Here is a 253505-nt window from a genome sequence, read left to right on the forward strand (position 1 = left end):
AAATATACAGAGGAAAAAAAATGTAACATTCAAGTTATCTATTTCCCCAAATTTAACGAGTATTATCATTTGATCATATTTCCTCCACACCTTTCTTGTCTCTAAAAGAATAAGTGAAGGGGCGCCTGGGTTGCCCAGTCGGTTAAGTGTCGGACTTCGGCTCAGGTCATAATCTCACGGCTTGTGGGTTCGAGCCCCGCATCGGGCTCTGTGCTGACAGCTCAGAGCCTGGAGCCTGCTTCGGATTCTGTGTCTCCCTCTCTCTCTGCCCCTCCCTGCTTGTGCTCTCTTTCTCTCAAAAATAAATACACGTTTAATAATAATAATAAAAAAGAATAAGTGAAAAGTTACAGATTTAGTTCAGTCTTACGCCCATGGCTGCCTCCCCAGGAAGCCTCTGCCCCACGGTGGGCAGGTCCCCTCGTTTATGTGGGTCCCACAGTGACAATCCTATGTGGGGGTGGTGAAAGCATCCCCACAGCCACAGTCCTACGGGAGGCCTACGGCTGTGTGATGGGGATGTGAGGGTCCTGTCTACGACCCCCTGTGTGACCACCCTCTCCTGACCGAGCCCTCTCCATCTGCCATCCTCCACTCCTGCCGCCTTTTTCTGTCCTCTTTCTGCTCCGTAGGCGGTGGGCAAGGTGACTGGTAAGCACTGTGGCCACCCCCACGCCTCCAGGGCGGACCGTGCTGGTGCTCCTGGGGCCTGACTCCCCGAGCCTGGCTTCCGGTGACTCCCGGAGCCTGGCTTCCGGTAGGGAAAGCCTCCGACCAGGGCAGGGCCACAAGGTCTGGGATGACTGCAGGCCTGGGGAGTGGCAGCGGGAAGCTCGGCCTGACACCACCCCAAGGCCAGGAAGGAGGCAAGAGCTACTAGGAGACAGCATCCCACCCTCACGGGAGGCTGCTAGGCCAGGCTGTTCCGCTCCTGTCAGCACAACAGAGGCTGTGGGCGCTTCAGACAGCACAACTCGATGACACAGATGCAAAGCGTCTGAGAACAAGAGCATCTGCTACAGGCAAATAGGCTCTTTTGGAACAAAGCGTGTCTTACGAACACCAAGAAGAAAGTGCGGGCTGAGAAGGAAGAAGCCAAGGGATGAGGAAGAAGGGAAGCAGAAGGAACAAGAGGGGCGCCCGGGTGGCTCAGTCGGTTAAGCATCCTACTTGGGCTCAGATCATGATCCTGTGGTTTGAGAGTTCAAGCCCCGCGTCGGGTTGTGTGCTGACAGCTTGGAGCCTGGAGCCTGCTTCGGATTCTGGGTCTCCCTCTTTCTCTCTCTGCCCCTCCCCAGCTCTCTCTCAAAAATAAATAAATATTAAAAAAATAAAAAAATAAAAAAGAGGGAACAGGAGCCAAGCTTTATGAAACATCCCAGAATCCCGACCTTTCTGCCCTGGCACCAAGGCTCAGCCAAACGTATGGGCAGTCATGACACCAGCCTTCTGGAGCCATTTGAAAACTGGTATCTGTGTCCAGGTGGAAGAGCTGCAAGGCACCCCCTCTTGATCCCTGCCTGGCCCAGCCCGAGGGTCCACTACCTGCCTCTGGCATCTACGCTGTGACTAAAAGTGCAGCACAGAGCCACACCCTGGACCCCGACTGTTGGAATCTGGGTCCTGGCTCCATCACTTTCTGGCACCACCCAGAGTCGACTAACCTCTCCATGCCTCAGTTTCTTAATCTTGTAAAAGGCGGAAGGGAACACCGACCTACTTACAAAGTTGTTGTGAGATTTACGTGAAATCATACAGGTGTAGAGCCTGTAATAGATCATGCTCAGTACTCAGCCAGAACTCAATGGGCATTATTGGCATTGTTTTACTACTTGGCATTTGTGACCACAAACTCCGACTTATCTCCTATCTCATAGAAAACCGACAAAATCAAAGCCCTTTCTCTTCAACCTGAGCCTTTAGTCTCTTCATTTCCTTAGCACTTAACAGCGATCTGCACATAGTGGCTGTTCAACCAAAGTTTACGGATTATCACGGCCACCTACATCCGCTAGATTGCCATCTTCCTAGGCTAGGATGGAAATACTGCTTCAGGTAAGCCGAATGCCATCGATTACTTAAGGTTTAAAGTAAGGTCATAATAGGTGGCAAGGTTGGTGATAAAACTAAAGACCAGGAGTAGAAAAGATGGTGGGTGGAGGGGTGCTTACTGTCTAACGCGTTAAACTTGGCTGTGTGTCTGAATATCCTCATCATAAATTGTTGGGGGGAAAAGTAAGAATTTTGGAGGTGAAGGGAATTTGGTTCTTATGATGTCAGTTTAATATATAGCCACTCTTCAAAGCTATCTCTCAGCTGACAGTCCACATTATAAGAAACCAGTGAAGTCAGGCTACCTGTGGGTTGAGCTCAAAGAATAGTGACTTTGACTTGTATTTGATACACTTCCCTTCAGAGAAATGACTAAGCAGTAATTTCCACACAGACATAATTGAACCTTCCGGGCAGCTAACAAAAAACTCTGCTGCAGAGAAAGGACAGGAATGGGGGTTATGTTTGTAGACTCCCTTCAGAGTGGACACCCAGGCACCATCATTTTCCAGCCAAAGATGACAGCGGTGAATATCCTTGGCCAGCCTCACCCCCTTTCTGCTCTTGCCAGGATGCTACCCCAACTCCTCATATACCACTTCCTGGCTGTGAGGTAACCATGTAACCAATCCAGGGACACTGGGTCACTGGGTCAGAGGACTCTTGGAAGGAAAAGCAGGTTTGAGCATTAAGTCTCTTGATTCTGGGATCCTGGGACTCCTTTGTTTTGTAGGGGTAGAGAGAACACTATCCAAGAAAGCAAACTTCAGATTCACCAAGAACTTTTGCACAATGAATTCCAGTTGGACCTTCAGTCATTCCACTAAGAAGACCTGCTCACCACCCTCAGAGCCACCTGCCTTTCTGAACAGGTTTATTAATAGATCCCTTCCGAGGCCAAAAGGTCCCCAAGGGAAGGTGGGGGTGGGGGGAGTAGAAGGAGGGACACAAGGGACCAAGAGAGCTCTTGAAGCATCTATGTCCCTGACTCTGCCTTAGGACTCCTTCCTGAAAGGTTTCCTGTTGGTTATTCTATTACATCCTGTCACTCCCACCCTCTGTACAAACACAGGGAGTCTGGCTACTGAGGTTGCTTACTGCCAGCCACTTGCAGGGGCTGTTGGAAAGCGACAACAGGGTCCAAAGACGCGGGAGAAAATAGCAGGACATGCACGGTAGTGGAGTCCTTCCTGAAGCAGGGTCCACCGGTCGCACTGGCCAGGAGATGCCCTGAGCCTGCAGTTTCGGGATGAACCCCACCCCATTCCACTACCACCACCAACCCCGCCCCCCGGCCCCCCGCGATGATCGCGGGCAGGTCAGCCTTGGTTTCATTCGGCTGTATGCACTTAGGCGACAGGTGGGCCCCCTGTCCAGCCACCAGTAGCAGAGTCGGAGCACCCGGCCCTCACCATCTGCCCTTGCTAATCCCACGACAAGCTGATTTGCTCCTACCGCTGCCTACAGGAGGGACAGACGGTCTCTTTGCAGCTCGACCCCCTAAACCCGCAGGCTCCAGGAATCACTCCAGCGCAGAGACTGGGGTGGAAGCGTCAGCGGGTGTTCCGGAGGACGGCGACGGCGCCCGGCACGGTGTGCAGGAAGGCGCACCTGCACAACCTCTCCCACCCTTCGGGTGTCAGGGGCAAACGCAGCCGCGGGGGAGGAAGCGCCGCTGCCCTCCGCCGCCTCAACCTGTCCGGAGAGGCCGGGGTGCCCATCCCACCGGCTCGACCCGCCGCCGCACTCACCTGGGCTGGCGCCCGGCGGGCGGGGTGGCGGCGATCACTCCTCCGCTGCCGGGCTAGCGGGCCGGCCCTCCCCCGGCTGCCGGGAGAGCGGGCGGGCAGGAAGCGGCAGTCAGGCCCGCGCCCATTGGCCGGCCTCGCCGTGACGCAAGGCCGGGCGCACGCGATTGGCTGCGGCGCACCGCATCACAGGCCCGCCTGGGGGTCGCGCGCCCACCCACTTCCGGGGTCGCGGTGGAGTAGGTGAGGCGGCTGTCCGGTGCGACGAGGTTTCTGCGCGCTCCTGGGAGCGAACCGCGCAGACCCGCAGACCTCAGTCGCCCCCAGGACCCCCACCCCCACCGCCGCTCCCCGAGACCCCCGGCGCTCCCCAGGACCCGGTCCCTCGCTCTTTAGGACCCAGCCCGTCGTACCTCAGGCTCCCGCCCGCCGCCCCTGAGGACCTGCCTGCAGCCCCCCAGGACCCGGCCCGTCGCTCTTTAGGACCCGGCCGGTGGTACCTCAGACTCCGGCCCGCCTTCCCCAGGACCTGCCCGCCAGCCGCGCGTTCTCAGGACGTCAGGCGAGGAGGGGGCGGTCAGGAGGGGCCCTGGGGCGGGGGGTGGCACTGTGGTGACCCGAGGCGGCCGGAGAGCCGCGTGCCCGCCTGGGCCTGGGTCGTGGAGACCGGTGTCTAGGTGAAACGTCCCCTTGAGCACGCAGACCTGCTCAGGAGAAGTCCGCCAAACATACGATTTTGTGAGTCCGTGGTGTGGTAGCGGTAACAGGCCACTGCTTTGTTCAGACTCTGCTGTGGCCAGTGACAGAAAAGCCGGCTGCAGGTGTAGCCAACCTAGTAGCGGCTCCGATGTGAGCGCTGGCCGGGCGCCGGGCGCCGGTGGAGGCGGTGCGCAGGGCCCTCCTCTGGGCCGCTCAGCAGCCGGGAGGTATCCCTGCCGTTAGGACAGAGGTGAAAAACAAAACAAAAACAAAAAAGGAGCCGTGACTGATGAAAGGCCAAGCACAGCGCGACATACAGGCTGAAACCACATCCCTTGGACCTAGTTTCCCTCCCCTCTGATTCCTGCTCCTTTCGGAGGATGCACACCAGCTTTCTTCCTGCCGGTGATGGCTGGGGAAGCCCCACGGCCGCCAGCTCTAAAGGCGGAAAAGCCTTTGATTCATGCTGGATGGTTGTGTGGTCTGGCGTGTAACCTTCACCCTTGCTTAGTCTGGAGATGGGGGTTATTATGAACCGTATGCTTTGGTCCCCGTAAAATTCAGACCTTAAAGCCCTCATCCCCGGTGGGATGGTATTTGGGGATGAGGCCTTCGGGGGTGAAGAAGATAGCGCCGTTAGAAGAAGAGACACAGAAGAGTTCAGGCCCCTTCCCCTTGTGAGGACACCGTGAGAGGGTGGCACTGCAGGCCGGGAAGCAGGTTGTCACCAGACGCGAGATCTGCTGCTGCCTTGGTCGTGGACTTGCAGCTCCCAGAACTATGAGAAAGAAACGTTTGTTGTTTAAGCCCCCCACCTCCCCCCTGCCCAGTCTGTGGGATCTGTGCGATGGCAGCCGCAGCAGGAGCCTCGGTGAGACACGAGGTACGGCTGGGGGTTCCAGAGAGGAAAATTAGGGTCCTGTTAGCAGGAGGATGCGTGGCTGCTAGGCAGCTGAAACAGTAGTCTGGGTGTAGGGAGACTTGTGCTCTCTTCTGTCTGACCTTTTGGAGCCATTTCTCCTATCTGGCCTCAGTTTCCACATTGAGAGGCATTGCGCACTCTATGGGCCTTACAGAGCTCCTGTGCCATGACAGGGTCCAGTACCAGTTTTCCTGAGTTCAGGATCTGACACAGTGGACCTTCTGGGGACCCATATTGGCCCCTTCCCCCTCCAGCCCTTTCAGTCCTTTGCGGAGCTGTCTTCCCTTATGGCAGGAGACCGACTGCTAATCCTCGTTCCCGCATCTTCTCGATTTAACCTTCGTTTCCTGTGACTTCTCTATCCTGACCTTGCCCCTTCTCTCCCGTATCCTGGCTCCATCACTTTACCGTAGGAGTCACTGGACCTCTGAGCCTGTGTCCTTATCTGTAAAATGGGAATAACAGCACCTGTCTGTTTGGGTTGGAGGGAGGATGAAGTGAGAAGGTGCACGTAAAGGGCTTACGGTGGGGCCCGGCACCCAGCGGGCACTCACATGTTATTATTGTCGAAGTCTCTGCGTGTTTGGGTCTGAGGCACTTGGCCATTTGCATCATGTCTCGTGTCTTAGAGTTCCAGAAACACTTTACAAACAACACTGGGCTCGGCAGCATCCCAGATGATTGATGGAGGGCTCCTTTCAGGATGAGGACATGACTGTGTCTATCTCTGATATTTGGGACACCGTGATATGTTTGAGGGAGGGACTTTCTTACTCGTATTGGAATTTCCAGGGCTTAGTGATTGCCTAACACATAGTAGGTATTCAATTTTTATTAAAGGAATGAATATCCCTCCCCCAGTTACCCAGATAACATGTAAGTCATGCACTGAAAAATGTTGGAAGAGCCTGAGCAAAAAGGGCACAGATTAGCTAGAACGGGCCCGCACATGCCGTTCCTCAATCCATTTCGCCCCCCACCTGCACCAACAACGAATGTGGCTGCCTTGGCCCTTTCTTAACACGGCTTCCAGGAAGCTCCCTATGTGTTGAATGGGGGTGGTTAGGTTGTTCCTAGGATCCTTCTGATGCCATATCCTTTTGCGAACTACTGTTTGATTTTTCCTTTCTCTGTGGAAACTCATTTGCTTGGAGTAAGCTCTTAATCACAAGGGGTTCATGGTGCTTTAACTTTAATTCTGCTTATTGCCATCCCTCCTTTTGTAGAGCCAAGGAGTCAAATGTCCGGCACTGACCCCGGTATTCATAAGGCGGGACCCTGGGCAGCCTTCTCCCTGCTCAGCCAGCAGGACCCACACTGTACACAGCGCTTTCTTTGTATCTGCTAATTAAGTTAATTTCAACACTTTCGCTTTTCCTTGTGATCCTTACGATGCTAGAGGAAGCAGTTAAACATGTGGTGTTTCGTCCCGCTCTGACAGAGGAAAACTTGCAGAAACCATCTGTAGAAAAGGGCATGTCCTGATTCACATGTTTAAATGTAGGCAACCGTGCCTTAAAGTGAGGAAGTCATGTTTTTGTTTCTAAGAGGAAACCCACAGCACCTCTAAAATCTAAAACACAAGCAAACAAACAGTGAGCTCACCCTGGAAGCCAGTGTTAGTCACTGTCTCAGCTGTCTAATCTCCGCCTGGTTATATAGACTCAGGCAGACATGGCCGAGTCAAGCGTTCATTTGACAGCCGTCTTCGGAGTGCTTACTATGTGTTAGGTTAGTGCCAGCACTCTTGGGGATCCAAATTCGCCAAGAAACCTTTTCCCCCAGAGCTGAAAAGGTCCAGTGGGGGAGAGGGAACTACGTTAGAAGGCAGGAAGGACTATAAGCCATAGGGGTGTATTTGAATTGTGTATATAAAGGCAGTTAATTAAAGATAAGGTCAGTGGTAAAGTACAAGGGTTAGGAGTAGACAAAGAAAACTCGGGTTCATTTGCTTAAGATTAACTATGCTCCAGGAAGCAAAATAAGGCTTGGGCTCACACCTTTAAGACCAATAGGCATACGGGTCTCTGTTTTATCTCGTGGGCCAGAAGCTTCTCACGTAGGACTTACTTTGTACTTCCTTTATGCATCATTCTGCGCTGGACCATGTGATGGCTACTGGTTGACAGTTGTTTGAAGAACTTTTTTTTTTTTTTAATTTTTATTTTTAAGTAATCTCTACACCCAACTTGGGGCTCAAACTCACAACCCCAAGGTCTCGAGCTGCGTGCTGCACCATCTGAGCCAGCTGGGTGCCCCAGGAACTTCTGATGGCAGTAAACTCACACAGAATGTTCAAAACCAAACCATAATCTGTGTTACACTTGTACATAAAAGAAACCTACTGTATTTTTGAGTCCAGAAATATGTGTCAAATAAGCCACTTGTGCCTAAAATGCCTTTCATTGTGTTTTACAATCATCTACACAAATGGGGTTTATTATTAACCTTCCCTGGAGTGATGTTTCCTGTCTCAAACCCATCAGCTCTCTTTCCAGCACAGAAGTGGAGCTCTGCTGACTGCTGCCACAGGTGGGATCTGCTCTGGGTGGGGACTGACGACGCACCTCCCGGCCTCAGCTCCGCCCAGCTTTCCCAGGAGGGCAGTGCCCAAGGTTGGGGGCCACCCAGCCACCAGGTGTGAAAGCCAGACCCAGACCTGCTCTTCTGAGGCATTCTCATGTGCTTCTCTGTACCTCTCCAAGGGCCAGTAGTCCCTACTGGCTAGAAGTAGAATTATCTGCTGCTAACTGACTCCGAGAAGAAAAGCTTAAGAAAATTTTCAGACACTTAAAAAAAATTTTTTTTTAAATGTTTATTTATTTTCTGAGAGAGCAGGAGACACAGAATCCAAAGCAGGTTCCATGCTCCGAGCTGTCAGCACAGAGCCCAACATGGGGCTCAAACCCATGAATGGTGAGATCATGACCTGAGCCGAACTCAGATGCTTAATTGACTGTGCTACCCAGGTGCCCCCAGACATATTTTGAGAGTAAGGGGGATGCTCACTGGAGGAGATGCTAGGACAGGAGTCATAAACCTAGACATACGGCCACTCTAATTACAGATCTAATGTGAAAAACAGAACTTATTGAAGATCATACAAGAAAATATTAATGATCTTGATCTAAGGAAGGATTTCTACAAAAAAGATATAAAAAGCACCAACTGTAAAGGAAAATATTGATACATTCAACTACTCTCAAGTCAAGAACTTCCCTTTATCAAGACACCGTTAAAGGGGTCAAAAAGCATGTCCCAGAGCAGAAGGTATTTGCAAATGTGTAACCAACAGAGGGCTAGGATCCAGAATGTAGAAAGAACTCCTGCCAACCAGCAAGAAAAAGACAAACGTCTAAATTGGGAAAAGGTAAGGGACCTGAAAAGGCACTTAAAAGAGGAAATACAAACGGCTAATAAGCTTAGGAAAAAGTACTGAGCAGGGGAATACAAATTGAACCCACAAGGAGACGCCTACCACATAGGCCAGGTGGAAGTATAGGCTGGTGCCGTCACTGGGGAGGTCGGTCTGACATTGTCTAGCAAACCTGAAGATAGGGATGCCCTGTGGTCAGTAGTGCCTTTGCTAATACCCACACCAGCAGCACATACGAGAACGTTCTCAGCAGCACCGTTTCTCACGGCCCGCGGTATCCATCAGCAGTAGGACAGATAAATGAATGTGACATAGTCCTACAGTGGAATATCACTGGTAACAAAGAATGAATGAAGTACAGCCAGATGCAACAACGTGGATGAGTCTTGAACATATGGTGAATAAAAAAAAGCCAGACTCAGACCCAGAGGAGTACATACGATCTCTTTTATATGTGAAGTTCAGAAATCGGCAAGAATTTAATTATAATGTTTGAGGATATATGTTTATGGTAAAAATACAAAGATAAGCGGTTACCGTAACGTTACCATAAAAACCAGGATGTGGATGCCTTTGGAGCACCACAGGGACCTGCTGAGGCTTTCGGAATCCTGCCAGTGTTTCAGTTCTTGACCTGGGCCGTGGTTACACAAGTTTTGCTTTATGATAATGCACAACACATATGCCTCAGTCTTCTCTGTTATATTTTACAATATAAAGAGGTTTTTTTAAAAGGACGCACGGTAAAAGCAACTGTGCTAGCTTTATATGAATGAGATAACTTACCAGTGACAGCATCACGCGGGATGTTTTTAAATGTCATAGTTTGAACGGTCCAGAAAAAAAGACAAGATGATGTGCCCTGGAAATCTGTCCGAGAGCTCAAAGTGAGCCCTGGCATGATGGTGACACTGTGGTGATAGCAGCATGAAAAGAAGTTTGAGTCACCTCCAGAAAAGTAAGAGTAAAAAACATTTTAAAAAATATTTCTTACGTGCATCCGGGATTTGAAACGTGTACATAAAATCAAGTTAAGGGGTGCCTGGGTGGCTCAGTCTGTTAAGCGTCCAACTCTTGATTTCAGCTCAGGTTATGATCTCACTGTGGGATCAAGCCCCAAGTCAGGCTCCATGCTGGGATTCTCTCTTGTCCTCTCTCTCTGCCCCTCCCTGGCTTGTGCTCTTGGTCTCAAAGTAAATATCGACTTAAAAAAAAAAAAAAAGAAAAACAGCTTAATAAATGTTGTAAATTGACATCCATTTCATTTTTCTTCTCAAAAAGTTGAGCCCAAGTCAGCCACATCTTTTTTTTTTAATAGTTTATTTATTTATTTATTTAGAAGGGGGGAGGAGCAGAGAGAGACAGGGAGAGAGAGAATCCCAAGCAGGCTCTGCACTGTCAGTGCACAGCCCAACCCAGGGCTTGATTCCACGAACCGTGAGACCATGCCCTGAGTCAAGATCAAGAGTCAGGACACTTAACCGACTGAGCCATCCAGGCGCCCCCAGCTGCACCTTTTGTGGGAGCTTCCCTGGGGGAAAGAGCACAGTCTGTGTTGGGACAGTCCCGGTAGCTGTTACCGGCCCCATCGGACAGAGCGTGAAGGCATGGAGATCAAGTAATTTGCCAGCGTTCACGCAGCTAGTTCTCAGCATTCTTGGGCTGCAGAGAAAAAGTGGAAGGGAGTCTGCTGCAGTGGGTATCCTGTGCAACAGCAGGCTGGGAAGACAGGTTCAGCGAACAGCAGGAACAAGGCCCCCGAGAGCCCAGATCACCGTGCACGTCTTGCCGCAGCGACAGCCTGACAAGGGTGGGGACGTCGATACTGTTGGCCGTTGCCCCAGCGCCACCCGCCTCCATTGAGCTCTGGATCCTGGATGCTGGTGCCGCTGCCGCCACAGGTGGAATGCATTCCAGTCCGTCTGTCCTTTTTGTCACTCACACAGACCCAAAGTCCCAGGCTCAAGCATTCAGTTAGCCAGCACCAAAAAGTCCTTTGTCTGTGTCTTAGGGAGTTGGCTTTTGAGGGAGCAAGGATCACACCTTTTAGTGTCCCTATTGATTTCCAGATCTTCCAGGCAACAGAAGGGAATTCACACACTCAGCAGTCAAAAATTGTCACTTTTAGAGGCAATCAGTAGCAGGGCTCAGCCTGGTGCCCAGGACTACATGAATTTCCACTGTCCCTTCTGTGTTGCTTTGGACCCAGGGGTTGAGACAGGTGGAAAACACCACTCACCAGCAGCAGTGTCCTCACCCCCTTGTGCAGCTGCTGGCATCGGATCCCAGGTGAACAGAAGGCTCTCCCGGCTGTGCTGGAGTGGGGGCTGCAGGTGGGAACCTGCCGAGGTCACCCACACGAGTCAGTTCCAACAGCATCTTCAGTGACTTTCAAGCCTGTTTACCGGCTTGGACAATGTGGGTACAGGTACAAAAAGAAACACTCCAGGGGCCCCTGGGTGTCTCATTCAGTTAAGCATCTGACTTTGGCTCAGGTCATGATCTCACACTTCGTGGGTTTGAGCCCCACATCGGGCTCTGTGCTGACAGCTCGGAGCCTGGAGCCTGCTTCAGATTCTGTGTCTCCGTCTCTCTCTGCCCCTCCCCTGCTCATGCTCTCTCTCTAAGAAATAAATAAACATTTAAAACTTTTTTTAAAAAAGAAATACTCTAGGCTCCTGCTCTAAAGAACCTGTAGTCTAATCTTGTAAAACATCAGCTGTATGTTACTGCTGCCTTTAATGTAAGATCCTTAATACAGAATTCCTGAATTCCTCTCTCTGGTCCCCTATTGTATTTTCAAGTATATGTTTTAAGGGTGAAGTGATCTATGATCTCTTCCCAGTTTATATTTTGCAGTTATTGTCACTCTTTATTCCTAAAAGATGAAGATCGTCAGTTAAACGAAGCTTTAGAGTGTGAACTTTGGGTTGTTTGACAAGCTCCTTCGCTGCCTGGCATAGTTCTTCAGGCATTGTAAGTGCTCAGTACATGCTGGAGAGTGGTTGGGGGTGGGGCAGGTAGTGGAAGTGATTTGGAGAAATGAGAGAGAACGAGAATGAATTTGATTTAGGTATGGAGGGGCCTCCATAAGGCACCTGGTATGTCTCCTGAAATGAAATCAAGAACAATTTTATAAAGGGAGATTTCTCCAGAAACCACGAAGGACCAGGGAAGAGACCGGAGCAGGGCAGGATCCCGGACCAGGGCCTCTGGACAGCCAAAAAGGAAGGCAAGCTGGCCCTGAAACCATGCGTGACGTCTCAGCCCGGGTGGAAAGGAGTGAGGTGGACAGTTGTGTGCCTGAGACAGGCCGCTGTAAGGGCCCAGAGCTCTGTCTTTCCGTGACCAAGCATGACCCTGGGGCCTGGGGAGGTCACACTGCCCAGAGCCAGTGGGGATTCACCCCTCAGGCACTTGGCCCCAGGGCCTGTGTTCTTCATCCCTGCTCTCTACTGCCTCTCAGCAGTTTTCGGACTTCTCTCCTGGGGAGGCATCTTAGAGTCCTGGGGAAAGGAGTGAGGACGTGAGTCCATCGCACGGTGGGAACGTCAAGTGCAACAACTCAGGACCAGCAGGGAGGCAGGGTGGCCGGAGCCCAGGGAGACGGGAGGCTGAGTAACAGTGAGCTGGGGGAGCCTAGGAGGAGAGGGCCTTTGGGGTTATGGCGCGGCCAGGCGCTTGCGATGAAACACCTCTGGAAGGTTACCATGAGGCGAGGGTTGTAAGTGCAGCAGACCGGTGATAGATTCTGTCTCACGTCCACTGCTTTCATTAAGTAGGTGTGGCAGACAGACCCCAGAGTGGCCGTCTGACCTCTGCCCCCTCTAGAGTCCCCCGTTCCCCCCCCCCCACCACCTTGAATGTGGGCTGGCCTGTGACTCTTCTGGCTAGTAGAATACCTTGTAGATGTGGGGATTGGCAGATGGGATTAAAGTCCCAAGTCAGTTGATTTTGAGTGAATTGGAAAGGAGATTATCCTGAGTGAGCTTGGGTTAATTAGATAAAAGCCTTTTTAAGAGGGACTTGGTCTTTTCTGAGGCTAGAAACTCTCTCCTGCTGCCCTTGCAGATGCAAACAGCCATGTTGTGAGTGACCTCTGGGGAGGGCCGCGTGCCAGCGGACCTCAGGCAGCCTTTAGGGTCTGAGGGCGGCCAACAGCCAGCAAGAAGCCGGGTCTCTCAGGGGCGCCTGGGTGGCTCAGCAGGTTAAGCATCCGACTTCAGCTCAGGTATGATCTCAGGGTTCGTGAGTTCAAGTCCCGGGTTGGGCTCTGTGCTGACAGTTCAGAGCCTGGAGCCTGCTTTGGATTCTGTGTGTCTCTGCCCCTCCCCTTCTCGTGTCTTGTCTCTCTCTCGCTCAAAAGTAAATGAACATTAAAAAATAAAGAAGAAGTTGGGGTCCTCAGTCACCAGCTGCAAGGAAATGAATCTAGCTAACAGTTTGAGTGGGCCGGGCAATGAATTCTTCCCCTCAGCTTTGAGGGGAGGATACAGCCTGGTGACACCTTGGTTGCGGGCTTGTGAGACCCTGAGCGGAAGACCCGGCTGAGCCCGTCCCGAGCTCCTGACCAGGACACCGTGAGATGATAAGTGTGTGTTGTTTTCAGCGGCTAAATCTGTGGTGCTTTGTCGTGTAGCATAGCACACGAGTACAGTAGGAGATTCTTAACATTACATATATGTGTGTGTTGTTTTCCCCCTGATTGTAAAGCAACCCTTGCTACTCGTTTCTGTCAGTGTAAGTAGAAACAGGTAAATGCTGGGGACCGAGGAACAAAGCCCCAGAAAAAGCAGGAAACATTGGTGCTGGTGACTATTCACGAGAAAGGGCAGGTGCGTGCCCCAGAGCTCGCTCACAAAAGCCGGCAGTGAGCAGGCTTCGCAGAGTGCTCGTGGGGAGGTAATCCATCACCCGAGTGCCCTGAAGACATCACGTGAGGATTTGATCCTTCGTTTCTGGACAGTAAAATTTCTAGGGGCCTTGCTAATTTTTTTTTTTTTTAATTTTTTTTTTTTTTCAAAGTTTATTTATTTTTGGGACAGAGGGAGACAGAGCATGAACGGGGGAGGGGCAGAGAGAGAGGGAGACACAGAATCGGAAACAGGCTCCAGGTTCTGAGCCATCAGCCCAGAGCCTGACGCGGGGCTCGAACTCACGGAGCGTGAGATCGTGACCTGGCTGAAGTCGGACTCTTAACCGACTGCGCCACCCAGGCGCCCCGGGCCTTGCTAATTTTAATACGATGCAAATAAGGCAAACGTAAATTGTTAATAATGCTAACAGATGAAGTCACTATTTTGTAGTGACAGGATTAGCTTAATGAATCATAAAAAGCCAAAGGTGGGTTTTGGAATACCACCCAGCAAGACTTTAAGAATGCATTGTTTTGGGGCGCGTGGGCGGCTCAGTCAGTTGAGTGTCTGACTCTTGATTTTGGCTCAGGTCATGATCTCGCAGTTCATTGGTTCGAGCCCCACATCGGGCTCTGTGCTGGCTGCTGATAACCTGCTTGGGATTCTCTCCCTCTCCCTCTCCCTCTCCCTCTCCCTCTCCTTCTCCTTCTCCCTCTCCCTCTCCTACTCACACTCTCTCTAAAAATAAATTTAAAAAAAAGTGGGGGGGGGGGACACCTGGGTGGCTTAGTCAGTTGAGCATCTGACTCTTAATTTTTGATTTTGGCTCAGGTCATGATCCCAAGGGTCATGGGATCAAGCCTCGCATTGGGCTTTGCTCTGAGCATAAGATTCTCTCTAAAAAAATAATAATTAAAAATAAAATAAAAATGCATTGTTTTAGGGGAGACATAAGGTTACAAAGGACTAAAACCCATGTGAAGGGTGTGGGTTATCTGAATCTGGCTAACACAACAAATGACATTTCTATAAAGCAACTTTAGCTGATGGCCTAGTTCCAGCCCTCGACAAGAATCCATCTGTAACCAAAATGCCTTAACTCAGCTGGTTTGAGATGGAATTGTTTTTCTCTGGGGCCTTTAACCCTGGTAAGATATCAAAATAAATATAGCTGTAACCCTAGAATGATATTTTTTTTTAAAAATAAAGGAAATCATGAAGATGATATTGATGATTTTTTATTTGTTTTGAAATTGAAATTCAAATATAAATTTGAAGTTTATTATTTATTGATTTTTTAAAGGTTTATTTTTTATTTATTTTGAAAGAGAGCACGCGCGTGCAAGTAGGGGAGGGGCAGAGAGAGAGAGAGAGAGAGAGAGAGAGAGAATCCCAAGCAGGCTCTACGCTGCCAGCCTAGAGCCCGATGTGGGGCTCGAACTCCTGAACCATGAGATCATGACCTGAGTGGAGATAAGAGACGCTTAACCAACCGAGCCATCCAGGCACCCTTGTAATTGCTTTTTAGATATAGAAAAAAAGAGAAAGATTTGTAAAATTTCATTCATAAGAGCTTAAAATTGAGCATTAAAAGTACAGGGGGTGTGGGTGTCGTCTCGTGCCAGGCGCTCTGGGACAGGAACCTCGTCAACAAGGGAAGGGATCTAGGTTCCGGAATCTGAGTGTGGAGCCTGGCCTTCCAACACACAGGGACGTTTATTCTCTTGTAGTAAGAGGATGGAGATCAATCACAGGCATCTCCGTGGAGATGCAAAGATCTCCAAGTGAAAAAAGCAAATTGCACAACAAAACATTGAGTGTCCACGAGAGGGAAAAGTCAACCCTAGTGAATCACATATGCGTGTAACTAGTGGGAAGGGAAGGGATGATGAGATTCGCCCTAAGCCCTCCATGTGATGCCTGTGGGGGCAGAGGGACTGTCCTTTTCTTCACCTGATGTCAGTGCTTGATGTGCAGATGCCCATGCAGGGTCCCGGGTAGCACCTGGTGCTCAGGGCCAGTGGCCACATTCTGCTGCTGGACGCTCCCCCGGTGCCGCACGCCGCCTCAGTCACCTCTCACAAAAACCTGATGAAGTCGTTATTACCCCATTTTACAGGTGAGGAAGCTGAGTCATAGGTGGGCTCCTAGTTAGTAGGTCAAGGAAATGGAGGCCTAGAATCCGGACCGCTTGACTGCCCGGAGCCTGTGTGCTCAATCAGAAAACCGCAGGAGAGCGCCCTGCCTCCCTGATTCTCTAGCTGGGGAGGACGACCCATAGGAAACAATACCAGTCAGCTCAGGTTCCCAGGAAAACATGCCAAATGGGTGAAGTGGGGGCTCGGAGTAGGGAGGAAAGACCCCATGTGGGGAGTGCTTCCCACAGGGCCATGAGGTCTCGGACGATACACCGAAGAGCTGGGGTTTTATGCTGCAGGTGGTGGGGAGCCATTGAAGGTTTTAAGTAAGGGGAGCTATTACATGCTGCTGAGCACAGTGGCTCCCAAGGGTGATTCTTCTGTGCTTGGTATGAGGGGTGCAGAGGCAGTAGAGGCCGGGACACCCTAGGGAGGCTTCCAGGTGACAGAGGCCAGGACCAGTAACCATGAGCTGGACAAGAAGGTTGTGTAGCCTTTGTGTGTGTGTGTAGACAGAGAGTGAGCAGGGGAGGGGCAGAGAGAGAAGGAAAGAGAGAGGGAGAGAGAGAATCCATGCAGGCTCCACACTGCACTCTGTCTGTACAGAGCCTGATGTGGGGCTCGAGCTCACCAACCGTGATATCATGACCTGAGCCAAAATCAAGAATCGGATGCTTAACCGACCAGGCCACCCAGATGCCCCAGGTTATGTAGCCTTTAAAAGAAAGACCTCACAATTACATCTCAGGCTGGGGGTTTTTGTTTTTATAAAAAGGACAGGCTGTAGGTCCTTGTTCGTATACATAGGCGTACAGGAAGGGGACGTGTCTGTTCCGCAGGCGGCTTCTCTGACACCAGAGAAGACCAAAGGTTGCATTATAGAACGTGCCAAAGGCCAAAAATTATTCTACAATATCCAGTTTTGCTCACTCTAGTGATGTGAACTTCAGATTAGAGCTCAGATTGGAAAAAGGATTCTTTAGGCGATGTGGTATGTGGCCAGCAGCGAGGAGCTGGTCCGCATGTCACACGCCTATTATGACCTCTGACCCGCAGTGGCCAGCTGAAGTGCTGATAGCACGGGCGGGACGTGCCCTGGGCGGAGTGGACCCTGTCTGCTCCTCCCACCAGCCCTTGCTTTTCTGGATCCCGACACCGGCTTTTGCACAGCCCCCGGGCACCCCCTTTCACTTAGGTCTACACTGGATCCCCAGAAGGAATTTGACCAAGGAAAGTCAGGAAAATAACCCACAGGAAGGAAGCAATGACGGTCTCATGTGAAGGGCGCTCAGTTCCTGGAATTTAAAGGGGGCCACTCTTGCCAGATGGATATGGCTACAATCCTTGCTCCACCTGTCCCTACTGACACTTTGCAGGACACAGGACAAAACCAGACCCTGGCCGTTTGTCTTTGGCGTCTGTCACATTTGGTCCTTACCTGGCCAGCCCTACAGTTCCTACCTCTCCTAAGTCATGGATTTGATCAAAGATGCCCTTGGCAGTGGTATTAGATGGGCTTCGTCCTACCTCCCAGAGGCAAAATCTGGTGGGTGGCACCTCCAGCCTCTCCCTAATGGCGGGACTCCATTCTCAGAACCTGAGAATCTTGGAACAGGGCAGGATTGTGAGACTGCATTCTGTCCCCCACGCGGTTCCTCCCGGGCTTCCCTGCCCCACGATGGCTCCTCCCCCGTGGCCTTCTCCATGACTGCTTCATGTCAGCCACTGCCTGTCTTCTGCTGGAGCACAAGGGGGCTGTCTCCGGCCCCGTCCTCAGGTTCCCTCCCCACGCCCAGGGGCAGCTCGCTGAAGCTAGCCATGACCACGGTGCAAGCGGCAGGTAGGGGCCACTGGACAGGGCGGGCTGGCCAGAGGAGAGGGTGGAGGGGCTGGAGGAGGAGAGGGGATGAGGATGGGCGGGTCTTTGCAGCAGAGGTGGCCCCTCTCCTTGGGGACCCCCGCCCGCTCAGCCCTCCCAGGCCTCCTGGTTTCACAGAGCTCCTTACCGACACAATGTCAAAGCCTTGGTCCCTTCTGCTTTCCTCTGTGACCTGCAGGAGAAGCAAGCTCTGGGTGTCACTGGCAAAACAGAATAAGGACAGAGAAGGGAGGCCAGAACCCTCGGAGGCCCTGCAGGGGGCTGTAAAACTCACCGGCTGGGGCAGCTTATGGAGGTCCCCCCGACCTAACAAGGTGGCCTGTCATCTCCACTTGGAAATGGCCATTTGCTTCCCCCCAGCCAAAGAAGATACCCAGTTGTCATAAATTCAGTGCTCTGGTAAATGGTAACAAGCTTACCTTGGTTTCTCTTTACTATCGCAAATTAAACAGTGACAGATGTCAAAGGGAAATCCCTTCTGTAAATCTGAATAATTGTGATTGACCTCTGGGAGAGGGTAGAAGAGTCTGGGAGGTACACTGTTTTCCCTGAATGATGCCCTGTAATCACACTGCGTGAGATCCCAAAAGGCATGAATCTTCTTCATGGACGTCTTCCCTGTGTTCTGGGCACTCTTGACTTTTTAAAACCAGGAATGTCTTTCTGGAATGATCCAGACCTATTCCTAGCCTGAAGGGGGACGCACTTCATGGCCTATGGGCCAGAGTGCAGATCCGGAGGCAGGGGGATCTGGTTTGAATCATTACTGGGCACATGATCTTGACAAGTGACCTTAAGGTCAACAGTTAATGGAGCACCTACTGTTCCAGGCACTGGAGATACAGGGATAAGACACTATCCTGGGGTGGGGGGGGGTGGGGTTCTGTGGGCCCGACTTAGTGGAGAGATTGGCTCTTTCCTTATATGTAAACTGAGAGTAATAAAATCTGAGGATCGTGGCCCTGACGTGGGTAACATGAATCACAACCTAGCACCCGGCACAGAACAACGTGACAAAGGTTGGGTTTCTCCCTGTGAGTCCTGTTGAGAAATGGGGATTCTATCATTGTGGAAGGTGATGAGGTAAACGTGGCCCCCACAGAGGAGCCATTGTAGTAGTTCTGGAAGAATGCTTGAAGTCTTAGTCTAAGAAAGCCTGGCTTACGAAGGCTAAGTGACCAGTTTAGGCTTGAGAGCTGTTCTCTGTGTGGAAATCTGGGTGGGCACTAGCTGTTCCAGCCTCAGCCCACTTCCTCGTGTGCCGCCCTCAACATCCAAACTTGGCTGCCGTTTTCTTGGGACTTTCCCCTACCCCCAACCAAGAAGACCTGGGCGGGGCTTAGTCAGTTAACCATCCGACTTCACCTGAGGTCATGATCTTGTGGTTTGTGGGTTCGAGCCCCGCATCAGGCTCTGTGCTGACAGCTCGGAGCCTGGAGCCTGCTTCCGATTCTGTGTCTCCCTCTCTCTCTGCCTCTCCCCCACTTATGCTCTGTCTCTGTCTCTCTCTCAAAAATAAATAAACATAAAAAAAAAAACCGTTTGTAAAAGCACTCTGAACATGGTGGCGATAAAAGGCGTTAAATCAGTTTTGCATGTGGTCACCACAGATGGGTCTGACTTCCGAGTTTTCTCCTGTTACTGGTCTAGCCCATCAGTTATAGCCATTAATACTGAACTGCTTTTCAGGGGTATTGAGAACAGCTACTTGGAAATTTATTTAGCTAGAGACCTGCTCTCCAGAATTTGCTCTTTGTTCTTATGAGAATTGCTAGAAAATGTTGACCCAAAGACATTTCCTGTTTCAGTGTATGAATGTGTTCTCTCAGGTCCGCCTATGGAGCGAGGGCCACCTCTTAGAGAAGGAAGGGTGTAGTATGGATTTAAATCTATGGATACATGTCACTTGTGATGAGATTTACTGTGTGACCCAGCAAGAAATTGTCATCTGTGTTGCATAGAATCACGTGCTTAATTTATAAAATATTTAGAAATATTTGCCTACCAGAATTGTAAGGCTTATCACAGGCTTACCAGAAAACTTAAAACTCAGTGTTTATCTAAGATAAACATTTAGCAAATATTTGGTGAGAGCCTTCTCTGAGCCAGGCACTTGTAATTGGTTACAGCCTTGGGTTTTGAAATGATATTTGCTGCTGCTGCTTTTTTTTTTTTTTTTTTATACCACAATCCCAGCCATGTGAGATGCTAGTTTCCTGAATGTGCAAGACACTCACGTGATGGGTTATCAGCACTTTTCAAAGTCTGCGAAAAAGGGCATGATCCTTGTTTTGGTTTCCTCTGGGTACAGCTGGGGAGAGTCCTCGGTGACTATCAAGGTCTGGAGGACGGCGGCACCTCCCCGGCCCGACCGGGTCCCCTGCAGAGCGCTCCTGGTTAAGACGTGTACACATAGCAGTTAAGTGAGCAGTTACTTTTATGGAAATGGCAATACTAAAGAATTTTTTTCGACGTACACACATGGACGTGCCGGATTTCAGCCATCTGTAAGATGGGCACAGAGGAAGTGACGTTCCAAGTCTTCTTGCACAGGAACGTATTCGTGTTAACATCAGCGGCCGCTGGCTTTTCTTGTGCACTTTGCACGAGAGCTGTGCACAGTGATCGTTAGTGGCCTGAGTGCTGATGTGGGCTTGGCGACCTTGGAAAAGTTATGGGACCTCTCTGTGCCTTGGTTTTCTCATCAAGCAGTTGGGGGCTGTCCAAGTCTACTTCATGGGATGGCCCCGAGGATGAACTGAGATATCAACTGTGTTGTAGGTGTTTAAAAATTCAACCAAGTGGGGCTCCTGGGTGGCTCAGTCAGTTAAGCATCCGACTCTTCACTTCGGCTCAGGTCATGATCTCACGGTGGTGGGATCAAGCCCCACATTGGGCTGTGCCGTGGACGTGGAGCCTGCTAGGGATTCTCCCTCCCTCTCTGTGTTTCTCTGCCCCTCCCCCATGTGCTTATACACACTCTCTCTCTCTCTCTCAGAAAAAAAAAAAAAACAAAAACCTGAGTATATGTAAAGATCAATTTGACTTTATTTTGTGACTTGTGAGTCGGGCAGCATCCCATCCGGCACATAGAAGGGAGCTCGGGAGGGGCACCCAGGTGGCTCAGTTGGTTAAGCGACCAACCTCGGCTCAGGTCATGATCTCACAGTTCGTGAGTTTGAGCCCCGCATCCAGCTCACTGCTGTTGGCACAGAGCCCACTTCAGATCCTCTGTCCCCCTTTCTCTCTGCCCCTCTTTTTCCCTCTCAAAAATAAAATAAAGCATTAAAGAAATAGGGCCCCCGGGTGGCTCAGTCGATTAAGTGTCCGACTTCAGCTCAGGTCATGATCTCATGGCTCGTGGGTTCGAGCCCCACGTCAGGCTCTGTGCTGACAGCTCGGAGCCCAGAGCCTGCTTCGGGTTCTGTGTCTCCCTCTCTCTCTGCCCGTCCCTTGCTCGTGCTAAACATTACAATTTTTAAAAAACATTAAAAAATAAAAAAGGAGCTCGGGAGAACCTGCACAAAATGGGAGACTTTTACAGGCAGAGGGGGAAAGGCAGGGAGGGAGTGGGTTACCTCCCCTTTGGGGGATAGAAGGATTCTGCCACGTGGATCACCTCACTGCTGCCGACCAGGATGTTCCAGATTGACTGGTTTAAAACCACTCCTGCCAAGGGTTGAAACTGCAGTTTGGCTAGGTAGTTAAGTCTTGGTTTGCTGACATGGGGCTGAGCACAAGTGACTCCGTTTGGGGCCTTTTTACCGGGTTTTTGTCACATAGTTTATTCCTGGTCTCCCTTTGAAGTCAGCATCTCTGACCTCGGTCAGCTCTTCCACTGCCTTGCGGTCAGACCCTGATTCCGTAGCCTGGCCGCACACCCATTCTCCTCAGTGACTTCCCTACTTTCTCTTCTCTCCTGGAACCCCAACACCCCTCCCCTATCCTCGGTCTCACTGCTGCCCTTGCTTCCTGTGTCATACGAAAACAGAAGCAGGCAGAAGACAGCACCCGCCTTCGTCCACCTGCACGGGCACCCGCGCGCTCTACCTTCTCCCGTTCCTGTGGGTGACTCTGGGATCCCAGCAGGGGCTGCGCCGCCATCTACCGGGCACTGGACCCCAGCTCCTTCCGCCGCCCCCCCTCTTTCTCCCACATCCTCCCTCTTCCTACTTTACACACATGCTGTTACTTTCCTTCCGCCCAGAACACAAGCAAACACACCAAGCTGGTCCTTCTGGTCCCACAGCTAACTCTGACCCCCGTCCGGGCTCTGCTCACCTCCCGGACGTGCCCACTCCAAACACCGCTGGGCCACCTTGCCCATCTCACCCCCGTGGCCTTGACCCTGCTCATTTCCCCCCTGTGGCACTCCCCATTTTCTAACACTGCCCCCACCCCATTGGAGTGTAGCCCACAAGGCAGGATGCTGCCAGTTGTGTGGCATCCTGGGCAGGGTGTGTGCTCCATGAATACTTGAGGAGTGGGTGATCGGCCGTCAGCCACTACGATCGTCTCAGATCTTTATCACAAGGCTAATGCTTTACAGTTACTTTCCTGCCTCGCCTTTCTTTGGTTTGGTGTTTCTTCGGGATTTGCGTGCACAAGTCAGCCTGTGCGAGCCTGCAGACGGCTTTGTCTGATTCACATCCGTGTTCGGGCGATACTGTCGCCTGAGCCAGAAACCTGAGCATCACGAGTGTTCCACAACCATCCAGGAGGTGACCAAAGCTCAATGGGCTCTTGACCTCTCTCACACCTTTCCTGGTCCCTAGGGCCAAGTCAGCGCTGGCATTCTAGACGGGACTTCTGCCCTCGTACTCTTGGGGCACCCAGGGCTCTTGGGCCCCTCTAACCCTCTCACTGCACTGCCATTGTGAGTTTACTGGCTGGCTCCCTACCAGACTGCTCCTCCTGTGTGTCCCTGGCCTGTCATCTTTGCCCCTCCCCCCACCCCCAGGCCTTTTGTGGCCTGTGGGATAACAGGTCACACTCAACTTGCTCAAGAATTAAGGAGCAGGACCTGTTTTGTGTCTGTGAGCAATGTTTACCAGAGTAATGTTGGGAAATCCCAAGCCACATCCTCTCATTCACGAATATGGATTTCCAAGCTGGGGGTGGGGGGGGGGAGGAGGAATCAATTATTGGAGGAAAAGGGAGCCAGAGGCTAAGGATTTTGTGGAGTTTGATTAGCAAACAAAGGCACGTGAGGAAGGGAGAATTAACCGGGGAAATTGAAGGGACATCTGCCAGGGACATCTGCCGATTTACTTGCAGTCCAATGAGAAATGACCTCACCAGCTACCTGCTACTACATTGGCACTGTTGGGTATTGGGGAAGGACGGGGGACCCCATATGGGTGTGCACAGCTGACAGAGTGTTAGCAGGCTTGACCTAAGCCCACGTTTCACTGGTCGATGAGGTTGGGGATGCACCCCTGTTTTTCCCTGGTGGGGGCTCTTGTCCTGTGGAGCCGTTTCTCCCACAGGCCAGGACCTCTGCTGGCCCCAGAGCCCTGGCCCCTCTGCAGTCTCTTTTCTTGACCTGGCCCTCCCTGGATGCTAGCCAGACCCATCCCTCGTTCCGCCCCACAGGATGCTGGGATGATGGTGACCGGTTCAGGAGATAAAAGGTGGGGATGGGCTTTGAGGAGTCACACTTGTGACAGAGAAGATGGTCTCTTCGGAGAAATTCAAAATAGGCCGGGGTCTCGGCAGTCCTTTGTCCTCGCGCTGGATCAAACTGCAGGTCACGTAAAAGAGGCTGGGAAACACCAAATGCTACAGAAGGCCCTGGAAAGGCCTAGAGGAGCTACAAATTCAGATCTTTATTTTTAAAGTTTTTTACAAACCCATTAAGCATTAGCAGGTGACGGGGAAAATGCTTCTTTGAGGGAACCCAACCGAGTGGTTGGTCTTTGCGCCAAGTTTAGGCCACTCCCCTTGTCTGAGCCTCTGTCCCCGGCCCGGGCCCGTAAACCAGGGCTAATAAGTACCTCTCGGGTTGCTGTGCCGATGAGTGAAACCGAGGAACAACCGGAACAGTGCTTGTCACGTAGGAGGTGCTCAATAGCTAGGGTTTTGTCCCCAAATGGGGAGTTATTTGTAATCAGTGGCTGCAACTCCTAGAAATGATCTAATTTGTCAAGACGAAAATCGAGGGAATGAGCATCAGCCGAGCGCGAGCAGCCAACGCTGAGATGCGCGCCCTGCTTCTTCCCGCAGGGGTTTGTACTTCCATGACCCCGGCAGCGGCCCTGATTGAGATCCGGGGTCACTCGGAACGCGGAGCCCCTCCCCCCCGCTCCTTTGCCCAGGATAGATAACAGCCGGGGGACTCGCCCATCCTGGACCCTCCTCCAGGCCGCCCCGGGTCCCTGCCCTTCCCCGTGGTGAGTGGGCTCGGGCCATCGGATCTCCCGCCTACCACGGGGGTCTCCGCTAGGAGATGGGTGGGGCCGACCCCGGCTCTGGAAGGGGCGGGGTCCGCGGGCCATAAAAGTCGCGACCCAAGTGCGGCACCTCCCCCCAGCCCCCTGTGCGGGAGGCAGTCTCCTCGCGGTGGGAGGTCTGGGGGCCGCGGAAGCGGCGCAGGGCAGAGCGCTGGGTCAAGGCGGCAGGCGGCCTAGCGGGGGGCCCGGGGCGGGCGCGGCCCCTTTAAGACGCCGCGTCGGCCCCGCCCCGCGCCGCACCCCCCGCCGGGAGCTGCGCCACGTGACCCGGGTCTTGTGACTGGCCGGGGGGGAGGCGCGGAGGGGAAGCCCGCGGCGCCCGCCTCCGAGAGGGGCCCAGCCCCGCAGCCACCGCCGCTGCCGCCGCCGCCCGCGAGGAGCGGGTCCCGCCGGCGGGTCCCGGCGTCCGCGCGAGTCCGAGCCGGCGCGGGAGCCGGAGTCCGAGCGGGAGTCCGGGCGGGAGCCGGGCCGGGCGCGGTGGGCGCCGCCCGCCATGGACCACAAGCCCCTGCTGCAGGAGCGGCCGCCCGCCTACAACCTGGAGGCCGGCCAGGGCGACTTCGCGTGCGGCCCGCACGGCTACGGCGCCATCCCCGCCGCGCCCCCGCCGCCGCCCTACCCCTACCTCGTCACAGGTGCGCCCGGCGGGCGGGGGCGGGGGGGGGGGGCCGGTAGCAAACTTTGGGCTCCGTGCTGTGGCGACCTTTAACCCCGAAGCCAACTTTTCTCCGGACGCGGCGGCGGCGGGGGGGTGCGGCCCGGCCGTGCTCGGCGGGGTGGGGGGGGGGTCCCCCCGGGAACGCGAGCCGGTGGGGACGGGGGCGGCGGGTGAGGCTCCCGCAGCGGGATCCCGCCGTGCGGCCCTCTGCCTACCCGGGGGCGGAGGGGGGGGGGATTCGCGAGCACCAGGCCGGCCCTTCTCGGGACGCGCCACGGCCGTCTTGCCAATTAACTTCGTTAACCAGGTGCCGTCTGCAAGTTAGCACCCGGTCAAGCCCGTCGCGGGCTCTCGGCGAAGGCGGCTGTCGTCTTGATTTTGGAAAGGATAAGTGGGGGGAGGCCGGGGGGAAAGGTAGGAGTAGTCCTCACGCTTCCCAGATTTCCTCCCTGCCGCCTTCTCACGTGCCTTCCTGCCCACAGGGATACCCACCCACCACCCCAGGGTCTACAACATCCACAGTCGAAATGTCACCAGGTACCCTGCCAATTCCATCGTTGTCGTTGGAGGCTGCCCGGTCTGCAGGTATGTCACCGGCCGGGGGCTGTCCCCTCCCCGCCCCCCATCCCGAGAACACACACCCAGAATCTCAGAGAGGTGGACTCGTTCGAAAGTGGGCTAGTCTTGTCTCGGGACAAGCTACTGACCTGTGGTGTGGGGGAGAGAGGGTTCTTTTTGTCCTTAGATCTAAACACGTCGCACGGGTCTTAGGGGAGGGGTTCACTTTCCTGAGGAGAGTGCTTTTGGGGCCACTGAGTCCCAAATGAGTGGGATGTAGAAATGTTAATGTCTCATGTCCCTGGTTCTAGGACGTGTAAGTTTGCTTTGCAGTTGATTCTGGAAGGTGGTGAAAGGTTTCATTTTGCTGGGAAGGGGCAGCTAGGAAAGCCCCAGTGGCCAGTGTGTTCAAGGAGCGGGGGGTCCAGGAGGCCAGGGGAGCACCCTCCTTGAGGGCTGCTTCATCCCCTGCAGGGGGGTCAGCTGGAGGAGGACAGAAACACCGGGCTTCTTTGGGGGCAGGAGCGATTTTTCCGTATTCTCAAACCAGAGCCTCTGGAATTTGGCAGGTGTCTGTAGGAGTCAGACTCGGGTAAGACTTGGTCCTTGCCCTTGGTTGATGCGAGAGAGTCCAGGTCAGCCCCTTGAGTGGGAGGAGGAAGTTGGAAGTCTCAGAGATGGAATTGAGAAACACTGGTTTACACTTAGGCTTCGTGTCACAGGTGTATCTGGAAGGCTCAGGGTGGAGTCAAGGGGAAGTTAAAGGTTTCAGAGTCACAGGGGTAACGAGTGGGGGGTGAGTGCCGTCCAGGAGGGGGGGCATTGCAGAGATGAGGGGAGGAGGGGGACTCCCAGAGCCAACTGAGTACTTAGCAAAGAGGGCTGTGGGCAGGGGGCCCTGGGGCCGTGGGCTGGCCACGTGCCTCGTATGTAAACTCAGAACAGGCATCTCTCTTTGTTTTCTGGGTTTTTTCAAGTTTATTTATTTACTTGGAGACAAAGGTTGAACATGTGAGCCAGGGAGGCGGGGAGAGAGATTCCCGAGCGGGCTCTGCACCATCAGCTCGGAGTCAGTGCTGGGCTGACCTGGGGCTCAGACTCCCGAAGCACGAGATCACGACCCGAGCCAAAACCAGGAATCCAACACTTAACTGGCCGAGCCACCCAGGCGCCCCTCGGAACAGGCCCCTCTTTGATACGCCTTTGGAGGACACGGAGGGGGCGGGTGGAGGGCAAATGACCCGCACCCTCCTGACCGCCCTTCTCTTCTTGGGCACCTGGGGGCGTCACAGCTGTTGGGGTTTAAGGGCCCAAGGGCGGGAAGAAGGCCTGTGGCCTGGGCGCTGGCAGCATGCTGCTGGGCTGAGCAGGGATCGGGACTTGGTCCCCGGTGTCCCGGGGGGTTGCTTGTAGAGGTGGGTGAGGGGAAACCCGCTGTATTTGGCTTTGAGGAGGTCCCGGGTGCTCAGAGCCCTGGCTGCTTGCACAGTGCTGTCCCCACTTGGGCCAGCTGGAGGATTCCAAAGGCCTATTTCTGGGTGGGAGAATTGAGTGATCTCCCAAGTTTAGGGAGTGGTGTCAGGCCAGCAGACTAGAGGGGGGTCGGGGGAGGGGGTCTGTCTGGAGCAGAGCGGTCTGGGATTTCCTGGCCTCCACGCTACGTCCGAGTGTTCTGTCCCAGTGCCCAGCCTGCTGGAGGAACTGGGTTCAGATCCTGGCCCTGTTTTCCCTTCTGGGAAACGGGAGCGTCTTGGGATGCTCTCTGAAGCCCCCTTCCTGGCCCTCGTGCCTGTGCACAGACCAGCAGCAAGGCCCACGTGGCTGCTGCCAGATGGGGAGGACTTTCCCTGGGGTGGGAGCTCTGTCATTTTGGGGGCCAGTGGCTTCTGCTGCCTCGGGTCCCAGAGCCCCAGTCCTGCAGAATCCCGATCAAGGTCAGGCTGCCTGAAGGCTGAGGTGCGGGACTCCTGTGTCGGAGACAGGCTTCTTTCTTTCTGTGTGGGGATCCCCGTCCTTCCTCCTCTGGGCGGAAGGCAGTGAGGAGTGGGTGCTCTGAGAAGAGCAAGTCCGGGAACTGTGTTGGGACCACACACGGACTCCCTCTTGGCACATTCCTCTGTGGCCCAAGAAGGATGGATGCCAGAGCTAAGGGCCCCTCCAGCACTTACTTGGGTTCTTCGTGCAAGAGCATCCCTGCCCCCCTGCCTGCCTCCTGCCGGCACCCTCCTGTCTGGGGAGCGGTCCTTTCTGTGCCTCTGCAGCGCGGGGGGGGGGGGGGGGGGGGGGGGGGGTGGGGGGGTGGTGGGGGAAGGGAGGTGGGCAGCGGGAAGGAGGGAGAGTCTCGGCGCTTCCTAGGGAGGCTCTCCTGTGGTTTGGGGAGTGGGTGCGTGGCCTTGAGGCCGCTCCTCTCTGGGCAGGATGGAGAGGTGGCCCCTGGGCACGGTGTCTAGAGTTGGGAGACAGGACACTGTCTTGTGACTGTACTTTCTCCCTTTCCGTGCAGCCCGCCAGGCTCTGTCCCCTTCCCTCCCTGGTAGCTTGGCAGCGATTTGCCCAAGTCACACGTCTGTGATTTCTTCTGAGGGAGGCTTGGCGCGAGAGGCCTGTGTCCCTTGTCACTTGGCCATCATCTTAAGCAGCCTGACTCTGTCTTCCCTTTTTAGTCGGCTGCAAGAGAGCTTTTCGTGTGAGCCCAGAGGATGAGAGTGCTCCTTCTTGCCCTGCCCGCCGGGACTGGGTGCCGTCTTGCTCAGCCGGGCCCCCGGGCTCTCCAAAGCTGGGCCTCCCCCGGGGGGGGGTGTGGGCTGTGCCTGGATCCTGATCCCAGGGAGGTGGCACCGAGAGTCCGGGATACCAGGCCCGGCTGGGTGCACCAGGGGCTGTGCTGGGGTCGCCCGTGGAGAAGGCGCTCTGAGCAGCACGGGTCAAGGCCAGAGCGCGCGTAAAGCAGCAGACGCAGGGCCTGGCCTGCTCTGGGTTCCCCACTGACACGGGCTGGGCGTCCTCGGGTATTTAGTTTCGGGGATAACCAGAGAGGGGGTAGGAGATCTGGGAATGAGTGGGGCCTTGGAAGCCGAGAGAGGCTCCACGAACAGATCAGGGTCAGATGTCGCCTGAAGCCAGCGGTAAGGTGCACGTGGCCTGGGGTGGTCAGCGTGGAGGGGACTGGTGACCCTGGTAGAGCCGGTGGGGGCACAGGCAGGCAGTGAGGGTATGACACGGGACGTGGGGGGACGTGGTGGAGTGTGTGGAGGGGTCCTGAGAGGAAGGGATCTGTGGGCACCGTCTCATCGGTTCTCGGTCCCGGAGGAGGGGGAGTAGCTCCCAGGTGAGCCGGGACTCGGCGGGCCGTGCAGCCCGTGGGAGCACTCGAGGGAGCGTGGGGCCGCCTCCCGTCTGCGGGCCGAGGACCGAGCCGGGGTGGCCCGCGGCACCTCCAGAGGCCGTGGTCGTGGAAGACCCCCTTCGCCCCGCCCCGTGATCTGCTCGGGGAGGCGTGAGGCCGTTCAGAGCTGCCAGCAGCCTGTTTGCAGGGGAGGCCCTGGGACCGCAGAAGGCCGGACAGATGCGCCAGGCGGGAGGGTATGACCCGGGTGGCCGCGTGCCGGGGCATCTGCTCCCCACCCCGAGAAGTCCACCGCTCCCTTTCCCCACAGAGGCTAGTCCTTCAGGTGAGGGCTGGTATGGGCACTGCCCCGGGCTGCGTTCTGCCTCAACGAGTGAGTAGTTGGGGACGAACCGGGGGCGGCTGAACCGGGAGGGCGGCTGGAGCTCGTGGTACCAGGTCCCCCGGTGGCGGGGAGGGGACTGGGAAGCCCTGGGCGAGGCTGCTGTGAGGAAAGCGGGAGGTGGGGAAATCCGGCACCCAGCCTCGGGACCTCCTGGGACGTGTGGGCTCGGGCCTCCCATGCTGCCGTCCCTCGTGAAGCAGGACCCCTGTGCAGGCAGGGCCTCTGTCGTCCTGCCCATCCAGCGCGTCACCCAGGCCCTCTCTGGATAGATGGCGGGCGGCCCCTCTCTCCATAGGATGAGTCAGACATCCAATAAGCATTTTCAGCATTTGTCAAGTTCCTTATTTCCCCAGCTTCCCTGACCCCCCCCCCCCCCAACCCGCCCCTGCCGGCCACCCAACCACACACACCCACACCCACATACAACCACACAATCTGTTGCTCAAGAATGGGGGCGGGGCCTTCCATCCTCAGCGAGAGCAACCTGCTCAGTTTGGATTCTGAGCCACTTTGAAAGAGTTGAAACTTTGTCTTGAACTGATTGGGGCCTTTCCGGGGGGGTTTAGGGAGAAGAGTGTGGGAAGCTGGCAGAGGCCGGCAGGAGATGGCCAGGACATGGCATCCCATCCCTCCTGTGGTGGCCACATGGGGACCGTAACTGAGGACAGGTCTGCTCTGTAACCTGGAGTGTCGCTGCATCAAGAGTGGCCCAGAGATCAGATTATGTTTCTCAGTTCAGAAGATTCTGGATTTTTAAAAAAAGTTTTTTTAATTTATCTTAGAGACAGAGTGTGAGCAGGGGAGGGACAGAGAGAGAGAGAGAGAGACACAGAATCTGAAGTAGGCTCCTGGCTCTGAGCTGTCAGCACAGAGCCCAATGTGGGGCTTGAACTCACCAACCAGGAGATCATGACCTGAGCCGAAGTTGGAGTCTTAACCAACTGAGCCACCCAGGCGCCCAGAAGAGTCTGGATTTTTGAAAACTAAATTATGTCAGCATTGTTTTTGAGGTCTGGGGCATTATTCTTGGTCAAAACATTAATATTTTTGTAGCAAGATGTGAATATTCATGTTAAGTGAATGCATTATGACCATCAATGGCCACATCAGTTCAGGTCACCTGTGGCTGCCAGGTGAGTTTCCTGTAAGCCTATGAAAAAAGTTTTCTCAGAGCTTTCTATTGTTTGGAATTGTGGGTAAGACTCTTTCCAGTGGGAAGTGTGGTGCCCGAGAGCTGGAGGCTCCTGCTGGCCGTCCCTTTGTCCCTCAGACTTCAAAGCCAGGTTGGGTTCTGGTCATTGTCTTGTGGGAGGTGGTCTGGTCGCAGACTTGCTGGCAGGGATGGCCCCTAAGGTGAATGGTGCGAGCTGGGCTGTGCTCTGGTGACAGTGAGTGACAGGTCTGGACGGAAAGCACCGCAGGCTGGTGTTACTCGTGTCTGGGAAACGGAGGTGGGCCGGGTCAGCCCGTGTTACCCTCACTTTGCCCTTTAGGTTCCCAGAGCAGCTGCCGGGGGCTGAGCAGGGGGCCGGTCCCCCGGGCTCCAGGGCAGCGAGGGCCTGGGCGAGAGTGACCAGCCTTCCCCAGGTGCGCTTGGTGGTGGGCGGGCCCTGGAGCATCCGGGAAAAGCAGCCCCCAGGATGGGCGGTTCACGTCGGCGGGCCTGCCAGGCAGCGTGGGTAGCTCCTGGCCCCCGCACCGCCGGGGAGACTGCACCCAGCTGGGGCGGAGCAGGGTGGGGGGGGGGGGGCTCCTGTAGCCAGGGGTGCGGGCTGCCCACACGCACCCACTTGAGGGCACTGAGGACAGGACAGGCCTTGGCCCCAGCCTCCCGCTGGACACCTGTCAGCCTCTGAGCAGACACCACGGATTCTAGGCTGTGCCTCTTGACAGGTTGGATCCTGACACGAGATGACATGGAGTGTCCAGCTTGGGTGGGTGCTCAGCCTGGTAGTCCCGGTCCTCGGGCCTCACTGGCCCCTGGAGGGGACGCTGGGCAAGGCACCCTCTGCTCCTCCAGAGGGCAGTCTTCTCTGCAAGGTTCTGTGCCGGTGCAGGTGACCCAGCTGTGAGGCCCCGCTCGCCCCTGCCCCCCGCTGTTTCCTTGGACATTCTGACCGAACGTGTGAACTAGTGTGGTTCCCGGGACTTCAGCTGTAGGTGGAACCTTGCTAGAGGCCAGGAGGAAGGACAGTGGCACCTGGGTGGTACCATAATTCCCAGCTGGTACAGGGCCGCCCGGCTGCTTCCAGCTGCTCTGTTAGTGGCTTGATTAGCATCAGTAGTTGCAGGAGTTGTGGGCGGGGATTGTGGACAGAGCAGGTGTGCTCCCTGCCCGGGGCAGCCTGTCCAGTCTCCCTGTGTGTGGGGACACAGCTGGTGGCCCACAGCCTCACTCACCCCTGACTTTGGCAGCATGGCCTTAGGTGCTTTTTCCGGTGGGGCAGGTGTAAGGTGGGTCCCGCGCAGCTGTGTCCGGACTCCCACGGGCAGGGGCAGCCATGGGAGGGCCCGAGAGCAGTGTAGCGACCCGACCGCCTTTGCAGTCCTTAGAAAGGCGACTCCTGAGCGGCTCAGTCAGTTAAGCAAGTCTGACTCTTGATTTCGGCTCAGGTCATGACCTCCAGGTTCGTGGGTTCGAGCTCCGTGCCAGGTTCTTGTGCTGACAGTGCAGAGCTTGCTTGGGATCCTCTCTCCCCCCTCTCTGCTGGTGCGTGCTCTCAAGGAAAGGTAACTCTGCTGAGAGAAATTCAGGCCTACTGATTAACTTTCTCGCAGATCTGGCCTTGCCTGTGTCCACTCTAACCGTTCGGCACACACATCGGTTTGGGAAATGCCGGCTGAAACAACAGTTCAACAAATGGCTTTACGACAGGACTTCTCAGAGCCATTCCTAAACTACTGTGCGCTGTGATACCAGGATGGGGAGAGAGTTTCCCCAAATTGACCAGAGAACCATCCCCCCCCCCTTTTCTGCAGTTTATCAGGGGAACTAGTGTGTTAGGACCAGCACCTGGGGAAGCGCTTCTGACCCTACTGTCTGTCCATTGTGGAAGTTTCAGGCAACCCTCTCCTGAGTGGGTAGGAAGAGAAGTGGGCATTGAGTTTGATTTTTTTCTTTAAGCAGTGGAAAACCAGGCCTCTTAGTCTGGTTTCTCACAATTCCCCCGCCTGCTCCGTAGGGCTGGGCGCAGTGTGGCCCTCAGAAGGAGCAGCATTAGCAGCTTTGGCATTTTGAGTGGAGGAAGCCTTCTGTTGGGTGCTTCTATTAAGCTGAACCTTCCTCTGCACACACAAGGTGGCAAAAGGAGAAGCAGCTGTTTCCAGAACATTCTGGAAGGACACAAGAGATCCTTAGCAGTGTTTGAAGACAGGCTGAGGCACGGAGGGGAGACCTGGCTTTAGGGAGACCAAGGCAGCTGGGGTGAACCCGGGGCAGGGGGCACCGGAGTGGGGGCCTCCCCAGGAAGGAGTGGGTCAGGTCTTCCTGCTCACTACCCAGCTCCTGTCCCCCCGTGGAGCCCCTCCTTTATTCCTTCTCAGTACTCAGCCCTGGGCACTTTGGCACATTTGTTCCCGTGAAATCTGGTGAAGGGCCCTGTTCACTAAAAGCCCTCGGTTTGCATCGCGGTAGACAGGGCTAGAGGCGTCTCCGGCCGCCTGGGAGAGTTTGTTTCCACCGGCTTTTCCTCGGTCTCCGGAATGTGATGGGTTTCTCATTAGGGCTGAGCTGGCTATTGCGGCTCTCATTTTAATTTCAGCTGTGTCCAGAACTTTCCAGAAGTAGCCTAAGGAGCAGAGGCAGAGCTGAGCACACAGCTCTTGCTTCCCACCTTTGGGAGCGAGCCTTTGAAAAGGACCCTGGAATGTGAGTGGTGACTTCAGATCACTGAACCTGTGCTCGCGTGGCTCATGATTGGGGTGATAGCCCGGAGGCGCCTTGTGGTAATTGTGTGTTGTGCACATTGAAGGTAAACTTGACTTTTTGAAGAAACAGATTAAATTCTCAAGATACGTGCTGCCTTTTTTTCTTTTATTTTTAAGTGATTTTATTTATTTTTGAGAGAGCACAAGCAGGGGAGGGGCAGAGAGAGAGGGAGACACAGAATCTGAAGCAGGCTCCAGGCTCTGAGCTATCAGCACAGAGCCCGAAGCGGAGCTCGAACCACGAGATCATGACCTGAGCCAAGTCAGACACCTAACTGAGCACACAGGCACCCTGTTAAGTGCTGCCTTCTTCCAGACGTTGTGAATATGGCTGATTTTAATTGTTCACTAAAATCTATTGTACCCATCCCCCAAGTCTGAATTCTAAACTTCATAAGTTTTTGGAATTTCCCTCTAAGGAATAGAAGAATAAAACTTTTCAACATTGGGGAGAAAAACTCTAAAATGATACGGTTTTCTTGGGTCTTGTTTTCAGAGATACAAGAATTTTTATAGAAACTAGCATTTGCTTCTTGTTCTTCCTTTTGTGACGGAGGAGAAAACACGGCAGGTTATGTGGCAACTGAACGTTCTTGTCTTTGTAAGTGGTAATTCCTGTAGGTAACGTAGCGGCTGAGAGCGGCAGCTAGCCTTCCCCTGGGTAAATGGGCACGTGTAAGAAGCCGGGGGTTTGTTGCTGGAGGGGTGAAGGCTGTTTCTGTGGACCTGGTCACCGTGAGGCACCCGGGGCCCTGGGTCCTCGCGGCCTCAGTCCCTTCTTGTGCTGGGGTGTGGGGTGGGTACAGAACTGGGTCCAGCCTCGGGCTCTGCCGGGGACCCTAACGCGCGTGCCCCCCCCCCCCCATTCTCTCTGCAGAGTCGGGGTTCTGGAGGACTCCTTCACCTTCCTGGGCATCTTCTTGGCCATCATCTTGTTCCCGTTTGGGTTCATCTGCTGTTTTGCCTTGAGGAAGCGAAGATGCCCCAACTGTGGAGCAAACTTCACTTAAAGGGAACAACACACCTGGCTTTCCTACATCCAGCTGTCTTTTTCTAATGTAAATGTCGTGTACAGTAGCTTTATTTGATTAAGCTTCCAGGACTGTTTTGTAAAGTGAGGCGGGATAGACGGCGTGCGCGTGAGCTGTGGTTTCGTGGGGCGCAGGGGTCACGGCGTGGGGACGCAGCAGCACTGCTTTGGGGTGAATGACAACTCAATAAAGCACTGCTTCTATTTTTTGCAGTCTTCAATTTGAGAAAGGTGAGAAATACTGTTTTAAATAAATGAGATTCATACCATTGTTGACCTGGTTCTGCCTGGTGTGCACACTGCCACTTGTATAAATAAACTTGTGTGGACGTTGGAAATTGTTACCAGACTAGAATAACATACCCAGCGCCTGGCTTCAACACTGTCCATCGTGGCCGATCTTGAGCTAGTCCTCTGTAGGCATTCGCAGCTCCAGAGAATGTGCTTTTCGAAGTTTTATTATTATAAAGAAACATAATACCTTGACATTAGTCCATGCCCGGGGCCTGAGGCAAGCCCGCCTGCCCTCCGTGAGGCAGGTGGGTGCCCGCTGCAGCCCATTCCCTGGAGGTGCAGAACGGGTCCCCGCAGACCGCACCTAATAATCTGTAATGAAGCCAAAGGATCCCAGAGAGCGGAGCTCTGGAGACCAGGCCCCCCCCCCCCCCCCACCCCCCTGTTGAAAATACCGGGCTTCCGTGAACCCTCCTCTTAGAGGAGCGGTGGACCACTTAACTAAAGTGGACCGTGTTTTCTTTCCTGGCTGGAGCGTCTTTCCTCAAGACAGGTGTACTGCCCGCCAACCACTCAGCCCCTGGAGAGCCCTCACACGGGTCTGACTCTTCAGCTCCTGGGGACCTCGTCTGGTTTGCCAACCCGGCCAGGACAGGAGCAAGAACGAGAAGTGGCATGCACACACACTAGTTTACCTGCGTTTGCCCAGGACTAGTTTCAAGTGTCTAGAAAAACGCTGATAGTTACGGCGAGACCAAAGGGGCTGTGATCAAAAAACAGGGCCCTCTTCACCCACACACAGCGAATGGCCTGGGTGTGAGTCCTGATTCTGCACTCCTCCCAAACAGGGCCCGATCCCTGGCAGCCAGAGATCAACTCGGCCACTCGCTCCGAGGTCCCTTGGCACGGGACACCCGGGTTCTGAGGGCACAGGGCAGGTCTCGGGTGAAATGCAGAACTTCCCATCCCGGCCGCTGAGACTCGGGCATATGGCTTTGTACGCGCTGTTTCGGGGCGTGCGTAGGTGTGTCCGTACCCGACTCAGAAATGGAGAAACTTGGACCCCAAGGGGTTTCAGAGTACACCAGCGATGGAGGCAGCTTTGGTCAGCCGGCTTAGCGAGAACGCCCTGGGTCTGCACACGCAGGGTCCTTACACGCGTGAGTGACGCCCATCACCTGCAGCACAGCCTGGTGTGTTTTCATTGGGGAATCCAGTCGGTGACTCCCAGCTACCAAAGTCTGTAGCTCTGGGGTTATGCAAGTACTAAACGTGGCCGTGACAGGGACAGGCAAAACACCTCCGTGCTCTGTAGCTATGTCTAAATCGAGGGGAACTCGGGGATTTCTCCATCTTAGGTAGCTCTACATTTGATTAAACAAAAATTAAGAATTTTTAAGTTAAAAAATTAAATTTTATAGACTATTCATAATTTATATTGCTTAAAATTATGATTTGCATGCTAAGATGCAACTTTACACAACCTTTCCTTTAGATAATGTTATAACGCTAGATAAGAGCACATGCTTTTTAAAATAAAACTGTGCTCATTTCATGCAGAGAGCTGGTCACGAAAGCAGACTATCCCTCATTCTATTAAAAAATAATCACAGAATATTAAAACAAATGATACAGTAAGGATTGGAACCAAATTTATGGTCTTCTGACAGAATGGGAAGAAAATATTTTCACTGATTTGAGTGGGTCACTAGACTATTATTAAAGACAAATGTATCAACCCAACTATGTTAAATTGAGAAAATGCGTCGATTTGCTCAAGTGGAATACATTTAAAATCAGGCACCCTTTGGTGAAGCTTTGCAACAGTTAAGCGCACACCAAACAACAAATCATTTTGCAAGTGAGAACTTAACGTCGGAGGGACTGGAGGTCCCGGCCTGCTCTTCATCGAATGATCGGTGCAGAGCGATCGTTTGTCACCGTCGGCCGGAGTTTCACCGTCGCGAAGGGGTTTTCTCCGCTGCAGGGGGAGAGGAAAAACCACATCTGCAGACACACTACAGGATGGGAATTGGGTTTTAGAGGAGCTGTGAACTACCGTCCTTGCTCTGTGAAGTTAGAAGGCTTCTGTATAAAACTCTGGACATTTTCTAGACACAGACGTTTCACGGTGGCAGTCCTTTCTGTGCACTCATGCCCACCCGTCACAGAACTCTCTAAGGCTGTAGATGCTGTAATGGGAGAGCCCACCTTTCTGTGGCCCTGTGTGGGAGGGGTTACGTGAGAGAGCCATAAGGACAAGGTCTGGATCAAGGTGCCAAATGCAACATGGCCGGGAGGCATCCCTTGGGGACCCAGGCAGAGGCTGGGCAGGCTTCCTGTGCTGTGAGAACAAGGCGGCCGCCTTCTCCTTGGACGCCATAGGCCTAAGGCGCCTCGGCCAGGACACCTCCCCGACCCCCTGCCCCGGGCTGTGCACCTACCAAGACCCCCAGGAACACAGTTCAACATACCTGAGAAAAGGAGGCTTTGCTGTCCCATTTGCGTCGTTCTGTGAGGAAGATAAAGATGAAGTTTATGGAAGGGTCATGAAACCGGGACATTTTCGATAAAACCTTAAAGCTAAAGATATCTAAAGTGCAAGGAGCAATTTATGGCTGATGCGTGTAAGCCCACCTGAGGCCATCTCAAGGTCTAAAGTCACCTAAGGGATAAGGGCAAGAACAGAAAACCGAAGACAGTGAGAGGCCCTCACAAGTGCTGGCATGTCTCAGGCCTTGGAAGACCATGGTCCTTAAGCTGCCCAGCCGTAGTGCCTACAACTGGTGTTTTGGGAGCCCAGTCCTGAATGAGGGAAGCCATGACAAACAGGAAGCAAAAATAAAACCTTGTTGGGTTTTGGTGCCCACAGATGTGCCAAGGGCTAGCCAGAGATCTGGTGGGAAGTTCCAGAAGATGAGACGACAGAGGGACAACACTGCCCTTGCCTTCAGGAACTACCAGAGCCTGGGGACTTGGGGGGTCTCCCAGTGTGGCCAGGGACCAGGGGTGTGTGTGCCTTCTGTCCTTCGTTTTATAAAGCTAGAAGGCTTTCAGAATTTGCTTTAAATCTGCTCTGGCTGTTGAAAAAAATCACTGGCCTGAGCTTGTGGGGCTAATTCTCAGATGGCTGCCCAGGAGAGGGCAGTGTAATGCCATCTGAGCCACAGGCCACCAGACCAGACCAGACTCCTGGAAGCTCCCAGGATTCCCAGTGGCCTCAGGGCATATGGGCCTCTGAACACTGAAGGACAGATAGCTCTTCTCACTTCTGGTTGCCAGCCTAGGGTCAAAGGCCATAGTTGGAGGCCAAAGCCCAGGTCAGGGCTCTTTCTGCATGGCTCCTCTTGGGTTGTGGACACAGATTCTCAAAGTACGAGAGAGGCTGTGGGCACTGGGGCTACTTCAGACCTGTGCCTACTGTCTCTGTGCCTCTGAAGACCTCTGAGCGTGCTTTGAACCTCGAGACCAGCAGGTAAGTAAGGTCATTCTGATGGGGAGCCCCAAGCACCTGAAGGTAACCCCAGTCAGCCTTGTGCCCCAATTCAGTGTCTACCTTTTCTTTTGTAATTTATTTGAGAGAGAGACAGGAGAGTGAGTGGGGGGAGAGGGACAGAGGGGAAAGAAAATCCCAAGCAGACTCCAAACCCTGAGCCCCAACACAGGGCTCCATCCCACAGCCCTGGGACCGTGACCTGAGCCAAAATCAAGAGTCGGATGCTCAACTGACTGAGCCCCCCAGGCGCCCCTGTGTCTACTTTTCCTCACAGATGCACACAGCGGCTGCCCTGCTCAGCATGTCCTAATAGGGTTTTAAATGGCTGCAAAATGATTTCTTCCTACTAGGCGTGCTGAGCTTCCCCAGCAGGCCTCAGAGCAAGTCATTTGTGGGGTAGCGCTCTCGTTCCGTGACGGTTACAGGCTAATTTATGACTTACTGAAAAAGCACCAGGATGCCTGCCCTGCAATGGCACGTGTGCTCAGTCCGCTGGCAATGGCATGTTGCCTAGAGCAGACAGCCCGTGCGCAGAGGCACGAGCTCACGCAGCAGAGAGGCCTCCAGTGTCCTCCCTCCTGGCCTGGAAAGCACACTTCCTGCAAAGCCAGGTGTGGCTTCTGCCTGTCTTGCACTTGGCCGCAGAGGCACACTCGGCCCTCTTGCTCCTTGATACTGTCTGGAAACCACCTTCCTGCGGCCTTTCCCGGGAGCACGCTCTGTCCCTGCCGTGTGCGTCCTCAAGTCTGAGGAAAGCTCCGTGCGCTCTGAACTGGAAACCAGAAACAAAACCCTCCCTGGAGTACCTGCCAGCCAGACTCAGCCTCAGAGGGAAAACTTTGGGGCCTGTTCCCAGGAGGGCCTCCTGAGTCCCAACTGAACTTTAAAATTTATTTAAATAATCTCTACACCCAACGTGGGGCTTGAACTCACAACCGTGAGATAAAGTGTCACATGCTCTACCGATGAGCCAGCCGGGCGCCCCTGACCCAACTGAACTTTAAAACGAGTTTAGCCACATGTTCACAGGCTGTGCCATTTGAGTACTCGGTCCAGACATTTGAGAGAAACAAAAATGGCTGCAGAGATGCAGCACAGTCGACCCTAAAGTGACAAGTGACGACTCCGCTGTGAGGAAGGAAGGTGAGAGTAATCTGGGACAGCCCAAAGCTATTTAGTGCCGGGCAAACCCGGGTCCTGGTGTGGTACGTACCCCACACACACCCTGGCCAACCTACACGCGTGCACGTGGGCACCAAAACCCCACCGGGATACTCAGAGCAGCCCTGATGGGCCAGCCTCAACATCTATCAACAGGAGAAGGGACAACAGCCTTCTATCCAGTGGATCCACGCAGTGATGGAGCGCCACAGGACAGCCCGCTGTGTGGTTCGGTTCCTCTGAGGGCCAGACCAGATGCGCTGTCACGGGGTCCAAAGTTGGGGCCGTCTGGACTGAGAAGGGGCAGCGCCGTGTGTGTGTGGGGGGGGGGGGGGGAGTGGGCTTCTGGGGGGCTGATAATCTAGGTCTTGCTCTGGTGGTTATATGTAGCTGCTTTGTGAAAAGTCCTGCACTTTCCTGTATATGGCATTCTTGAATGTCTGCTTTTAGAAAAACAGGACATTTTCAGAAAGGTTTCTCCTCTCTTTAACATACTTCCACTAAGCCCACTCCTGTGTTCCCTTTCCTGCCAGTGAAGGGCACCCCCAGGCCGTGTGGCACTGCCCTCATTCAATCTGTTAGGCAGGCTCATGTTGTGCTCAGAAGCGTCTGCGGAACCGTCCCTCCAAGCTGACCACACGACCCCGTCCCTTGCGCTGGCCAGTGCCCCAAGCCCGTCTGTCCATCCTGCCTGCTGCCTCCAAAAGCTCCAACTGAACCTGTCCCTCCACAGCCTCCCTGAGGCTGAGTCACGGGGTTCGGGTCTTCTGGTCTCTGCGTTCCCCAATCTGTCTTTCCCTCTTCCGAACAGCAAAGTCTCTAGAGGCCTTTCTTGGTCCTGCGTCCCTGGACCGGACTGGTCTTGATACGCCTCCTGCTGCCCCAGGGCCCCTCTGCACAGGCTGCAGGTCGTGAGCCACATTCTCCACACGCACGGTGCAGGGCACACAGCACATGCTAGAGCAGGTCTGTGGAGCTGAGCTCCCCAGGGTCCTGCAGCCCCCCGGCAGAAAAACTCCTTCTACAATGTGGGCCTTGCTCTGAGTCAGCAGTACGTATCCCGCACTTTTCTACAGGCTTCACAAAGGCCGGCACCTATGGCCTCAGAGGCACAGCCGGTTGCATGTTCTGCGTCCCCTTCTGGCAAGCAGCATGGTGCTGGTCTGGAGTGTACTCAACACGACAGGAGGTGATCAAGTGACAAAACCAGGCACCACGAGGGGCTAGGCATGTCATTATGAGCGCGGAAAAGGTTATCTGTGAGACAGTAAGGGCAGTGAAGGCCTTGGGCCTGGTCAGCAAGATAACCCATAACCAGCTTATTTTGACCCAGTAGGAACAGGCAGAGTAGGGCAGATCTTGTGATTCCCCCAGAAAACAACACCCAAGTCCACCTTGAGTGGGCACTTGCTGCCACGTGGTGTCCATCCATCTTCCCCTTCCCACTAGCCAGGCTTCTGCTTGGGTGTCCACCACATGCCCACGTACCTGAAGGCAACTACTTGGTCCCGGCTTATGGGCGGTCCAGGTCAGCATAAGACCACCCCACACAGTCGTCCTCCTGGTGGCAGGCAGACACTCAGATGAGACAGGGACTTCTGTGGCCCAGTGAGAATGCTGAGGGGGGTGACCTCTGCTCTCTGCCCACTGGTGATACGGAGCCCATGTCCCCAGAAGACAGGGTGACTGATGAGAGAGCCCTGAGGGAGGCCTTGCTATACCAACCCTCTCTGGGCTGCTGTTTCCATCAGATAGTTCCTTCCTCTCTGAAGCTGCTGGAAGTCAGCTCTTACCTGCAACACGGGCAGCCCTGATGCTGGTTTTAATTTTTGATGTCTGTTTATTTTTGAGAGAGATACAGCGCATGAGCAGAGGAGGGGTAGAGAGAGAGGGAGACACAGAATCTGAAGCAGGCTCCAGGCTCTGAGCTGGCAGCAGAGAGTCAGACGCGGGGCTCAAACTCCTGAGCCATGAGATCATGACCTGAGCCGAAGTCGCACAGTCAAATGACTGAGCCACCCAGGCGTCCCATCCTGATGCTTGTTTTAGATGTTAACAGCTAATGCCAATCCTCAACGTGGGCTAGACTGATCTCACGAATCACAACCTCTGAACTAGTTCAACCCCTTTATTCCTAAAATGGGGACACTGAAGGCCAGACAGGGAAGAGTCAACTACCCTGGGGAACCAAGGTGTCCCCTGTGGAGAGGAGAAGCAAAAAAAACAAAAAACAAAACAAACCAAAAAGGCCACACTCCGGGCCCTCCCTCAGACACACTTGTGGCTTGCACAGGGCAGTGAATGCTGAGTTTGAGAAGCAAATGTATGTGGAGGAGAACTTAGTTTTCAACAGCTCTTTCAAGCCTGGTTCTCTGATTATTTAACAGCCCTGTGCAACAACAGAACGTGGCCATCAGACCCTCCAGCTTCAGTCCCAAGGACCACTCCCCCAAGCCCTCCAGGGAGAAGTCGGTGTCTCAGAACATCACAGGGTAGCTACAGAACTGTGGGGCTGGTGGGCCCAGGAACATTGTATGGTAGGCAGCTCCCAGGATTGGGTGTTTAGTATACTTAATTAAGCCTAAGAATCCTGGTGTTTTAAGACTACATGTAACTGACAATAACAGTTGTACATAAAAATTAAGTATAAAAGTATTAAGATGCTTTGCCAGCTGCCATGGATCCCAGCATCTGGCTGAGACAGAACATACCTTTCCCCAACATCATCAGCTGGTTTAAAAATTTTAGTTTAGGAAAAATAAATTATCAGCCTGGCTGGGCATAAAAACTTTTGAGATACAAAATCCCAGGACTGCGTACCAGGCAGGCCTGAGTCATGCTACATGCTTCTCCGCCATCATGTTTCTAGATCAGGCTTTTATTTTTTTTTTTTAATTTTTTTTTTTTCAACGTTTATTTATTTTTGGGACAGAGAGAGACAGAGCATGAACGGGGGAGGGGCAGAGAGAGAGGGAGACACAGAATCGGAAACAGGCTCCAGGCTCCGAGCCATCAGCCCAGAGCCTGACGCGGGGCTCGAACTCACGCACCGCGAGATCGTGACCTGGTTGAAGTCGGACGCTTAACCGACTGCGCCACCCAGGCGCCCCTAGATCAGGCTTTTAAATGGAACACTGTTCTATTTTTGTATGATCTATACCTGATTGTCCAAAACGGTAGCCACTGCCTGCATGACCCAGTCCTGGGACATTTCTGTCCAATCCTCTGTTATGAGTCACTGATCAGCCCTGCCCATGCCCTGACACTGGAGGATTAGATCCTGTGCCTCCTGCTGCTCTGGCAAGAGGCTACCGAGCCGAGGCGGCCGGTTCCAATGCCAGGAGCTTCCAGGGCTCCTGAGATCACTTCTGGGGAGCAGAACCAGTTCTCGTGTGCCTCCCTGCAGCAGGCCCGCAGGTTTCAGTTATGTTCACGGAACTCCTGATCTGACTTGCCAGTGACGAAACGCAGTCGCTCGGCTAACAGAACGGGGTCAGCAGAGGAGCACGTGAGGGTGTCCGTCGTTGGAGGTGTGGGGTTTTTTCTTTGGCAGTTTGCATAGGATCTTGAAATAGGACTTCAAAACGTCAGTGACAGAAATGAAATATCAATCATTTAATCTCACTGTGCGACTGGGAAGCACTGTGTACGTATTTTGGGGTCATTACTCTCTGGTCTTACAGATAAGGAAAACTGAGTTTCCTGAAGAGGGTGATGGGGGAGAGCGCCCCTGAAGTCGTGGCCGGCAGTGTCTTGTTCAGGGAGGCCCTCTGACTTTGTGGGCGTTGCTGATTTTTAAAAACCAGTTAAGGGGCGCCTGGGTGGTTCAGTCGGTTAAGCGTCCGACTTCAGCTCAGGTCACGATCTTGCGTTTCTTGAGTTCGAGCCCTGCGTCGGGCTCTGGGCTGATGGCTCAGAGCCTGGAGCTTACTTCTGATTCTGTGTCTCCCTCTCTCTCTGCCCCTCCCCTATTCATGCTCTGTCTCTGTCCCAAAAATAAATAAACATTAAAAAAAAAAAATTTTAAAACCAGTTAGTATTTTCTTGTGACCTTTATGAACTGGTGTTCTCCATTACCCTCCAGACCATAAAACCGAAGCAGCTATCATCATTACCTGCCAGTACCTCGGGAAGAGCGTAGAGGGGACAGTGGGACCTGTCGGAACCATTTCTCAATCTGAAGGACTCCGAGTCCTTCGCTCTGTGTCTCCCCCTCTCCTCCATCTCCCAAGGCCCCACAGTCCACCCCACGGTCTGGGAGCTTAGAGAGCTGGGCTGGCAGCCTTCCTGTAGCACACCAGCCCAGGCAGCAGCACGGGGCTCGTCTGGCACTCATAAATGCCTGGTCCGAGAAAGTGTTCTGATCCTACTGTGTGCGGGTGCTGGGGAGAGAGGGTAAAATATCTAGTCAGGGTGCCTGGGTGGTTCAGCCAATTGAGCATCTGAGTCTCGATTTCGGCTCAGGCCATGATCTCACAGTCTGTGAGTTCAAGCCCCTCATAGGGCTCTGCACTAACAGGGCAGAATCTGGTTGGGATTCTCTCTCCACCCTTCTCTCTCTGCCCCTCCCCTGCTCATGCTCTCTCTCAAAACAAAAAACAAAACAAAAAAAAAAACAACCAAAAAATTGAAAACACAGATTTGCCTATATTTTTCTCAAGGAGATCTACTGAAGTGCTAACAGCAGTCATCCTGGAGGTGAAGTTACAGATAGTTTCTAACAGAACAAAAGTTCTTTGCTTATTTTTATAAGTAGCAAATTGTGTTACTTTAAAAAGAGGTATTTTGGGGGCACCTGGGTCAGTTAAGCATCCAACTCCTGATTTTGGCTCTGGTCATGATCTCACAGTCATGGGATTGCATCCCCCATCGGGCTCCATGCTGAACATGAGCCTGCTTAAGATTCTCCCTCCCTCTCCCCTGTGTGTACTCAAAATAAATAAATAATAAAGAAGTATTTTAAATGAGGTATAATGATTAGATATTTTAACTTGGACTTTGCTCTTTAACTTAGGTCCACAGCTGTGATGGCCCAGTAGAGTTACAGGAAATCTCATTTCAGCAAGTGTTTATCTAGCAAATGGCAGCATTTGGGGAAAAAAAAAAAAAATAAGTATACACACACATATATATATATATAGTTTTCTTTTATGTATAATATAGTTGAAATAGTTTTCATTTATGTATAATAGATATTATACATATATATTGTATACAATACATATATGTATGTGTATATACGTGTATATATATGTACAGTATATATGTGCATTATATATACATATATATATTGTATATATAATGTAATATGTGAATATATACATATATATTAATATATATATAATACATAAATGAAAACTATTTCAATAGGGATAAATGTTACTAATTCGAGAGCATCCTTATTTCTGTCTCAAGAGTGGGGTAATTTATCAATTTGATTATTTGTAGTAGAATCTGAGACAAAATTTTCACCATAAAGCCATATCTATGTTAAATATAGTAGAGCATGAAATATATATACACAGATGAAAACATTTTTATCAAAAGTGAGAAGAAGGGTCTCTCAAATTGTACTTTGTCCTTTTCTTTTCTTTTCTTTTTTTTTTTTTTTAAAGAAAGAGAGCTGAAATGCATGAGGAGCAGAGAGAGAATCCCACACAGGCTCTGTGCTGACAGCACAGAGCCTGAAGTGGGGCTTGAGTTCACCTGTGTACTCTGTACTTTAAAAATCCATAAGTAACTTTGTCTTTAAGGAATAAAAATACATAATACCCTGATTATTTTACATTATTCAGAATGTTTTTCTAGTAGTTCACATGTATAAATTATAGGTAAGAATGTTTTTTTTTTTTTTTTTTTTAATGTTGGCATTTCAAAGATCTGGAACTGAGAATTACATAAATTATCAAAAAAACTCCTGGGGTCCTGGGTGGCTCAGTTAGTTGAACGTCTGGACTTAGGCTCAGGTCATGATCCTGTGGTTTGTGAGTTCAAGCCTCATGTCGAGCCCTGTGCTGATAGCTCGGAGCCTGGAGCCTGCTTCGGATTGTTTTTCCCTCTCTCTGCCTCTCCCCTGCTCATGCTCTCTCTCAAAAATAAACATTAGAAAAAAAAAAAAGCTCCAACATACATTAACATGAGCAAACCAGAACTGCTTCCAAAGTGAAGACAGGACGATGGTTTCTCCAAGCAGGCCACAGTGGTCACTAGCTCCGTCAGTTCTTACCTCTTAAATAACTTGTCATCCCTTCCCATCTCCACTGAACGCGACTCCCACCGCCCTCATTCCCTGGACAACTGCACCGCCTCCTGCCCGTCACCAGGCCCCAGCGCACACCCTGAGGGCCATCAGCAGATGCCTGCCGTGCAGGAGGACACAGGAAGGACGACGCATGGCCCAGACATCCTGGCTCGGTGTGCTTTTCTCCCAGCCTGTCCCTCCCACCGCCTGTCTGGCTGTGACCCCGGACCACACGTAGCCACCACGGTTCCCACAATGCACATCTGGAAGGCTTTGTTTGGTCAGAGCTCTTCCTTTAGAACTTGGTTCAAATGCTTGCGACCAAGAAGCCACCCCTGGTGCTTGCCAGGAGCCCGAGCCCTCCCTCCCCTCCCCCCCACCCCACGTCACATCTTTGCCCCCCACACTTTCACATTGCTCCACTGATCACTGGACTCCACTCCTAGGCTGCTCTTCTTCCTGTTTGTTTCCCAAAGGCTAGCACAGGGCCTGGACCATGCATGGTAAGTTTGTCAATCAATGCTCAATGGATGAATTCCAACGTGAAGGCCTCACCGTGGTCCACAGATCCCTTCTACACTGTACGTCTTCACACACCATTTAACTGTCTTTAAAAAGTATGGTTGGTCACAGTTGTCTGATGCCACGGAAACATTAGTTACCAAAGTTATGCGACCTCACTACAGGTACTGACTCCTTTGCCTGTTGGAAGTACTAAACATGCCTTTTTTATGGAATGTTTCAGTTATTAATTGGGGCATGTGGGTGACTCAGTCGGTTAAACACCTGACTTTGGCTCAGGTCATGAACTCAGGTTTGTGAGTTCGAGTCCCACATTGGGTGAGTTCGAACCCTGCTGCCAGTGAGCACTGTTTCTCTCTCTCTCTGCCCCTCGTGGGATTCTCTCTCTCTCCCTCCCTCACTTGCTCCCTCTCCCTCTCTCTCTCTCAAAAAAAAAAAAAAAGTTCATCAGCATTCATTATTCTGACACTTGCAAAGTGAATGATAACTAAAAGCACCACTGGAACCCATACAAAGAAAGCATTTTCGTTAAGATATTTGGGGCTTCTAAATGTTATATGAGGGACAGCTGGGTGGCTCAGTGGGTTAAATCTGACTCTTGATTTCAACTAGGTCGTGATCTCGCAGTTAGTGGGATTGAGCCCTGCAGCCCTGCTTGGGATTCTCTCTCTGCCCCTTTCCCCGCTCTCTTTCTAATATAAAAGCATTTAAAAAAAAATTTTTTTTTTCAACGTTTTTTATTTATTTTTGGGACAGAGAGAGACAGAGCATGAACGGGGGAGGGGCAGAGAGAGAGGGAGACACAGAATCGGAAACAGGCTCCAGGCTCCGAGCCATCAGCCCAGAGCCCGACGCGGGGCTCGAACTCACGGACCGCGAGATCGTGACCTGGCTGAAGTCGGACGCTTAACCGACTGCGCCACCCAGGCGCCCCTAAAAGCATTTTTAAAAAATGTTACATGAAACCAAACATTAATGGCTGCTAAGATGAAACACTAGAAAAATGTCTTCTGGCTTGCAAGACAGAAATAGGGGGCCTGACTGTAGTATCAGGGTGATGCTGGCCTCAGAATGAATTAGGAAGTGTTTCCTCCTGTTCAATTTTTGGGAAAATGTTTGAGAAGGATGGTATTAGCTATTCTTTATTATGTTGGGCAGGAGAAAACAGGATTTTTCATTGTATCCAATTCAGCGTAATAACAACTGCATCAGTACTTTAGTCATAAAGCTTTACTGACACGGTAACAATACTGAAAGTTTTCTAAAACCAAGACTGTGTTGGCTAAAATGTCAGTGTTTTCGCTTATAATTTCAGTGTTAACTATGATTTTGGGGCAAGGTTCTTTATCTTAAAAGACATTACGTAGCCTTAAAGTAATGGAGCAAGGCGGTTATTATCAAAGCTGCTGATACCACAAAAGGAGAGATAACTAGACCTGTGTCCCCCTGGATGGACTAGCCACCACCACCACCGATGAAACGCTCTAACAAAACAGGCAAAGAAACAAAACAATAATACCGAATCTGATCAAGGCCGAGAATACAGGAGAAAGGGGAATGCAGTAAAGGGCACCACGGGATTGCATTCAGCAAAATTGAGCCTGGGGACACCCTCCAGGACAATAATCTGGTTCTTCCAGGTAAATTACAAGGAAAAAGATATGAAGAGACTCGTAGGTACAAACACTCATCATGAGGCTTGGTGACCAATTAGTGTATGCAGCTGGTCTGGATCCAGATTCAAACTATACTGTAAAATTTTTAATAAGACAATCACAACTTTGATGATTGAGGAAGGATGATTGATGACATTGAGGAATTACTGTCAATTTTTAAAGATATGATAATTGGTATTGTGGTTGTGTAAAAATGAAAGGTATTCTATTTAAAGATAAAATTTTTAGGGGCGCCTGGGTGGCTCAGTCGGCTGAGCGTCCGGCTTCGGCTCAGGTCATGATCTCGCGGTTCGTGAGTTCGACCCCACGTCGGGCTCTGTACTGGCAGCTCGGAGCCTAGAGCCTGCTTCGGATTCTGTGTCTCCCTCTCTCTCTGCCCCCCACCCTCCCCGCTCATGCTCACTCGCGCGCGCGTGCTGTCTGTCAAAAATAAACATTAAAAAAATTAGAAAATAAATAAAATGTATTATATTTAAGGCATTTATACGTGAAATGACACGAAGTCTGGGATTAACACTGAAATGACGGAGTGGCTGGGGGCAAGGTGAAAAAGACTGGTAAATGACCTGGTAATTGTGAAAGCTGGGGGTGAGAGGATCAGGTCATTAGATATCTGGCTCTTTCCACTTTTGTATATGTTTGAATTTTTCCCTAAGAAAAAGCTGAACATCAAAAACAGGAGAAGGCAATACAGACAGGTCACACCAGGACAGCATACCTTGGTATTCCTGGATCCTGAGTTTTGTGACATGCACTTGTAAGGTTTCTTTCCCCCGGTAAAAGGAATTGTATGGTTTTCAAAATGCCTTAAAGTCATTTCCAAACGCTGTGAATATTGCTTTAAAATGTACGAGGGCCTTTAATAAAACAGCATTTGATATCTTTGTCCTTCCAAGCGATTTCTTTTCCACGACAACAGAATGGAAAAGCTCCATTTCCAAAAGCTGTGTGTCATTCTTCTGAAAATAATTTTTGAGTTAGGTGTTCGGAGTAACTTGGAATGATAAAGGTGCAAACGATTACCATACAGTATGCTTCTCTGAGAGGAGCCAGACACAGACATTTTTGAATGAAATTGCAAAACCTTGCACTTCCTGGATCAGAACACGCCACTGCAGCTTATGAGGAAGTAGGCATGTTTCAAAACACCCGAAGGCTCGCACACTGAAACACGGGGCACGTTTGTTAAGAGTGCCCATCCCATGTAATCCAGAGACTGCGCCCAGGCACCATTCACAGCTGAACAGAGGCCGCCAGGGGTGCTGACGGCTGGGGCAGGGCTGTGGCTGGGGCAGGGCTGCTTCACACACCCCGTGAGAAGCAGGGAGATGCCTCAGCGTGCACTACTGAAAGGACCACACAATAACTGGAAGATAAAAATCACAGTAGCCCAGAATCACTGCACCCAAGTGCCCGTGGACCACCCACAGTGCCCGGGGTCGTTTCCAGGTGGAAGCCGGCAGCCCCCAGGAGTCCAGCCCACACTCTGGCCCTCACCTCCCCGGCTCCTTCCCACTGCAACCATGCAGCCTCACGGAGGTCCGGACGCCACCTGCCCCCTCCTTTCCCACCTTCAGGTACCGTCTGTCCGTGGCCATGCCTGGATTCCATGGTCTGGAACACCACAGCCCCACCCCTGCAAACACCTGGAACTCTCTGCTCCTCCTCCAGCCCCACCACCTGGTAACCCTCCAACACTTAATTACTTCTTGCCTGAGCTGCGCAGCGGCATGTTGCTGGACAAACGACCGTACCTCCTGGCTTTGTCTGAGATCATGACCCCAAACTGTAAACAGGCATCAGTGTACTGCGACTACCTTTCTGGAGCGCAGGCACCTTCTCACTCCTCAAAATGCCTGTGTCACAGAGTCTCTTTCTTGAGACTTGCTCGCTCTGCCCCCATCGGCTAATGATCTCACTTCCCTGGCCGACAGAGTGGATGTCCTCAGTTGGGCACTCCCTGCGTGTCCCTTTTCCTGGCCCCGCCACCGAATCTGCCAGGTGTGCTCTTCTGGCCTTTCAGGCCACTGTCCTTTTCTCTATCCTGCCCCTCCTTTGTGATATAGTCTGTCCTGAGACAAAACTGACAACACGCACCCCTTTCTCGATTCTCTGCCATCCTGGAATCATGGCCTCGTTCTCTGAGCGTACCAAGTACGTGCCCTCCTCTGCTCCTGTGTCTGGGAATCTCTCCCCTTGAACCCTGCATGATGGGCTCCTCGCCATTCAGGTCTCAGCTTCGACATTGCCTCCTTGGGGGTGCGGATACGGTCATGTGCTGCCCAGATCCCACTCAGGACCCAGAGACTGGTACTGGGCTGCAGGGGGTGCTGCCCTCGGTCATCCAGGCTCTTCAGGAAATCGCCCTGGCTAAAGCCCTCGCGCCCTAGATGTTCTCGCAGTCCTGCTTCTCCCCTGCCCGATGCCGCGCCCTCTCTCACAGGGGCGCACCCTCGGGATCCCTCATAAGTGCCTGCACGCAAACCTGGGACATCCATCTGAGCTGTCACCCCTTCCCCTCTATCCCTTCACCTTGCTGTGATTGTCTGCATGGCCTCCATCACCGCCCACTTCCTCTCAGTAGAATGTAGTTTCCAGCAGAGCCAGGAATTGGTGTCGCTCATCTCTGTACCTCGAGAGCCCACACCAGGGACCAGGGCTCGGCAGACACAGCTGCCCAAGGAATGAGGGGGCTCTGGGCACCCATGGCCCCTCCGGCCTTTCTTATAGGGTTGTTTAGGATTCTAGAGAACGTACATGAAGCAGTGTTTCCCCAGCACATGATGCACACTAAACACCTTCTGAAGGCACTGAGATATAGTTACCATTCTTAACCTGAAGTCTCCCTTCAGGGAACAGTATGAAAATTGAAGGAAATGCAGAAAAAGGTGAAGTGACTGGCAGACTGGAGCCAGGACCAAAGGTGAGGAGAAAGTAAAACCTGATACCATCTGATAAACTGCATTTACAGATAAAATACAAACAGAAGAGGGACCGAGTTTAGGAAGCTGAGCAGCAGTGTGACAGAGAAGGGAACCCAGAAGAGACGGACACACGGCCTGCTCCCAGCCCGCCCCACGGTCGCAACCTTCGTCCCTATGGGAACGACAGCCCACACCCCCCACCGCCATTCAGGAGTTGGGTCACAGCGGGTCACGATGAAGTTCCACTCACAGGAGAGGTGCTTTCTGGTTTGGACACCGGTGCTTTAAAGGTAGAAATACTTTTGGAAATGTCTGCTCTCTTATCTGCAGCCGCTTCCAGGGACAGACATTGCAAGTAATCTGGCGGGGGGATGACCACGCTGCTTTTCTCGGATAAGTTCACGGTGCTGATGCTTCTCACTGGCGCTGGGCTAACAACCAACAGGCAGAGAATGTGCATTACATAAGATCCCACCATCTGAACCCCGAACATCCTGAACATCCTATGGCCAGAACTGCAACAGATTAACAACCACACAGGGTGTGGGGAGGAGAGGACACATAATAGACCTCTATGTAAAAAGTACCGTCATGTTTTCACTGGTTTATAAATGTGCACTCAAAAGAAAACTAGCTTAATTCAGGGCTGGCTCTTGATTAATTTAAGGAGATCAGTAAGAAAAGGAAGACTAAAAAGTGTTGAGCACTTCAGATTAAAACAAAACAAAAAGAACCTCAGCATTTTGACATTGTAAACACGATACCTAGTTTCATTCCTTGGCCCAGGGGTGTTGAGCTACACGGCCAGGGATGAGGATACAGAGACGACACTGACCAGGACTTGGGGGCATCAACTGTGGTGCTCAAAGGTGCGCCGGGACAGCTAGATGGGATGCAGGGCTTCCCTGAGGCGGGAACCACTGAGGATGTGCCAGTTTAGGGTAAAGATGCGGGTAGTCTGGAGGGGTCACTTCTGAGGACCCCACGGGGCAGCCGACTACAACTGTGCAACACACACGCAAGTTTCACAGCCAGGTGTGGGAAAGACCTTCCTGGGTTTTAGCCTTGGCTCCACCTTTCTGTGCCTCGGTTTCCTCAATTTTAAAGCGGCGACCTACCTCATAAGGCTGTTCTGAGAATTAAATGAGCTAGTCAGTGTAAGGCATGTTGGCGCTTCCTAAGTGGCAATGACCATGACGGTCGCCTTGGATTTAGTAACCAGTTGGGGAGGGGGGCGGTGTGGTGGGTGGTTCCAGAGGGCTGACGGGGTGAGGAGCAGAGTCTGGGGGCATGCCCTCACAGCAGAAGCCACAAGGGAAACAGCCGCGGGTAACAATCCCCCTTTCGTACTCTCCTACACCATCGGAGGTTTCCCTGTGGGGCTGGCTCCATATGCAGACGGAATTCTGATATGGCTGAGAACATGTGGTCAAAGGTGAGTTTGTGGTCACTGGGAAATGGGAGCCACAGTCAGGTCCTACCTTGGTGTGGGCACACTCATGGCCTCCTTTGCATCTTCTTCCAGCAACTTCGTGTAAGATGCCGGGAACCAACCCCTCCTACAGGTGAGTGTGAGAAAAAAACCTCATCGTGGGGTCAGCAGTAGACAAGTGGACAATAAACACACGACGGGGGGACTTGGGGCAGCTCCAGAGCAGACCAATTCCTTTTCACCATGTCACATGATGTGTATTTTATACACAGCATTTATTATTTTTTTTTAATTTTTTTTTTTCAACATTTATTTATTTTTGGGACAGAGAGAGACAGAGCATGAATGGGGGAGGGGCAGACAGAGAGGGAGACACAGAATCGGAAACAGGCTCCAGGCTCTGAGCCATCAGCCCAGAGCCCGACGCGGGGCTCGAACCCACGGACCGCGAGATCGTGACCTGGCTGAGGTCGGACGCTTAACCGACTGCGCCACCCAGGCGCCCCTACACAGCATTTATTTTATTTGGATTCTCTTTTTGGCTTTTTTTCCACATTTATTTAATAGGTAAATAATCTACACAGAAACCAACTTAACCACCTTACAGTAAAGCCTATGCACCTACTTGTTGAAATGAGGACACTAGCCTTTAAACTATTTGTGGGCTAAATCTTAACAAAATCTATCTAATGTGCATATTATCCTTGAGAAATCCAAAGTCACATTAAAAAAAAGGAAGAGAAAGAGTATTTAAAGTACTTTCTGAGGTGACTTCATATGATCTATTCAAGAATCAAACTCATCTGCAGATGCACAGACATACAGAAAATGGCCCGGAACAGAGTATAACTCCGATGAACTAAACTAGAACCGTAACTAAACTAGGAACTTAACTTTGGTAAAAATACTACAGTGACCACAAGGACTCTGCTGCTCAACGGAGATATAGCAGTTCCCTGAAGCAGCGGGCAGTCCTGACTCCCGCGCGGGCAGCATCTACCCCAAGACTTACGCTTTCGTGGTGTCGTGCTCCCCATAAAGCCAGCCGTCTTTCTCCTCGGGGACGAGCAGCGTGAGGACATCTCCCTGGGCGAAGCTGAGCAAGCTCTGGTTCGCGCCTGCGGTGTGTGGGAAGATGGTTTTCACCTTCTGCTTCTTCATCATGTTCAGTCCGGTTGCGACAGAAACCGATCGCTGTAAACTGGGATCATCTGAAGAATCTGTTAAAACTGAGCATGGCAGCGACTGCTTTTCAAAGAGCGATAACACGGCAAGTTCACAAGAGCAAACCCCGGAAAGCCACCCACTCCTGTCTGCCAGCGATCCTTCCACTTCAGCTCCACACGCCATATCTCCGAGCCCTAGTCTTCGCCTGGACCCACGGACGGATGGGCGGGGAACAGCGAGGAGCGGAAGCAGAACTGCTGCCTGAGGCCCCTCACCAAGGACGACCCTTGAGGCTAAACGCTCTTCCCCACGTAGAGAGGACACACAGAGGCCAAGCCTCACCCGTGCTCTGAGGTAATCAGAGGCCAGCTGATGCATCACCAGAGGGTCTGATGCCTTCCTCGCCCTCCTCTCCCAACATGAATCCCAAGGCAGGGCGGGATCTAACTCAAACCCCACTGCCCACGCTCTGGGCTGCAAGGAACAAGAGGAGACTGGAAATGCAGCTGTTCTCGCCGTGCTCACTTACTGAACCCTCCCTAATCAGTGCCGTCCACGCTTTTGATGCTTCGAAGCTTCTGAGGGAAGGACTAGTTATCATCCACGGTGACTCAATGGGATCACAGCTAGCACGTGGCCTAGCTGGGCACCAGATGTGGGTGGCCTGACCCCACAGCCCAGACTTTGTACATTTCTGTCTCCCTTGGAGCGTGGGCTGATACTTCCCACTTCAAAGAAACAAAATAGCCATTCTGAAAATCTCCTCTCCCGTTTCACCCAGGACAGGTCTCTAGCCCATGGCTTGAAGGCCATGACTTTCATGAGTGAGCCTGTGAGACACCTATCACAGAGAGAGAGGGGCCTCTGGTGTCAAAAACTCTGCACAGAGCAGAGCCTAACCAAAGCTGCCTGAAATGTCTGCAAACAGTAACTGGTCCTGATTTATTGAAACAGCATCAACAGAAATTTAAGCAGTGAGAACTTAAGTGTTCAGAAAGCATGAAGTTCTCTGTTAGAGATGATGAAAAACGCTGATTATAATTCAAACCAAGCCTACTGGTAAGATTAATAACCATAATTTTGTCATGGGAACTTTAATAATTTGTTTTATTGAAGAAAGAAATTTTATTACAATTGCCACTTAATATGGCACTCAGTGTGGAGGCTCTTGTTATATTTTAAAATGTAATACCTTTATTTAAAAAAAAATTTTTTTTTAATGTTAGTTTTTGAGAGAGACAGAGAGAGGCAGAGCACGAGCGGGGGAGGGACAGGGTGAGAGAGGGAGACACAGAATCCGAAGCAGGCTCCAGGCTCTGAGTTGTCAGCACAGAGCCTGATGTGGAGCTCAAACCCACAAACCGCGAGATCAAGACATGAGCCGAACATGAGTCAGATGCCCAACCAACTGAGCCACCCAGGTGCCCCTAAAATGTAACACTTTTCAATAGCACAATTACTCTATATAAACATGAATCAGTACATGGAATTAGTATGTGTTAAAGTGTCAATTATAAAATGTCTTATGGTTTTATAATAAACCCGTACCTTTATTTATTTTGAAGTGTAAGTTCCAATAAGGCAATGCTGAATTCTACTTCATGGTAACATTTATCCAAAATATTAAAAAAAATTTTAAAAAGTATTTAAAAAGGGGCACCTGGGTGGCTCAGTCAGTTGAGCGTCCGACTTCGGCTCAGGTTATGATCTCACAGTTTGTGAGTTCGAGCCGCGCGTCAGGCTCTGTGCAGACAGCTCAGGGCCTAGAGCCTGCTTCAGATCCTGTCTCCCCCTCTCTCTCTGCCCCTTCCCCGCTCATGCTCTGTCTCTCAAAAATGAATAAATGTTAAAAAAAAAAAAAAAAAAGGTATTTAAAAAGAAATCAAAATAAATATCTTACCTGTTGAATTCTTTATCCTTTCTGAATTCTGTGCAACTGCTGTTGGGTTATTAAACATATCAATCAAAGGACTGGTATACGCTCTGGCTGAAGGAGCTGGGGGCACCTTTGGTGAATATTTAGAAAGGGTGTCATAATCTTTCCCAACCTGTGAAAAATTCCTTATTAGTTTAATATTAGTGTAACACAGCAATGGACTTACAGAGATTTCCAGGGCTGTTGGAACATGTTTTAAATTCCACTTTCTTCCCCAAATTCTCTTAGTTGGGTGGTAATGCCCTATTCTGAATTATTTCAAGATTATCACATTCTTTTCTTCATTTTGTCTTTTTTTTTAAGGCAATTACTCCCCATTTCCCACATCCCCTGGCAACCACTAATCTACTTTCTGTCTCTATGGATTTTAGGGTCCTCTCTAGGTCTATAGGATTTGTCTTCTTGGCTACAGAATTCTACACTTAAAATAATTTTTCCAAAGAATTTTGAGTGCATTGCTCCTTTAATTTCTAACATCTTGTTTTGGTAACAAGAAATCTGGTACCATTAGTGTTCTCTTTTCTTTGTGAGTAATTTATTTTCCCCCCTCCAGGAAATTCTTAGAATTTTCTCTTTGCCTCTTTCTGCAACTTGACCACGATCTATTGAGGTTTGGTTTTTTCCTCTTGTCCAGGCTCACTCACTCAGTGTTAAAGAGCAGGCAGGGTCTACTGCAGTAACTTCTGCAGGGACCATAGTCAGGGCAGCAGAGGGGGAGAAGTGGCTGGCCTTGAATATACCTGGAAGGTGGAAACAACAGGGCATGCCTGTGGGTTGGCTGTGACTGGGGAGGGGGAGGGGGAGAGAGAGGGAAGGCGGAGTCCACATTTGTGCCTGAGCTACTGAAAGGATGGAGCTGCCATTTCCTGGATGGAAAAGACTGGAGAAGCATGTTTAGAGTGAGAAAATCAATCGTGTGGTTTTGGACAAGCTGAATTTGAGATCCCCATTAGACATCTGGTGATTCTAAGAAGGCAACTGGGTATCTCCAACCTGTCTAACATTAACTTTACATCCTCTGTTTTTGTTTGGCATTTTGGGAGAGCTCTTTGGCTTAATTTTCTAAGCAGTTCCATTCTGCTAACAAGCCCGTCTACTGGTGTGGGGTTTTCTTGTTTGTTTTTTTTGTGGAGGGAGGAAGGGGAGGGAGAAATTTAAAAACCTATTTTAGAAGAATTTCAAGCAAGTACAAAAGTAGGAAGAAGAGCACAATAAATCTTGATGTACCCAACACCCAGCTTCAACAGTTACAAATTCATGGCCACTATTGTTTCATATACGCCACACCCATCTTCCCCCATGCCTGGATTATGCTGAAGCAAATCCCAGACATTTCAATTATAAATAATAATCCAATTTTTACTTTCCAAAATCTCTAGTTGATTTTTCCCTGGGGATGTAATATCTTTTCATCTCTTTCTTAAGATTTCTCCTCCACTGTTTCCTCTGTTGCCTCCAATATTGGCCATTCTGGTTTTTGTTTCTTTTGGTGTATCTTTTTATGGCATTGGTTTTCCTTACTTGCTCAGTGATTCCTGGTTATCTGTCCATCTTGGTATCTTACGGCATTCTCTATTCTTTTCACTCTTTATGGTAGTATGGATTTTGCCTGTTCTCCTTATCACAGGCTACCTACAGTGGGGTAGAGGACAGGGAAGATACTTCTAGGAGCATGCGTGACCTCTGAGTGAAAACATGGTGCTTTGGCCAGTAGACCAAAGTCCCTGTTGCCTACTGTTCATTCAGCGCAAGTGGGACATTCAGCGCAAGTGAGACAGTGGGGAAGAAACCGACCAACATAGAGGATGCGAATCATACAGGAATGTAATGTCCTGGGTTCTCCACCGCTTCTTGCAAACCATTGACTCTGAGCTTACTGCTCCGCCCTCTGCGGCAGTCTTGCCCTGCACATGCTCAGAGCTAAGGTTTCCTTCTCTTTTGATTCTCCACACACTGATCTTGCCTTTCTTTTAGACTCCTTCAGGGTTGTTGGCCCACTGACAGCAGCTTCTCTTATTCCCCATGCAGTTATGGATCTATTCTGTAGGCTGCTGACTGGTCTTTAGCATCTCTGCTATCATTTCAGAGGTTAGGGTGGACTCATGTATCCAAACTACTCACTGGAAACAAATCTCCACACGTCTGCACAAAGTACTAAAACCCGGGTTCAAAGAACAGCAAACTACAATGCTTGACTGCATTACCTTGAATACTGGGGTGGCCATATTTTTTTTTCCAGTACCAGATTATGTTGTGATGAATGGCACCAGAGTTTTGCTAATTATTCTCTAAGACACCTACACTTCCTTCACTACGAATAAACGTACAAATTTTGAATCATTACAATTAAAAACAGTAACAATAACATTTCCAAAACAAAGATAACAGTGGTATCCACAGCACTACATGCTGCTAACCATTGCACAGCCGGTGTCAAATCTGAAGGCAAGGGGATAGAAGTGAGAAAAGGCAGGCCCTAGAATAAAGGAAGACCTGTGATTCCCACTAACAAAAGCCTTGGTCCTCCGTGCAAATTTGGCCCAAATCGTATTAGTAAATGTGAAATCTTGGGGAGAAAACCAGTTCCTACCATGTTGCTTCTCTCGATCATTGGTGAAGGCTGAGGTGTTCCAGACACTGGGGTAGAGACTGGGGTCTTAATTTCTTCTATCATATTCATGATTTTCTCAGGTACTTTGGTAGCATCCCCACAGGTCTCCTGCCACCTAGGCAGTTTGGAATTGAGTAATTCTGCAGACTATAAATCCAAAAGAAACACAACTAAACACAAACATGTATTGCTCAAAGAGCTGAGAAAAGTTACATCAACTATCAGTGATAATGTTTTACTGACTTACTACCACAAGTCTGAGACATTGTGTTAAATCCAGTGAACATTTAACCATCTCTGAGCATCTGCCCTGGGTTACTGGCTGAGAAAGATTAGGCTCCTTTTCTACAGGAGCTTCTCCATTCCCACAGCATGAATGCAGAGTTTAAGACTACTACAAGAATTGTAAATGATGAAGAACAAGCTCAAACACCAAAAGGGAGGCTTGAGCAATCTTATTAAGCCCTACTGTTTCCCCAGTGGCCTCAGAAATGCCAATCAGTGCTTTCTTCCTATTACTCCTGAGAGAGGGCAAAGCCCTCACCCCAACCCTTCTATGCCCTCAGACTGTAACCCTGACACACCAACTGCTTGGGCCTGCTTTATCCAAGGAGCCCCTGAAAGGACTGGGACACGGAAGCCAGGAAAAGGGAAGGCACAAGAGCAGTTTTCAGAAAGGTGATGTGACTTCCAATAGAGAAAAGAAGTAGACTTAGTTTATGCTACAAAGCATAGCTGGGATCCAAAGTTAACCGTAAGAAAGAGTCTGCCACCAACTAGAGCTCTCTGGAAACAGGCCAGGTTGCCTTGTGTCACAGTGAGTATCCCTTCAGTGGCAAGGCTTTGCTGTAGGAAGAGAGCTTCACGGTCACTTGGCCTATTGACCCTGGCCCAGCAGGGCACCCTCACCATGGAAAATGACTCTGCCAAAACTAGTACAGATGCACTGTTGACAAAAGTGATCATCTAATACTGCAATTCTTTCTTGTAACAATGTTAGATCTTAGGAATTTAGATTTGGTAGATGAATAGTCCTTAAAGTTGCAAACACTTTATAAAATATGTAACATTTGCCTGATGCATACAGATAGGGCCAAGTTGTTTCCCCCGAAAAAGAGGACGTTGCCTTATATGCAAGTGCTTACAAAGCTTCTACCATGGAGCAATCTCTAAATTACATTACAAATAACAATGAATATTTGACTTCACTCAATGCTAGTTTTGGATGCTTACACAGGCCCAATAAAATTTATAATTTAAAAAGAAGGGAAAGGGAAATAACACATATTTTGTAATGCTTTCTGGGGGCATAACCTCAAAACTATGTGTGCTGGAAGCAGGGCCGTAAAGCCAGTCATTCAGTTGATGAGATCACGAGGAAACACCTTGAGGAGGATAAAAAAAGTAACCACAACAACTGTCTCGATGCTGGGACAGAACTTCCAGGGACACTTCTGTACATGGACTCCCAAGGTGAATATCTCAAACCACCCAGGTGGGCTGGACTTGGGGCCCACTGGGACCCATCCCACGGCTCTGGTGAGGACACTGATGCTGAGGATGCATCAGAGAGAGTCTGAGGAAAGCAGACTCATAGGTGAGAAAAGAAAAAGTGCTGTTTCTCAATTATTAAGCATTTTATGAAATATTTTAAATATGGATATATTACTTAAATATTATAATCAACATTTGACCATTTCATCCACGTTTCTGAAAGTTTACATATTCAAGTTGGCCAAAACTATTTCTTTGGAGTCTTCTCATTGGCAAAATAGGTCCATCACTTTACACTGAGGCACATATGGACGGTAAGTAATTTCTAGGACATTTGAATATGAAATTATTAATAATGCAACACAACTTGCCACCTGAACCCACCTGTAAATGATAATAATGTAAGTGATTTGCAAAGCTACAGTGTTTGTCAACCAGAAAGCAGAAGCGCCTTTTCTCTTCAAGCAGGGCTTCTCTGCACCCATCTGCAATAAATTTCTGGATGTCGCTCTGGCGAGAAGTAACGGTTTCTACATACTAGGAAAATAAATAATAATTATACAAATATGACATGAGGGATCAGAGCTGCACAGCCAGACGTTTATCTTCCACCATCTTTACACTTGGTTTATTTTGATAATGGAATAAATACTAAATGCAGATAAACATTAGATAAAATAACAAAGTTGTAGCCTGATCTGAGCAGGTATTATCATTCTCATTAAGATCCCTGACTCATGTGCAGAAGAACGTTGCCAAAAGCCTTCCACTCTGTGCTGGGCAATTTACACAAAATATTACTTTATGTTTCAGGGACAGGATTGTGTTCTGTTGGAAAATCAACGGCTTTAGAACCAGAAACTTCGAATTCAAACCACAGTTCTAAGTATCAACCATGTGACTTAGCCTAAGCCTCATTTTCTTCATCTGTAAAATGGGGATAGTAATGCTAACCACCCTGAATCGGGAAAGAATGCCCATGTTCTTAGGAGGCTACTAGTTATCCTCGACTCTGGAAAACTGTGGCCTTAAGCTCAATACCAACTCTAAAATGCTCATAAGCTTCAACAGCAGCAGAGCAGTGAGCAGATGAAAGTATACGCTGAGTGAGGTAAGTAAGCTTCCCTGTAAACTGCACAAATCATCAACAACAAAATAAAGAAAAAAGTGCTGAAAAGTTCACCTCAATTTCTTTGTGTTCATATTTGAGCGCATTTCGTCCTCCTTGACTTTTCCTTCTGATCTTCTTCAACTCTGCTTGAGATTTCTCCAAAGAATCTAATTTATTCCTGTGTTCTGTTTGGTATCTTTTAAGAGTTGCCTGTAAGTGAAATGTTGTGCTTGTTTTAGTGTAGCACCATACAAACTGTTGGGCAGTTACTGCTGCCAATATTTCCACTGGACGTGGCCCTGCACACCCGTTGCCTCCCTTCCACTTCAACGTGTGACTTTGTCCTCAAGTTCCCCATTCACAGAAAGGGCCACTGACCACAAGGGCAGCTCCTATAGGATAACAATGTCTCTTCTTTCTTGTTTTCTCCAATGTTTTAGAACACTGAGTGGTAAGTACTTCGGGGAATAAAAAACAATTTAATGTTCCTGACTGTTTTATGATTTACAGTTTTAAGAAACAAAATTAACAATTGCAATCACAACCAATTATTTTGGGTGCTGTGTAGCGAAGTGTTTGGGGAGCCTAATAGAACTAGGTCAGAATTCTGGCATCATCCTTCATTTCCTGTGTGATCTCAGTAATTATTTAATTTCTCTAAAACTCATGTTCTCCCTTTAATCTGTACAGTGAGGATAAGAAGAGTATCTACATAAAGAGTTTCTATAGGGATAAACATCAGATAATGTATGGAAAATGCTTGCCATTACATCTACCTCAGCAGCTTTTGGAGGTCCCTCCAGAGTGCACACAGGGGCAGCAGGGCTATTTCAGGTAACCTACACTGCTTACTGCCACATGGGGTCTTGGTGAGAAAGGGGCTTTGGGTGGCAAAGTAGCTACTCTACAGCAGGTAAGGGAGGGGGAAAGAGCCCTGTGTGTGGAGGGTCAGGCAGACGGAGAAAACTGCTGGAATCATCAATACCGGGTGACAGGCAAGGGACACCATGCAGGAGCAGTCTGTGATGACTGGGAGAACACCAAGCACATCTCACGTCCTCAAGTGCTGGTTTGTGAAAGCAACAGCTGTACTAATACAGATGCAGATGCCATCCCCATGTGTGTGTACTTTGAAAACAATGCTTTCTAGAAGCAGGATTCCTTGCAATATTTTCCTCTATGCTTTTTAATAAAGATCCCAGGTGTTAATGCAAATGGAGCCCTGGAAGGCACCTTGTCTATTTCATGCATCTGTGTATATACTCAATACTAACCTCTATCCGTATTTGCTGCTGCTGGATAGACAGTGAGAGAAAGTTCTCCTAGGGCTTAGAGACCAGGCAAGCATAGCCTCCTGGGAAAGCCAGGCCCCCGTGCCCCACACCTACCTCCACCCACGGAGGTGGAGCAAAACTGTGTACTCACATTCATGTATTTTACATCAAGTTCTGTCTTCTTCTCCAGCTCATGTATAATCTCTTTATGGAATTTTTTGAACTTTTAACAAAAGAAAATGAAAAATTCACATCAGCTTTGAGTCTTTAAGCAAAACAAATTTTTAATGTAAAATAAATATATTTTATAAGTATCAAAAGTTTACATACGTTTTCATCAAGACTCTCATTGAGTTTCTTGTGGGTACTTGAAATCTCTATGAGAACTTGGCCTGTGAATAAAACCAGATGTTGGGGGGAGGGGGGAGAGTCACTGGGTAGATTTTGTAAAGATATTAAAGTAAGTAAAGTAATGGAATGAAGCACAGTCTATCACTGCCCTCAATGCCTGGAAGCATCAGGCCCTGTGGCCTGTCAGAAACACTGACTTCACACCCATGGCAGGGTGGGTTCCAGAGGGACACAGCCCCTCGCAAACTCACTCCACAACATTGTTCACCCAAAGAATGCCAACTTTTGTCTTCAAATTCACATCATGCTTTCTATATTTATTCCCTCCCTAAGCGGAATCTTATTTATCTGATTTAATTTTTAAATTCACTTACAAAAGATTATCATGGTCATTATAGTAACTACCTATAGGAACAAATGACTTATTTTTATCTAATCCCCAGAGTAATCTGATTATCTGTCAGGCATAAAAGATAAAGGTTATTTTTTCTCTCATTCTTGTGTCCTTTCGGAAAATATTAATGCCATGGGAAAATGCAGCAGGGACAGTGCTCTGCCTCGTATCTCCCGGGACTACACCAAGTCTCTGACACAAGTACAGTCATAGGACAGAAGAGAATGTTCCAGGACTAAGGAGCCTTACTCCAAAGGCAGCAGGATGATCTTTTGATTTGCAAAGCACATCTCTGGCAGTTTGAGGCAGTGTGATAGACATGTTGACCGTGAGGTACCTACTGGGACATACGTGTTCAGGAAGCGGTTGAATTTCTTCAACTCTGATAAAGGTGAACAAGAGCCTCTCTCTCCCTGCTCATTTATCTATAGGAACCAAATGGGTCTGATACCTAAGACCTGGCAGATATGGAATCATCTGGAATAACCACCAGACCATATTAAATAAAAACAAAATGTGCTGGGTAGGTCCCCTACAGTTCAGTGGATATAGATAGAAAGGAATTCCTTGGGTGAACTGAAAGGCTGTAGATGAAGGAGAATTTAAATTAAGACTGTGGTGGATATGGGAAAAGAGAAAGAATACCAACTAGACTATGACTTCAGCTGTCACCTTTACACAAATGACACTACAGTGCCCTGTTGTCGAAACAGTTTAAGACATCTGACTCTCAAACAGTCTAGGTTTCCCCCAATTCAACCCTTTTCTGGGGGCACCTGGGTGGCTCATTCAGTGGAGCATCTGATTCTTGATACTGGCTCAGGTCATGATCTCATGGTTCATGACATTGAGCCCAGCATCCAGCTTTGCACTGACAGCATGGAACCTGCTTGGGATTCTCTATCTCTGCCCCTCCCCCAATTGTGCACGCTTTCATGCACATTTATTTATTTATTCTCTAAATAAATAATCATTAAAAAAATTTAAGAAAAAAAAAAGAAAAAGAAATTCAATCCCTTCCTGAACATGTTTGTCCACCTGGATGTCCCAGGAGGTACGTCATGGTCAACATGTCTAAAAGTGAGTTCACCCCATATTCTCTAGCCCCAGCTCTTGGCTGCCAGCTAGCCAGTCACAAGGGGTCGACAATTCACCCATGTGTCACACTCAATGACAAAGATGCAGTCCCTTGTGCATGTGGTGTCATCACTTGGGCCAACCTCTAGGGTGAAATCATGCCCCTTACTCATCTTGCTTCCTTGGGCAACAAATGTGCTGGCCCTTCCCTGCCGTGGAGAGAAGATAAGTGGAAATAACATGTGAAATCTATGTGCACTCAATCATCTGTCCCAGGCCAAGTGGGGAAGAGTCACCGTAATCTGCCACCCAGCAACACATTCAAACCCACCAGTTGGACTAGGAGTGTCCCCCTGCCCATCATTTCTCTTTACTCCCAGCTTGTTCTCTTCTGGATCTTCTTCCTCACAGGTGCCAGAGATCCCTCAAAACCAGATGTAACATGTCATTCCCCTGGCCCCCACCCATGGTATCCCAGATAAACCACCTCCTCAGCATGAAGGCCACTGTGGACAATGCTGCTTAAGATAACCATGGCAGGTGGTGGGGACAGAGAATTTCCTGTAAGGACAGAACCTTACAAAGTTACAGATAGGTAACTCGTAAGCCCCTAAGCAGCCTGTGATTCTAGGAACCTCTAACAGAACAGCCTGCTGGATGAACCAAAGGGAGGGGGCAGACACACAGCCAGCCGCATCCCCACCACACCAAGTTATCAAGATACCTCCTCTCCATCCTTAATGACATTGACTTCATTTCTCCCATAATTACGTTCTCCTAAAGTTCAACATGAAATAATTCAGAGTTACCACAAAGGAAGCCTTCACATGCCCAAGAATATAATTATATTAAATGTCATTTTATCATTTAGTGATTTCAGACACTGAAATAGTCTGAGTTACTTTCACATTCATTTTAAAATCATAAATAACTCTTGGCTACAGATGAAAAACAGTAACAAAAAAAAAAAACCCTACTTCAATTATTTGAAAATTAAGCACTCTATTCTTGGCAAGTCAGATCTACTTTTTTAAAAAAGTCTAAAAATAATTGTGCTTAAATCACTCAGTGTGATTCAAGCTAGAATCAAAGCACTCACAATTTTTTTTTCATATGGTCATGAACTTTATCTCTACAACCGTATATAATGTGGATCTCTGAGAAGCATGTTGCCAAAACAAAAGCTTGTGCTAGTGTGGCACTCTTGTGAAAGCCAGCACTGCTGAACCTGGTGCTTGGTCTTGAGGTGCCTCCCACCTCGTGGTTTTCTCCCTGTAGGCAGCTGGGTGGAAAGGCTCACTGAAACAGCCCATTCACTCTGTGGCCAGGAGCAGAACACCCGACCTTATCCTGGTTATTCCTGTCCCTTACAGTTCGTGGAATTTAAATGCTGACTTTATAGCAGCAGCCACGGAGTCCTCGGTCAAAGAAGGATTAGAAAACATCTTTACTGTGATTATGAGAGCTGCCAAAAGTGTATCTTGAAACAGAAAATGAAAAGTCTTTATGTTCAATCTACAGAAGTTTATTCTTAAATATAGCAAGTGTTCCTTTATGTCTGAAACGTTGCATTGCACACGTTTATTTACTCTTAGCCCTGTAACCTAATTTTTCATAAATTATATTTGAGAAGAAAAAAATTGTTTTGAAAAGGAGGGTGGAGCAGAGCCCAGATTCTAATGGAGCAGAACTAAACACACACCCAAACAGGAACCAATGTGCTGGTCCCAGAAATCACAGACCATATGTACTGATCAACCATTTCCTTTTTCCCTTTTAGGTTCTGAGTACACATTCTGGGAAGAAACACCCAAGTACAGTAATATGACTCAGTCTGAGTAAATTATATTCTTAAATAGCATTACTAAAGGATTCACATATATACATATTTCAAAATCATGAATTTGACATAACTAAAAGTTGATGTCCACTATCAGTTTTAGGAACTTTGAATAAACATGTCCAATAATTTGGACAATACTATATAAAGATACGAATTTAAACTGAATGGATTTAAAAAGTTAAATAACTAAAATTAAAGAGTATTACTTGTATGAACACATAAAAGTTTTCATTTGAAATACAGATTAGTTGTTGGACTGTTAATATATTTTCAACTAGATAACCCATTTTTTTAAAGTTTGAGAGCAAAAGACAGCGTGAGTCGGGGGAGGGGCAGAGAGAGAAGGAGAGAATCCCAAGCAGGCTCTGTGCTATCAGTGCAGAGCCTGATGTGGGGCTTGATCTCATGAACTGTGAGGTAATGACCTGAGAGGAAATCAACAGCAGCTCAACTCACTGAGCCACCAGGCACCCTGACAACTAGATAATTCTTCATCAAATTCACAGTATAAATTTAGAGAAACCAGATGGAGACTATTAACAGACATGAGTAGCACAGAACAGGTGCTCAATGTGTAGGCACACAGACTTTTTCATTTATAATTGATCATGGATAATCAGAACACAGTATTTCCAGAAAGCACAGAGCAATGATGGAGTGAGTGAGTCACACACGATTTCCTCCCTGTTACTTCAAGTGGAATCAAACAATAAAATGAGACAGTAGAAGCAAACCTACTGTGGACCTAAAGTTACACTCCATGAATTATGGTAAACCTGACCAAAAACGTCACTGGAAAAAGGATATACTTTTTCTAACAATTTTTAAAATATCAAACGTGATGAGAAAATATAATGGAAGTAAAAGCAAACTACACACAGATGGCTATGTTAAATACACAAGTATGTATCCCACAGATTAGAGTCACCAGCACAGAATTAGTACAGAGGCAGATTAGTAACCATGAACACGTGACTCAACTTGAAAGCTTTACCAGCATCTAAGAATAGCCCTCAGGGCTGCCCACCCACAGTCCCTGGATGCAACTGGAGGTGCTCTTTTCTGGTGAGTGTCAATACTGTATCAGTAAACAATGTGCATGTAGGGATAAAGCCAAATAAGTGATAGGGTAAGCATTTCATCCAACACTCCTCCAGAAATCTAGCTTCTGACCTGGCCAACTATAGTACCACAGTTCTAATTAATGTCTTCATGGAGACCGTAATTATTCTACCACTGATCACGACTTAGTCCATCCTATGAAAACAAATTGGACAAACAGAAATCGTACATTAGAAGTATATAGTGTTCCAAAGTTCTTTCATAGTCTGAGAGAAAAGTAAACTGCCAGGCAGCATCTGACTTTGTTAAGAAGAGATGCCACTAGGGTAGCCACTAAAAGAATAAAGTGCGTATAACGACCAAGCAAACAGAGAGGGGAAAAAACAATCAGCCAAAAAGAGGACAAGAGAAGAAATGAACATAGGACAGACAGCAGAAAGTAATTACACTTAATGTAAATAGACTATATAATCCAATTAGAAGACAAAGACTGTTAGGATTAAACAAAACAAAACACCCAATTATATTTTCCTTAAAAGAGATACACTTTAGATATAGGGATACAGAGAGTAAAAGGATGGAATAAGATATATAGCAAACACTAAACAAAAGAAAGCTGATGTAGATACATTAAAACCAAACAAGATGTAGTAAGTGGTCAAAGAGGGTGAGAAGCATTATTAGAATTAGACATAAAACAATGATTTCATAATGGGAAAAGGTTCATATGGAAGATGGAAAATTTTTTTATTCATAGGCAGCTATTAACATGGTCTCAACATATTTAAACTAAAACTGGATTATAAGAAGAAATAGATAAATCAATAATAATTGTAGGAGACTTCAATATGCTTCTCTTGGTAAATGGGTAGAATGAGTAGGCAAATATAGCAGTACAAATGTAGATAACCTGAATAAGATGATAAATACAGGTGATCTAGTGAACATATATAGAAGACTATATCTGATAACTTCATTTTTAAAGCAAAGAGTATATTAAAAAGAGATCAAAAGAAAACCTCACTCTATTTCAAAGGGCTGAAATCACAATGAGTATGCCCTTTAACCACATCAAAATTAAACCAGAAACCATTAAAAGAAAGGTAACCAGAAAATGTCCCTATACTGGAAATGAAGAAACAGACTTCTAAATAACCTACAGATCAAAGAAGAAACCACAATGGAAATTAAAATTATTTTGAAATAAAATGATAAATATAGGATATAAGAACATGTAAGATGCAACTAAAAATTGTGGTTAGAGGAAATTTATAGCCTTCAAATGCATATGTTAGAGGAGTGTGAAAAACACTAAACACTCATTTCAAGAATTTAGCGGAATATAATCCAATAAAAATAAATTAACTACGGATAAACATAACAACCCAGATATATTTCAGAAATATATTAAATGAAAGAAGCCAGACTAAAAAAGCTATATACTGTATGATTCTATTTATAAAACATTCTGGAAAAGGCAAAACCGACAGTATGTGATAAACAAATCTGCTTACTCTGTGATCCAGCAATTCTACTCCTAGATATATTCCCAAGAGAAATGAGTGCATTTGTTTACCAACAGAAGCACAAGAATGTCCATAGCAGCTTTATTCACATATCCAAGGCCAGAAACAACTCAAACATCTATCAACACTGGAATGGATAAATTATAGAATGGATAAACTCACACAATGGAGAAGGAAGACCCGAAATCTGTATATAGATTCCTCTCAAATCCTTGGCTAACACCTAAACTGCACATGCACAGGGTGAGACTCTAAGAAAAACCAGCAGTTAGAAGGATGTAGAGTTTGGCAGAGATTCTCAGTAGGACACACATTGAGTTGTCGGGGGAATACAAAGTTGGGAATTCAAGTCCCACCAAGTGAGAAAGGCTTCATAAATACCACAGGCTGCCCAGTGACATCAAGAAGGGACATACCTTAGGAATAAACACTGTCACAGGACAAGGGCAAAACCAAAATAGATCCACCAGAAAAAAATCTACCAGTAAGCCTCCACGAGTCAAGGTGATCTACTAGTAATGTAACTGTCTACTGGAATAAAACTTCATAATCTTAAGAGGAAGATAACAAAATAGAGTCTCTACAACATTTTTTTAGTTTAGTGATTTATTTTGAGAGACAGAAAGCAAGCTCACTAGTGGGGTAAGGGCAGAGAGAGAGGGAGAGAGAATTGCAAGCAGGCTCTGTGCTGTCAGTGCAGGCTCAAACGAGGCTCAAACCCATGAACCATGAGATTGTGACCTAAGCTGAGATCAAGAGTAGGACGCTTAACCGAATGAGCCACTCAGGTGCCCTGAGTCTCTATAACATTTTATCACAATGTTCAGGACAGGAAAAAAAATTGGTAGGGTGAATGACAAACTTACAAACTCTGAAATCATTTTAGTAGGATCACTTTCTTTTGGTATTCCAAAATGTATAATTATAATACTTCAGTTTATGTATAACTTCACTATTATAAATAAACTTATAATATATTATAAATCGATAAAAAATTTTTTTCCTTTTGTGACTGGTTTACTTAGTACAATGTCCTCAAGGTTCATCTATGCTATAGGATATGTCAGAATTTCCTTTCTCTCTCTCTTTTTTAATGTTTATTTATTTTGAGAGACAGAGCATGAATGGGGGAGGGGCAGAGAGCGAGGGAGACACAGAATCCGAAGCAGGCTCCAGGCTCCAAGCTGTCCAAACAGAGCCCAAAGCAGGGGCTCCAACCCATTAACCATGAGATCGTGACCCAAGCTGAAGTTAGATGGTAAACCAACTGAGCCACTCAGGTGTCCCAGAATTTCCTTTCTTTTTAAGGCTGAATAATATTCCACTGTATGGATATTCCTCATTTTATTTATCTATTCATCATGAGGAAAAAATGTTGACAGTCACTTTGGTTCTTTCTACCTCTTGGCTATTGTGAGTAATGCTGCATAAACATGGGTGTGCAGATATCTCTTCAAGACTCACTTTATAAAAAGTTTATTTTTAAAATAAATTTGTTTTTTTAATCTTATTTTTTATTTTAGACAGAGAACGTAAGCAGGGGAGAGGGGCAGGGGAAGAAAGAGGGAATGGAGCCTGACATGGGGCTTGATCCCACGATCCTGGGATCATGACCTAATCTGAAATCAAGAGTCAGACGCTCACCAGGTGAGCCACCCAGGTACCCCTAAATTTATTTTTTTAATTCAAGTATAATAAACATACAGTGTTCTACTAGTTTAAACTGATAGAAATGTTTAATAATTCCAGAACTGTTTTATTTATTTTTTTAAATATTTATTTATTTTTGGGACAGTGCAAGCAGCAGAGGGGCAGAGAGAGGGGGACAGAGGATCCAAAGCAGGCTCTGTGCTGACAGGCTGACCGCAGTAAGCCTGATGTGGGGCTTGAACTCACAAACCACATGATCATGACCTGGGCTGAAGCTGGACACTCAACTGACTGAGCCACCCAGGTGCCCCAATAATTCCAGAACTATTTTAGGTGTATCACAGAATTGAGAAAATGTACAAATATGATGATGTTATTGGGAGCCAATATTTGCACATATTTCCAAAATACGTAATGTAAGTGCATATGCTTATTTTTATATGTCCATGTGTATATATGCATATATGTATGCATATACCCAGGTCTAGTTTGTATGTATCTATGTACACAGTACACACTGTATACATGTATATATTTCCTAGATCTGTTTGCTGAAAGGATCAAGATGACACTTCAACAGAGCAATAAGCACACCTAGTATTCAAATCTTAGCTTCTAGTATCATCCCCACTAAAAGCAAGGAGCATTCCTCAGAAAAAAATACCTGTTGATTCCACAATTGAGAAGGGACAGGGACAAGATGAGCCTCAAACGTACTTTTATGCAAGAAAATAAGGAAGTATACAAGAAAGAATGAATGAATGAGTGAATGAATTAGAATCAGCCTGAAGGAGCTCCTATTGGCCCAATATAGGACGGTTTGAGCACCAAAGTAATTAAGGACAGTAAGAGGATATATATAAATAATTGAAAAAACCTTGGAACCCATGAGCCCACAGCAATAAGTAGATAAATAAAAAAAGAAAGAGGAGAGAAAGGAGGGCTTCTGTTAAAAGTAAAATGCAACAAGTACAGTAAACACTCGTTCAGGCAAAATTAATAGATGCTGAATCTAGAGAACAAATGTTGATGAGGAATAAGAGATCTGCATAGTCTGGGTGCGCCTGGCTGCTTCAGTTGGTGGAGAATGTGACTCTTGATCTTGGTGTAATGAGGTCGAGCCCCATGCTGGGTGTAGAGATTACTTAAAAATAGAAAAATCTTCTAAAAAGTTTTTTAAAAAGATGTACCTGCTCTGGTCATCAATCCAGTGCTGGTTGATAAAGAAGTGTGTTGACATGAGAAAGAATACCTACCAATGCTCTGCTTATTTCATAGTAAGTCTCTGGCAATCTCAATCTTAGAAAATAGTAGAAATGGCCAAAGATCTGAAGGAGAAAGTTCTCTGAGCCAAACAGAAGTTGTAGCTACAAACCCAAACATTCTTTCCCTCTTGGAGAGGAGTGGAGTCCCTTTAGACGCAGAGCAGAACAAATGAACTTTTATATATAGACTTAGAATAGGTTTCCGAAAACACATCGTTCTTCCATAATGAAAGGCCAGCAGCTACTGCTGGTCTCTCAGCGACAGAACACAAGATGTCTAAGAAGAGCTCCTAAAGATGAAAGGCTGGCTGAGGAGGCTGGAAAAGAGTGGGGTACTGTGAAAGCTAAAAGACTGGGAGCATTTTCAGAAAGTGGGGTGCTCTGCATTGTAATCACCCACAGTGAACTCAAGGGGCACAAACATCGGGCAAAGGTTAAAGCATCTGCAGAAAGATGCAATGGTGCCAGACAGGCCTCTGGTAAGTTCTTTAACCTCTCTCCAGGTCATCTCATGCAGCCTCAGTACTGTCAGCTGTATGGTGGTAACCAGAATATCTACTTCACAGGCTTAGGAGAGTACAGTGCTTTCCTGAGCTCTGAAAGGAAACACTGGCTGGTAAGGTGTGCATCCAGACAGGAGTAGCAAATTAGTTAAATAATGCATGAAACACAATAACAGAATGGGCCCACATGCTTTTCAACACGCTTTCTTTCTGAGTACTGGTTTTCTGAAAATAAAGCCCACATACTAGGTTGTCAACTTATACCTAGTTACCACATTTGTTTAAATATTTCTTGTTCCTTACATGTACACATCTGTGTATTCTTTAATATACTTTAGTATGCTTAAAATGTTTCAGAATAATTCCTAAAATTGACTAAAATAGACAAATGGACACCCACCTCTCCTAAACTCAGCTCAGTGCTCCTCTCATGTTTCTTTCCCCCTTTCTAGGGTCCCCAAAGGAAAAACTGTCCATCTCCTGTTGAAGGTATTCTTGAGAAAATGGCTAAGAAAGAATTCTTGAGATGTCTTTGGTGCAAAAACATGATTTTATTAAAACACAGGGACAGAACCCGTGGGCAGAAAGAGCCACCCCAGGGGCGCCTGGGTGGCGCAGTCGGTTAAGCGTCCGACTTCAGCCAGGTCACGATCTCGCGGTCCGTGAGTTCGAGCCCCGCGTCGGGCTCTGGGCTGATGGCTCAGAGCCTGGAGCCTGTTTCCGATTCTGTGTCTCCCTCTCTCTCTGCCCCTCACCCGTTCATGCTCTGTCTCTCTCTGTCCCAAAAATAAATAAAAAACGTTGAAAAAAAAAAATTTAAAAAAAAAAAAAAAAAAAAAAAAAAAAAAAAAAGAAAGAGCCACCCTGGGGTTGCGAGGAGTGACTGATTATAACTTCTAAGTTAGTGGGGGTTAGGGATAGCGTAGCCTCTAAGGAATTTGAAAGCAAGGATTTCAGGACCTTGAGGGGCTAGCTGCTGTTAAGATAAGCTTACTTTTAGTCTTTAATAAAACAAAAACATTAAGGAAGTAAGGCAGCCATGAGTTGCTTGAGGAAGGTCATGGTCTGCATGTTACAAGTGTTTATGAGTGGGCTGCAAGCTCTGAGGAGATTTAAGCTACATTTCTCTTGCCTTTGTTTCCCTTACCACTATTATCAAAAAGGAATACACACAGTACTCTTTCCTCCACCTCAGAGCCTTTCCCTTTACTAAACAGAATACTTAGCACTTCAGTTTTAAGTGTTGACAATTCTTCTATACTTATACTGTACCAGGAATGATCCATTGGAGAACAGACACATCTGACCACTGCTGGTTAGAAACCAACCACCAAGGGCACTTCTGGTTTCTGCTCTGGTTTCTGTGAAGAACTTGGAAGTCATCACTCTCTTACTCACATCAAGAAGCTAAATAAACTGAAAAACAACAGTGCTTCTTAGATTCAGTAGAGAATTAAGTTCACAGGTAAAGATCTGCCCTGAAAACCAGAGACAGGCTAATGTGGAGAATCCTGGTTTACTGGGAGCAGAAACCAATGCTGGAGCCAGTACTGCTAGAAACTCTTCAACTGTAACTGATGGTTGCTGGAGGCTCAGCACGAACCAGCTTGAGTTAAAAATTCCAGGGGCGCCTGGGTGGCTCAGTCGGTTAAGCGCCCGACTTCAGCTCAGGTCATGATCTCGCGGTCTGTGAGTTCAAGCCCCGCGTCGGGCTCTGTGCTGACAGCTCAGAGCCTGGAGCCTGTTTCGGATTCTGTGTCTCCCTCTCTCTCTCTCTGACCCTCCCCCATTCATGCTCTGTCTCTCTCTGTCTCAAAAATGAATAAATGTTAAAAAAAAAAAATTAAAAAAAAAATTCCAGAGGGCTCAGTCTTAGGGGAGGAGTCTAGCACTTTCATGAGTATTACCTCTAGGAGCCCCCACCAGGTTCCTACCCTGAAGACTGGAGAAAATGCCCATGGGGCTTACAGGCAGGTGGAGGGGGAAAATAACCGTTCTGAAATCAGCCCAGCATTGTTCTGTTCTTGCTTTGTTCTGTGTATGGAAGGTGAGGCCTCAAAAGAAACTGTTTTACTAAAGCCTTATGCCAGGTTTTTTGACCCAGTAAAAATCAAATACACCCCACAAAACAAAAAATGGAGATTTAAACCTAGAATTATAGAATTATCCCCCTCCCTAATACTTCACTACTATAGCATCCATCAACAGGGTTTACATCTGAGACTTCATTTAGAAGGATTTTGGGAGGAAACTGAAAGACAACAGTGGGATGGGACAAAGCAAGGACATCAGAGGAAAACTGAAGTTCGAAGCTCTTCCCAGAGAAAATCACAGAGGACAGAAACTTGGTGCTACATAAAGAAATGAAAATGAGTAAAGGAAACCTCATTTCAAATGGAGTCAGAAAGCCCCCAAGGGGGTAGTTCTTGCCCATAACCACTTGTGCCATTTGCAGACCTCAGCAGGGAAAAGGCAGCATGTCTGAATTTCCCAACAGGAAGAAGCCTACTACCCGCAGGAGGAGGAAAGAAGATTTTCTCTGGCCCAGCAACAATTCAGCCAATGAGAAGTCACCATAAACCTGAACTCTCGCCCTCCTCCAATGAGCTTTCATTCCAAATAGCCCCTCCCACTTTGTCCTTTCCTCTGTAAAAGCAAGCCCTCTCCTGTGTTTTCTGGACTTGCCTATAGTTTGTCATAGTCTGCGTACCCCCTATTGCAATTCCCAAATAAACTCATTTTGCTGGTCAACTAGTTGGCTATTTTACTTTTAAGGTTGACAGAAATGAAGAGCATTAAAGAAGGAATGAATGAAAGTAATTAAACCTTGTATTTCTTATTCTTAATTGATACACTAGATAACTTTATTTGAAGTAATAGCAACAAAATATGGAGTGGGTATGACTCATGGATAAGTCAGATGAATAACAGCAGTGCTACAGAGGTTAGGAGGGAGGAACTGGTAACACTCTGCATAAAGACCCTGTGCTGCCTGGGAAGTGATACACTGGTGTTTGAAAGTGGACCTAGATTGCCTGTATACTACCCAACCTTAGGACAACCACTACCAAAAAAAAAAAAAAAAAAAAAAAAAAGGTTTAAGTATAATCAGTATGCTGAGAGGAGATAAAATAGAATATAAAATGCTCAATTAAAACCAGAAAGTGCAGGAAATGGGGAAGATTGTTTTAAGATAATGAACAAGTGCAAAGAATACAAAACAAGTACAGTGATGTTAATCTAATGACATCACTAATCATTTTAAATATAAGTGGTTTAAATGTACCAATTAAAAGAGAGACTGACAGAGTAGACTTCTTCATGTACACGTGCCCACTAAGAGAAAGCTGAAATACATGGGGAAGAACTGACAGAGCTGCAAGGAGAAACAGATGAATCCACTATAATAGTCACTGTGGACTTCAATACTCTCAGTAACTGATAACAGGATGATTGAAGTGAACAGCATCATCAATAAACTGAATCTAAATGACAGAGTAAACTTCACCTGGCAACAGCAGAATACACATTCTTTTTAAGCTCACACAAAACCTTCACCAGGACAGACCACATTCTGCACCATAAAACATACCTCAACAAATTTAAAAGAATGGAAGTCATACAAAAAATGCCCTCAGACCACGGTGGGATTAAACTAGAAACAAGTAACAGAAATCTAGCTGAAAAAAATCCCAAAATACTTGGAAATGAAACAACATACTTCTCAATAACACAGGGGTCAAAGAAGAAAACAAGAGAACTTTTTAAATATTTGAACAAAATGAAAACACAACATATCAAAATTTGTGCAATGCAAGCAAAAGCAGTACTTCAAGGGAAATTTATAGCACTCAATGCATGTATTAGAAAAGAAGATATAAAGTCAATACTCGAAGCTTCCAACTTAAGAAGCCAGAGAAAGAAGAACAATTTAAACTAAGGCAAGTGGAAGAAAAGAACTAATAAAAATTAAAGCATAAATGAGAATAGGATAACTATAATAAAGAAAAGTCAATGAAACCAAAAGCTAGCTCTTTAAAATGCTGATACACCTCTAGCTAGGCTAAACAAGGGAAAAAGAGAGAAGACACAAATTATAGGAATAACTTGCTTTATTGTGCTTCGCAGATACTGCATTTTTTATAAACTGGAAGGTTTGTAACAACCCCACATCAAGTATGTCTATTGGCACCATCTCCCAATAGCATTTGCTCACTTTGTCACTCTGTCACATTTTGGCAATTCTCACAATATTTCAAACTTTCTCATTGCTGAATTTGTTACTATGATCTGTGATCAATGATCTTTGATACTACTATTAGAATAGTTTTGGGGTGCTTTTAATCTCACTCATTTAAGATGGCAGACTTAATAAATGTTATGTTCTTGCTGCTTCACTGACCAACAGCTCCCCTCCCTCACTTCCTCTTCTCTGGCCTCCCTATTCCCTGAGATACAACAATATTTAAATTAGGTTAATTAATAACCCTATAATGGCCTTTAAGTGTTCAAGTGAAAAAAAGATTATTACACCTCTCACTTTATTTTTTTATTTGAAAGAGTGTGTGTGTGAGCGAAGGGGAGGGGCGGGGGGGAGAGAGAGAGGGCTGGAGGCAGGGAGAATCTTAAAGGCAGGATGAGCGTGGAGCACGACGCAGGGCTCGATCCCATGACTCTGGGATCATAACCTGAGCCAAAATCAAGAGTTGGATGCTTAACTGAGCCACCAAAGTGCCCCACACCTATCACTTTAAATCAAAAGCTAGAAGTGACTGGGATTAGGGCTTAAGAGTCTGTCTCTGCCCCTCCCCCCACTCTTTTTCTAAAAACAAAAACAAAAAACCCAAATTTAAAAAAAAACCACTCCACAGCTATCAGAATGACTAAAATCCAGAAAACTGACAACGCCAAATATTGAGAATGTGCAAAAATGGTATAGTTTGGCAGTTTCTTACAAAGGTAAACAGTCATACTATTCAATCCAGTAATTGTGCTCCTAGGTGTTCACCCAAATGACTTAAAATCTTTTGTCCACAGAAAAACCTGTACATGAATGTTAACAGCAGCCTTTTCATACTGCCAAGACTTGGAAGCAACCAAGATGAATGGATAGACTGTTGTGGTACATGTACACAACTGAGTATATTACTCAGGGATAAAAAAGAAAGAAACTATTAAGCCACGAAGAGACATGGAGAGCAAGCTTAAATGCATATTGCTTAGTGAAAGAAGCCAGTCTCAAAAGGCTACATACTACAAAATTCCAACTAAATGACATTCTGGAAAGGGCAAAACTATGGAGACAATAAAAAGATCAGTGGTTGCCAAGGAGGGTGGGGGAGTGGATACTGTAACGGTAGACGTATGTCATTAAACATTTGTCAAAACTCATGTTAACACAAAAAGTGAACCTTGTGGCACCTGGATGGCTGAGTCAGTTGAGTGTCTGACTTCGGCTCAGGTCATGAGCTCGCGGTTCATGAGTTTGAGCCCAGTGTTCGGCTCTGTGCTGACAGCTTGGAGCCTGGAGCCTGCTTTGGATTCTGTGTCTCCCTCTATCTCCGCCCCTCCCCCACTCATGTGTTGTCTCTCTCTCTCTCTCTCTCTCTCAAAAACAAACATAAAAAAAAAGTGAACCTTAATGTAAATTATAGACTTTAGTTGAAAGCAATGTATCTATACTGGTTCATCACTGAGTGGGAGAGAGAGGAGTATGTGGGAAGTCTGGGTAAGATCTGCTCAATTTTCTGTAAACCTAAAACTTCTTTAAAAAAACAAATTTATTAAAAACAAAATAACACAAAACAACAGCCGTCTGGAACCAGCAGCGATTAGGAAGCACTGCCCTTTTCCGAGGAAAACACATGCAGTGTCTGAATGCTTCTAGAAGTTACTCATGGACAAGAACTTGCATTCTGATTCTCAGTTACCTGTGTGATACCAGTGCCTGCCCAGCACATAACAGTCCTTAAAAGTCTAGTCAATAAGTAAGTGTACTGAACAAATGAATTAGAGGGTAATTGCAGTGAGAAAGAACATAAAGTAGTATAGTAGGGCAGAGAAAGGAAAATTTGGCAAAAGTTTGACCCATCATATCGTGGTATCTGTAGTATTTTCCTACTGTGTAGTATCTGTGTATTATGGTATACACCATATTATGTGTATTATGGTATATATGTGTATTACGGTAGTATCTGTGTATTATTCCTATACACATAGGTATCACAGAAAGTCCTACAGGAAGAATGCTTTCTGTTAAACCTGAATGCATGATCCCTAACTTGCCTTCTCTCTCTCTCTCTCTCTTTCTCTCTCTCTCTTAATCTACTCAACAACTGGATCTAGATGGAGAGGATTCTATTGTGGCAGTACAGACGCTGGCTGCATTTGGAGTGTGAGCACCCAGCATCCATATGTAGGATCCTAAGCCCCGGAAGAACAAGCTCTCTCAGCCAGGGCTGGCACCCACACAGACCAGTTTCCATCCGCAGAGCCTCCAGGAGCAAATTGCTGGCATCTTTTGCTTCCTATCACCAAGGTTTAGTAACCCTGAGGTTTGGTCTCAGAGAATCCTGAGCCACAAACAACATATTAAAAAAAGAAAGAAAAGAAAAAAAAAAAAAAAACCAAAAATGAAGGGACATTTTTGTTTACAAAATTTTCATTCTGCCAGACAAAAAGCTATAATACCAGACTGTGTTGGGTTCGATTCTGGACACTTGGCAATCCCGGCTGCGAGGATTAAGTGTGCTAACAAGGGAAAGGTTCCAAGAGCAAGATGCACACTAAACACCCAATGCTAGACTCCCTTCTAGCTCCTGATTTCTGGTAAAAAGTGGGAATGGAAGGGAAAGATAATACAGAAAGGAGGAAGTTGGTATAAACCACTTATTTGGGATGTTTGGCAATAAAAGAAGTAAGAAGGTAGCTAGAGAAAGGAACAATAAATTTTTTTCTTTTTTAAGAAAGGCAATGACAAAAAGTGTGAAGGAAGAATAAATGAAAACCAATAAACTCCATATATGAATTAATTCTTAACTTATATATAAAAATGCTTTAAAAGGAAAATATTAGTTATCTTTGCATAGAGACTTAAATCTCCATGGGAATTATCATTAGAAAACATCCTGGATATTTAAACTCAAGTCTTTTCAGTGAAGCAGAGAACAAATGCACGCCCAATATCAGAAACCAATTCTTTCATCACCTAAGGTAATACCTAGTAGAGACATCTTCTCTGAAAATTAAACCAAATATTATGTAAATGTAGGGGAAGATTCGGGAATTAGGTGCCGGTTCTGTCATTAGGATTGATAAACTGATTCGGGAAGCAAATTAAATGTTTATTTCCTACTTCATTTTTGATCAGCAATTACACTAATTTAGTCCACCTGCTGTACACAAGCACTGTCAAGTCAAAGCACAGGATTTGCAATGAAGGAAAAATATTCCCTGAGGTGTATTTTAATGTACTACTCTTATTTTAGCTAAAAGGATGACATTAGGGAACCTGGGTGGCTCAGTTGGTTAAGCATCTGACTTCGGCTCAGGTCATGATTGCACAGTTTGTGAGCTCGAGCCCTGCTTCTCTCCCCTCCTCACCTCTCTGCCCCTCTTGGGAGTCTCTCTCTCTCTCTGCCCTCGTTCACTTGTGCCCTCTCTCTCTCTCTCTCTCTCAAAAAAAAAAAAAAAAAGGACATTAACTTATTCAAGCTTATTATATATCACCCAGGAATAATTTATCAACTTTGCACCCATATGCAGATTACAAGCAATTGTTTTCTTTACATGTCAATGTAAAAAAACAGCATCAAAAGATTAAAAGTTTTCTACAAGCTATTAGTAAGTTAACATTAATTATTCATCTTCGTTTTTTCATTGATTAGTAGATTAAGGCTAAAATACAACCATTTTGATACTAACAAAAATGAAATCAGGTGTATTATCAATAATGAATGAAACTGAAAACTAGTTATTCCTTATGGTGTCACTGATTATAGGATTTTCAAGGCTAAAAAATGCTACATCTTAAGTTTTAAAAGTTCTTTAAAAATTTGAAACAGGACCCCAACACATGAAGACAAGGACAATATGTAGGTAAAGAAGGCACTAAGGTGCTATTTCAGTTCAGTATTACTGAGTAAAACCATCTTAAAAATTTTAAGTGAAGAATTTTTGGTGCACCTGTGTGGCTCAGTCGGTTAAGCGTCTGACTCTTGATCTCGGCACAGGTCATAATCTCACGGTTCATGAGTTTGAGCTCGCATCGGGCTCTGTGTTGGCAGTGTGGATGGAGACTGGATTCTCTCTCTCCCTCTCTCTCTGCCCCTCCCCTGATCGCATGCTCTCCCTCTCTCTCTCTCTCTCTCAAAATAAATAAATACACTTCAAAAAATTTAAGTGAAGAAGAAGTAAGGGTTTTCATTGGTTTAAGCAACCAATTGTAATTGAACAAGTTTAAAAACTGTATAAGACAGGCTACTGCTCCCAACTTTCAGATGGAAAGCGATTTATTCTTTTGATCTAAAACCACACACCCCAAGATGTTAGACATTGGGTAGTCTTAATATGATGAGAATTTAAGGGAGTTCACACAAAATACAGACTCTCTTTATTAGACTGCTTACTCCACAAGAACAACTGAAACACAGAGAAGAGGGTAACTCTGCTTTTGCAGTTCTGATGTTGTTCTCACCTTCTCTACCTGAGAGGACAAGATAGCACACCGGCACACACTGTAAGATCCTCAAAGGTAACAGCAGCTCACACATATTGACTGAGTTCTTCCCTTGTGCCCAGAGTTGTGCTCACTGCTGTACAGAGGTGACCTTTTCTAGTTAGTCCTCACAACCCAGAAGGGAGTACTGCTGTTACCCACACTGTTCAGAGGAGGAAACCACGGCTTTAAGAGGTTCAAGGGTTTTCCCACATTTACACAAGAACTAAAAGGTGGGAGAGCTGGAATGTGAACTCATGTCTGATCTTAAGCCTGTGCTCTCAACTACTCTGCATCCTCTCTCAGATATGCAATGAGAAACCATGTAGAAGACGAATTACATTTTCTCTACTTGGTACCCAAGGACAGGATGATGCCCAGTGTGTGTCAATTACAGGGAAAGGAATGTCTACTCAACATCAGCCAGAACACTTTAATTATTAGTGTTGTCTGAAAATGGAACAGGCTACCTCTGGGGGGCTGGGCAGCATCACTTGGGTAAGGGCTGGCCTGGTTGCTTAAAGCCATTTCAGTTCATAGTGTTTGGGTCATGCAGGAAGTAAAACCAAAGTGGTGGGGCTGACTCCCCAAGGCACCCCATGAAAATCAGCTACCCCCAACTACCAAGATCCAAACACACGTGCGTACGTATACACACATGACCTACCTCCCAAACGGAGTGGTCAGTGGTATCTGCTCCATGCACCTGAACTTTGGAAACAAACTAAAAAATGTTTTAGGAAGGGAACTAGGGAGACATACAAACAGGATTATCCATTACATATATCATCCGTAAGATGGACATGTAAATAAAGAGCCCCTCACAGGACCTGGTGAGAATCAAAGGAGAAGACAGAAATGAAGCACCTGGCATGCTGTGATCCTCAGTAATTGTTGGTTTCCTACTGAGGGAAGCCACAGGGCATGGAGTGTTAAGCATCAATGTGGTTGGGCAAGCGAAACAGGGCCCGACTTGTTCACAGGGATATGGAACTACACGTTCACACAGTGAACTCCAGACTCACATTTCCAGTTGCCGCCTTGACATTTCCACTTGCCTACTAGGCATCCCAAACCCAACACATCTAAAAGCAAACCCTGACCACCACCACCCCCGCCCCCGCCTCACCATACCCCCTTGTCCACACTTGTCATCCGGTGCACAGCAAACCCCACTCTACCTTCAATCCCAGTTCAAGCCACCATTCTTTCTCACCTGGGCTGGCACAACAGCCTCCCAACCGGTCTCCCTGTTTCCACCCTCCTATACTCTATTCTTTGCACAGAAGCCAGTAAGAAGCTTTTAAAATGTTAAGTCAAACCAAGTCACACCTGAGCTCAAAACATGCAGAGGATCCCAACCCCCACCACAGATTAAAAGGCAACATTCTTATGAACACCCACCCCTATGTGACCCGGCCCCACCCTCGCACATGCTGTACCTGTAGCCTCATCCCTTCCCACTCTCCCATCCTTCACTGAGTCTCAACCAGACTGGCTTCCACACTGTGACCAAGTTCACAAGGCCTCAGGAATTTTGTACTCGCTGGACTCCACTGGAATGGTCTCTCCAGACAGCTGCCTGTGGCGCTCCCTCCCAACTGCATGTCCCTGACCACTCTCCCTAAAATGGCCCCTTTCCATCCTTTTCTTCCATCACTCGGCACCTCGCCTTGTTACTATCTGGCATATTAGGCATGTTCGTTTACCACCCACTAGAAAGTAAGTTCCTAGAGAGCAGGGACTTCTATGTATTCTCCCCAGGGACTGCAGCAAAGCTACCAGATAGTAAATGCTCATTTATACTGTGATTTAAACGAGGGGAGAAAAACTACTATAATCCCTCGATTACTGAATATTTGGTTTTATGCGCTTTCTTTTAAAAAAAAAATTTTTTTTAGTGTTTTTATTTATTTTTGAGACAGAGACAGAGCATGAGCAGGGGAGGGGCAGAGAGAGAGGAAGACACAGAATCTGAAGCAGGCTCCAGGCTCTGAGCTGTCATCACAGAGCCCGACGCGGGGCTCGTATTGATGGGACTGTGAGATCATGACCTGAGCTGAAGTCGGATGCTTAACCAACTGAGCCACCCAGGAGCCCCTGTGCTTTCTTTTTTTAATGTGCTTTTCAACATACCATGCGATGACTCCCCTCCTTCCCCCCGCCGGTTAAGGGGCAACTTTTCACAAGAGAAAAGAAACAAACCCTGTACTCATCCTTATACGGCAATTCTCCCCCTCGGAGTCCCTACACATGGACTCTGCCTTGGTACCAACAGAAGAAAATGTAAAGTGAAATGTAGGCAGCCATCAAAAACAATGAATAAACCGATTACTTATTAACACAAAGAAATAGAAGTGGAGTGCTAAATTTAAAAAAGCAGCGCACAAAGTAGTTTGTATAGCCGCAGATTTAATTATGTAAAAACAAACATTTTAAAATAATAAAGGTAGAAAATGTGTTTATTAGGTTCATTCTTCAGTAGGTATTACATTTTTTAAAAACTTGAAGTATATTTAAATGCTCATTATAAAATGAAAGTATAATTCTAAACGTCTTAGAGGACTCATAAGTTATTTAAAATATTAACATGAAATGGGAAGTTGGGCAGGACTGAGAAAATAAAAGTGAGGTAAGATTAAAATACTTAATCACACACCCGCACGCACATGGGAAAGAGACCTTAGTATGTCACAAATTCTGTTAGAAAAATAGAAGCTGCTGACTATCAGCCATGGCTCTGAGTTATAAATACCTGAGTCACCTATATATCAGCTTCACCTCACTCAAGAGTCACAGGGGGGAGACTTATTCTGGACTCTTAAGAGTCCAGTTCTGAGTTGTAAAGGGCTTGCCATTCAATTTGCTCTTTAGTCATCTTGCAGTTTTTATTTTATCTTTGAACCCATGCTCCTAAAGTATTAGTCAGCATTTAATAACTCAAAATCCTTTAGCCTTACTAATACTAATTTTTATTTCAATTTGAAATGACACAAACACAATCTGTAGGCCAGCACTCAAAATAACAAGGCTGCAACTTCAACTTGTACCCATTACACCCATGATCCTATTAGTCCTAAATTCCAGGCAAACTGAAATATATCCCACCCCCAACTGTTCCCCCAACCAGAAACCACCACCCTTTCTACCTCCAATGGTGACCATCATGATATTCAGCATTCCCCGACACTCAGTTTCCCTCCACTTACCCCACTCGGGTATAATCATCTCTTCCCATGAAATCCTGTAGCCTTTGTATGTCTTACTCTCGCACTCACTCCTGTATTAAAGGTACGTATGTATATATTTTCTTAATGTCCCTCACTATGTTGTAGATATCTTAAAGGTAGGGCCAAGTTTATGAATGTTGTAAATGATAGCCATGGTTTCAAGAGAGCCTCGAGAAACCTGATTCACATTAGACTGAAAGAAGCCCAGTACCCTTATGAGATACTCATTTGGTTGACCAACAAACATCTCTAAGCTCATCCTAGAGCATATCTACTTCTCACATACTTGCCTCACCAGTCTTCCCCTCCAGCTGACTCTGCTAAATGACGGTTAGGACACCTCCCCCACCTCTGAGTCCTTCTAGACACATTGTTGTGAGCACATCTTCACAGCTCCTTTGCAGGTTTTATAGGACATGTCCCAAGGCCATTTCCTGTATTGAATCAAATTCTGGTTTCCTGTTTCTTCTTTCCACTAGGTTTAACAATGAACAGGGGATCCAAATCCTTCTGTCATGTGCCCAGTCTTCCAGATTTCAAAGACTACTTTCGTAATTTGTTCCCTATGTAGAAATCCAACTTCCATGGGGTCCTCCTTAAGGAATACAAAATCACAAATTCAGACCTAAGTACAGGGTTTTAAAAGCTGTGCTGCAACTGAGAGGACCTAAGGCTGATGCTCCCTGAGTCTGGGGGAAGCACTCCACTCTCCATGCAATCAACACAGCCCCAGCTCTACTCCTAATTAGTTGTGTGAAGGCTGACAAGTTACTTAAACTAAGCTTCCGTTTACTTGTCCATAAAATGGGAAGAACATCCCCAACTCAGAGGACTGTTGTGAGAACCGCATGAGCCTCCTGATTTCTGAACTCTTGTTAGCGCCAGCAAAATTCATTTACTGTGCTATTCATACTGAGTCGGGGCCAAATAAAACTCTTCACAAGTTACTGCAGCGTTAGGAGGTAGCACGTGTGAGACGTGCTGCACAGCACAGAGCAAACTGTCTAAAATATTTCTGACCAACTGGGGTCCTAATTCAGATTTTCAGATTTCTGCTGAAAAGTTGAGAATAAAGTCGTACGTGATTAGATGGTCATGATAGTGCTGCTGGGCTGCCTGCACTTTCTATGGGACTGGGAAACGTGTGCAACTAGCCTCCTGAATTAATACAATGTCTAGTATGTTGTTTATAGTAGGGATTTATTAGGATGCCCTGTGCTGGGAACTTCTCAGATCAGCACACTTACCTTTTTTGGTTTTGGAGGGTACAATACACATAACACAAATTTATCAGTGGCAATGTTTAGAATATTTATAATGCTGTACAACCATCACCACTATCCAGCTGAAAAACATTTGACCCCTCAAAAAGGAGACCCTGCACTCATCAGCAGTCATTCCTCATCCATCTCTCCCCCAGTCCCTAGCAACCACCCATCTGCCTTCTCTTACGGATTCACTGACTGGAAATTTCATATAAATGAAACCATGTACTCATATGTGGCCTTATCTGGCTTCTTTCACTTAGCGTGTGTTCAGGGTTCACCCATGTTGTAGCACATATCAGTATTTCATTCCTTTTAATGACTAAGTGATATCCCATTATAAAGACATACTACATTTTGTTTATCCATTCCTAGGTGCTGGACATTTGGGCTGTTTCCACCTTTGGGCTATTGTGAAAAGCACTGCTAAGATTTCATGTGGGCATGGAAAGAGCTAAGGAATGGAACTGCTGGCTCACACCATAACTCTTAAAATTCTGAGGCAGGTTCTTTTCCAACACTGGTGCTTCCTTTTACATTCCCATCAGCAATGTACAGAGGTTGCGATTTCTCTACAGCTCTACCAACACTTGTTATTGTCAAAGTTTTTTTTAATGTTTATTTGGGGGGGGGGAGGGGCAGAGATAGAGGGAGACATAGAATCCAAAGCAGGCTCCAGGCTGTGAGCTCTCAGCACAGAGCCCGACGCAGGGCTCAAACTCACAGACCATGAGATCATGACCTGAGCTGAAGTCAGACGCTTAACTGCTTAACTGACTGAGCCACCCAGCACCCCTGTCTTTTAAATTATAGCTAGTCTGTTGGTTATGAAGTGCTCATTGTGGTTATGACCTGCATTTCCCTAATAGCTAATGATATCCAGTAACTTTTCATGTGCTTGTTCGCATCCTTACTTTTAATAAGTTTGTTAAGTCATTTGGAACGCAAAAGAGTACCTAAGGAAGAACATTTACTCCCAAGTGGCTGAAGATCAAAAACTGTCAGAACCCCACTTGTACTAACAAGGAGTCTACCCAGTCATCCACCATGGCTGTTGTTTTCCACCACGGCATCACAGTGTGCTTGGAAAGTCAAGTCCAGCTCATATCATGATTCGAACTACACCTATCTTTGACATATCCCTCGCCCTTTTACTTACCTATCCTCCTTCCTCAGCCTGTCATAGAGGCCACACCCTTTTGCTGTTGCTAGAGCCACTTTTTCTTGGCATGCTTCAAAGTCCCTTCCCCTCCTATATTTGTACATTAGAACTTAGTGAGTTTGTTTCTGACACATAACTTTGGGCCTAGCACGGTGTCATGAACATAGTAAGATAGCTCTTCCAGCATTTTTAAGAGAATGTGAATAGGCCCTATCAACAATGATGGTGGTGGTGAAGCAAAGCCCTCTGGGTCTCCTGAGCCACTGCCCCTTACCGTGACCTGTGCAGTTGCTATGGCCCCTGACCAGCTCTCCTCTGGCTATAGCTGAGAGTGTAAGAATGAGGACTCCCACACTCTCTCCATCCTGAGTTGATGGCACACACAGTATCCTTTAAGAAGAAGACCAATTTGACTAATTGTGAAAATTTGGTTTAAACAAGATAATTTTCTCTTCACATACTTCAAAAATGTAACAGATCGGGCAAATATAATGAAGTTATGAAAAACAGGCAATGATGTTTCAGATGTATATTCAGGATGTGCCCACCATGCAATCAGAAAGCACTAAATGTTCAACTGACTAATCTTGGTTTGACGATTCAGCTTTTACATCTCCAGTTTTTACTAATTATAGTGCTTCGTTTGCACACAGTTATATCAAAGCTAAGAAAAAGAATGCTTTTCTTACAACAATTTCTTTTTTTTTTTTTAATTTTTTTTTTTTTCAACGTTTATTTATTTTTGGGACAGAGAGAGACAGAGCATGAACGGGGGAGGGGCAGAGAGAGAGGGAGACACAGAATCGGAAACAGGCTCCAGGCTCTGAGCCATCAGCCCAGAGCCCGACGCGGGGCTCGAACTCACGGACCGCGAGATCGTGACCTGGCTGAAGTCGGACGCTTAACCGACTGCGCCACCCAGGCGCCCCCTTACAACAATTTCTATAAGCTAGTACAATTTACAATACAGAACCTCCTCTTAAAGTTTAGGAATTTATACATATGCCAATATTCCTCTGATATGGGGACTTAAATGGCAGGTGCAGGGGCGCCTGGGTGGCTCAGTTAGTTAAGCGTCCAACTTCGCCTCAGGTCATGATCTCGCAGTTCATGAGTTTGAGCTCCTTGTCAGGCTCTGTGCTGACAGCTCAGAGCCTGGAGCCTGCTTCAGATTCTGTGTCTCCCTCCCTCTGCCCCTCCTTTGCTTGTGCTCTAAGAATAAATAAACATTAAAAAAAACTTAAAAAAAGTTAAATAGCAGGTGCATATGTAGACTTTATAAATTATTCATTTATAAATTATAAGCCTATCTTTCTCTACAGTTACTATAGCTTAGATCTTTCTTGCTCCCAAAAGGACAAGGACGTGTTGAGTGAATGTTTTCTACTTGAAAATTGAATGGACAAGAGTCACTTGCAAAGTTCAAAGGCATTTGTTACATGTACAATTCCAGGACAATCTTTTTTCAAATCCCAAACTGAAAATAAACAATAAAAATTAATAAAGGTCATGTTATAAATACTTGTAAGCACAAAACAGAAAATCTTCATAATATCCAATGAAAACACAAAATGCAGGGTCGCCTGGGTGGCTCAGGTGGTTAAGTGTTCGACTCTTGGTTTCATGTCCAGTCATCTCCTCACAGATGGTGGGTTCGAGTCCCACATCGGGCTCTGCACTGATGCTGCAGAGCCTGCTTGGGATTCTCTTTCTCTCCCTCTCTGTCTGCCCCTCCCCCATTCACACTGTCTCTCTCTCAAAATAAATAAACTTAAAAAAAAAATACAAAATGCAGACTCATGAATCAGTTCAATCAGTTTCAGACTATGTGATGGTTCACTATTTAACACAACCTTTTATCTGCCCAAACTATAACGAGCAGGATAACCTCGAGTGCCTTAAGATACAGCAAGTCAGAAAAAACACATCTTTGGGACACCTGGGTGGCTCAGTTGATTAAGCATCTGATTTCATTCAGCTCAGATCATGATCTCAAGGTCAGTGAGTTCGAGCCCCATGTCAGGTTCCATGCTGACAGAGCCTGGAGCCTGCCTCCGATTCTCATTCTCTCTCTCTCTCTCTCTCTCTCTCTCTCTCCTCCTCCTCCTCCTCCTCCTCCCCCACTCATACTCTCTTCTCTCTCAAAAATAAACATTAAAAAAATTTTAAAAAAAGATATTTCAGATACTTTTTTTTTTTATTTTTAAGACCTAAGACTGATTTTGAGTGCCAATACAAAATTATAATATTTTAAAAAATTGCATGACCTAAAAAAAAATAAATTGTATGACCTATCATACAATAGAATACCTATATTCTATCAATAACAAAAGAACACCTGTGATTTTGTAGGTTCCTTAGTGATGAGGAGATAAAATCTTCTGTTTTGTACCTAATTTAAGAAACTGGGCCAAACAAATTAATAAATGATTCAAAACGTAATAGCTGACTAAACAAGAACAAGATACAGCCTAGATTTATGTAATGGTGAGCTATAAGGACCTCAAAGCAAAACTGTAAACTCTCCAAAGAAAGTCTCCTGTTATTTCTTGAGAAATAAATGAGAACAAACTTTATTTTTCCATGCTTTAAAAATGAAATGACTGATTCATACTTTCTTTTAAATATTTTGCTAAAACATTTTCTTCTGACCATTTCTGTTTTCCTTTTCTACTTTTTCAGTATTTTCTACGTTTTTAAAAATAAACATTGTTTGATTTAGGGACAAAACTGGAAGTTTTATACATATTTCAATTTCCTCTCTTAAATGAGTACTGTTCTGGGTTGAAGTGTGTACCTAAGATAAAGATTTATGTGTGCACTACAAATACTACAAACACACACTCTGACAATGAATTCTTCAAGTGACTTATTATTTAACAATTAAACACAATGGATTAAAATATATTTACCTGCCAATCATGACTACAGAGCTCTTCAGCTCCTTTATTCGTTCCTCCCAACAAGGCAAAGCGGTTGTGCTCTTGAGCACATACTACTGTGGCTGTTAATGTATGTTAAACCCAAGCACTTAGCAGGTGGTAAGGAACTGCCTTCCAAGAAAAAAGGGTATCAAATTGCTCACACAGTCACTCAGTCTTCACACGTAAACAACTGTGTGATATTAAAGTTCTTCCACCTTCAGGGTAAGGTTCCTGGGAGGGGCCAGGTTGTAAATAGTTTAGGCCTCTTGTGGGCCAAACTTCTCTGCTGCAACCACTCAACTCTGCCATAGTAGCCTGAAAGTAGCCACAGACAATACATGAACAAGTGGGCCTGGCCAGGTTCCAATAAAATTATATTTACAAATAGGTGCTGGCTAGCCCTCTGGCTCTGGTTTGCTCACCCCTGCAGTTAAGGTACAACTAATAAAAGGTGATACTTTAGCAAAATGAATTTGAAAGAGGCTTGAAAATATATGCTAATTCTTTTTGTTACCTTCAAGTGGTTTAGAGCATTTATCATAAAAATGACTAAAATTTGGTATTTCCCTTGAATGATTAATATTTTACTTCTGGGGCACCTGGGTGGCTCAGTGGGTTAAGCAACCGATTTCAGCTCAGTTCATGATCTCCCTGTTCGTGGGTTCAAGGCTTGCTTTGGGCTCCCTGCTGACAGGTCAGAGCCTGGAGCCTGCTTTTGATTCAGTGTCTCCCTCACGCTCTCTGCCTCTCCCCCATTCATACTCTGTCTCTCTAAAAAAATAAAACATTAAAAAAAGTTTTTAAATATTTTACTTTCAATTACAGTTGAAAAAAAACAATGACACATTTTCTGAGTATTCTCTACAAGAGGAGAAGAGACTATATTCATAAAGAGCCTTTCATTTTCAAGAGAAAATGAGCAGGATAGGACTTTTTCAGGAGAAGGATGTGTATCCAGCAAATTTATAGAAAATTAAAAATTGCCATTATTTCTCAAGTTTCAGATAGCTACAATAACTTACAAATTTTGGAAATTTACATTAAAATATTTTCCATAAAATCTGATTCCCTTTGCCCTGCAAAACTTACACTATACCTTTGTTCATATGGATTTTTTTTTTTAATGCTTATTTTTGAAGAGAGAAAGCAAGAGCACACACTAGCGGGGGAGGGGCAGAGAGAGAGGGAGACACAGAATCTGAAGCAGGCTCCAGGCTGAGCTGTCAGCACAGAACCCGACACGGGGCTCAAACCCATGAACTGTGAGATCGTGACCTGAACCAAAGCCGGATGCCCAACTGACTGAGCCACCCAGGCGCCCCTGTTCATACGGATTAAACAGAAAATAAAAGGGCATTTCTAGTGCTTTGCGAATTCTAAATATTTTACAAGAATTTTATCAAATGTCAGGGCACCTGGGTGGCTCAGTCGCTTAAGAGTCTGACTCTTGTTTTTGGCTCAGGTCATCATCTCACAGTTTCATGAGTTTGAGCCCGTGTTGGGCTCTGTGCTGTCTGTGGAGACTGCTTGGAATTCTCCCTCTCTCTTTGCCCCTTCCACATTCACACCCTATCTCTCTCAAAATAAACAAATTTTAAAAAAGAGTTTTATCAAATGGTAAGTCATATTACATCAGTTATTTTTATTTTCTAAGAAGCAAACTATATTTTTTGAATACCTTTTAATCAGAGAAGTTCCACCATTGCTAGGCATTTCTCCTTTTCATTTTCAGTGACTTTCAGTGGCAACAAAACTTTTACATCCTCCATAGGTGTTACCCCAACATAAGAACAGTAAGATAATAATAAAACCCTTATTAGAGAGAATCCTTCATGAATGAGAATCCAGAGAAACAATAATAGCAGCAGTAGAACCAGACCTTCAGGAACTCGAAATAATGGAATTACTGCATAGATAATAAAAGAAATCAAAACATAAAAACAAAACCCAAATTAAAAGTTAGTTTCCAGGGTGCCTGAGTGGCTCAGTCAGTTAAGCATACAGCTCTTGATTTCAGCTCAGGTCATGATCTCATGATTGGTAAGTACTGCAATGACCTCGAGGAATCTGCTTGGGATTCTCTCTCTCTCTCTCTCTCTCTCTCTCTCTCTCTCTCTCTCTCTGCTCCCTCCTTGCTTGCACATGCGTGAACGTGCATGCTCTCTCTCTCTCAAATAAACTTAAAAAAAATTAATTTGCAAAATCAATAATAAAAAGACAACCCAATTAAAAATGGGCAAAGGATCTGAATAGATACATTTCCCAAGAAGATATGCAATAGCCAATAAGAATGTGAAAAGATGCTCAACATTATAAGTCACTAGGGAAATGTAAATCAAAACCCAAGTGAGATATTACTTCACACTCACTAGGACGGCTATCATCAAAAAGACAGTAAGTGTTGACAGGGATGTAGAGAAATCAGAACTCTCACACACTGCTTATGGGAATGTAAAATGGTGCATTAATTTTGAAAAGCAGCTTGGCACCTCTTCAAGAAAAGTTAAATTTAGAGTTATCATAATATGCGCCAGGAATTGCACTAAGTGTACACCAATGAGAAAGAAAAAGATAATACATACACACAAAATTTGTACACAAATGTTCATAGTAGCATTATTTCTAATAGTTTAAGGTAGAAACAACCCAACTGTCCATCAACTGATAAATGGATAAACAAAACATTGTATATCTATATAATATCATCCATCCATAAATAGAAAGTATTCAAACATGCTACAATGTGAATCTTGAAATTATACTAAGTGAAAGAAAGTAGTCTCAAAAGATGACATATGGTAGGATTCCATTTATATGAAACTGTTCGATATAACCAAATCTGTAGAGATAAAATATATTAATCATTTCATATGGCTGGAGTTGAGGGTAAATGGGAAGTTGACTGCTAATGGTACAGGATTTCTTTTTGGGGTGATGAAAATATTCTAAAGTTAACTATGGTGATAATTTAAAACTTTGTGACTATACTAAAATCCACTGAACTGTGCACACTATAAATGGATGGAGTGTATTCTATGTTAATTATATCTCAATAAAGCAGTTATAAAAAATATGACAAAAGTTAATTTGCAGATTTCAAAAAAAATGAAATAGAAGTTAATACTGATGAAAAATAGTCACTGAAACTGAAAACTCAATGGAACCAATTAGAAAATAAAAAGTTTAAAGCCGTTTAAAAGAGCAAAACACACCATAAATATCTAATAATGCATATATAAAAATGTGTGCAAGACTTCTACAATTAAAAACAAAAAAGTGACAGAAATTAAAGAAGCCCAAAGTAAATTTTTAAAAACTGCCATATTCGTGGATTAGAAATTCAGTATTGCTAAGATGTCAATCCTTCCTAAATCTATCTACAGAGTCAATCTGTAGTCCAAATTCCAGGAGATTGTTTTTTCATGGAACTTGACAAGCTGATTCTAAAATACATGTAAATGCAAAAGTCCAACAACAGCCAAGATGCCCTTGAGTAAGAGCGTCGATTTGTTCTATCTGAGGTCTACTTCTAGCTATCAGGATGCATTCTAAAGTCACAGAGATGAAGACAGTGTGGCATTCGGGCAGCAAAGTGCAGGAGACGTGTTGCCTCCTTGTTTCCCTGGTGATAAACCCATGTGACATGTTACAAAAATGGGTAATTTAAAGTGGAAGTGCAGCAAAGAAATGAAAAACAGTAACAACAAAGTAAACGGAGTTCGAGAAGTAGCTGCCTATGGGCATGTGGACAGCGTGGCCCTTGGAGAGACCCTGGATGTGCAGCCACAAGAACTGGGTGAAGCCTGAACTTACAACATAACTGAGCAAAGTGACTGTGACGAAAAATAAAATGAAGAGGTTTCAGAGAAAGCAATGCCAGCAGAAAACTGCACGTTAAAAGAACTCTAGAGGGTATCTGGTCACATTGAAGTCACAAAGGATAAAATATTGGAAGTTGATGCAGGGTTAGGAAGGAGCAGGACAATCCATAAAAGCTTAGAGAAGATGTCTACTCTGTATCTTGAGTTACAGGGGAAGGAGACAAGTGCCATTGAGACCACCCAAGTTTTTTACAATAAAAATGCTTCCATTGTCAGTGTTTCTAATACTTTAATGTGTACAACATAAATACTAGTTTAACTCTTTTTTCCACTTCCCTATACATTTGTAACTGGGAATAAGAGAATTTTGAGGATTTTGACAATTTTGTTTTCTTTTTTTTCCCCTTTTTTTTAGAGAGAAAGAGCGGGAGACCACGTGCACAAGCAAAGGAGAGGGGCAGAGGGAGAGAGAGAACTTAAACAGGAACCTTGTTCAGCATGAAGCCCAACACAGGGCTTGATCCCAACAACCCTGGAATCATGACCTGAGCTAAAATCAAGAGTCAGACACTCAACTGAGTCACTCAGGTGCTCCTTGACAAACGTTTTTCAAGGTCATGGCACAATCATATTTTCCCTGCTGATGATTAAGATGGCTTTCAATAGTTTTAACTTGCATGGTCATTTTTGTGGTCCTGCACTGCTGTGCAAAATGGGGACACCTGTATGTAAAATTAATGAATTAAATGTATCAGTTCAGAAATTAGAAAAAGAATAACAGGGGTGCCTGGGTGGCTCAGTCGGTTGGGCATCCGACTTCGGCTCAGGTCACGATCTCACGGTCCATGAGTTTGAGCCCTGCGTCAGGCTCTGTGCTGGCAGCTCGGAGCCTGGAGCCTGCTTCAGATTCTATGTCTCCCTCTCTCTCTGCCCCTGCTCTGCTCATACTCTGTCTCTCAAAAAGTGAATAAATGTTAAAATATATATATATTTAAAAAAAAAAGAAAAGAAAAAGAATAACAGAGTCATCCTAAAGACAGCATAAAGAAGAAAAGAAAAAGCAGAAATTCATAAAATAGAAAACAAAGATACAATGGAGAGAACTGAAAAACTGGTTCATGAATAATCAGGAATAATCAAGGAAATGCATATTCTTACAAACTTACATTACCTATTCTACAGGATAATGTCAATGAAAAAAAACCTGTACTCTTCTTGAGTTTTCAAATATGTGTGAATATATGAAGTGGCAACAGAGAAGCATCTTTCTGGTCTTTGAAACTACAGAATCTAGGAGGTACATTATCTCATTTCATCTTCCGACTACTCAAGAGATGTTGCCATCATCCCCTGTAGGCATGCCAACCTGCTCATAGTCATGAAGTGTTGCCCAAAGTAACACGAATTGATAGCAGCAAGGTAACAATATAAACTTTACTGAGCATCTCTTAGGTGTTGGGTAATAAGCTACCTGCCAGGGTCTCAAGGGAAGATACAATCTGGCCTGGCTTCCACATCCTAGGTAACTGGATCTTTCCTGTGCTTCGGCTGGGGTGGGAGGAAGCTCTATGACCCACGAAGCACCGATGCCACCTACCATGCACCCTAGGGATCACCAACTCTACAACCCCTGTTCTGTCTTGCCTGGCTGCAGAGCACATAGCTAGGGACACAGGACCCAATGTGGCTGCCCATGGAGGTTCTCTCTCACCTCCACGCAGAAATGACCACCAAGTTTACCCTTTAGAGCCTATCAGTCACATCAAGGAAACACTGGGTTACTGGGTTTTCAAGCAGGAAAAACTCATCCATGAGGCTCCTGAGGATGAGATGAGGCAATGTAAGAATAAGAAGCAAGTGGCACACAGCAGGCACTTAACTGAGATCTGAGTTTCTATACAAAGCACAGCAGTACAAGCGCAAGTCAAGCAACACTTGTGAGAAGAGCCATATATAATATATTGTATAACACCTATCACTCACACACACACACACACACACACACACACACACACACACACACACACACACAAACACACAGAGTTAACTGCTCTGTAATTTCCATCCTTCCTAATCCCATAATGTAATACCTGGCATTTATGGTCAGCACCCCAGTGAAACCACCATTTCCAAGGGGGCCGGTGGCCTCTAATCAGCTCACTGCCAGCACCTCCACAGTCTTTGGCTATTCTGACACTCTGATTTCTGCAGGTTGAAAAGGTCCCCATCATGGGGTTCCCATTTCCTTTCTTTTCAGTGTCCCCTTCTTGGCTGGCTCTTTCCAGTCCCCTCTGCCTTAGTGAGGCAGAGTGTAAGCAGAGCAGAGGTGAAGAACTCAGATTCTAAAGTTGGACCATCTGTTATCCACTGTGATCTAGGGCACACCTTTCACTTCTAGGTCTTACCTAAAAGTGGAAGTGCCTATACCCAACTCATAGGACTGTGTAGAGAATGAGATGAAATAACACCCGTCAGGGGCTGCACCTTGTGTCTGGCAGGGCCAGTCCTTGATGTTCGCTGTGAGGCATGCTATAGAAGAGCATACTCACAGGAAGAAAAGACTAGGAAAGAGTATAGTGGTGACAAAGCGGGTGTATTAGAGTGGTAAAATTACAGGTGATTTTTTTTTCTCTAGTCACCCAGTTTTCAAAAATAAAGTGTGAGGTCATGCAGAAAATTGAACAGAGAGAAAAGGAAGGAGAGAGAAGCAGAGGCAGAGAAAATGCACCAAAGAGTTCATGATTACAAGACACTGTAAAGACTAAAAAGAAAAAGGGCAGAAAAACAGAAACTACCCCCATATCCTTAACCTTCCTCTGTGCTTGGAGTCCCACTTCCCAAATAGGAATAGAAGGCTGTGGGAAGGAAGACTGTGGTTTTCAGGAGAAAAAGCAAGTATCCAGGAAAAACAATCATAAAGTTTGAAGCATATACATGATAGTGAAACATCCCACGTGGGAGAAAGACATTATCCGAACCAGAGACACTCACAGAATGCAGAAGCACTACGCAGTCTGAGGCACAGAGAAAGTGAGGACATTTGTGTAAGTCTTTTCCTTTCACTGAAAGTTGTTGAAACAAGACCTTTGATACCAGAACTGCCAGACATGGTGGTATCATCAGGTGTCCCCCCGACAGCTCTGTCCTCTCCTCCTCAGAGGTATTCCTTAGCTAATGGTGCTGGGGAAAGCTCTCTGGCTGCAGAGTCATGGGACATGAGAGGGTGTGTGTGCTGGGGCTCCCAGGGAAAGATTTCCTCCTTTGTAAAGGGCACAGCTTAGAAGAAATTCTTCTTCCTGCTTTTGGATACAACGGGAGGAAGGAGGACGTGATGTGTAAGACTAGCGACGGCAGCCATCTTGGTACCATGAGGAGTTGAACTTGAGGGTAAGTAGAAAGAAAAGGAACCTGAGTTCTCAGTAATGATTACTTAAACAGGAACCTGCTACTCCTGGCCTTTTTATGTGGGATAATAAACATCCTTAATGTTTACACCACTATTAACTGGTTATTTGGTACTTTTAGGCAAAAGCATCTTAAAATTATTCATATAGCATTTGGTGAGCTGATGTGCTCAGAGGGATATCTAAATGGAAAAAACCCATAGACAGAAATCAGGAATGGCAATGCTACAGCTTGGTCTTAATAGGTGCCAATCCAAATGATAAAAAGTTAAAAAGCTAATCAACTTTCTCCTCCAGCTTTTAGCTCCTTTTTTCTCCCCCTAAAGTGAGACAAGAGACTGAAATGTTCAGTTCTGCCACTCTAATACTCATAATGCATTTGGCCAAGTTTTCCAAGCAGACTCCTCACAGCAAATTTCTATGAATTAGGTAAATATTTTACTGAAAGGATATTTTCTTCACCCACCTCCCAAAGTACAAAAGCATCAGAATAGAACAGAAATTTCATGTAAAAAAATTATGTGTATACACACACACACACACAATGAGAAAGACTGTATATTCTATAGCAACATTAATAAATATTTTAATTCAGGAACACTCAGGTGGCTCAGTCAGTTAAGCTTCCAACTTCAGCTCAGGTCATGATCTTGTGGTGAGTTCAAGTCCCACATTGGGCTCTCTGCTGTCAGCACAGAGCCTGCTTCGGATCCTGTTTCCCTCCCTCTCTGTCCCTCCCCAGCTCATACGCACACACATGTGGGTGCAAACTCTCTCAAAAATAAACATTAAAAAATATTTTTTAACTCAACATTAAACTGAAACCTACTCTTGCAATCTCAGTTTTAGAAATGGTAAGAATTCAAAGCACCTGGGTGGCTGTCAGTTGAGCATCTGACTCTTGATTCTGGCTCAGGTCATGATCCCAGGGTTGTGGGATCAAACCCCGTGTCAAGTGTCACGCTGAGCACAAAGCCTGCTTAAGATTCTCTCTCTCACACTCCTTCTGCCCCTCTCCTCCACTCAAAAAAAATTTTTTTAGGGTCACCTGGGTGGCTCACTCGGTTAAGCGTCCGACTTCGGCTCAGGTCATGATCTCAGTTTGTGGGTTAGAGCCCCGCGTCGGGCTCTGTGCTGACAGCTAGGAGCCTGAAGCCTGCTTCTGATTCTGTGTCTCCCTCTTTCTCTCTCTGCCCCTCCCCTGCTCATGCTCTGTCTCTGTCTCTTAAAAATAAATAAATGTAAAAAAAATACCTTTTTAAAATTTTTAAATGTTAAAAAAATAGTAATAATTTTTCAGCATCCCATTCATTTCTTTCCCAAGCAAAATTTTTATTTTTATTTATTTATTTATTTAAAAAAAAATTTTTTTTTTCAACGTTTATTTATTTTTGGGATAGAGAGAGACAGAGCATGAACGGGGGAGGGGCAGAGAGAGAGGGAGACACAGAATCGGAAACAGGCTCCAGGCTCTGAGCCATCAGCCCAGAGCCCGACGCGGGGCTCGAACTCACGGACCGCGAGATCGTGACCTGGCTGAAGTCGGACGCTTAACCGACTGCGCCACCCAGGCGCCCCCCCAAGCAAAATTTTTAAACTGAAAATTTTATTTATTTATTATTTTTATTTTTTAAATGTTTATTTATTTATTTATTTTTGAGAGAGAGCACATGTGCATGTGAGCGGAGGAGGGGCAGAGAGAGAGAGAGAGAGAGAGAGAGAGAGAGAGAGAGGGAGGGAGGGAGGGAGAGGGGGAGGGGGAGGGGGAGGGAGGGAGGATCTGAAGCGGGCTCTGTGCTGACAGCAGCGAGTCCCATGTGGGGCTTGAACTCACAAACCGTGAGATCATGACCTGAGCTGAATTTGATGCTCAACTGACTGAGCCACCCAGGTACCCCTATTTATTTACTTATTTTTAAATGTTTATTTCTTTTTGACAGCGAGTGAACAGGGGAGGGGCAGAGAGAGGGAGACCGAGGATCCCGAAGTGGGCTTTGCACTGACAGCAGAGAGTCCAATGTGGGGCTCGAACTCACGAGCCATGAGGTCATGACCTGCGCTGAAGTCGGATGCTTAACTGACTGAGCTACCCAGGTGTCCCTAAATTGAAAGATTTTAAACTATAGGATTTGGAGGTGGAGGGAGAGGGAAGATCAGGGGAAAGGGGGAAAGGAATGAAAATTCTGAAATGATTCATGATCTTCACATATGAAACACCCCTTCAGTTTTATCAGATGGAATTTATAAATGTTTCGTAATAAAGTTATGAATACCAACACCAAAAGTCAGCAATAAGACAAGCCTTCTTGAAAAATGAGGAAAATATAATCCACTTTTGGTCTCTTTTTTCTGTGAACTGTTCATTACTCTTTCAAACAGAGAATTTAAACAGATATAGGGCAATATTTTAGTCTAAACTTTAACAAAATGAAAAACTAAGCAAATCACAAGAAGTCAGTATTAGGCCTCCAAAAGCAACTCTTGCTAGGGTAGTACTTTACCATGAAATTGCTGTAGATGAGCAGAAAATTACTAACTATATGAGATGGTGAATATAAGCAAAAAGACAACTTGAGACAAAAATAAAACACAGAAGTTATTTCCATTCCCTCTGAATCAAATACATATCCACATGAAAGAAAATTTCACCACTGCAACATATTTTCCTTATTGAAACTGAAGAAGGTTTCAGCCTGTGTTTGCAACAACAGGGTTGCTGTGGAAATAGCTGATTCAACATTATGAACTCGCAGCTGAATAAAGTAAGGTGTGGAACAGAAATCTTATTTAAACAGTGGCAAGAACCATAAAACATTAAAAAGGCAAACTGAATGACGGTGAATCAGCACCATATAGTTTAATGTAAGGGTCACACATTTTCCCTTTGGGCCTGACACAAATAGGATGTGTCTTTTTAATTTAGTCCTATTTTTGGAACCCTCTAATCATCACCATCATCCCTCAAATGTCCTAAGTTTTACTATCTGCTTCTGACTGCACAACGCACTGTGTATTTTATGAAACTGACTCTGTTGAAGACAGAGTTTCTGTAGTTCCTACCTTACCAGAACACGCACAAGTTATGCCACCAACAAAGCACACGTCAGGGCTTTGAAAAATTTCTGCCTGTAACTGATTCTATTAAATAGAGCAGCACGAACTTCATCATCACACGACATCACTTCAGGCTTAGGTTTCAAGACTCTTTACAAACTCTTCAAGAACGGAAGTTGTCAGAGAATGTTACTGGGTGCCCAGATCCACTTCACACCCTGTAACCCAGCCCACACCCCCAGCACTGTTATCACACCTGGAATTTGTTCTTCCGCTTTTATGGGTCAGGTAAGAGTTCTCCAAGCCATCTTGAAAACCCTTAAGACACTTTATATAGAAATGATGTGAATTATTTTAACCCTAAAATATATGTTCTACATGCAGCCCCCGCCTCCGCCTCCCCTTTCCATAGAAACACACTTTTAAATACACACACTTTACCAATATTTTCCTCTGCTTTTCTGAACCTTTCAAATCATAACAAGCATTTTGAAACCAGAAATCTTATCCTTTGTAAAAAAAAAGAATCAACAAATTTTAAAAATAATGGTTATGTGTGGGGCTATTAAGAAAAGGAAAAACAGCGACTGTTCCACCCTTAGGAGAGGACGCAGTGAACGGACTCTGTAAACAGAAACCCAGATTCCCTCTGCAGCTGGCACTGCTGAGGGTGTGGCTGCCCTCCGAGTGTGCACAGGAGATCAATTCATACCAGCAAAACCGGAAAAATCACAACTGAGAGCAACTGTGGAAGCAGCGAGAGCCAAGAGCAGGACGTGAAGGAGTCTGCTTTCTGCTAGGTGAGTCACAGGAAACTTTCCTGCCAGAGTGGGGAGGCCCGCCGTGCCCATCTCCTTCAGTTAAGAATGTAGGTCAAAGCTCCCTGGGTTTCATGCTCCAGGGATCCGAGGGGAAGGGCTAGGGCCCAAGTTTAGAGGCAGAAGCCCAGTTCCTAGGGAGCAGGGAGGTCAGCCACTGGCCTTGGCCTGCCTTCTAACTAAGCCTCCACTTTCAGCAGACTACAGCGAACTCCATCATTCCAGAAGTGAACAACACACGGGAGTACTGGGGTAGCCCTTCTTACTATTCTGGATTTGGGCCACCTTGTGTATTCTTACGAGGGCTCACAGGATGAAAGGCTCACAGGATGAACCAGCTCAACTTGTGTTTGTATATAATGACAGTCAGCTCACCCAGCTCTGTTGACACAGGGGACCCGGTGGCAATCTCACCAATCTTGGCCACTCCATCGTAGTAGGCTTTTCCCGCAAGGATCATAGCTAGACAGGGAAGGTGACACACAAAAATCATCACTTACACAAGGAAAAGAGGAAGTGCATGGAGGTTTGCTTCCAAATATCCCTCAGTCCCTTCTGGGTGCAGAAAGGTTTGGGCTGTGCCAAGGGTGGCTCTCGGAGGGCAGGGCTTGTGCCTGATAGCTGTGACGTCCCTCCACTGCACTTTCGGAGGCCCCCGCCAAATGGAAAGCTCCACAGGATCCTCACCTTGGACCAGCCCTGGCATAGCTGAATCCAGAAAAGGCCCTGCCTTCTGATGCCAGTTCCAGAGGGGATATGTTTCCAACATCAAATTAGGGCTGGAAACATATCCGCTCCAGCAAGAGAGCTTTTCTCAGCTGGTTATTCTACAGCTACACAGGTCTGCAACATTATTAGTTGAAAGAACTTGCATAGGGTGGCCCAGGAACCTGGCCTTTCAATGGCACTTTTACTTTTCTATTGAAAAACTTATTCTGAGCCACAAACAATAAAATAATTGTTGTTAGGGGGGAAAGGTATGAAATTTAAAATACATTATTTTAATCACTCCAAAAACACAACAGAATTCTCTGAAAAATAATTGAATGTTCTATCATCTCCCCACTACCTTTTTGGCAGAAACAAGGAAAACTTCTATTGCTATATCAATTGGATTCTATTTCTCTTAAAAATAGCATTTCTCTTTTCAAATTGATTCTGAAGACTAAATTATAAGGTGTAGAAATCTGTTTTTGATTTTTCTTTTTCCTTCCTTTCTTTTTCTTTAGGAAAGGGAGTCAGGGGCAAGACAGACCTGGGTCTGCATTCTGCCTTTACTTCTAATGACACGACCTCCCTGGGCAAGGTCACTATCCTTTCTGAAACAAAGGAGGGTCATCTATAAAATGCCCTAAGAGCACAAGCATGGAAGCTGCTAATATGGATTCCTTCCTTCACTTTCCAACAAGCTAGGTTTGGTAAGACTGATAGTGTACAACAAGCAAGCTTTTTAGCAACACCTAGCCTATTTAGTGTGGTTTTGAAGAAAATAATTTATTTTGCTTTACTCAAAGACTAACTCTGAAGAATACAAAATTTTAGAACTAAAAGAGCCCTTAGGAATCTCTAAGATTCCTTTCCTTTTTACTGCGAAGAAAACCAGAGGCCATACCAAGTGCTTTGCCCCAATTTATAATGGGTATTGTTTTACAACAGTGGATTGAAAAAGATATCTCAAGCATTAAAAAGTAGGGGGGAGAAGGTAGGGGGTGCCACAGAACAAATTATGTACAAGTCTAGCTGAGGATATTACTGGCCAAAAAAGTAGCATTTTCATGGCAAATTCATCTATTTCTTGTAGAGTTGAAAAAAAATGTAAAAGTTACAGCTTTTACTAATATGTATACAAGTTTAAGAAATGTAACGCTCTATTATACAGTTATTTCATAAGACTGAGGATAACCTTAAAGTATAATAGTAAAAAAGAACAATAACAAGTAGCATTTATATGGACTTTCCAAGCCTTACTTAAGTTTACCTATCCAAGAATATTAAGACATGGGTCAGTGATGTTATCACCCTGTTTCATGAAGGAGAGTGGAGTGAAGATATGCTGGGACGTGCCCAAGGTCAATGGCAAATCAGAGGCAGTGCACATAACTCCAACTAAGGTAGTTTACTTCCTCAGTTCTAAATCACCGTGCTTTTCACGACTCTTTGGTCTCAGCTAGAACTGAGAAAGAGAGGACTCTACCTAAAAACAAGGTTTGTAGCCAATAAACTGGCAAGTTAATAGGTGCAACTTTTAATAAGAAGATTTTAAGTTGTACGATACTGATAAGCTGAAAAGCAGATCAGTGGGAGAATGGCATATATGCACAATGCATAAAAAAAATTTTCGGTTTGCATCCACACGTGAAATTGAAATTTTTTGTTAACTGTTGACTTATGTTTAAAACTATTTAACCTCAGAATGGTAAAATATTCTTGCTTTAATAATAAAGTTGAATTAACTTTAAAAACTATATAATTTATCCAGAACTTAATAAAGAATACTATTCTCATAATTTTGCCATCCCCCCTTTGTGAATACATTAGGAGATTTTCTATCACTTGTTTTAAGGAACGAAGCATATTTGTCCTATTTTAGTGGTTGACCAACTACTTCATCAATCTAATCTACAAACTGCTACCAGATAATTTTCCCTTAAAGTATGATTTCATTAGGTTACAGGAGTGCTCAAGAACCTTCATGGCCTCGACTGCCCATAGTGTAAGCCCACACTCCAGAGTTCATGACAGATTTTACAGAAATCGCCTTGGATAAACCACACCTCCCAGAATTCCCAACTTTTGTAGTCCCCTATACATTGATTGGGGGCTTGGTCATGTGACTTGCTTTGGCCAATGGGGTACCAGCAAGCATAACTCCCACAGGGATTTGCACTCTTGGAAGTCTGCTATGCCAGAAAGAGGGAGCCCAGCCCCCAGCTGACTGCAATTGTAGGACTGAGCCCCAGGGGTCCAGAGAACTGCACTGCCTTTACAGGACCTTAAGAAATAATAAACTATTGCTGCCTTAAGCCACCAAGTTTAGGGAGACTTTGTTATGTGGCTATAGATAACTGATGCTGCATTCACATGCATTAACAATCTGACCCCATTCCACCTTGTGTTTTACTATTCCCCAACAGCTTCTCACTCATGCCAGTCTGGGCCTCAGATTTTGGCTTGGATGCTGTCTTTTCTGCCTGAAACCTAACATGTGTCAGCTTGCACCGCTCCTACAAGGCCTCCCGCCTGCTCTGTTCCCCACCAACTTCACTGCTCAAATTCCTGTGACACTGCTCTTTCCATGCTCTTTGTTAGCTGTGAATGTTGTCCTGACTTATGACCTAAGTGGTGACTGCACATCTGGCATCCTCAACTATACTACAAATTCTTACCGAGGACTTTACAAATTTATCTCAATTTCTCGATGGCTTCAGTAAAAAACAGATGGCCTGCAGAAATTCTGGAAATACTTTAAAAGTGCAAAATAGTCCCTTTGGGGAGAAGCCTTATTTAGCAAGAGACTAAGCTGCTGGCAGCTCCCTGAGTCACCTTGTAAAACTGCCTCGGAGAGGCACCAAGTGCTAGAAAGAAAAAAAACCATCGCAGGTCATTGTGACTTCCTTCACAGGGGCATCTAAAGAGCAATGACTTTGTGGCCTTGTGACTAAGCAGTCATGGAGGGAGAGTCAGCTGTGCAAGAATTCTAAAACCAGTCTCCTGCTCTTTGATAAGGGAGGTGAGGGGTCACCTACAGAGGTCGCTGACACTTCTCTGGGGGTGAGGGATGGTTTCCCAACAGTGAAAATGTCTGGCAAACAGCACAGAGATCCAGAAGAAAGTAAATAAGTAGTTTACTTTCCCATGATTATGACAATTGGGCACCTGTCATCCAAACTCTAGCTACCATACCCCCTCTTCCTGGGGCATGCTTATGCTAAGGGTATATGAGGTCACAGATTTATTTTCAAAACCTCAAGAGGGAGCAGCCAAAGGTGTGACATGGTGAAAGAAGGAAATGAGAAATACATAAAAGACCCAGAACTTGATCTGAACCATTGGAAACTAAGTTTTCTACTTATGTTACATGGTGGTTTTAGTGAATTAAGGTAGAGGGTGAAAATGGTGTCTGAATATTTTTGGGGTGACACTTGTTACATAGGGAGAATTATTGTGACTGTGTTAAAATCTAGTGATTATCAGCATCTCAAGTTTTTAAGGTGATCACTGATAACATTCACCTCTTAGTAGGGAAATGCATGTGTAGATGCAGGTCAGCTTCCTCCAATGAAACCTCTTGAAACTAGCAAACAACTCCAGTTCACAAAGAGAGACAAAAGCCAACGCCTGAATTCATTTTAAAGGAAGCACTCTTTTGGAAATGAAAATTTTAACTTCAACCTTTAACTCAGATGTTTTTCCGTTCAGGCTAAAACTTTTCTCATATCACTATCAGAAGTTATACACCCAAAGGCAAGAAAGTGTTCTACATAAATAAAAAGAGAGTAATTCTTCTGCTGCAAGACACTAACAAATATTTTAAGCACACATTTAATATATGTTATTAGTTCACGACGAATTTGGTTTGCAAAGTGGAAAACATGTTTATGGCAATGATGTAAAAGATTGAGTCCGGTCAAAAACCATGATCTGGTAATTGAAATACATCACTTAGAATAGCCAATGATTCAATTTATTCATTTCAAATACACTAATATCCTATCATTGCAAACTTCCATAGAATTAACCTAAGTATTGTTTTTAACTTCAAGATATTTCAAAAATTCACTATTAACCACATAAAAATAATTAAGTAAAATATTTACTGAATGGTTTTTATATGTGCACTATATTTATAAATTTAGAAAACACACTTACCATTAACAGCTTTTTCATAATTTTTTCCTAGGTTTATTAAATTTCGTAGCCCAGGATTGAACTGTTCCATAACATTCTGACAAACAAACAAACAAACAAATTAATAAGATAAGCAAACAGTAGATCAAATAATCTTTAGACTTTGTCACTACATAGCCATGGATGCCTGTGTATGCTCGACAGTACGTCTACAAAGCCATGAATGTTTACTTTAAAATAATGAAGAGCACATACTTCTTTACTGATGGAACAGGGCACTCGTACTGGCAAGACACATGTGATCCTGGCAGTTTCCCAGTTGCCCAAGGGCTGCCTAGAACCTAATATAAATGGAGCAAGTAGCCGACATGCATACCTCCAAAGCATACCCCACAGGAGTTACAGGCCCAGAAGCTGATGCTCCCAGTGGGGTTTAAGTAGGTTAATGGTTGTCACGCTAATGTTAAAAACAGGTGTGCATGATTGGAACCTTATAACTATATAAGCAATGTTTTGGTTATCAATTGAACAGACATGTCTTTCTTTTTTTTTTTTTTAATTAACGTTTATTTATTTTTGAGAGACAGAGACAGAGCACGAATATGGGAGGGGCACAGAGAGGGAGACACAGAATCCGAAGCAGGCTCCAGGCTGAGCTGTCAGCCTGTGTTGAACCCACGAACTATGAGATCATGACATGAGCCAAAGCTGGATGCTTAACTGAGTCACCCAGGTGCCCCTGAACAGACATTTCTAAGAGATCTTGTTTTTACTATGCTTAATAACCAGGAGAGGGTATGAGGGTGGGTGTTGCTGATGGCCCTAGGACACAGGCCAGTCTGCGACCTTCTGTCCAGGTGGTCACTGGCATTTTTTTTCCTAGTGATTAGTTTATTCATTAAGTTCTTATGGAGTAACCACCGAGTGGTAGGTAGGTCCTGTGCACACAATAGTAGATGGAAAGACATGGTTTCCCTCTCATAGATTTCATGATGCCATATCTCTGCAAATGTCATTGTTTTCATTTTTATTTATTTATTTTTTTAAATTTTTTTTTTCAACGTTTATTTATTTTTGGGACAGAGAGAGACAGAGCGTGAACAGGGGAGGGGCAGAGAGAGAGAGGGAGACACAGAATCGGAAACAGGCTCCAGGCTCCGAGCCATCAGCCCAGAGCCCGACGCGGGGCTCGAACCCACGGACCGCGAGATCGTGACCTGGCTGAAGTCGGACGCTCAACCGACTGCGCCACCCAGGCGCCCCATCATTTTTAAAAGTGTTATTCTTATATCACTAGAAAGTCACAAACATAGAGACAAATGCTAAGTATAAGAGACAATTATTTGGAATGTTGACCTAAACTTAGATTATCCTAAATCTGAAGTACAGACAAAAGATCATTCCTATGGGTTTCTGACTTCTTGACTAAGAATACACGGTGACTGAATGTATTTGTTCGATCTACAAATAATGAGCTTCACAGCATTAGTCACTCCGGGTGGACCACTCAAGTCTCCTTACCTCCTCTCCCCAAATGTGAACCCTATTTGTACAAGACCAGGCAATAAAAAGAATGAAAAACATACAACATTCAAATGGCAGATACTTGATGCACATGCTCTTCAGGATAAAAGGTTCTCCTTTATAAACCAGTACAGAGAGAACATAATAACTTTTATTTTATCAAACAATGATAAAGGCTTATCATGAAAAACAACCCTTGGTTCAACCTTTCCCTAAACTTCAACTTACTCCTAAGAGCACTTTCAACTACGTTGTTATTCTTATATTCATTGCCATAGTTTTGGATAATATTCTTCATTTCTCAATTTTGGACAATAATGACTGGCTTTCTACTACCCTAGATAAGGGCTCAGCTCTCCATATCACTCCACTTTCCCTACCCCAATCCTTCCTATATAATTAAATGGCAATTTGCTGGTAAGTTGAGAGGGTTTATTATGACTTTGTAAATATCGGTAACTACAATGCAAGGAATGTACTAGGGATTATGTTCCTTTCTTGGTACAGTCTTTGTTTCTCCTGGGATTAACAATCATCTCATCACCCTCCACACACACCACCCCTCCCCGGCTTAGTTTTCCATGAATCTACCTTAAATTTTTCCACATGCTCCATCCCATCTAGCAGAAGTCTATCAATATTATTTTTCAAATGCACAAAGTTGTCAGCTAATCTTCCATTCCATTTTTCCCCTGAACTTCCTCCAAGGACTCCGTCCTCTTGCTCAGTCTGGCCTGACTGTCCCTGCCACGCTGCTACCCTTGCATGTCCTTTTCTAATCCCCTGTGTTAGAGCTCTCATTAACTGGACTCCACACCTTCCTCTTTCATTATTCCCATTTGCTGAAGATCATTCTCCAAGAACAACCTAAGGAATGATGCATGATAGATAAATTTGAGTCACCATGTGTCTGACATTATCTTTACCTTGACATTTGATTGATATTTTGCTGGCTAGAGTATGACAAAGCAAAAGTGATTTTCCTTTAGAATGTTAAAGACACTGCTCCACAATTTTTAACATCTAGTTTTGCTACTGAGAAGTCAGCCGTCATTTCTTCTTCCTTTGCATAGGACATAGTTGGGGGTGCTTATTTCTGGAAGACTTCTCTTTATCCCTGTGTACTACATAATGGTCTTAGTATGGGTACTTATTAATTTTACTGGGCATTCAACAGACCCTATCCATATAGAAAGTTATGCCCATTAGGTCTGAAAAATGTTCCTGTTTTGTTTTTTGTCTCTCCCTACTTTCTGGAATTCTGATAAGGATTTTACACACCCTGAATTTATTATCTAATCATTTTACCTTTTTTCTTTGATTTTCCACTTTTTGTTCCCCCATCTCTGACAGATATCAACTTCACATTCCAAGTCTTCTATTATGTTTTTTAAAACTTTTGATATATTTTAAATTTGGGCTCTGCAGGTTTGTTTTTTTTTTTTAATTATCCCTTTTTAAAAGTATCCAGTTCTTGTTTTGTGAATGATGTATCTCTAATCGGAATAAATCATAATTTTTTTGTTATTTTCTTCCAGTTCCCCATATTATCTCCTAATTATTTCTTTTCATTGTTTGGCATCCATCTGTCTTTTGTGTTGGAGGCTTTCCTCAGACATCTGGCAATCCCTGATAGCCTGTTCATATTTAGAAATTTTTTTTTAAATTTTTTTTAATGTTTATTTATTTTTGAGACAGAGAAAGACAGAGCATGAATGGGGGAGGGTCAGAGAGAGAGGGAGACACAGAATCCAAAGCAGGCTCCAGGCTCTGAGCCGTCAGCACAGAGCCCAATGTGGGGCTTGAACTCACGGACTGTGAGATCATGACCTGAGCTGAAGTCGGATGCTTAACCGACTGAGCCACCCAGGCGCCCCTAGCCTGTTCATATTTAAGAGTAAAGTCCTAAAATGCTGGCTGGAAGCTTTTGGGTGTGGGTGTGTACACTAGGGTTGTTGTTGACTAGTAGGCTTCATTCAGAGTAACTGGACAAGTCAGCTATAGACAAACTGGCCATGTGACAGTAACCAGGGTCCACTGAGTCTCTCTAGACAAGTTTCTTATTTCCTATCAGGGGTAAGGGAAGAGGCAATGGCCAGGTGGCTGGCTTTCCCCACCCATCAGGAAGGTGACTGGGTTGGGAATTTCACAGTTTACTGAGTTGATTTTTACTGAATTCCTGCTCTCTAAGGTTTATTCCCTCCACCTTCTGCTGTTATTTCCAGGTCGAGACCTCCTCTGATTCAGTATGCCCTGAGATTAAATCTCGAGTCTGCCAGGCAGAGAGAGCTTCTAGTAGTAGTGGTGGTTCAGGTAGGAAAGAAAAACTGTCAGTTTAACCACCTTGTGTAACTCCTTTTCTGGCCCTGGGTGTCCCCTCCATCCCCACCTTCTGTGGGCCTGCTCTCCAGCCTCTCAGGTTCTTTGAGGTGAATGGCTCAGCTCTCATCAGTACTCCCACTGCAGAGTCTTTAAGTTTTCTTAAGGCAGCTACCACTTCTCCAAATTTTTCTAGGCTGTTCATCAACTGCTCTTTTTTCAGTCCTTTCTACCATGAATTTATGGCTTCCACCCACCCTCCTTTCCTCTCCTCTTTTTCTTTTCCTTCCTTTGCTATCATTTCAATGTATTCTCTCTTTTTTTTTTTTTTAATGTTTATTTATTTTTGAGAGAGACCGAGACAGAATGCGAGTGGGTTAGGAGCAGAGAGAGAAGGAGACACAGAATCCGAAGCAGGCTCCAGACTCTGAGCTGTCAGCACAGAGCCCGACGCGGGGCTCGAACTCATGAGCTGTGAGATCATGACCTGAGCCAAAGTTGGATGCTCAACCGACTGAGCCACCCAGGCGCCCCATCATTTCCATGTATTCTTAGAAGAAAAACCTCAGGGTCAATCTGCTGTACTTAACTGGAAGTCCACTCATCCTGTGTTATTGAAGCCAGTCATCTGTTTGAGCCTCATTTACAACCAGCAGCCATAAAGCCCCAAAGCCAAAGATGACTCCCATACCAGTCTCTCTGAAAGATCTAAGTCTCAATACTGGAATACAGGGACCTAAAGCCATAGCTGCTATTTCTACCCTCTTTTCTCAATTCCCTTGTTTTGTTTTTAGGCTTATTTTGAAATTGTTCAAGATTCACAAGAAGCTATAAAAACTGTACTGAGAGTTCTCACATATGCTTTTCCACTGACGGTAACTTATATAACCATGGTACATTATCAAAACCAGGAAACTGATATTGGTACAACGCTTAACTAAACCGCAGACTTCATTTGTATTTACCAGTTTTTTTTGTAAGCTTCTTTTGTTTTTGTTTTTTTAAATGTTTTTATTATTTATTTATTTTGAGAGCGAGAAGTCCATGAGCAGGGGCAGGGCAGAGAGAGGGGGAGAAAATCCCAAGCAGGCTCCGCACTGCCAGCACACAGCCCGATGTGCAGCCTGATCTCATGAACCATGAGAACATGACCTGAGCGGAAATCAAGAGTAGGATGCTTAACCGGCTGAGTCCCCCAGGCACCCCTGTATTTACCAGTTTTTATATCACTCATTTTGAGGGGGGAAAGTGCATTGTGTCTATGAAATCTTAACACAAGTATAGACTTATGTGACCATCACCACAGATACAGTACAGAACTGTTCCACTAACACAGTGATCTCTCTCATGCTACCCCTTTACAGTCACACCCTCTCCACCAATCTCAATCACTCTAATTTTGTCATTGTGAAGATATTATATAAATGGAATCATACAGTATGTGACCTCTGAGACTGGCTTTTTCACTCAGCACAATGTCCTTAGGAACCATCCAAGTTGTTGGGTGTATTAATAGTTTATTCCTTTTTTTGGCTAGTAGTATTCCACAGTACAGATGTATCATAGTTTATTTATACATTTACCCGTTGAACATTTTGGTTGTTTATAGTGTTTGGCAATTGCAAATAAACCTGATATGGACAATCACATACCGATTTCTGTGTAAACGTAAGTGTTCATATCTCCAGGATAAATACCTAGGAGTTCAATTGCTGCGTCATATGGTAGGTATATGTTTAACTTTATAAGAAACTGCCAAACTATTTTCCAGAGTGCCTGTACCATTTTACATTCCCATCAGCAATGTATGAGATTTTGGTACTTTTTAAAATCTAATAACTTTATTGGAAAATAACTGCTTTTTAATAAAAGGATAAAACTACTTTTCAATATCTCTTTCAAAATTCTTATAATAATCTTAAGAGACTAAGTCTGGACAAAAAGAATGTAAGTTCTAATAAAAAGATAAAACTTGGGGTACCTGGGTGGCTCAGTCAGTTAAGTGTCCAACTTCAGCTCAGGTCATGATCTCTTGGCCTGTGAATTCAAGCCCCTCCATCGGGCTCTGTGCTGACAGCTCAGAGCCTGAAGCCTGCTTTGGGTTGTGTCTCTCTCTGCCCCTCCCTCACTCATGCTCTGTCTCTCTCTCTCTCAAAAATAAACATTAAAAAAAAAAAATTAAAGATAAAACTTTAAAAACATCATTTAAAATTCTTATAATAAACTCATGAGGCTGAGTTTGGATGGGTAAGAATATAAGGAAACAGATACAGAGCTAACTCTGTCTACTAGAATACAGTCATTAAAAAGAAGCCCAGGTCTGTGTTTTTTCTTAAGATTATTCTTAGTTCAGGGGCGCCTGGGTGGCGCAGTCGGTTAAGCGTCCGACTTCAGCCAGGTCACGATCTCGCGGTCCGTGAGTTCGAGCCCCGCGTCGGGCTCTGGGCTGATGGCTCAGAGCCTGGAGCCTGTTTCCGATTCTGTGTCTCCCTCTCTCTCTGCCCCTCCCCCGTTCATGCTCTGTCTCTCTCTGTCCCAAAAATAAATAAACGTTGAAAAAAAAATTTAAAAAAAAAGATTATTCTTAGTTCAGCTAAGCCAAATAAGGGGAACATATAATTTGATTTCTTGATATAATTCCTGAAATGTTTACATATAACTCCTATCTTAAAATATCAAAAACAATGAATTAATGAGAACTTCCAAAATTAACACCTAGCATAAACCAACCATCCAAATGATTCTACTGGGGAAAAAAGTTAACTCATAAGACTTAGGACTACAATAAGCTTCAGAGAAAACAATACAAGAGTTTTTAGGCTCGAAAGTTTAACATACACTTCAATTTCTTATTATTTAAGTTCAGCTACAGAAATTTTCCCCCCGGAAACTTTGGCCCCCTTGAACAGTGGAAAATCCATTTCTACCCTGGCTCTTGGCCATTAATCTAGTTATTTTAGCTGAAGTACATGTATTTTTAAACTCAGGAACAAAAAAGCAGTGCTGCCTTTGTACTCCACAATCTGTAAAGTTTTATAAGTAGCAGTGGATATCTTTGTGAACTGGATGGGTCCCACACTTTTTTGAGAGGGCAGTCGTTGGGTCAAAGGTCATATGGTGTGTTAAGGTTTATTAAGACCTGAATTGTTTACATGGCCTAAGATTTAGAGAAAATCACCAGCAGTAATGAACAAATCCATTTTAAGTTTGGCACTAAAAATAAAAGGTTTAAATACCAAGTATAAAAACAAAACAAAAAAAAACCGTCCAAGAAACACTATTTTGTTACAATCAATAACAAAAGCTCAGTTACTGCCTGGCAAGGAGGATAATTTGCCAAACCAGTTTCCACCAGAATGAGTTTCATTTCCATTCAGAGAGCAATATGGATAGTCTAAGCTAAAATAACTGGCAATATCACTGTTCTACTTGGGCTGAGTCTCAGGAAGAGGAGTTGGTTCTAGCACAAAAGTTCAATAAGCAGCATTGGAGAATTAATGGTTAGCTGTTCCAAATAAAATGCTGAGGAATAAACCACACACTTTCCACCAGATTTCTAGCTGGCCCATTTATCTCATGCATTTCCTCTGCCTACTGTGGAGCTACAGATCATAATTTTAAAATGAATTATATAATCTTATGAAGGTTTTAACTTCCTCACCATTTAGATTTTTCCTTCATTAAAAAAAAAAACAAAAACAATTACCTTTACCAACATGGAACTAAAGACAATGAAGCATACATTAATTCAATTTTGACTAGCCAGATAAACTGAGCTGACTTTAAATTTCTAAGAATTAGTTTACGTTTCTTTTTCCAATTCTCTACATGACCAAGGACAAATTATTTGATATTTCAGTGCTTTATTTTTCTCAGTTGAAAACTGTGGGTAATATTTACACTGGAATAAGCTTTTAAAAGTGATTTAAGAATCTCTAGGTAAATAGGGAGTTTTATAATGTTCTTCAGGTAACATATTTACCCTTGAAAGTTTCAATGCCATTTTATATAATCTCATACAAATTAATCCAGTAATGTCACAAATGCTTAAACTAATTAAGGCACATTCTCATTTCATGTGACAAGATTATCTGTTAATAAGGATTAACTGTTTGAGAATACTTCTAGATAGACATCATTTGTAGAAAATTTTACTTATCCCTTCCTTGTGTTGTTGGAAGCCACCATTCCTGGCCTAACATCAGTATTTGATTATGTCCCTTGCCTTTAGGGAAGATATTAGTGAGTAAATTTGGCAAAAAAGCAGCTGCTTGTAGACTAACAGATGGTCAGAAGAGTCATGTTTTCATATCCATCTTCAATGGGGAGCACAAGCCAAGTAAAGGAAAATAAGACAACGGAGATATTCTGTTTGAAGTATTAAGTTACAGCAAAAATAGTCAAGATTCAAATATGTAAAACACAGAAATGCTTCCTATCAAACACGAATAGTGTTTTTGTTCCCCTTCAGTCTGTATTATCTATCTATGCTACTAGCTTCTAACTTGCATTATCTATCGATTTGTATTATCTATAATTTGTAACATGCACTCCAGTAGCAATGGGCCCGGTTAACGCTGGATGAGAAAAAACTGAAAAAAAAAATTGGGGAAATCACATCACCACCTCGCCAAGGCTCAATCTCCTCTTCTTCTTTTTTTTAACGTTTATTTATTTTTGAGACAGAGAGAGACAGAGCATGAACGGGGGAAGGTCAGAGAGAGAGGGAGACACAGAATCTGAAACAGGTTCCAGGCTCTGAGCTGTCAGCACACAGCCCGACACGGGGCTCGAACCCACGAACTGCAAGATCATGACCTGAGCTGAAGTCGGATGCCCAACCGACTGAGCTACCCAGGCGCCCCTCAATCTTCTCTTCTATAAAATGGAAATAATGATAATTTGGACTTCATGAGGAGTATGAAGATTCAACGAGATATTAAGCAGTATTTATGCAACACTTATATGCTCTTCCAAGCACCTGGTACTTAGTGCACACTGAATCAATTGTAATAATTAATATTGCAAGACAAAAGCTCTAAAATATTAGTCAACTCTTCAAGTGGATGAACATTCCCATTTCCACAGATGTCTCCAGATACCTGAGTTCCTCTCTGTAATATGAAAATAAATGATACTGGCTATTCTACCTTGAAGGGTCACATCAGGATGAGAGAGACCATGAATATAAAATACTCTAGAAAAGTGTGGGATACAAAGGAAATCGAAGGTGTTGTTATTTCTTCTATTCAGTTGAGAATATTTTATTCTTTTTTTCCTAGGTGAGATAAATTTGGCATTTATGGAGTGCTACTATATTTCAGGCTCTGTGCCCATGTTTTACATGGGCTGTTTCATTAGATCCTAACAACATGATTATTATTATCATTTTATGGATGACACACCAAAGCTTTGAGATGCTAAATTTAAAAACCTTGCTGAAGGGGTGCCTGCGTGACTCAGTCAGTTAAACGTCCATTCTTGATTTCAGCTTGGGTCATGTCATATTTCACGGTTTGGGTTCATGGGATCGAGCCCCGTGTTGGGCCTGCTTGGGATTCTCTCTCACTCAAAATAAATAAATAAATATTTAAAACTAAATAAATAAAATAAAAACTTTGCTGAAGATCGCAAAGGTCAGGCCCAGGCAGCCTCCCTGCTACCCTTTGCGCTCACCCCTCAGGTCTCAATACAATTCCTTGAAGTGAATTGTGCAATCGTATAAGCTGAAAATGGTTGTATAACAGAGCATTATTTTAGTGTGAGAAATTATGGGAGACTACAATGTTTTCTTTTTCTTTTTAGAGGATTTCTTGTGATATTACTCCTGATTTTTTATTAATAAAATATTTTAATAGCAGAAGAATTAAACCAATATTGACCAACTCTACCCGGGCAAACAAATATTTGACCTTCTTTTCTTTCCCTTAAGAAAAAAAAAAAAGTAAAGAAAAAGACTCCTCAACTACCTATAGTCCTCACAAGAATAATGGTTGATACTATCATACTGATTTTCTTTAGTGTAAAGGAATTAAAATATTACAAAACCACAGGATGTTTTTAACCACCCCAGCCAAATCTTGTATCTCTTTACTTTCTTCTCCCCAGAGGGAACCATCAATTAAGAATGCTGTTAGTTTTCTAACTCATATTTTATACTTTTACATATACATATATTTAGTCCTGACTGATACATAATTTTGTTTTGTACATTTTGATAAAATAAATGGTATCATAATACATTTCACTCTTACTTTTTTTTTTTTTTTAATTCAATGTTATGTTCCTGAGACCTGCCCACCTGGTTACATATTGACTGAGTTTATTCTACTACTTTAAGTCTGCATGGTATCCCATTGTGATTGTTAGTTTTAGGTGTCTGCATAACAGTCAGTAAATTAGGTACTAATTTAGGTGTTGCTGTGAAGGAATTCTATGGATATGGTTAACATCTACAACCAGTTTAAGTACAATCCTCAATAATCAGGGTAGGCTTCCTTTAATCACTCGAAAAGCCTTCAAGAATAAAACTAAGGTCTTCCTGAGGAAGACGATATTCTGCTTGCCTACACTACAGATTTCAGACTTCCCAGCCCTCACAATCAAGTAAGCCAATTTATTTCCTCTACTGAGTAGCATTTAGATGGGCTTATGAGTTTTGGCTAATATGAAGTATGTGGCAAGGGACTGTACATGTCTCCTTGTACACACAGGTAAGAAATTACCTAGAAACAGAATTGCTGAGGCATAGAGTAGGTGACAGATTTCTCAATTTTGTTATATACCACAATATACTTTAGAGAAAGCGGCTGTAGCAATGCGTGGTCCCACAACCACTGTATGAAAGTACTATCTTACCACACACTCACCAACACTTAGTGTTGCCACAGTTTTTTCCTACCTGATGAGTGAAAAACAGTAACTTTAAATTTTTTTTTAATGTTTATTTATTTTTGAAAGAGAGAAACAAAGTGTGAGCAGGGGAGAGGCAGAGAGAGAGAGAGACAGAGAGAGAGAGAGAGAGAGAGACAGACAGACAGACGGACAGACAGAATCCAAAGCAGGCTCCAAGTTCTGAGCTGTAAGCACAGAGCGCAACGTGGGGCTCAAACTCACGAACCGTGAGATCATGATGTGAGCTGAAGTCAGAAACTCAACCAACTGAGCCACCCAGGTGCCCTGTAAACAGTACCTTTTTAAAAAGAACTTTAGGGGCGCCTGGGTGGCGCAGTCGGTTAAGCGTCCGACTTCAGCCAGGTCACGATCTAGCGGTCCGCGAGTTCGAGCCCCGCGTCGGGCTCTGGCCTGATGGCTCGGAGCCTGGAGCCTGTTTCCGATTCTGTGTCTCCCTCTCTCTCTGCCCCTCCCCCGTTCATGCTCTGTCTCTCTCTGTCCCAAAAATAAATAAACGTTGAAAAAAAAAAAATTAAAAAAAAATAAAAATAAAAAATAAAAAAAAAAAAGAACTTTAACTGCCTCCCCTGTCAGCAATAAAAAAGTACCCATAACTCGAACTATCCGAGCAGGAGAGGAGAAACAATGAAAGGTAGTTAACTAGTATATTGCAATGGTTTCATCCTCAACTCTCAGGTCTACATAGATTTAAGGTCATCAGAGAGTTTATCCATTTAACAGCAGGGTAGGGCACCAAAAGCCTGGATACTTCATATAATTAAGCAGGTTTGGCTCTGGCCACCCCCTTCCCTGCCCCCAATCACTGTGCTCCAGGCACAACGACCTCCAGGCTGTTATCTGAACACACCAAACCCATTCCCACCATAGCTATTTTGTACTTGCTCTCCTGCCTGAAGGCTCTCTTCCTAGATACATGTCTACCAGTTCTCAGCGCCAACCCTCTCAGAGACACTCTCCTCCACTTGCCTCCCACCATGTCTGGTAGCACCTCTATTTTCCTTCTCTCTCTGGCTCCGTTCCTTGCTTCTCTTCCTTCAAAAGGCTGTTCACTAACTCACATGATATTACCAATCTATTTACTGTTTCCTTAGTAGGAAATGCATGTAAATTAAGGCCAAGGGAGATCTGTAGCATCAAGAACAGTGCCTGGACCATCTAATGTCCAAAATGTACTCATCAACAGCAGTTTTTGATTGTTGTTGTTGTTGTTGTTATATAAGAGATGTATGTGCTCATGGATGAATCAGCTACACAATATGCCCTCAGTTCATCTGAACATACTGCAACAGACACAATGACCCAGTGGGCCAAATAGTTGTGAAAATCAGGTGTGAGGTAATACACTGCCTGCACCTTCATTAGCTCAAAGTAACAGCTCCAACTGAAGGTCACAAAAGCTGTAAGGCTCTGCCCTACACTTACTAAGTCATAGCAGGCTTACAAAATCTGAAAATGCCAGGGCTTCCCTTGTGAATTCTGACTTCCCAAACTTATGTTTCTCCAAGTTGATTTTTAAATTACTTTTTAAGTATTAAGCAGTAATGTGGCCCTTAAAAAAGTACCTTGCAAGAAATACCCCAAATGTCCAACTGGTGAACAGATAAACAAACATGGTACATCCACAAATGGAATATTATTAAGCCATAAAAAGAAATAAAGCACCAAAACACACTATAACATGTAGCGACATCATGCTAAGTGGAAAAAACCAAGTCACAAAAGACCATATATTATAGGACTCGGTTTATGTGAAATATCTAGTAAGACAAATCTATAGAGACAAAAAACATATTAGAGGTTGTCTGGGGCTGGGGATGAGAAGGAGGAATGATGGCAATGGTCACAAACGACCTTCTGGGGGTGATGAATAAAATGTTTAAAATTGGATTGTGGCGATGGTTGCAAATTCTATAAATTTACTAAATTCACCAAAAAAAAATCACTGAATTCTACATTTACAATGAGTGAATTTTATACTTTAAAAATAACACTTAGATTAAGTTGTTTGTTTTCTTTTTTTAAAGGAAGAGTAATAACAAAAACATAATGTTCCAGGCTATTAAGGGCTCATGCTTTAAATCCTTAATGCTACGGAATGCCACAAAGCTATGTGTCCACTCACTCCTTGGTTGTTTCTAACTAGCCTGTCCACAGAGAGCCAGATGTACTGAGGTGCAGGCCATCCACTTTGTGAACACTGGTCCAGAACCACCCAGAAAAGTGCTACTGGCCTCTAAGCACTTATACCCATGTAGCTGTCAGCAGCAACTTCCCTTCCTAGAGTGAAAATCAATTAGACCCATTACTAGAAAAAGATAACCCAGCTATTTTGAGATAAATCTCCTGCTGGATTAGCAGCTATCTTTCCAGCTATGATTGGGGAAGGAGTTTCGCAAATGTTTCTCCAGGCAAAAAAAAGTCTTTTCTGTGTCCTCCTGTAAGGGTAGTTTCATAGGAAATCTTTAGCACACAGAGAAAATTCCCTATGAAAGTTCTGCTAGGATTTAAACGTTGCTTTGCCTTCACTCTTCCTTTCCTTTCTTCATCCATAATCCAGACTTTGGTTTATAAGTATTTCTGTAAAAGCAGTCCTTCAGAGTGCAAAGGGCATGCTAGAAATGAAGCCATGAAACCCCCAAGGTTACAAGGCTCCATCCCTTGCAACATGACCTGAACAAGAAAAGCTAATGGGCCAGTGATAAGCAAAGCACCAGGCCATCTCTTTGGGCTTATCTTCTCCCGGAAGAATATTCTCTGACTGTTCTGAGAGCACCTATTAGAGCTCCTTAAGACCCAACCAACCAAGAGATGAGAACCGGTGTGATCATCCAGAAAATTATGTATTGTTCCCTCTTAAGATACACTACTAGAAGCAATCACATCTCCATGACCTTTCAGTTCATTGTTTAAAGAAACAGATTTCTCTGACAAACACCACTTTCTCTATTCACTACTCATTTAGACAGCAAGAATTGTTCTGAAGCAAAAGCACAGTTAAGCAAAACAAAAAGATCCTACACTGGTGGGAGAAAGTAAGAAGTGTGTTCTATAACTGTTCAAACTTTTTGATGAGTTTATCAAGCCTATCATGAAAAGTAAGTCCCAGAGCTATCCCACCCAGTAATTGCGTATAAGAATTTAGGTATTCAACTGTTTTGTTTACATGTGGAGGGCAATTTGAGTTCATAACCATCCTTGATAAAACAACTTTAAGAAAAAGTAATGTCCTGAATCCTTTCAACACTACAAAGTTTCATTCTATTTTAAATACTAAACAAAAGTTTTACATTTACCTAGAATTATTTGAAACCACCTTTCCTTATAGTTTAAGTGCAGATGATTATCCTGGGTCCAAGGTCCAACCGGTGCTATAACTGCATATAGTTTTGGATTTCTTGGCAGTGCCAAGAAAGTTTCCAGGAATGAAAGCACACATTCCTAGCCTTGGCAATGAGCAACCTATCAGACACTGTAACAATGTCTGGCCCACACTGGCTTCAGTTGACAGGGGACCTGGGGACCATGCCCGAGAATCCAAGCAACTTTTGGACCTTACACGTGCGAGAGAGTAGTACCTGGGAGACTGAAGTGAATGAAATCAGGATCCATTTTTGCTTGGTTCACAGAGGTCCATGTTCTTGTTTCAAAGAATGGAAACACAATCCTCCCTATAGCCACAGTACCAAGATGACTATTACATAACTCTCAATCGGAATCTGAAAATGGGCCTCTCTTCTGGTACTTTCCTATGGTGGGGGGCAGGAAGGGTATCATGGCAAGTACAAGATAACATGTACTTAGGCTTCGTTCCACTAACTCTTTAAAGTCCTTCTCGTGTTTGGGTCTTTGAAACAACTATACATGTGTTGAATCTTTATTATATACTTACAATGAACTCAGTCCTATGCTGGACACACAGATGTGTCCAACACATGTGTTGCCCTTGAAAACACATGATCTAATAGGGAGACCGATTAGGTATCAAAAAAACACCAAGGCAATTCAGATTGACATGTGAAAATAAGAAATGCAGACATCTTTAATATTATTTGAATATCACTTAGAAATATACAACTTTATCACAGATAAACGGTATATAATAAGGAAACAGTAATGATTAACTTACTGGGTTTAAAATAGCTGTCAACAGATATATACTTTGAAGGCTAGAGAGCACACTAGACTGTTTGGTTAAGTGTTCTTACCTGCCTACTTATTGTTTTTGAAAAGGTGTATCATGGAGTAAAAATCAAGCAATGAATTTACAGGAAAGAATTTCTCATGGGCTGAGTCACATTTGTTTAGAAAGTCTTAAGTACTCAATAGGTTACAGGAACTTTACTAGATCAAAGTAAATTGCTGATTTCATACAGCAAGTGACATTCTCTTTTTAGTTTGCCAGTTCTTTCTAAATGCTACTCTTACATTGTATCTGGAATAATTCTAGTTGAATTTCCCTCACCCAGACCCTGTGAGATGGATCATTCTGTTTTGCATTAAAACTGCAGCCCTTGCAATCTGAGAAATATTGTTCAAAAACCTAAAATAATTTAAAAACAGTTCAAGTTTGGGGCACCTGAGTGGCTCAGTTAAGCATCTGACTCTTGATTCGGTTCAGGTCATGATCTCACAGTTCAGGAGATGGAGCCCCGACAGAGCCTACTTGGGATTCTCTCTCTTCCTCTCTCTCTGCCCCTCTTCTTGTGTATGCGCGTGCGCACACACACACACACACACACTCTCTCTCTCTCTCTCTCAAAATAAATATTTAAAAAACAAATAGTTCAGGGGCGACTGGGTGGCTCAGTCTGTTGAGCGTCTGACTTAGTCTCAGGTCATGATCTCATGGTTCATGGGTTCGATCCCCGCATCAGCTTAGAGCCTGCAGCCTGTTTTGGATTCTGTGTCTCCCTCTCTCTCTCCCACTCTCTCTCTGCCCCTCCCCTGCTTGTGGTCTCTCTCTCTCTCAAAAATAAAATGTTAAAAAAAAATTAAAAAACAAATAGTTCAAATTCATTACATGTAGTTCTCAGATAACAGTGAGGGGAATCAAAACTTCTAATTTTTTCATTTTGTTTCTCATCTACTTCTCTCTTAAACCCAACTTTCCAAGACTTCTTAAAACTTGCCTTAAAAACTCCTCTTGATGGGGCACCTGGGTGGCTCAGTCGGTTAAGCATCCGACTTTGGCTCAGGTCATGGTTTCACGGTTCGTGAGTTCGAGCCCCACATCAGGCTCTGTGCTGACAGATCAGAGCCTGGAGCCTGCTTCGGATTCTGTGTCTCCTTCTCTCTCTGCCCCTCTTCCGTTTGTACTCTCTCTCTCTCAAAAATAAATAAACGTTAAAAAAAAAATTAAAAAAAACCCTCCTCTTGAACTTAATCCACACATGCGTTTATTTTTTTCCTTTCTTCCAATACCAAAACAAAACAAAGTCAAAAGAATTGAACTGGTAGAGGCAGGACCTTGCTGGGAGAGAGGGTGGGGAAGGAACAAGGAAACAGAATTGATGATACTGGGCAAACCAAGGTAGAGATGAAATGCTGAAGAGACTAAAACCTTGGCGCTGTTCACCTGTCATAAGCTATAAACTCTAGAAAAGCACAGACTTTTTATCTTCATTGTGGGTCCTAGTGGTAACCACAGTGCTTGGCACAACTGTGGTGCCTAAGAAAACAGGTGAAGAGTGAATGTAGGTAATAAGCTTGGCACATACATAACAGATGCTCAAAACATTGTAGCTATTAATACCAGGGCTATCTCAGTCCCACTGGCCCCCAAAGTGAGGATTTTAGCTACAACTGCATGATAAGCATAGGTCTTCAGTATTTATTCAAAAATTGTTTTGAGTTCTTACCATGCACCAGCACAATAGGAGATTAAAAAATTAAACAAAACAAAACCCTCAAGAAGTATATAGCTCACTGACAGAAAAATTTGTACCAATAATTTCAACACTATTCTTTTATCAAATATTTACTCAGCTCTGCCTATGTGTCAGTCACTCTACTAGATACTGGAGATAAGTAGTAAACAAAATAGATGAAAATCAATGCTCTTATAGTGATACTACTCCAGTAAATATATGCTACTGCTACTAACAACACTGTTCTAAAAGCTTTCTGTATTACAATGTTCAGTCTGCACAATAACCACATGAGGTAGGTACTATTATCATCCTTATTTACAGATGAGAAAACTGAAGCATGAGGTCAAATGGAGTAACATGACATTAAGTACATATAAAAATCTGGGATAAGGCGAATGGGTGCGTTAGCTGAATATCAAGCTGTCTTCTCAAAGAGTGAAACAATTGGACTGCATGTCCGAATAGAACAATGTCTTGCATGTTTAAAGTGTGTTTAGGGGAGCCTGGGAGGCTCAGTCCCTTAAGCATCTGACTTCGGCTCAGGTCATGATACTTGAGATTTGTGGGTTTGAGCCCCCATCGGACTCTGTGCTGACAGCTCAGAGCCTGGAGCCTGCTTGGGATTCTGTGTCTCCCTCTCTCTGCACTCTCCCTGGCTCATGGTCTGTCTCTGTCTCTGTCTCTCTCAGAAATAAACATTAAAAAAATTTTTTTAAGTGTCTTTACACATTTAGAAATATATTCTACTGTCAGACACAGTTGGTGTCCTGTACCTTAAGCTTCTTCAAATATAAGATGAAGCCCATGATAAAATATACCATTTGGTCAATTAAATCCATTAATATTAAAGAAAACATAGACAGATACAGATAGATAGATATACAGGAGTGCCTGGCTGGCTTAGTCAGTAAAACATGCAAGATATATACATACATACAGCACAGTGCTTAAATAAAAGGAATTATCATTGTGATTTTCCTGATTTTCTTTTCTCTGTAGTCAGAAACAGACTGTTCTACTAGCTTAGGTCTCAGACATGTGTACCTGGTAAGAATATGAAGGTGAGCAGGGTTGTGTCCTGCACACCTCTTGCCTCCTGCACACAGGCAGGGGCTTCCCTCCTAACTCAGGATGGAGCTGTTCCATCTTCAAGTCCAAAGAGACACACTTTCGGTGACTAGTAGTCAGACTTGTCATCTGAGATCTGACCACCAACTCCAACCTTTTTCATGTTTGTTATTCTAACAATGTGTTTCTAATCATCTGAACTTTTATCCCTACTTACTTTTGACAGGTTATTACCACTTTTGCACCTTTTCTCGTCCTTATTACAGCTTTCATACCTTTCAAGGCTACAGCTGCACCTTGAAAGGGATCAGCTGCTTGCAACATCAGACATAAGATGCTTACAGATAGTTGTAAGAACTGGAATTTGGGGTTCTCAGTTTTGCTGAATTCTTTTTCTGTTGCCCTCATGTCTCAGGTTAGTAAACATTAAAAATATACTCCCATAAGTAGTAATTAAAAGAAAAACGATGAGACTTTAAACTAGGTTTACCTATGAAAGGCTAATTTCCAAAACAGAGGTAGAAAATGGCACATTTTAGCTTAGTTTTCAAAAACTTTTCACCCATGAAAATGGTATGTCAATTTCTGTTTTAAGCTTAAAATTATAAAAGTAATCTACTCATGTAAAGAAAATATAAACACTCTAGAAGGTAGAGTGTAAGTGATAAGTAAAAATCTCCCTCCCCCTGCCCTAGAGTTTAACCTCAACTATACTTGGGTATTTTTGGTGAAGAAATTGCTATGGCTTAAGGACTTTTTAATCTCTAATCCCCATATAAATAAAAAGTGTAAGCAACAAATCTGAGGGTATCTTCACCCACAGGCTGTTCTACTTAAAGCATATGTAGCTTTACAAGGCTGTGAGCAATCAGATCTCTGAGGGGTGCTCATTTGTTTTGCTCCCTGGATTGGGAACACGTTCTGGTAATATTTTTAATTTACTTTTGAAAGAGGAACCAGCAACTTTTTATCTCATTTACACAAGTCTCACCTTTATCCACAAAGATTTGAGGCAGCTCCTAAAACCAGAACCCAGTCCCTAAAATAATAAACCTGAAAAACAGACTCAAGTTTTGGAAAACATAAATAGAAATATAAAATCAAGGCTGAGGAAAATAAGAACAAAAGTACACAGGCTTGAAGAGCCACAGAGATGTAATTATTCTGTACACATCTATAAGTACAAAGTTAATTGGGGAAATTATACCCAATAGTGGAAGACATGAAATCTCAGGTCTCGTCCTGGCCAATGTCCATAAGCTACTATACATTATAGCTATACTGGTCTTACTAAAAGCAAAAAGCAAAAACCCTGTATAGGTTATAAAAAAGGAAGTGACTTCAAAAGACCTACTTAATTGGTTAGGGTTAAGGAAGGTGCATTCTCAAACAATCAGATTAAGCACAACTTGGGGCATGTGCTTCTGGAGGGCATTTTGCAATGTGTAGCAAATATGCTTTAAAATGTACCTAACCTTTGACCCACAACTCCCTTCTGGGCATTCAGCTTAAGGAAAACATCACAGATTTGTGCAAAGCTTTACCTACAATGATACTTGCTACAGTGCTTTAACAGCAAAGTGCTGGCAACAATCTTATGTCCAGTAAAAGGGGACTGGATCGATAAATTGTTGAAGAATGGAGTACTGTGGAGTCATCAAACTGGTGAGGCATAGAATACTGACACCAAGATGGACTGGAAAATATTGAAAAGAGTGACAGTGAGAGTCGACAATGTTATCTCTGCGTTGTGGGATCCCAGGTGACTTTTACTTCCAGTGTGAATCCTCACAGAAATCTTGGAAATTTTCTAGTATCTGAAAAATACAGCTTTAAGAAGCCTCTGAAATTAAAGCCAACACATACACATAAATAAATAAAATATGAATGTGGGAAATGCTGAGAAGTATGATTTGGGGGACTTGTTCTCACGCATGAACAAACCAGGTGGGGGAAAAAGACTCAAATTAAAAGTGTCATTTCCTTTAGAAAGTCCTAGTCTTCAAACCTCCTACTGTAACTCACTGAAATTCTTTTTTAAAAACTAGTCTAGGGACGCCTGGGTGGCTCAGTCAGGTGAGCATTTGACTCTTAATTTCAACTCAGGTCACGATCCCAGGGTCGTGGGATGGAGACCCACATGGGGCTCTGAGCTGAGCATGGAGCTTGCTTAAGATTCTCTTTCCCTCCCTCTGCCCCTCTCCCCTACTTGCATGCTCTCTAAAATAAAAAAATAAAAAGTAAAAACTAGTCTATTGCACCTATAATAGTAAAGTAGGTACATTTTCAAGAAAAGTTACACAAAAACAAAAGTTACTCTCATTAACACTCATAATAACAGGGCACCTGGATGGCTCAGTCAGCTAAGCATCTGACTTTGGCTCAGGTCATGATCTCATGGTTCCTAGGTTCGGGCCCTGCGTCAGGCACTGTGATGACAGCCTGGAGCCTGCTTTGGATTCTGTGTCTCCCTCTCCCTCTCTGCAACCCCCCCCCCCCCCCGCCCCCCGCTCATGCTCTGTTTCTCTCTCAAAAATAAATAGAAAACATTAAAAATTAAAAGAAAAACCCTCAAATTAGCATGAAAATTCAATTAATCATAACTCTGCACCCCCTCTTCCAGCATTCGGAAAGTTTGTTAAAACATGGCTCACCTATGCCCTCAAAACCCCTTATGAAATAAAACTTTTTGATGTGCGCAACTATGATAGTTTTATAGCCTAATAAATTTATGTTTTACTCTACTCAATACCACAGTTGTATGGCCCTCTCTCAGATCCACATTCCCTAGGTCCTCAGTTCTACTTTCTGACATTAAAAATCTCCTAGGGAGTCAGGCTTCTGCTTCAGCTGCAGACATCCAACCCGCAAACTTGGAGCAAATGGTTTTGTTTTGAATTTTAACATTTTATTTGCATACACCCATCAGGGTGGCCAAAATTAAAGGCAAAGAAAATATCAACTGTTGCCAAGGATGAGCTACTGGAACTCTGGTACAACCACTTCGGAAAACTGCTTGGTGGTTTCTACCAATGCTAAATATTCAAATACTTTATAACTCAGCAATTCTACTCCCATGTATATATCCAAGAGAAATGAGGGCCTATGGCCATTAGACATGTATTAGAATGTTCATAGCAGCACTATTCATAATACCCTGGAGTAGTTGGAAAACAATCCAAACACCCCTCAGGAGAATAGATAAATCTTGATACATTCACACAGTGCAATACTACACAGTAAAAAGAATGAACTAATTACAATTACTCCGCCATGGGCATATCTTACAAACACACTGGGTGAAAGAAGACAAAATGGGCTAAACTAATCAGTGCTGTTAGAAGTTAAGGAAGTTATCTTGGAGGGAGCACAGAGGGAAGGGGGCGTGAAAGGGCCTTCAAGGGGGGCTGGGCATGGTCTGCATCTTGATCTGGGTGCTAGTTATACTCATGTGTTCACTTCGTGATGGTTTTATGAGCTATTTACACCAAAGCACACCTTTCAACACATGTATTACAGTTCAACAAAAAGTTTAGGAAATAAAAAATATACCTGCAAATGTCAACAGATAAGTTAAATCAATGTTTATACAACTTTTACAATAATTTTTGCTTTTAAATTACAGAATAAATAGCCATGTGGACTGGTGATAAAACCAAAAATCCAATTTGTTGACATTCCATGCACATTAGGTTTCCCCTGCAGGCCTGCCTGTGGCTCATTACAACAGAAGTGCCAAGCAAGAATTAATGCCCAATACTGGCATAATGTCACAAATTTTAATTCAAAAGCAACCTGAAACTTGTGAATGGCGTCCCCTGGCCAAGGGTCCCAGCCTTCCAAGCTTCATAATAAAGGACACTGCTCTGTCTACATAGCAATAATGTTAATATAGTTCTAAAACCTCCTTCCAATCAGGAAAAATGTTATGACAAAAAAAGACAACCATGGTTTGGCTTTGTATTTTCACTTCACTGGACAAAAAGCTACAATAACAGGCTGTTCAGTTTAATACTGACACCTGGCAACGCTTTCGGCTGCTACCTGGCACCTGATTCTTACTGCCTACTTTTATAGTCATCATGGAGCCAAGAGCAAGCTGTCTGGGCTCCTGCAAATCCCATTTTATCTTCAGCATACCTGAAGAAAGCATTACAGGAACAGATGAAGATATCAAATAGTGTATACAGATAACTACAGCAATAAACACATGAGCTAGACCCATACACCACAGGCCACTCTGGAAGCCAACCAGGTAGGGACTTTCACTTACACGTCCCAATTAAACCCAAGTCCAGAAAATAAAAAACCATTAAACAGACAAAACCTAGTATACACACCTGATAAAAGAACCTCATTTTCTTATTGAACAAATTTTTATTCAAAACAGAGATGATGAGCGGCACCTGGGTGGCTCAGTCAATTAAGCGTCTGACTTGGGCTCAGGGCATGATCTCAAGGTTTGTGGGTTCGAGCCCCACATCGGGCTTTGTGCTGCCAGCTCAGAGCCTGGAGCCTGCTTTGGATTCTGTGTCTCCCTTTCTCTCTGCCCCTCCCCAACTCACGTTCTGTCTCTGTCTCTCAAAAATAAATAAAAAAATTTTTTTTTAAAAACAAAGATGATGAACAAAATGGCAGAAAACTTTGGTGACATCTTAGGTCACCAAATTATGAAAAGGCATTTGATTTGTGCATTTGTTGGCCACTAGAAACTAAACCACTATACCCAAAGGAGAGGAATGGAGGCTGGCTGGGTAAATGGCATGTGGATGCTGGTCACCCCTAGACTGTCAGCCTCAGTTTCTTAACAGTAAACAAAATCCATATCCACCTCGAAGGCTGATGTATACTTAAATGAAACAAATGCTTTATGGAAAGTGTCAAGGGGGGTAGGGGGCCTAGTATAGGTGTTTACTAAGTAAATCAAATAAATGTTCACATAATCAACAAACCCTCATGCCTACTACATGACAAGAAGTGTTCAGAATATAACAAAGCCAAGCGCTTTCCTTTGGGAGCTCACATTTTAGTTAGAGGGGGATGAGAGATAAACGAATAAAATAAATATGTTGTGTAGAATATCCTAAGGTAGTAAGCACTTCATGGGAAAGGTAAAGTTAGGTGGGATTGGGAGATGGATGGTGTTGTCTACAATTTTAAAGAGTGGTTTGAGCAGGCCTCTCTGAACCGGGACATTTAAACAAAGACTTATGTGTCCCTTCCCTCCCACCCTCTTTTTAAGTAACACTTCCCCCCCTTCACTGCTGCTTAGCAAGATTAATGCAGGTATGACACCCCTGGATGACATCACACCCACCCCTCCTCAACTTCCTACCGCTTTAACAGTTCTAACTTCTAGGAAGGTTGTGGTTACTATTAATTAAAGGTTTTTTTTGAAATGTATTTTCTTCCTGGTACCACTAAAGCATGTACTCATCAGAAAATCACACAAAATCACAAGCAAGCACTGAGGGCAAATTATGGGCATACTATGTGGAGAAGGGGAGGGATCTTTGGGAACTCTAATTAGCAACAGTAACCTTGCTTGACATTTTGGGGCTTATTATCATACCATTTGTTTGTGAAGTTGTAAAACACACACCCTCCTGGGATTCAGCATAGGTCTGGAATAATCTTTTGTCTAAGTATACATTTTAGAAAACCCAGTAAATATGTAAGTAAATACTGAAAGATACTTAATACCGCATACAGAGAGTCACACTACTTTATAATCCCCCACTTTCTCTAAAGATTTTATTCCTTTATTCCAAAGCTGGAGAAATTTGAGTATTTAAAAAAAAAAAATCTAAAATCCATACTAGCTGCAAGCCATTAAATCTCATTTGCAGGTGGCTTTTGTAACTGCACCTGGTTAGGTTATGTTTCCATTAGTTAAACACTGTAGATTGTTAGGTAACGTAAAGGAAATCTCTTAAAAAAACAAAAAAACAAAAAAAAAACTAGAATCATCAACACTGCCAGATTTTTACCATATTAAGCTTAAATTGTTTTCAGTTTTGGTCATCAGGGGTGGCGTGGGGAAGAACTCAATGAGGAGGTGGGGCAGGATTGCAGGCTTTCAACCAGACCTGCAAATGTAAAATTTCACTATGCATTTCCACCATAGCCCAAGCATGAGCCAGCAGCATTCCCCTCCTAGACTATATATAAACTTGCTGTCTGGAGCTGTAAATTCTTTTACCACCATTCAACATAAAAAACACGACACCAAAACATTAACGGAAAAATGGGTATTAAAGTCAATCAACAGGGGCACCTGGGTGGCTCAGTCAGTTGGGCATCCAGCTTCAGTTCAGGGCACGATCTCACGGTTGGTGGGTTCGAGCCCCTCATCGGGCTCGGTGCTGGCAGCTCCAAGCCTGGAGCCTGCTTCAGATTCTGTGTCTCCCTCTCTCTCTGCCCCTCCCCAACTCGCACTCTGTCTCTGTCTCTTGAAAATAAATAAATGTTAAAAAAAAAATTTTTTTTTAAGAAAGTCAATCAACAAACATTTGTGAGCTTTCAACGTGTTTTAAGACACTTGGGAATGGAAAGCCATAAGTAACTGGTCTCTGATGTTCAGGGTATTACAACTTTTCAAAGTATGAGAATGATTTACACTGCCTCATGTCTACAAATATGTAGCACCCAAACAATGAAATCCAAACTTCTTGCATCCTGCCCCAGTTCTCTGGGGTTGGCATTTGTGACACTACAACTCACTTGAGCACAGCCCCTCCACTGAGTCGTTGCTAAAAGTGAAAGGAAAAAGTGGGAGAAAAAACAGAGTTACTTCGGAGCATCTGATTGCCTGTCTCAAATTGATCTCTCATCCCAGATTGGAAAGATCTATGTGCCTGTCTTCCTGGAGGCAGGAAGATAGGAACTTGGGTGCTCACGGTGTTTTCGTGCCCCAGTGGACACTCAGACTGCCTGATATCTGCAATGATCCGCATTCCTCAATTGCGCTGGGTTTTTCCTTAACTGACGCTCGCAGGAGTGGCTCCAATCCCGCGGGTCTTAGAGTAAGAATGTTTTATTTACACACCGTCAACACCCCACACTGCCAGCCCCACCACCTTCAGGATCACTTAAATATTAACAATCTCAATACAAATGTAAAACGTTAACATTCAAGTTTCTGCGATTTCTAAAAATTGCCTTGTGTCAAGGAAACAGTTACTACTGAGACCAAAAATGCTGTGTCCACTGCGTCTAGCATAACTTTCTAGAAAATATAATTCACGTTACCTATTTGTGTATTCAGAAGAAGGGAATCAATTATTTTGAACTCAAAAGACAGATGACGACTATATTTTCACTCTTCTTTATTCCTTTCCTATAAAAGTCAATGAACTCCTCTGATTTCAAGAATTCACTCAGACCTTTCAACCCTAGAGACTAAATTTTAGGGCTAAAAAAAAAAAAAAAAAAGTCTATAAAAGTGACCAAAAGGTGGGCCTTAAAAATGGCTACAAATGAATTTAGAGAACTTGAATTTTGAATTAAAACAGAAGTTGTTTGGTAGTCTATTAATAGCCGATGATTAAGCACGTATCTTATTTCAACTGGAATTCTTTTACAAGCACTTAAACGTACTAAACTGGCCGCTAATCCCAAATCTGTGTCTGCTTCTGGGAAAAAAAACGCTTTCATAATAAAGACAAGTTAAGAGCGTGACCGTCAACGCATTCCTTCAGGTAAGGTCCATTTTCATTAGAACCTCGGGGGCGGCCGGGGGGAGGGGTCCTGGGACCCCGGTCGCCTCCCGGGACAATCGCCCAGCGGAATGCGGCGCCGCGCGAGGCAGGGTCCCCGAGCCCGCGGCGCCCCCCGGACGCACCTGGCGCGGCCCGAGCACAGCGCGCCGCTCGCCCACCTCCTCGCAGGCAGGAAAGTGGCGCTGCTCCCGGGCCCCCGAGAGCCCGGGCGCAGCGGCCCCCCAGGGGCGGGACACTCTCCCCTCACCCCCACGTCTGGCTGTGAAACGTGTGGCTAGCAGGGCGTCACAGCGCCGGGAGGGGGAGGGTGTTCCCGCGTCAAGTCCCCTCCTCGCCCCGACCTTTCCCCGGGCGACGACCGCGAGCCGCCGCGGGGCCTCCCCGCTTCCCCGGCCTCGAGCTCCCAGCCCGTGCCTTCCCGGGCCCCGGGCCTCCCGCCCTCGAACGGCGAGGCCCCGGGACCGTCCTGGACCCGCTTACCCGGTAGGTGTTCTCCGTGAGCCGGTTCACCTCCTCCGGCCCCCGCGACATGGCTGCAGCCGCCCGGCGGGGCGACGCGGGACGACGCGGCGGGGCCTCGTGGCCGCCCGACCCTGGGCGGCGGGAGCGCCGGTGCTGCTGAGGGGCCCTCGAAGGTCGGCCGCTGCCACAGCCGTCGGTCCCGCAGTGCCGGCGCGCTCCTCCGCCGCCAAAATGTCAAAAGTTGTAGCGCCGCCGCCGCCGCCGCCGCCCGTGAAGAACTGAGGAGACGCGGCCTGACGCGGCGGGGCGAGGCGAGGCGAGCGGGCCGGGTGGCCCCACCTGAGGCGGGAGGGGTGGGCGGGGCCGGAGTGGGCGGGGCGGCTCCACCTGAGGCGGACGAGTGGAAGGACGGGGAGGAGGCGGGCCGAGCCGGGGGGGCGGGGCAGCGTGGCCTGGGTGGGCGGGGCGGAGGCGAGCTGGGCCGAGAGGGCGGGGCGGCCCCACCTGAAGCGCCGGAGGAGGGGCGGCCACCCTTTGCCTCGTTGCTGCCCGCGAAGAGCTCCCGACTCGCGGCCGCCCGGATCCCGCGAGGCATCGGTACCTCGCGATGCTGTTCTACTTGGACAGAGCCCGCAGGGGGGACGGTGAGGCCCCAAGACCCACGCTTTCCGCGGGCGCCCCTCCGTGCTGTCTCTTGGGTGCTGCGGGAAGGGGGACCCACGTCCCCCAGTTGTATTGATTTCGCTGCTTGACCCCCTTCCTGCGCACCCCTCTCGCTGACCCTAAAGACCTGAGGGATCCCAAGGCAGGGGCTCTCATAGATGGAGGAAGGAGGCTGCCACCTGCAGTTTTGGAAGCTCCTGTTGGATTAGAAACTTAAGGAATGCCAAGATATGGTCGCAGAAACGGCAGTACATTTTTAAACTTTACATCAAGAACGACCTTTAATGTTACATAGCCGTGCTATTCAGGAGATCGTTACTGGATTTAGAGAGCCACGGTGAGCTGAGGTGTTGTGGAGGTAACTCTTCCTTTCAACACTTACAGTGAGCAGGTTTGTGGCTCCTGATGCTCCCTGTCCTCCACCCCAGCTCCAGTCCAGACCCTGAGGATCCAGAACAGTCTTCTTCAGACAGGAGCCACGGCTTAATATCTGAGACATCCTCCCAACAAGGAGGTCTTATTCTGGTTTTCAAAAGCTTCCATTTGGGTGCAATTGCATCTTTTATGAGCTGTTAGGATATGAGGCTTCTAAACCGCTCTTGTGATAAAGTTCAATTGGAAATGTACACAAAGAAGGCACTGTGTGTCCCAGATGAGAACACCAAGAGAATGAAATGTGGCTGGACTTAGAACAGAGACAACCACTTGGACTCTGGGACAATGTTACCGGGTTTTACAAGTTATAAAACATCATGCTTGGGAACCAAAAGATTATGTGTTCTCAGGTGTTGGGGGAAATAACACATCAGCCCTAGGTTTCAGGCAGTGGAAGTGACTGCCTCCTTCCTTAAGAGATCTCTAGCATTTGGTTCATAAGATTTGCCAATTGGGTTTCATTTGCCATATTGAGGTGAACTCATGACCTTATAATTACCATCGTTATGTATTTGGCTCCTCATGTATGTCTGCTGGTTTTCATTTAAACTTGAAAATCCCTGACTTAACTTTGCAGGTCTCCTTTTGTCTTAGAACTAACCTCTGTGCTTTCTGATGAATGGGGTCATTTCACTCTCTGCTGCAGGGCAGTCAGTCAACCGAGGAGCTGGAAAAGAGAGCAGAGGCTTAACCTTTAACACCCCACAGCTCAGCAGTGTAGCTCAGAGTCAGAAAAGACAGAGATTAACAAACCACCTTAAAACTGGCAAGCATCTCAGATGGCCTGATTTGATTGCCAAGGTTGATATTTGATCAAAGGACCAGGTTCATGACTGTATGCAAATCTACAAACAGATATTCTGTTATATTTAACTCTCCTTTATGGAAATAATTTCCTGGTTGGGACCATCCTGCTCCTTTAGAAGTCTTCTTGGTCTGTACAGACATTAAGAATAGTGCCATTCAGCTCTCAGCTTAGTAGTTGGCATATAGATGCCTGGTAGTTGTTTGTTGAACAAGAGTATGAGTATTGATTATCTGCTCCATGCCAGGCGCTCTGCTGGGAGGGGTGGGTGCAGGAACGCAAAATGAACTGCCCTTGACTGAAGCCCTTAATGCATACGCAAGAAGTAGAATTCAAGGAGGACCCTAATGGAAGGTGTAGTCGAGGTACAGTCAAAGGTGCTGTCGGTGTGAAAAGGTGGGAGACCTCTCAAAAGGCCAGTTGTATTAGGCTCTTCAAGTGCGTTTGTTGGTTTCATGCAAACTTGAAACTGAACTTGAAGTTGTACTAAGACTTCCTGACGCTCTGGGCAAGGAAAGTGAAACCCATAGAAAGGAATGACTCAGGAGAAGGTGAGGAGAAGCCACTTGGCCCAACAGTTTTCCATCTGCTGGGAAAGCCCTGCAGCGGCCCTCCCCGAACCCAGAACACGAGTGGCCTGAAGAAGGGTGGGCCCTGCACAGGTCCCGAGGGGCAGGCACCCAAGGTTTCCTCTTTTAACTTTTGCTTGAGTTTAAACAAGTAAAAATCCTGTTTATGTTAACAAAGTTTGTAAGAGGCAATCGCAGATGCCAGCATCACTAAGACTTTGAAAGCCACACTCCTAACAGGCTCTTGTTTTGAGGTTTTACCTTCTTCAGAACTTACTGACAAGGGGCTCTCAGCCTTGCCGGATGCTCCAGGATGCACATGAGAATTCCACTCTGCTTTGCGACACAAGAGGTCTCTGTCGATATGATAGTAGTTTGGGGCAAATTCCCATATGAAATGCCAAGAGGGAGAATGGGGCTTTAAGTATTCCCATTCTGAAAAGGCAATGTGAGTTGGAGACTCGTTGGCTGTTCTGTAACTTTCTCCCTGTCCAAGGTGCGTTGCCTTCTCCAGGGCACCAAGTTCACTTCTGCTATGGAGTTTCTCACAAGCTGTTCCTTCAGCCCAGAATGTGCTTCCCCCACTCACACAGCATTTTCCCATAATTTGGATTTTAGCCTAGATGCAGCCTCAGAGGGGCCTTCCTTAACCCCTCCACCTGCAGACGTTATTTTAGACCCTATCATGGCATGTTCTTTTCTTTAAAAAAATTTTTTTTTAAAATGTTTGTTTATTTTTGACAGAGAGAGAGAGAGAGAGACAGAGCATGAGCAGGGGAGGGGCAGAGAGAGAGGGAGACACAGAATCCGAAGCAGGCTCCAGGCTCCGAGCTGTCAGCACAGAGCCCAATGTGGGGCTTGAACTCACAAACCACGAGATCATGACCTGAGCCCAAGTCGGATGCTCAACCGACTGAGCCACCCAGGCACCCCTTGGCATGTTCTTTTCTAATAGTGCTTATCGCTTGCTATGGTAGGTTGGAGAATGACTCCCCAAGGCTGTCCAAGTCCAAGCTTTGGAAACTGTGAATGTTAACTCACATGGCAACGAGACTCTGCAAATGAGATCAAAGATTTTGAGAGGAGGGGATTATCTGGGATTATCTGGATGGACTGGATGTAGTCACAAAGGTCCATATAAGAGGGACATGGGAGAAGTCAGGGGAAGAGGAGAGGTGATACAGAGGCAGAGCCTGTCATGATGCATTTTGAAGACCAAGGAAGGGGCCACAAGCCAAGGAATAACAAGGAGGTCACTAGGAGCTGGCAAGGCAAGTATACAGACCCTGCCATCGGAGCCTCCAGAAGGAACTACCTCTGCAGACACCTTGATCTCAGCCCTGTGAAACTCATCTCACACTTCTGCCCCAGAACTGTAAAAGAATAAATGCATGTTGTTTTGAGCCACTAAATGCGTAGTAATTTGTTGGAAACTAATACACTAGCTAAACTTCTCCTTGTTCATTTCTCTATTGATTGTCTCTTTCCACTCCATTCTCCCATTAGAATGCAAATATCACGAGGGCAGGGCTGACTCCTGTCTGGTTCTCTGCAGGTGGCTCAGTGCCTGGCACACAGTAGGTGCTCAAGAACTGTTCTAAGAAAATACATTTATGAGGTAGTCAAGAGGCTCTTTATTTCACAAAAAGCAACTATGTCAGGGGTTTGCTTTTCCAGCTTTCAAAAAACGATAAAATAGACTGCAAAACAGATGATGGGTCTGAAGTCCTTGGTGAGAATATACAGATATTAGATTCAATTCACCAAATACCAAAAGGTAACAAAGCATTGGCATAAACAAATTTTGAGAAAAATTCCTGAACTTTTTGCAATGTGCAGTGCATGGCAGACATCCAGTCACTGTTGTATGGACAATCTGAGAATGTTAGCACTCAAGAAAAGTTAAATACTCATTCTATTTATGAAAACACTAGGGACACCTGGGTGGCTTCGTTGGTTAAGCCTCCGACTTTGGTTCAGGTCATAATTTCTCAGTTTGTGTGTTTGACCCCTGTGTCAGGCTCTGTGCTGACAGCTCAGAGCCTGGTGCCTGCTTCGGATTCTGTGTCTCCTTCTCTCTCTGCCCCTCCCCTGCGCACACTCTGTCTCTCAAAAATAAATAAACGTTAAAAAAAAAAACACTAAATAATGGCTCTAAAGTATAGTGGCTTATTAACCTTTCATGTAAGTCCTTCTAAGAATAAGAGTTAAATGCAAAATACATTAATATATTTTAAATGCTATATGACCATGAAGCTTTCAATGATTCCATAAAATACATGTGAAAGCCAATTTTGTCACTTCAATGGCATTTGAACCACTTCTGCTTTTCAACTTTGCTCAATTTTTTCAACTTTGTTCAAATTTAAGAAAGCTCAAATCTTAATCCATCTTCTCTACTGTTCCTGAATTACTAACAAGTACCGTGAAAATGTTGTTTTGTAGTATTGACATGCTATTCAGAACCGACATTTTAATAGTTTGTTGTTTGTATCTTATGCCAACGAACACTTAATTTTTTAATGAAATCAGAGCTGGAGTTTTGAAAGGGCTCTCTCTACTGACTGATAGTTTACCTGGGTATAGAAATCAGACTTCTCTTTGATATTTTGCACGTCTTTATCTTACTGTGTTGCATTTTGGATAATTTTTCCAGAATCATCCTCTGCATCACTCATTCTTTCTTTGGCTGTGTCAAATTCCTGTGTAATTAATCTGCCCATTGAGTTTTAAATTTCAATATTTTTTTATTTCTATAATTCTACTTGGTTCTCTTTCACCTATCACTTTCTGTTAAAAAAAAACAGCTTTATTGGGCTATAATTCACATACCATACAATGTATCTATTTAAAATGTACAATTTAATGGTCTTTAGGTTATTCGTGAAGTTGGGCATTCAATTTTAGAACATTTTCATCACCCCAAAAGCAATCCTGTAATGATTAGCTGTTAGTCTTCATCTTCCTTCAACCCTGTCTCCTAGTCCTATACAACCACTAGAGCCACTTTCTGTCTCTGTAGATTTGTCTACTCTGAACATTTCATACAAATGGGATCATAGAATGTGTGGTCTTTTGTGATTGGTTTCTTTCATTTAGTATAGTGCTTTCAAGATTCATCCATGTTGTAGTATGTATCAGGACTGAGTTCCTTTTAGTTGCTGGATAATATTCCAATATTTCATCATATACCACTTTTGCTTATCCATTCATCCATCAGTGGACATCTGGATTATTTCTACTTTTTGGGTTTTGTGACGAATACTGCTGTGAACATTTGTATGTAAGTTTCTATGTTTCTTAGGTACACATCTGAGAGTGCGTTTGCAGGGTCCTTCCATGCTGAACAGTTTTGAGAACTGCCAAATGGTTTTTCAAAGTGGCTGCATCATTTTACACTTCCACCAGCAATGTATGAGGGTTCCAATTTCCCCACATCTTTGTCAACATTTGTTGTCCATTTTTCTTAGGCTCTCCTCCTGGGTGTAAATTGCTATCTTGTGGTTTTGATTTGCATTCTCTAATGGCTAATGATGTTGAGTATCTTTTCATGCACTTAATTGCATATCATCTTTGGAGACTGTCTATTCAGATCTTTGACCCATTTTCAAATTGTGTTATTTTATCTTCTGATTATTGAGTTGCCAGTGTTCTTCATGTATTCTGGATGTGAGTCTCTTACATACGACTTACAAATATTTTCTCCCATTCTGTAGGTTGTCCTTTCACCTCCGTGATGGTGTCCTTTGAAGCACACACATACAAATTTTTTAACGTTTATTTATTTTGAGAGAGAGAGAGGTGCATGTGTGCACATAAGCGGGGTGGCAGGGGCAGAGAGAGAGGAAAGAGAGAATCCTGTGCTTACAGTGCAGAACCCAGCGTGGGGCTCAATTGCACAAACTGTGAGACCATGTCCTGAACTAAATCTGCACCATGTCCAGATGCTTAACCAACTGAGCCACCCAGGCACCCCTGAAAAATTTAATTTTAAATCCAATTTATCTAAATTTTTTTCTGTTGTTGCTTGTGATTTTGGTGTCATATAAGAAACCATTGCCTAACGCAAGGTCATCCTATGTGTTCATCTAAGAGTTCTATAGTTTTACATTTAGATCTACATTTCAAGTTAACTTTTGGATATAGTGTAAGAAAGGGGCTCAACCTCATCCTTTAGCTTGTGGATATCCAGTTGTCCCAGCATCATTTGTTCAAAAGATCATTCTTTACCTCATTGAGTCGTCTTGGTGCCCTTGTCAAAAATTAATTGGCCATAAATGTAAGGGTTTATCTCTGGACTTTCCATTCTATTCAGTTGATCTATACGCCTATCCTACCACAACAATGCTATACTGTCTTGATTCCTGTAGCTCTGCATTAAGTCTTGAAATTGGAAACTGTGAGTCCTCCAACTTTGTCTTCTTCAGATTGTTTTTGGCTACTCTGAGTGCCTTGTATTTCATATCAATTTTAGTATTTGCCTGTTAATTTATGCAGGAAAAGGATCTGGGATTTTGATATGGTCTTATTGGATCTGTAGATCAATTTGGGAAGTATTACTACCTTAACAATGTTAAGTCTTCTGATCCATGAATATAGAATGTCCGCCCATTTATCTAGGTCTTTTATTTCTTCAAACAGTGATTTGTGCTTTACAAAGTACAAGTTTTACACTTCTTTTGTTAAATTTATTCCTAAGTATTTTTGATGCTAATGTAAATTGAACGGTTTTCTTATTTTCATTTTCAGATTGCTCGTTGAGAATGTACAGAAATATAATTGATTTTTATGTATTTATCTGGTAACCTTGTTATCAGATTGAGGAAATTCCCTTCTATTCCTAGTTTGTCAAGTGTATTGTAATGAAAGTGTTAATTTTTTTCCCAATGCTTTTTCTGTGTCTTGTGAGATGATCATGGGTTTTTTGGTCCTTTGTTCTGTCGATTCGGTGTATTACAATGATTGAACTTTTGTATTTTGTATCACCCTTGCATTCCTGGGATACATTCCCCTTAGTCATGGTGTATAATCCTTTTTATTATTGCTGGATTCAGTTTGCTAGTATTTTATTGATGAGTCTTACATTTGTATCATAAGGGACATTGATGTGTTGTTTTCTTGTGATGTCTTTGACTGATTTTGATATTAGGGCAATACTGATCCTATAGAAGGAATTGGGAAATGTTCCCTCATCTTCTGTTCTTTGGAAGGGTTTATGAAGAATTGGTATTTATTTTTCCTTGAATGTTTGGTAGCATTCACCAGGGAAGCCACCTAGATCTGAACTTTGCTTTGTGGGCAGTTCTAAAACCATGAATCTAATCTCTTTTTATAGGGTCTTTCTGTTTCTTTTTCAGATGTTATTTCCTTATGGTTTCTATTCCTTCTTCTCTGTAATCACTTGCAATATTATTTTATAGTTTCTCCCAGATAGTTCTGTGTCATTTCTGTTTGTTTGTTTTACTTTGTCTGGTTTGGTTATTTATTGTTTCGTTTAGCCATGGTTGTGTTTGCTGTGCATGCTCTCTCATGGCGAATCACAACTTTCTTTATCCGTTTTGGGAATTTGTTGTTGTTGTTTTCGTCCAAGGTTTATTGACGATATCGCAGCACAGCAGAAGGAGTCACGTGGTGTCCTGGAGTTCATGCCAACTGTAGGCTGTGTGACCTGCAGGCTGGACAGACTGCCAAAGTCCAAGAGCTTCAACATTTCCTCAGTGTCAGGATCTACTTCATTGATCTCCTGATCCAGGACTGAGACCTCAGGAACATAATGATCTCTCCTTTCTCTCTCTTCCTTCTGCAACTTAATGGAGATCCCACTTACCGGGCCTCTCTGAATCTGCTTCATCTGTTGAGTGACATCAACTGCTATCTCACTATAGAGATTCTTGCTGGCAATAGCGGTGGTCTCCTTGCACACGCACTTATTGGCGTGGGAGTCATTGCCTAGGCATGTGTAGTACTTCTCAGTGATGACCCGGGCCACCTTCTTCACGGTGTTGGTGCGAACGTGGCCCACGTTGGTGGATCTGGTAATTATTATGAGGTCATCTTGCGTGGTGATCCACTTTGTCTGGAAAAACCCCACGTGGCCTGGGTTATAAAGTGTTCCTCCAGGAAAGCTTTGCATTTGTTCCTGCCAGGCCCTCCAAGAAGATTACCAAGGGAGGGTATAAAATTCAGACTCTGCCCCTGCCCCGTGTCATAGGTTTGGTGGGTTAATTTCTCTTAGGATACTATTTTCTTCTACTAAACCCCCCAATGAAGCCAAATTCCTCTGTCCTCTCCCTGGGCCGGAAAGTACCTTCTAGCACCTCTCTTACTGGCATGCAGTCTTCTGAGGATCCCATCTGTGTGAATGGGTCTTACTGTCTACTCGCCGTCTTGTACAGGTCCCAAGTCCCTATACAGGTAGAACTTCTATAATATTGGAAACATCGGACCATTTGGGCCAGTTTTCAGCTCTAACACTCCCCTCCACACCCATAAGGGCTGCTATATCATCTGTCCTGGGCGCTTGGTTTTCTTCCCTTTGTGTTTTTGGCATCTGTTGTTGCCTTCTCCCCGCCCCTCGCCCGACCCCCCAAAACTCGGCTGCGTGTTAAAATATTTTTGTTACATTTTATATGTCATTTCAAGTATTTGTAACTGGAGGAATTCTGGGTTGTACAGTCTGCCAGAAGCCTGAAAGGGCCTTTGTAGTCTCCCTTTGAGGCTGCTTCTGGGGTGATAAGCACTGGGCTAGGAGGCCAAGGATCACATTCCCTTTATCAGTATGTAGGACCGGGCAAGGCATTTTCCACTTCTTGGTCTGTTTTTTCACGTCCCGATTAGGGTGGTTGGTCCTCAGATTACTCTCAGTTCTAAAATTCTCTGATTTTTTTTTCTTTTTTTTAAAGTCCTGTCCACAGCACTTATTCTGAAGTCTTATTCTCCAGGTGCAGATTGGCCTCTGTGAGGAGAGGCTATTTGCCCGAAGCCAAGATAACCCGAACATTCTTTACTTTTCCCAGGGCGGAAAGGAAGAGACACTCGTCTGTTGTCCCAAAAACCCCTCAGTGCCTTGGCTTCGCGGGGAAATGTTTGCCTTTGTGCAAGTGGATCGGCCTGGCCTCTCTTCATTTGCCTTGTCTTTTATTTTTCCAAGGAAAAAATATCAGCAGAGAAAGTTCCAGACTTTCTCTTCCCATGCAGCCTTGTTTTCTGTATTTAGCAAATGCCAAACATCGACCATGTCTGCAAATTTCCTCTCGGTAAGACTTAAATTCTTGCACAGCGTGCCCAACATTTTATCTCGATAGACAAGCGCAGTAAGGTCTGGAACAATTTTACCTTTAGTTGGGGCTTTTTCTTGGAGGAAAGACTTGGGAAAAGATACTCTGAAGTGCTTTGACAGGGATCTGTTGAACCAGATAGACAATTCTCCTGTCCTTTCCCCTGTTGCTGCGGCCATAGTAACGAAGCCAGAAGGCAAACAGGATTGTCAAGCAATTCCCCAAAATGAACAGCAGGGGGTGCTGAGGGGGTGGAACAGAAGGGAATATCTTTCCAGCTAGGACAGTTTGTCTTTGGACGCTTTCTTTCAGGGAGAGCAAAGGCTTGTCTCGGATGAACTTTTTGTCTGCATCTCCATCTGATTACACACCCATGTTTGTGTCCACGTGCCTTCCAGCTGCCACCTCACCACTCGGGCCCCTTCAACCCCGGGCCCTGGGCATTTCTAGTGAATTTGTTTCCAGAACAGCTCAGACCGTCTGTAACCTTTCTCTTGGTCCATCAGTGTCCCACCACTCTGACTCTGAGTTTTCATGGATCCAAGAGAGCAATAAATGATGAAGGAATGCAACCGTTTCGCTAAAAGGGGAAGTATTAGCCCCGAGGATCTTGAAATTCAGCATAAAATGAAAATTTCCATTAGGCAAATGCGTGCAATTATAAATAATTAAGCAAAAACCTTGACTAGTCATTACGTGTTTCTTTAAAAATGTCCCTAACATTGACATTGACCAAGAAGCAAAAGAAGGCTTAAGAATCAATGGGAACTTTGCTGAGTCCAAAAGGCAGATTTTGCCACTTAAGCCAGTTTGTAATGTCCCATTAGTATCTGATCGCTATAAAACTTTAAGCATGCGTTTGGCTATGATGTCAGGCAGTACTCTGGGCCCAGAAGTAGCAGTCACAAATCCATGGTGGAAAGAGCTTCACTATTTTAATGCTCTCAAAGGATGCACTCACCCAATTAAAATCATACATCCCATGCATTATCTGTTGTATTTAGAGATATTTAAAGGCTGCAGTTACTGTAGCCTTGGTAAAACAACAAGCAGGCGTATGACATCAGATACTCCACCCCCTTTTTCTGTTATAGGGTGTATTGAGCAAGAAGCTTGAATTTCTGGTCTCTCTTGCAATGGGGAGTGACAAAATAGACAACGTTCTGGCCAAAGAGACAAAGGAAATGAACAAAGGTCTACTGAGAAGGTAAAAGGCAAAATAGTTGGGGCTTGGGCAATTGTTTGCTTGACCCCTTAATAACTTCCTAGAAAGCAGATGTGATGTTCATGCAAGCCATCTTGTGAGCTCCAAGCAACGAATGAGACTGGGTGTCAACAAATTGAGCTTGGTGTGTGGAAAGAGAGAGAAGGGGTCCCTGACAGCATGTGAGCCCTGAGTTTTCTGTTCTTTACAGCTGAAAGCATCCCTAAGTGACATATTGTAATTAAAATGTGGGAAAATTAGGGGTACGTGAGTGGCTCGGTCAGTTAAGCATCCGACTTGGGCTCGGGTCATGATCTCGCGGTTCATGAGTTTGAGCCCCGCGTCGGACTCTGCTGGCAGCGTGGAGCCTGGAGCCGGCTTCAGATTCTGCGTCTCCCTCTCTCTCTGCCCCTCCCCTGCCCCTGCTGACACTCTGTCTTTCCTTCTCTCTCAAAAATAAATAAATGCTAAAAACAATTTTAAAAAATAATATAAAAGTTGGGAAAATTTGTGATTGTGTTGAAGTCAACATATGCAAACATAACGAATCTTCACACGAAAAATCCAAAAGATGAGAAAGCGCTTCTTGAAACTTTTGATACATTTAAATGTCTTCATTTGGAGGATGACCATATTTTAGAAATAAAGCCGAAAGATCTGGGGACTGCCAAATAAGAATATGATTATGGAGACCAAAGCAGGAAATATTAAAATCGGGACTCTCCTGGAAAATCCTAGAAAATTGTCTGTGAATTTACATCCTTAAGCCACTTTTTAAAAGTACTTTTACTTTAATCAAAGAACGTGATTTTACGCCCACTTTCCAAGAAATACATTTCTGAATCATTTTACAAAGTTGGCAAATAAAAGCCTTCTAGAGATAAATCATCCACTTTGCTTTTAAGGCAGTCATTGCTCCCACAAAGCAACGACAATGACAATATCCTCGGAGGCCACAAAAAGAAAAGTATTCGTGTGTTTTTATTAGTTAAAAAGGTGATCCATCTCTTGGCCTATGATTGAGTTCATAACTCTTGGAAGATTCCCTCTGTATCGGTGGCTTTCTTCCAAACACAGAAGGAGATGGGATTTTGGTGCAAAGTATCATTCAAAGATCCTTGGGTTGTAAAACATTTGGTTCTTTGATATTAAGCAGACAAGATATCTGGGGGTCTGCATTTCCTTTTATTCTGCTTGATCTGGCTGTTGGGCTATTGAGTAGACTCTTGAAGGCAGACGCCATGCTCCTTCCCCCGGGTAGAAATGGCAGCTGGGAAAGAGGAGCAGAATTCATGCCTTGTAGCGTAAGGCTGTAGTAAGCCTGACCTCAGGGTAGGCCTGGGCTCCTGGGCCTGTCCCCGTTGCGACTTGGCGGCCAGGGTCTCCCGCTGCTATTGGAATGTGATAGGGGGTAACAACAGTGTGCCCAACATGGCGGGAAGGTTAGTTTCTAGTCTCAGTGATAACGGATACTGTGTGGCTTGGAGCAAGTCACGTCACGTTCTTGGACCTGTGTGTCCTAATCAATAGGAATGGGGGCAGACAGTATTCCAGGGGACCCTGAGGGCGGTGAGGGCCATGCTTTCCCTTACGGCGCTTCTCCAGAGATGCAGCGACCTCGCCAGGCTCCCCACCGAATACACAGGAGGGAGAATCAGTTGCGTAGACCAGGAAGTCACCGGTGCTAGGGCTGCTGGCCAGGAGGAGGCCCGGCTGGAGCTGTCTTAGTGGAGGCAGAGGGAAGGACACGCGTCCCTATTCTGAGGCTGCGGCTTGCCCACCCAGTCCCCTTCACAGCTGCCTTTGATCTCCAGATCATTCCCTTTCACTGTCAACAGAATGCGGCTCACCCTGGGATGGGCCGGCCTACTCTTTCACCTCCCACCTCAGGCTCCAGAGCCTGGTTGCAAAGTCACATGGAATTTCCACACCCCTCGAGGGCTGTACAACTACCTTGCGGGCGTATTTCAAGTTTTATTATTACTATTACTTTTTGAAGAGTGAACACTTTCTGATTTGTCACTTGTTTTGCTGGCCCACCCAGCCAACCAAATCACTGATCTTTAGCAGTAGTGATGGTAGAGAAGGCGACCAGATAACCAGGCTGAGCCAGAGCCTGGGGTCCAGCGGCCTACCATAACCAACAGTTGCCTGACCCTCGGGCACCTGGGTGGTTCGGTTCATTAAGAGTCTGACCTGGGGCCCCCCTGTGGCTCCCAAGCCACCATTTGGAGAAAATGACTTTGGAAGAAGTGGGGCAGGCTGCTGGCATTTGGGCCCACACTCAAATCTCAGGTCTCAGTGACCTGATTCTTTCCAACCCGGTTTGGCCCAGCTTTCCATGCCATGCCCCTCTCCCCTCTCTGCCTTTTGAAAACATTGTTCCTGGCCTGATTTTGCAATGAGATACTGGGAGCTTTACACACGTGGCATTGACAGAAGCTGCCACAGGGAAATGGGATGCCCCTTCGCTGACATTCCTTGTGTCAGACGCTCTGATTCATCTGCAGGGTTTCATCCAGCTTAGTCCTCCAGTGACTGGGTCCCTCCTGGAGCCAGATTCTTGCCTAGTTGGGTGTGTCAAGGTATGACTCACCTTAACCAGCAGCTCACCCTTGAGTCACATGGATCAGGACACCCGGACGGATGTGACATCATCAGTAAACACAGACAGATAAGGAGGCGGCTCTGTTTGCCTTGGAGAGAAATGCTACCACCCTGGCTGCGCCTCTGCGGAGTGGGTGAAGGACACCAAGTCCATGAGTGTTAACTCTGTGCAATGACTTATCTGTGGAGACACCGAGAATCTCAGGGCAGGGAAAGTCCTCAGGGGTCATCCTGTCACTTTGCTACAGTAAAGTGTTACCCTGTTGTTATTTCAAAGTCTAACCGGATAATCTTCTCATATTCTGCTCTCCAGTCCATGCATGGTCTCAGCTAAAAGATGGTGGGCCCCTTGAAGGCAGGGTCAGCCCCTAGTTCTGTGCCTCCCTCCATCACTCAAGAGAGATCTTTTGTCTCTTTTTTTTTTTTATAGAGAGAGGGGGGGCAGGGGAGAGGAAGAGGCAGAGAGAGAGGGAGACAGAGGATCTTAAGCAGGCTCCACGTGGAGCCCAATATGGTGGGGCTCGATGATGTGCGGCTCGATCCCACAACCCTGAGATCATGACCTGAGCTGAATTCAAGAGTTGGACGCTTAACCAACTGAGCCTCCCAGTCACCCCATGAAGAAAGAATTTGAATCAGTCTCCTTCCCCATCTAAATGAAGAGTCCCCTTTGGGGCTGAAATTTGCCATTTTCTCCAGGGTCATACAATTTTTTTTTAATTAAAAAAAATTTTTTTAATGTTTATTTATTTTGAGGGAGAGAGAGAGAGTACAAGCAAGGGAAGGGCAGGGAGAGAAGGAGACACAGAATCTGAAGCAGGCTCCAGGCTCTGAGCTGTCAGCACAGAGTCTGACGTGGGGCTCGAACGCACGAACTGTGAGATCATGACCTGAGTCGAAGTCAGACTCTTAACCAACTGAGCCATCCAGGTGCCCAAGGGTCATGCATTTGTTGGTTATGGTATGCTGCGGGACCCAGGCTCTGGCTCAGCCTGGTCACCTGGCTGGTGCAGCAGGCAGGGGCCTTTTGACCCTCCGGGGCTCTCCTAAGACCAGGCTGATGAGGCACAGGATCTGTAACATGCCCTGGGAGCACTACCGAAGCCTGAGATGGGTAGAAAGATCGGGAAAACCGATCCTGTTTATATTTGAGCATTTGCTATTTTGTTCATCATAGATCCTTTTTGCATTAGATTTTCTAAAACATTGCAGGAAGATAACTTGATTACTGAATCGTTTGGCATTCCCTTAAGTTTTGTGCTGAGTCAATTTCCTCCCTCACTTCTCTTGCCCAGTCCTGTCCCTGTGAACCAGAGAGATACGGGTGGACAGAAAGATTGTCCCAGGAAGCCTACCCCTATAGTTCCCCTCTGCTCTGCAGGGAAGGCAAAAGGCCTGTCTTGCTCTACGGTTTGCACAGACTTGGAGCCCCTTAAACCTTCCCAGCCAGCTGCTGCCTGGGACCCAGGAGGGCCAGAGGTGTGCCAGCTGTCTGGACTGCCCGCTGTGCCCACTAGATGGCGCGCTGGCTGTGCAGGTGAGCGAGGCACACCCTTCCTTGGCCAGCTCAGCTCTCCTAAGTGAGTGCTTGCCAGTGTAGAGAGCACCTGCCAGGTTGATCCCCACTGCAAGCCCAATGTATAGGTGAGGATCCTGAGGAAGCGAGGTGAAGTGACTCACCTGCTAGCCTTTAGTCCCTAATTAATACCAGCTGTGGGTTCTGGCCTTCAACCTGACCTGCCCAAACTTCCCTTCTTCCTGAATCAGTTGTTCTTGATCTGTTTTAGAGGTATCTTTTGACAACCTGGTGCAAGCTATAGGGACCCTCCTTGGAAAAAGTTTGAAAGTAATTTCATAGTCTTCTAGAACACCACAGAAATAGATTAAGAACCTCTTTTCTAGGGGCGCCAGGGTGGCCCCGTCAGTTAAGCGCTTGACTCGATTTCGGTTCAGGTCATGATCTCACGGTTTGGGAGTTTGAGCCCCTCTTCGGGCTCTGCACTGACAGCACCGAGCCTGCTTGGGATTCTCTCTCCCCCTCTGTCTGCCCCTCTTCCCCACATGCTCTTTCTCTCAAAATAAACAAAGACACTTTAAAAAGAGGCAACTGGGTACCACAGGTGAGTATTATTGGTGGCTCATGTGTGGCGGTGACAGCAGAGGTGGTGAGAAGATGGTCAGATTCTGGATGTACTTTGAAGGTGGAACCATGAGATTTCCTGACGGATCAGATGAGGGATGGGAGGGATTCAAGGCTTTTGGCATCCTCAAATAGGAGGATGGAATTGCCATCAATGAAGAGTGGGAGGTTGTAGATGCAGCCAGTTTTGGGGGGAAGAGTTGGAGTTTTGGTCATGTTAAATTTAAAATGTCCATTAGGGGCTCCTGGGTGACTCAGATGATTAAGAATACGACTCTCGATTTCAGCTCAGGTCATGATCTCACAGTCATGAGACCAAGCCCCGTGTCAGTCTCTGTGCTATGTGTGGAGCCTGCTTGGGATTCTTTCTCTCTCTCTCTCTCTCTCTCTCTCTCTCTCTCTCTCTCTCTCCCACCCCCTCTCTGTCTCTCTTAAAAGAAACAAACATTAACAAAAATGATAAAATGTCCATTAGACTCCAAGCGAAGATGTATGGGAGGCACTGAATATATAAGCCAGGAGCTAGGAGAGTATAAATTTGAGAAGAGTTGATGTATCAACAGTTTAATGTCTCAAAACACTTTGGTTGGTTATAAAGAGAGACTTAAATTTTTTTTTAAATGTTTATTTATCTTTGAGAGACAGAAAGAGAGGGAGATACAGAATCTGAAGCAGGCTCCAGGCTCTGTGCTGTCAGCACAGAGCCTGATGCGGGGCTTGAACCCATGAACTGTGAGATCATGACCTGAGCCGAAGTCGGACACTTAACCGACTGAGCCACACAGATGTCCCAAAGAGAGATTTTTAAGTGTAGCGTTATATACACACAGGGCTGATTCTAAGGACTTTAGATGAGAATTATGGAAAACGATGTGGCTAGCTTACCTTTGATGGTGTCAGAGGAGTTTTGTTCTCTTTGCTCTAGGAACGTCAAGGGCGTGATCCATTATATCATGCAATGCTCCCTCCATCCTAATCAGTTTCACCTTGGGTGCCCAGCTGGCTCAGACAGAGGAGGGTGTGACTCTTGATCTTGGGGTTGTGAGTTTGAGCCCCATGCTAGGTGTCGAGATTCCTGTTTTTAAGGAATAAATAAAATAAATAAAACTTAAAAAAAAGTTCTCATCAAAATAAAAGAATTGTACTGTGTGGCGATGGATGTTACTGATGAATCTCATCTTTTGCTAAATCCTGGGAAAAGCTCTGCTTTCCCTGAGGAAATGAACATGCTTCCTTTACCCCAAAAATGAAAATGATGAAAAGGTTGTGCAGCGTCTTTTTTCTCTTTAGCTGCCAGGGAGCTCAGAGTCAAATTAGAAACTCAACTATAGTCCATTAACCACTTGGGTCTGGAGGACCTGCATATTTGTGTTTTTACTTTCCCCCACATTGACTTCCTACTTTTAATTTTTTTAAAACATTTATTCATTTTTGAGAGACGGAGAGAGACAGAGCATGAGTGGGGGAGGGACAGAGAGAGGGAAACAGAATCTGAAGCAGGCTCCAGGCTCTGAGCTGTCAGCACAGAGCTGATGCGGGGCTTGAACCCACAGACCATGAGATCATGCCCTGAGCTAAAGTCGGGCGCCCAACTGACTGAGCCACCCAGGCACCCCTTGACTTCCTACTTTTAATGTCCAGTCTTAGTTTAAAAATTTTTATTTTATCGGGGCGCCTGGGTGGCGCAGTCGGTTAAGCGTCCGACTTCAGCCAGGTCACGATCTCGCGGTCCGTGAGTTCGAGCCCCGCGTTGGGCTCTGGGCTGATGGCTCAGAGCCTGGAGCCTGTCTCCGATTCTGTGTCTCCCTCTCTCTCTGCCCCTCCCCCGTTCATGCTCTGTCTCTCTCTGTCCCAAAAATAAATAAACGTTGAAAAAAAAAAATTAAAAAAAAAAAATTTTTATTTTATCATATGTGTTCTTTCTAGGGTTGTCTCACATCTATATGGAATGAGAGGGAGTGTAAAATAAGGAAATAAACACAATTGAATAAGGTTACTTTTTAATAACAATGCAACTCATTTAGAAGTAAAAGATATTGAATTTTGTCTCTAAGGTAATTTTCTATATGCAGAATTGTATATTTCAGCTGGCTTTCATTATAACATTGAAAATGTGTTCCTTAAGGAAAAAGAATGCTCGTCCCAGAATGTTATAAAAATCACTTTAAAATTACAGCAAATAGATAAATTCACATATTTAAAGAAAATAAGCAAGTTATTATAAGATATTAAGACCAATATGCAAAATAAGTCACAAAGTACAAATGCAAAAAAAACCCTGGAGTTGTTTTTATGTTTCTTTTCAATAATTTAAAGGTTGCAGGAAAAGGATGTGAGTTTTCCTCACAGGACACACTGTTCCTTGAAACTCCATAGCCCCTGTTTTCTGGAATCTGCTGAAGCAGAGATTCTCAAACCTCATATGCTTTCATATGCTTTCAAATACCTACAAACATCTGACGTTTTAGTCTGTCTGTATTGCTTCAAATCAATTCCTTTTCTAAATTTAAATTTATTCAAAGAGGAAACAGTTTAATATGTCAAAGGCGTAAATTCAGGGGTTCCCTACTTTCTTTAGGCACGTTAAAATCAATTCATAAACGTGAAAATTAAAAATTATATGGTGTGGGGGCACCTGGGTGGCTCGGTTAAGCGTCCGACTTCAGCTCAGGTCATGACGTCGCAGTTCATGGGTTCGAGCCCCGCGTCGGGCTCCGTGCTGACAGCTCAGATCCTGGAGCCTGCTTCGGATTCTGTGTCTCCCTCTCTCTCTGCCCATTGCCTGCTTGTGCTCTGTCTCTCTCTCTCAAAAATAAACATTAAAAAAATTAAAACAAAATTATATGGCGTGTTGCCTTAAAAGCACCTCCTAAAAGTGTGTGGGGGTTCTGTCCTGGAGGGTAGCTTCGTCCAGGCTGCCCTCAGACTTTGGAAGTAGTAGTGGGTCTTAAAAATGACCAGATAAACTCAGCTGGAGGGAAGAGGGGCCCTGGCATCAGCTGAGGCACTCATAAAAATGATTCAACCAGGAGAGAGGAGGACTTCTCCCCATTAAAGAGAAAATGATGTGAAATGGGGGCACTTTTGCTGAAACACACAAAAATAAGTCCTTAGAGTGACTGCTGAATACAGACCTTGGGGAAGATCTTAAGAAAGCCAGCTTGGTTAAGCATCTGACTTCGGTTCAGGTCACGATCTCATGGTTTGTGAGTTCAAGCACCGCATCAGCCTCTCTGGTCTCAGGACAGAGCCCACTCTGGATCCTCTGTCTCCCCCTCTCCCACTCACGTGCAAGGCCTCTCAAAAAATAAACATTAAAAAAAAGAAACAAAGCCAGCTTGGGATGAGGACACCCCCCCCCCCCCCCCGTAATGCGGCCACCATCAGTATTTCATGCCCTGCCCCCAGCTCTTAGTTGTCATGACACTCACCCATTTTGGCCAGCTGTAGAAATGACACCCTCGGTTTCCAATAATATATCTTACACCTGGCTTTCAGAACAGTGGTTCTTAAGTGTGGTCCCTGGGCCAGCAGCATCATTGTTACCTGGGAACTTGTTAGAAATCAGATTCTTGGGCCCCACCCCAGTCCGATGGAATCTACCCAGCCCTCCAGGGATTCTGACGGATGCTGAAGTTTGAGAACCACTAGTGGCCCCTGTTTGCACAGTAAACAGAGGGCTATCAGCAAGGAGACCTGAATTCTAGTCTGCATCTATAGCCAATTAACTGTGACCTAACACCCCCCCCCCAAAAAAAAATCAGTTTGAGCCTCAGTTTTCTCATTTGTAACGCAGGGAAGATGTTCCTAGCCCTGCTGGCCCATTAGTATCACCTGGGCCACTTTGGAAATTTCGGTGCTACTGTGCCAAGGAGTCTGTACCTTATAATTCTATTTATAGTAGGTTCTAGAACAGGCAAACACTAATCTGTGATGGGAGCAATCAGAACATGCCTGGGATAGAGGAGTGGTAGGTTCATGGGGAAGAGGCAGGAGGGACCTTTCTGGGGTGATGCTACTGTTCTGTCCTGATGGGAATATGGGTTACAGAGGTGTATGTATTTGTCAAAGTCTGTTGAATGGTACCCTTGAGGTTGTGATTTTATGGATATTTTGCCTCAAAGCGTGTGTGTGTGTGTGGGGGGAAACAGACTGGAAACAAGTATTGGTGTCTACTTAATAACATTTGTGCTGAAGTATTTACGGGTGAAATGTACTGACCTCACAACCCATTGTGAAATGCATCAAAAAATAAGACAGCTTGTTGGATGGACAGAGGAACGGAGGGTCAGTAAAATTCTTCTGATCTTCCATTAAGTTTGAAAATACATATTTGTGGGGCGCCTGGGTGGCGCAGTCGGTTAAGCGTCCGACTTCAGCCAGGTCACGATCTCGCGGTCCGTGAGTTCGAGCCCCGCGTCGGGCTCTGGGCGGATGGCTCAGAGCCTGGAGCCTGTTTCCGATTCTGTGTCTCCCTCTCTCTCTGCCCCTCCCCCGTTCATGCTCTGTCTCTCTCTGTCCCAAAAATAAATAAACGTTGAAAAAAAAATTAAAAAAAAAAGTTGGAGGGAAATTCCGATGCTGGTGCCCCACACTCACGTCTATTCAATCAAGAGCGTTCCTAAATGAAAACTCCTACCATCGGAGGGCGATACATTTTCTTTCTCAAGGGTAACAGGTTTTTTAAAATTTTTTAAATGTTTTATTTATTTGAGAGAGAGAGAGAGAGAGAGAGAGAGAGAGACAGAAAGAGAGTGTGCAAGCTGGGGAGGGGCACAGAGAGAGGGAGACACAGAATCGGAAACGGGCTCCAGGCTCTGAGCTGTCAGCACAGAGCCCGACGCGGGGCTCGAACTCACGAACCCTGAGATCATGACCTGAGCCGAAGTCAGACGCCCAACTGACTGAGGCACCCAGGCGCCCCTCAAGGGTAACAGGTTTTAAGCCACTCGTGTACAGATAATACACCGGGCAGAAGAGACACAGTCGGAGATTGGGGGATTCTTGGGTTTTATTCCGGACAGTGAATTTATTGGGCTGGAATCTTCCCACAGGTAACAAATGGGAAAGGAATGGATTGTGCACCTGGGCCTCGTTGTTAGCACTGCCCCACTCCCTCAGCTGCAGGCACTTGGGGACCCGTTGCCTCGGGGTCTCCAGCTGCAAGTTTGGGGATGCTCTCTGCAGAACTTCTTGCCTCAGCCACCAGGGGGAGCTGTCACCCCAGCAGTTGCCTGAAGCTCCGGCAATATTCAAACCCAGGGCTTGGCGTGATTATGTGTGTGGGGTGTGGGTGGAGGGTCCTGGAGGGCTAGTCCCATCATGCTTTGCTTCCCCTGTTAATTCGGCCACCTGCAAGGGACCAAGCCCCGCGGCGCCGCAGACCCTCCTTCCAGACCTGTGGCTTCTCTAATCTGACTCAAGGCATGTTCTCATCTCTGTCCCGCTCACCTTTCCCGGCTAGACTGATGTCGCCATGTGCAGCCAGCAGACTCCCCGAGCCTCGGGCCTCGACCTCTTCTGGGAAGGTTCTCCTCGCTCTTACCAGGTTCACTGTTTCCCCTGCTGCCCTCCACGGGAGGGGGTGGAGGGGTGGGAGGTGGGGTAGGCTTTCTTCTCTGACGCTCCACAAGCCCCCAAATCTAAGGTTGGGGTCAGCCTCCTCCATGCTTGCGAAGGTCGCTTCTAAGACGTGTCTCTTCCCTTCTTGTTCTAGACCCAGCCGTATCACCTGCCGCCCTTCCCGGTGGCTGCCGTCCGCTGGCCGTGTGGTCACCGAAGACCTCCGCTCCTGCTGTTTCCTCCCTGCTCCACCTGCTCTCTTCCCGACGGCCCTACAGATGGCCATACTCTTCCGTGGCTTCTCTCTACCTCCACTTGCTCACCTCCAGCGATCTCCGCCAACACGCTGCGATCAGGGACCCTGCCCCCTTGTGGGAGGAAGGCTTCGAGCAACCTCACCGTCCCGGCACCTGCCCAGGCAGCTCCTCCGGCCGTCCAGGGCTCGCGTCACAGTCTCCCTGAAACACTGCCGTCCTCACTCTTGCTCCTGTGTGATCACCGCCCTCGCCCTCGGCTGTCTTCTGCTCTTGCACCTGCACCTGCACCTGCCCCCCTCCCCAAGCCAGCATCCCCCAGGGGGCTGGGGGAGGGGGAGGAAGCACTCGATCAGTGAGACTCCTTCCATTGTAAATTCATGCTCACGGACCTAGGGGTGCTCCCGGCAGCCCACTCTCTCCCACTCTCTGCACAGACGACTTCATACCTCCTCTCCTCTTCTCCCGGAGCCGCCCTCGCTCCCGCCCTCCCTCCCTTCTGCTCTGTGGAGCCACATCTGACTTCATCGAGAAATTCCAAGCCAGCAGAGTGAGCTCCCTACCTGCCCCCGCCTGCACCTCTCTGCATTCCTGCTGTCGAGGTGGAAGAATCGTGCCTTCTCCCTTCTGGCTGTGAAGCTAGCTGCCCCCCCCTCCCCAGCTTGGGTTCCCATCCCTTCTAGCTTGTCGCTCTTACAGGCACCCCCATTTTCTCAACAACAGGAGGCTTCCACTGGAGGGTGAGCTGGCTCATTAGTTAGGGACCCAATGTCACTCAGCTTTCCCTAAAGAGAAATGTTTTGAATTGTCACCTGGCTAAGGATGGTGTGGGACTTGGCGGGGGAAAGGTCTACTCTTGGTACACAGTCTCTCAGGTGATCCCTGGTCTACCATCGGTCCGTGTACGTCCTCTTCGAGGCGGCTTCCCGGAATTACTGAGTTCTGACACAGAACAGCATCTCGAAACCCTCCCAGCCATGTCCTCACCCAACCATCAGCCTGGGTCGATCATTCCCACCACTGGCAGGTGAAAAAGGGACACCTCTGCGTCCGTGGAGGATGTACCTGAGATGGCACACCCAGGGCACCTGGCACACAGAAGATGCTCGCTGTGCCAGGACAGTTCGCGCCGGTCCCTAAGAGAGTGCGTCCCAGGATGCTCCTCGCACTGGCATTTGCGCACAAGGAGGGAGATGCCCCAGATGCAAGGTGGTCAGAAACACACCTCAGGGTGTTGTGCAGCACTCAGGGGTGATGGGTTGGACGTACACACAGCAGTATCTCCAAGCCTCGTGTCGCCTAAAAACAGGAAGGACCAGAAGGTCCATCACCATGGGCAACAACACAGGTGTTTCTGCATGCCCGTGAATAAAAGTGCATATGTGGAACCCACCAGGAGGTTGTCCGTGGAAGGGGTGAGGTGGGGCTCACAGACAGACAGAAGTGGGGTCTTGCGTGGGGCTGTGCTGATGGGGGTCGGGAGCCTGGACTGAGACATGTGATGATGCCCTCCGTCGTGAGCCGGTTCACCTGCCCCTGCCCTTCCGGTCTAACTCAGCAAGGTGACCTCCCTGCACCTTCCGCTCTGGCATGCCCCTGCATAGACCCACTGCAGGTGCAGCCTACAGGCCGGGCTTTCCTGGGTCTCACGGCGTCTAGGAAACAAGGTTCTGTTGGTAAAATCAAAGAGGCCACTCTGTACTGGGACCATACCTGAGAAAGAAAAAGTGAGAAAGAAAAAGCCTCCAGCACGCTGGGGACTACGTGGGAACAGAGTGTGGGTATGGGACCATACCCTTGAGTCCCCCGGGGTCTGGCTGGTCCCGTCTTGGGGAGCCATGTAGGCTTGTGTGGAACAGCGAGGGTGAGGACACCTTAAGGAGAAGGGTATTGGCCCACCTGCCCGTGACATGGGGGCCATGAAGGCTGGTTTCCTGGAGTCCCAGAGGTAGTGAGTCGGAACTTTCCGGAGACCGGGGATGTCCTTATTCCTCTCGTTTGCAGTTTTGTGGTCTCAGGCCAACGGGCTTCCCAGGAATGGTATGGCTGGTTCCAAGCTACCAGCGTGGTGTCGCTGAGCAAGGAGCTGGGATTAGACACTCATAGGCGGCTCTTGGAAGTCCTGTGGGGCCACCCTCCACTGTCTGTGACCTGCTGGAGATGGCAGGAGGGCACAGAGCCCCTGTGGGGGAGCGAGGGGAAGGCTCCACCTGTCAGGAGTTGAGGACCTCTCCGTTTCGGGGCGGAGTGACTCTCATTTAAGCTAGGCCTGAGGAAAATGTTAATGAGAAAGCTGTCATCCTGGGGCCTCATGAGGAAAATTGAGGTTTTTTGTACTTTCATGCAGCGATCCACCAGGACGGGACATTCTCATTAGAATGCAGGTGATTCAGGACAGACTCGGGTTTGCAGGTGAGAACTCTTGTGTCCAGAACCATGGGCCACGTGTCAGACCTTTTCACGGAGTAAATCAGAAACCTGGGACGGCATTGTCATTTTTACACCAACGAAGCTCAAGTGGTTCCCTCTGTAGAAACTTCCAGTTAAAAAAGAGGGCAAACATCTGATCTCCAAGTAGGAATTCCCTGTTTCTTGCAGTTGAATTAATTGCTTCTCACCTTGTAATGTTTACAGAATAGTGATGGCACGTTGAGGGGAAAGGGGAACAAAATCTCTTGAAAAGGAGGAGTTTTCAGGCACAAAAAGGAAACTATATTAGTCAGGTTCTCCAGAGAACCAGAGCAGGTAGGCGATATCTGTATCTATATCCCTATCCCTATCTATATATCTGTATATCTATCTATACCTATACCTATACCTATACCTATACCTATATCTATATCTATATCTGTATCTATAATCTTACCTGTGATCCAGTCAGGTTGATACATAACGTTAACCATCACAGAAACCATGTCTGCTAAGTGAGACAAGATGTGATTTGGCCTTCAAAGGAGCAGACACGGATGATAAGTGACTGCCATATGCTGAGGCTGGATAAAAAGCCCTGACTAGCTGCCTAGGAGGACTCCTGGATGTGCACTTAGTGGGTCCTTCTAGAACCTTCTAGGAACTGTTTCTCTCAACTTACGGTCTAGCACGCCTTTGTGCTGAAAAAGCACACTTCGAGCCTTGCCAGGATTCCATGGGATCCTAATAGAATTGGAAAGCAGAAATGGTTGGTTTCCTTTCAAGTGAAATTTTAAAATGTTCCCATGATTCATTTGCAAAGAGATTCATTTAATAATAACTTCCAGCCACCGACAATATCATTGTTGTTTTTTTTTTTTCTTCAAAAAATCTTTCTAATGGGCTAACCGTCAGCTGCCAGCCTTGTGTTGGCTAACACAGAATACTCAGCTCAGACAGAGCAGGGCGTCATCTGTAGCTTTTTTGGGTTCTTCATCCCATAGGAGGCCAGGCGTTGCCCAGACTGACTCCATGGAAGAATGTGCTTCTGGGGCCCAGGCTAACCTGCCCCACCCCTGCTCCTTCCTAGGTCATCCTGTCTGGGCCGCTTTGGCAAAGACGGCCAGTGTGGGCTGCAACACTGCTCTCTTCCAGACTTCAGAGTTGGGTTGGTGCTATGGACTGAATGTCCGTGCCCCCACCTCTTGCTCAAATTCATCTGTTGAAATCCTAACCCCTGAGGTGATGCCGTGAGGAGGAGAGGCCTTTGGGAGGTGGTTAGGTCATGAGGGTGGAGTCCTCATGAACGGCATTAGTGCCTTTAGAGAAAAGACCCCAAAGAGCTTGCTCGAGGACACAGCGAGAAGGCATCATGGGGTCTGAGAACCAGAGAGCAGGCTGGCACCGTGATCTTGGATCGCCCCAGCCTCTAGAATGGTGAGAAATGAGTTTCTGTTGTTTATAAGCCCCCCTGAGACTGCCCAGCCAATCTCTGTTTCCTAGCAGTGCCCCACCCCTTAGACTTTGGTAGGACCACGTGTGACAGGTTGTAATTTCCAAACAATGATGTCAACGCTATTTCTGGTCTCCTCCGTTCTTTGCTGCTCTTTCATCAAGAAGTGGAATCTTTGTTTCTCCCCTTGAACTGGGGGAAGGTCTTTGTGACAGCCTCACCCAGCAGAGGAAGTAGAGACAATGTCATATGACTTCCAAGGCTGGCACACAGAAGGTGACGCAGCTTCTGCCTGGCTCTCTCTTGCGACAGGTGTTATTTGCAGCCCTGGGCCGCCTGGCATGAGTTGGGCTGTCCAGGCGCTGTCGTGCTGGAGAGATGGCATGGAGATAAAGGCTCACGTGGCCCCGTGGCGTCTTCCCAGCTCTGCACCAGACACGAAGGGGCACAAGCCTTCTCGACGACCCACTTCCTGCCCCCGCCCCGCGACTGCACCCCCAGCAAGACCCTGAGCAAAACCACCCAGCTGATCCCAGATTACCCCGCATTTTCGAGCAAAAAAATGATCCGTTGTCTCTTAAGCCGCTGTTTTGGTGTGATTTGTCCCACAAAATAATCATAATACCTTGTGAAGGGGAGTGAGATGGGTCATTTCCAGATCCAGGTAGTTAAGAGGTAGGGAGACCATATGTCTCAGTTTGTGCAGACTCCATTACACCTGTTGTCTTGGCCTAATTCTTTTTTTTTTTTTTCTTAACATTTATTTTTGGGAGAGCACAAGTGGGGGAGGGACAGAGAGGGGGGACAGAGGATCCGAAGCGGGCTCTGCCCTGACAGGCTGACAGCAGCAAGCCCGATGTGAGGCTTGTGAACTTTCAAACCTCGAGATCATGACCTGAGTTGAGATCGGACGCTCAATTGACTGAGCCACCCAGGTGCCCCGTGGCCTAATTCTTAATAACACCCCTTTTCACTCCCAAAGTGTCTGGATTTGGGAGATATGCTATATGGTCACCCTATTCAGAACCAGATGTACTTTGGGTTGGTTTGGGTTGGGTTGGGTTGGTGCAGACAAGAATGGTGACCTCGGGGGAGCCACAGATGGAAGTCCTCTGGGCCACAGAATCACCACATAGAGGAGCACCACCCATGACCCCAGACCCCCATTCTGGACTCTACGCAAACAAGACATGAACTGCCAAGGGGAGTCATTGTTTTTGAGCCATGATACAGCTTGTTCATTATGGCAGTTAACGTTACCCTGAAATTTCTTGAGCAAAAATTAGAAATCTCCATCCTGGTTTACAAAGCAAGAGTAAAGGTATCAGTGTCGGGAACCTGTGCCCATTTGCTTTAGACCCACAGACCCCTAAATGGCCAGCGTTATGAAATTTCTACGAACAAATAAATCTTTTTTTTTTTTTTAACCACATATCATGAATATGGACAATGTTTCCACCAGCTTCCTTCCCGATTCTCGGTTCTCGCTTTAAAAGATCAGATGTACTTTGTGACAGTGGGTTCTTACATTTTAAAGAGGAAACTCCTCTGCGTTCAAGACTGTGGGCTTCGGGAGTCAGATGGGCTTAGTATGAATTAGTGTGGGGATGTTTATTAGCTGTGCCGCCCAGGAAAACATCACTGAACCTCTCTGCACCCCAGGTTCCTTACCTGTAAAATGACAATGACAACATTGACTTTCCTCTTCTTTCTCCTCTTCCTTCTTTTTCCCTCTGATAAAATTTTGACAGTTAATCCATGAGTATATCTGAAATAAGAGGTCCCAAAGTGCATGCATTAATGGTAAGCCTGTGTGGGTGGCTTTCGGTTTTCACCTTGAACTTGGCCTGTCTCTCATGCAGAAAAGCAGTGCTGTGGAGGGATGATGGGGTCAGGACTCATAACCTGGTGTCTGCTCCACCCCGTATCCCTTCATCCACCTCTGACGTCACCTGCAGCCTGATGGATGGCTCGTGAGCTCAGTCCATGCGCAGGGACAGCCCTGCCATGTGCCGGGGCTACCCCTAGGGACAACATTCACCCAGCTGGACGCCGGAGCCAGTGTGTGGATGCCCGGTACCTGGTCTTGGAGAGATGAATGTGAGTCATCATCTCCATGGCTGCTCAGGTGTCCTGGGAGGACTGAGCGCTGGTGGCCTTTAGTGGTGACCCGAGTAATCACCAGTGATTAGCTTTTCCTTCTTCCCTGCCTTGTCAGTATCCGAGGGCTGCCCTAACAAAGAGCCATAAACTGGGTGGCTTCAAACAACGGAAGTGTATTGTCTTACAGTTTGGGAGCTAGAAGTCCGTGATCAACGTGTCGGCCGGGCTGTGCTCCCTCAGAAGCCTCCCTTCCTCCTTCGCCTGCAGCTCCCGGTGCTGGCTGACCGTCCTTGGCTTTGGCTGCATCTCTCCAACCTCTGCCTATGTTGTCACAGAGCCTTCTCCCTGTGCGTCTCTGTCTTCACATGGCTGTGTTCTTACAAGGACCCTAGTTATTGTAGCGAGCAGCCCACCCTCCTCCGGGGTGACCTCATCTTAACGAATCACACCTGCAATCGCCCTATTTCCAAATAAGGCCACATTTCGAGCTACTGGGGGTTAGGACTTTTAAATTCTTTGTGGAGCCCACGATTCCAGCCAGGATACCTGTTCCATTCTCTTTGCTCCCTCAGCCCTCTTTCCCCGAGAAATACCAGCACTTGGTCCTTGTTACAGGCTCTGCTTTTGGGGGAGCCCAGACTGAGGCACTGGGGGCTGGCCTCAAGCTTTGCGGTTCCCCAGCCGTGAGGCCTGATGGACTGTGTCGGGGGATGTGTCGGCTCATCCGGAAATGCAGCAACGCCCTCATCTGGCCTTGTCAGCCTCCCCCTCCCTGACATGGTCCCTGAATAAGAAAATGTCTCTTGACTTGGGTTCCAAATCCCAGTGATCTGGGCTGGATCCCGTGGAGCTCCCTCTTTCCTAAGGTCCAGGGGTTTGGGACAAAGGCCAATTGTTCAAAACCATTAGCACCGGAGGATGGGGTCAGAGAAGTAGAGAGCAAGACAGAGCATATCAGCCCCCAGTGCCTGGGACCCATCTGGCCCGGGTGGGGGGCCTGGCTGCCTCTTGAGAGAAAAGCAGAGAGAGGGTGGCCAGCCCAGCATGGGAGGGGGCCAGGCCTGAGTCCTGTCACTCCCCAGTTCTTCAGGATGGGAGGTCAAAGGAGAGAGGAGACATTAGAAACGTGCGAGCCCTCTGGTGACAGTGACGTTGCACAATGGGTCCAGACAGGCCTGGAATCTGACCGACGCTTCGCCCCTTCCTCCTGGAGGATCTGGGGTACATTAGGAAGGCTTTGTGAACGAGTTTCACCCTAGAATACTGAAGAGAAGGCCAGGCGAGATGATATTTGCGAAGCCGCTTGATGAATAGTTAAGCGTAACGTACAGGACAGATACAATTTTAAAGGAGATGGAGAGAGCCCTAATTATAACTCCAGGGAAGTTTCATGAATCAGAACTCTCTTTCCTGGATGCTGATTGCTCGGAGGGTGGAGGGTGCTAATTATGTGATGTGGGAAATACCTTCTTTCACATCCAGAACAAGCTGGGAGATATTTTTCTAGGAAGTTTTCCTGTGGACCAGGCAGATGGAATCATCTATCTGAAAATGCTTCCCATTAGGTCACCAGAGCTGCGTCGGGCACCTCGGGAGGGAGGCCTGCTGGCGGCTGGAGACCTCACCTTCCGTGGTAGCCAGCAGCCAACAGGAGACAGAAGCTCCCAAGACTTAAAACAAAACAAAACAAAAAACAACAACCCCCCCCCCCACCAAAAAAAACCCAAGCTGCAGCCATAAACTGTGTTTACAGCATTCTAGGGACTGAGGGCATCACTGAGGAAGGGAGGTTGCCAGAGTTATTCTTTTCTTTCTTCTTTTTTTTTTTTACCTGAAAATAAAAGATCACCACCGACCTATGAATCATAAACCGGCAGTGACCGCGAGGCTCGCAGCCGGAAGGATTGCTGAGGGCCGTGGAGGCGCCGGCCGGGGGGGCCCCCGGGAGCAGTTTCTCTTCCTGGAAGGGACTCCGGCTTGGCTGCCGTGAAAGCTTTATTTTCTTCCCTCCGGCTTCCTTGCTCGCTCGGTTCCAACCTTGCCCCCCTATCATTTTCTTCCCAGGCAGAGCGCACATTCCCGTTTCTGATAATGCTCCCTTCTTATGGCTCTCTCTCCTTTTTAAAAAATTTATTTCTTGATCCACCCACTTTATTTCTGCTTCCTGGGATTGTTTACCAATGGAACGAATGCTGATATGATGTGAAACATGCCAGAAAGTGCCAGTGCACCGAGTGAAAGGCCCCTCCCTCCTCCTCCTGGCAGCACCCTTCTCCTCCCCCCACCCCAGAGCCGTGGCTGGAGAAAGGTGGGCTAAGGCCCAGGCCACAGAAGCCCCGTGGGTGCCTGGTGCCGGCCTGTTCCGGGACTTGCTGGGCTTGCTGGGCAGGAGGCAAAATACAGAGATCAGGTTTCCTGGGAGCACCGAGGTGCCTGGCATGGGGACCACTGTTAACACTAGATCCCTTCCCTCAGGAGCTCAGGCCAAGGTGGGGAGGGAGGTGGCTGAGAGAGGGACTTGGGGGCAGAGGGGCGCCGGACACCCCGGGAGGCAGCCCATACTTGGGGGGCTTGGAGTTGTTCTAGAACGTTCCACAATGCTACTCGTTTTTTCCTCACTTGTCCCCCGAGGCTTGGAAGGAACAGTGGGGCCGCTCGGTAGTTGAGACACAGGTATGGGAGAAATTTCCTGGGCCCTTTTCCTTCCCACCCGATAGGTTACCTGCAAAGGGCTCGTGGCCACTCTTGAAGGGAGATTCACTCATCCCCTAGACGTTTCCTGAAGTCTTCTGTATGTCAAGCAGGATGTTTAAGCCCACAGAGGCTGGGACAGACTATCTGGGTTCCAATCCTGCCTCCATCACTTACGAGCTGTAGGACTTAAAAAAAATTTTTTTTAAAATGTTTTTATTCACTTTTTGAGAGACAGAGCATGAGCGAGGGAGGGGCAGAGAGAGAGGGAGACACAGAACCCAAGCAGGCTCCAGGCTCTGAGCTGTCAGCACAGAGCCTGACGCAGGGCTCGAACTCATGGACCACGAGATCATGACCTGAGCCGAAGTCGGATGCTTAACCGACTGAGCCACCCAGGCGCCCGCCTCCTACGTTTGTTCAATAAAAATAAGCTGTTCTGGGTGCTGGGCATGCAGAGATGCTCCTGACCCCATGGAGGCTTCACGTGGAGGGTGGAGACAAAGCATAAACATGTGAACAAATAAATAAGAGAATTGCAGGGTCATGAGGAAAAGTAAGCCCGCAACAGGATGGAGAGCAAGTGGCAGGTGTGTGTGGGGGACTGTGTTCTTTTAACCAAGGACACTAAGGAAGGTCTTCCAGAGGAGGGGTACCTGCATGGAGATCTGAATAATGACAAGGATCAGCCAGGGAAAAAGCAAAGCAGTGGATTCCAGACAGTGGGGACGGCACGTGCAAAGGGCCGGTGTGTTGGATGAAGAGAAAGGCGTGGCTGAAGCCGGGGGTGGGGGGACACGGGAGAAGCAGTGTGCACATGAGGATGGCGAGAGGCAGGCCCAGGTCCCGGGGGGTCTAGCAGGCCGACGTCTTTTCTAATTGCAATAAGAGACTATAGTCATCGTCCAGGCCTGCAGCAACAGATTACCACAAACTTGATGACTTAAAACAGAAATGCATTCTCTCTCAGAGGTCTGGAGGCCAGGACTCTGAAATCAACGGGGGCGCCTGGGGGGCTCAGTCGGCCGAGTGTCTGACTCTTGATTTCAGCTCAGGTCATCGTGTCACGGTTTGTGAGTTCAAGCCCCGTGCTGGCCGCTGCACTGACAGTGCAGAGTCTACTGGGAATTCTCCCTTTTCCTCTCTCTCTGTGCCTCCCCCGCTCACACACGCGCTCTTACTCTCTCAAAATAAATAAACTTAAAAAAAAAAAAAGATGTTGGTAGAGCCGAGGTCCCTCCAAAGTTCTAGAGGAGGATCCTTCCTTGCCTCTTTGAGGTTCTGATGGCTCCAGCTCTTCCTTGGCTGTGGTCGTTCCTCTTCAGTCTCTGTCTTCACATGGTCCCCTCTCTGTGTCTCTGTGTTCTCTTCTTAGGACACCAGCCATCGGATGTAGAGCCCACCGGAAATGCAACTCTCTTGAGATCCTTAATGATATCTGCAGAGACAGTGCCTCTGGATAAGGTCGCATTCACAGGTACCGGGGGTTAGGACTTGGACATATCTTTTTGTGGGGGAGGTGGGGGGAGCAATTCAACTCGCTGCAGAGGCTGCTGGTAGTTTAAGCAACCTCAGGCAAGGCCACAGTTGGATCAAGAGAGCAACGAGACCTCTCTAAAATCATGTCTGAACATAGACAACCTGTGGATACGGTCCAAACCACCAGATGAACCAGACATCCCCCGTCCTGGCTAATGTGACTCTTTTTTTTTTAAATAATTTTTTTTAACATGTATTTATTTTTGAGAGAGACACAGTGTGAGTAGGGGAAGGGCAGAGAGAGAGAGAGGGAGACAGAATCAGACGCAGGCTCCAGGCTTTCAGCTGTCAGCACAGAGCCCGATGTGGGGCTCGAACCCACGAGCCGCAAGATCATGACCTGAGCTGAAGTCAGACGCTTAACCGACTGAGCCACCCAGGCGTGCCCCCTCTTTTTTTTTTAAATCAACATCAGCTCTAGCTTTGCTCCATCTCTGTCATCTTCCAGAAAAGAATAATTAAGATGCCCAGTCACAGCATTACCCCTGACACCTGAGAGCATCCAATCCAGAGCAAACTTTGCTTTCTTGAGCCCCCACCCCCACACCAAATCTAAACCTCCATCCTGTAGTAGGTCCTAACTGAGATGGCCTAGGGTTCCTGGTAGTGTGTGCTCACCCTGTTGCATCAAATTAACAGACCCGTTGGGGCGCTTGGGTGGCGCAGTCGGTTAAGCGTCCGACTTCAGCCAGGTCATGATCTCGCGGTCCATGAGTTCGAGCCCCGCATCGGGCTCTGGGCTGATGGCTCAGAGCCTGGAGCCTGTTTCCGATTCTGTGTCTCCCTCTCTCTCTGCTCCTCCCCCGTTCATGCTCTGTCTCTGTCTGTCCCAAAAATAAATAAACGTTGAAAAAAAAAAAAATTAAAAAAAAAAAAAAAAATTAACAGACCCGATTTTGTTTCATCCACAGTGTGCTCCCGGTGGCCACAGCTTGAAGGACAGCATGGGCTTCACGGCCGTGGGAACTGCGTGGTCCACAGGGCTCTGCACTGAGAGGGGCCTCGCACTTGGTTTAATACTGTGTGGCCACCATATTGAAATCCTTAATAATTTTTGAACGAAGGGCTCCTGGTGTTCATTCTTCACTGGCTCTTGCAAGCTCTGTAGCTGGTTCTGCTGAAGAGCATTGACAGTGGCTAATGGCAGGGTCCTTGTGGAGTGACGAGTGGGTGGATTCGGGACTTTTTGGCCCATACACGTAGGACTGGCTGCTAGTTTGGATTTGAGTTGGGGAATGAAAAGAAGAGAGAGAGAAGACTCCGAATTTTCTCCTGGGCTGGGAGTGCCCTTTACCAAAATGGCAAATATTGGGTGGTCAAATCAAGCAGGTTTTGCAGTGGGTGAGGGGTTGGGTCAAGAGTCTTGATCTGGTGAAAATACACTTCTGATCGATTGATCGTACATTAAGAATAGGCATGCAATGTTACATTTTTGAAGATTGGTAACTCAGTGTTGCACTACGGTTTTGCAAGATATTACCATAAGGCAGGAAGGAGGGGAGAATGGAATAAAGGGGACATGGGATCTCTCCATATTATTTCTTACAACTGCATGTGAATCTACAATTATCTCAAAATTAAAAGTTTAATTAAAAAAATTGGTGACCCAGAAAATCAGGATGTGAACGGATTGATAGGCGGCTCCAGGCAGGTGTTACTCATTTGTATTCATAAGTTCTTAAATCTGCAAGGGGCTTGGGGGCAGCTCACACAGGGGACGCGGTGATGGGGCCGTACGTGGTGTCAGAAGGGCCAATGGTGGCCACTGTGGCACCTGAGTGTCCTTCCTGGTGTCTCAGTTGGGGGCTGATGGGGTGGAGAGCGGCTCATCTCTCCAAGGCACTGCCAGTAGACCGAGGAAAGTTCTTTGAGGAAAGTGACCTGGGCACTCGGCTCCTCTATCAGTTTCCGGCCACTTCAGCAGCAGGTGGGCCTGGGGTGCTTTGGGCCTGGACACCGTGAGGAGGAATGGAGGCCAGAATGGCTTCTGTTGGTCTCCACGTTTATGCTTCCATTTAGTTAGACTCAGGCTCCCAGGGGTGGGGGTGGGGGCAGCATCTCATCTTGATATTTGCAGATTTATTCACGGAACTCCCCACACATCTGGATGAGAATATATGACTTGCCCCCCAGAGGAAATAGTTAAATGAATCGCTAAAGCACAAAATGTTCCCGTAAAATTGCTTCCATATTTTATTAGACGCAGATGAGCATGAATTATTGTGAAGCCAACAGGAGGGTTTGCAAATTGGGTTCTTGCCTTTCCATAAACAGTTCTTCCACACCTAGATCATTATGGAAAGGCTTTAATGAATGTTGGCTTGTGACGGGGGCATTGAATAATTCATTCACCCGTCCACCCATCCACCTATCCATTCATTCATTCATCCATCCATCCGTCCATCCATCCAACATTTATTGGGCACCACTGTATGCCAGGTAATGCAAGCTAACCTGTAGTTGCAGGTGCCATTTTCACTGACCCACTTTAAACGAGTCCTCTTGAGATAAGGTGAATTGGGGTTTGAATGTCATGAGAGGTTCACTTTTTTGGGGGAAGGGGCTCCCTTTCACGTATCTCAGGGGGCCACTGGCCACACAGATTTTCTTTCACGTACCCCTCCACAGTTGAAAATGCTATTTGGGGGCGCCTGTGTGGCTCAGTCAGTTAAGTGTCCGACTCTTGATTTCGGCTCAGGTCGTGATCTCACGGTTCATGAGTTCAAGCCCCACATGGGGGGTCTGCGCTGACAGCGTGGATTCTGCTTTGGATTTGCTCTCTCTCTCCCTCCCTCCCTCCCTCTGCACCTCCCCTGCTCATGCTCTCTCACTCTCTTTCAAAATAAATAATAAACTTGGAAAAAAGAGAAAATGCTACTTAACCTTAAATTCCTCTTTCTTAAACACCGGCTCCTTGGTGTCAAGGTGTGAAATTTCTTGGAGGAAGAATGGACACAGTTGTGCAAACCTGGCTTTGAAGTGATTGGCTTCTCACATTCTGTGTGGCTCTGCCGAATTGATCCCAGCTGGGCGCCCGAAGGGGTCTGCTTTCTGCTTGGAATCCCCGGCTCGGGGCAGGGAGCAGGGGTGGGGGTGGTGGGAACTGGGGATGAGAGGACACACACCATTCCTCCTCCTCTGTCTGGAAGTTAAGCACAACAGTGTGGCTTGTAGGATTACTGGGAACCTGAGCAACCGGGGAACCATTCCCACGCTCCCTCAGTCACCATGGGAGGAGGCGGGCAAGGGGAGTAGTTTCTCTGCTCGCCTTGGTCTGAGCTGGACACGGGAGTGGTGGCTGCCCGTGACGTGGTGTGGCAGGTGCCGGCTCAGTGGAGGGCTGGGTCCCAATGGGGTGAGGACTTCTAGGGTTGTTGGGGGCACTGCGTGCTGTCATTCAGTGGCAGGCTGGGGCGTGGGGTCTGCCCCCAGGAGGGTTTCTTGAGGAAAATCAACAAGTGGGAAGGACCCCCAGACGTGTCCCCTGTCGCACAGAAGCCCTTTACCTTGTGGGCATAGAAACAGCTGGGAGAGACCAATAACGCGTCCAAGATTACCCGGTGAGTGGTGGAGACTGGGTTTAACTTGCTACACTCCCCTGCACCACGGCTCCCCAGACAGGGACTGTGTGTTGATCCCTTTTTGAAGGCAAAAAGGTGTGGTGAAAAAATGTTTCGGGAGACATCTGTGAGGAGACCGCCGGGCAGAGAAAGATGCTTCTAGCTGCATCTGTTTCCAGGTGAGTTAAGGTGTGGAGAAGAATGACCAGGCAAAGTCTGGAAGCATCTTCTCCCATCTGAAGGCCACAGTCCATGACCAAGCTGGGCAGACACGGTGGTCACCCTCTTGATGACAAATAGTGGGTGCCTGGGTTGCTCAGAAACTTGGGAAACCGAGTTGTTAGAAACGGGCATTCAAACTAAATTCTCCCGTTGTCCAGAGGGCTCAGGGAGCAGACGAATGGGCGGGAAGGAGGAGGAGCTGTCTGCTTCTTGTCAACTGAATGCTTCTCAGAAGCCCTTTTGGTTCAAACTTTCAAATTACACTGGGGAAAAAAAAAAGATCTCTAGAACGTCTACTTTGGTAAATAGCGAAAGATAAATACAGGATCCTGTGGTGTTTCTGGGTCAGGGTTTTTACTTGTGAAGTCTCAGCGTGGTGTTCTGGAAACGCCCTGGTCTCAGCATCAGAAGACCCAGGCTGAGGGTGGGCTGGTCTGCTGGCTGTGTGACTTCTGGCAGGTCACAATGCACTAAGTCTTTCCTTCATGACAGCAGAAGAGAGTAGCATTCGCTCTGTGGATGGTCCGAGGGTGTTGTAAAGCTCACACTGAATGAGCTTCTCACCTTGACTTCCAGATCCCTATGCAAACATAAATTGCTGTAATCAACCAGAGGAGAGAGGAGACAGGACCAAATGTCTTCTTTAAACCCAAGTTAGGCTTGCTTATTAGGTAGAGTTCTCCAGAAAAACAGAACCAATAGGATCTATCTATCTATCTATCTATCTACCTACCTACCTACCTACCTATCTCAAAGGAGATTTATATAATGAGGATGTGGCTCATGTGACATGGAGGCTGAGAAGTCCCACTAACTGCCATCTACACACGCTGGAGGCCCAGAAAAGCGGATGGTATAGAAGATCAAATGAGAAGTGATATTCCAGCTCAAGCAGTGAGTCAGGAAAAAAGTAGCAAATCCCTCTTTCCTCCGTCTTCCGCTCTGTTCGGGCCCTCAGTGGATCAGATGAGGCCCACCCACACGGGAGAGGGCCATCTTCTTTCCTGAGTCCACACCTTCAAATGCGAATCTCACCCAGAAACACCCTCACAGATACTCCCAGAAATCACGTTTCATCCGGGCACCCCGTGGCCAGTCAAACTGACACATAACATTACATTGACATCACCATCTGGAAAGTTTCTTCTTCTCGTTCATGAAGCTGGAGGCACGGTCTTTGGCAGCTCGGCTCGTTTCCTGAGGCAGGGGAGGACACGGGAACTCCGGGGAGGCTGTCAGGGATGAGGGTTCCAGGCGCCAAAAGACGGGAAGGGCACGTGAGGGAACACCAATGTGCAATATTCTTTAAGAGCCATAGCATAGATCAGAATATCTTTCTTTTTTTAATTTGAGACGGAGAGAGAGAGAGAGAGAGTGGGGGAGAGGGACAGAGGGAGAGAGAGAGAATCCTAAGCAGGCTCCATGCTCAGTGCAGAGCTGGGCACAGGGTTTGATCCCGCAACCCTGGGATGATGACCTGAGCTGAAATCAAGAGTCAGATGTTCGACCGACTGAGCCACCGGGGCGCCCCAGATCAGAATACCCTTTTTTTTTTTTTTTGAGAGAGAGAAAGAGAGAGGGCACAAGGGACAGAGAGAGAGAGAGAAAGTATCCCAGGAGGGGTAGAGAAAGAGAGAGAGAAGTGGGGCTCACCCAAAGCAAAGGTCAAGTTCACCCGAAGCAGGGCTCGTGTTCACCTGGATGGCGCTCGAGCTCACTCAATGTGGGGCTTGAACTCACGAACCATGAGGTCATGACCTGAGCCAAAGTCAGATGCTTAACAACTGAGCCGCCCAGGGGCCCCAGAATATCTTTTGATAGTTTTTATGCAATGGGTGTGTTTCTTTGAAGGTGATGCCACCTGGAGCCTCGAGATGGACTTGGACTGCATTTAGAGAGCTACCCTCAGGATCTGAGATCCAGGTGCTGCGTTCAGGTGCACCCCCTATTATACATAATCGCTCAGCATCTGAGCTATTGTATCATAAAGAATCTGACTGGTCTTTGTTCTCATCCCAGGAGGGAACTTCTAAATTCTTGGGATTTTCTGAGTTGATAGGAGTGTGTGTTACTCATGATGGCCTCCTTGGATGACACCTGAGTTTATGTTAATGAAATGGCTCAGGATGGGGGCTGGCCGAGCCAGAGAGAACACCCATGTGATTAGCAGACTGGGGCCTTGGGCCAATGATACCAGCTTGCTATGGTCCGAATGTTCGTGGCCCCCCCAGTTCCTATGCTGAGATCCTAATTCTCAATGTGATGGTTTAAGGAAGTGGGGCCTTTGGGAGGTGACAGGGTCTTGAGGGTGGAGCCTCCGTGAACGTGATGGTGTCCTTATAAAAGAGACCCCACAGAGCTCCCTCACCCCTTTGGCCATGTGAGGACACAGTGAAAAAATGGCCATCTCTGAACCAGATGAGAGAGGAATCTGGTTCACGCCAGACGCAAGGCTGGGCAAAGAGCTTCCCGTTGTGCCAGAAGGTGACCTGCCCAGATTCCAAGGGGAGGGGGCGCGGAAGCCGAGTATTCAAGTCCCTCCCACACCTTGCCCGACGTGGCTCCTCATCTGACTGGTCCTGATCCGTATCCCTTATAATAACACTATAAGCAGGAGTATAGCACTTACCTGAGCTCTGTGAGTTATCCTAGCAAATTCCTAAACCCGATGGGGGTCATGAACCACCCCCTCCAGATTTGTGGCCGGTGGGTCAGAATTGCACGTGGCCTGGGGGTCCCTGAGCCTGTGGCTGGTGACGGACGTGGGGGCAGTCTTGCCCTGTGGACTCCGTGCTCACTCCAGGTGGTTAGAATTGCATCACGGTAGCTGCAGAGCCAAGAGAACAAACACCATATCTTATTTCATCTTTTTTCAACCAAAAAATATTTTCCGAGAGCTTATTTTGTGTCAGGCATGATGGTGGGCACACACATACCACCTCACCGTCGAATGTCATGTTCCCAAAGGAATTCGTGAAGCTTAGAATACCGCTAGTGTCAAAGGGGCGATGTTGTGAAAAACACACTGAGATCGGAATTACTATTTTTAGGAGGAGGCACAGATTTGGAGGGCCAGATTTCCATATAAATTCATTAAACCAAGGAAGTCTAAAAGCTTCGTGACGTTAAGGGCTGGGAAGTAATTTTCAGCCTTGCCTTAAGAGGTATCCCATTCGTGGGGGGCCTGGGTGGCTCGGTCGGTCGGCTCTTGATTTCCACTCAGGTCATGATCTCAGGGTCATGGGATCGAACCCCGCATCGAGCTCTGCACTGAGCATGGAATCTGCTTGAGATTTGCTCTCTCCCTCTCTCTCTCTCTCTCTGTCCCTCTCCCCCATTTGCTCACTGTCTCTCTCTGAAAAATAAATAAATAAAAATAAATAAATAAAGAGGTACCCATTCGTGAAGAACTTAGAGTTGTTTCCCAATGGAGAATGGGAGCCTCACTCTGTCCCTAAGGTCTCCTGCGATGTGTCGGTTGTGGTGAGTTTGCCGTAGGGGGATCTCACACTGTGAGCTCAGGGTAAGCTGTCAGCAGGGGCATGAGGACATGGCATGTGGAGAGCAGGAGGAAGGGCTTGGGGACGTCCTGAGTCCTCACGGGGATGGGCGGGGGGCAGGCAGAGACGCACTGGTGGATGAGAGTCTGAAGATCCACATGGGAGGTGTTCCTGGCCTGGAAGCCAAGGTCTCGCTTCGGAGGTGGACAGTCTCTCGGTCCCACAGGAGCATCTGGCTGGGCTTCATTTGTCAAAGGCCATCTCAGCAGATGGGGAAAATGAGTCACTATGGGCTCCCCCCTGCCCCATCGTGGGCAGTTGAACGAAATTTGAACAAAATTTGGAGATCCAGGCACGGTGGGCCGGGTGTGTATGAGAACTTCCTGGAGGCAAGAATTGCTGTGAATACATTAGATTTCCTTACAAAACGAGGGTCTCCCGATTCTCACGGTGGCACTCACCAGAGTCGAGGATGGAAAAGAGCTCCTTTCAGCAGCCTCCAGGATCAGTGAAGAGGATGTGTGCTGAGCACCAGGCAGGCCTGCAGAAGTCACGCGGGTGGGCCCAAGCCTTCGAGGCAGCCCAACAAGTCTCGTAGGGGGTGGGGTGGTCAGCAATCCCCTCAGAGGCAGCTGGGGCTGGAGGGAGGTATGAGGTCTCCAACAACTGAACAGGGTGGTAGGGTGGGTCAGAGTGGCATTTCTGGGTGGTCTGACCTCCTACGCCCTGGTATTTCACAGACGCACCACTCAGGGGTTTTTCAGAAATCTGGGAGCGGGGATGGCCCGATGCCTTCTTCAGGCCTGACAGCAAGAAACACCCAGGAGCTGGGGCGCCTGGGTGGCTCAGTCGGTTGAGTGTCTGACTTCGGCTCAGGTCACGATCTCATGGTTCGTGGGTCCGAGCCCCGCGTCAGGCTCTGTGCTGATGACTCACAGCCTGGAGCCTGCTTCGGATTCTGTGTCTCCCTCTCTTTCTGCCCCTCTCCTGTTTGCACTCTGGCTCTCTCTCTCAAAAAATAAACATTAAACAACAACAACAAAACACCCGGAGGCCAATAGTCCCCCCCCCCCCCCAAGGGAAATGGCTGGCTGGCTGTGCCTCCCTCTTCTGACACCAGATACAGAACCTGGAGGCTGGAGAAGAAATAGCTCCCTCAAGAGGTCTGATGCTTGGGAAATGTCAGACTCCCCAGGCTCTTCAACTCTCTGCGAGGAAACGCGAGGGGTCAGCCTGGTGGGGTCGGACAGCATCGCCAGAGGCCCCTGAGAGGAAGCGAAGATGTGTGTGTGCAAACATGAGTCCGTACAAGCATGTGTGTGCAGGCGTGAGTGTCCGTGTGTGAGGGTGAATGCGTGCCTGTGTACCAGTGTCTCGTGAGTGTGCATGGGTGCTGTATGTTTGAATGATGTGTGTGTTTGTGCATGACCATGTGGGTCTGTGGGCGTATGTGTATGAGGGTGAATGTGTGCCTGAGTGGGAGCTCGTATGTGTGTGGCTGTGCGTGTGTGGCAGAGATCCTGATTCACTAATCTCCCAGGACGGGCTCATGCTCAGGACAAAGGAGAACTAAAGGGGCGTGTATTGGAGGAGGGTCAAAGGATGCAGAGATATTTTATTTTTTTTACTAATTTTTTTTGAATGTTTATTTTTTGAGAGAGAGAGAGAGAGAGAGAGACAGACAGAGAATGAGCAGGGGAGGGGCAGAGAGAGAGGGAGACACAGAATCCGAGGCAGGCTCCAGGCTCTGAGCTGTCAGCACAGAGCCTGATGCGGGGCTCGAACTCACGAGCCGTGAGATCGTGACCTGAGCCTAAGTCAGACGGTCAACCGACTGAGCCACCCAGGTGCCCCTACTGCAGAGATATTTTAGCAGATTCCAAGGGTGGGCAATCCTGGGGAGAGAAACAGATGTCTAGGGAGAATTCTAAGGAAATTTCCACGTGATGTTTGGTGCAACCCCCCGGCTCCCCGTGATGAATTCAGTTTTAAAGACCTACATTAGTACACTCTGCACAGTGACTGGTCTATGTGGACAGCCTGACATATTTGGGTTACACAAGGTAATAAGGGCCCAGTGGCCATCTCTCAGGGACATCCTGCCGTTTAAATCCCAAAGGACACTTAGAGAACCTGAATGTGGCTTTGTTGAAAGATAAGGCCTTGAAGGCCCATCAGGAAAGGGTAAGCCTCCGAGGAGAAACCCAAAGGAAAGGAGAGGAATCAGCACTCTACCGAGGGAGCCAGGCAGAACACGGGAGCCATGCCAGGAACTGCAAAGACCCAGGATGTGAACAGCATTTGCATTAGAAAATCAAACTCACACCAGCTCCACCGTTAAATATTTCCTGGCTAATGTGACTAAAAGGCCAGAGGCAGGAAGGCGTCAGCGTGGGTTTGATTTAGTGCTTCTAAGGTGTCATGGAGAGTTTCCTCCCATCTCTCTGCTCTGCCTTCTGCAACAAAAGCTTTATTCTCAGTCAGCTCCCCCTCATGGCTCCACATCATCTACCTCACTTCTTCACGTCCTGTCATCTGGACGGTGATGGGACTCTCTGTCCCGTATCTAAGCCTGAGATCCAACCTGACCAGACAGTAATGCCTGTGGCCAGGGAAATGGAGATGCCAATGGGCTTCTGTCCACTGAGACACCAACTGAGCCAGCCTGTGGTGGGTTGTGTCCCCCCTTGATTCACATGTTGACGGTCTAACCCCCAGGATCTAAGAATGTGACTGTGGAGATGGCGCCTTCAAAGGGGGTAATGAAGGTAAAAAGAGGTCACTGAATGGGTCCTGACCCAACAGGACTGGGGTCCCTATAAGAAGAGGCCATCAGGACACAGACACGCACAGAGGGATGACCACGTGAGGATACAGGGAGAAGACGGCCAAAGGAAGGGGCCTCAGAGGGAACCAGCCCTGCTGACCCCTTGATCTCAGACATCCAGCCTCTAGAACTGCAAGAAATACATGGCTGATGGTTAAGCCTCCCATCTGTGGTACTTCATCATGGCGGTCCCTGCAAACATTAGCACACCTCCTCTAGACCTGGGGTGGATTCATTTCCCCAGAGCACATGAACCACACCAGGCAAGGTGGGCAGCCAAATGGGAATCTGGGTTCTGTTAGGAAGAGGGACCCAGAGTAGATCCCACAAATGCACCCCCCGCCCCTTAACAGAGGAGTAAAAACACTGAAGAATTCCATCCTAAGAAACACTGGGTCTGGTCTGTTAAGCCCCAAGATTCTGAAACCCCCACCATTTGTTCTGGGCCCCCAGCACTCTGGGATGCTCACGTGGGTGTCTGGGGAGCAGGATTCAGGGAGTCTGTCGCTGTCCTCCAGGCGAGGCACTGAGTCGATCCTACCCTGCTCATTGCTCAGTCAGTCCTGGGAGGCTCTCTTGTTTTATTGCTCTTCATCTTTCCCTCACAGATCTCCAGTCCCTGCTCCCACGGCCCTCCTTCTGGTTGGTGCCTCGGATGTCCCGCGAATCTTTGAGAAGATTTGGCTTCGTGTACATGAGCATTTAAACGTGTGCACATGGTGGGCTCTCCATCTTGTGTCTTTGTTGTCTTTTTTTAACTCAGCACCAGATTTTAAGACCCAATGACGTTGTTTGTAGGTCTATACTTCTTCCGATGGCCGTGTTGTGTTCCAAGGCAAGTGTGTGCTGTGATTCCTCTTTTCTCCAGGGCGGGAGGACACGGAGAAGGACACTCCTCCCGCCCTGGAAGGAAGGACACTCCTTCCGTTCCCTTCAGGCTCCCCTCCACCCTCTCCTCCTGCTCTGTGCCCAGAGGGATGCCTCATACGACCCCAACAATGGGCTCCTTGCTCTCTGGCTTCTGATTGGGTGTGGCCAAAGAGAAGTCCCAAGAGGGGCTGAGGGGGGTGAGTGGAGAGGGACAGGGGGGCAGGGCATTTCTTTCTGGGGATCCTTCTGGCAGCAGACCCATAGCTGGCTGGATCCTGCTTGTCCACACAACACTTGGCCAAACCCAAATGGCCTTGGTATCGTCTCTGCTGCTCTGAACCTGGGGCTTCTGCATTATCTCTGGGGTTTCCCTGTACCCACACTTTTGTAAACAGTCCCTTTATAAATTAACCCTCCTCAAAGGATCCTGATTTGGGCATGCCATCTGTTTCCTGCTAGGACTCTGAGGGATCCATCCTGGGTTCCCTCCACAACATGCCATCTCCAACAGGGTTATGATGGGTGTCCTGGTGCGGGTGCCCTCCTGGGGTGTGTGGCCCCAACGTGAGAGGCAGCCCTCCGGAACAGAACCAGACACCTCACTTCATCAGTGCTGTTCGGCCCGCTGTGCTGGAGAACTCCCAGTGTTCCCTGTCTTCATCCACATTTAATATCCTATTTGGTATCCTATTTTCTGATCGCTGTCAATCTGGTGGATAAAATTGGTATCTGCATCTCTGTTTTTTTTCTTTTTTAAGTTTATTTATTTTGAGAGAGAGAGAGACAGAACAGGGGAAGGGCAAACAGAGAGGGAGAGAGAATGAATCCCAAGCAGGCTCTGTACTGACAGTGCAGAGCCCAAGATGGGGCTCAAACCCACAAACCAGGAGAGATCATGACCTGAGCCGAAACCAAGAGTCGGATGCTTAACAGACTGAGCCACCCAGAAGCCCCTGCATCTCTGTTTTCATTTACTTGTCGGCTACCTGGATTTTGCCTTTGCCTGTTCATGACTTTTGTTACATCTGAATGTTTTGGTCTTGTGTCTTGGTTCTATTGAAACATACTCTGGGGGTGGGGGAGAGGGTGGGGAGGGCAGGGGGATTATCCAAGCTATGAAATATGACTTCCTTGTGTATTTGATAAAATAAAACATTAAAACAAGATGGGAGGGGCCTATTCATAAAATAAGTAATTCACACAAAAAACTGTTACTTTTAGGGGCGCCTGGGTGGCTCAGTCGGTTAAGCATCTGACTCTTGGTTCCGGCTTAGGTCATGATTTTACAGTTCGGGAGTTCAAGCACCTGCGTTGGCTCTGTGCTGACAGCTCAGAGCCTGGAGCCTGCTTTGGATTCTGTGTCTCCCTTTCTCTCTGCCCCTCCTCTATTTGTGCTCTGTATCTCTCTCAAAAATAAATATTAAAAAAAAATTTTTTTTTACTTGTTGTTTTTAAATGGGGGGTGGGTGGGTGCAATGTTGGGTAGCACAGTCCTGGACATAAGCAAGCGAGGGCGGGTAGCCTCCAGGTTCTGGGCCCCACTGAATGGCTGCCTGGGACCTAATAACGCTACTCGCTGTGGAGCCTGGCCGGCTCTGGGGGAAGGACGACTGGGCAGGGAGTTACTTTACTTTCCAAGACTCTGAGCAGAAAGGCTGCCTGTCAGAGGAGTCAGCCCTGGCTTCGTGCCTTGCAGTGTAGTCCTGGGAGGCGACCGGTGGGCATCTCTGTGGCTGAGGGCTAAGCAGTGCGGGCAGTTCTGGACACTTCTCTGTATTAGCACCACAAAGGGGCAGCTTGAAACAACAGGGATTTATTCTCCCAGGGCTCCAGAGGCCAGAAGTCCAACATCAAGCCATCAGCAGGGTCACATCCCCTACGAAGTCTCCAGGGGGAGAATCTCTTCTTGCCTCTCCAGCTTCCAGAGGTTCCTGGCAGCTCCTGGCTGTCCCCCAGGCTTATAGACCTCACTCTAGTCTCCGCCCGTCCTGTCCTGTGGCTCTCTAGGTCCCCTTCTGTCTCTTAGAGGAGATTCTCACTGGATTAGAGCCACTGTAATTCAGTATGGCCTCAGCTCCAGCCTCAATCATTCTTCTGCAAAGACCTGATTTCCAGATAAGGTTGTGCTCTGGAGGTCATGGATTTGGGGGACACCATTCAACTTCTTCTGCCCTCTAAATGTGCATCAACTGGCAGACAGACCAAGGGCCCAGAAGAGGCCACTGCCAGTGTTATCACAGCAGAGCTGGGGAGGACAGGGAGGCTAGCCCAACGGGAAGGGGAAATATTTATAAATTCCTGACCCCTGTCCCCAAGCAGAGCAGGCCCAGAGCCACTGCCCCCTTTACTGTGATGATATGTCACGCTCCTGGAGAGCCCTTGCTTTCCCATTGTCTGAAGTTCCTCGGGAAGAGGCCTCACCATTTATGTAAGGCCTAAAGAGACTATTTGAGCAGGGCCTAAATGGGTCCAACAGGGAGGGGATGACAGAATGTTCTCTTTAGCCTTCCTGGCCACAGCAGGGTTCTGAGCAGAGAGCAGGATGTTCATTCTGGGCTGGAGCAGAGGGCTGGATGAGGTCCACACCACCCTAGCGACGCCTCATACCTGCCACATCACCCCAAGCAGAGAAAATGTGTCCCACAGTTAAGCCAGGTGAGGGCGCTGGATTTCAAAGGGCAAAAGGCTTCTGTCTCCAGGCAACTTGTAATTCTTTTGTTCAAAGAATAAAAGCAAAGCTGGACTTCACACTATAGTACAAAGCTGTAATCATCAAGACAGTATGGTACTGGCACAAGAACAGACACTCAGATCAATGGAACAGAATAGAGAACCAGAAATGGACCCACAAACATATGGCCAACTAATCTTTGACAGAGCAGGAAAGAATATCCAATGGAATAAAGACAGTCTCTTCAGCAAGTGGTGCTGGGAAAACTGGACAGTGACATGCAGAAGAATGAACCTGGACCACTTTCTTACACCAGACACAAAAATAAACTCAAAATGGATGAAAGACCTCAATGTAAGAAGGAAGCTATCAAAATCCTTGAGGAGAAAGCAGGCAAAAACCTCTTTGATCTTGCCCGCAGCAATTTCTTACTCAATAGGTGTCCAGAGGCAAGGGAAACAAAAGCAAAAATGAACTATTGGGACTTCATCAAAATAAAAAGTTTCTGCACAATGAAGGAAACAATCAGTGAAACTAAAAGGCAATCAACGGAATGGGAGAAGACATTTGCAAATGACATATCAGATAAAGGGTTAGTATCCAAAATCTATAAAGAACTTCTCAAACTCAACACCCAAAAAACAAAGAATCCAATGAAGAAATGGGCAAAAGACATGAATAGACAATTCTCCAAAGAAGACATCCAGATGGCCAACCGACACATGAAAAAATGTTCCACATCACTCATCATCAGGGAAATACAAATCAAGACCACAATGAGATACCACCTCACACCTGTCAGAATAGCTAACATGAACAACTCAGGCAACAACAGATGTTGGTGAGGATGCGGAGAGAGAGAATCTCTTTTGCATTGCTGGTGGGAATGCAAACTGGTGCAGCCGCTCTGGAAAACAATATGGAAGTTCCTCAAAAAACTAAAAATAGAACTACCCTACGACCCAGCGATTGCACTACTAGGCATTTATCCACAGGATACAGGTGTGCTGTTTCGAAGGGACACATGCACCCCCGTGTTTATAGCAGCACTATCGACAATAGCCAAAGTATGGAAAGGGCCCAAATGTCCATCGATGGATGAATGCATAAAGAAGATGTGGTCTATATACACAATGGAGTATTACTTGGCAATCAAAAAGAATGAAATCTTGCCATTTGCAACTACGTGGATGGAACTGGAGGGTATTATGCTAAGTGAAATTAGTCAATCAGAGAAAGACAAAAATCATATGACTTCACTCATATGAGGACTTTAAGAGACAAAACAGATGAACTTAAGGGAAGGGAAATAAAAATAATATAAAAACAGGGAGAGGGACAAAACAGAAGAGACTCATAAATATGGAGAACAAACTGAGAGTTACTGGAGGGGTTGTGGGAGGGGGGATGGGCTAAATAGGGAAGGGGCATTAAGGAATCTACTCCTGAGATCATTGTTGCACTATATGCTAACTAACTTGGATGTGAATTAAAAAAATAAATTAAATAAAGCGTAGCTTAACAGAATAAAAGCAGAGCTTAACACCGGAGAGGGGAGTTAGGCACCAAAGAAACCAAAACAGGTTTCCTCTTCTTTGCCTTTCCTCCCCAGAGAGTCTGGTGAGCACCGTGAACACGTACTGGGGCCAGAGCAGAGGGCCGGGTCCTGTTGCCCACATCCATGGGCCGGTAGAGGGGGGAGGCCATCTCCCCAAGCAGAGAAGCAGGAGGCACGGTCCCGTCTTCCCTAGTCCAAGGCCTCTGCCGGTCTTTGGTTTCTTAGTGATTGGAGCCCTTGACGATCACAGCGTCACTGGCCTGTCATGACCAGGGATGGAGGAGGGAGGACCAGGCGGATGCTGCCCTCAGTGTCTCCTGGGAAGGCAGCAGTGAGAGCAGAATTTCCTACTTTGTGGGCCAAGCTGGGAGCGGAGGAAGGCACTCAGTGGGGACTGGGGGTGGACTCCCCTTGGAGACTACCAAGGTTCAGGGTCTGTCAGGATGCGGCTGGGCCTGGGGCCTTTGGCACCACAAGGACTCAGCCCCGACAGCAGGAAAGGTGACTCCTTTCCTGGCTCTGCCTCCACTAAGCACTGCAGAGGCCTCCTGGGGACCAGTGTGTCCCCAGGGGCAGCCATGTCTTCCCCGACCTTAGTCTGGGCTGCTGCCCCAGCTGGCCTGGCTTCCACCTGTCTGGGGTCTGGTTCTCCAGCCTGCCGGCGAGTCTGTGAGTTCCCCACTACCTTTTCCATCCATTCCCTTCTCTCATCAAATTAACCAGAGTTCATTTCTGTTGCTTGCAATTCAGAGGCTGGCTGACCCGGGAGGGAATGCAGCATGGTCAAAGTCAGATGTGGAAAGGGGTCCAGGGTGCAGGGCAGGGCGCCCCTCGGGAGAGGGCAGCCAGGGTTGGGCTGAGGCAGGAGCCCAGGGCCCAGACCAATGTGGTGGGTGCCTCCGGTGAGGGAGGACAGCGACGGCCCAGCGCAGGGAGGGTGGCCGGCTCTCCCCAGGTCTGCCAGACACGGCTCAGGGAACGCAAGCCTGACATCAGCCCCCCACTCGCGATCCGATTCCAGGCGTGCTGGGGCTCCTGGTCCTCCCTTCCCTGACTACTCAACTGGCTGTGTGACTTTGGACATCATCTCCCCTCTTTGTGCCTCATTCCTCTTGCGTCTCAGTGGGGTGGTTCTGGTTTTGGGGTTCCTAGGAGGCAATCTTCTTACCTTCGCTCTCTGTGACTGAGTTGGTCCAGCGGCGAGAAGCCTCTACACGTGTTCTGCCCATGACCTGGAGGCAAGCTGGAGGCAGTGGATAAGAAGCCTCAGGGGGCACCTGGGCGGCTCAGTTGGTTAAGCTCCTGACTTCGGCTCACGGTTCGTGGGTTCAAGCCCCGCGTCGGGCTCTGTCCTGACGGCTCGGAGCCTGGAGCCTCCTTCAGATTCTGTGTCTCCCTCTCTCTCTGCCCCTCCCCGCCTGTGCTCTGTCTCTCTCCCTCTCAAAAATAAATAAACAGTCGTTGCCATCAAGCCCCTCTGTAGTGGTAGAGTGTCGGCATGCCCGGCTGGTGGTCAACGTCAGCAAAAACCTTTTTGGTACTGGGAGGCTTGTGAGGCCTGCAGACCTCACCCTGGGTCCGGAGAACTGTGAGCCCCTGATCTCTGGGGACTCAGATGATATGGTCAGGTTTGAAGTCGAGCTGCACAAGTGTGGCAACAGCGTGCAGGTGACCGAAGATGCCCTGGTGTATAGCACCTTCCTGCTCCACAACCCCCGCCCCGTGGGAAACCTGTCCATCCTGAGGACCAACCGCGCGGAAGTTCCCATCGAGTGCCGCTACCCCAGGCACAGCAACGTGAGCAGCGAGGCCATCCTGCCCACCTGGGTGCCCTTCAGGACCACAGTGCTCTCAGAGGAGAAGCTGGCTTTCTTTCTGCACCTGATGGAGGAGGACTGGGGCTCCGAGAAGCAGTCCCCCACTTTCCAGTTGGGAGACCTAGCCCACCTCCAGGCCGAAGTCCACACCGGCCGCCACATACCACTGCGACTGTTTGTGGATTACTGTGTGGCCACGCTGACACCAGACCAGAACGCTTCCCCTCATCACACCATCGTGGACTTCCACGGCTGTCTCGTGGATGGTCTCTCTGATGCCTCTTCTGCCTTCAAAGCCCCCAGACCCAGGCCAGAGACTCTCCAGTTCACAGTAGACACGTTCCACTTTGCTAATGACCCCAGAAACATGATCTATATCACCTGCCATCTGAAAGTCACTCCAGCTAGCCGAGTCCCAGACCAGCTAAACAAAGCCTGTTCCTTCATCAAGTCTTCTAACAGGTGGTTCCCAGTAGAAGGCCCTGCTGACATCTGTAACTGTTGTAACAAAGGTAGCTGTGGCCTTCCGGGCCGCTCTTGGAGGCTGTCCCACCTAGACAGACCGCGGCACAAGATGGCTTCCCGAAATCGCAGGCATGTGACCGAAGAAGCGGATATCACTGTGGGGCCTCTGATCTTCCTGGGAAAGGCTGCCGATCATGGTGTGGAGGGGTCGACCTCGCCTCACACATCTGTGATGGTGGGCATAGGCCTGGCCACGGTGTTGTCCCTGACTCTGGCTACCATTGTCCTGGGTCTTGCCAGGAGGCATCACACTGCTTCCCGCCCTATGATCTGCCCTGTGTCTGCTTCCCAATAAAAGAAAAAAATGAAAAATAAATAAATAAATAAATAAACAGTAAAAAACCTAAAAATTAAAAAAAAAAAAAGAAGTGTCAGAATTCAGGTGGGACCCAGCCCAGCTGGGGAGTGGAGCAGGCTTTCCTCTCTGTCTCCGGGGTGTGCAGAAGGGCTGTCCTTAGGGGGACAGTGTGGCTGGCCCTGGAGTTGGGAGGGAGATGAGCTCAGGATTGCAGATCTCGAATAAGGGGGTAGATCTGAGGAAAAGCAGGAGGATTTGAGGGTCATTGAGACGACTTCCCAGGGGGTCCCCAAGGTATAACAGGGCTGGATGGGGGCCCAACCCAGGCCCCAGGAACGCCCCCTGCCAGCAGGTATAAATAATGAACCTCCGCAGCTACTTACAGAACAGTACGTGGAGAATGCTTGTGGATTCTCTTTGATTTCTCCTTATCACCTGTGGAGGGTCTGCCTCGTGTGCCCACCTGCTGGGGAAGCGGAGGCTCCACGCTGGGGGTTTGGGGCTTGGCTGAGCAGATTGCCCCAGAGGCAGCCAAACCTCCAGGCTTCTGCTTGGTCCCCGTGTGTGCCCAGCCAGTCGGGGACCGCTGGGGGTTGCTGCTGGAGAGCCCCTTGCCCGCTGGCCACACGCGCGTTAACGTGTATTACAGACCATCCCGGTCAGGAAAAGAGAAACCACTCTCGGTATTGAAACAAAGTGAATTTGTTGGTAACCCGGGGCGTTGATGAGCAGAGAAGCCAAAAGGGTAACTCAGAGATTAGCAACCCGGAAGCTGCAACCCATCCCCGGGATTGGTAAAACCGACGGAGGATGTGGTTTTACCGAAGCCCAGGATCTGGGGCCGTTTGGCGGCAGGTGGAGCCATGGCAGTGGCTGGTTGCCAGGGGCAGGGATCATGGAGGGAAGGATTGTGCGGAGGGTGCTAGAGCCATGGAGGAGGAGGAGCCCTGCTGGAGGGCAGGGGGCAGATCTTGGCTTCCTCCTCTATCCCACCCACCTTACCTTTTTAAACAAAATACGATAAGGGGCACCTGGGTGGCTCAGTCTGTTAAGCATCCGACTCTTGGTTTCGACTTGGGTCATGATTTCACGGTTCGTGAGTTCAAGCCCACATCGGGCTCTGAGCTGATGGTGTGGAGCCTGCTTGGGATTCTCTCTCTCTGTCCTGCCCTTGCTATCTCTCACTCTCTCTCTCTCTCTCTCTCTCAAAATAAATAAACTTTAAGTTTTAAAAAAGTTTTTAATGTTTATTTATTTTTGAGAGAGAGAGAGAAACAGAACATGAGTGGGGGGAGGGGCAGAGAGAGAGGGAGAATCTGAAGCAGGCCCCAGGCTCTGAGCTGTCAGCTCAGAGCCCGATGTAAGGTTCGAACCCACCAACTGTGAGATCATGACCTGAGCCGAAGCTGGACGCTCAACCGACTGAGCCACCCAGGCGCCACTAAATAGATAAACTTAAAAAATATTTAAAAAATTATAAAAACGTTGAAAAAAAAAAAAAAAAAAAAAAAAGGGGCGCCTGGGTGGCGCAGTCGGTTAAGCGTCCGACTTCAGCCAGGTCACGATCTCACGGTCCGTGAGTTCGAGCCCCGCGTCAGGCTCTGGGCTGACGGCTCGGAGCCTGGAGCCTGTTTCCGATGCTGTGTCTCCCTCTCTCTCTGCCCCTCCCCCGTTCATGCTCTGTCTCTGTCTGTCCCATAAATAAATAAAAACGTTGAAAAAAAAAAATATTTAAAAAATAAAAAAATTATAATGAAATGCACATAACAAAATTTACCATCTGAACCACGTTTAAGGGTACGGATTAGTGGTGTCAAATGCATTCACACCACCATCCATCTCTGGAACTTTGTCATCTTCCCAACTGAAACTGTCCCCTCTGGCTCTCCTGTCCCCCCAAACTCCTCCACCCACCCTTGGCTCCCACCTTCTACTTTCTGTCTCTATAGATTTGACTACTTTAGATAACATATAAATGTGATCATACAGTGTCTCCTTGGGACTAGCTTATCACTTACCATAACATCCTCAAGGTTCATCTGTGTTGTAACAGGTGCCAGAATGTCCCTCCTATTTTTAAGAGAGACGGTGAGTGTGTAAGTGGGGGTGGTGCAGAGAGAGAAGGAGACACAGAATCTGAAGCAGACTTCAGGCTCTGGGTTGTCAGCACAGAGCCTGACGCAGGTCTTGAACCCACAGACTGTGAGATCATGACCTGAGCCCAAGTTGGATGCCTAACTGACTGAGCCACCCAGGCACCCCCAGAATTTCCTTCCTTTAATGGCTGAATAATATCCCACTGTATAGATATACCACGTTTTGTTTATCCATTCCCCTGTTGATGGACCCTTGGGTTGCTTCCACATTCTGGCTCCTGTGAATAATACTTCTATGAACATGGGTGGACAAATAGCTCTTTGAAAGCTTGCTGTATTTTTTTTATACATATATACCCAGAACTGGCATCACTCAATCATCTATGGTAATCCCGGTTTTTATTTTTTGAGGAGCCGCCATATTGTTTTTATCATGGCTGCACTAACTCACATTCCTGCCTTCAGTGCACAGGGTTCTACTTTCCCCATGTCTTTGCCAACACTTGTTCTTGTCTGTTGTCGCTGTTGCTTTGAATAGTAGCCATCCTAATGGGTGTGAGGTGGTATCTCATTATGATTTTGACTTTTATTTCCCTAAAGATTAATGATGTTGAGCATCATTGTATCACCTTTCAGTCTTGCACTAAACCATTGACTAAACCTCCCATTGACTCCTGTTGACTAAACCTACCTAGAAACCAGAGGGCAAGGGAGCCTGGGAAATGTAGTTTTCTGCCATAGAGAGTATACAGGGAAAGGCTTAGGATGGGTGGCTGGTGTGTGTGATTGTAAAAACAGCACATATCAGTGGCATAAAGGACTTCAGAATCTCCTGTGCCTGTCAGTGTCCTGAGGAGGAAACTGAACTCCAGCAAAGATAAGGGGCCTGCCAAGACTTCACAGAGAGGAAGTGACAGAGCTGGGGTTTGAACCTAGCATGTTTGACTCCTAAACCAGTGCTCTTCCCACTCTGTGATTTCTGTTGCCCATGCGGTGCTGGCAAGAATGGGGATCATGCATGTTCACACCTCAGTGGTTTTGCTTATGCTGGTCCCACTGCTTGGAACGTTGTTTGTTCCCTCCTTTCCCACCTGGAAAACTCAAGCTTACTCTCAGCAGCTCAGCTCAAATGCCAAGTGCTGTAACCTGAGCCCTGGGGAGAACGAACCTGAAAGGAGGAATAATTGCTTCAGTCTGTGTAAATAGCAGACCAGCCACAGGGTCCCGTCTTCATTCCATGTTGGGTCCTCAGTGTTTTTCTCTTCCCTGCACACTGTCCCTGTACTTCTGATGACTCTGAGTTTCCTCTAGGAATCTCTTCCTTCATTTTGTGTAGATTCGGGAATGCTGACACCTCTCTTCCCCAAACTCATCATTCAATTCATCTTCCTGGTCACAGGGACTCTCATTGAACCCTTGGACAAGAGGCCTTCTTTCCTTCCTTCCTACTTCCTTCCCTCCACTGGGGTGGCAAAGCTGTAAAGTTATGACATGGGACAGGCCTGCTTGAGAATGAAGCCAACAGAGGGGAAGGCAGGGTCATGGGCTGCAGCATTAGAGGGTCTTGACAACATTGTTTCTATGCCTGGATACAGGTGTGCCTGAAGGCAACCTCACCTATGGGTACTAATAAGTTCCCTCTTTTTGTGAGGCCAATTTGTGTTGAGATTTAAATCACTTACCGCTGGAAGCCATGATGGATATAGGTGTGTTGGGCCAATGCCCTGGTTTTCACACACATTCTTGATTTAGTGTTCCTTGGCCGGCAGCTCTGTGGGTCTTGTCCCCAGGACAAGTGGTCCCTTTGAATGCCCTATAGCACAGAGACAAGCAGATCAGAAGTTGGTGGGGTACCGTCTGGGGAGTTTTACATCAGGAGGGCATGCTTTTCCTATCCCCAGGTTTGGTGACTCCCCCGAGGACTGTAGGGAGGTGGTGGGTGGTGGGTGGTGGGGCTGGGGCTGAACCAGGATGTCGGGCCCTTTGGCCACTTCGCCCAAAGCGAGGCCTTTGGTGAGGGCTATAGGGAGGTTTCCTTGTTAGGCAGGATGACAAAGATATCCGTGTTTCTGAAATGGCCACAGAGCCAAAAGAGCTGAACTTTTGAGGGGGTGGAGTGCTGGGCTCTTTGGTCTCAGTGGTCCTGCACTTGCTGAGACAGGCCTCTCTCTTCCCCAAGCGCCCAGGAGGGCCACTACTGGGCACGTGGTGCTTTGTGCTTCAAGGACAAAGCCGGAATGAAACTCTAGCAGCCCAGTGCCTCGTCAGCTTTGTGCCATTCCCCATCCTCCCTGGGCACTTTGCACATTCAAAAGCTATTTTAGAAGTAGCAGCACATCTGATTCTCTTTAATGCACTTCCAGGCAGCACAGATGTGCATCAATGAGAGAATGTTCCCTGAACCAAAGTGCTTCTGTGGGCCTCATGATCCTCTCCCTTGGCACTCACTCCCAGGCCAAGAGCCTCCTATGAATCATGCATTAGCTTCTGTGATTGCTGTTCGGTGGTGGCAACTCTTGCAAAGGGTGGGGGAGCCATTTTACACTGTGGAAGGCAAGGGGTCTGAGGCCCCAGCTGGGAGTGGGGGCAGAGAGCGGAAGGAAGCAGACTCTGTAAGGGGGAGGTGGATGTCTGCTCTTGGAGGTGAAGCTTGCAGCGTCCAGGGCCCTACCACCAGTTCACATGGTGATGGGGCCCTGGCTACTGCTCCTCCCCCTCACGTCTGTATGTGACAGACTTTATCCTGAATGAAGGGAGGATCTGGCACCCGAAGAACTCCCATATGGAGCCCAGCTTATGCGGGGGTGGGGTGGGGAGGGAACCTGCAGACACACAATGGAGTGCAGGGTGGGGAGAACTCTCCACAGGTGAGGAGATGACAAACAACTCCTCAGGAGATGACTAATGAGAGAAGCAGAGCCATACAGCAACTCCCAGATCAAAATAATTATACAAAGCTCGTTAAAACACACAAAGACATAAATTAAGCACTGCAGTCGCCTGTCCCTAAAAATGTGTCAGTCAGACAGACAGATGACTGAGGGAAGATGTCTGATGTTTCTGTCGTTTGCAAAAAATACATTATTTTGAATTTGAGGGGGAGGCACAAAAATTCGTGATTTAACGTTTAAAGCAATTTTCAAAGTTTTATTTTTTTCTTTTAAGCTTAAAAATGTCCCTGGAAAAGAACACGAAGACGTGTGCTATTAAGAGATGAAAGTCTCTCCCTTTAATGAAATGAAGCAAAAACATGGCTACAAACAGCCAAGTAGGTATCTCCAACATGGTGGTCTCCTTGGAGAGGGCCCAGTGGTTAGTGAGTATTCTTCACTGTGGGGGCAGAGCTCACATCCAGTGTTCCTTTACACACTGAAGGCTCTACGCTGAAAACTTCTAGGTTCTTTCTCTGGCTCATCATTTCAACCCGCTTCCTGGGCAGTGTCTCTGTGACTCCGGAAGGAAAGGAGCCTCTCGTCTTCGAGGGGGTACTCCCTCACTCCCAGCACCATCCTGGAATGAGGACTCAAGGCAAACTAGCAGGAGTGGGTCCAGAGTTTGAGAGAGCAGAGCTCTGATTATTTGAGGGATTCCCTTTGAGAAAAAGAATACATAAGTGCAATATGCACTTAGGTATGGAAGTGAATATTTATTTAGAATAAGAAAGGAAATCAGCACAGAGTACTGGATCCCTGGGAATTCAGGTCACTTTCTTCTGCTATCTCTTTAGGCAAATTACTAGCCACATTTGCTGATTTCCTGGCTTTTCTCTCCACTTAGAATGTTCTAGGACTCCCAGGATCTTCCAGCTCTCACAGGGGCCCAAGCAAACAAGAGGTCCTGATGCTGGGGCTTCCTGCCTGAAAATCTGTCCCTGGCAATGGGGCTGCCCAGAGAAGTTACATCTCTGCTCTGGCTGGGATTTGCCTCTGGCAGCATCCGGGGTCTGTGAATAAGGCTGGAGGCTTTGGAAACATCCAGAACTCTGGGATCTGGGGACACATGCCTGGAGGTAGCCTGGCATCGTTTTACAATTTCAGTCGATGGAAATCTGGCCAATTGAATCCTACTCTGTTTGGAAATAGATCAGGTAGAAAGAAGGGGAGTGGCAGGCCAGGGCCTGGGGACAGTTGTGGGCAGGGCCATCCAGCTGGGGTCAGGCAGGAAGCATCTTGGTGGAGGCATCGAGGCCGGCTCGCGATGGCCAATCCGTGCCATGGGAGAGGGAACCTCAGGCTGTGCAGGCCCAGGGCCCCCGCTCAGGTTTACTCACTCTCCTTGTTCTGATTCCAGGCTAATCGGGCACATTTTAGGGCATCGGTCATTCTCCGGGAGGCCTGCCTGTTGGACAAGAAAGGGTAGTTAGTCTGCCAGAAAGCCTGTCCACCCAAAGTGGCCCCCAGTGGTCACCTGGCTCTCCTTGGAGGTCTTCTGAGGGAGAGAGGCTACTGGCCTGTCAACCTGCACACCCAATGGCTGTTGTCTCACAGGGCCAACCACTAAATTGGCATTGAGGTTTTTATTTATCAGATTCTTTGAACTTGGTTGGTGCCAGTTCACCCCCAAGACAGATGGATCCATTTCACTGTGCCCAGAAAATCAACGTCTGGTGTGGTGCCAGCTCGATAAATTCACTCAAATGAATGAAAATTAGATTTCTGAGCGGGCTGGGAAGGCTGAACCCAGATACTGGCAGATTCCCAGGAAAAATGGTTGCCTTGTGAGGGCCAATTGGGGGAGCAGTAGGCCTGTCCTGGGTCCTTTCAGGCGTCAGAGATAGGGTCTTTAAAGAGGTACACACAGGGGTGCCTGGGTGGCTCAGGTCATGGTCTCACAGTTTGTGAGTTTGAACCCCGTGTTGGGCTCTGTGCTGTGAGTGTGGAGCCTGCTTCGGATCCTCTGTACCCACCTCTCTCTGTCCCTCCCTCTCTCTCCCTCCCCCCTCTCTCAAAAATGGATAAACATTAAAAAAAAAAAAAAAAGAGGTATATGGAATGAGGCAGACAACCAGCTGGGAATGTTGCCTTGGGGGACGTGGAGCTGAGGGTTCTATTAAAGGCCAGCAGAGCTCTCCGCCCAGTGTGCTCCCGGGCCTGTCTTCCTTCCAGACCCTTCTGTGTCCCCCCACTGGCACCATGCTGGCCTGGGAAGGCCCCCTTTGCCCCAGCCGTGCCTCTCCTCACACCATCTCCGGAGTCAACCACTGACACATGTTTAAAGAACACACACAGGCTTTCAGACTCTCTACTGTTGGGAAGTCAACCACCCCCGGCCTTGTGGGAAGAAGCCACCAGGGCCACAGCTGATTACAATTCCATTCACACTTTGTGAGTCAAGATCACGCAGATGTCAACACTGTTTGTTCCAAAGAGCCCATGACTGGAGCGCCAGCCCAGTGCAGCACCTCCACAGGAAGCCACCGCTACAGATCCATGCAAGCTTCAAATGACACACACTCGCCCTCGGCTAAAACTCCCCAAGTGCATTCTAGGAGATTGTAGAGTTGTGGGAAGCAAGTGACACAGCAGGGAAATGGAGATGTGAAAGGGGCGTTTAATTGTGTCTCATGCCATATGGGCTCAAACAACGTACACTGGAATTGAAAGATCAATGAAGATGAGGCCATTAGGGCAGCCCTCCCCCACATACCTGGTGTCCCTATGAGAAAAGGAGATTAAGGGGCGCCTGGGTGGCTCCGTCAGTTAAGTGTCCAACTCTTGGTTTCCGCTCAGGTTCATGAGATCCAGCCGTGTGTCAGGCTCCATGCTGACAGCATGGAGCCTGCTTGGGATTCTCTCTCTCCCTCTCTCTCTGCTGCTTCCCCTGCTTTCTTTCTCTCTCAAAAAAAGATTAACATTAAAAAAAAAATTTTAAGAAGAGGAGATTAAGACACAGACACACACACAGGGACAACCATGTGAGGAGATGTCCATGGAGACAAGCCAAAGAGGGGGGCCCCAGGACCCACCAACCCAGCAGACACCCTGATCTTGGATTTCTAGCTGCCAGACTGTGAAAGAATACATGCCTGCAGTTTCTGCCGCCCGGCGTGTGGTGCTCCCTTATGGCGGCCCTGCACGGCCTGATACATGTCTCACCCTGTGCTGGCCCCTGGGAGTCCTGTTGACCAGGATGCCGCACACTCCCGGAGCGGCCCTCTTCCTGCCATTCCCTTGCCTTTGAACTCCATCCCTTGCTTAGGTGTCCGTGGCAGCTTCCTCGTCTCTGCAGCCAGAGTGGGTTTCCTCAAGCCCACACTGACCACCTGCTGTGCTGGCTAGAAGGCCTGCATGCCTCCCCATGGACGCGAGACAAACCCTAACCTCCTGAACGTGGCTCCCTGATCCCCCTTGTCCTGAGCCTCATGTGCACCACTCCTGCTCCCTGCTTGGCTACAAACTTTCCGCAGTCCTCCACACCGTGCCCTTTCATTCAGACCTCTGTGACTTGGTCGCTGGAATTGCTGTACCAAAGCAGTTAAACGACACGGGTTTATCATCTCAGGGCTTTTGGGGGCCAGGAGTCCAAGATCTACGTGTGGGCAGGTTGGTTCATTCTGAGGCTGTGAGAGCGAATCTGTCCCAGACCTCTTTCCTTGGCTTGTAGGTAGCTGTCTTCCCTGTGTCCCTCGACGTGGCCCCTCCTACATGAGCATCACTGCGACCACATTTTCCCAAAATTAGGACACAGGACACATAGAATTAGGACCCCTACTAGATGACCTCATCTTAACTAATTACATCGGCAACGAACCTATTTCCAAATACGGTCACATTGTGAGGTGTTGGGGTGTGGGACTTCAACATATGACATTTTGGGGTCACAATTTAACCCACCGCACTTGGATATGCTATTCCCCCCATCTGACATGTTCTTCCCCTTGATTCTTTCTCTGGATGAGCCACAATCATCCCGGAGGGTAATCGCTGCCAGGCATCCCCCAACTGCCCTGGGGCGGCCCCAGCTGTCCTGCCAGCTTGCCGCCTGGCCCCAACCTTGCCACATCTTCCCTCTACTCCCCGCGCAAGCCCCGCCCCCTTCCTGTGGGCCCCGGCCCCGCCCTGTGCACCCCGCCCCCATCCCGCTTGCCGGGTCCTTTCCGGAGTGCCTCGCCCCATCCTTGCGCCCCGCCCTATCCGAGACCTGCCCCACCTCCCCTATTCCACCTGGCTGTCAGCTCCCGTGTAGGAGTCTGGGGTCCCTGTACCTTCACCGCCCCCCCAAGCACTTCAGGTCCCCTTCTGCCTTGTCCTTGAATGCGGGTCGTCATCTTTCTTCTCCCTCTGCACTTGCTTATTTCCAGAATTAATGAGACTACATTTACTTTTCATAACTTTTGGGGGATTCGGGCCATCCCTTTAGGAGGCAGGAGATGCTGGGGGGGGGGGGGGGGGGGCGGGGAGGCCGGTGATTCCTGAGTCGGTGGATGATTTCTTCAGCTCTGGGCTAAGCCGGCTCCCGGGAGCAGCGCTTCTGCAGGGACACAGTGGCAAACATTGGCTGTTTATATGCATGCCGCCAGGCCTGGGGCTCCCTGCCGCAAAGCAGGAATGATAATGACAATAACAGCGCACCTCTGGGTAATTTACAAAGCGTGTTCACCGCCACCATCTGATTTGATCCTTATTAAAAAACAAAAAGCAAAAAAACCCAATGCTGGCATATTTTCTATCCCCATATTAAAGACTGAGAAATTGAGGCCCAGGAAGGCAAGCTGAACCAGGTCTGCCTCGTTGGAACAAGGAGCTGAGACAGGAAAGGGGGAGGCGACAAGGGGTTAACACGCTGGACTGGAACCTCAGAAAGTAGGGGGGACATAGAGGGAGGGGTGGCTGGACCAGCACAGCCAACTGGTCCTTAGCCATCTAGCCCAAGCTCAGCACCTTGGCTGCACCCCAGACCCCAGGTAGACCCCAGACCACTGGCTGAACTGACCATGACCTTCTACACGTCGGGCCCCAGGTTTCCTTTCCTTGAAAAGCCACATTCAATGCCCTATCAGAGGCATCAGCTGACCAGGCCCAGAGAGCGGTTGTCTCAAGGAAACCGTAAACTACATGAAGGATGCCTTTCTCATATTTGGTTGACATGCTTTATGTATGATCACTCTTATGACAACAGAAGGTATATAAAAAGGCTCAGTTACAGTTTCTTGGAAATAATAAAATAACTTGGAGGGACTCGTATGCCAAGGAGTCTGAAGATGAATGCCTGGCTATAAAAGAAGACTCGTGTCGTATTTCATAAAGCTGTGGTTCAGCTGCCTGGCAGGTGAGGAACGAAAAGTGGGATTGTCTTGAGAACGTTTTACGATGCATCCAGAAGGGTCCAGTTCATTGTGTGATCAACAATCAGACTTGAACGAAGGGAATGAACATTGCTATTCCCCCCTTTCAAATATCCTTTTGGGAGACAGCAATTTCAGGACTGAGTATAAAATCTAATAATTATCAGCTACCACTGTAGAGGGAGGAAATCCATGTTCAATCTCTATAGTATGTGTTACTGGAGAAGAGGAGGTCATTAGCTCTGTATTACAAATGGAGGAACTATTTGTTTGTGACAGGCACAAATGGAGTCACAATAAACAAGAGACAGATTGGGATTGAACCTAAGGACTGGCCAGCTTCCAAGTCTGTGCCCTAGGGGAACATCATTATACAGTCATTTAAAACCTGACCTGTTCTCTCCAAATTGTACTTTAAAAACATGTAATCAGAAAGCCCCTTTAAGAAAATCTGGAAATAAAAGCTGTTAGAAGAATAAAATCGGGGCGCCTGGGTGGCTTAGTCGGTTAAGCATCCGACTCTTGATATTCGCTCAGGTCATGATTCCATGGTTGTGAGATCAAGCCCCCCGTTGGGCTCTGAGCTGACAGTGCGGGGATTGTCTCTCTCTCCCTCTCTCTCTGCCCCTCCCCTGCTGGCGCAACACTCCCTCTCTCTCTCTCTCTAAATAAACTTAAAAAAAAATAAAACCAAATTTTAAAAAGCCACTCATTAGAACATACTAGGATATAGTCCTTAAAATGATTAGCTCACGTTAGTTTTCTCTGCACTTGCTAATTAAAAAAAATTTTTTTTAGCATTTGACAAGAGAGATCTGAAATTATTCATTTAATTTATTATGGTAAATCTCAGTGTTTAATATATTTTCAACACCTTTCTAAAGTGAGATCTCACTTTGGTGTCTTCACCTCTCCTTTTTATTTTCTGTCTAAAATTAGAAGCTGGGTTAAAAGAGGTAGAAATGCAGAGCCAGATGTGGTCATGGGGGTCTCCTCAGAATATTTTATTCCAGTTCCTTGAGTTAATGTTTTCCAATTTTATTGAGATATAATTGAAGTATGCTAAGCTGTACATATTTAAAGTATACAATTTTTAAAAGATTTTTTAAAGTTTATTTTGAGAGAGGGAGAGAGAGACAATCCCAAGCAGGTTCCACACCAGCACTGCAGAGCCTGATGCAGGTGGGCTTGAACTCACGAACCACGGGATCATGACTTGAGCCGAAACCAAGAGTCAGACCCTTAACCTACTGAGCCACCCAGGTGCCCCATATTATGTATGTATGTATTATATATATATATATATATATATATATATATATATATATATTTATATATATGTGTGTGTGTGTGTGTGTGTGTGTGTATTTTTTTTTTTACACACACAGAGACCGACCCTACACTCAAAATAAAGACTTCATTGCTTCCCACAGTTTTCTCTGGCCCTTTGAAATTCATCCCTCCCCTCCCACCCCCAGGGGACCATTGATGGGTCTTTCAATTCATTTGCATTTTGTAGAATTTTATATAAATGAAGTCATATTGTATGTAGCCTTCTTTTACCTGGCTCCCTTCATTCAGTAGAATGAGCTGCCACGGACTCACATTGTTATCGATCAGCAGGCTGCCGAGTAGCATCCCATTGTGTGGACACACTACATTTTATGTATATGCTCCCCCACTGATGGACATTTCCATTGTTTCTACTTTTTGGCTACTGCAAATGAAGCTGCTGTGGACATAGGTATGAGTCTCTGTGTGGAGACGTGTGTTTCTCTTGGGTAGACACCCAGGAAAGAATGGGCCACATGGCAGATGTAGAAGTTCTTGAACTTTTGGACTGTTCTCCAAGGTGGGCATACCCTTGTACGTTCCCATCAGCAGCTAGTAAGACCTTCCATTGGTCCACATCCCTGCCAGTTTCTGAGCTGATTTTTTTAAATGTCTATTTATTTATTTTTGAGAGAGAGAGAGAGAGAGAGAGAGAGAGAGAGAGAGAAAGGGAGAGTGACTGGGGTAGGGGCAGAGAGAGAGAGGGAGAGAGAATCCCAAGCAGGCTCCTTGTTGTCAGCACAGAGCCCGACATAGGGCTTGACCTCACGAACTGTGAGATCATGGCCTGAGCCAACATCAAGAGTCGGCAGCTTAACCAACCGAGTCATCCAGGCACCCCCCGAGTTGATTTTAATGTGTAGTTTTGGCTTGTGTCGGGGAATCAACTCTTGGCTTATTTAATGACTGTCTACCTCTAGGGCTCACCAGTGTTACCTCTTAAACATCTCTCCTCACTTGCTGCCACCACATGGTCAGCTCTGTCCTCCCAACTGAGGACACTCTCTCTCCTTGGAGCCAGGCTCTGTGCACCAACCAGCGGGGGTCTTTTCAAGACGCAGATCTGGTGGTGACTGTGCCTTGTTTGAGACCACATCACAGCTTCCCAGGGATGGGAACACATCTCTCTCAGAATACAACATGATCCTGCCAGATCTGCCTCCCGCCTCACCTCACTCCCTCATTCCCAGTGTCCAGTCTTCCTTCTGTTCTTTAAGTGGTTGGATTCAGCCAGAAAATGCTTTGTTTGGTTCCTGCATGATGTACCACACGGTTTTATTATTTTTTAAACACTGGAATGAACTGTCAACATTAAACACATAACAAATCTGCGAAAACATTAGCAGGCTGGCATTCCCCACTGTGGCCGCGTGAGCACGAGCCAGGGACTGCCCCTTTAAGCCAGGGCAGGTGGCCTGCCACACACCACCCCCCCCCCCACCCGGCACCCCACCCCACCCCACCCCTGCTTTCTTGCACCTGTTCATCTCCACTCACCTTTGCTAAATTCACATTTGTTCCTCCTTGAGATTTCATCTGAAAGGGGGGATCTCTGCATCTCCCACCCTTGGCACCCTAGCACAGGGACCTCACCCAGGCAGGGTGGGTCTTCCTACTATGAGTGAGCCACGGGGCCATGCCCTCTGTCCTTTGGCACTTGTCCTTGTGAAACTGTTCTGCCAGGGCTCCAGATCCAGCCATGAGAACACAAAGCCATTTCAGTTTCCTGGGAGACAGGGGTAGAGGATTCACAAAAAGGAAGAAAGCTAATATCAGTTTTGATGCACAAAATAGGATTTTTAAGTATGCAGCTAGATTAGGAAGCCAGGTTTGGTCAAGAGAGGTAAAGGTTCTTGAAATTACTTTAGTTCCCCCTTTATTTTTTTTTTTTAAATTTTTTTTTTCAACATTTATTTTATCTTTGGGACAGAGAGAGACAGAGCATGAACGGGGGAGGGGCAGAGAGAGAGGGAGACACAGAATCGGAAACAGGCTCCAGGCTCCGAGCCATCAGCCCAGAGCCCGACGCGGGGCTCGAACTCCCGGACCGCGAGATCGTGACCTGGCTGAAGTCGGACGCCTAACCGACTGCGCCACCCAGGCGCCCCTAGTTCCCCCTTTAGTAGCTCGAGAAGCACTGAATCGGAGGGGATCTGTCTCTTTGAGCCCAGCGGTTCGTGCAGTAAGAGGGACATGGAGACAGGGACACTGAGCCTGTATCATAAACACCTCTCCCCAGGCAGGGGGTGCCCATGGGTGAGGCATTACATAGGGGCCTCTGTTACACCTCCTTTTTAGGAGTCTGGGTCGGGGCGGGGGCAGGTGGCCTCCCAGCCTGCCTTCCCCACCTGGTAGGAAAAGGGAAGCCCCGAGTCCACTTCCTCCAAGTGCCCTTGTTTCCATGTGAGGCGGGCAGGACCGGAAGTATCCACATTCCTGGGACAGCGAGGAGGTGAGTGGGCTTCTGGCTTGATTTGGGGTTGGGACCTTTGGGCAGGGACTTGTGGACTCCATATCAAAGGGCTGTAGGGCTAACCTCCTGGGCCCTGGTCGGGGATGGGGCATAGCACCCCTCCCAGAGGCAAGAAAGGTCAGAGCCATCTTTGGATCTGACCAAGTCCCAGGAGCGCAGACTCCAATAGCCTTCACTCGGCCATAGACCTTAACAAGAGGCAGGTCTGCACATGAACACTGGGGGCCAGACCAACTTTGTGGGTATGTGGCTTGTGCAGTTCATAGGACTGTACCCAGAAGGGCCCGCACTTGGCTTAATGTGCCCTGTCACCATCTTTAAATTCTTTTTTTTTTTTTAAGTTTATTCATTTTTGAGAGAGAGACAGAGAGACAGAGAGACAGAGAGACAGAGAGACAGAGAGACAGAGAGCAGGGGAAGGGCAGAGAGAGGGAGACACAGAATCCGAAGCAGGTTCCAGGCTCTGAGCTGTCAGCACAGAGCCTGACGCGGGGTGGAACACACAAACTGCGAGATCATGACCTGAGCCGAAGTCGCTTAACTAACTGAGCCACCCAGGCGCCCCGAAATTCTTAACAATTTTTGCACAAAGCACCGCACGTTTTCCTTGGGCACAGAGGCCTGCAGGTTGTATATAGCCAGTTCTTCTCAGGAGGCACCAGCCACATGTTCATCCAAGCACAAGGGCCCCTTTGCCCTAGTGTCATGAGGTCACAAAACCAACCACATCCACATGGGCTGGAACACCATCTCAAGGGGGCTGGGGGGACTCTTGGGGACCTGAGGGCAGAGAAACCCTGAAGGGAACAAAAAGACCACTAGATAATGAAAGGGCACGCTGTATTTACTGGATGGCACTAAATTTTGTTTTCTTCTCTCCCCTCCCCTTCCTCCAGCTACAAATGGGGTGTAGGCCTGGGGGGAAGATCGAATTATTTTATAGATATCATCTGTAGAGGAATAAAGAGACCACATTATGCACATCTGCACGCAGTGTGAATCTGTGTGATCCTGCCACAAATGGATGAGGTGTCTCTCTTTCTCATCCAGTTAGCAAGACTGAGAAGAAAGCAATGATAGCCTGATCTTAGAGGAATAAAAGTAGCAGTGCTTAAAAGAAAGGAAGAAAGGAAGGAAGGAAGGAAGGAAGGAAGGAAGGAAGGAAGGAAGGAAGGAAGGAAGGAAGAAAGAAAGAAAGAAAGAAAGAAAGAAAGAAAGAAAGAAAGTGAAAAGAAGATGTAACGTTGCCTCTGGACTTGCGTGCCTCTGACCTGGGTGCTCTCTGGGGTTGGAAAAGTGCTCCGAACAGCTGGTTGCCTAGTAACGACTGACATCCCCCCACAGTGAGTTGGAAGAGGGGATGACGGTGAGGGAGGTTTTGTTCTGTTTTAGGGACAGAGCATCTGATCAGGAAAGGAAGCCCCACACAACTTCCTGTGGGTAGGGGAGTCCCGGACCCAAGAACAGAGAATGTTCCAGCCAGGGCAGGAAGGAAGGACGCACCATTAGTCGCAACGGCTCCATTTGCCGGAACGCCTTCTTATCCTAAGTCTCAGAGAGTGTGCAGAAGACAAAGCTATTCATGAGAGGGAGGAACAGACTTTCCCTGAGAAGAGGAGCAGAAACCAAGGGTTAGCAAAGAAGAGATGAATCCTAGGAGAATCAGTCTAGGAGAGAGGGCACCCCATTAGTCCCAGAGTTATTTCTTTACATCTCGCTCCGTATTCCCTTTCCTCAAGCAATGGACAGAGGGATTTTAATGACAAAGAGCAGTTTTCATAGGAAAAGTTAGAGGCTCCAAGGGGCCACTGCAGGGGTCCTCTGGTCCTCCCCTTGCCTCTGCATGGAACCCTCTCATAACGATCCCAGACAGAAAGCCGTGCTGCTTGAAGGTTCTTCAGAGATGCCTCTGCTGTCATCTCCCTTGAAGCTCATTCTAGTGCCTGCAAAGTACCCTTCATGTCGTACCTAAACGGCTGCTGTTGTAACATTTCCTCTTGTTTGAGGCTCACAAGAGAGAGGGTAAAACCAGACCCCGGCTGGGGTGGACCACCCTATGCTGGGGTGGGGGAGGGGGCGGCGGTGTGAAGCTTGCGTGAACCAGAGAAGGGACAGTAATATTCCTAGCCACCCGGAGACGGTGGGAGGGACCCTGCTCCTGCTGAGAGTGCAGGCATCGGACGGCCCTGCGTTGTCTTGCTCCAGAGACCCAGAGAGAAGAGACATCCTACAGAGCCCAGCCTATCACACAGACCCCTGTGGCGTGGAGGAAGCCTGCCCGCTTTCTCCTAGACTCTAGTCTGGACTGCCAAGGTCTGAAGCTCTTTTTAGCAACGTGCCTTACCTTCCCCGAGCCTCAGTCTTACCGTCTGTAGAGTGGGGTGTGAGGATACTTACCTCACACGGTCGTCATCAACACGAAATGGGATCGTGGACAGCACACTTAACATCATGCCTGGCACCTGTCAAGAACTTGGACAGAGTTAGTTAACTACGATTATTTTCTGGGAGAGATGACATATGCCACGTGAACAGACAAGCCCCCCCACCCCCACCCCGCCGTGGACCTGTTTCTCCAGTTGGTCACCACTACATACATGGGGATATTTAATTAAAAAAAATTTTTTAACATTTATTTATTATATAAATATATAATATTCTCTGTCTGAGAGACAGAGACAGAGCATGAGTCGGGGAGGGACAGAGAGAGAGGGAGACACAGAATCTGAAGCGGGCTCCAGGCTCTGAGCTGTCAGCACAGAGACTGATGCGGGGCTCGAACTCACAAACCTCAAGATCACGACTTGAGCCGAAGTTGGATGCCCAACTGACTGAGCCACCCAGGCGCCCCAAGAGCTATTTAATTTTAATTTAAAGTTAAATAAGATTAAAAATGCATATATCAACTGCATGGGCCACATTTCAAGCGCTCAGTGGCCACCCATGGCCGGTGGATACCTATTGGACAGTGCAGACAGAGAATATCTCTCTCACTGCAGAATGTGTTACCAGACGGCATGGCCTTAGACCAGTGAGTGCAGGCAGGTCCCTAAAAGGAACAGAAGGAGGGCAGGCAACTTTTGAGGGAGGGAAGGTTGGGGTCCACAGCAGGGGTCCCCCTAGGCAGTGAGTAGGAGGCAATGCGTGGGCAGGAACTGGGTGCATGAGCCAGTGGGGCCACAGCAGCAGTGACCGCAGGGGCGCCTGGGTGGCTCAGTCTGTTGAGCTTATGACTTCGGCTCAGATCATGATCTCAAGGTTCGTGAGTTCGAGCCGTGCATCGGGCTCGCTGCCGTCAGCGCAGAGCCCGCTTCAGATCTTCTGTTCCCCCATCTCTCTGTCCCTCCCCCTGCTCCCAATCATGCTCTCTCTCAAAAAAAAAAAGGAAAAAAAAATGGAGTGACTGCAGAGGGTCTGAGGACTCACCGCCCCTCCCCTCGAGCTGAGCTGGCAGCCTGAGGGAATCCATGATATTGGCTCCAGTCTCCACCCTACTCAGGCATTCCATGGATGTGGCAGTCAGGGGGTCTCTGATGAGCCAGGGGACATCTCTGATGCCTCCCTGGAGGGACCGCAGTGGTGGCACCTTGAACTTCCTCTGTGGCGCAGTGAGAGCAGGCAGTTTCATCTTGTCCTTATGTGTGTCCTTCCTAAGTGTTAAGTGATCGGTGATACATCGAAGCCCTGATTGTTTCTGAAGGGCTCTTTTACGAGATCTCCAATAAAGTTCTAAATGATCATGCCTGTTTGGGGAAAGATAATGCCAGAGTGGGGCCAGGAGTTTGTCAGAAGAAATTCCAGCCGGTGAGCGTTTAGGGAGCGAGATGAAGTCAGTGCTTGGAGACCATGAATTAGATGGCTGAATATGTCACCGTAATAATGAAGAATAATAAATGACTGAGAAGCTGCTGTAACTCACAGGGCAGGAGTGGAGACTGGCAAGGGAAATTTATGCCCTTGTAGTGCTGGGGTAAGAGAACATGTCAGACGTGCCTCGGTCTTTGGAATAGAAACCTTCTAGAAGAGATGCTCCTCTGAAAAAAAAGCCTCTTGTCAAAAAAAATGCCTGCCTCTGTTTCTGTGAGAGGAGGGGCTCTGGCTGTAACAGACCATCTGTCCATCCAGCCCACTCCGTCCCCACCCGACTCCCTGCACCCCACAAGCTCCCGCCAGCCAGAGTGAGGGCAGCTGTGGGGACAGGCCATTGCCCCACCCTCATAGGGCGTCTTTCCAACCCCCTTCTCTGTAAACGGGCAGTAGGACCCATGATCAGGGGCGCTGAGGCCGTGGCCAGGGTGGGACAAGCTACCAGCAGGAAGAGCATGCTGGGAACGCATTTTGCAGGTGCGGGGAGTCTGCTATTTTTATTAGGGAACAGGGGTTACTTTCTCAACATCCATTCAGAGCAATCACTAGAGAAGACAGGAGTCAGAAATAAAATGGGCCTCAGGTCTGTGGATCAATGTCGATCTGTAATCATTTATTCAGGGTCTTTAGGGAAGCCACCGGCACAGCCCGTGTGGGAAGGCGCCCAACGGGACATGTGCAACCTGGCCCGCCCTCCCGGACCCTTCCCACCAGCCTGCAAATGTGCGTGAGTCTTACATAACCTGCCTTGACACCCCCCCCCCCTCCTCCCAGCGCGGCTCTGTTCCTGGGCCCTGGGTCAGTGCCCAGAGGCTCAGTCCGCTCTGTGCACCTGTTGAATGCGTCCCCTCCATGCACGCCACCCACTGGCCTGCTGGCCCGCTGGCAGAGTCAGCTCGGGGCTCTGGGCAGGTCTGATGGGTGCGCCAGTCTGCTCCCTGGGCTCTGGCCAGCGTCCAGGATGCACGGACAGCCTTACCTCCTTTCTGAACAGTCTTTCTCTTCCTTCTTGTCTTTGACCTCACCTTCCCCTGGGTCTGTGATCCGTAACCATGTCTTAAATTATAAAGGTGACTGAGTGACAATGTGCGGAGGATAATGTCATTGAAAGAAAAGTTTAATGTTACAGTTCTCCCGGAAATGAGAGGCACACATCCAGGCAGGCCAGGTGGGCAGGCGCCAGAGTCAGGAGGCAGAGGCCAGAGGGAGTGGGCAACAGAAGCCAGAGGGAGGGGAGAGCAGAGGCCGAATCCTCTCTTGGGTTTCCCTGGAGAAAGTCAGGGCAGGCAAACAGCCAGGACTCATTGGTTTGAATAGTCCGGGGGGGAGGGGGGGGCTCTGGGCTACAGGGTGGTCTCTGTCTGGTACTGGGCCCTGGGGGATTTAGGGAAGAGGAAAGATTGGCTTGGTGACTTATTAGCCACCTTCCTTCCTGTATTAGTTTGTTAGGGCTGCCGTGACAAAAAATGACAGACTGGGCGGCTTAAGCAACAAATATGTATCTTGTTACGGTTCTGGAGGCTGAAAGTCCAAGATGAAGGCATCTGCAGTGTTGATTCTTGGTGAGAGCTCTCCTTCTGGCTCCTTGTCACATCCACACCTGGCCTCTTCTCTGCTCACAGAGAGCCACAGAGGTAGAGACAGAGTGACAGACAGAATGAGTGCTCTGGTGTCTCTTCCATTTCTTAGAAGGATATCAGTCCTATTCGAGCGGGGTCCACCCTTAGGAACCCCCTAAAGGCCCAGTCTCCAAATATAGCCACTCTGTGCGTTAGGACCGCAACATAAGAATTATGTGGGCAGGGGCCCCCTGGGTGGCTCAGTCAGTTAAGTGTCCGACTCTTGGTTTCAGCTCAGGTCATGATCTCGCAGTTTGTGAGTTCCAGCCCCCAGTCGGGGTCTGGACAATGAGGAACCTGCTTGGGATTCTCTCTCTGCCTCTCTCTTTCTCTGCCCCTCCCCTGCTCACTCTTACTCTAAATAAATAAATAGAATTTTGTGGGGACACAGTTCAATCTAAAACACCTGCCCTGCCTCTCGCAGTGCTTCCGGGGTCTGGGGGTCACCTCCCAGAGAAACTACTTGCCTCGAATCCTTATCTCGGGTCTGCTCTAGACTGGCGCATTCCGGTGCCTCTCGGGCTGTCCTCTCCAGACCACAGGCTCTGTGACCAAAATGGCAAGACTGTCCTTTTATCTCTCCTGCCAAGGTCTCGCTCCTGGTTTCCCTCGGGGGCTGGATTCCGCTGCTGTATTCCTGGCTTCTTTGTTGCTACCATAGAGGATTCGGACAATTCCAGCTGGCCGTTGTGCCCAGGGGGTGGGAAGACACCTTTGGGGCCAGTCGATGGACTCCCATCTCAGGCCGGATGAGGCCAGTGGGGACCCAGGGGAGTCGAGGCCACTCTGCTGCCCATGCCTGGAGGGCAGAGGTCTGTGCCGTGGCTGGGGTGAAGCCTGTCCTGGCGGTCCTTCTGTGCCCTGGCCTGGCCCGGCCCAGCCTGCGAGAGAAGGGAGGCATCCTTCTCCCCTGGGGCTCCGGGAGCCTGGAGTGGGTGAGGCTTCTCAGGGCTGTGGCTGCTCCTTCATTACTGATGCAGCGCTAGGCTGCCCTCTCTTGAGCGGCTCTCCTCCAGAGGTAAATTCCAAACTGGTTTCAGAGCTGCAGGGACCCAGTGCTGTGGCTGCCTAGACAGTAGTGGTTGGGGAGGAGGCAGATTTCAGTTAAGTGCCTGCAAGTCCCACCCCCGCCCCGACCACTCAAATCCCCCCGGCCTGCCTGGTCCTCCACATCCCCACTTTGAGGGTGGGTGTTAAGGCTGACGTAAAATGCCAGCCTGGTGTTTGTGCACAGCACGGGATGGGAAGGAGGCGCAAGGGGCTAGTGCTGGTGACTATCCGCCAGCCACTGGCCACGTGCAGCTATTTAGGTGAAAATTAAATAAAAGTCAAAATTCTGGTCCTCAGTTGCAGGAGCCACATTCAAGTCCTCAATAGCCATGGCAACCAGTGGTTACAGTATTGGGCGAAGCAGATGTGGCACATTTCCATCATCAGTAGTAAGTTTTATTGGCCAGTGCATTCAGCCCTGATGGGCCCTTACGGGTGAGCACTTGGGGTTCCCAGCTTTTGTGGAACGCAAGCGTCCTCTGTTAAAAATGTAGCTTCCTGGGGCGTTCGGGTGGCTCGGTTGGTTAAGCTGCCGACTTCGGCTTGGGTCATGAGCTCATGGTCTGTGGGTTCAAGCCCCACGTCGGGCTCTGTGCTGACAGCTTGGAGCCTGGAGCCTGTTTCAGACTCTGTGTCTCCCTCTCTCTCTGCCCCTCCCCCACTCACACTCTGTCTCTGTCTCTCAAAAATAAATAAATGTCAAAAAAAATTAAAAAATGGAGCTCTCTGGGGCAAGCGGCATGTAGCCCCACACTCTGAGTGCCTATGGCCTCTCCAGCCAGCCTCTCCCCACTTGGGCTCTGCCCCTGGCCCAGTGCTGTCCTTCCTGGGCTCCCAACGTAAGATTTACCAGCCACCCTCAGTCCTACCAGGGGAGATGGCAGGAGAGTGAGGGATGGTGCCACCCTGGGGCTGTGCCTGGAGCAGGACATGTATGTCCTGGAAGGACAGGCACAGGCCAGAGGGAATCAGTATATTCAACCCTTAGGAGCTAAACTGTGTCCCCCGCCAAAGTCATCTGTCGGCAGTGCTAACCGCTAATACATCAGACTGCGACGGCATTTGTAGATAGGGTCTGGAGAATACATAGCTGCCTGGGTCCCACCCACAGCGGCTCTGATTCCACAGAGTTGCATTGGGCCCAGGAATATATATTTTTAAGAAGTCACCAAATTAATTTTTAAAAACGTTTCATTTTGAATTCATTTGAAACTCGTAGGAACGCTGCAGAAATAGTACAGAGAGTTCCAATATATCCTCACCTGCCCGGCCCCCGCCCACCCCCCGCTGTAGTTAGCATCTTACATAATCGTCGTACAGTGGTGAAAACTCGGGACTAGCCTGGCTTCGAAGTCACCAGCTGTGTGTGCACGTGCATGTGCGTGCGTCTGTGTGCACGCTCGTAGGCATCTCTGTGTGTCCGTGTTTGTGTGCGTGTGTCTGTGGGCGTAAGCGTCCGTGTCGGGGTGCGGGTGTGCGTCCAGTCAGGGAGGTGATGGGCAGTCGGACCAGCGGGGCCTGAGGCTTTAGGGCTGCTGTTAATGCAGGGGAGCCCCCAGAGAAAATCCACAAGTCTTTGCTTCCAAGTGAATATTGGCTGTAATAACAAAAGGCTAGCGTTAAAGACGCTTAAAAACAAGATGCTAGTGGGGCGCCTGGGTGGCTCAGTCGGTTAAGCGGCCGACTTCGGCTCAGGTCATGATCTCGCAGTCCGTGAGTTCGAGCCCCGCGTCGGGCTCTGGGCTGACAGCTCAGAGCCTGGAGCCTGTTTCAGATTCTGTGTCTCCCTCTCTCTGACCCTCCCCCGTTCATGCTCTGTCTCTCTCTGTCTCAAAAATAAATAAATGTTAAAAAAAAAATTAAAAAAAAAAAAAAAAAAAAAAAAAACAAGATGCTAGTAATACCACACATCATGGAAAGTAGGGGAGGCATAAAAGGATGTGTAAGGTGCACTGAAGCCTGGTGATTCAGGGCGGCCTTTCATGATACAGGAGATCCCTGCTAAAAAATGTAAGAGCAACTGGTAAAATCCTAGAAATGGAGTATCTCTAGCTCCCAAAACAGTAGAGGGGGAAAAAGTATAAGGACTGTAGCCCACGTTTACAGAGAGCTCTCGGTGAGCAGGCCCTGCTCTGAGGTCCCCCTCGGATCTTCCGCGTCGGAATTCTTTGTCATCTCCATTTCACAGATGGGAAAGCAGAGGCACGGAGAAACGGAGCCTTGCCTGGGACCAGAGGGAGGCCCAGGCAGAGGCTAAGAAACAGTATGAAAACCACAAACATATAGGGCCAGGTCCGATCTCCAGGTTCCATCTGCCTGCTGTACAGAAGGGAGCCGGGGCTCTGAGCGGCATGGCTGAGGACATGTCCCCCATGTCAAGGGGGAGGGTGGGCGGGGCTGGGGGCCTGGTGTAGCCCCCAGCCCACTGCCCCGGAGAGGCAGTGGCGAAGGAGTAAAAATATAGGCCTGTTGGTGTCCTTAATAATAGAAGAGACAAGTCCCTGCTCACGACAAACATCAGCTCACAAATCACAGAAAGTGCAACAGCACACACGCCAGGTGCTGCCACCAGAGCCGAGCACTGGGCTGCACCTGGGACACCTGCCTCTCCCCAGCTCACCCGGACAGCCACTCTGGGCACATTGGTTTTGAGATTCGTGTCAGCGATATTTTCTTCTCTACCACAAGAAACAAATCTAAAGCTTTTTTTGAGGGTAGATCTGAGAGGGACATGTGTGCAGAAACAATATTTATTTGTTTCACAAACAAGCATGTTTCCTGTGTCAGAGTGGAACAGCTCAGGTGTCTGTGGGCAAGTAGTTCATCATTTCCGATTGCAAGCGTAACATATATTTATTGTAAAAGCTTGGAGAATACAGAAAAGAACGAGAAGAAAATGAAAAGTCGCCCATAATTTGGAGACTACAACGGTCAGCACTTCTGTTTTATTTTTTATTTATTTATTTTTTTAATTTTTTTTTTTCAACGTTTATTTATTTTTGGGACAGAGAGAGACAGAGCATGAACGGGGGAGGGGCAGAGAGAGAGGGAGACACAGAATCGGAGACAGGCTCCAGGCTCTGAGCCATCAGCCCAGAGCCCGACGCAGGGCTCGAACCCACGGACCACGAGATCGTGACCTGGCTGAAGTCGGACGCTTAACCGACTGTACCACCCAGGTGCCCCAGCACTTCTGTTTTAAAACTTGTGAATGGGCAATATTTATCATATATATTATGTGGATGTAGAATATATGTGTTATATGTATTCAGGGATACATACAACTGGGGAAATAGCAGAGGAATGATTCACGCAAATGAAGGATAGAGATTAACTTGGAGGGTTGGGAGGGGGCTGTGTTGGGGGACACACAGGAGCTCAAATGAACAGCCATATACATTTTTTCAAAATGTTTATTTTTAAGAGAGAGACAAAAAGAGAGAGGGAGAGCGTGAACCGGTGAGGGGCAGAGAGGAAGAGAGAGAGAATCCCAAGCAGGTTCCGTGCTGTCAGCACAGGGCTCAAACTCACAATTCTTGAGATCATCACCTGAGCTGAGATCAAGAATCTGCTGCTTCACCAACTGAGCCATCTTTTTATTTTAAGCTGGGTGCTGGGTACTTGGGTGTGTATTGTTCTTTAAACTATATGTAAAGGTTATATACACCTTTTGGCATATGATACAGTTTATAGTTGAAGCGTTCTGCTTTTCTGTCTTCCTTTTCTCACTTCACTTCATTTATTCAACAAACACTGGCTGAGTGTCTCCTCTATTCTAGGCATCGGGATCTGTGGGTATGGACACAAAGATCCCCACTCTGGGAGTGTATGTTTGAGTGGAGGACAGTGGGGATCGGGAGGGCCAGGGGGCAGTTTGTAATCTTCACAGGATGGCCAGGGGGTCCTCACTGAGAATGCAGTGTTGGAGCAGGGACTTGGAGGGGGTGGGGGAGGGAGCCAATTGGGTATCTAGGGAAAGACCATTCCAGAAAGAGAGAACAGCCAGTGTAAAGGCCCGGTGTGGGGTGTGGGGAGTATGCTGGGGGCCGTTGAGAACTAGAAGGAGCCTATGTGGGGGCACCTGGGTGGCCCGGTTGGTTGAGCGTCCGACTTCGGCTCAGGTCATGATCTCACAGTTCGTGGGTTCGAGCCCCGCATCAGGCTCTGTGCTGACTGCTTGCTCAGAGCCTGGAGCCTGCTTCAGATTCGGTGTCTCCTTCTCTCTCTGCCCCTCCCCCGCTCACGCTTTGTCTCACTCTGTTTCTCAAAAATAAATAAATGTAAAAAAAATTTTGTTTTAAAAAAAGAAGGAGGCTATACGGGGGTGGGAGTGGGGGTAGGGTAAAGCTCAGAAAAATAATCAGAGGCCCAATCCGGGAGGGATTGGTAGGTCTTACAAGGACTTGGCTCTCTCTAAGTGAAATGGGCACCATGGGAGCGTTTGAGTGGACAGCTGGCTTGAGCTGACATGTTTTCACAGGGTGACGCTGGCTGCTGTTGAGAATGGATTTGAGTGGGACAGAAAGAGGGACACCCCTCTGGAGGCTCATGCGGTGTCTGGGAGAGATGAAGGTCCCTGAGATCAGGGGGGTGGTGAGACTCGGTTGGATTTGGGGTCTTTTCTGAAGATGGTGCACACGGGACTTGCTGTGGGATCAGATGTGTAAGAGGGAGAGTGGCCGATGCCACCGCCATGATTTCTGACCTCAAGGACGAGGAGGATGGGGTGGCGACCCCCCCTGGATGAGGAAGCCCGTGGAGGGGGGGGGAGGCAGGAGGAGAGCCATGGGGAGAGTGGGGTTCCGGGGGACCTGGGGACACCAGGAAAGATGAGATGTGGATGGACAGGCAACAGAAGTGACTTTGGATTCAGCAACTTCCCTGGTAACCTTGACGCCCCCAGTCTTTGTGGATGCGGTGGGCTGTATAATGACCTCCCCAGATAGACGTCCGAGTCCTAGCTCGCCGTGCCTGTGAGCACGACCTCACTCGGAAACAGGGTCTTTGCAGACAGATAGATTTTATAACATTTTGGAATTTTAAATACAAACCGATGGATTATTGAAGACCATTTCATTATTCATCTGCTGAGACATTCTTACCTATTGGTAGCGAGCATAATTTTCCACCATTCCCTTGAAATTCCCTGGCTTCCTGGCACCCCCGCACACCCTTCTCTCCGGGAGCCAGGGGAGGAGCTCCTGGCCTTGCAGGCTCCGTGTTTGCAGTGTGGATGGGTGCCCAGGGCCTGGGGCCTGGAACAGCAAATCGATTCCTGGGGCGAATGAAGCTTACAGCTGTCCGGATTTCAAACGGCCAGCTCAGCCTTGCAATGGCCTCACGTAGTTGTTTAACATTCCAGAATTTAATCATCACGCTTGGCATAACTGTAAGAGGGGTGGGTGGTGGGACAGGAAAACACTGATGTAAACGCACAGGACCGTGGGCTCCAGCTTGAGGTGGGAAGTGCGTTTGTTCCCCAGGCTGGGCAGAGTGGATTCTGGCACACGAGCTGATTGCTTTGTGCAGCCAGGCACGGAACACCAGCCAGCCCACTGCTCCATCCACATGGGTGCAGCCAGGGACACGGGACTGTCCTGTGGGAAAGCTGGCCCTTCTGGGACATGATGCAAATGCTCCCAATAGAGCCTGTGAACGTGGCCATGAATCCCTGCCAGGGTGACACTCGTCCTGGCTGTCCCTGGCTCAGGTAAGGGTTTCTCCAAGGCAGTTTGACTATAAACACATTTTGTTGGGAGTGTTAACCCATCACCCCCGAGAAAACCGTGGCATCCCTGTATCTGTTAATTCACTCATTCTGCCATTCATTAAAAGCATTACCAAATGCCTGTCACGCATCAGGCACCCTGCTTGTGCCAAATGAAACAATCGATTCCCAAATAATGTGTCTACCCAAGGCCAGGTTATCTGGGCAATTGACCGGAGGGCTTGGCGTCCCTGTGGATTAGAGAATTTTGTGCAGTGTAACATTTGGAGGAGTTCAGCCTCGAGTTGAAAGAAGACTTCAATGTGGCTTCTTGTGAACACAGCAAAGCATCCATCAATTTTGCACACTCCCAGGGCCACTCCCTGGGGGTGCTCCAGGACCCCCGTTTTGATCAGGGCTGCAAGCATTTTATTCTTCAAAGCCAGACAGTGTCCAACCTTTTCACCCCACCATTGCTCTGCGTGTTTGTATTGCTGGCCAGCCTTGCCAACAAATAAATTCATCAAGTTCCATATCCTAATCTTCACCGCTCTAGTCTCGTACTCCTTCCCTGGCTTGTACAGGAGGCATTCCTGATAAGGGGTTTGTCTGCCTGGAAGGCAAGGAGGCCAGCCCCAGCTCCATATCACCGGTGTGGGATTTTCACTTTTATTTATAGGGCAGGTTGTCAGGGACAAGCCGAGTGTTGGATCTTCCAGAATATTACAGAGAAAACATCCCCACACGTTTCAAAAATCTTCTCTCTGAACAAGAGGTTGCCAAGGGGAAATTTACCAACCAGCTGCTTTTTTTACGATGATGAGAGGGAGTAGTGGCCAGGCTTATAGCTGGGCTGGAGCGCTGTCACGCGGCCCCAAGAACAGAGTTTGCAAGAGGCTCGTACGTGTTCAGAGTTCTGGCTCAGTACAGAAGCACTGTCCTTTCCCACCACCCCTTAAGCGCTACCGGGATTGACTCTGCTGCTAAAGCCACTTGTTTGGTGCCTCTCAATTCCTTTCAAAATTATAGTTGGTTCTGGTGAAAGGGTGGATGATGCAAAAATGGCAGAAGGAGTGTGTTGTCCATTTTAGGGGCACCTCATCTTTTGGACCTTGGCTAATGATAATGGGATTTCTACTCTCCCCCATTTACCCTCACTTAGGGACACGAGGCAAGATAGGGGGATCAGGACTGAATGAAGCAGCTTGCCCCAGATTCTGTGGGCAGGGGTGGGGCCCCTTAGAGAACAGTGCAGAGGGAGGCGCTGCCATTTCTGAACGTGCGAACGCCATATGGTTTCCAGCCACTTTCAACCAAACATCTGTTTTATTAATATTAAATGAAAGTGCTTTTGGCTGTTAAGAAAACATTACTATAAAATGTGTAAGTATAATGATCACATCCTCAATACAGCGTACAAGATCGCCTCTGTGGAAAACAGGCACTTGTACATTTGCTTTTTATCATATGTGAGTATGATAGGTAATGAGAACATCAATCTATGTGGAATGATAAAAATAAAATTTACTGCATCTTCCTGACATCAATAGTGTCTCAGAGTGCATCGGGCCCCTTTTCTCAGTGAGATTAATTTGGGCTTCTTTTAAACTTTGCTGTGTTCATCTGATATATCAGTTCAGCAGAGTCTAATTACCAGGGGCTGATGGAGTAGATTTGTATTAGTTCGTTGACTGGCAAGGGCAGAAGGACCCAGAAGCAGATTGCTGATTCTCAAGCATCATCCAGCTTCCTGGAGGAAAGGCACGTTGCTGAAGATCTTGCCTGAGTGGAGTGCGAAGATATTCGGTGTCTGCAAACGTCTGTCATACACTGAGGATGCAAGTTTTGCAGGGAATGAGGGCAAGTAAATAGAGTATTGTACATCTTCATTAAGTCAGGTGTTTGTGGGATGGAGGAAACTGTCCTCATCTGTATGTGTTACTTCTCCGGGTTGGCAAAGGGTGTAGATCATAAGAGATGGTCGATACAGCATTTTCGCCTACCAGAAATGTCTATTAACCAGCAGATCTGCACATTTACGGTACAAATAGAAACCGATACTCATAATTATGACTCTCAGGCAACAAAAAATCCTGGTGAGACTCTCTGTTTATCAGAGCCAGATTAAATTATGGTCACTGAGGTTTTAGTGCCAAATGCATTTTATTGTTTTATAATTCTTTGGGATAGGGAGATCCATGGAAGGTATAGAGGTAATGCTCCATTAACCAGGCTATCTGATTGAGACAGAAGGTCTCATCTGCCAGCTATGCTGGAGAACAGAGTTAACAGAAATGTGCTCGTGAAATGTGCAAACGGCAGCCTAGCCAAGTGCGGCTTCCCTTGTCATGGCGGTGGTTGGAGATAGAGAGGTCAGGCTGTGGGTGCCCATGAGCCGGCCACAGGGTGCATTGCCTATAGCACGGGGAAGAGCTTGGGGGCAGTGGTCCTTGCTGAAGATGACATACAGAAATGCGTCTGGGTCTCAAGGACTTTGTGTGTCCCATCCTTGTCAACCAACCAAACTGCCTGCATAGTGTGGAACTCTGGGGAGTCCGGAGGCCCGGTGACTGGGATAAATGGGTGGTGTCTACATAGGGCACTCCCTGTTTGGGCTGCATGAGGCTTGGTGGGGAAGGGGCTTGCCCGAACAGAGCACGATCTTGAACCCCAGCTTCCAGCCTTCTGGAGTCGGGCTTGTCTCCACACCTTGTAGAGTCGTCTCTGCCCTGACTGCAGCTCTGGTCCTCCCCTGTTCTCGAAGCATGCAAACTCACTCCTGCCTCAGGAGCTTTGCACAGGTTGTTTTCACCGCCTGGAATGTTTGTCTCCTTGATATTCACGTGCTTGGCTCCTTCAGACCAAGCAAGCGTGGGTGCCCTCTAAATGGTGAGCTTCTGTGACAGCCCATCTGAAGGGGACATCCGATCACTTTCCACGATGTCATCTTGTTGTAACACCTTGCACATACCTCACACCCAATATCTTCTCAGTTGCTTGTATGGAGTTTGTCGTTTGTCTCTCCATGAGGGCAGGGGACAGGCGGGCTCCTCTCAGTGTATCTCCAAGGCATAAAGCACATTGTGGGTGCTCGTTACAGTTTGGTGAAAGGAACGAAGCTATCAATTGTTTGGGGGCAATTGTGGTTTGACCACACATCCAAATCCACCCATCACATACTCCAAATCCTGGAGCAAGGCTTGGAGCTTCCTCCAGCCACAAGGATGGATGACATGGATGGGAAAACGCCCACAGTGTGGCCGGTGCTGTTTCAGGCCCGAGGGAGGCCATGCTTCCTGGTGAAGGTCACCCCCAAACATGCCCAAGATCTCCCCAGGAAACATCTGCATTAAAAATGAAGGGGCTGTGGCAAAGATGTCCCCAGAGAGGGTTCCAGAATTCTCCCATGCAGGCATGGTGGGGTCGAAGGCAGAAGAGCCCAAGGTAAGAGCTTAGAGGGATGGAACCAGTCAGAGTCGGCTGGCGCCCTGGTCTGCCCAGCGCATGTGTGACCTCGGTGAAGTCCTCTCTGTGGCTTGTCTGCAAAATGACTGACAGCTGTCTTTCCAGCCCCCCTCCCGCAGATGCAGGAAAGGCTGCATGTGCCAGCAAGTGCAGGTGGATGTGTACACAGCACAAATGTCAAGCTGTCATTAGCGGACGCAAGCCAATAATCAAGACCCCCTTGCTCATAGCGACACTGATCTAACCAGTGACTTACATTTCTGTTTCCAGGTTGGTCCTTGGGAGTCCAGAGGCTCCTGCATTTTAGACCAGCAAGTTATTGTTGTCTTGCCTGAAGAGCAGCAATTGTAATAACCGTGATGGCAAGACTGACGGTTTGCATTTCTGAAGAACAGTCCATGGGCTGGATGCTGTGCCAAACTCATTGCATGCACTGTGGTGTTCAATTGACAGCAGCCCCATGGGGCACATACCAGTGAAGAAATGGAAGGCTGGAAGAAGTTAAATTACTTGCCCACCCAAGCTCGCTCAGCCGGTAGACCGCAGAGCAGGGATGTGAAACCTGGAGTCCGGCACCCAAGACTACCTCTGGGCCACCAGGACTCATGGTCCTCACTAGAGGTAACTGAGACCCAGGAGGGCCTGGTCACATGGGAGAAGTGATGGGCTGAGGTAGCTGGAGTGGGGGGAGGCATCTTGCTCCCCGAGAGGTGGTGACGTGGTTCATGGAAACACCATCACCTGTGGCCGATGGCTGGAAAGGTCCCAGCAGGGCCTTGATCTAGTGCTAATGAATCTGCAAAAAAATAAAAAAAAAAGAGGGGGTGCCTGAAAGAGTTTAAATGCAAACTCCTCAAATTCAAGAGAAAGAATATTAAAACTCTGCTCTTCATGAAAATAACTTCGTGGGGAGGGCCCTTTTTCCCTCATGCTGATTGGACAAATTGCATGCAAAGCTTCTGGGTTCTCCTTGGCTCAAGATAAAGGTTATGTCCGTGAACTACTTATCTTAAGGTTGAACCCAGTGGTCTTGCAGTAAGCACTACAGGGTGGACCCAGCAGAACAGCCAGGTTGTGAGGCCCCCCACGGGGCCCCCAGGGGTGGGGGGAGGAGCCAGGTGAAGCTGGTTCAAATCTGTCTGCATCTTCCTCAGAGCCTGTGACCTCTTCTGTTTAATGGGAGCGGTGTGTCCACCACAGAGCTTTCCCAGCAATAGGAACAGTCTATGTGACATGCCTGACAGTGAACTGGTTCTCAACACAGGGTAGCAACTCCAGTGATTAGGACTTCATGGATTTTGAACAAGGTGGCAAGTGGAAAAATATTCTCATGGATGTCTGTCCCTTCCATGGAGGGGAGTGCCGGGGACCATCTGCCCCGATAGAGGGGCCCCTGACTGCATCCTCTGCTGGTGTCCATCTGCAGGGGGGACAGGGGCAGGGTCCCACCCTGCCTACTGTCTAGACCAAGGAATTCGCACCCTGTCTGAGCCCCTAATGGGCCGCTCCTCTTCTCTTGCACATCCAAGAAAGGCCTACATGGGGGACAGTGAGGAGGTGTGAGCAGGCTGGGGGAGATGGTTTGCTGGGCTTCTGCAGTGCAGAGTGATCCCCACCCAGGGGCAGACGGAGGCCTTGGCTGGGCTGTGAAGTTGGAGCTCCTGCTACAAACTGAGGAGCTGGGGAAGGTGGATGGATGTTGGAGATGCTGGGGGGTCCTGACAAGTGCATCCTATTGGGGATTGTACAGAGATGAAGGGCATCACCTCAAAATTCATGTCCTTCCCCCATCCTCAGAATGTGACCTTATTTGGGAATAGAGTCATTGCAAATGTAATTAGTTAAGATGAGGTCCTGCTGGAGTAGGTGGCCTTTCATCCGATGGGACTGGGGTCCTTATCAATCATAAGAGGAGAAAAGACACAGAGACGCCCAGTAGGAAGACAGCCATGAGATGATGGAGGCAGAGATTGGAGCAGTGCATCTACAAACCAAGGAATTCCAAAGACTGCCAGGAACCAGAAGCTAGTGGAGAAACATGGAGGCCCCAAGGATAAACCAGTCCTGCAACACCTTGGTTTTGGACTCCTGGCCTCTAGAACAGTGAGACACTAAATTTATGTTGCTCTGAATCGTGGTGGCTTTCAGAGAGTGGGGACAGTGTCTGAAGAGGTGGGCCCTTGGACAGAAGAGGAATGTTTGTTTCAGCAAACAGCGCCTATGTTTGGTGCATAGGTAAGCATCTGGCGCTAAAGAAGCATACAGGCCAATGGGAATACATTCAGAAACAGCCCCACATGTGCATGGGAAGATGTATAACATTTCAGATCAGTGGGAAAATGTGGGATTATTCAATAAGCGGTATTGAAAGAGACTTGGAATAGTCTGGAAAAAATGAAGCTGGGGTCCCCTACATCACTGTTTATGTGAAAATGAATTCTAGATGGATCAGAGGGCTAAATGTATTACTGAGAAAGAAGGCCATGGCTTCTGAAGAGATGGCATAGGTATTTTTTTCTATTCTGCCTGCTAAGTATAGCTAATATCCCTGGACATTGTATGGAAAACAAACATAAGAAGTCTCTGAAAGGTGGGGAGAAGGCAGACGGGCCAGGGAGCTTAGGACCCAAGGAATGACATGGTAGTGAGTTCCTTGAAGTTTGATGTGTGTGTATGTGTAAGTGTGTGTGTGTACTTTATATATCTCAGACTGAGTATCAGAGAGGCTGGCAACCTAGAAATGCCAACAGGTACAGACAAAAAAAAGCCCTACGAAGAATCTGCTCTCTCTAGCCACAGGACAAGGAAAGTGGGAGCCTAGTAAAGCAGGCAACTTTAGACAATGACCTCTGCACTTCTGCCAAGCACTACTGAAAACAGAGGCCCTCCCCCTGCCAACACAGGCTGAGTGAGGAGCCCAAACCTTCACCCCTGCCAGACTGTAATGAGGCACCCCAACCCACTCCCCCTCCCCTGTGACAAAATGGTGGCAGAGAAAGCCCTAATGGGGAGCCACAAATTTTATTCCTGCTGGTGGTAAGGAGACCCTCTCCCTCTGTGGATTTGGTGGAGGCTGTGTATGGAGCCTGGGGGTAAGCACCACCCAGTGGGAAGTAACAAGGGCCACTCCCCCTCCCTCCCGAGGTAGTGTCAGCTGAGGCCTAGAGGGGAGCCTCCACTTCTACCCCACCTATAGCAGCTAGGAGGAGGCCTTCCCTTCTCCTGCCAGAGAGATGTCACAGGAGGCCTGGTAAAATAGGACATTTAAATAAGATCCAGATCCTCAAGATATAATACCAAAAATATCCAGGTTTCAGTAGAAAAATCACTCATTATACCCAAACTCAGGAATATCTCAACTTGAATGACATACGGCAATCAACAGAAACCAACACTGAGGTGGCACAGAGATCAGAATGATCTGACAGGTATGTTAAAGGAGCCATCATAGAAATGCTTCCACAGGAAATAACAAACATGCATGATACAAAAGACAGTGTAGAATATCTTAGCAAAGAAACATAAAGTTCCAGCAAAGTGATAGAAGCTATAAAGAAGAACCAAATGGAAATTTTAGAACTGAAAAATGAGAGAACCAAAATAAAAACTCAATGGGTGGGTTTCACAGCACAATAATGGACAGAAGAAATAATCTGTAAACATGAAGCTAGAACAATAGAAATTACCCCGTCTGAACAATGGAGAGAAAACAGACTAAAAGTCATCATCACACAAAAACAGAGAGACTCAGGGGCCTATGGGATGACAACAAAAGGTCTGACATTCATTCCATAGGAGTCCTGGAAGGAGAGGAGAAAGAGAGTGGGGCTAAAAATTATTCAGAGAAATAATGGCTGAAAACTCCCCAAGTTTGGCAAAAGACATAAACCTACAGGTGCAAGAAGCTGAGTGAACCCCAAACAGGACAGACCTTAAGAAGTCCATGCTAAGACACACCATGTTCAAATTTTTGTAAGTCATGATCTCGTGGGTTGTGGGCTCGAGCCCCGTATTGGGCTCTGTGCTGACAGCTCAGAGCCTGGAGCCCACCTCAGATTCTGTGTCTCCCTCTCTCTGCCCCTCCCTACCTCTCCTCTTTCTCTCTCAAAATAAATAAACATTAAAAAAAAAAAACAACAACAACTGTGGAGGCCAGAAGGAAGCAGCACAATATTTTTCAAAAGCTTAAAGAAAGAAATACCAACCCAGAATTCTATATCAAATAAAAATATCCTTTGGGAATGAAGAGGAAATAAAGAACCTCTCAGAGGAAGGAAATCTAAGAGCATTTGTCACCAGCTCATCTACCCTAAAAGGATGGCTACAGAAAGTCCTCAAAACAGAAATAAAAATGATTAAAAACGGGAATCTTGAAACACCAGAAAAAGCAATAGCAAGAGTAAACATATGGGTAAACACAACAGACTTTCCTTTTATTCTTGAGTTCTCTAAATTATGTTTGATGGTTAAGCAAAAATTCTAGCATATTTGACAAGTCCTCCATATATGTAGAGGAAATATTTAAGACAATTATATTATAAATGGGAGAGTGTAATGGGGTGTAAGGGAAGTAAGGTTTCTATATTTCATTTGAACTGGTTAAATGCCAGTATCAGTAGACTATGATCTATTATGGATGTTTCATGAGATACTTAAAGTAATCATGACAAAGTATGCAAAGAGACATATTCCAAAACACTATTTATAAATCAAAATGGAATTCTAAACAATGTTCAAGTAACCCACAGGAAGGCAGAAAAAAAGAAAACAAGAAATGAGAAACATAGAGAAAGAATGGAAAACAAACCAACAAGCAAAAAAAGGTAGACTTAAGCCCTGACAGCAGTAATTACATTAAATATAAATAGTCTAAATATACCAATTAAAAGACAGAGATTGACAGGGTGAATTAGAAAAAACAGGCATGCAGGAAAATAATTTGGCGGTTTCTTAAAAAAATTAAACATATGCTTAATATACGGCCCAGCAATTGCATTCCTGCATATCTATCACAGAGAAGGGAAAACTTATGTCCACAGAAAAGTCCAATTGTGCATAGAAACTTTATCTGAAATAGCCAAAAAACCCTGGAAAAAGTCAAAGTGCCCTGCAACAGTTGAGTGGTTCAACAAATTATGGAATATCCATACTATGGAATACTTCTCAGCAGTAAAAAGGAATGAACTGTCAAAACAGGCAACAATTTGGATGATCTCAAGGGCATCATGACGAGTGAAAACAGTCAGTCTCAAATGGTCGTATGCTGTGTGATTCCACTTATGAAAAAATCACAGGAGCACCTGGGTGGCTCAGTCAGTTAAACGTCCAACTGTTGATTTCAGCTCAGGTCATGATTCCAGGGTTGTGCCATCAAGCTCTGGTCAGGCTCTGCACTTAATGTGGAAGACTGCTTAAGATTCTCTCTCTCTCTCCCCCCCCCCCCCCGCCCCTCTTCCCCACTTGCATACTCTATTTAAAATTTAAAAAAAGAAAAAAGAAAAAAATCACAGGTATGGAAAATAGATTAGTACTTTCCAAGGGCTAGTGGTGGAGTAGGGGAAGGAGGACTGGTCTGACTAAGGGGCAGTGTGTGGGAGATCTCTGTGGAGATGAAACAGTTTTGTATCTTGGTTGTGGTGGTGGCCACACAAATCTACACAAGTGACAAAATGGCACAGAACTACACACACACATTGAACCAATGTCAGTTTCCTGGTTTTCAAGTTGAACTATAACCACAAAAGCTGTAACCACTGGAGGAAACTGGGTGAGGGTACAGGGACCCCTCTCTGTGCTATATTAGCAACTTCCTGCAAATCTATGATTGCTTCAGAATAAAAATTTAAAAACAATAAAGACATAAAAATTACAGAAGAGAGCATGAGTGAAATAAAATGCAAAGCCTAGAGCTCGGAGAGGAAATAATCAATAAATTTAGCTACATAAAAATCGGAGACTTTTGTTTGATAGAGTAGACCATAACGGAGTCAAGAGGGAGATGAAATTCTGGGAGAAACATATTTGCAATGTCTGTGGCAGGCTAATCTCCTTGCCTTACAGAGTTCACATAACTCAACAAGAAAAAATAACCCAATAGAAAACATGGGCAAAGGATGTGAACGGGCGATTTACTGAAAAGTGAATACAAATGGCCAACAAATGTGGGAAAGATGCCCGGCCTCATTCTTAATGAAGGGCATGTAAAACAGACAATAGTGAAATTTGTTGTTCACTTATCAGATAACAAAAATGGAAAACCGGGATGCCCCAGGGCTGGTGAAGTAGACATTTTCCTACACTGTTGGTGGGAGTATGAATCAGTGTCCTCGTACCAGAAGACAGTTAGGGAATAATTATGAAAATTAAAAATACTCCCTGCAACCCCACTGCCATGAAGTTATCCTAAAAGCATACTCTCAAGTTTCTCAAGATACATGTGCCAAGAAATCAGTTTTTGTTTTTGCACCAAGAAATCAGTCATATTTATAAAATGGTGCCTGGAACATAGCAAGTGCTATGTAAGCGTTTATTAAATGAATCAGTAGGGCTCAGCTTGGGCCCAGGAAGGCTGGGGCTTCAGGGACACTGGCACACAAGACCCTCAGCACAGACACCAGGGTCATGGTGCCCACTATTGGTGCTTACCTGTGATGGTTCATTCTATGTCTCAACTTGACCGGGACAACTGGGTGCTCAGATATTTGGTCAAAAATTATTTTGGATGCATCTGTGAAGGTGTTTTTGGATGATATTAGAATGTGACTCCGTAGGCTGAATAAAGCAGCTGGCCCTTCTTAATATGGGTGGGCCTCATCCAATCAGTTGAAGGCCCCAATCTAATCAGTTGAATAGAACAAAAAGCCTAGGTAAAAGGGAATTCGTTTTGTCTGACCTTCTTTTAGGTGGGAGACATTAGTCTTCTCCTGCCTTTGGACTTGGGACTGAAATGTACACAACTGGCTCTTCTGTATAAAGAGAGTCTCACATTTAAAACTTGGTTCCTCCTGTTTCCCAACTTCCAGGGACGATGGTGATGATGTGTTTGGTGCAGTGTCTTTTCCTACACACACAAGTCTCTATTCATCTCAAACATGTCCCCGCACAGGGTATGAACACCCAGCAATCCAGATACCCAACCCTTGGGACCCATAACGTCTCTCCCTCCCCTGCCGCACTGACTCATCCGCGGTGTAGACACTGGCCTCGGCCTTAGGGGACACATCCCGATAGAGGTAGGCCCAGCTGGGTGTGTCTCATCTCTAGGGAACTCCAACCTCACAACCTGGGCTGGGCAGGTAAGAAAAGTGATGGTCTCACCTCTCTGGTCTCAAATTCCTGAGTCAGGAGCATTTTATGACTAGGGTCAATGTCACTAAAAGGCAAACAACAGGATGCAGGCCTGTGCAGGAAAGGCAGTTTGCAGAGATTTCTTGCCCCTCTGTTCTCACCTATCAATCTTTATCTAATTGAACAAGATTCTCCGCCTGCAGTAAAGACAGCCACACACACAGACCTGGCGGTTTGCTCAGCTGGGGTACTTTGTAGCTTTTGCTCACACATGTATTTGTGGTGAAAGTTCTTACTTTAGAAGAGAAATAGAACAGAGAACTTGGGCTTGTGAATTTGTATTTTTCCTCTTTTGCACTCTGAGCCCATGAGATGCAAAGAAAGTTCTAGAACACAGCTCAGAAGGACCTCTGGATTCCATCTGCATTCACTGAACTGTCATCTTTGGACACACACCATGTGAGCTCTCGGGTCTACTGTTATCAGCACTGCCTTTTAAATGAAAATAAATAAATAAATAAATATAAGGTGGGGCACCTGGGTGGCTCAGTTGGTTAAGTGTCCGACTCTAGGTTTTGGCTTAGGTCACGATCTTGTGGTTTACGAGTTTGAGCCCTGCATCAGACTCTGTGTTGGTAGTGCAGAGCCTGCTTGGGATTCTCTCTCTTCCTCTCTCTCTGCCCCGCCCTTGCTCTCTCAAAATAAATAAATAAACTTAAAAAAATATATTATGAAAACAAATATAAAGTGGATTGGATACTCCAAGTTCTAAACATTTTTTTCTGCTCCTCCCCTCAGTCTGCACCGTTTCTCCTTTTCTATCCAAATCGGCATATAAGCTCGTTTGCCCCAGATGCCTTGGGGACAGAGGAAGGGTAATGATTTCTGAGAAGATGTTCGCTAACAGTTCTGAAAATGGGGCAACCAGAAAGTTTCTCCATTGTGGTTGGTGCCCATGCCCTATCAGTCTTGTGAGAATGTTCTCGTGTGTCAAGAAAATTTACCAAGGCTGTTTACAATGATATAGATGCTCAGTTATAAATCAGACTGAATGGAAGAGCTTAGGGTGGCCCATCCCCGGTCCCCATCCCATTTACTCAGGACAACCTCCCCGTTTCTGCCTAGTGATGGTGGCTGGCATACGAGACAATCTGCCTCTTCCTCTGCTGCTTCACTTACCAAGTTTAGGGGGTAACTACCCATCCTGTTATGGTCCATGCTAATTTAGTTCATTTACACCATTCTCTTCCCTGCTTTCCTGCCTCTCCCAGTGGGTGATGGTTATATTCTTTTTTATTCTTGTGTTGGTTCCCTGAACGGGCTCTTTGAACCTCAGGCGGGTGTGCCAATGACTGGGCTCCCTTTGAGGGTAGAGGGAAGGTTGGCCCCAGAGTCCTGTTGGAGAAAGGCAGTTCTGGGCACAGAGTCCCTCTCTCCTAATGGCCCCGTGGTCTGCCTTGGATTGAGTGATAGTTTTCTTGAGCTGTGAGGGGCAGGTGCTGGGAAGGGAGCTGGTGGAGGGCACATAGAAGTAGGTGTTTCATAACCACCCCACTCTTGATTTCTCTCTTGCTCCCAGCCTCCATCAGGCCTGGAGTGTCCCCACACTGGATCCTGTGTCTGGGCTTCCCCCCCATTTCACCGTGCCACGTGGCCCCATTCATTTCCTTATCTTCCAGAAACCCGCTGACGTTTCTCATTCACCGATAGCCCTCCCTTGTGGGTACACTCCTATATTTCTCTCCTTTATTCAGTCTGTCTCGTCAACAGGAAAACCACATCAGCCTTTTTAACAGGTCTCGAGACGCCAGATGGAGGCCTGAGCTCGGCGGCCAGAGCTGCCCTGGGCAGACAATCCACAGAGCCTGAGCATGATCGGCTGCCTGGGCTTTCTGGGTTCCCTTTATAGATGTTCCAGACAATTCCATCCATCCTCAACTTTGCCATGGTTTTAAGACAATTGCTCAACCCGGGGCAGTTTGTGGGGGTAAAATGGTGGAGATGAGCAGGCTGTTGGGTCAAATCAACCCACGCGTCTCCTGTGAAGATGGTCCCTGTGCCCAGGAATGGACATATTTCTGCCAGCCTGGTCATTCCGGGGCGACCAGTTCCTGGGGAGCCGAGTGAGGGTTTTGAATGATTCCAAAAATCTCTGTAAACGCTTTCTATCTGTGAGTCCCATGAGAACCCCACGCAGTTTATTATCCCGAAGCTGACCCACGGATGTGGAGGGTGTCTGGACTCACTCAAGGGCTCCAGACTGACCTCCGGTGTTGAGGTCTGCCCTTCGAGCATATGCCTCGGCATCCCCCTCTTGTCCTTGTCCAAACTTGGGGGGTGGTCACAGACAGCAGATCATATTTGGGGTATAATTGGTTTGTCCATTTCATCTACCTTTTTTTCCCTCCCTCAGGTGTCATTATGGGTTGAATTGTGTCCCACGTGCCCCCACCCCCCAACCCCATTCCTCTGTTCTAACCTCTAAGGATCTCAGGATGTGACTATTTGGAAATAGGTTGTTTGTAGATGATTGATTTAAAATGAGGTCATTAGGATGGGCCCTAATCCAATAGGACTTGTGTCCTTATGAAAAGGCGAAATTTGGACACAGAGGCACCCCCAGAAGGAAGACGATGGGAGGGGGAGGACACAGGAGAAGACTGCCCCTGTGAGCCAAGGAGAGAGGCCTCAGGAGAAGCTGGCCCTGCCGACCCCCTTGATCTGGGGCTTCTAGACTCCAGAACTCAAGGACGATAGATTTCGGCTGTGGGAGCCACCCAGCCTGTGGCTCTTGGTTACGGCAGCCCTAGGAAATGAGTGTGGATTCTAAGCAGGAAAATGGATTCTCTGCATTTGCTTGGTTTGAAAATTTTCAAGGGCCGTGCAGGAAGCTGCACTACAGTCTCTTTGTAAAAGCTGATTATCACAGAGGGTGCTTGGTGTTGCAGAGAGATATCTCTGCCTCCCAGATGGCCTCTGAGCCCCCATTGGGCTCCACGCCCCCAGCCACAGACCCACCAGATAAGCTCTGAGTCCAGAGAGCAAGAAGGTGCCAGGGGCCGCCTGATGGGGGCAGAGAGGTGCCAGGAGGAACCGGCCATTTGGGACTGGCTGTAGTCTGTGGGATCTGAAAGCCAGGATTTTAAAATGAGGCTGTTTATATATTTCCTGACGACTTCCTCCCATCTCTCCTGAATCACCTGGTAAACTCCTGTGAAAGGGTGAGCCTTCCTCTGTGGGCAGAAGGAAACCAGGTTTTCATCTGCACCTGCATTGTTCTGGGGAGCATTCACCCCCAGGAGTGCTCCCCAGGGGCCAGAGGGGACAGCATCCCAGGGCGCAGTACAGAGCTGGGAAAGGTCCAGGCCGGACTCCCCCCTCCCCAGTGCCCCCCACCCCGCAGCTCTCTAGCTCCCATAGTAACTAGAAATGGGCCCAAGGGACTCCTTCCCCAAACACCCTCGGGTCCTTCACTCGGGTCTGGCGCACGGCAGGACCCGTGTCTGTGTGTGGACTGGGTGGGGGTGTGCAGGCCGCTTCATCCATCCACATCTGAAGGCCGTTTTGCAAAACGCACAGTTTGGGCCTCTCATGGGGCAAATACTACCACCCAGGAGTGTTCACTTGGTTGCAGGTGTTCAATCAGCGCTCACTGGCACGGCCCTGTAGGTGCCTCCTTGTGCACCCAAGTGCCAGTAGGCCGACGGCAAGGAGCAGTTCTCAGCTGCATTAGGACATTTCTTCTTTCTCCCTTTTCCTTTCTCTGGATGGGATTACAGCCGCTTCTGCCAGCGTCCCCAGATCTCGTGCCAGGTGCTGCAGACTTCGAGGCTAATTGGGGCAGAGCCTTATCGGGTTGCACGCTGCCCGGACGTGGTCTTGGACAAGGGCACGCGCTCGGAGGTTAAATTCTCCACGGCGACACAGCCTGTCTTTCCTGGGAGCGTGCGAGATTCTGTCAACACTGGCGCCCTCTGATCGGATCACCAGGGCTCTGCTGCTGAGTCTGGGGGGACAAGGACAAGGAGGTGACACAGGGCAGACCTGACACACCCAACTCAGGTGCTGCCGTCCAAGGCCTGCCCACCTCTTGGGGAAAGACTGCAGGCTTGGGGTGAGAAAGTCTTGGGTTCGAATTCTTCTCGTCCTCCTGGCTTGGTGACCTTGGTTGGTGTGTCCTTTCACCTGCCGAGCCTCAGGGAGGGGAGGCACCGGGCTGTGGTACAGACGCGGCGTGCGGAGGCAAGGAAAACAAATGTTTTCTCATGTTGGAAAGAACACCGCATGAGACTGGTGAAGCAGCTGGGTGCCGGCTCTGTTGTATGTGCTTGGGAGACATTAGTGAACCAGACATCAGACATCCCTCACTCGTGAGTTTACATTCCAGCGGGAGAGAGACAGTAAACAAAAAGCAGAATACATATGGAGTTTCTGTATCCGGCTAGAGGAGTGAAGGGTTATGGAAAAAGGAAAAGCCCAGCCAGGTAAGGGCTGAGAGTGTAGCCAAGTCGTGTGGGCTGAGTACTAGGGAGGAGTTTCGATATGGAATAAGGCTGTTAGGGGAAGCCTCAGAGAGTGGGCAGCATTGGAGCAAAGACTTGAAGGACACCAGAGAAGTAGCCAAGTAGAGATCCAGGGGAAGAGCATCTGGGCAGAGAGATAGTCAGTGCAAAGGCCCTGTAGCAGGAGTGTGCCTGGTGTGTTTCCGGTACATGGTGGCAGCTGAGGGAAACCACTGAAGAATTTGAGTTTTTACTCTGAATGAGAGGGGGAGGCACTGCAGGGTTTTGATAAAAGGAATGGCATTATCTGCCGTAGGGGGAGGCAAGGACATAGCCGGTTGACCAGTTAGCAGAAGGCCATAGTAATCTAGGCATGAGATGATGGTGGCCTGGACCAGGGTGGTTACAGTGGAGTGGTGAGAAGTGATGCTTTCCAGATGTATTTTCAAGAGTATTTCCAGACAGATTGGATGTGGGTATGAGGGAAGGGAAGAGTCAGACGTGACTGAAGACCTTGGCTGCCACCAACAAGTGTGGGCAAGACCTTGTGAGGAGAGGTTTGGGATGGAAAGTCAGGGTTAGGGCTTTGGGAAGGTTGAGTTTAGATGTCCACTGGACAATTCCCAGCAGGCTGCTGGACAGGAGTCTGGACTTTGGGAGGAAGATCCAGACTGGGGATGCACAACTGGGAGTTGTCTGTCTATGGATGAAATTTAGAGCCAGGAGACTGAACGAGGTTAAGGGAGTAAGGACATATGAAGAGGAAAAGGGGGCTGAGCTCTGGGGCCCTTCAAAGTCAAAGAAGTCAAAGAGAAGAGAAGGAACAAGCCCATGGTGCAGAGAAGCCACCGGTGAGAGTTGGGACTGTGAGTAAAACGGGGGTCACTGTTGACCTTGACAATGGTGATGGGCTGGTGTGTCCTCCCCAAACTCATACAGGGAAGCCTTAACACCCTGGGATCTTGGGACATGACTATTTGGGGCCCTTTAAAGGGGTGATTATGGTAGAATGAGAGGTGGGCCCTAATCCAGTAGCAGTGGTGTCCTTGTAGGGAGATGTGATTAGGACACAGATATGCATGGAGGGAGGAGCACGTGAGGACACAGAAAGGAGACTGCTGTCTACACCCCAAGAAAGAAAGGCCTCAGAAGGAGCCAACTCTGCTACACCTTGCTCTCAGACTTCCAGCCTCAAGAATCGCGAGAAATAAATGTCTGCTGGCCAAGCCCCCCATCTGTGGTACTTTGTCACCGTGGCACCAGCAGACAAATCCCAAGCACCTCGGGGGAGAGGCTAGCAAATTCTAGCCAGGTGGGCTTAAGAGAGCAGGGAAGAGGGAACCCTTCCAAGGGTTTTACCGCCAAGAAGAGCAAAGACAAGGACTGTAGCTTTCAGAGGAAGTGGGATCAAGGACTTTTTTTCTTTAAAGACATTTCTTTTATGATTTTAGGTGGGAGGCATAACAGCTTGTTTTTATGCTGCTGGGAGTGGTCCAGTAGACGTCACAATGCGATGACGATGCAGGACGGTCGTTGCTGGAGTGACGGCAAGGTTGGTGGAAGGGGGAGGGGAGTCTGTGCCCAGAGGGCGGTGGGACACAGAGAGGCCTCCTGGCAGTTTGTGGGGACAGCTCCTTAGGCAAGTGGGATGAGAGAGGGGCCTGTCTAGCTCCCCCTTCCTTGTCTCTGCCTTTCCTTGTTTCTGTGCTGTTTCACATCTGCAAGTTGTAGAAAGCTGATGATGATGCAGTTGATTCTTGTCCAGCGAAAAGCAAGCCAAGTGTGTCTACTGGAGGGCAGAGTATTGCTGCAGCCATTTTGCATCTGTTAGCAAATTCGTATCTGCCTTCCTTGTGTGATTCTTTCAATTCTCTTTTAAACCACAGGTCCTATCTCACTGATTCCCTTATTAACTGATGAGTTCAGTAAGATCTTTGACACACGTTTATTTTATATTTGTATGAGAGTCAGTATTTTACCTCAACGATCCTTTCTCACGACACCGATAAGACAGTAGGTATCTTTGCATATTCTCTTCTGATGGGTTTGATTTTTCCCATGATAACCAGAGCTCTAAAGTGGGTCCCTTTCTAAAACCCTCATCTGGGAAGTGATGGGTGACAGGAGGGGGATACGGGCCACCTGGAGGGACCCTGTAGGTGTGCCAGCCAGGCAATGGCCTAGCCTTTCCAAGGGTGACAGCTCCCTGGACCTGTGTGGATTGCAGGGAGCTTCATTCCACCCCTGGCTGCAGGCCTACTTGGCAACACTGTCATTTTTCACCTGGAACCCCCCGCCCTCCCCACACACACACACACAGGAGTTTGCTCCCCCTTCACTCCCACCAGCCCAGAAATGGCCAAGTTGATTTATTCGTGTCTGCAGTTCTGATGGGGGAGGGGGGCTCGTGTGACCCCAAGGGAACAACGCCTCCCATTCGAAGGTCTGGCCTAAGGAGAAATGGCAGGGGAGGGGGCTGCTCCAGGACAGAGGAGCACTGAGCTCAGCTCCCAGCCCACTTCCCCTCCAGGACTCCCTCTGGGACCCACATCTGACTCAAGTCTGGGAGGGGAGTGATATGCTGAGCAGAGGGCCTGCTTGGCAAGGGCAGGGTTCTGACACCACCCCCCAGCCTCCTCCCGAAGCCTGGGGCCCCCTCGCTCCCCTCTCAGTGGGCACCCCGCTCTGCCAACTATCCGGGTGTGCAAGGTCATAAATTTTGGTCTTGAGGTTCTGGGTTCTGGGTGCAAGTCCAAGCTCCTTCCTCCCCAGACGGACGGCCTTGGTGGACTGTCTTCATCTCTAAGCTTCCACTTTCTCTTCTGAAAGCCAGGAATGGAAGGAACCCGCCTGTCTGGCTGCCATGTATATCAGGGCTCTGAAAGGGCCAAGCTCCCTCCTGCACTGCCCCTGCCCCTCAGCCTGTTATGGGCCCCTTCTCCAGGGAACGACCCAGAGGCTCTGGTCTCGCTGTGTTCCCTGCCAGGGGAGAGGCAGCTAACTGCTCGCTGTGATGCCACACCAGTACAGGACCAGGAACTGGATTTTCCCCTTGGAGCCTGGGGCCAAATTCTGTCCCCCACCTCGACTTCCTCTGGGGATCTTGGTGTGACCCTTTTGCCACGTATAAAGATGCCTCAGCGTTCTAGAATCTGTATATATATGTACATATATATATATACATATATATATGTATGCATATATTTGTGAGATATATATATACATATATTAACGGATATATGTGTACGTATGTATACATATATGTATGTATATACACACACACACATATATTTGTGGCCTACTTCTCCAGTCTCCAAAACTCTATTCAATCTTGCAGGTTTAGACCAAATGCTGCCTGCCACAGGCAGCCTTACTGGGTTGCTCACAGATTGAATTGATTACTCTCTCCTCTGCAGCTCAAATCCTGTTCCCCTCCTGACTGCATTTAGACGTTTAGATTGTTTCCCCTATTAGGCTTATTTATTCATTCAATCATGTTTCATTCATTCGTTCATTCATTCATTCGGCTGAGGTTTACTGAGCACCGTCCATGCACAATGCGTAGGCCCTGGCCTCGGCCTGGTGTCCAGGTGTAAACGCATCAAGTCTCTGCCTTCAGGTGCCTGTATCCTCGGCAGGTTTCTGTTCCCGGCACCGAGGGCCTGCCTGCCAGGTAACAGGTGTTCGGTAAACAAAGGGACACCGTGAGCCCATTTGCCCAAACTTCCTGCACTTAGCACACCCTGTTTGTTTCGATTTTAACTGCACCTTTGCTAACGCACACTTTAATGAACATTCTTGGGCCCACTGCACATTCTTCCTCCCTCTGTGGGAGAGCTACGGCTTCGTGACAGGTTGCAAGTTATCACGTTCTTGGGAGACTCCCGCTGCTCCGGCCTGGGTCCCACACTGGCCTCAGGCCCTGGGCAAGCCCCCGCCCCTCCCTTCCCAGCCCTGCCGTCCTTCTCTGTGACCTCTGAGCAGATGAGGGCAGTGGGCTTGCTGGAGCCTGTCCAAGGAGTGTGGCTGCCAATGCCACCGCCAAAGTCCTGCCCCTCTCCCTGGTTTCGGGCTCCCATCTCTGGAGCCAGCTGTGCCCTGCAGAAGCAGCGTGTGCCTGACAGGGTTAAACCAGGCAGCAGCATCCTGTGCTCTGCCCTGTGGGTGACGTTGTGTCCCCCAGGGGCCCAGACGCCCCACAGCGATCCCACCCTCAGAAGAAGAGTGGCGGGGGCTGTAGACATAGGTGCCCATGGTGGCGAGCATGTCACACCTTCCTGTCCCCGCTTCTCAGGATCAAGCCAGGTGCAGGTCGGGCACCGGGTTCTGGCCCCTGGGGTCCATCACTTCACCCTCCCCGACCAGGCCTGCGGCTCCTCCTGGGGAATCCTCTCCCACCTTGCCCTACTGCACCATCTGGGTAGAAAGGCAGATCCGGGCAGTAGTTAAGGGGCGTGCAGTCCCCGCCCCCCACTTCTGGACTAGCCGTTCACTTTCTGTGAGCTTTGCATCTGGAATGGAATGAGGAGGCACGAAGAGGTGTTGGGGGCGCTCACTAACCCACACCGGGCTCGCTCAAGGCAGACAGCTGACTAGTTTCTGCTGCTCAGAGGCCTGGCCCTTCCCGATTCCTCCTCCTCCAGACTTCCGGTGTGTTTTCTCATTCCTGCCAGCCATGCGTCCTGGTATGCTGGCTGGAGGCAATGGTCACTGGGTCAGCCGAGAGTGTCCATTCAGAGCATCTCGACGTGATCTCGGGAGAGACACGCTGCTCTGGGTCAGCCGGTGACCGTGGCTGAGCTTACTCTCATCCTTCCGGGGTCTTCTGTGGGATGGACACAGGAAGCCTTCCTAATAAGACACTTACTACCCCTGAACTTCCATTCCCACTATGCTGGCCAGTGTGTTGTGCCTGCTGGTCACCATTTAGTGAGAGTCCACTTTGCGGCAGGCCTTGAACATGAGCAGGCACTGAATGCCCGTTGAAGAGGGAGCAGACTGAGGTTTACGGCAGGGAGGGAGGCCACGGCTTGCCTGAGGTCACAAAGGAGAGATGGGCAGAGTGCCAGGGTGGCTCAGTCGGTTCAGCTCAGGTCATGATTTCACGGTTTGTGAGTTCGAGTTCTGAGTTCGAGTTCTCTCTGCCCCTCCCCCACTCATTCTCTCTCTCTCGCTCACTCTCTCTCAAAAATAAATAAACATTAAACAAATTAAAAAACAAAAAAACAAAGGAGTAATCGGCCCCAGGTGACCCAGGGCACAGCAGTGGCTCTCTCTTCCTCATCACGTGAAAGGGTCCCTTTCACCACGGGTTCCAAGGGTGTGTGAGGCCACTGATCTGAGGAAAAGTGTGGGGACAGGGACAGTTAGCGCCGTCCTATTCCTCCCTTCTCCCCGCCTCTGCCTCCTCTGAGTCCAGGGGAAGATCAGAGGCGCCAGTGTGCTCTGGACCTACCGGCAAAGCAGCCTATGCTAGTGTCCTGGGGCTGCCCTAACAAAATTCCACAAACCGGTAGCTTAAAACAATAAAAATGTATTATCACATAGTTCTGGAGGCCAGAAGTCCAGAAATCCAGCTGTCTGCAGGGCCATGCTCCTCACCCCAGGCTCTAGGGGAGGGTCCTTCCTGCCTCTTCCAGCCATGGTGGCTCCTGGCAGTCCTGGGTGTCCCTTCACTGGTGGACACATCACTGCAGTCTCTGCCTCTCCTTTCATGGCCTTCTCTGCGTGTCTGTGTCTCTCTTCTTTTAAAGACACCATCCCGTTGGATTTAGGGCCCGTGCTAATCTAGTAAGACCTTAATTATGTCTGAAAAGACCCTGTTTTCAAACAAGGCCACATTCTGAGGTTCTGGGTGGGCATGAACTTCCAGGGTGGTGGTGGGGACATTCTTCAGCCACCACACAGCCCTTCTGAGCAGGAAGCCAGCACCATCAGGAGTGCACAGGGAGGGCCAGCCGGTTGCGTCCCTCTCATCACAGCCACCTGTCTGATCTGCCCAGGGCCCTGAAGCTCAGTGGCATGTGACACACCGGAGGCCCTGGGGTCTGGCCAAGGTCAACCCCAGAGTCCTGCTCAGGTCTGTCGTTCCAGACCTCTGTCTCCCCATAAAATGATAGGCCTCTTCTGAAGCACGTGCCCTCATCTGGGTCCTCAGGCTGCCCTGCGTCCAGGCGAGCAAGGCTGCAGGCCCCTGGGGCCCGGCGTGGCATTTCCTAAACAGAGCGTGACATTCGGAGGCAGCTCTGCAGCCTCTGGGGCGGCGGTTCTGTTTTCTGACGTACAAATTACCGTATTGTTGCAAATATGAGTTGTAAACACAAGTAAGCCCCGGATCACAAATCCATTTTTATTAAAAAATACAACTCTCAGTGTTGGGAGCCCATTTTTCACCAAGTGAGGCATATGACCAATCCATTCGAGGGAGAAAAATCAAAGGCAACGCTTCGCTTCGCTGGTCAGGTAGGACCCCGAACACACGAGTGAAGGTCAAAATGGCCATTCAAATATTTTATGTTAATTAAACCCTGTTCGTGGCTCAGCCTGGAGAGAAGTAAGTGAAACATTGGTTCCTCGTCGGGCTGTCCAGAGCACTGTCCTGCGGGAAAGAAGTGGGGCCGGTTGGGCCTTGTCGGTCTGCACTAATCGCTGTGAGCCATCTCTGCCCTGCGGCACTCAGGTGGGACCCAGGCTCACGGCAGAGATCTCTTCTTACATGAACACACAGCCGGTTCCTATGAGCTTCTGATGAAGGTTATGTGCCAGGGCTTAGGGTGGCCGGGGAGCCTGGAGGCCTGGGCTCTAAGCGCACAGTGGGGCTTGGGAAGCATTGGCGAAGAACCTGGCGGGGACTCTGCCCTGTGCTTTCCAGCTCAGTGTCCTCCTCAGTGCCATGGGAACGATGCCCACAGCTACCTCCAAGGCTGCTGTAGGGATTAAGTGCCTACTTCCACAAACGCCAGCCACCGTCACCCACACTCCTTTGATGACTGCTGGGACAAGTTTGCAATTATCAGCAGTAGGGGGCGGGCCTTTGCTCCTCTTAGGCGCGTGGGGTGCCTTCTTCCCTCACCAGCTCCCGGAGGTGGGTTATCCAATATGATCCCAGAAGGCTCGTTCTGCTCTTGGCATTCAGCCCTCAGAGCCCACCACTATTACAATTCTTACTTTTTGTCTTCTCTTTACAGTAAACAACCAGTTCACACCCTGAGAACTTACAGATTGGTAGGATATAAATACATCAATTTGTTTTAAGCCGTTGGAGAGCAAAATGACATTTTTAGCACTCAGAAGGGCTGAATCATGGTCTGGAGGTATGCAGTTGGATCAATTCCTTTGAGGGGTCAAGTGTAATTTTAGAGTAGAATTAGTATGATTCACGATGGAGCTGCTATACTTACAAAAAAAAAAAAAAAAAAATTCAGTTCCAAGCAAGGAGTATCGTTCTTTTTACTTAAGCATTTTCTAAAAAGTTTAAGATGTGCTTTTGGAGGGAGGCGTTTATGACTCGTGAACAGTCTGAAATTGCCTCTTCCCACTGAGCACATCGTCGCTACAAATGGCTAAGTCACGGTCATGTGTCCAGATGACCTCTGTGTGATGGCCCAGGCCGGGCTAAGGTGACCCGCCCATTTCATATAACCCCCCAGGTTCCAATAAGTTCCTTTCATTATCCTGGCATTTCATAAAGGAATGGATTGGAAAAAGTCTAGTCGGGACAAATGGACCTCATAGGAAGCACCGAAGGAGGGGCCCCCATGGAATATCTGAGGAACTTGAAAGCCACATGTGCCTTGTATAGTATTAGGAAGGAGGACAAGAATTCAAAAGTTGATCATCTCGGTCTCCTCCTCTGTCTGATGAGGACCGTGGTGACCTGGACACTTTTCTGATGGAGGTCTCGGGGGTAAACTGAGGGGAAGGTGCTGTGGGTGCCTGCCTCCACTGAGACTTCTGGCCTCTCTTCCTGTTTTTCTCTTCTGCTGCCCATAAGAGAGATTCATTTTGGAGTCTGAGGTCACCTCTATCGACAACGAATATTTTCAAAGAAAGCCCAGTGGAGTTCGGGCCGGGTGCCTCTCTCTTGGCTTGCGTTGGGGGAAGAAAAGTTTAGAATCAATAACCAGAAATTTGAATTAGTTCAACTCTTTTTCAGAATAACCAGGAGTAGGATGGACGCGTCCTCCCCACTACCTAAGGCCCAATCCTTACTCTTCCAATTCCAGCTCATCCTCTCCAGGCCTGTGCCTCCCAGGCCAGCTCCTGGGGCCTCCGTGGGGTGAATCCTCACCCCGAGATCACACGCCCAGATGCAGCCATCTCCAAGTAATGGGTTAGCTAGCAGCACATTATTTCTGGATGATCTTCAAAATATTCTGCTCAGATTTATTTCAAGTGTGGATTTAGTTTCTGTCCTGCAGTGTTACCAGTTGGTAAGGATGTGTTCTGCCAAGGTAATTTGTTCTACTGTGGCCCAGGTGAGATGTAGCAAGGAAAGACATGAAATCTTCAATTTCAGGAAGGAAAGAGCATAAATTCTGAAGTGTAGCACCCGCCAGTGCGGGAAGGTCCCAGGGGAAGGCTGTGAAAGAATTCTATAAAGTTTTAATAGCTCAAGACCCAAGGTAGCAGAATTAAATGCAAGCTTGGGGACCAACTCTTTTCTTGATCGTATAAAATGTGGGGGAAATCTCTCTCAACTCAGGCAGCGCCTTGGGTGTTTGGGCGGAAAGCGGACACATCAGAATTTCGAAGCACGTGCGAGTTTTTTCCAATCTCATCAGGAGAGGTGGAGCCCCCTCCCGGACGTGCGGAACAGTGAGGTTAGCCTGGAGCTGCAGGACACAGGTATCTTTATCCCTCGTGACAGGTAACTCGGTAATGCACTGAATACTGTGAGTCGTTTCAGAGAATTATCAAATTCAAGGGTGTTGTGGAAATCCCCAAATTTGTAGCCAGTTGCTCAGAAGTGTGGGTGGCCTGGTGGTCCCTGAAGCGTGGCTGGTGTCTGAAATTCGGGTAGCCCTGGGGAGCCCTAGACTTACGGGGTTTGTGCTAACTCCCGGGGGCACAGAATTCTGGGGTAATCTGAACTGAACTGTAGTACAAAATTGTAGTACACCCAGTTGGTTTTCCCTTTTCATTCAACGGGGAAAATATTCCCACACATACTCATAAAAGGAATCAGGAGTCCCCAGATCCTTCTCTGTCACAGGAGGCTGGTGTGGCCAAGAGGCTTTTCTCTTGCACAACTGGTTCCCACACTGGGGACAAGCAGGCTTTAGCATGAAACCTTAGCCTGAAAAAGCCAGTTACCCGCTCCTTCTTATGTCCTCAGCTCGAGGTGCCCCAAAGCCACCACGCCATCCGTTCAGAAACAAAGGCATAAATATACACAAAGACTACAGGTCCAGGTGCACATGCCAAAATCACCTTCCCAAGTGGCAGAGGAGCCCCGAGCGAGTGCGTGTCCTGGGGACTCCGTTGTGACTTGGGGTGCCGTGTGGACACAGGCTGAGGGAAGTAAAGGCTCCCCCCACTTTCCTCGCATCGAAGCCTTCCCACAGCCCCACTGTTGGGAGGAGTTCCTGGCAGTGATCTATTTGTAGCGTCGCTATTTAACCGGGTGACTTGCCTTGGCAGCCACTGAGATCTCGGATCTAACAGATTTGAAACTTAATCCCCGCAGCGCCAACAAAGCCCTGCTCTTTTCATGTGGCTAAAAACGTACGGCATCCAGACATGGCTCAGTTGTGCTGTCTACGTGGCATTTAAAACACCTCTGCCCACGTGGGGCATCCACATGAGCCAGGTTTCCTAGTAGGAGTGTGATCTTCAAAAACATAAAATAAAATAAGGCGTGGGGTAAAGGCTCAGAACTGGCTCTGGCAGCAGCATGCTTAGCTCACTGGAAGAGAGAGTGAAGCTCCCCCTTCCTCTCGTCAGTACGGCCCAGAATTGGGGGGAGAGGAAGCCGAGAGAGTGGGGTTGTGCAAATGGGCTGAAAGGGCTGCGTGCATGTTTCAGGAGAGTTCTGTGGCCCCAGGGCTTGACACATTCCGAAAGGGGACTGCACGGTTTAAGGAAAGGATCCAAAGCCCTTTGAACACCTTCATCTCACTCTGTTAACACTGTTGGCTGGAAGAGAGCCAACATCCACATGGCTGGCCCCTGCTTCCGGCTTCCTCTCCTCTTTGCTTATTTTCTTCATGATGTATCACAACATCTGTTTCCCTGATTATCATCCAAGATCGGAGCCCTGGGGAGGCAGGATCTGGTCCGTCTTCTCTCTGTCGCACCTCTGGACTCAGCACGTTGCCCGCACACAGTTGGAGCTGAATAAATGTTTCGTAAGGAAGCCTCCTAGCTGGCCTCCCTGCTTCTGGCCTCACCCGTTTCACCTGCCTACTCAGCCCACCACCTGAGACGCTGCTCAGGTAACAGGTGACAGGGGGAGGGCGTTTACTTCCGGCCTGGCCTGCGTGAAGCCCCTGCCCTGGTGGTACAAGTCCCTAACCTGGCCAGGTCCTCTTGTGCCCTTCTCGGCCTGGGTCTTCGAGGCATCATCAGCCTCGCATGCCCGTGCCCTCCCCTTGCCTCTCAGTCTTCCTTCATCACGCATTTGCTGTTTCCTTTTCAGCGCAGGCCCCACGGCACCGTGCACAAAAAGGGGCTTGGTGACTACTGAACAAAAACGTCAGACACCCCGTGTCACCAAGCTGGGCCTCACACCAAGCAAGTCTTCTCTTTTAAAGACTTACCGTGTATATAATGTGCCATCATAAGTTCTTTTTGTCAGTACTTGAATGGAGCTGCAGCCAGTTGGGGGAAAAAAGTCTGTTTTTCATCTAGTGGAAAAAACAACCCAATATCAGGGAACTCAGCCATTTGCACATCCGGATCCTCTTACCACAAACGGCTTAAGTGCCCAGACATGCCGCTGATCCCCTTCTAGATGGTTCTGGTGCCAGAGCCAAATGAAATTCCAGGCGGCAGGGGACAGAGCTCTCTGTGGCTTCCTGGAAGTATGGTCATTGATGAGACTTGATATTAGCGGCTTCTGCAAACAGCCAGGAACCTGGTAGTTGCTCCTCAGAGCTAGTGCCCAGAGGCTGGGCGGGCAGGTGCATGGAATAATGGACCGGTACCCAGGGAAGGAAAGCATGGGTGTTGGGGAGGGTGGCCGCGCAATCAATGAGAGGAAAAAGACTTGTGAGTCTGACAGCCATTCAGAGAAACATTCTGAAACTCGTCTGCTCTTCTTTCCTTGGGTTTACGGCTTTTTGGCGGTGGGGGTGGGGGTGGGAGGGCAAATAAACTTTATGCTATTGAAAAGCCCTGCTGTAATGACCCCCAGATGACGGAGGTCGAATACCGAAGGGTCCTAACGGAGCCTCCTTCCTTACTCATGAACTTGTAAGCATGAGAGCAGTTTCTCTCCACGTACCCCGCCCCCCCCCCCCGCCCCGCCCCCTGACTCCAAGGGTGTCTGCATTCGGTAACGGGTCAGCTGTAGCCTCTGTTCACCTGGCCGGGTTTCCCCGGGTCTCAGTGACCAAAAGCAGCGATTAACTTTTTCTTGCAGCCATCTGCACCTATCCGGTACAAAACATGACTTTTGGTTAAATTAACAAGAAGAGTAATGACGACTGATGACTGCTTATATTGGCACAGTACGTCCGAAGGAACAATATGGTCAGGAAGGCTGAGGGAAGGGCAGATAGCGGAGGTGGGACTGGCCGCTCCTGAAGTTAACCCCCTGTTCGTTGTGCTGCCGTCTTCCTCGGTTCCCCCACCCACAGAAGCAGAAAATGACGGTGAGCGTTTTCTTGAGGTCCAAAGCTCGTGGAGGCCCCGGTTGTCAGCCACTGCAGCTTTCAGGTCAATCGTGACATACTGGGCCCCCCAAGAGCAGCAGGGCCCTCTGACTGACCTTTCTTTCAGGAGGGTCCTGTTTGTGCTGCCCAGGCCACAGCACTGAGAGTCTGGGGCAGGGGCGGGGGTTGGTGAGATTAGTTGGAGATTACCTAGGGTTGCTGTAGCTCCCCCTGTCTGTAAACTTCCAGGAAGTGTGCAAAGCTGGCCTCTGACCTGGAATCAGACCGTGTTCCACTTTTTTTTTTTTTTCCCCAAGAAATAGAGTCACCTCTTCTTTGGAACATGACGAATATTTCAAACATGAGCACCCAATGGTGTCTCCCCAGCATTCTTCTGCCCCACAGTGCCTGGGTCCTCACGTTGCCTTCTGGCTGCTCAGAATCCCCACAGGGGAGTGCGGACATCTTCTCCCAGGAGGCTTTTTCTTTACACGCAGTGTGGCATGCTGAGTCTCATACCTCTTGCTGAGAGAGCTTGGGCTCTCCCACTGGCTAATCTGAAGGACTAGTTCATCAGTTACTAAAGACTGACAAGAATAGTTAGTGATGTGGTGCCTTGATGTCCCTAGATGATACATTTGAACAGGATTTTGACAAAAGCCGAGAGTAGAAATGGGGCACCAGCGGGCACTGGGGGAGATGTCTGGTATAGAAACTTAGCGACAGTTCACAGTGGCTCAGCTGTCAAGAGGCCTGACCACAGAGAGAGGAAGAGTGTGTCATTTATTTATTAAAAATTTTTTTCTAACATTTATTCATTTTGGAGAGACAGAGTGTGAGCGGGGGAGGGTCAGACAGAGAGGGAGACACAGAATCCGAAGTAGGCTCCAGGCTCTGAGCTGTCAGCACAGAGTCCAGAGCGAGGCTTGAACCCACGAACCGTGAGATCATGACTTGAGCTGAAGCTGGACACTTAACCTACTGAGCCACCCAGGCTCCCCAGAGTGTGTCATTTAATTGAGCCCCTGCTGGGCTGTCAGACCTCTCTGTGTCTCAATTTGCTTGTTTTCTTCTTCAGTTTGCTTTCTGTAACTCTCTGCATGCAACCTGTGTCTCCGGAAGTAAGCATCAAATTTCTTGTACACTCTGATTCCTCTCTGCCAGGGCTGCTGAGGGAGGGCAAGGTGGGGACATGGGGAGGGAAAGACAGGTGCCTGCCCGGCCATGTGGGACAGTCCTTAGGAGCTAAGCAGAGCTCCTGTTCTGGGGGTTCAGTGGACCCTTTCTGTCTGTCCAGACCCCCCACCCACTCCCTGGAATGGCCAGATCACCCTGAGGGGGCCATTCTAGTGGGAGCTGCCAACTATAGCACCTTAGCTCAGGGATTGGCCCAAGGGGAGGGCACATGATTTGAGTCAGGCCAATCAGAGTGCTTCCCTGGGATTTTAAAATTTGTATTCCCTCCTCTTGGGCTGCCAAGCTGTGAGGAGGTGAGTTCAGAGCTGCCATGGCTGAGCATCTTTTTTTCACAAGGAAAAAGGCCATCCACAGTGGGAAATAAAGGAGTTGACGTGTGGAGGGAAATGGAAGCAAGAGACAGGATGGAGAGGCCTGGCAGTGTCCAAAGTCCCCAGAGCCAGCTCAAGGTGGGGGTGTGGAGAGCAAGGGGCAAAACCAGAAGACGCAGTGGCAGAAACGGAGACATGGTGGGGGTTACTGAAAAGAAATGGGTGGACAACAGCAGAGAATGACAACGGAAAATCACCATGACCTTGACGGGGCAGCTGGGACAACTGTCTGCAGACCAGTGCCCACTGATCACCAGCTGCCTGGAGGGATGCTGTTTTCTAGTTTTCCCAAGGTGCCATTCACAGTGGCCTTGGGAGTCTCTCTCTCTCTGGAACCGTTTAACGAGGGCCAGCCTCTGCCCCTGCCTGTGTACGAGATACAGGGCAAAGGAGACAAATGCAGACTTGTGCTCACAGTGTCTAGTCAATGTGCAGTTACTGTGCCCGTGAGGAGGGTCACGGGAGAACTTCAGGGGCTGAGAGCCCAGAGGAGGGAAGTGTCTGGGTGGGCTTCCCGGAGGAGACAGCAGGGATAGCGAAGCCTAAGTGGATCACAGCCATCGGGCCCCTTTGAGTCTGCAATATTCATGCCTTAACCAGGTGGAGGCTTTCGTATTGCTCAGTTTTTTCACATCTCTTTTATTTGACCCTAAAAACAGCCGCTTCAGGAGAGGAAGGCAAATGTTACGACCACCATTTTATAACGAAATCCTGGAGTATCGACTCTTGAAGTGGCCTAAGGCAAGGGGAGAAAACATCACTTATTGAGCACCTTTTATGTGCTGGGAACTCTGCAACAACCACGTTTACTCTCCCGGTCCACTGTGAGTTTGATGAACTAGCACTTTCACTGACAGAGAGACTGAGGCTCGGCTGATGCAGGTGAAGAGCTCCCAGCTCTGCGGGAAGCCATTTTCCAGGCTGGAGCGAGGCTGTCAGGGCTGCCCGAAAAAGAAAACTCCTCTCCCACTAGCTCCACCACCAAAGGGGCCCGACTGGCTCACAGAATGGGAAGGTTCAACGATGAGGTGGATTGCAGGGTTGGTTTGATTCAGCAGCTCAATAAAGCCATCAAGCACCCGGTTTTCCTTCAGGCTCTGCCTTCCAGGATGGCAGCTTCGTCATCAAGCAGCCTCCCTCGCGGTGGCAAAAGGGCCTCCAGAGTTTCAACCTGGAGCAACCACTACCACACTTTCCTTTTGAGATATGGTAAAATCAGAAAAGCAAAGGTGTGTTTTTTTTCCTAGGAGGTTCCTAGCAAATTTTCCTTACGTGTCATTCCCCCAAACTGGAACACAGGTCCGTCCCTGAGGTGGTGTCAGGAATGCTGTGGGCTGACTGGCTGAGCCCTGGGTCACCTGAAACAGTCACCCGTGGCAGCAGGGACGGGATCACCCTGTTTAGAGGGCCAGAGTTCGTCGCATGCACAGGTGGACAGCTCACGGAAGCCCGATGTTTCACGGGACTCTGGCCCTGTTATGTGCTTGGGCGGGGGATGCTGGCAGGCCGCCGGCGGAGTCCCCAGTGTTGCTGGTGGCTTCTTTTCCACATTCACAGGACTGAACAAACAGCTTTGCATATTCATGGAAGCAGCAGAGCCTCGGACTGGATGCATGGGTGCATTTCTAGCCTCTCAGGGAAGGAAACAGCTAGATGAAGAGGCTCTCAAAGGATTTGGTGTTCTCGATGGTCTTCTGGAGGACATTTTTCGTGATCCCTGCAAACTTGCGCACAGTCAGAAACGGAGCCCACATCAGGGCTTGTTGTTGCCTAGTTGACTCAGGCACAGGAGCCCTTTGGCAGGTGGGAGGAGGGGAAGGTGGGTGCCTCTGCCTGGCTGCCCTAGGAGCTGACGGCACCGGGCCCCGGGCAGTCATGGTGGTAGGCCAACTCACCCAGGTGGAGAGACTCAGGCACCCAGAGTGTTTGATGAGGTGCTCAACCCCATCTCCCCCAACCCAGAGGGTACATCAACTCTGCTTCCACGAGGTGCGGATGAAGAGAAGGCTGTTAGTTAACTGTGGGCCCCAGGCTGTTTATGCATCCATCCTCTGTTACTGCCAGGAGCCGCTTCAAGTTCACATAGGTCCTGGTCCAGGCAGCGCCCACAGGCTCTTCCCTCTTGCCCCTGGTTTATTTGTCCAGCTCTCATTGTCTGAGCTGCACCAGGGAGTCAAGCCCGGAGCTGAGTGCTGGCCGAGCAGAAATGGGTGGTAGCCCGTGCCCCTGAGCGCACAGGACCTAGGGGGGCAGGAGGGAGATGCTCGGCGGGGCGAGTTGTGGAGCACCCAGGCAGAGAGGAACTTGAGAAGCACGGAGTACCCCTGGAGGTATGTGGGCACCAAGCCATGAAAGGCCGTGGTATGTTTGGGGAACAGAAGTAAAACAAGAGGGTACAGGGACTGGTTGTGTGCAGGGAGGGGTGGTGGCAGCAAATGAGGCTTCAGGGGTAAACTGAGGCTGGACAGTAATGGCCTCAGGAGAGACGTCTCAATGGAACAGAAAACGGAGACGCACGCCTGCAGGCAGATGGGTTCATGGGACCTAATGCGTCTGGCAGGCTGTGGCAGTGAGATGGAGGGGGTCGAGGAGTGGGGTGGTACAGGCATCAGGGGAGGAATGCTGGGTCAGGCAGAGAGGATTTCCCGTCGGGTGTAGCAGGTGGCAAGAGACAAGGTTACCTTCAATGTACTTGTATGGCTTAGAAAATCTGGTTAAAAGACACAGGCATGGGGGCCAGGCTCAAGTCGGGAGATGACGGTTCAGCACGCTGTGCACTTGGGATGTTCCGGGGTGTCCAGAGGGCACGGTACAGATGCAGGGCAAGGATGGGGGCACAGGAGTTGGCACACCACCCTTTTTATTTTGCACATTCCCTTCCAGTGTTTGTTCCCGTGAGAGGCACACGCAGCTCCCCAAATGCAGACAACGTGGGCTGAAGTCCAGCTCCCATGACCACCAGGCATGAGGCAAGTCGCCAGACTGAGCCTTGTTTCCTGGTCTGCGATGCCGGGATAACAGTCTCTACCCCACAAGGCTGTCGCGGGCATTAACTGAGATGATGAGGTCAGCTCTATGCCTGGCACAGGACGTGTGAGCGGGACACAGCGGCAGCCGCTGGGATGACGTACGTGTGTACGCACTTAGGAAGGCCAGGGCACAATTGCTTTCTGAACCACGCCACCTCCCCGGTCCCCGGACAGGAATGGCCCTGGTGGGCTGCCTCCACAGAAACCAAAGGAAGCGTTGCTCCTGCGTTCTCTGAGGGGGCGCCTAGGCTGTCAGGGGGTTCCGGTTTTCGGGGGGTTCCGGTTTTCAGGTGGTTCTCTCTGGGACAGATGTGGCTGGGCTGCTACACAGCAGGGCACGTGGAGAACACAATTCGGTCTCGTGCCTGCTCCTCCCCTCCACCTGCTCGAGGGAAGGACCACTGGATGCAGGGTCAGGTGGTTTTACCTGCTGTAATTAATTCACATGATACAGGATTGTTCCTGAAAAGCGTTTGGAGGGCCCACTGATAGCGGCACCGGGCATCAACACCCCGAACCGTCAGGGCCTCCAATGAGGGGCAGCTGCTGCCTGATCCTCGTGAATGACAAGCGCCGCTCAGACATTCGCTTTCCCATTTCTCGTACGTTGTGTTCTGGCTTTAGACAATGAGATGCATACGCGGAGCCCAGGAGAACAGCTGATCCACATCTCTGGCTCTGAAGACTCGTGATTTCAGTGGAAGTAATGAGCAGAGACAAATAGTGAAGGCCTTGCCCTCACCACCGGGCTGATGAAACTCCGGCTGCGGGGACCACCTGGGGTCCTCCTACCTCAGGGCCTCCGTGTGTCCAAAGCATCAGGATCTATTTGGCTCCAGCCTCAGTCAGACCTCAAAGGCTGTTCCCAAAAGATCATGCAAAATCCGAGGCACGAGTTGGAGATCAGTGGCTAGAAGAAGTGGAATTTTTGCAGTGAAAATTCTGTTACATCTGGTTTGCTCCCATCAGTTATATTTCATACAGTTTCTCTGATACCCCATCAGAAGAATGCTGAGTAGGGGGGCTGGTTGTACACCTTTAATCATGCCAACGAGAGAAGGGGAATGCATCTGAGAATCTATGAGACTCTGGCAGGCATGAAGCCCAGCCCGTTTGGCAGTTTCTTAGTTTCCTGGAGTGATTGACCCCCCCACCGCGGACTCAGCACTGTGCTATCTGTGACAAGGCCTGACCAACAGGCTCCTATTGTGGACGATTGGATGGCTTGATGGACTGATGAGAGAAAGAAAAGAAAAATAAAGGAAGAAAAGAAGGAGGGAGGGAGAAAGAAGGAAAGAAAGAGAAAGAGAGAGAAAGGAAGGAAGGAAGGAAGAAAGGAAGGAGGAACTTGTTCTCGTCTTCACAGTGATTCCTTGGCATGCTGTAACTGACCTGTCTGGTCCTCATCATAAATCCTTAGGTAGAGTCCGTTACAGGGCGTGAGTGTCTGTCTGTCCTCCTGACACCCAGGCGTGAGGACTTCCTGGTTTCCCGTGAGCAGCCTTGAGTTCCTGCGTTTTAGTCTGGCTCCTCTGGCAGAAAGGACAGCACAGTCTGGGGAGGACTCAGCCCCACGTAGACTTTCTGCCTCAGAGAACAGCAGAAGACTCCCTTTCACTTTTTAGTAGATTCTGCCTGAGGTGGAGGAGGGGGCTGCTCCCCACTCCTGGAGGGCGTGTGCCACACTTGAGGAAACCCCCAGGTGAACCTCGGGAAGGAAGCGCCGGTCAGAGCAGAGAGGCCAGGGGCATTCTTCATCCGAGGAGGGTGTGCGTCCTGGGAGAGCTATTTCCAAGGACCCTTGCTGAGATACGCCACCACCAACAGAACTGAAATCCAGGGCACCCAATTAATCCTGGCTCCCAGCACGTGAGCCCCACCTCCCCCCAGGCAGGGAAGGAGCTCTTCAACAGGCTGGGGGAGAGAAAGCTCAGGGCCTGGGGCAGCCAGCGCAAGGCTGACGCCAGTGGCTGCGGTCAGGGTCAGGACTGCAGAGAAGAGGGTGGGGTCCAATCTGCATTCCTTCCATCGCGTGATCCTGAATTCCTGAATCCCTGAATCGAGAAAGGAAGACAGGGAGGTTCCCAGAGGAATCAACGAGGCCATGCCTATTCTGTTCCCACAGGGAGAGGGATGAACCCAGGCTGGGGATGAGGAACCCAGGCTGTGACAATCATATTTAAATAGTGGTAGTGGATTTCTGGATGTTTGGAGGTCACTCTGGCTTTCAAGAACGTGGCAGTTCCTGGGTCCTGAGTTCCAGAGTAACCACTGATGATGCGGGGCGGTGGTGGTGGGGGTGAGGGGAGTCTTAGCTTCAATCTAAATTTATATTTCTATTTAGGTTAGCTAATCTAAGAGCAGGCAAGACAAAGCTGTGTGTGTGTGTGTGTGTGTGTGTGTGTTGGGGGAACCCTTGATCCACAGCATTGGCCTTTGCTTTGAGACATTTCTGGCTCGGATTTGAAAGTCTGTGCTGACATTTGTCTTTTTTCTCCATGGAGGCTGCTCTCCCTGTGTCATTAGGACACTGGCACCACAACTATTTCTGATGCTGAGTTCCTTTCTGTCCGGGCCAGATGCTATGGCAATTATCATTAAAAAAAAAAAAAACACACAATCTGATAACTCGCTTCACAGGCTTAACTAAATTAATAGACTAAGTCTTGTGACCAGATAGACTTTCCTTTTATTGGCTGACACTGGAAAGTTCTCAGGCATCTGTCTGCAAAGAACAAAAGGAGCCTACATCTCTTTATTTCTGTCCAGATTCTTTCCCCTGCCCCGAAACCCTAGCTCGGTGTAAGACAAGACACTCCACAGAAACAAAATGATTCCCCTGACAAAGGAAGCCTAGCGCCTGTAAGACGCATCTGAAAGGTCAGAGAGAACTGTTTTCTGATTCCATTAGGGGCACCATTGGTTGGGGGAGCAATTTTTTTTAAAAAAAAGTTCCATCTTCACGCGGTATACGGTTTTGAAGTTTTTGCCCCCAATTACTGCAGTGGTGGCAGGATGTGGATTAATTTGGAAATAAGGCAAAACTTCAGGACAGGTGGAGGGGGCCACTCTGGTGGGAGCTGGGGTCTCACTTCCCAGGTAGCAAAGTTAATGGGTATTAGCGAGCTGCCAGGGTGGAATCATCAGCTATGCCCTTGGCAACCAGCCCAAACATGAACACAATTTTACAGAAGGCCAGGGGATCCCGTCCTGCCCGGAGAAGCTGATGCCTTAGTTCCCAAGCATCCCTTATCTTGGTTTGCTCCTCCCAGATGATGGCAGCATTGGTGGTGTGAGCCCAGAGCTCACAGCCAGGAGGAGCCTCCCCCACTTGGATGGGAACCAATAGTCTCAGGGTAATAGCATCACACCCCCTCCTTCTGTGTGGGGTCAAAGGAAATGATCCACATAGGATGGGCTGACCCCAGACAAAAGTGGCCCCCTGCTTCATCACTCATTGGCTGGTGAGCCGTTGACAATTCCCAAGCCTTAGTTGTCTTGTCTATAAAATGGGCACAGCGACAACACCTATATAAAGGGCAGTGAGGAATAAATAAGAAAACAGTTGTGGGAAAAAATGGAAGCTGTAAAATGCTCTTGTGCTTGTGATGTTGTCGTTCTGGTTGCTGCCCACTGTGCTGTGTCAAGGGCACCTTTGGAGAAGAGAACGGAGTGGGAAGAGTCCAAGAGGAGCAGAGATTTCTTCTGATACCCCCAACACCACGTTCTCCCCCTACTCCAGTCACGAGGGGACTGAGGGTTCTCTGCCAGCCATTGTTGGCCAGAAGTAGGACTCTTCTTCCTTCCTGAGAAAAGTGAGCCTGACAAGCAAAGGAATCCCCCGCTTCCTCTGGGGCTTCACCACTGCTCCCACCTGAGGCAGTTGTGTCCCTGTCCTGTCACGATCACGGACAGTGACCGACCTGATGGTAGGAACCAGGCCACTCAGCTGACGAGTAGTGACAACGTGGTCGCCTTGGCTGCCTTGCTGGAGGAGCAGCTGGGCCCCCAAGGGCCCCCCCCGGAGATAAAAATTGTTTTTCATTTCTATCTGATTTCCTAGTATCAGTAAATGCCCCCTGGCCGCTACAATGCTGTTAAAAATGCACCAGCAGACCCTGGTGGACACCAATTAACCTCCGAAACAAGGAACAGGAAAGGAAACGTGCTGTGGCAGGAGGCCACCCCCACTCCTTCCCATCCTTATCTGGAGATGGAGAGGGACACCTTTTTCTCACGTACTGAATGTGTACTAAAAATGAGTAAGAACTGAACAGAACAGTCAGTAGAGATCCAGTGTTCGCTTCTGAATGGTTCTCCGGCAACAGGTAACTGAGCCTGCTCCCAGAAACAGCGCTCTGCACGGATGAGCAGGACACAGTGGCCTCCCTGAGAGGCGTGCCCGGTCAGAGCCGCGCCCCGCGGCAGGGAGCAGGGGTCGTGGATGTGCCACGGGAAGAAGGCAGAGGCTCATCCGCACAATGACCTGCGGAAGGCTGGGGCCGGAATTCCCCCCCCCAAGTGGCCAGAAGACCATTTCCTTGTCGGTCTCTGAGCATACACGGAGCAGCACCTTGTCAGTGGGTGTGATTCTTGTGACGTTGTGACGTCCAACAGCCCCCATTAATTCACACTCGGAGCCAGCATGACTCATGGCCTTGAATCAGCCATTGTTGAGTCTGAGGGAGGCAAATGCAAAAACCAGTGGGAAAAGGTGTTGAGAGGGAACGTTCTGTTCTGTCCTCCCGTGAGAAGTGCCTGTTTGGCAGAGCTGTGGCAGGGACAATGGTCTAGGAGATGTCCTTGACAATTCTCAGGCTGTCAGGCTGAGAGGCAGCGAAGATGGGGACGTCACTGGCAGCTCGTGATGAAAGGAGTAGAACAAGAATCCATTGATTTAGTCACAGCTATTTATTAGGCTTCTCCCTGTGACCAGCACCATTCCAGTCGCTGCAAATATGCCGGTGATCAAGGGACCGTCCTTCTCATGGAGCTTAGTGGGGATACAGACAAGGAAAATGGGTGCTCTCCTATCAGTTTTCCTGAAGCTTCTGGGAGCCAACGCTCAATTCCGTGTAGGTGTGTTGAGATAGTTGGGGAAATTCTACCTTAGTCTGTTCCAGCCGCTACAATAAGAATACCACAGACTAGCTGGCTTACAAACAACACACCTTTATTTCTTGCAGTTCTGGAGGCTGGGAAGTCCAGGATCATGGCACTGGTGTTTAGTAAGAGCTGGCTCCTAGACTGTGTCTTCTTGCTGTGTCCTCACATGGTGAAAGGGGCTATGAGGCTCTATGGGGTCCCTTTTACTAGGGCACTAGTCCCATTCATGAGGACAGAACCCTTACACCCTCATGACTTAGTCACCTCCTAAGGGCCTCACTTTTTTTTTTTTTGCAAGTTAATTTATTTATTTTGAGAGAGGGAACGCAGCAGCAGAGGAGGGACAGAGAATCCCAAGCAGGCTCCACACTATCAGCACAGGGCCCCACCATGACCTCAGCTGAAATCAAGATTAGGACACTCAACTGACTGAGCCACCCAGGTGCCCCCTGAAGAACCCACCTCCTAACACCATCACCTTTGGGGTCGGGTTTCAATATAGGAATTTGGGGGGACACAAACACGCAGATAGGGTCCCTGCCCTCACAGAGTGGCCTTCTCGTGGAAGAGGTACCCGCGGGCAGTGGTGAGGCATCCTGAAAGATCGGGGAAGTAAGGGCGAGAAGGTTCACCTTGGAGAAGCTGAATTATGGACTCGAGACCTCCTACATCAGAGCTCAGTGCGCAAAGTCACCTTAAGAGAGAGTCAGTCAGCAGGGCTGTAATTGGATTTAATGCGGAACTTACATCAAGAAAGACCGTGCGGTGCAGAAAACAAATCACCGGAGAGGACCCCCTCCCCCGCCTGCCCAGCACAGCTGGGGATTTGGCGCCCTGGTCCCACCCTGCGGCAGGGGTGTCCTTGTGGCCCGGAGGCACTTCCTGGGCTGCTCGTGGGTGGCAGCTTGCACTATTTGTACCCAACTCTTCCTTCCCTCCATGCCCTTGCTATGCTTTCCCTGAGGCGAGTCTATTCCCAGCCCCGTTGTCTTTGGCCTTGGCTTGCTTCAGCCAGTGGAATGTTCGTAGCCGTGATGTGCGCAGGGGCCTAAACGTGCCTGCGTGTTTGCCTGCTTCTTATGCTTCTGCCATCTGCCCTGAGAAGAGTTTGTCCCGGAAGCCCCTTCAGTCCAGGTCCCCAGAATGAGACACATGTGGAGCTGACCTGACCCCACACTGCAGCCCGAAATAGGGCCTCCATAGTCCACCTGCAAACTTGTGAATGGGGAATGAACACTGGTGGTGTAGGCCAGTGAGGTGTTGGGTTTGTTATGTGACATCATCATATAACACCTGACTGATACACAGAGCCCAACGCGGTGAACACGCCAATCACGAAGTGGCTTAATTGCTCACTGCTGCTCTGGTTCCCGGCTCTCTAAACCACCTTCTGTTTACAACTGGCTTCCTGTACAGGGTGCCTATAGGGAGAGGAGGAGCTGGTCAGACTTATGTTAATATCATTTGTTAGTTTGATCTCCTCATAAATTGTCAAGTTGGCCTTATACACCAGTCTCTTGTGAGTGGTTAAGAGGAGACAAGCCTGAGGCTGATGCTCTCAGAGACGCTGGCAAGGTTCACCACGTGGGGCCGGCGTGTGGCAGACGTCTGTGCCACGTGGCCTGACAGCCAGCCAGCCTTCCTTAAGCTACACTGCCATGCAGCCAGAAGAAACTCCTGAGAGCCAAGTTCACAGATCACTGCAACACCATGTAGCACCACCGAGATGGAACAGTCATGTCTGGTCACAGCGGTAGCTCTCAACTTGGTGAGGGGAAGCTATCATATGATATCAAGTATCATGGTTTCCAGGGGCAGGATCACAGTGAAGGGGACTGGAGGGTGGGGTGTAATTATGGTAACGTTCCCTGGTCTCCCCCATCACGAGTTGGTGACCACTGAGTCAACAGGATCGGAAAAGCTTTGTGGAGGGATGCATCATCCAAGATAGGTTTTGGAGGATGGACAGAATTTTGTTAAGCAAAGATGGGAGTGCAGGCATTGCAGGTGCAGAGAATGACACAGGCAGGAGTGCGAGTGGGTCGGGGGGGATGTACAGGATGCGCTGGGGGAAAGGCAAGGCGAGCTGATCCATGTGTCTAGAGCACAGGACGCAAGCTGACACCGTGGGAGATGTGGGGATGGGGAGTCAGGCCTGTGTGTCGCAGAGGGTCCAAATGCCTGGGTGCGGTATGAATATTCCAAGGGGCAGGCATGGACCTGGGATCACTGCACCACAGTTCAGGCCCCTTCCAGCCAGGCCAGGCAAGCAGACCAAGATCCCAGGGGCCTATTGTGACCCTGATGCCCTGAGAACCAGGGCCCACACCAGTGGCTGAAGCCCCAGCTGGAGGAACACCTGGTCTGGATCTTGGGGATGGGAGGGAGGCCAGGGACTGGCCTCACTCCATTCTACGAGCCATGATTGGCCTGGCCTGTCTCTGCTCGTCCCTGCATCTGACTTGGCTCTCGGTCTCAGCTCCGGGTGCACTGGTTGTGCTCCCAGTGATTACGGCAGGCTCCGAAGTGTGGCTTAGTGAGTGATGCTTGGGCCGCACCCGTGGCTGGCTGTGGCCCTACTGGACCGGGTTTCTGTTTTGTTCTTCCTTCTCTTTTCTTGGAACAGAGGAGAATGGGGCAGGGCTGAGGTCGGGGAAAACTCTCTCTGTGGTTGCTTCCCCCAACCTCCCTATAATGATAAAGACCCACGTGGCCCAAGAGAGGGGCTCTGGTTCCATGAGCCACGTTGGCCCCATGTAGGACTTGCAAAGAAGGGTCAGATCCTTCTGTGAGCCAAGGCCTCTGCCTGATGATACTTGGCCTCTAGACGTGCAGGCTGTTTCTAGAGAGGACTTTGTCTGGAGAAACCAATCCATTCATTCATGCCCTCATCAAGCATTTCCCGAGTATGGCCAGGCGCTGTGTCATGTCTTGGCAGGATAGCGGTGGCCAAGACAGACAAGGCCTCTGGAACTGACACTTCGGTGAGGCACATCCGGGCCTCCGAGGCAGGTCTGCACCAGCAATAGGGAAAGAAGTCTGGTGTCCCTTTTGCGGTGGGCTGTGGTTGGGCAAGTCTTTAGCTATGGCTGAGGAGGGCCTGGAGCCACTGAAAGGAGCTGCCTGGGTGCACTGCAAACAGCCCACTCTGCCTGACAAGGGCAGGGGGGGATGTATGTGTTCCACAGCCCCCTCACTGTCACCCAGGCCTGTCCAGTGCTGGCCTGTGCCCCACCCCGTTTCCAATGCCTCCTTCTTTCCACTCTGCCCCTTCGAGACCTCGAATCCCATTTTAACCAAACTCCACATACATAAAAATGTTCCTATGCTGCACATGGGAGATGGAAGTTGCTTTGCCCTGGTTTACCCTTGTTTGTGAAGCCACCGAGAGGGCTCCACCTCTGATCCATTGGCAGAGCCGCCGTCCAGTCAGTCCTGCAAGGAGATTGTGTCCCTCCCACTAGGGTCCCTCCCACTAGTGTGTCCCTCCCACTAGCCCCTTCACTAGGGGCTTGGCGGGATAAGCCCTTTGTAAGTTTTTGCATGGATGACAATCTGCGGTGAGTTCAGATAAGAGCAAAGAGGCACTGAATAAACAGAAGTCAATTTCCCCATACACTGTCTTGACCTGGTCTTATCAGTAGCAGGTATTTGATACATTCTGGTTGGATTGTTTTTAGGCCTTTCCTGTCCAGAATGCTGCAGTGTCGATGCAGGGAAGACTTGGGAGCCATTATACCACACAGCCCAGCAGCTTCTCAACAGTATGACCCCAAGACAGAAGCTAAGAGCACCTGGTCTGTCCATTTTTCTAATTAAGGTACCTTTTACACAGAGCAAGATGCACCTTTTTAGCATATGGTTGGTTCTATGAGTTGCAACAAAGGCCCAGAGTTGTGCAACCATATCATCACCCCAGAAAGTTCCCTCACGCCTCTCACATAGTCAACTCGTCTACCCATTTCCTGCCTCTGGCATCCCAGATCTGTGTTCTGTTTCTATAATTTTGCCTTTCCGGAATATCGTATACATGGAGTCATACGGTATGTGGCCGTCTTTTTTTTTTTTTTTTTTTTAATGTTTATTTATTTTTGACAGAGAGAGAGAGAGAGAGAGAGAGAGACAGAGCATGAGCGGGGGAGGGGCAGAGAGAGAGGGAGACACAGAATATGAAACAGGCTCCAGGCTCTGAGCTGTCAGCACAGAGCCCGACGCGGGGCTCGAACTCACAGACCACGAGATCATGACCTGAGCTGAAGTTGGACACTCAACCGACTGAGCCACCCAGGCGCCCCAAGTACGTGGCCTTCTGAGTCTGGCTTCTGTCAGTTAGCAATGCATTTGCGATTTAGCCTTGTTATTGGGTGTATCAGTCATTCGTTCCTTTTTATTGCTCGGTAGTATTCCATGGTGTGGATGGACCACAGTTCATTCATCCCTTTCCTTCTTGAAGGCATTTGGAAGGTTTCCAGTATTTTTTGGTGATTATGAATCAAGATACTTTAAGTGTTCATTTTCAAGTTTTATGTGAACATAAGTTTTCATTTCTCTCAGGTAAATATCCAGACGTGAGATGTGCTGGTCTTATCCTAAGTGCATGTTTAACTTCGTAAGAAACTGCCAAACTGCTTTCCAAAATGGCTATACGGTTTGGTATTCCTGTCAGCAATGTGTTATGCTAAGTGAAATAAGTCAGGCTGAGAAAGACAAATACCATATGATTTCACTCATACGTGAGATCTAAAAAAACCCAAGAACCAAATGAATAAACAAACAAACAGAATCAGGCCTGTAAACACAGAGAACAACCTGATCGTTGCCAGCAGGGAGGGGTTCCGGGGGGTGGACAAAATGGGTGAAGAAGGGCAGTGGGAGATACAGGTTTCCGATTATGGAATGAGGAAGTCAGAGGGATAAAAGGCACACATAAGGAGTACAGTCAATGATACTGGAATAGTCTTGTATGGTGACAGATGATAGCTATACTTGCGAGCAGAGCTTAAGGCTTAAATGTGTGGAATCACTATGTTGTACACCTGAAACTAATGGAACATTGTGTGTCAACCACACTCAAATAAATTTAAAAAAATAGAACAATGTTAACTAAAAAGTTCTTGTTTAATGTCTCCCCAGAATATGAGCCAAGAACACTCATTTAATCTTAGGATATTTGTTGTGAAAATTTTAATTTCTACATTTAAACTATAAATAAACTCCTTTTATAAATTAAAAACAAAACAAAACAAAAGCAAAACACCCCAGACCCCCACAGTGCATGAGAGCGTCAGCTGCCCATCCTTACAGGCATTTAGTGATGCCAGATTTTTGTTGGTTTGAAGCCACTCCAATAGGTAATCAGTGGTATCCTGCTGTGGTTTGAATTTGCATTTCCCTGTTGACTAATGATGTTGAGTATCTTTTCATGTACTTATTTGCCATGTGTATATTTTCTTTGGTAAATTGTCTGCTCAAAACTTTAGCCCATTAAAAAAATTAGATTGTGTTTTGAGGTTTTTTTTTTTTTTTTTAGAGTTCTTTATACCTTCGACACACAAATCCTTTGTCATAATATACTGCAATTATTTTTGCTTTGGATACTCAGGTTTATCTCTTAGGACAGTTTGAAATAAGAAAAAAAGTTTTAAAAATCTTTACCTTCTTTTAAACTGTTCTTGGAGATCTTAATTTCTTCGTGTAGATCGATTTCTATCTAGTACCATATTCTTTTTCCTGAAGAATTTTCTTACACTATACATCTGCAGATAATGAATTCTTTCTGCTTTTTTTTAAAGGTGTTTATTTTATGTTTATTTTTTGAGAGAGAGAATTCTAGGGTGACAGGTCTTTTTCTTCCAATACTTTAAAGATGTTAATCTGTTATCTTCTGGCTTCCATAGTTTCTGATGAAAAATCTTCTACAATCACACCTCTGTATATAACATGTCTGTTTTCTAGTTGCCCTCAAGATATTGTCCTTATCATTGGTTTTCGGAAGTTTGAGTAAGACTTGTCTGAGTTTTTTATTTGCATTGTGGGGAATAGGCTATTTATTCTGGTGTGGCCCTCTGACCTTCTTGGGTTTGTAATTTGATGTTATTTTATTTTTGGAAAATTATTGGCCATTATCTCTTCAAATATTTATTCTGCCTTATTGCCTCTCTCTTTACCTTCTGGGATTTCAACTACACTTTGTTAGACCATTCATTATTGTCCAATATCTACTGGATCTCTATCCTTTACAATGGTTTTTTGCTCTTTTTAAAACTCTTCTTTGTGTTTTAGTTTGGGTAATTTCCATTGACCTCCCTTAAAAGTTCACTTTTCTTTTCTCAGTAGTGTGAAGTATTCTGATAAGCTCTTTGAAGGCATTTCTCTTCTCTTTATTACTATTTTTAAAAATTCTGACACAGTTGATTTTCTAATAGTTTTCATCTCTCTGCTAAAATTTCTCAGCTGTTCATGAATGTTGTTCATCTTTCTCACCAGATCATTCAACATATTATTCATATTTATTTATTTAATATTTTAAAGTTTATTTATTTTTTGAGAGAGAAAGAACACACATGGGGGAGGGGCAGAGAGCAAGCACATGAGAGAATCCCAAGCAGGCTCTGCACTGACAGCTTCCCGTGGGGCTCGAACCCACAAACCCCTCAGGGATGATGACCTGAGTGGAAATTAAGAGCTGGGTGCTTAACTGATGGAGACACCCAGGCACCCTTATTTATAGTTATTTTAAAAATCTCTGTCTCCTAGTTCTAACATCTGGGTCGTCTCTGAGTCTGGTTCTTTTTATTATTATATCTCTTTGCAGGGAGTTGTTTTTCACTTGCTTTGTTGAATGTCTTATAATTTCTGGTTGAATGCCAGACATGGTATGTACAACAGCAGAGACTGAAATACTTATGCCTGCAAATGGGCAAGCCTTTTCTTCTGCTTGGCTGCTAGTGTGGGGGGTGGGTCAAACTAGTCAGGAATAAAACTGGGTTTGGGTTTTGTTGATGTAGTTACCTTCAGTGCACCACCAGCTTCAAATTTTTCTAGAGATGCTTTGTGTTTAGGGTGGTGGCTGGGGTGCAGAGAGTTTTTATCATTTCTGTTACATTCTCAGCTTTCAGTCTTCTCTGAATGTCTGCACCTCAAAGAAGGTGTCCATGGTCACGCGCCTCCCCCTTGGTGCTAGTCTGGGGCTGGTGGACAAAAATATTCTGTTTCCTGACCCAGCTTTGATCTTAGGCAGGTCCTGTGTCCTTGGGTCTTGGGGGTGGGGCTTTCTCCGTGATCCAGCCCACCTTCCTGTGGCAGCCAAACTCTGTCTTGTAACTGGTGGGTCTTGTGAAGGAGAGAGTTTCCTATTCCTCTACCAGCAGAAGACCTCTAAGGGTATTAGTATAGGATTCTGGGCTCAGAATGGTTTCTTCCTGACCCCACTTCGGGGTAGACTTTTATTTTTTTTACCCTTACGCCACCTGCAATAGGTCTTTACCTGTGTTCTGGGGGTGATAGAGTTTTCTATCCCTCCCCTCTTAGGACGTTAGGGCTTTATTCCAAAGGAGGCAGGAGTCCTGTATGCTGAGCTTTGTGCCCCTGCCACAGATGATTCAGTGATGTGTCTCATTTTTCCTTAAAAGGGCCCATCTTTACTTAGTTTTCAGACTACTTGGTTGTCCTGCAACCTCGGCTTTCTGATGGGTTCAAAAAAAGTTATGTTTTCTTGTTGTTAGGGTAGGAGTGACATTCTTTCTACCTTTCTTCATCCAAACCGGAGACAGAATTATCCATTTTGAATGGGAAGGAACAAGAAAAATGGAGGATAAACCACCGTGGAAAAAGAAAGGAGACTTTTCACTAATGGAGAAGAAGGATGTACCAGCAGACCAAGGACACGGTATCCCAAGACAAGGATGGGGGAGGTTTGCTAAATCACAAGAAGCGGAAAGGTGTGGCTCAATTAGCAGTTAAAACGTGCAGTTGTTCACTGAGACAGACACAGCCATTCACTGGGGCTGAGTCTGTGTGTGTGTCAGCCATGCAGGGCGAGCCCGTTGGAGGTGACACGGTGAAAACACGCCCCATAAGGTTAAGGAGGCTAAAACCCACAAGCGAGTCCCACTGACCCCTATTCTTCACAGAAACGGTAACCTTAACCTTTAGGAGCAAACAACAGGAAGAGCTCTAGCCGGCCCAGGACAGTTTGAACCTGACCACTGACTCACACCTGCATAGATGGACCACGGAGTGTCCACAGTTACCTCTACCTCTTTACAATGCTAAAATCTCCACCCAAAGAGGAGCACCAACCTCATTAACATAACACAGGGTGCACGTATAGGCATGTTTTTGAAGCATGCCTGTCTAACAATATTAGGCCCCCCCTTTATGTGTGATCACAAAACTCCTCTTTCCGAATATTCATCCTAACTCTAAATAAAAGAAACCCATTCATCCCCCAGTCAGGGAGTCACGGCTTTGGAAGTTATTCCCCATGATCCCCATTTGTTGCAAATCATTTTCTTTGTGTGACAACTCACAACTCCGAACTCTGGGTACAATGGCCGGAGCCTATTCCCCTGATACGCCTGAGGGACGAGAAAGAGGGAGCGGGCAAGTACTGACCTTTGCACAATGAAGGGTGGCTGGCATACAGCACCACGTCCCCAAGTGCCCAGCAAATGAACCTTGCAGTGTCTTCTCCCCGGCAACTCTGAGACTGCTTTGTGCATGGGGAAATTTCCATCTCCTGATTTCAGTCACCTCTGGATTCCTGCCTATTCTTTCCCCACAATATTTTTCTTTCCACCCTCATCTGGACTCCTATTTGTCTCTCTGTTTATAATCTCCTCTCTCCCCTTCAGTCCATCCTATGATTCAGCATCATAAAACATAAAGCATCAATGTCTCTCTTTATTCTCACAAAATGTCAACAACTCTCTCTTGCCTGGGCGACAGTCACAGACTCCAATGCCTATGGGGACCAGGCAGGAAGCATGACTAAGTGAGGAAGGCAGGACTGAGTAGGAGCACATACATGCCTGGTCACAGCGAACAAGTGCTTCTCAACTCCAGGTTACCCTTGTCAAGTGAGAATACAGGCCATGTGGACAGGTTTTCTGATTTTCCCCGGGTAAGCCGGAAATCTGGCTTTTTGCATGAATTTTCCTATTTGTAATGTTGGCAACTAATTTAAAAATTTGTCAAAATAGTGTGTGGGCCAGAGAAAACAATCTGTGGCCAGATATGCCATGACAGCTGCCGGTCTGCAACCCTGGTGTGGAAAATCAGCTCCACGCTTCTCAGCCGGATATGAGAGGCATTGCTCAGTCCACCACCCAGCCTTTTCTTCAAGGATTCATGACCTGAGCCCGTACACCAGAGAATTCTCCTTCTATTCCATGGTACACATTACACAGCAGTCTTCCCGCTCATCCAGTTGAAGAATGCACATTGGCACCGACCTGCCCTGCATTTCTTATCATTCAACCCTCCCTGATTTCCAGAGGCTGTGTGCCTCCTCTCCAAGTACAAGGTCTTTGACAGCTTCACAACCCCTCACCTGGCTTTTCTTTGTATCTCTAAACTTCCTTAATGAATGCACTCATTTTAAAAATGAGTTATATTTAAAATGTAACTTAGTTGAGTTATACAGACCAGACAATTCACTACTGAAGGGTACAATTCCACAATGTTTAGCACATTCCCATTAACTAATTTGCTATTTGTGTCCTACTGACTTCCAAATAGGATTTGGGGTTGCTTACAAAATTAAACACAATACAAACAGGACAACTAATAAGAACAGTACACCTCCCCAATTATCAACAGACTTTGCCAGGCATCCAAATGAGTTACTCCACTTGAGCATTTATTTTAGCCTGAGTTCCCTGGCAGAGAAGAAAAAAGAGAAATGAGTTGTCTGATAAAACAACACAGACAAATTTCTCAAGAGAGATGCTCTTTCCTGGCTAAGCGTCCAAGGAGGATGTTTGCATAAAGAGCCATAATTTGTGACTTTTATTGATAGGCAAATGACTTTCGTTGAGAACAATATTGACACTTCTCCACTTAAATAAATTATTGACACAATAGACTTGTTGGCAGGAATAAAATGTTCAGTATAACAGTGCAATTAAGAACACAGGCTTTGGGATCAGAAAAACTTCAATTATTAGGTGTGTAACCTTGTGCAAGTTACTTTGTCTCTACAGGCCTTAGGTGCCTCATCTGTAGAATGGGGTTAAAGGCAGGGTGTCTTTCAATGAATTTTGGCAGGAGGATTAAATGAGAAAGTAAGGTTAAGGTGGTGCCTACAGCATTTCTCCACTGCAAAGATACTATTTCATCTTGCCCTTGATTAATAAGTATCTTTTGAGGAGATACTTTGAGAGTATGTAAATATCTTGTTACCTCTCAAACTTTAACCCACTCGTTTTAGTATTCATTGATGCTTCTCACCCAAATCAATCATTACTGCCAAAGGATGACTGCCAAATGATGATCTTTTAATATCATCATTCCTTCTGCAATTATAAGTTGACTTTCAACAGTAAAAAAAAAAAAGCTTTCTGAAATTAAAGATTGTCTAAATAAATAAAAAGATATCCCATGTTCATGAACCAGGAAACTTAGCATTCTAAAGATGGTAATACTC

At 47.5% G+C, this 253505-nt stretch overlaps 2 protein-coding genes, 3 long non-coding RNA genes and 2 pseudogenes across 10 annotated transcripts; 4 read left to right on the forward strand and 3 right to left on the reverse strand.

The window, feature by feature from the left end:
- Positions 1-14026: 14026 nt before the first annotated feature.
- LOC147572898 (uncharacterized) lies at positions 14027-18136 on the forward strand. The gene is made up of 2 exons (XR_015245233.1): positions 14027-17631; positions 17849-18136. It is a non-coding gene; the product is annotated as an uncharacterized LOC147572898 (long non-coding RNA).
- A 6256-nt stretch (positions 18137-24392) lies between these two features.
- On the forward strand, positions 24393-34297 carry BRI3 (brain protein I3). 2 transcript variants are annotated; one of them, XM_086691240.1, is made up of 4 exons: positions 24393-24757; positions 25263-25365; positions 27178-27272; positions 33874-34297. In XM_086691240.1, the coding sequence occupies exons 1-4, from the start codon at positions 24616-24618 to the stop codon at positions 33963-33965; spliced, it is 432 nt and encodes a 143-aa protein (XP_086547366.1). In that variant the 5' UTR covers positions 24393-24615; the 3' UTR covers positions 33966-34297. The 2 variants fall into 2 exon arrangements, with proteins under 2 accessions (XP_086547366.1, XP_086547365.1); XM_086691239.1 differs by lacking the exon at positions 27178-27272 and having other exon boundaries at positions 24408-24757.
- Positions 34298-35895: 1598 nt separating this feature from the next.
- On the reverse strand, positions 35896-130443 carry BAIAP2L1 (BAR/IMD domain containing adaptor protein 2 like 1). Of its 3 annotated transcripts, none has more exons than XM_086691237.1 (14): positions 130116-130443; positions 104240-104315; positions 99746-99832; positions 61636-61697; positions 61457-61528; positions 60104-60241; positions 59305-59457; positions 57406-57573; positions 54780-54885; positions 52725-52941; positions 51762-51839; positions 50531-50711; positions 36735-36772; positions 35896-36241 (listed from the first exon to the last, which is right to left on the reverse strand). In XM_086691237.1, exons 1-14 carry the CDS (start codon positions 130164-130166, stop codon positions 36166-36168), a joined length of 1503 nt encoding a protein of 500 aa, XP_086547363.1. In that variant the 5' UTR covers positions 130167-130443; the 3' UTR covers positions 35896-36165. The 3 variants fall into 3 exon arrangements, with proteins under 3 accessions (XP_086547363.1, XP_086547362.1, XP_086547364.1); XM_086691236.1 differs by having other exon boundaries at positions 54780-54927; XM_086691238.1 differs by lacking the exons at positions 99746-99832; positions 104240-104315; positions 130116-130443 and adding an exon at positions 99871-99907 and having other exon boundaries at positions 54780-54927.
- LOC147572900 (uncharacterized) lies at positions 129524-141560 on the forward strand. 2 transcript variants are annotated; one of them, XR_015245231.1, is made up of 3 exons: positions 129524-130118; positions 139586-139825; positions 140941-141560. It is a non-coding gene; the product is annotated as an uncharacterized LOC147572900 (long non-coding RNA). The 2 variants fall into 2 exon arrangements; XR_015245232.1 differs by lacking the exon at positions 129524-130118 and adding an exon at positions 130599-130741.
- Positions 137687-138702, reverse strand: LOC112859947 (small ribosomal subunit protein eS17 pseudogene; annotated as a pseudogene).
- A 23138-nt stretch (positions 141561-164698) lies between the features above and the next one.
- Positions 164699-169995, reverse strand: LOC147572901 (uncharacterized). Of its 2 annotated transcripts, XR_015245435.1 has the most exons (6): positions 169552-169994; positions 169223-169473; positions 168220-168417; positions 165949-166170; positions 165315-165853; positions 164699-164950 (listed from the first exon to the last, which is right to left on the reverse strand). It is a non-coding gene; the product is annotated as an uncharacterized LOC147572901 (long non-coding RNA). The 2 variants fall into 2 exon arrangements; XR_015245434.1 differs by having other exon boundaries at positions 165315-166170; positions 169552-169995.
- Positions 169996-177795: 7800 nt separating this feature from the next.
- Positions 177796-179664, forward strand: LOC147572902 (zona pellucida sperm-binding protein 3 pseudogene; annotated as a pseudogene).
- Positions 179665-253505: the final 73841 nt, after the last annotated feature.

Source organism: Puma concolor, chromosome E3 (assembly GCF_028749965.1).
Source record: "Puma concolor isolate L17-30 chromosome E3, mPumCon1.1.hap2, whole genome shotgun sequence".
Classification (NCBI taxonomy): Eukaryota; Metazoa; Chordata; class Mammalia; order Carnivora; family Felidae; genus Puma; species Puma concolor.

Bases quoted from the DNA above. Each gene is read 5' to 3' on its own strand.
- BRI3 (XM_086691240.1), top strand. From the start codon at position 24,616: ATGGACCACAAGCCCCTGCTGCAGGAGCGGCCGCCCGCCTACAACCTG. The intron at 25,366-27,177 runs GTATGTCACCGG...CCAGATGGGGAG, and splicing joins GGAGGCTGCCCGGTCTGCAG to GACTTTCCCTGGGGTGGGAG. The intron at 27,273-33,873 runs GTCAGGCTGCCT...TTCTCTCTGCAG, and splicing joins CCTGCAGAATCCCGATCAAG to AGTCGGGGTTCTGGAGGACT.
- BAIAP2L1 (XM_086691236.1), bottom strand. From the start codon at position 130,166: ATGTCGCGGGGGCCGGAGGAGGTGAACCGGCTCACGGAGAACACCTAC. The intron at 59,458-60,103 runs GTGAACTTTTCA...TTATTTTCCTAG, and splicing joins ATGAACACAAAGAAATTGAG to TATGTAGAAACCGTTACTTC. The intron at 57,574-59,304 runs GTGGGTTCAGGT...TTGGATTTATAG, and splicing joins TACATTATTATCATTTACAG to TCTGCAGAATTACTCAATTC.